We start from the raw sequence: 288,358 nt of genomic DNA, 5'->3' as shown, positions 1-288,358 counted from the left end.
ACCTCCCCTCACCCCCCAACACTGGCGCAGGGCACCCTTGGCCAGATCACACCCGCACACAAAATGCCAGCTTGGCAACTTGGCAGTGCCAGGTTGGCACCCTGGCAGTGCACCTGACAGCTGGCAGTGCCATCCGGGCCAACTGGTCAAGGTGCCAAGCTGGCATTTTGTGTGCGGTGGTGATTGGGCCGGGGGTTGCCCTGCATGGTTGTTGGGGAGGGTGCAGGAGAGAGAGGGAGCTTGCGGGGACCCCTCCCATAGTGTGTTGGGACTTGGAGGGGGGGGGGGGGGTGGAGTCGGGGGTTGCTTTGGGAACTTTATTTAAAATTGCCATCCCGATCTCTCGCTACACTGAGGAGTTGCAGAGAGCGGAAATCCTCAGTGCACAAAACGCTGAGGCTCCCGATGTAACCGGGGTACCGTTTGATAGTATTATGTTTCTCAGCGCTGCGAGCACCAGGAAACACGGGGCCAAACGCGTCCCCTGTGGCACCTTGTTCCCACTTAGTTAAATCGCAATCAGAGTATCGACAAGGACATCGATGAGAACACAAAAGATCAAAATATCCATAAAAATATCACGAGTAGAGTCAGAAAAATGACCCGAAATGAATCAAAGAGACAATTGATGATTAAACAAGAAAAATAAGTTTGCAATAGGTTGATTGGCAAGAGTACAGGAAACTTCAGAAGTGTGTCAAAAGGGTGATCAGGTGAGGGGGGAGAGGCAGAAATCAAAATTAATTTGATTTTCTTCTCATTTTATTAAACAAAATTCCAGTTCAGGAAGAAGCAAGCAGATCAAGGGGGATCCAAAGGGGATGAAATGGCAACAGAACCAGAGGCAATATGAGGAAATAAAATCTGCAGTGGGTTGCTGTGATCTGCCAAAAAGGGCAGTGCAAGCAGATTCAGGAGGAACTTTTAAAAGGGAATTGGACAAGTCCCTGTAAAGAAACCATTTCCACCTCCACAGAGAGAGAGTAAGGGAGTGGATAGTTCTTCACAGAGCCCAGTACACACACAAAATAGGCCAAATTATATTCTTCTGGATCTTTCTATTATGCTATAAAATGGTGGATGAATACAAAATGTTTCATCTATGTGCAATGAATTTCTCAAATTATTTAAGACATCATGTGAACAAGAATACAGCAAACAGGGATTGGCAGCAAACACATACAAACACACACAAGCATTATACAGCTGGAATCTTTGGATGGAAATCATAGAATTCTCCGACAGCGCACAAGGAGGCCATTCGGCCTGTTGAATCTGCTCCAGCCCTTGGAAAGAGCACCCTACTTAAGCCCACACCTCCACCTTATCCTCGTAACCCAGTAACCCCACCTAACCTTTTTGGACACTAAGGGCAATTTATCATGGCCAATCCACCTAACCTGCACATCTTTGGACTGTGGGAGGAAACTGGAGCACCCGGAGGAAACCCACGCAGACACGGGGAGAACGTGCAGACTCCGCACAGACAGTGACCCAAGCCGGGAACTGAACCTGGGACCCTGGAGCTGTGAAGCGACAATGCTAACCACTGTGCTATCATGTCGCCCCAAATCTGCACGCCTTTGGATTGTGGGAGGAAACGGGAGCACCCAGAGGAAACCCACGCAGGCATGGGGAGAACAAGCAAACTCCACACAGGCAGTCACGCAAAACCGGAATTGAACCTGCTGTGAGGCAGCAGGGCTAACCACTGTGCCACCGTGCTGCCCCCATAAGTGCAGAACCATTGGTGACATTCCTCTTCCATAGCTTTAGAGCCCCGAGACACTTAGGAACCTGCTGTTGCCCAAGTTTGAAACACTTAACAGGGGGCAGGACCATCAATGCCAAAAGCCTTCTGATTTGGTCCCGATGAATATTCACGCACTGTGGCAGCAGACACGCTACAGGTTGTACTTTAGCTCGCAAAACATCAGAGAGACTTAAATCCTTTCAACTTATATTATTATCACTTGAAAAACAAAAATAACTTACAAACAAAGCATTATAGTTTGCAGGAAAAGTCAACTAATGATCCAGCACCATTCAAAGGGAAGCGGTTGCATAGCGGTATTATCACTTGATTTGTAATGGGGAAATCCTGGGTTTGAACCCCACACCAGGAGATTGGATACAAATCTGGAATTGAGAGTCCAATAGTGACCATGAAACCTTGTAAAAGCCCATCTGGTTCAATTATTAAAAAATGTTTTAATTAAGGGGCATCTTAGCGTGGCCAATCCACCTACCCTGCACGTCTTTGGGTTGTGGGGGTGAAACTCACGCAGACACGGGGGAGAAAGTGAAAATTTCACACGGACAGTGACCCGGGGTCGGGATCGAACCCAGGTCCTCGAGCCGTGAGGCTGCCCATTTGGTTCATTAATGTTCTTGAGGGAAGGAAATCTGCTGTCCTTACCTGGTCTGGCCAACTTGCGACTCCAGATTCACAGCAATGTGGTCGACTCTGAAATGGCCTCTGAAATGGCAGAGCAAGCCACTCAGTTCAGAGGAAATTAGGGATGGGCAATAAATGCTGGCCTTGCCAGTGAATACAGAGAAAAGCATAACGACACTTGCAACTGATAATTCATGAGCTCAATCACAGACATGAATATGGCAACAAGATTGGCATCAGCGAATCACTACGCTTTGATTTATGCTTTCTCTCAGCTTTGATTGTGGTCTTTCATTCAAGCCTCTGACTAAATAAAGTGCAGCTTCTCAGAACGCGAGTGTCACGCTTATGCAAGGCCTGCTCAGACACATTTCAGTGCTTTCCCCAGAATCTTCTATAAAACTTCACTGCTTACCTGAGCTGATCTCATTATCACAGCCACTATAATTGCTGCTTGCCGAACATCTCCTGAACAGCCATTACGCATGAACAATGGTGGATAGGAATTACCTATGCAGCCAGTGTCACAACTGCTTTGTATTATGTATTGTAAAATATATAGATATATACACATGGCAGCCCAAAATCCATGTTATCCGAGTGTATGTGTCTTATGCTATCATAAAAATCAATGTTGCTCCCTTGGTCATCGAGACACACACAGCACGTGAAGGAGGGCTATCTGGGCAAGTTACTGCTGTCTGTCCAACCTAATCCCACAGAGACCTTCACCTGAAAGAGAAAACAGGAGGGTGTCAATTTGGAAAAGCCAAAAGAAAACCAAATTTTACTGGAAGGTCAATTATCTCTGCAGCTGGGCAACACGGCGGCGCAGTGGGTTAGCATTGTTGCCTCACGGCGCCGAGGTCCCAGGTTCGATCCCGGCTCTGGGTCACCGTCCGTGTGGAGTTTGCACATTCTCCCCGTGTTTGCGTGGGTTTCGCCCCCACAACCCAAAGATGTGCAGGGTAGGTGGATTGAACACACTAAATTGCCCCTTAATTGGAAAAAAAATGAATTGGGTACTCTAAATTTAAATTTTCTTTTATCTCTGCAGCCTAACAGGCAGCAACACTGCCATTAAGGCCTTCTTAGTGCCATACCTGTCACCATTTTGCTATATATTTGCTCATTAAATTTGATAATATTCACAATTACCAGAGATTTTAACATTCAGTAAGTGTTGCGAGGAGCCTTTTCTGCTATCCAAAGTATTTATGTATAAAACCCATATGAGGTAATTAACCGTTCAGAAATTACAGTGCGTTGGAGTGGTGGTCAGTAAGAGGCAGAGTGGATGATGAGCAGGACAAATCTGAAATCTCAACCTCAGATGTGATGAATGGATGGAGCATAATAAGAATATAATAATCTCTATTAGTGTCACAAGTAGGCTCACATTAACACTGCAATGAAGTTACTGTGGAAAAAATCCCCTCGTCGCCACACTCCGGCGCCTGTTCGGCTACACAGAGGCAGAATTCAGAATGTCCAATTCACCTAACAGGCACGTCTTTCGGGACTTGTGGGAGGAAATCGGAGCAACCCGGAGGAAAACACAGGGAGAACGTGCAGACGGAGAATCGAACCCTAGTCCCTGGCGCTGTGAAGCAGCAGTGCTAACCACTGTGCTACCGTGAAGGCTAGGAGAGCTCTTTGAATCAAAAGACTAACTGTAGCTTGAAGGTGTTTGCGATGATAGGTAGACTATCATCTGTACATAATGTGAATAGTTCATCATCACTGTAAATTCTATGATCTGCATGTGCATTATAAGTTATATGTTTTATTGTTGTAGTTATAGATGTTTACAGCATGGAAACAGACCCATTCTCCCAGCTGATAGTTCTACCATCCGACCAGCAGGTGGGGCGAGTACGGAGTCTCAGGACTCGGACCGCACCATGTGCTCGGGCAGAAGGTGTTTGTCAGGAGTTGATAGCAGTCGCAGTTAGTAGTAGCTCTGTTGTATCTTAGTGTAAGTTAGTGATAGACGTTATTCCCAACTGTATTCCTCTTCGACATTTTAGTTATTTGCGAATGTAGTGTTAGTAATAAATAGTTTTATTTGTAAAACAAACTTTAATGTTCTTTGTTCATCTCAGCCCAATCAAAAAACATTTCAGTGTTCTGTACTAGAATTTAGCATCATGAGAGGACAGTAAACTAAATACTCAGGAGCTACGGATGCCACTGTCCTTTTTTTTTAACGAGTTCCTGCTTCTGAAAGAGTTGATGTGAGACCAACCTTCTTACACTTTCTTCAGTTAATGCAGTTGTGTCTAATGGAGATTTGGGTTCTGAGTTCATCATTCTGGTGTTCGCCTCCTTTTTGTTAATAGAATTGTGGTGGTCTTGTGGCGCAGTGGGTAGCGGCCCTGCCTCTGAATCAGAAGCTGCGGGTTCAAGTCCCGCCCAGGACTTGATGGCCAAGGAAGGTGCGTTCATAACGCGGTCAAATAGGTTGAGTGTGTCAACCTGCAAATCCTTCCAACAATGCCAGCAGCGTGGGTTCAATTCCCGTACCAGCCTCCCCGAACAAGCACCGGAATGTGGGGACTAGGGGCTTTTCACAGTAACTACATTGAAGCCTACTTGTGACAATAAACGATTATTATTATTATTATAACATGCCAATGACCTGTGGTAAGAGTGGGAGAGAATCCTGGTCACCCACAATGTGGAGTGGCACCTCCTCAAGCCCCTGGTGACAGACTAGTGACCTGTTCTGGGAATTACTAGCTGTGGAAATGGACAAAAGTTTGCATTAGTGCATCACTAGGTGCGGGAAGAGAATTGGAATAATTAATAGAATAGCCAGGCCCATGACCATTCGATATTTTTCCTAGTTCCGTGGAACAGTGCAGGGACGCATTCAAATCTGAGCTCCTGGATGTTTTATTATGCCTTTAAGGGATAGTGAACACTTTAGGGGAAGGTGCGTCATGTGATTTACCCTCAGTTTCACTTTGGGTTGGAGCAGAACACAGCACACACAGCCCTGCTGCTGATGTTCTCAAACTTTCTATCCAGGTTCATATACGGTTCTTTTTAATAAATGAATGCACGGCGGGTTACGTCAACCCCTCATGTACAATCAGTGACTTTATGTAACTATTGAAACACAGGACACAGAGGCGGGAGGGGGGGGGGACACACATCATTTATGAATCCAAAATTCAAATGTAGATTCTGCCACAACCACTCCCCACCTCCACTCACTCCCAATAAGCCAAGCTCAAATCTCTTTGTTGCCAGTGGATAAATTAAGGAGCAGTTTTTAAAAAATGATTAGCTTTTTTCATAGAATTTACAGTGCCATTCGGCCATTCGGCCCATCGAGTCTGCACCGGCTCTTGGAAAGAGCACCCTACCCAATGTCAACACCTCCACCCTATTCCCATAACCCAGTAACCCCACCCATCACTAAGGGCAATTTTGGACACTAAGGGCAATTTAGCACGGCCAATCCACCTAACCTGCGCATCTTTGGACTGTGGGAGGAAACCGGAGGACCCGGAGGAATCCCACGCAGACATGGGGAGGGTGTGCAGACTCCGCACAGACAGTGACCCAAGCTGGAATCGAACCTGGGACCCTGGAGCTGTGAAGCATTTGTGCTAACAACAATGCTACCGTGCTGCCCTTATTTCACAGTTACCTTCACAGTAACTTCATTGCAGTGTTAATGTAAGCCTAGTTGTGACACTAATAAAGATTATTATTATTATTGGCGCTCGCACATAGCTGCAATGATATTCAACCATAAGGCAAGTTTTGTCAGCTAATGGTTCAATTTCTCTGCATCATTCAAAGAATCCAGACGTCTCTAGTAACGCTTGAGGTAGTGTCATGTGGGGAAATATGCTAGGTTGCTTCAGGAGAGACAATCATATTAACTGTGTTTATTAAGGGCTTAGATGATAAGGTAAAAAGCCACATATACAAATTTGCTGCTGACACAAAGGTATTGTAAGCAGCATGGGTGGAAGCATAAAATTACAAAGAGCTATTAATAGTTTAAGTGACTATTATGGTAAAGGGAGGAAAATGTGAAGTCTCCGGCATTATATCTAAAAAGGAAAGAACGGGTATTTACTAAAATGGCAAGAGGTGGAAAACAGTAAAGGTCCAAAGGGATTTGAAAATAAATTATTAAAATGTCATTTGCAGATACAGAAAATTTGAGGCTAATGGAATGCAGTCCTTTATATCTCGGGGACGACAAAGGGGGATAGGTCATGTTACATTAACGATCTGGAAGAAGGAACTGAGGGCACTGTTGCTAAGTTTGCAGATGATACAAAGATCTGTAGAGGGACAGATAGTATTGAGGAAGCAGGGGGGGCTGCAGAAGGACTTGGACAAGCTAGGAGTGTGGGCAAAGAAGCTGCAGGTGGAATACAATATGGAAATGTGTGAGGTTATGCACTTTGGTCGGAAGAATGGAGGCATTGCCTATTTGTTAAATGGGAAAAGGCTTAGGAAATCAGAAGCACAAAGGGACTTAGGATTCCTAGTTCAAGATTCTCTTCAGGTTAATGTGTAGGTAGGGCAACACAGTGGCCTAGTGGTTAGCACAGCTGCCTCGCACGCTGAGGTCCCAGGTTCGATCCTGGCTCTGGGTCACTGTCTGTGTGGAGTTTGCACATTCTCCCTGTGTCTGCATGGGTTTTGCCCCCACAACCCAAAAATGTGCAGAGTAGGTGGATTGGCCACGCTGAATTGACCCTTAATTGGAAGAAATAATTGGATAATCTAAATTTTTTTTGAAAAGGTTAATGTGTAGGTGCTTCAGTCGGCAGTTAGGAAGGCAAATACGATGTTGGCATTCATGTCGAGAGGGTGAATATACAAGATCAGGGATGTACTTCTGAGGCTATGTAAGGCCCTGGTCAGACCCCATTTGGAGCATTGTGAGCAGTTTTGGGCCTCGTATCTAAGGAAAGATGTGCTGGCCTTGGAAAGAGTCCAGAGGAGGTTCACAAGAATGATCTCTGGAATGAAGAGCTTATCGTATGAGGAACAGTAGAGGACTCTGGGTCTGTACGCATTGGAGTTTAGAAGGATGAGGGGGGGATACTTATTGATACCTACAGGATACTGCGAGGCCCGGATAGAGTGGACATGGAGAGGATGTTTCCACTTGTAGGAAAAACTAGAAGCAGAGGACACCATCTCAGACTAATGGGATGATCCTTTAAATTACAGATGAGGAGGAATTTCTTCAGCCAGAGAGTGGTGAATCTATGGAACTCTTTGCCGTAGAAAGCTGTGGAGGCCAAATCACTGAGTGTCTTTAAGACAGAGATAGATAGGTTCTTGATTAATAAGGGGATCAGGGGTTACGGGGAGAAAGCAGGAGAATAGGGATGAGAAACATATCAGCCATGATTGAATGGTGGAGCAGACTCGATGGGCCGAATGCCTGATTCTGCTCTTATGTCTTATGGTCTTACAGCTATACAGGGCTGTGGTTAGACCACACCTGGAATATTGGTCAGCATACAAGAGGATGGGTACACGGCGCACGTTTACCAGAATAAAATCTGGACTCCAAGAGTTAAATTATTAGAAGGGACTACACAAAATAGAAATTCGTTTCCTGAAATTTAGAGGGTGAAGTGGTGATCTAATCATTAGATTTAAGATGAGCAGGAGATTTAGAGGGGATGAGAGGGGAAACCTTTTCACCCAGAGGGTGGTTTTAGTGACCACAGAGGAGTCCAAAATGAGAGGTGTAAATAAACTTATTTCATTACAGAGTAAACTATGTACACAGAATACTCCAGGTCCCAGGGACTGCTCATGCCCAGTCCCATCTGGGCCAGCTTTTATGCTAAAGTCCAAGGAGGTGTTTAGTGTAATCTCTAAAGTGATGCACGTGAAACTGGACCCGGGCCCTCGGGAGGCCATATTCGGTGTGTTGGACCAGCCGGGGTTGGAAACGGGTGGGGAGGCAGATGTTGTAGCCTTCGCCTCGTTGATTGCCCAAAGACGGATCCTGTTAGGGTAGAGATCAACCTCTCCACCCTGTGCCCTGGCGTGGCGGGGGGACCTGCTGGAATTCGTGACTCTTGAGAAGGTCAAATTTGAACTGAGGGGAAGGATGGAGGGGTTCTACAATTCATGGGCCTTATTCATTATGCTCTTTCGAGAATTGGATCACATCGAACATGGGGTGGGGGGGGGGGTGCTGGGAGGGTTTGGGGGAGGGGGACTGTATATGTTAATGGTGACTGTGGGTGATTCCTGATTCCTTTTTGTCATTTGTTTATGTTAACATGCGGGCTAATGTTTGGGCGTTTGGTGGGAGGATCGGGTCGTTGTTATTGATATGGGGGTTGACATTGCATTCATTATTGTTGGGTGTAAATTTGGGAGAAAATTTGAAAAAGGAGAATAAAAATATTTAAAAAAAAGAATTGACAGGTGCCTCATGGCCGACGTGGATACGATGGGCTGAAGGGCCTCGTTCTGTGCTGTAAAACTCTCTGGCTGGGATTTAACTGAATGGGAGCAAAGTCCCAAAGCATTTAGCCACATGTTTCCCGGCGGTCGCAGCATTGAGAAATACAGGGCAATAAAATGGCACCCAGGTTAGATAGGGAGCCTAGGCGGGGAACGCACATAGCCCCGTTTTGTGCACTGTGGAGCTCCCCTCGGCAGAACCCATCAGTGTAGTGAGAGATCAGGACACCATTTTGAAATGGCGCCCCAATCTCTGGAGCCCCTGAAGCGAGCCCTGCCCCTCCCCAAGCCCCAACACACTATGGGAGGTGCCAAACCCCCCACCCCCCTCCCCCCACCCTGCACCACCCGCACAGGGCACCTCTGGCCCAATCATCACCACACAACAAAATGCCAGCTTGTTACTTTGGCAGTGCCAACCTGGCAGTGCCCCTGCCTGTGCCAGGGTGCTAGGCTGGTATTGTCAGGGTGCCCAGGTGGTACCAGCAGTGTCAGGGTACCACCCTCCCCAAAGGGCATACACCTGAGGGCCTCCGATCCCCACAAGTGTCGTTCTATCTTGTCCCCATTTGTGGAGACCCGCACTGAAGGGCGCTCGCCCAAGGTCTCCAAGGCGAGGGGGATCCCAATGCCTCAGGTACCTCGGGAAACTGCACCTGACAGTGTGACTAGCTGTCTTGCTTGAATATGCAAATTTGCCTGAAAGTGATCCCGCCCACAATGGGTGGGATTTACATCGCAGCGTCTTGCGAGATGGGGTTAGATCTCGTGAGGGTTGAGAGCAGGGTAGATCCCGGGAGCAGGTTCCCTGGCTTCCAATTGGCTACGCTGCGCCGCGACGAGCTGCTTTTCGGGAGCAGGGTGGCCGTCCGATTACACCCTCTGAATTTTCAAAATGTTAAGATGGGCCAGATAGAAAGAAGCCTTTTCTGCTGGTCGTGGAGTCCAGAACAATGGGGTATAGTCAAAAAATTAGAGCCAGACCTTTCAACAGTGAAATTAGGAAGCACTTCTTCACACAAAGCAGAGTGAAAATGTTAAACTCTCTTTCACAAAGGACAGTTGATACGCGATCAATCGTTTAATTTAGAACAAAGAACAAAGAAAAGTACAGCACAGAAACAGGCCCTTCGGCCCTCCAAGCCTGCGCTGACCATGCTGCCCGTCTAAACTAGAATCTTCTGCACATCCTGGGTCCGTATCCCTCTATTCCCATCCTATTCATGTATTTGTCAAGATGCCCCTTCAATGTCACTATCGATCCTGCGTCCACCACCTCCTCCGGCAGCGAGTTCCAGGCACCCACTACCCTCTGTGTAAAACACTTGCCTCGTACATCTCCTCTAAACCTTGCCCCTCGCGCCTTAAACCTATGCCCCCTAGTAATTGACCCCTCTATCTTGGGAAAAAGTTTCTGACTATCCACTCTGTCTACGTCCCTCATAATTTTGTAGACCTTTATCAGGTCGCCCCTCAATCTCTGTCATTCCAGTGAGAACAAACCGAGTTTATTCAACCTCTCATCATAGCTAATGCCCTCCGTACCAGGCACCATCCTGGGAAATCTCTTTTGCACCCTCTCTAAAGCCTCTACATCCTTCTGGTAGTGTGGCGACCAGAATTGAACACTATATCCAAGTGTGGCCTAACTAAGGTTTATACAGCTGCAACATGGCTTGCCAATTTTTATACTCAATGCCCCGGCCAATGAAGGCAAGCATGCCTTCTATCATCAAGGAAGAAAGAGCGAGGCATCTGGATAGAAATAGTCCCAATGGGCAGACGCAGCATGGGTTCATAAAGGGCAGGTCATGCCTAACTAATTTAGTGGATTTTTTGAAGACATTACCAGTGCAGTCGATAACGGGGAGCCAATGGATGTGGTATATCTGGATTTCTAGAAAGCCTTTGACAAGGTGCCACACAAAAGGTTGCTGCATAAGATAAAGATGCATGGCATTAAGGGTAAAGTAGTAGCATGGATAGAGGATTGGTTAATTAATAGAAAGCAAAGAATGGGGATTAATGGGTGTTTCTCTGGTTGGCAATCAGTAGCTAGTGGTGTCCCTCAGGGATCCGTGTTGGGCCCACAATTGTTCACAATTTACATAGATGATTTGGAGTTGGGGACCAAGGGCAATGTGTCCAAGTTTGCAGATGACACTAAGATGAATGGTAAAGCGAAAAGTGCAGAGGATACTGGAAGTCTGCTGAGGGATTTGGATAAGTTAAGTGAATGGGCTCGGATCTGGCAGACGGAAAACAATGTTGACAAATGTGAGGTTATCCATTTTGGTAGGAATAACAGCAAACGGGATTATTATTTAAACGATAAAATATTAAAGCATGCTGCTGGCAGAGAGACCTGGGTGTGCTAGTGCATGAGTTACAGAAAGTTGGTTTACAGGTGCAACAGGTGATTAAGGCGGCAAATTGAATTTTGTCCTTCATTGCTAGAGGGATGGAGTTTAAGACTAGGGAGGTTATGTTGCAATTGTATAAGGTGTTAGTGAGGCCACACCTGGAGTATAGTGTTCAGTTTTGGTCTCCTTACTTGAGAAAGGACATACTATCACTGGAGGGTGTGCAGAGGAGATTCACTAGGTTAATCCCAGAGCTGAAGGGGTTGGATTATGAGGAGAGGTTGAGTAGACTGGGACGGTACTCGTTGGAATTTAGAAGGATGTGGGGGGATCTTATAGAAACATTTTAAATTATGAAGGGAATAGATAGGATAGATGTGGGCACGTTGTTTCCTCTGGCGGGTGAAAGCAGAACTAGGGGACATAGCCTCAAAATAAGGGGAAGTAGATTTAGGACTGAGTTTAGGAGGAACTTCTTCACCCAAAGGGTTGTGGATCTATGGAATTCCTTGCCCAGTGAAGCAGTTGAGGCTCCTTCATTACATGTTTTTAAGGTAAAGATAGATAGTTTTTTGACGAATAAAGGGATTAAGGGTTATGGTGTTCGGGCCGGAAAGTGGAGCTGAGTCCACAAAAGATCAGCCATGCTCTCATTGAATGGCGGAGCAGGCTCGAGGGGCCAGATGGCCTACTGCTCCTAGTTCTTATGTTCTTATGTTCTCCACCTGTGTTGCCCCTTTCAGTGACCTGTGGACCTGTACACCAAGATCTCTCTGGCTGTCAATACTCTTGAGGGTTCTACCATTCACTGTATATTCCCTACCTGTATTAGACCTTCCAAAATGCATTACCTCACATTTGTCTGGATTAAACTCCATCTGCCATCTCTCCGCCCAAGTCTCCAAATGATCTAAATCCTGCTGTATCCTCTGACAGTCCTCATCGCTATCCGCAATTCCACCAACCTTTGTGTCATCTGCAAACCTGAGCTTAAATCTGAGCTTGAAGGGCAGCACGGTGGCACAGTGGTTAGCCCTGCTACCTCACTGTGCCGAGGTCCCAGGTTCGATCCCGGCTCTGGGTCACTGTCCGTGTGAAGTTTGTACATTCTCCCCGTGTTTGCGTGGGTTTCACCCCCACAACCCAAAGATGTGCAGGGTAGGTGGATTGGCCAAGCTAAATTGCCCCTTAATTGGGTACTCTAAATTTATATTTAAAAAAATAAAAATCTGAGCTTGATAGATTTTTATTAATCAAAGCTATTCAGGGATATGGGGCAAAAGTGGGTCTATGGAGCTACGTCTCAGATCAGCTGTGGTCCCATTGAATGGCAAAATCGGCTCGAGGTGTTAAATGGTCTCCTCCTATTCCGATGTTACTTTAGTGAAGTCGAGGTTTCATAGAACATAGAACAGTACAGCACCGAGCAGGTCCTTTGGCCCTCGATGTTGTGCTGAGTTTCCTCACTAGAATGTCAAAGGATCGTTGATAATCTACTGGCTCAAATGAATTCTTAAATTACAGCTTGCAATCAGAGGCCTAGTAGCAGCTCCCAGCCTTATCTGTGTGAACACCTGCCAGTGCACTTTACTGGAACGGCAAGAGGGAACCTCCAATGTCCATTAAAGATCTAAACCGGGGGAATGAAACGAATCAATTATCAGTCATGAATGAGCAGTGAATTTCAAGCCAGTCCCTACTGAAAGTACAATTTGACAACGTGGCTCTGTAGACCCAAGGACAACTCACTAAAGATATTGCAGGTGACACAGCTGATGTAGCTGTAACTGGCGATATCACTGCACTGTCAATTAATTAATAGGAGCAGATACGTTTGCACATCCTATCCCTTTCTGATTTCATAAGCTGTCATGATCATGGTATAATTACCATCACTGGTGCTCTTAATTTACAAAGACACTGCTTCTTTCACAACTCAGAATAAAGAAGGGAAAAAAATGACACTTTCATTTAGCATCATATGTCCCAGCACTAGATATAATTTGCAGAGTTTAAAAGCCTTTATCGCAAGGGACTATGCCAGCATTGTTATGCAGAATCAATACTTTTCATTGCATCAAGTCCCAATGAATCTGATTGACATTCTCATAAACCTTAAACCAATGTCTCCTATAAACTCTCTCCTTTAATGTCACTTGATCACGCAGCCTAGACTTTAATATATTCTATTATTCACTAGTCCCAGTGGACCAAAATTATTGGGTTAAATGTGTCCATGTGAAAGATTCAAAGTACCACAACGACAACGTCAAGGCAAGGCGTAATAAGTTCATTGCAAAGGTTAATTTCATTTATTAGTGAAGCTAGATGTGTTCTATGGAAGAAAACCCAACATGTTTTCTGAATTCAATTTCGCATGAAATGTCTTGAGTGAGCGAGCCATTTCACCCATTGTAACCTGTAATTTGTTTTCTGTGATTGGTTAGTTAAGTGAAGTACCGCATCGTGGATGGAAAACACTTGCCCGGAGCTGTGCAATAATAGGTATTTTCAATCGTCATTATAAGGATGTAGGATCCGTCACGCCGTTCGATTCTCTCCCCTCTGCTGGCACAATTATATTCTTACGAGGGTAGGATTTGTCCTTCAATCAAAGAGCCTTGGTTCTTTGAATAATTTACTTAACATCACTTATAGGAGCGTCGGATAAGGTGAAGGGAAGAGAAAATGACAGTTGACTCTGCTTCTCCTGACGGAAAGGACTTCATTAATTTTTCATTGCCATAGTTGGGATGCATGCAGTATGGTATTCATCATGTCAGCAATGACCTTGCTTCCACATTCATTCCCCCCTTTGAGAGCTGTTTTCTACCATCTGGTTGTTATTAGTCAATCTGCAGCACCCGCAACCCTTGTCAGAGGCAAGAAGGGAAAGTTAATGTTTTGCAATGCTTCCGAATGGAACTGGAGTGCAAGGTCAAGATTATTGTCAAGCCTCTGAAACGTGGCTGGATCTGCATCAGGAATCAATTAGTTCGGAGAGCATTAAACCCAAACTCAGCTAAACAGTCCCGCACAGCTGGCACAACAAGTATCATGACAAGCACTTAATAGAGTTAATTATTAATAGTTTTGCCTTTCACAACTTACTATATTTACACATTTTAAATTGCACATGAATGTTCTCACCAGCTCTCGAGTGTGAATTTCATAGTCAGCTTATTCCAACCCTCCCCCGAAAGTGAAAATAGAAACTTTGGCCATGAATCATTTTGGACTAGTGTCTATCACGTCAGCATGGCAGCTATTTCGAACACCTGAAGTAGGTTTTTAATTGAATCTCATGTGTATTCTGTATTTATGTTATTTTTATAATCCTGAGACATCAGTTAAATGACGCTGAAACAGCCACCTGGAAACAAGCAGATTGGCCAAACTAGCTGTTTATCCTCCATGCATTGTGCCATGTGTACCCACACTTATTCTTCTTTTCCTGGAACCATCTCCATCGCAGTCTCAAATGTCAACATGGTCTCTGAATCAATCATTGATTTTTAAAAAATTTTAGAGTGTCCAATTATTTTTCTTTTAACCAATTAAGGGGCAATGTCAAGAGGGCTAAAATACAAGACCAGGGACGTACTCTTGAGGCTGTATACAGCTCTGGTCAGACCCCATTTGGAGGATTGTAAGCAGTTTTGGGCCCCGTATCTAAGGAAAGATGTGCTGGCCTTGGAAAGGGTCCAGAGGAGGTTCACAAGAATGATCCCTGGAATGAACAGCTTGTCATATGAGGGACGGTTGAGGACTCTCGGTCTGTACTCGGAGTTTAGAAGGATGACGGTTAATCTAATTGAAACTTACAGGATACTGAGAGGCCTGGATTGGGTGGACCGTGAAGAGGATGTTTCCACTTGTAGGAAAATCTAGAACCAGAGCACACAATCTCAGGCTAAAGAGACGATCCTTTAAACAGAAATGAGGAAGAATTTCTTCAGCCAGAGGGTGGTGAATCTGTGGAACTCTTTGCCGCAGAAGGTTGTGAAGGTTAAATCACTGAGTGTCTTTAAAACAGAGATAGCTAGGTTCTTGATAAATAAGGGGATCAGGGGTTATGGGGAGAAGGCAGGAGAATGAGGGTGAGAAACATATTAGCCATGATTGAATGGCAGAGCAGACTCGATGGGCCGAGTGGCCTAATTCTGCTTCTATGTCTTATGGTCTAATTTAGTGTGGACAATCCACCTATATTGCACATCTTTTGGGTTGTGGGGGTGAAACTCACGCAGACACGGGGAGAATGTGCAAACTCCACACAGACAGTGGCCCAGGGCCGGGATCGAACCTGGGTCCTCGGTGCCGTGAGGCAGCAGTGCTAACCACTGCCTCACCGTGATGCCCCTGAACCAATCATTAATGCCAGTAATAGATTCCACAGTTTCACAATTCCCGCTGTGCCAAACAATCTCTCCTGCATACAGTCCCAAATCCCTTAATAACTACCTCACCTCGCCCAGACCACTCGATCTCTGGAAACAGTCTATTTCTATCTGTCTCCATTGAAAACGCTTTCTGATCTCAAACTAATTGAATTATAAAGCTATGAATTAGTGCTGCTGATCAAAGAACATGAACCACTACAGTTTCTGGCTGACATTTCTTTGTTTTAATGGAGGTATTAACCTATTTAAATTAATATACAAGGACTGTCATAAGAGCACATTAAACATTCACTACTATTTATTATTTACTGCTGGTGTTACTGTGGAGAAGTGCTATAAAAACATTCCTACTGAACAGCAGGTTTATTCCGCTTACATTATCACCTATATCAAGGTGAACTCCAAAGCTATGTTTCTGAATTGGAACTAACTATGGGTTCAGCCAAGTGTCCACTGGATCATTAACATTTCAACTTGTTGCTTTCAGATCTCTCTGCATGGCTCATGAAACAGCCATTCCATTTCTTGACTCCTCACATTACAATGTTGCAAGCAAACCATTTGAGGGCCATGTTCCAAGAGGAGAAATGGTAAAACATATGTATCTACATTCAAAGGGATTAGAAGTAAGAATCGAGTGCAATCGTATGTAAATATAAATAAAACGTTATGTGGAACAGTCCTTCAGTTGCGATGCAGCCAGTGCCGGTTGATTCTAGCCGTTGACTTTGGGAGTCGCTGATTATTCGATATAGGTGTTCTGTGGCTTGGCAGAAAGACTTCAGTTCTTTTTCCAGCTGCAATCCTTCTGCTGGCTAAGTGACCTTCACTTCCAGACACAAAGTTTTAGATGTTCCTGCAAAAGCAGGTGATATTTGCAAGGGCCCTGCCTCGATTACAGTATCCCCTTCAGTGTGGCAAATGTCCAGCTGCTTTTCTCGCAGCACACACACACATAGCCGACAGACACTGGGCCACTCTCTTGGCTAGCTTTTACTTTCTTTTTTAAACGCATTTTATTCAAACTTGCATCAAAGTAGGCTGCAGCGAATAAACATTCTTCCCAACAATCAACGATACAGTTTGTACAGATTTTCCTCCATTTTCACCCCCTCCTCCCCATCACTCCCCCCCCCCCCCCCACCCCGCTCCCCCCGCAACGAACAGCTCCTCAAACACGGTCACAAACATCCCCCACGTTTTCTCAAACTCCCCCGCTGAGCCCCTTAACTCATACTTTATCTTCTCTAACCGCAGGAAATCGCACAGGTCACCCAACCATGCTTCAACCCCTGGTGGCAATGCCGACCGCCACTCCAGCAAAGTCCGTTGCCGTGCAATCAGAGAGGCGAAGGCCATGACATCGACCTTCCTCCTCTCCATGAGCTCCGGCTTCTCTGAAACCCCAAATATCGCCACCAAAGGGTCCGGGTCCACTCCCTCCTCCTCTATCCTGGCTGAGACCGCGAACATTCCCGCCCAGAATCTTCCCAATTTTTCACAACCCCAAAACATGCGCGCATGATTCGCTGGCCCCCGCCCACACCTCTCACACCCATCTGCTACCCCCTGAAAGATCCCACTCATTCTCGCCCGAGTCATATGCACCCTGTGCACCACCTTAAACTGTATCAGGCTCATCCTTGCACAAGAGGAGGTCCCGTCTATCCTTCGCAGTGCCTCACTCCATACTCCCCAATTGATCTCCATTCCCAACTCAGCTTCCCATTTCTCCTTGACCTTCACCACCTGCTCGCCTCCCTGCTCATCCAGCCACTTATATATATCCCCAATTCTTCCCTCCCCTTCCACATCTGGAAGCAGCAGTCGCTCCAGCAGGGTGTATCCCGACAATCTAGGGAACCCCTTTCAGACCTTTCGTGCAAAGTCCCTAACCGGTAGATACCTGAATTCACTACCCCTCGGCAGCTCTACCCTCTCCCTTAGCTCCTCCAGACTAACGAACCCCCCCTCCTCCAAATACAAATCCCTCTCCTTGACCAGCCCCACTTCCCTTCACCTCCTGTATACACTATCCATCCCTCCCAGCTCAAACCCATGTTTCTCGCACAGTGGCGTTAGCACCACCATCCCGTCCACCCTAAAATGCCTCCTCAGCTGATTCCATATCTTCACTGTAGACTGCACTACTGGGCTCCCTGAATACCTACTGCTGTCACCATAGCCCTCAAACTAGACCCCTTACAAGATTCCTCCTCCACCCTAACCCACTCTACCCCTTCTCCTTCCCGCCACCACCGCACCTTGCCCACATTCACTTCCCAATAATAATGAAGCAGGTTTGGCAATGCCAACCCCCCCCCCCCCCCCCCCCCCCCCCCCCCCCCCCCCCCCGCTGCCTGTGCCTCTGTAGCAGGGTCCTCCCCACCCTTGGCACCTTTCCCGCCCATACAAAGTCAGAGATGATTGTGTCCACTTTCCGAAAAAAGATCTTTGATATAAAGACCGGGAATGCCTGAAAGATAAACAAGAACCGTGGCAGAATATTCATTTTCATCACTTGGACCCTCCCCGCTAATGTTAAGTGCAGTGTATCCCACCTCTTAAGATCCTCCCTGGCCTCATCCACCAGCTTCGTTAAGTTCCACTTATGGAACCCCGTCCATTCCCTCGCGACCTGAATCCCCCAGTACCTAAACCTATGGCTTTTCCCTACATTCAGCTTGGATCCCGAGAACCCTCCAAACCTCCCCAACAGGCCCATAATCCTTCCCATGCTCTCCAACAGATCTGAAACATACAGCAGGTGGTCATCGGCATTGAGCAACACCCGATCCTCTTGGCTAGCTTTTAAAACTCATCTTTGTGTTTCCAAATTGGAGCCCACTAGTCGGTCAAGGCAATTATACTCAGGGGGGCTGGATTCTCCTTTGTTCCTGAAACAAAGTGTTGACGCTGGGGCAGGATTCGTGAACTTCCACGACAGCAAAACTGGTGCTGAACCTGGACCGATTCACAACTGTGGAGGGGCTAGCACCGGTCCCATGTGCAACACAATCAATTCTAATGAAAAATGGTGCGGGGTCCGCCGGGTCCGTGATTGACATTCGGGACACTGACAAGCTGCAACCACGCATACACATTACAATCCTCACACACCTATATAGCATGCCCATATAGCTGACGGGTTGGCTGGGGCCAGAGGGTACCTAGGGGGTGGCCTGGGCGTACACCCATACGACCTGTAGGCTGTCAGTGGGGTGCGCAACTGCATGGCTGCCTTTCAGGCTGTGGCAATGGTGTTCCTTGCCCGTCTACCCCAACCCCACAACCCACCTCCTGGCCACCCCCCACTACTCCCCCAGCCCTGGCAGAAGCCCCACAGCCAGCAGCACAACTGTCGGTAAACTATGGAAATGTTAGATACTTTCCGTACCACCCCTGCCTCCCTTCGCAGCTCGACTCCGGTTTCACGATTTTTGAAAGCACAAGTGAACCGCGCCGTCGGAAACTCGGCCCATTATAGAACATAGAACATACAGTGCAGAAGGAAGCCATTCGGCTCATCGAGTCTGCATCAACCTACTTAAACCGTCACTTCCACCCCATCCCCGTAGCCGACCCACTTAAGCCCTCACTTCCACCCTCGCCCCGTAACCCAATAACCCCGCCTCACCTTTTTGGACACTCAGGGCAATTTATCATGGCCAATCCACCTAACCTGCACGCCTTTGGACTCTGGAAGGAAGCCAGAGCACCCGGAGGAAACCCACGCAGATATGGGGAGAACGTGCAGACTCCTCACAGACAGTGACCCAGCAGGGAATCGAACCTGGAACCTGTCATAATATATACCAATATATCATGGTGCAGACACACACTGATGGACAGACACAGGGACCAATCAACATATACAAACACCGCAGCCAATCACCAGTTAGAATACACACACTATAAAAGCAGAGGGCACCACGGTTCCCGTTCATTCTGGGTGCTGCCTCTGAGTGTAACAGGAACTCATCCAGCCCAGCACAGACTCACACCACGTGCTGAGAGAATCAACTGGTTCGGACAAGGCTTAGGTCTCTAGTTCAAGTTAGCATTATTTAGACCCACAGTCATCATGTGTTAGTTAGTTAGAAGTAGTTAATAAAATTGAGTTGAACCTTCATCAGTGTTGGAAGTGTCTGTTCATCTCTCAAGCCTACACTAGCCAACACTTCAGAACCATCGGAGGCAGAGAATCATGTCGGACCCGGAGAGTGCCGGGTCAGGCCCGCTAATGACATGCAGCGGTGTTTACTGGACGTGCGTTCCAGACCGCATTGTCGCCACTGTTGAGGTGACGGAGAATTGCAATTTGACATCAAATCGGCAGCCGCGATTTTGGTGTCAGAACCTATTCTCCACCCAATCATGTTTCCCAATTTTGGCAACAGCCAACAGAGAATCCCGCCCGGGTTCCTGGGATGAGATAGCCAGTGTGTTCCTTTGCCTTTACCACTGATGGTTAGTCAGCCTTTGGATTCTTCTAGAATGACCTGACTGGAACAACAGAGAGGGCTTCTATTGTTCCTTAGAGAAAGCCCCGGCTGCCATTTCTGTCAGTGAATGTAACATAAAACCCAAGTCTTCTTAAAATCCAATATTTATGGATATAATTCCAGGGATTTTGCTCCATTATCATAACAGGTTGCATGTGGCAGTCCCTTTAATAGAATTTAGACTCCGAGGCCACCTGTAATTTCTGCAGGGGTCTCTACTTCAGACTTATATAGTCTTACGCTCCTGATCTTTGACCAGCTGGTGCAGAAGACCTCAAGTGTACCGGAGGACACCATGTGTTCCAGGGATCCAGACACGGATGTAGCCACAGTAGAGAGACAGATTGCAGGATCTCCTCTTGGCACTGTTCCTGGGCAAGGCCACGGTGGCCATTCACAGATCCAGGCAGCAGGCGGCTGAAGGAATTTTTCAGCCGAAGAGTCTACTTCTCTTTTGCGGCTATTGTTGTCCCGGGAGAAGAAGTGACTGGTGGGAATCTGTGGGACTGGAGTGTTTCACACCCTGACAAGTATCACCTTCAATAGTTTCTTTTAATGTTTATTTTTTGTTGAAAGAAGACAATGTATTAGTCTGTGCCCCATTAAGGGGTGGACAGTTATTGCCTTTTAAAACTGACTTTCATTGATTAATATAAAAGAGGTAGAAATCAGGACGCAGATGATTTGGATCATTCTGGGTGACTTGGTAAGCACACAAGGGTAAACTGTCATGTGAGTGTCCCTTTAAGAAACGTATTCTCTTATCACATGTCTTCAGTGATGTCATTGTGTGGGTGGAGCTGGGCTGTGGCTCTGAGTTTTACTTTCGTTTTTGAGCTGGGAGCTGCGCTGTGGCTCTGAGTTTTACTTTCGTTTTTGAGCTGGGAGCTGGGCTGTGGCTCTGAGTTTTATTTTTGGTTTACACAGTTGGAAGCTGAATTCAGACAAAGAAGGTTTCTCTTCCCTCTCTCTTGCTGTATGTTAAAAGGTGTCCAGATCACTTGGTAATTTAAAAGCGATAATTGTTTTCTGGAAATAATTCAAACCTACTGTTTTGTTCAAAAAGGATTTTCCTGGTTTGGTGGATGTTATCAAATTGAAACAGTTGAAAGGGAAGTTATTAAGGCTTATTTATATATGGAGAACTGTAGATGTGTGAGGGATTTATGTTTGTAGTTGATAAAAATGCTTACTGTGCGTGTTTATAAAATGTTAACTGAATTTGTAGAATAAACTTTGTTTTGTTTAAAGGCGCTGAAGGCCTCTGTTGAATAACACCTGAAAAGTACGTCCTTGTGCTCCCCATAACCAAAATTAATAAAGAGTTGTAGGTCAGGTGAACTCCATGATATACTTTGGAGTTTTTCTAAACCCTGGCCCAGAACAAAACATTCACTGGGGTGAAACTGAGAGTCCATGACAACAGCAGAGTCACATGTAAAATACTGAAACTCAAAAAAGTTGTGAATCCATTGGTCTGATTATTAAGTTCGCAGTTGACACCAAGGTTGGTGGAGGGGCAGATGGTATTGGGGATTGTCAGAGAATACAGCAGGACATTGATGGGTTGGAGACTTAGGCAGAGAAATGGCAAATGGAGTTTAATCCGGACAAATATAAAGTAATGCATTTTGGTAGGTCTAACATGGAGGGGAAATATACCGTAATTGCCAAAACTCTTAGTTATATAGAAAGTCAGAGAGATCTGGGCGTGCAGGTCCACAGATCTTTGAAGGTGGCAACAAAAGTGGACAAGGTGGTCAAGAAAGCAGACGGAATGCTTGCCTTCATTGGATGGAGCATTGAGTATAAAAACTGGCAAGTCATGCTAAAGTTGGATAAAACCTTGGAATATTGCGCACAATTCTGGTCGCCACACTACCAGAAGGATTTGGAGGCTTTGGAGAGGGAGCAGAGGAGGTTTACCAGGATGATGCCTGGTCTGGAGGGTGTTAGCTATGTGGAGAGGTTGAATAGACTCGGATGTTTTCATTAGAAAGATGCAGGTTGAGGGGTGACCTGATAGAGGTCTACAAAATTATGAGGGGCATAGACAGAGTGGATGGGCAGGCAATCTTTCCCAGGGTGGGGGGATCAGTCACCAGGGGGCATAGGTTTAAGTCCATGGGGCAAAGGTTAGAGGAGATGTGCGAGGTAGGTTTTTTACGCAGAAGGTGGTGAGTTGTAATGCGTTGCCAGGGGAGGTTGTGGAAGCAGATACATTAACAGCGTTCAAAAGGCATCCTGACAAATACATGGATAGGATTGGTATAGAGGGATACGGCACAAGGAGGTGCTGAGGGCTTTGGCAAAGGTTGGTATCATGACCGGTACAGGCTTGGAGGGCCGAAGGGCCTGTTCCTATGCTGTATTGTTCTTTGTTCTTTGAACTCATAGACAAGGTGCCAGTGACTTTTCAATCAGACAACTAAGGTCTTGTCAATATCTTTTGAGATGATGCGCTACCTACGAAGCAGCAATTGATGTAATATTCATGTTCTGCCCCTAGATGTCTGTAACACGCCAGCAAATAATAAATGATGCAAGATCTCATGAAGTCACCCAGGGGCAGATCATTATCAGCTCAGCTTTACTTCCTTCCACTTGTCAAATTCAGCTCCCAGATTTGCAGTTTTGGATCCAGCTCTGATACCGGCTGATCCCAATGGGTCAATTGTGACTGTCACAAGCTGCTGTCAGTGTGGATGAGACTGTTTTCCAACCACAATCAGACATCTTCTATAGATTAGGGTTTATTTCACATCTCCTACCTTTCGACAGTGTCAATGATGAAAGGAAGATCGGAAAACAATGTGAACGTTAAGCCATAACAATAGGCTCTATTCAAATCATAGAGTCCCTACAGTGCAGGAGGAGGCCATTCGGCCCATCGAATCTGCATCAACGGTTTGAAAGAGCTCCCTACCAAATGCCCCTGCCCTATCCCCGTAACCACACCTAACCTTTTGTGCAATAAGGGGCAATTTTAGCATAGCCAATCCACCTAACCTGCACACCAAGGTGCAATTTGTCACGGCCAATCCACCTAACCAGCACATCTCTGGACTGTGGGAGAAAACCCACGCAGACACAGGGCGAACGTGCAGACTCCGCACAGACATTCACAGACAAGCACTGTGCCACTTTACCGCAGATGCAACACAGTTGCATCTTTTTTTTAAGAATTCCTTCTCTAAATTTATAATACATATCCATGGCAGAAATCCAATTTCGACAATCAGACCCACATTTCCTATGAACTAGAATCAATACATGGATTGAGCATATGCCATGTGCTAACTTTCATTTTTTTTCTTTTCTTCAATTTTTTTTCCAATTAAGGGGCACTTTAGCGTGGCCAATCCACCTACCCTGCACATCTTTGGGTTGTGGGGGTGAGACCCACTCCTGCTATCGTTCACTTGAACACCCCATTCTGTTCACTCCGTAGGGTCCGAGAGACTGCCCTTTCAGATGGTTGCATTCAGGCTCAGACTGTGAGATGGATTTACTTCTAAGTAAGAGGATTAAACAGAATTGGAAAATACAAGTTAAATAGCTGCATCATTCGTGACTGACATGACCTTTTATACTGCAGATAAAACAATGGGTGGGATTGACCGTGCCACGGGAGGTGGCCCGCTATTGACTGGCAGGGGGGTTTTCTGGTTGAATACACCCTTTGCTGCTGAAAGACCTGCGACGGGGTGTGATGTCAGTGGGATGGAAAGATCGCGCCAGCGTGAATGGCTGGACGACCTCGCCCAATGTGTATAATATAAACTAATACTATATGATTCCAGAGTTAGCGAATGTTGGCCGCCACAAAGCCCTACTTCACTATCTAATGTGAACAAGGCTGAATGAAACAATCCGCCAGTGGCACATTCGGTGGGATGTTCAAATCTTCCGCTTCTGACAAAGACATCTTATCCCCCACCCCGAGGCGATTTCCCGACGCAAACTGTCGTAGACTTCGTTGGGGCTGGAAGCTCCCACAGCAACCAATGGTAATCTGCCTTCACTGCCAGAAAACACGCTGCAAGGGGACCCGGAAAATCCTGTCCACAGTCTCCAGCCTTCTTGTGCGATCATACAGCCCCGTCGCCTGACTTGACGATGCAATGAGGTTGTGATATCTCCCGAGAGGCCTCTCGCGGGATTTGCGACGCTCGAATCGCCTCGTGAGATCTCGCAAGAAGTCGCGATCTGGATCTTGCCCTCGTGCCTCATTTAAAAATGTCTCTGCCAGATTCCCCTGAGGCCTGGAAGCCAAAGTCCAAGCCAGGGAGACCACGCCATGGCCCTGATTAACACTGGCCTACAGAAACGTGGACCAGGCGCAATCGCACTTGGAGGGCGTCTCCTAGGCCATTGGGTGGTCGGGGTAGGGTGGCACCCTGGCTCTCCCTCTGACACGTGGCCACCTAGTCAGTGCCAGGCTGGCACCGTGGCACCTTGGCAATGCCTCACTGGTACTGCTACCCTGGCACTGCCAAAGTGCCTGGGTGGCACTGCCATGGTGGAAGCACCAGGGTTCCTGGGTGCCAGGGTGGCACTGCCAAGGACCGGGGCCTGAGGGGGCTGTGTGCATGAAAGGGAGGATGAGGGAGAATATGAAGCGTGGGGGTTGAAGGGCTGGTAAAGTTTGGGGGTTGATGGGTGGGGGTCCTGAAAGGGATTGGGCCCGAATGTGGGGGATGGGGAGGCCTGAAATAGCGGTCGCTCAGTGAACCCACAACAGGGTGTCCTCACACGGGGTGTGTGGGGTACTGCGCATGGGTGCGGGGGGTGGGGGGAGGTGACATTGCCTGTGGGTGAGGGGTGTGTGGGACCCTCAAGCTCACGAGATTGGGGCACCCTTTCAAAATGGCGGCCTGATCTCTGAGGAGCCGGTCTGGCCAGTGAATTCAGCTCCCCACTGCTGAAAAAATTTCCAGTTGTGGGCTAGACCAGGGAGAAACTACCCAAAGCGCCAAAAAATAAATAAGTGTGGTTAAATATCGGTGTGGATCCCACTGAAACAGCCAGAGCGAGAAACAGCCAGCCAAACTAGCCCAAAATGACACTTGGAAATGTTTCCACTAAATCACGCCCCTCGTGTCCACACTCGAGATTTATTACATCTTTTCTAAACCTGAAAAACATTTTTAAAACCGAACACTTCAACAGCACCTCCTCAACCCTTTTATATTCCAGACTAAACGCCAACAGCCTTAGTACCTTTGATATTCTAAACACCAGGGGCTGGATTCTCCAATAATTGGCTGTGGATATGGGCCCCGCACTTCCGGTCGGGAGTCCACTCATGCGCACGGTGACGGCCTGCAGCGGCCGCATCATGGGACACGGTGGACTCAGACCGGGAAGAGGCACCAAAAATGTAGGACCGCCCAGGATCGTGTGCGCCCACGGGTCCATGGCACCTGATCGCTCCTCTGGCTGGCAATGAGGCCCCCTCGGTGAACGATCCATCCGCCCCCCACCAGGGCGGCCACGGACGGAGTCCGCGGCTGCCACCCGACATTCCCGAAAGGTGATTAGTGGTTAGAACCACGCCGTCGGGAACTCGACCGTTTCGTGCAGCGAATCACGAGGGGGACCTCTGTCAGTGGCCCCCTACCCGTGCCACGTAGTTCACGCGCGAGAAACTCCCGAGTGATTCTCCGGGGACCGAAGAATTGCAGGAGTGACGCCAGTCAAAATTCCGGGTTTGATGACCATTCTCCACCCTCGCGCCGAACGCGATTTCAGTGCGGAGACTCGGAGAATCCAGCCCCCTATTTATACACAAGCCATTATTGTTGGTAGTGAAGCTTCTTTAAAAAATATTAAGTTGCATTGTGAGTGAGAGTTGGGGTTTAGTGCCGCCTCTTCATGGTTGGAATCTTTGGTCATAAAGACCCACTCTGTTTGATCAGCAGCAAGTGCTTAAGATGTTAAACCCAACAAAAAAAATGTAAAGGTGTTAATTTGTCTTTCCATTGGAAGATCTGGAGAGTAGGGTCTTTGCATTTGAGAGAATGGCACCTTGATGATACCTTTGGTTTTCCTTCTGGAAGAATGTCAGTTTGTTTGCAATCTTCTAGTTCCTTCCATTCCCATTAAGATATAAATGTTATCTAACATAAGTAGGCATTTGAGGTTAGCCCTCAATTCTTTGCCACAATAAAACGGTGAGGGGTTATGATTGCCAAAGGAAAGCATGCTGAAAATACATTTTGAACACAAAATTGGACTTGTGAACCGTGAGAGGGATTAACAATCCAATTAAATGAATTAAAGATAATTACATCTTGAAGAAAAGAGTCACATCCCGTGGATTTAGAGACCGAAGAGATTTGATGAAGTGGTGGTATTTTCTACGAATAAATATAAAAGCAAGAGAAGGTCATTAAGGGCGTTGCTCTTGCTCCACCACTTCTGATAGTTCTGTCCTTTTAATCCCAATTCCCTGCCTTTTATCAAATTTTAAATCCCAAGGAAAAACAGAAGAAAATTAGTGCAATGTACAGGTAAAAATATATATCTGTGTTAGTGTTTTGAAAATCTTTCACCTACTCCCAAGTTTGCTTTTCCCCCCATTTTATAGTCCATAAGATATAGCAGCAGAATTAGGCCGTTCGGCCCATCTGTTCTGCTCCGCCATTCTATCATGGTTGAAATGTTAAAGCCCGGGTTTCGTTGTTTTAATGATGGCGAAACTGTCAGCGCTCGGCATCATTCCAATGGTAAAACTGACAGTAACTTCTGACACCTGCACCTGAAATTCAGAAGTTGCTGTCTGCGATTCACTGCCTTTCCACAGGTTGTTCTGTTTAAATGTCCTCACATACGACGTATTATCTTAGAAATTACTGACAATAGAACTTCCCCATTTATGCTGTTAAACTTCCCCCTCTTCCCACCACTCCCCCCCCCCCCCAAACCCCTGCCACCCCTAGAAAAGATACGCCTTGTTAACGCATACAACATTATAACTACTTCTGAACAACCTCTCTGGCCCGGAATTGTCTATTTGTGTAATGTCAAATCATTCTATCATGATCAAAACCTTTCTTTTTTCGTGTTATAAAAAGATTATTTATGACATTTCAGCTTCTAATGTGTGTGCCCCAATCTTTGTTTTGCTCCCTGCAAAATGTATATTCAAGTGAAAGATTAACTATGCATTGTACTTCCTTCTTTGCCTTTTATGAGAATGCTTTGATGTGATTGGCTGCTTACCCTGCTTGGTGGTACTACTGCTGCTGGCTGCCTGCCAATCAGCTTGACCTGGTGCCAGATTCAAGTTAATGTTGGAAAAAGGGGAAATCCATGCTGCAGATATTGTCGCATCTTTGTGGGCGGTTTTCTTTGAGGTCAGTGGCTGGCTCCTTCACTTTGCAGCTAACCACAAATCTGGCCAATGACGTTCTTGTGGCATCTTCTGACCCAACGTACAGCTGCAGCGCCATCACTGACAGGAGGGCCAAATTACAAGATGACCCATTTAGAAAGGCAACTTCCATAGGAATGTAGAATAATAATAATCTTTATTATTGTCACAAGTAGGCTAACATTAACACTGCAATGAAGTTACTGTGAAAAGCCCCTAGTCGCCACATCCCGGTGCCTGTTCGGGTACACTGAGGGAGAATTCAGAATGTCCAAATTACCTAACAGCACGTCTTTCTGGACTTGTGGGAGAAAACCGGAGCACCCGGAGGAAACCCACCCAGACACAGGGAGAACGTGCAGACTCCACACAGACAGTGACCCAAGCCGGGAATTAAACCTGGGACTCTGGAGCTGTGAAACAACAGTGCTACCCACTGTGCTACCGTGCTGCCCATCCTGCACCTTTCAGGAACACAATCCTCTGACCCAGGTCACCAGGGATCATCAACTTAAATGGTTTTGTAACCATCCATAGCCAGAATGTTCTAGTCCTGCCACTGAGATGCGGTGAGCCATTCAAACGCCGATTGATGTTGGCGGGACAGTCTGACCATTATTGGACACGATTTGGCACTGAGCCAAAGAGGTTGTTGGGAGTGTCTTACGGGCAGCGGGAGAGGCAGATAGGTTTGGAGATGGAATCCCAGAGCTGAGGGTGAAGGAAGCTGAATGCACAGTCACCATGTTCGGGTACGCAGGAGAATTCAGAATGTCCAAGTACGTCTTTCGTGACTTAGAACATAGAACATAGAACAGTACAGCACAGAACAGGCCCTTCGGCCCTCGATGTTGTGCCGAGCAATGATCACCCTACTCAAATCCACGTATCCACCCTTTACCTGTAACCCAACAACTCCTCCCCTTAACCTTACTATTAGGACACTATGGGCAATTTAGCATGGCCAATCCACCTAACCCGCACATCTTTGGACTGTGGGAGGAAACCGGAGCACCCGGAGGAAACCCACGCACACACGGGGAGGACGTGCAGACTCCACACAGACAGTTACCCAGCCGGGAATCGAACCTGGGACCCTGGAGCTGTGAAGCATTGATGCTAACCACCATGCTACCATGCTGCACTTGTGGGAGGAAACTGGAGGAATCCCACGCCGACACGGGGAGAACGTACGGATGCCAGAACACAGACAGACCCAAGCCGGGAATCGAGCCCAGGCCCCAGCTGGTGTGAAGCAACAGTGCTAACCACTGTGCTACCGTGTGCCCAAGGCAGATGTGAAAACAATGACAGAATGGATTTTAAAATGGGGACTGTATGTGATCTACACATCCCTGGTTCAATAATTGCTCATTTTCTAAGTCCCACTTAAACTGATGACAACTTTTGATCTCAACTCCCTGTCGGTATCATCACCGAGGGCAGGTGTGAAGATCCACACAAATCGGCTTTTGCCCTGTGTATTTCTTCATTTCGTCATTTCAGACTTTTTGCCTTCTCTTCTGCGTCGCTCCCTGCTGAAACCAATTGTTTACACTTTTGTGTTGAATCCGAAAGGAGAACTGAGTTTTCCAAGGACACACACACACACACTCAAAAGTCAGCCTTATCATCTAAAGCTGCATTACATCCAGCTGGCACAGAGCTGCTGGGCCGAATGGCCTGTATTTGTGCTCTGTCGTTCACCTACTCACTGGTAACAACGTGCTGCAGCGATAAAACAAACATTAATTCATCAAAGTACCACTTAAGCCTCATATTTAAGAAATACAGCATCGATTCACAAAGAGCCTCCGAGGAGCTTTACATCATCGCGTGGCAGGAACAAGGGAGCAGGCACGGACATGGGTAACTCCGCATACATTTCTCTCTGAACGTAACATTATATGTGGCAGCTTTGACGAATTAATTTCTCCTTGAATGCCGCTCTGCTCAAGTGGCCAAACCGATAGCTGGTTCAAAGGTTCATCGTGATAATGGGTGCGGAGTGGAAAGAAAACACAAACAGCTATTTCATAACATAAATAACAAAAGAACCAGCTCTGCCACCATTTGTTACCGTGGAAACCAGATATCTCTTTTATTGCATTTTATATAATCTATCCGCCTGCATCCACTGTAATGGGGTGTTACAGTGGAGTTATTTATAGCTTTATTCCTGACACAAGTGCCTATCACAGTCAAGAACGTAGAATATAAGTTGTGCCTGAGCTTGCTTTTTAACATCTGCACCATCCATGGGGTCGAATAAAATCAGGGGTGTGGGGAAGCTGTTAAACTACGGTGTGGATGGGAAGACTTTGGGATGTGCTTTCCACCATCACGTTCTGTGGGCACAGTAAGAAGTCTTACAACACCAGGTTAAAGTCCAACAGATTTATTTGGAATCACTGGTTTTCGGAGCGCTGCTCCTTCATCACTAGCTCCGAAAGCTAGTGATTCCAAATAAACCCTTTTGGACCTTAACCTGGTGTTGTAAGACTTCTCACTGTGCCCACCCCAGTCCAACGCCGGCATCTCCACACCACATTGTGTCGGGATGGCATTAAGGAGACAGAAACTTTGTCCCCACGTACGACAAACGATTAAACAATCAATTAATCTGTTCTGCTGGTGTCAGTCCAGGCAGGACTATTGCTCTGGACACAGAAGACCAGTTCCCTGAGTGGTGCTCCGAGCCCTTTTGTGGAACACGCAGACGTGCAGTTTAACAACTCCTCCAGGGGACAACTCCTGCAATGTAGCACTCCCTCAGTGCTCAGAATCTGCCGCAGCTAAGACTATGAGCTCGAGCCCCGAAGTGGAGCTGGAGTCAATGATACTTTACAGGATTTTATTTTCTCCAAGCATTGATTTGTTTTGCAATTCAGAACTGCAAAAGCAGTGGCAGATTGCTAAGGATTCCAGAGGAAATAGGTTAAAACCTCCCTCACGGGTATTCATTCCATTATACAAAATGCAGACATACTGAGATGGGCCTGCATCAGGTCTGTTTTATATCAATGGCAAAGCCAAACTTGAAACTCTTCCTTGTTGTCGATTAATTGAAATAAAGTCTTAACCCTTTCAAGCATTCAAAAGATTAAAGTTTACATTTCTGTAGCGCCTTTCACAACCTCCGGATGCTCCAAGCCAATGCAGTACAACTGGTGATGTAGTCACAGTTGCAAAGGAGGAAATGTACCAGCCAGTGCACGCACAGCATGATACCGCAACCAGCAATAATTTTAGGGCTGGAAAATTTGTTTCAGTAACTTTGGTTGAAGAGGGCGCGCGGTGGCGGTGGTTAGCACTGCTGCCTCACGGCGCCGAGGACCCGGGTTCGATCCCGGCCCCGGGTCACTGTCCGTGAGGAGTTTGCACATTCTCCCCGGTCAGTGTGGGTCGCACCTCCACAACTCAAAGATGTGCCGGGTAGGTGGATTGGCCACGCTAAATTGCCCCGTAATTGTAAAAACAAAATTGGGTACTTTAAATTTATATTTAAAAAATGTAATGTTGGTTGAAGGATAGATTTTAGTCACTGAGAGAGCAAACAGGCCCCCGGGTTTCATATCTCATTCACAAAAAAAAAGCACTTTAAATAATAATCTTTATTATTATCACAAGTAGGCTTACGTTAACACTGCAATGAAGTTACTGTGAAAAACCCCTCATTGCGAAGGTGCGGCGTCTGTTTGGGTACACTGAGGGAAAATCCAGAACGTCCAATTCACCTGACTGCACGTTTTTCGGGACTTGTGGGAGGAAACCGGAGCACCCGGAGGAAACCCACGCAGACACGGGGAGAGCGTGCAGACTCCGCACAGACAGTGACCCAAGCGGAAATCAAATATGGGACCCTGGTGCTGTGAAGCAACAGTGCTAACCACTGTGCTACCGAGTCCCGCCGGCGTGGTTTACGTATGGTCCCACCTGGCAGGACCTCGGAGTTCTGTCTGCGGGGGCCGTCCTGGTGGGGCGGGGGGGGCGGAGGGATCTGACCCTGGGGGGGGGGGGGAGGGGGGGCTCCATGGTGGCCTGGCACGCGATCGGGGCCTTCTGATTGGCACGCGGTCTGATTCCGTGGGGGCTTCTGTTCCTCCGCGCCGGGCCCCTGTCGAACTCCGCCATATTGCCCAGGGGCCAACGCGGAGACGGAAACCCGCGCATGGGCGAACTCGTGCCGGTCGTGGTGCACATGCGCAAACGCGCGCCAGCCATGGCAGGCGTGCGTGAGCTCGTGCCGGTCATGGCGTACCAGCTTTTGGGCGCAGGAGCTGCGGAGACCACTCCAGCGCTGTACTAGCCCCCTGGGAAGGGGTGGATAGCTGCCAGTTGAGGCCCGTTGACGCCAGAGTGGCTTGCGCCACTTTTCAGCGGATTGGCCCTTCCTCGACTGTGTCGGCGCTGGACTGAGTCCGCAGCCACCACGAGTTCCCGACGGGTGGGACCACACGTGTCCCACGCCATTGTGAACTCAGTCGGTCGGGGGTGGAGCATCAAGGGCGGGCCTCAGGCAATGTCCTGAGGCTGTCAATACGTGGCGCGATGTACTCGGAGAATTTGCCGCTTTGGAGAGGGCGGATCATGGTGAAAGCACGCGCTGCCCCTGATTTGGTCGGAAACTTGGATTCTCCGGCCAATCGCCGAATGCAATTTTGGCATAGGGGGCCGGAGAATCTAGCCCGTTATATATTTCCTCATTGACAATCCCGGTCTGCTTCGTCAGGGATGCTCCGAGAAATTTGGTACAAATGTGTTCAGCACAATATTTTTCCAAAAGCAATTAAATGGCTGCCCTCAGTAAAGAGGATAGAGTTCCCTTTGGGAGCTGTTAGCCTGTGTAGGTGAGAACTATGCAGCTGGGGACTGGATATTGAAAAGAATGCTTTACATACGAGAGAGGAGTCGAGTTGATCATGGGGTCTCCTGCTGACAGGCTTCTGGTCTGAGCAGAGCACACACACAAGGAAGTGCTGGAGTAGCTGCATCAAGTGTCGGGTCTTTCTGGAACTATTTCAGTGTGATTGAAATGAACACAGATTGTATGAGCAGGGCAGATGATGTGGAGCGTAGAAATTCTCATTCTCCAGAGTATTATGCAAGACCAGCACTTGTCCTCGTGAAAACCATTGTATAAAACCCCAGCCGCCTCCGAATACATAGCTTTCCGCATTCTGCTTCTCTCTGACAATCAGCCACACTGATAAGATATTTGTCACAGCTCCTGCATGCAATAATGACAGTCAAAATTAATTTTTGCTGCATGCAACGCACTGACAGTTGTGCACTTATCTAGTTACAGGGAGTGTAGAAGATTGCTGCTGTATGATAATCGACGCGGGGTGCTTGTGGGTAGTGGGTGGGAGGCAAGGTTGTGCACAGTCAGGGGGAGAACTGTCCATTAGCTGAGTAACTATGAATTCACAATTATGTAAGTCAGTCCCCCCCCCATTTCCTTGTCAATGACAGCACTTTGATACACTTGACACATGCTTGCAATAAGCAAAAATGAGAGTAATACTTAGAAGGAAGATTATTTGAGCAAGGAATAATAGATCTCTGAAACGTATGCTCCTCTCTAGCACAGTCTGACTGAACGTCAAGAGCTATTTGTCCAAAGTAAACTTTCTCAACATTTTCAACAACTGAGTAGATAGCAATGTACTTGATTTTGATGCACAGTCTGGTCAGAATTATTAATACTGTTAAGAGCATAGCTGATGTTAAATGCTAAGGGAAGCAACTGTAATTTAGCAATTTGGTATAATGTGAGGAAAGTTGTGAAGACTAGTGAAGGATGTCCCAAACATTTTTGTGATGATTTTAAACAAAATAAATGTTCATAGTCATAGATAGTCATAGAATTTACAGTTTAGAAGGAGGCCATTCGGCCCATCGAGTCTGCACTGGCTCTTGGAAAGAGCACCCTACCCAAGGTCAACACCTCCACCCTATCCCCATAACCCCACCCAACACTAAGGGCAATTTTGGACACTAAGGGCAATTTATCATGGTCAATCCACCTAACCTGCACATCTTTGGACTGTGGGAGGAAACCGGAGCACCCGGAGGAAACCCACGCACACACGGGGAGGATCTGCAGACTCCGCACAGACAGTGACCATCAAACAATGAAACACACCAGAAATACATTTAACTACCTTTATAGCTATACATAGCATTTTTAAATTTACCCAGTACCAAATCACTTTGTGTTCCTAACTTCAGAGCTAAACTTCCCCAAACAACACCTCATAGGTTTTAAAGCTGTAGACAAATTCCAGCAATAGTTACCACACCAGGCACTTATATCTTCGGGCTTGCTTCAAACAGGGTTTTCTCCAAGCACAGTTTGTTGGGAGTTGACACACCTTCCTGCTGTGGGCTGAGGTCTAAAAAAACAGCTAACCTGGATAGCGTGAATGTCCCCTCTACACACTGGTTTCCCTTTTGATCTTCCCTTATCTGAACTAACCTCTCAGAAGCAATTCGTAATTACCTTAATTTAGTGAGTCCGCCTTTCAGAATGTAGTTGTGAAATTCACACCCCGGGCGCTATTTCCGGGACAATCCGACTCTCATGAAAATCCAGTCATTGATGCTAAATCTCGAGAGAGGGCCAGACGGGATTTGCACTGTAGCAATCTCAGCTTGAGATCTCTCCGGCCCCGCCACCCAGTGATGTGATCAGGTGCGTGCCATAATTTCCATTAATTTAAATAATGAGGAGAGTGCCCCCTGATACTTCTGTGGTGGGGAGGGGTCACACCATAGCTTGTGGTGGGAGGGTCATACATGCGGGGGGGGGGGGGGTGGAGTTCAGTGTTCTCGCTGATCAGGGTGCCCATTAATGACATGATCTCTGTGTAGTCGGGTTTGCCAGCTCTACGAGGCCACACCACGCCAGAGCGATGGAATGAGACATGCTCACCGATTTCTTTCTGACAAATGTCAGACGATCTGGGCAGAAAACCTGGCTCAGTATCTGGGGCGAAACGCTTCGGCTTTCAGTCAGAACATGAAAAATTCCGCTATCGTCTTCCCCTTTGAACTTTCAACATCTTTACTTGTACTCTTGACATTTTATCCTTTATTGTTACCAACATGCCCTAGGAAAACATCTGTTACAGTGTGACTAGGCTTATCAACAAATCATTGCAGTTCCACCAACCCAGCCAACCTGTCTCTGCTATAGTTTCCACTTTTAGATAGTTTGTTTTGTTCAAGAACACACAAACGCCAGAACACATTCCCAATGACTGGATTTCCTTGCTTTACATTTAATCAGGATTTCCTAACAATAGTCATTTGTTAGTCTCAGAGTCCTTTCACAGTGGTGGCATTACCATTTAATGCACTTCCCTCAGTAGAATTAAAATAGTACAAGCTTCTAAATACTGGGAAAGGTTGTCTGCACGCCATGCCTCATGGGGGAATTCCAGTCGGAGGATTAGTATAAGGGGAGTTTAAGCTTGGAGGTGGGGAAAAGAAAGTTATGTTTCATTCTTTGAAGTGGATAACAGTGGTACCAAGTGGTGGGAAGTCCAGAGATATGCAGGTCCCTTTCTTTTGATATCTCCTAGGGCTGGATTTGCCGTTTGGGAGTCTCCTGACAGGGTAGAATTGCCCCTGGTCTGCGGTACCACTAGGAACGGTGCCCAAAAGCAATTCCCTCTCTGTTGCCATGTAGATTTATGCATGGCCGAGAGTTTGCGGGCCATTTTGAGTGGGTGGCGCGATACCGAGGTCCGGCGGCAGGACCTCGCCCCCCTCCCCCCATCCACAATGTAAAACGTACCCCGCCCCCGCTGACAAGTAGGGACAGCCTCCCCCCATCACCATGGGAATTATGGGTCACTATCCCCCACAGTACGCATGCATGAGGGTGACCTGACCTCCCCCACGATCCCCACCAGACCTCCTACAGAGACTCACCATCAGATGCCCCATTAGACCCAAAATTCATAAACATTCAAATTCTCCACCACCAATAATCAATGGTTGGGGTGCGCACCATCTACAAGATGCATTCACGTAACCTGCCAAGGTTCTTTAGACTAGTGTTTTTCAAACTTTTTCTCCGGGGAGCCATTTTTACCAACTGGCCGACCTTCACGACCCACGCCGGCCGACCTCCGCGACCCACGCCGGCCAACCTTCGCGACCCACGCCGGCCGACCTCCGCGACCCACGCCGGCCAACCTTCGCGACCCACGCCGGCCGACCTCCGCGACCCACGCCGGCCGACCTTCGCGACCCACGCCGGCCAACCTTCGCGACCCACGGTGGCCGACCTTCGCGACCCACCATTTTCTCTTTCCTTGTTTGTTGCTGACAAAATGGAGGAATCGCAATCGCACTCAAGGCACGTGATGTTTAAAAATCAAGATTTAAAAAGTTGACATCCCTTGAAGTTACAGCTGGGGTGAAACAATCGTTGGATCTCTCACCATTCTTGGAGTAAGAGACTTCCACTTCATCAGCATCAAAGTTCAGAACGCAACCAATCATATCATTCTTCCCGAACTTGAATTGCCTTCAAAAAGGCTGCGGCCAGATTTTTTAAAATGCGGCCGCACCACGCATGAGTGCCCGCTCATCAGTGCGCATGCGCAAAACCCGCATACGCACCGATGAGCTGGCACGCATGTGCAGCGCGGCCACATTTAAAAAATGTGTTCGTGGCTGTTATGCGCAGATTTGCGCGATCGGTAGCGCCGCGACAACAGCTCCGCGACCCTCCCAACTCCCACCCGCAACCCGCCCGTGGGTCGCGCCATCAACTTTGACAATGCCTGCCTCAGTCAGTACGTTCCAAACCCACGACCGCTACATCTAGAAAGAGAAGAGCAGATACCTGGGAACCCCACCACCCCGATGTTTCCCTCCAAGTCACTCACCACCCTGACTTGGGAATATATCACCGTTTGTTCATTGTCGCTGGGGCTAAATCCTGGAACTCCCTCCCTAACAGCACAGTGGGTGCACCTAGACATCAGGGGCTACAGTGGTTCAAGAAGACAACTCACCACTACCTTCCAAAGGGCAACTAGAGATGGGCAATAAATGCTGGCCTAACCAGCGACCCCCACATCCCATAAATGAATTTAATAAAGACCCCCCATATCAGAGATCCCCCCCATCAGAGACCCCATAATAAACATCAAAGAGATAAGAGCTTTCACTTCCTCTTTTTCTCAGCAGAAAGCATTTAATACCTTATGATGTGGTGAGGACCTGTCAATCATAGCTAGATGTTTATTAATGTTGCGGTTAGCTTCAAAACAGGGTAATTGAGATGCATTCAGGGATGAAAGGAAATGAAAACAAACAATCCAGATGCCTAGCTGTCAGGGAACTATTACCCGTCAGTTACTACCTACTAAAAGCTGTCATAATATACATCTATGTATATAATGGAGTGCAGACAGGCAATGATTGACACACAGGATGACCAGTAAGCACACAGAACAGAGCAGCCAATCACCAGACAGGACACGGCCACTATAAAGCCAGAGGGCACTAGGTTTCCCGTTCTCTCTGGACCCAGCCACTGAGACAGTCAGAGTTTGTGAGCTAGCCCGTGCAAACACCATGTGGTAGCTAGTCAGTCTGGTCAGGTTAGTACTAGGTCTCCAGTCAAGTCAGTATAGTGTCGACCCACAGTTGAACATTTATATTAGTTAAGACGTTAAATAAAATCATGTTGCATCTTATCCAGTGTTAGAGGTCTGTTTCTCGCTACACTCGACCCAGCCTGCCTAACACATCAAAAGCTATTTCTCTTTGAAAGTGAATAAAAGGATCTGAGGACGTTTAAAGCTTTGTGATGTGTTTGGAAGTAACTCTGAAGTAACAGCTGCTGCTTCCAACCCTGTCTGAGGCAGCAGGTGTAAGGGGCTGGTAAGTGAGTTAGCAGTGATTTTTCACTGTTTCTGTCTGGACAGGTCTTAAGCTTCCAGGCAGGGGTGACTGATGGAAGGGGGGGGGGGTGCGGTACCTGATATGGGGGTCTTTGCTGGGGATGGTCTCTGATATGGGGGTCTCTTATGGGATGGTGTCTGATGGGGTAGTCTCTGCTATGGAAGTCTCTGTTGAGGGTTTGATGGTGGGGGGGGGGGGTCACTGTTGTCGGTCTGGGAGGGGATCTCTGCTGTGGATCTGATAGGGGGCTGGCGGTGGGACGGGCAGGATTTGCATTGTGAAGGTGACCCTCTGGTGGACCTTGGAGGCAACAACGTTCCATACTTCCCCTTTGACCCACCGGAGGATCCACCTTGTCAGGGCCAATCCACACCCACATGAATCCCGGCCAAGAGGGGCTGGAGCGTCACAGAGATCTGGAGAAGCAGCTTTCCAGCCTATTGATCGAATGCAAATGGGGTAAAATCACCCACTTGCATCCTCCCACTGGCGTGAGGCGTATAGCTCACTACCGCCGGCAGGGGACTGGAGCACCGGATTGGGATTGTCGCTGTGCGACTCTCCGCCGCATCGGGAACGTCGCTACCGGCAGCGGAGGATCCATCCCCAAGTCTTTCCCACTCCTCTTCTCCTGAAAGCGATGACAGCTGCTGGCCATCATTCACATGTGAACGTGGATCGGATTCTCCCACCGTTTGCTGGCACGGGTTTCTCTGATCCCAGCGGCAGTGGACCGCCACCTTCCCCTCCCACTGTAGAGAAACACGTGGCTGGGGGGACTGGAGAATCCAGCCCATTGTCAGCGGGCTGTTTGCTGACACTAAGATGCAGGGGCACAACACGAGAGGGAGGGAGTGAGTGACACTGCTGTCTGGCCCAGTTAAATGGGACAAAAGTCTCCTGTTTACAATCACTGTGAAGGTCCTAATTGAAATGGACATAAGAAAAGCAATTGGATCAAGTTGAGTTCCCAGTGGACATGAGTATAGAGTATAAGGCTGCCCTCACACTCAATGATGATTTGTTCATCTCACTCAGGGGATGGATGGTGAGATCTGGACCGTGCACACCACTGTCTAGACAGCATATACCTCGATAGAAGAGATTGTTCCTTGCATCAAAATCAAATTCATTACTATCTACTTAGTTGTTTCAAATGTTGAGAAGGTTTGCTGTGGACAAATAGCTCTTGACTTTCAGTCAGACTGCGCTTGAAAGGAGTATGGGCTTCCGAGATGTATGATTCCTTACCTAAATAATCTTCCTTCTATGTAGTGCTCTGAGTTTTGGTTATTTCAAGCATGTACCAAGCATCTAAAACTGCTGTTATTGAAAAGGAAGCGGATGTGGAAGGAGTTGGGGGGGTGGGGGGTCACTTGCATCATTATAAACTCACAGCTACTCCTCTGATCCAGTAATGAATGGGTTATGTTATTTCATGGGTTTAGTATCTGTAGAATCGATGGGCGAAATATCTGGAGAAAGGAATCTGCTCTTGGTGTTTAGAAGACAAATTTAACAAGACAAGGCTGGGAGCCAGCATGCGCAGAGAGAATTTCTTGCATGTATCTATCTTTCACAACCTCAGGACATCCCAGACGAGAGGCAATGAAGCACTCTTGAGATGTGGTCACCGTTGTAATGGGGAAACAGGGTGGCCAATTTGAGCACAGAACCCTTCCTCAAACAGCTTCTTCAAAGCAGAGCCATGGAATGTTTTTATGTAGCAGTCAGGAGTTTGGCTAAACACCTCATCTGAAAAACGGCTAAATGTACTTTTATCATCTGCTGATGCGAGTGAGTTACAAAAGCTCACTTCAAGATGTTCGGAGAGACGTCGTGTGGGCTCAAAACAGGACAGCACGGTGGCCTAGTGGTTAGCACAGCTGCCTCACGGCGCTGAGGTCCCAGGTTCGATCCTGGCTCTGGGTCACTGTCCATGTGGAGTTTGCACATTCTCCCCGTGTCTGCGTGGGTTTCGCCCCCACAACCCAAAAAAATGTGCAGAGTCGGTGGATTGGGCACGCTAAATTGCCCCTTAATTGGAAAAAATAATTGGGTAATCTAAATTAAAAAGAAAAATTATTGGACTCAAAACATAGACTATTTCTCAGTCCACAGGTGGCTGTCAAACCTCCTGAGTTTTTTCAGATTGCTGGTACCTGCAGTATTTTTCTTTAATTGCAAGGTGCAGGCCCTTGTCCTTTGACTTCAAACCTGACGATAAACAGACGCGACTCCCCCAGGCCAGTGGCTGGGAAGCTGCACTAAGGTCAGGTCCGACCATTCCCAATGACTGAGCCTGGTCTCATGCTCGGCTACACAGAACCTCAGGGAACCGGCAGCGGCACTAGTGCGGATCCTGGGGGGTAGAAAGTGCTTTAATTTCCTGTCTCCTTCAGGATTTCTTGTCTGGTACAATCTTTTTCTGTTTGAAGCAACATGAAGGGGAGAATCAAGCAGGAGTAACTGAGTTGAACAATCTAATCGAATTGAATGAACAGCAGTAGAGGCAGTCATTGAAAGCGGTTGATTGAAATCTAACGGAGTGCACACATTCCAGAATTCAGAAAACTCTTTTCATCAACTTGCGGTTTATCTTTCTGCCAGTTGTTTTTCTCCCCTCACAATCTAAAAGTTAGAACGTTTTCATATTACAGAATAGTTTCAAATAACATGGGTCCCTTTTTCATTGGTATGATTGGTGTAATGGCGGCACAATAGCACAGTGGCTAGCACTGTTGCTGCACAGCACCAGCACTCGGGTTCGATTACCGGATTTCCATAGAATTTACAGTGCAGAAGGAGGCCATTCGGCCCATTGAGTCTGCACCGGCTCTTGGAAAGAGCACCCTACCCAGGGTCAACACCGCCACCCTATCCCCATAACCCAGTAACCCCACCCAAAACTAAGGGCAATTTTGGACACTAAGGGCAATTTATCATGGCCAATCCACCTAACCTGCACATCTTTGGACTGTGGGAGGAAACTGCAGCACCCGGAGGAAACCCACGCACACACGGAGAGAATGTGCAGACTCCGCACAGTGACCCAAGCCGGAATCGAACCTGGGACCCTGGAGCTGTGAAGCAATTGTGCTATCTACAATGCTACCGTGCTGCTTGGGTCACTGTCTGTGCGGAGTCGGCATGTTCTCCCGTGTCTGCGTGGGTTTCCTCCGGGCGCTCCGATTTCCTGTGAAAGACGTGGAAGAAAACAGCAAAAGTGAAATGGAAAAATGAAAATCGCTTATTGTCACGAGTAGACTTCAATGAAGTTACTGTGAAAAGCCCCTAGTCGCCACATTCCGGCGCGGCTGATACGGGAATCGAACCGTGCTGCTGGCCTGCTTGGTCTGCTTTAAAAGCCAGCGATTTAGCCAAGTGAGCTAAACCAGCGTCATGTAAGTTGGAAACATCACTGGAGAGACAGCATGGCTGATGAGGAAGTCAGAAGATGGGTCACAGGCACCTGTGGAGTATTGTGATAGGGAGGCGACTGCCGTGGCCAGAGTGACAGCACGATAGACAACACCAGATGAGAGAAGAAGATGGGGTCGGCCAAAGAAGACCCAGTGAAGTACATTTAAGGAGGACCTTCAGGAGCAGAGCATCATCTGGGCTGGAGGGAAAGAGATGGTGATGGACCAGATCCTGAGGCAGAATCACACTATTCTTTGACCTGGATGGGACTCAGGAATGAAGCGCAAGTAAGTGTCTGGTCCAGTATATTACCGTATATTAACTCACAGTAAAGGAGTAAACTCTATTTTATCTCAAATGGGTTAATTCCTCCACTACAATAACAGCAATATTTGAACAGGAATACATTGACACCCGAAATGGAGAAGGTGTTCTTGTTAGGCTGGTGTGAAAAGTGTCACTATCTTATTAAAGCAAGAAGTGAAAACTTCGAGAATGATTAATTAGTTTGTGTAAAGGAAAAGCAAAATCAATCAGCAGATTTCTGTCGGATCAATTTGTGGTACAGTTAATTCAAACAGCAAATCAGCTCAAGTTGTGTGAAAGCTGCCACAGGGAGAGTTGATACTCTCCTGATAGATCTGAGCAGAGAGTCAGACATTATTTTCATCAATATATGGGTGAACGTGGTAAATGAAACAAAGGGAAAGAATTTAGATTTCAATCCTTGAATCGACATGAAACGTGCAACAGTAGACCGAGTGATCCTGCTGTTGTTAAGTGCTGTGTTCGAATTCGGGCTCCCAATCTCATGATGTGGACTCGGCGTGGGAAGCTGAATGGGGCCAGGAAACCTTTACTGAGGTCAGAAATGGGAGAGCTCGGCGCTACTGTACAAGTGAAAATCGCTTATTGTCACGAGTAGGCTTCAATGAAGTTACTGTGAAAAGCCCCTAGTCGCCACATTCCGGCGCCTGTCCGGGGAGGCTGGTACGGGAATCAAACCGTGCTGCTGGCCTGCTTGGTCTGCTTTAAAAGCCAGCGATTTAGCCTTGTGAGCTAAACCAGCCCCTAAGTCAGATGGTCTGGTTGAAATCCATGGCCCCTAACTCCCTCCGCTTCCTCACACTGGTTTATCAATCTCACCCATCACCTGAAGGTGCTGAATACAGGCTGGACGGGTGACGGAGAGGTGATGGCGGCGCTGGTGGTGGTGGAGGAGGGGGTTGTGAGTGATGGTTGGGGGTGAGCAGGTGGTGGGAGGGGAAAGGGAAAATCAAGGGGTCAGGGGATAAGTCAACGGGTCAGCTGGGTGCCTGTGATAAGCGAGATGCCATTGATGGACGAGTCTCGTTACAGGCCCTAATGATGTACAGCCAAAGATGTGCCTTTGAAATGCAGACACTCTTGCAATGTCGGAAACAGAGCAGCCAATCTATGCAGAGGAAGCTCCCAAAAACAGCAACGCAATTATGACCAGATATTCTGATTCCTTTTTTTTGGAATGTTGATCGAGGGATGAATGTTGCCGAGGACGTAAGGAAGAACTCCCTAACTCTTCTTCAATATAGTGCTCAAGGGATCATTTCATCCCACCTGCCAGGGCTGATAGTTTCGCAACTCAGATAACCAGGTGTGAAGGACAGAACTGGAACTTTATCTGCAAACCCTTCTGCATTGTAGGGATTCGATGATTCAAATATGGCAGCTGTGACAATGCAGCACCCACTCAGCACTGCACTGCAATGGGAACTAACTTTTCTACTCAAGTCCTGGACTGGGCCCTCTCCATATTTTATTGGTGCGGTATCCTTTGATTTTCCCGTTTGCGTAGTCAGGTCCATGAATCGAAAACCTGGATCCAACACAGAGGTGACCCTCTGAAGCCTCTGTCGCACCGATGCAACCTGTCTAGTGGCAACTCAAACTCTTAAACTGTTCCCATGCTCCCTCTAGTGGAAACAGAAAAATAAGAATACTTTTGGCTTTCCATCACAGAATTGTTAACCGTGCTGAAGTCCCTTGTGTCAGCACGGGTGTGGTGAATGTACTTCACCTAATGCATGAGCTGTCTGGTCTGTACTGTCTGTACAATAATGTGACCCATGACCTGGAAGTGATGATACGGGCTACTTCCAGGTACCGTACTGGAACCCCGGTGGGCTCCGCCTCTGGCTCCGCCCTCACCGGGGCCATATATAGTCGGGCCACCTGTGGGTGGCAATCATTTGTACAGCCGACTCTGGCAGGTGAATTCATGGATATTAAAGCCTAATGTTCACTTGTTCTCACGGTCTCACAGTGAATTGACGGTATCACAATTTAATATCCATCGACAGCATCATGGAAGTCACTCTAAAGCTAGATAAGCTCAAACTCGACGGGCGCGCATCAGAAGCCAAGGAGATCTTTGAACATTGGCTCCGCTGCTTTGAGGCCTACCTCGACTCCTTCACAACGCCTCCCACTGAAACCATCAAGCTGCGACTCCTTCAGGCTCGGGTGAGCCATCGAATCTCCGTGATGATCAAGAAAGTGGCCACGTACGAGGCGGCGGTCGCAACCCTCAAGGCGCATTTTGTGAAGCCTGTAAATGAGGTGTACGTCCTACATCTCCTCACGACACACCATCAACACGCTGGGGAATCGCTAGATGAGTACCTGGAAAAACTGACGCTACTCACGAGGAACTGCAGGTACCGGGACGTGACCACGGAGGAACACATGAATCTACAGATCCGGGACACCTACGTGGCTGGGGTCCGATCGAACTACATCAGGCAGCGTCTGCTGGAAAACGGGACCACTGACCTGCGGTACACGGTAAAGCTGGCTACCTCATTAGAAGTGGCCTACCAGAACCTCAGTGCGTTCCCCGAGGACCCAGCGAACCCCTCGTGGACGCCAACGTCATGACCCCCATCGGACCCGACTACGTCGCGGGCCTGTGCCGCGTGATTGCCAGTCCAGCCCCGGGAACCGCAGTGTTACTTCTGCGGTCAGGGTCAACACTCCCGGCAGCGCTGCCCAGCCCGCACAGCGACGTGCAGCGACTGTGGGAAAAAGGGACACTTCGCCAGAGTCTGCCTGGGCCGACCTAAAGCCCAGAAATCGAACACTCACCAGGCCCGACCCGTGGACTCACAGGCCCGCAGACCCTGCAACGTGGCTGCGTGCCTGACCGGAACGGCCTCTTCAGACACGTCATCAGCCTCGTGTGACTCGTGGGGGCTGTCATCTTGCCCGCCGACTCCAACACCGACTGACACGTGCGACCGATGGGGGCGGCCATCTTGGTCGTCATCTTCGGCCCGGCCTGACACGTGCGACTCGTGGGGGCAGCCATCTGGAAGCGTGGAGGATTCTAGAAAAGAATGCTACCGTTCATAGTGGAAGAACGCCACAACACTGCTTTTGAAGTAGCTGGCCGACTCTTCCACTTCCTCAGGGTCCCCTTCTGCGTCACTAACGAAGTCTCGGTTTTTCAGAGAACGATGGACCAAATGGTGGACTGCATACCCGTACTTGGACAATGTCACCATCTGCGGCCATCATCAGCAGGACCATGACACCAACCTTCAGAGGTTCCTCCAGGCCGTCCAATCCCTCAACCTCACGTACAACAAAGAGAAGTGCGTTTTCCGCTCGACACGACTGGCCAGACTCGGCTACGTCATGGAGAACGGAGCCCTAGGGCCCGACCCCAACCATATGCATCCCCTCACAGAACTCCCCCCTCCCCACAGCCTCAAGGCCCTCAAACGATGCCTGGGGCTGTTCTCCTACTACGCCCAGTGGGTCCCTAACTCTGCGGACAAAGCCCGCCCACTTATTCAAACCACCACTTTTCCCCTGATGGATGAGGCCCGCTCGGCTTTCAGCCGCATCAAGGCCGACATCACCAAGGCTGCTATGCACACGGTGGACGAGTCCGTCCCCTTTCAGGTAGAGAGCGACGCGTCAGACGTCGCACTGGCTGCCACACTCAATCAGGCGGGCAGGCCAGTAGCATTCTTGTCTGGAACACTCCACGCTTCCGAGATCCGACACTCCTCGATCGAAAAGAAAGCGCAAGCCATAGTGGAAGCCGTGCGGCACTGGAGGCACTACCGAGCCGGTAGGAGGTTCACGCTCGTCACCGACCAGCGGTCGATCGCCTTTATGTTCGACAACGCACAACGGGGCAAAATAAAAAATGACAAAATCCTGAGGTGGAGGATCGAACTCTCCACCTACAATTACAATATCAAGTATTGTCCTGGGAAGCTCAATGAGCCCCCAGATGCCCGGTCCAGCGGCACATGCGCCAGCGTGCAAGGTGACCGACTTCGGGCTATCCACAATGACCTCTGTCACCGGGGGTCACCCGGCTGACCCACTTTATTAAGGCCCACAATCTGCCCTTCTCCACGAGGAGGTCAAGGCCATGACCAGGGACTGCCAGGTCTGCGCGGAGTGCAAACTGCACTTCTACCAGCCAGACAAGGCCCACCTGGTAAAGGCCTTCCGGCCCCTTTGAGTGCCTGAGCATGGACTTCAAAGGGCCCCTCCCCTCCACCAACCGTAATATATACTTTCTAACCGTCGTCAACGCGTACTCCCGCTTCCCCTTCGCAGTCCTGCCCCGACATGACCTCGGCCACTGTGATAAAGGCCCTGCACAGCATCTTCTCACTGTTCAGTTTCCCTGCCTACGTCCACAGCGACCGGGGCACATCGTTCATGAGCGATGAGCTACGTCAGTACCTGCTCAGCAAAGGCATCGCCTCGAGCAGGACGATGAGCTATAACCCGCAGGAAAACGGACAGGTGGAGAGGGAGAACGCGACGGTATGTCAGGCCATCCTTCTGGCCGTCCGGTCAAGAAGTCTCCCGACCCCCCGCTAGCAGGAGGTCCTCCCCGATGCCGTCCCCTCCATCTGCATAGCCACGACAAGACCCCTGACGACCACTTGTTTCTCTTCCCTAGGAAGTCCATCTCCGGGGTCTTGCTTCCATCTTGGCTGGGACCTATCCTTCTCCGGAGGCACATAAGGAGCCATAAGACCGACCCCCTGGTCGAGAGGCTCCAGCTGCTGCACGCCAACCCCCAGTACGCCTACATCGCGCACCAGGACAGACGGCACAATATGGTCCCCCTACGTGATCTAGCGCCAGCTGGTTCCCCTGCCAACGCACCCCCCCCCCTCGCTGCCTACAGCCACCCCCTGCACCCTTTGCGCCCCCCCGGGTCTCCTGTCTTGGCACATGCCGGCACTGCCGCCACACGCCACCCCCCTTGCCTACCTCCACCCCCCACCCGCCTCCGATACGCCGGACCGAAGCTCAAGCTTCAGACACGACGCCCCGGGAGTCACCATCTGCAACGACCGTACCTGCCGCATCGCCAGAGCTGAGGGGGTCTAAAAGATCGATCTGGCCTCCAGACAGAGTGAATCTCTAATGACCCCACATCACTCCCACTGGACTTGATTTTTTTAACAGTGAGTGAATATGGCGAATGTACTTCACCTAATGCAAGAGCTGTCTGTACTGTCTGTATAATAATGTGACCCATGACCTGGAAGTGATGATACAGGCTACTTCCAGGTACTGTACTGGAACCCCGGTGGGTTCCACCTCTGGCTCCGCCCTCACCGGGGCCATATATAGACCAGCAACCTGTAGGTGGCAATCATTTGTGCTGCCGACTCTGGCAGGCGAGTACATGGATATTAAAGCCGAATGTTCACTTGTTCCCACGGTCTCACAGTGAATTGACGGTATCACAACGGGCAATTTAAATGAACATTTCACCTCACGCCATTCTCCCCTGCCTTCACCCCTAACACTGCAGGTTTACATCTTTTCAAATAATCATCTACCTCCTTTCGAATGCCTCAGTTAGAACCTGCCTGTCAGGCATATTCCAGACCCTAATCACTCGCTGCGTGAAATGACTTTTTCTCATACTGCTTTTGCTTTATTTGCCAATTATTTTAAATCTGGGCCCTCTCGTTCTCGATCCTTTTTTTTTTAAATTTAGAGTGCCCAATTATTTTTTTCCAATTAAGGGGCAATTGGGCATGGCCAATCCATCTACCTTGTGTTGCGGGGTTGAGACCCACGCAGACATGGGGAGAATGTGCAAACTCCACACGGACAGTGACCCGGGGCCGGGATCGAACCCGGGAACTCGGCGCTGTCGTCAGCAGTGCTAACCATTGCGCCACTGTGCCGCCCCCTCGTTCTCGATCCTTTCGCAAGTGGGAACATTCCCCCCCCCCCCCCCCACCCCCTCCCGGCCTCAGTCAGCGGGCTGTGAATCTTGGGAATTCCCGACTACAGAGGGTTGGAGATGCTACATCGGTGAATAGATTTCAGGCTGGGAGAGACAGATTTTTAGACCCTCGGGGAATCGAAAGATAAAGGGAGCGGGCGGGAAAATGGAGTTGATCAGCCATGATCGTATTGAATGGTGCGGCAGAATCAATGGGCCGAATGGTCTATGATTGCTCCCGTTTCTCATGTTCAAAAGGTACTGTGCTGGGAGTGGTGGCTGAGGAACTGTGCTCAAGTATTGGACCTGCAACCTTCCTGCGCAGAGGTAAGAGTGTTACCCAATGAACCACACTGACATTTAAAAATGTCTCAACCTTCAACACAAGAAGTGTGAGGAGTGCACTGCCCCAGTGAGAAAGATTCCAGTTTGCAAGTGCTGCACTGCTGGAAGCCATCATTACACGGACTTGGAGCCTAATTTTAGTTAAAACTAGAATCGCCTGCTCATCAAATAATAACACCCAGCTGAATCCTTAACTTTACAATATCTTCACTTTACTGGTCTAACCCCTTAGTCCCGTTTTGTTGCCATAATCACTACGACAGTCAATCATTCTCTTGCCCTAATTAAACCAGCTCCAACCAGTCTCTGGAGTCACTTTGATGCTCCGTTCTGCTAATGAAAAATAGATTGAGCTCCTGGGACTGGAGTCCCGAAATAAGGCAATTTTTACGATCACTTTCTTTTTAACTAGGCTGGCTGGAGGCAGGGCTGCGCGACGCAGGTTTTCATTGCATCCATCGCGCTTAATTCCCCGAAGTTGGTGACGATTCTGCCCAGCCTCTGTCGCCTGGCCCTGAAGATGCTGGGGGTTTCGCCTCCACCGAAACCAACCCGCCTCCTGCACCTCGACCAATGTGAGAGGGGCGGAACATGATTGAATGGCGGAGCAGACCCAATGGGCTGAGTGGCCTAATTCTGCTTCGATGTCTTACGGTGGGACTGGCGCCAGGGCCAGGATCGAACTGAGACCTCAGCGCCATGAGGCAGCAGTGCTGACCCACTGGGCCACCGTGCTGCCCCGAGTGAACACTATTCCTGCAGCCAGTGCTTATGGTACCTGATGCTCTCCGCCTACCGTCGAGAAGATGTGACCTCCTCCCCAGCGGTCGATAGAAGGATTGTGGAGTGTAAGCACTCACTGCACAAGCTGGATACACATTCCCAATGTCTCCTCTCCTCTGGGTTAAAGATCTAGTCTATCCCCTGTTCTTGCATAATTTATAAGTGCAATCCCATCCCCATCCTTCCCTAATCTCTCAAAATATTTCCCCTGGTATCCTGACTAATATTTTTCTCTCAATCGACATCACAAAAATGGATGAGCTGGTCATTGTCACATTGCTTTTTGTGGGGTCTTGCTGTGTGCAGATTGGTTGCCACAATTCGTGATTGCAACAAGGGCCAAACTTCAGAAGTACTTTGTGGGCTGTGACGAACTTTGAAAAGTTCCAGGTTGTGAAAAGTCCTATACAGTATATATATATATATATATATATATATATATATATATATGCAAATCTTTTCTTTTTCTTTCAATTGCCCATCATACCTTTGCCAGCTCTCTGAAAGAGTTATCCAATTAGTTCCGCTCCCTCAGTCTTTCCCCACAGCATTGAAAATGTTTCCTTTCCAAGTGTATGTCCAATCCCTTTATATTCATAACGATTGTATTGCTGGATTGTGGTGTTCAGCCTTATTCTCTGGTGTAAAATTGCAAAGAGTGTAGGGAGACGGAATACAAATTAAGGCAAAAAAACATAAGATGTATTCATACCTTGGGATTTGCCCGTGTGTGCTTCAAGCTTGCTGTGATGTTGAAAGGCAGGCCACATTAAAAGATTACTTCCAACTTCATCCGTCCCTATTCCCCTCACTGTGGCTCCAACTGCCTGTCGAAGAGCGCAATAGGATCAGAGTCCCATCAGCTGCTTGCACGCGCGGGATTGCACTTTGTAAGTTAGTTGTATACTCTGGTGATTGACAGTCAGTAATTTTATAATTTCATAATTTAAGGGCAAGTTGCGAGGGATCAAGAATGACGTAATAAGGACACCAACTTTCATTATCCAGCCCATTTCCTCTCTGACCTCTCTGTCCTTTGCCTGCTATGCTGTTCCATTGAAGCTCGATGCAAGATTTGAGAAACAGCAACTTATCTTTTTATTAAGAACTCTATAGCCTTCAAGCCTTAACACCAAGTTTAATAAGCTTAAATCTTGCTCCCATTTACTCGGTCAGTACTTGGTGCTGGAGGAGGGCTGAACAAGCGTCACAAGGAGCTGGGGAGGTGCAGGCTGCTGCTCGAAGTGGGCATATCCTAATATGCACAGCTGGTGTGGTGGATCATACTTCTGGGGGCTACCCACCTTTCCATGGCCCCTTCAGCGTGTTTTAACTTTCTAATGTTTTACAATGTTAGTGTCATCCTGCATCACAGGTTCTCCATTGTGTCATATTCTCCCTGCCTCGCTCCTTTCTCTATTGTTTTGCTGTTGCCATTTACACCTGGGTCTTCTTAGTGACTAAACGTAGCCTCAACCCTGCAAGTTTGCTTTGCTACCCCCAGACCCTTACATCAGGAGCCGGTGCCTTGGCACAATTCTCCTGTAATATTAAAGTAGCTAATACACAGTTTAAAAGTAAACCGGGGATATTATCATCTGAGTTTTCAATACCTTGACACCGTCCCGTAACTTCAAGGGGCAGAAACTCATAAAAGCATAGAAAATAGAAGCCGGAGGCCATTCAGCCCTTCAAGCCTAGCTGATCATCAAGTTCAAGTTCAACTCGCCTCGCTTGTTGGCGCAAAGCAGACACTCTTGAATATTTAGTTTCATTGCAGTCAATATCAGGTGCTCTGTGTGACCGATGTCCAATCTGACACCGCCCGTCTTTCACCAATGGCCAAGGTGAATTTCTACCCCAAGATCATCCACCTTAATGAGGAGATACTTCATCCAAAAAAAGTCACAAAAAACAGAAGTTACTATAACCAGAGTTACTATGCCAACCCGAGGGTATAGCTGAAAGGGTATTGATTAAACAATACCAATGGCCAGACCTGGCAAATGTCTTTTCAACGTATTTGGTTGCTGTGATTTAGAACGTGCTGGTTACTGCTGGGGGCAGGAGGCAGATTTAATGGTAACCTTCTGAAGGGAAGTGGATAAATACTTAAAAGAAAGAGACATTTTCAGGCGGCACGGCGGCACAGTAGTTAGCACCGCTGCCTCATAGCGCTATGGACTTGGGTTTGATTCCGACTCTGTGTGGGGTTTTGCACGTTCTCCCCGTGTCTGCATGGGTCTCCTCCGGGTGCTCTGGTTTCCTTCCACATTCCAAAGATGTGCAGGATAGGTGGATTGGCCGTGCTAAATTGCCCCGGGATAGGTGCGGTTACGGGGATAGGACGGGGAAGTGGGCCTAGGTAGGGTGCCCTTTCGGAGGGTCGCTGCAGACTCGATGGGCTGAATGGCCTCCTTCTGCACTGTCGGGATTCTACGGGAAACGGGTCCAAGAGCAGGGAAGTGTGACTAACTGCTTCGTCTTTCAAAGAGCTGCTATATTCACAATGGGCCAAATGGTCTCCTGCTGTATGATTCTGTGAATAACCTGAAGGTCAACCAGACATCTATACCACATTCTGATCCATTATCATTCGCCTAAATCAATACATATCTTAGTTGCTGGACCATTACCGTCTGAGTGTACTGTTGCCACTTACAAGTTGACACTGTGACATTTTAGGTGCCATTTTTCACAATGATAAAGCGGATGCCGTTTTGATAACTATGTGTTTGAGATTTTATTTTCCCCCATCCCTTTCCATCATTCTTTACAACATGCTTTCAGACACCGTTTTATTTCTGTGCCTCACTTTATAGAGCATTCATTTGGATTAATGCATTGTGCAGGCAGAACATATAAATATCTGCGGCCGTGCTCTGTACAGATTGATGCAGGTAAAACCAAGACAAGCAGTTTGTAACATGGTAAGAGGATTGGGGTGGGGGTGGGGGTGGGGTGGGTTTTGCGGGGGGTGCGGTGTTGTTGTTGGTGGGGGGGGGGGGGGGGGTGCAGTTGCATAGAGAATTCCTTCCACGCAGTGAGTTGCTGTCATTTTCCACAGCTGCCAAGACTGGCGGAAGCAGATTCATCCACAACTCAGAACATAGAACATAGAACATTACAGCGCAGTACGGGCCCTTCGGCCCTCGATGTTGCTGGAACGAGGTTGGACGAATACTCAAAAAGGAAGAAAAATCGCAAGGTTCCAGTCAAATTAAGAACAGGGAGTGGAAATAAATGGAAATTTCTTTCCGAGAACCCACACAGGCACAGTGGACCAGGTGGTCTCCTTCTGGTGTGGAATGATTCCATCGATCTCTGAGTTACGTTGGAAGCTGCTGCACTGTTTTTAAACACTGTTCCTGTCACCAACCATGTCCTGCTCTGAAGGGCCTGACCTGCACTGTGTCCAGGTCCAGCTAGCCCAGTGGTATCTTTCTCAAGTGGCCGAGCTTTGTGTATCAGCTCAATAATTAAACCAGTATGCCGCTCCATCTCTGGCCGGTCCTGTCACCTCTCAGATCACAGAATCACAGAATTTACACTGCTGAAGGAGGCCATTCGGCCCATCGGGTCGCCACCGGCCCTTGGAAAGAACACCCTGCCCAAGCCCACACCTCCACCCTCCCCGTAACCCAGCAACCCCACCCAACATTTTTGGACACTAAGGGCAATTTAGCATGGCCAATCCACCTAACCTGTACGTCTTTGGACTGTGGGAGGAAACCCGCGCAGACACGGGGAGAGCGTGCGTACTCCGCACAGTCACCCAAGCCGGGAATCGGACCTGGGACCCTGGAGCTGTGAAGCAACTGTGAAGCTCTATGGTACCGTGCTGCCCTGCAAATTAAAGCACATTACTGCGGATGCTGGAATCTGAAAACAAAAGAAAAAATGCTGGAAAGTCTCAGTAGCTGTGGCAGAAGCTGCAAGGAGAGAAAAGAGCTAACGTGTCCAGTCCAGATGACCCTTTGTCAAAGTTAAAAGGCAGAGAAAATGGAGGATATTTATACTGTAGGGTGAGGGAATGAAAGATGAGTCATAACCACAGAAACCAAGGGAAAAGAGTGCTAATGGCAATCCCCAGAGAGAATAATAGATGTGAAACGTCAAACAGCAGAGAAACTAAAATCAGACGGTAAACTGTGACAGATGTAGACGTGGGGGGAGGGAGGGGACATGGGTGGGAGAGAGGTAAAATGAGAAAAAGAGGGAAAGGAGGAAGCAAAGGGGAGAAAAGGTAAGGAAAGGGGGGATAAGATAGGGGGAACGTGACGGGGGGGGGAATATATATAAAGAAAGTAAGACAAGAAAGAAATAAAAGGTAAAAGACAGTGAAAATGAAACGGAATGAAAACAAAGGGGTCGAGGTGGGGAGGGCTGTCACCTCTCAGTCCTGATAGCTGTCCATATGGCACCTTGCTGCAGATGCCGGTCAGGAATGGGACTACAAGGGCGGCACGGTGGCACAGTGGTTAGCATTGCTGCCTACGGAGCTGAGGACCCGGGTTCGAATCCCGGCCCTGGGTCACTGTCTGTGAGGAGTTTGCACATTCTCCCCGTGTCTGTGTGGGTTTCACCCCCACAACCCAAAGATAGAAATATGATAGAATTTACAGTGCTGAAGGAGGCCATTCGGCCCATCGAGTCTGCTCTTGGAAAGAGCACCCTACCCAAGGTCAACACCTCCACCTTATCCCCATAACCCAGTAACCCCACTTCCCCCCCCCCCCCCCCCCCCCACCCCCCCGCAGTTCTGGGTGCTGAACTCCATTACAGGACTGTTATTACCACCCTGACTGAGCATAATTTAGAAGCCAGAGATTGAATTATATCATCATTTTCTTCAGTTCCGACTGGGCAAGGCAGGAATCAACCAAACCATTGAGAGAAATATTGTTTGCCACCTTGTTGAGGAGTTTGGCTTTCTGCTCAACTATTAGTAACCTCAACCAGACCCAGTGACCCCCTTAGTAATTAGTAATGAAGTAATAATCTTTATTATTGTCACAAGTAGGCTGACATTAACACTGCAATGAGGTTACTGTGAAAAGCCTCTAGTCGCCACATTCCGGCGCCTGTTCGGGTACACAGAGGGAGAATTCAGAATGTCCAATTCACCTACCAAGCACGTCTTTTAGGACTCGTGGGAGGAAACCGGAGCACCCGGAGGAAACCCACACAGACACGGGGAGAACGTGCGGACTCCGCACAGACAGTGACCCAAGCCGGGAATTAAACCTGGGAACCTGGAGCTGTGAAGCAACAGTGCTACCCACTGTGCTACCGTGCTGCCCATCCTGCACCTTTCAGGAACACAATCCTCTGACCCAGGTCACCAGGGATCATCAACTTAAATGGTTTTGTAACCATCCATAGCCAGAATGTTCCAGTCCTGCCACTGAGATGCGGTGAGCCATTCAAACGCCGATTGATTTTGGCAGGACAGTCCGACCATTATTGGACACAATTTGACACCAAGCCAAAGAGGTTGTTGGGAGCGTCTTACGGGCAGCGGGAGAGGCAGAGAGGTTTGGGGATGCAATTCCAGAGCTGAGGGTGAAGGAAGCTGAATGCACAGTCACCATTGGTGGAGCGAAGGAGAGAGAGGATCTGTAAGAGATTAGTGATAGAGAAACACACTGTTTACCTTTCCAGTCATTTTTATTCATTGGACATTTCTGCAACAGCAGAAGATTTGAGGAATCAAGCCTTGCGGAGTTTATACGATGCACTGTTGTGCAACATTTATGTATTGTGCTTCGTGGAAACAAAGGCCGGTCGAGGAATTGCACAGTAACTTTTATAGGAATCTTTAAGACTTCTGCATGAGGGATAACTCGGTGAGATCTAATGTGAAGTACACTGATCCATGCCCACTGACATGACACATAACTACACTGCACTGAATACTAAAGAAGCTGCCTCTCGCCCTGGAACTCAATATAATCCATCACCTCTTCATCAACTTTCAGGTTTATTTTTCTTTACACGATATTAGACGAAGGAACACAAGCCGAGATACCGTATTGATGTCAAGCTCATACCTTAATAATTGTTAATAATCCTTATTGTCACAAGTGGGTTTACATTAACACTGCAATGAAGTCACTGTGAAACTACCTAAACTTGTTCAAGTTCAGTGTTGAATTATCATCATCTGCGATTTGCTTGTGTAAGGTTTCAAACTATTTGATACACAGCAGCGCAGCCTCTGATTTGCAATTCCATTTTGCAATCGCTTTCGCAAACTTGGAATTGATTTTGTTCTGAGAAGATTGTGGGTTCAAGTCCTCCGTATTCCAGACAGCTGAAGGCATGCTCCAGCCGACACTTTCCACTGCAGTACTGAGGGAGTGCTGCATTGTTAGGGGAACAATCTTCCAGGTGAAGCGTTAAGCCGATACTCACTCTGTCATCTCAGGTGAGCTGTGGCGATCCACACCAGTATTTCAAAGAACAGCAAGGAAGTTCTCTCCAGTGTCCGGTCCAATAGACTTCCTTCAGTCAGTATCACTAAATAATAATAATTATCTTTATTATTGTCACAAGTAGGCTTCCATTGACACTGCAATGAAGTTACTCTGAAAAGCCCCTAGTCGCCACACTCCGGCGCCTGTTTGGGTACACAGAGGGAGAATTCAGAATGTCCAAATTACCTAATGGCACGTCATTCAGGAATTGTGGGAGGAAACCGGAGCACCCGGAGGAAACCCACGCAGACATGGGGAAAACGTGCAGACTCTGCACAGACAGTGACCCAAGCCGGGAATCGAACCTGGGACCCTGCCGCTGTGAAGCAACAGTGCTAACCACTGTGCTACCGTGCCGCCCCAAAAAACAGATCTGGTGTTATTCGTCTCAACGCTGTTTATGAAATCTTATGATGACTGCATTTTCCACATTACTACACTGGCTACATTTCAGAAGTACTTAATTGGCTGTAAAGCACATTGGAACGTCCTGCTGTCATGAAAGGGACTGTATTAATAACAATTCTTTATTCTTTCTGAACCTTCTTGTGATATAATAACTTGTGTAGAAGCAAGAGCTCCTCATCCGCAATGCCGCGGAATTAAGTTCAATGCCTCACTCTCCAATTCACTGCAACTATCCAGCTTTTAGCATATTGACAGATTCCGATATGCCTCTTCTGCCTTTTTCAAGTATCATTATCAACCAAAGCAAGCTTCTGTCTCATGGTCTTTAACACACAGTCAATTCAGGCAGCGTCCTGTTAATGATTAACAAATGAAAGTGGCAGGAGGCTTTGTCAGAAAGCTCAGGCGATGCCAGCTCGCCTCTTTAAGGAGCAAAGACTCTCTGAGCCTGTCTGGCACGTCACAGAGAATGAACAAAGTGGACTGCCAGCCATCGCATTACAGATGGTGCCCCACCACACAATGTGGGCCGACCTCGAGGAGCAGGAATTGGCTCGGTGCTTCTGGTCCCAGTTCCAGAACTTGCAGCGTTGGCTTAGCCAACGGGTGAAACAAGGTTTGGAGCCGCACTAATGTCCCCGGAAGTAGCTCTTGAAAAGCCTGTTTACATAACGTGTTTAATGCCTTTAGAAGCGGGCCTTAGAAACTGGGTGTTCACTCGGAAAGACTTTCATTTCGTAGTCTCCGCACAGCTGAATTCTAACAACTGCCGAGGCCCGTCAAATGTTTTTGCGTAGCGAGCTCAGTCAGTTGGGGGGGGGGGGGGGGGGGGGGGGCTGGAACAAATTGCCACTGGCTGCAAACACCTTTCTTTTGGTGTACCCACATGGTTCACAATGAACAGTTTAGCTTTCTTGGTGGTCTTGTGTCAATATGCATCGTGCCATACGTCTCGTGACAGGTTAGCCTTGCCAGTAGATTACTACTAATAATAATAATCTTTATTAGTGTCACAAGTAGCCTTGCATTAACAGTGCAATGAAGTTACTGTGAAAATCCCTTGGCCGGCACATTCTGGCGCCTGTTCGGGTGCACAGAGGGAGAATTCAGAATGTCCAATTCACCTAACAGCACGTCTTTCGGTACTTGTAGGAAGAAACCGGAGCTCCCGGAGGAAACCCACACAGACATGGGGAGAACGTACAGACTCCGTGTGGTAGTCACCACTGTTGTATTATACACTGCCTACAAGTGTATTACGGTAAGGCCCCTGTACTACAGGTACTGGGGTAGATCCCTGCCTGCTGGCTCCATCCAGTCGGCGGAGTATAAATCCGTATCTCTGCTTAATAAAGCCTCGATTACTCTCTACTCTCGTCTCGTCGTAATTGATAGTGCATCACTCCGCACAGACAGGAAGACAAGCCGGGAAATAGATCCTGGGACCCTGGCACTGTGAAGGAACAGTGCTAACCACTGTGCTACTGTGTGGCAGACATTTTGAGTCAATAAAAGATTCCAAATTCCACTTTGCATCTACCACTTGATGCAGTAGTTATTCAGCTGTTTGTCTTATCTGTGAAAGTTCATTACAGGAGTATGTCAAGCACCTCTATTTATTCCTTTACTTCCGCCAATATTTGTGCACATCAGGTTGAGGGATGTTGGTGTCAGAACTGTTACGATCTCATTTCACCTTCGGATCGCACCAAGCACTCCCAGCACCAGTCCAACTGAGCCGACTGTCAGTGTAAAAGCCTCTGATGCACTGCAGGAGGTTTAAAAATTCATTTTAACAGGATGTGGGTGTCACTTAGATCTGATGTGTTGGCTGTGGAATCGCTTAGCTCAGTCTATCACTTGCTACTTACGCTGTTTAATACACATGTAATCCTGGCCGGGATTCTCCCCTACCCGGCGGGGTGGGGGGTCACGAGGGGCCCCGGGGGGTCTCCGCACCTTTGGGGGTCAAGCCCTAACCTTGAGGGGCTAGGCCCGCGCCAGAGTGGTTGGCGCATGGCCGGCTGGCGGGAATGGCCTTTGGCGCCATGCCAGCCGGGGCCGAAGGGACTTCGCCGGCTGGCGGAAGTCCGCGCATGCGCCGGAGCGTCAGCGGCTGCTAACGTCATCCCCGTGCATGCGCAGGGGAGGGGGTCACTTCTGCGTCCGCCATCATGAAGGCTATGGCGAACGCAGAAGGAAAAGAGTGCCCCCACGGCACAGGCCCGCCTGCCGATCGGTGGGCCCCGATCGGGGGCCAGGCCACCGTGGGGGCACCCCCCCGGGGTCTGATCACCTCGCACCCCCCCCTCCCCCCCAGGACCCCGAAGCCCGCCCGCGCCACCTGGTCCCGCCGGTAAGGAGGGTAGTTTGACCGGCATGACAGCGGCAGGACTTCGGCCCATCGCGGGCCGGAGAATGGCCGGGGGGGGGGGGGGGGGGGGGGGGGGCGCCGACAGGTGCGGCGCGATTCCCGCCCCCGCCGAATCTCTGGTGCCGGGGACTTTGGGAGACGGCGGGGGCGGGATTCACGCCGGCCACGGCGATTCTCCGACCCGGCGGGGGGTCAGAGAGTCCCGCCCCCTGTGTTGTCGCTTCACCAGGTTAACACCTCATTTTCTGGTACACCTGGTGTTGCTCCTGGCATTCTCTCCTGTGCTCTTCATTGAACCAGGCTTGATCCCCCATAGTCATGGTAGAGTGGGGGATATGCCAGGCCATGAGTTTACAGATTGTGGTTGAATACGATTCTGCTGCTGCTGATGGCCCACAGCGCCTCAGGGATGCCCAATCTTGAGTTGCATATGTTCGAAGTCTATCCCGTTTATCACAGTGGTCGTGCCACATGAGAGGATGGACGGTATCCTCAATGTGAAGACGGGACTGTGCGGTGGTCACTTCTACTGATACTGCCATGGTCAGATGTATCTGAAGCAGGCAGGTTGGTGAGGATGAGGTCAAGTATATTTTTCCCTCTTGTAGGTTCCCTCATCACCTGCTGCAGTCCCAGTCTAGCTGCTATGTCCTTGAGGACCCGGCCAGCTCGGTCTGTGGTGCTACTATCGTTGATGGACATTGAAGTCCCCCACCCACCCGGAGTACATTCTGGGCCCTTGCCACCTCAGTGCTTCCTCCAAGTGGTGATCAACATGGCGGAGTAAAGATTCACCAGCTGATGGTGGTCGGTACATGGTAATCCGCAGGAGATTTCCTTGCCCATGTTTAACCTGAAGCCGTGAGACTTCATGGGGCCCAGAGTCGATGTTGAGGACTCCCAGGGCAACTCCCTCCTGACTGTACACCACTGTGCCATCACCCTATGCTGGGTCTGTCCTGCCCGTGAGACATGCCATACTCAGGAATAGTGATGGCGTATGGGACAGTATTAACTACGTTAATGAATTAAACATCAGAACAGTCAGCACCCTGTCCGTCTGTCTCCGTCCGCAGATACTCCCTGACCTGCTGAGTGCTTCTCACCGTTTTCTGTTCTTATTTTAGAATTTCAACATCTGCAATGTTGTGCTTCTATTTTCGGGTGGATGAACCTTTCTTCGCGAATACGTCCTGCCTCACATTTGCAAGTTTCTTCCGTGCCACCATCTACCTCCTAATATTGCACCCATGAAGAACCCATTTGTCTGTCTGCCAGAACCCTCGGGCAAAGTTCACATTGGCGATGGTGTCTTTGGCCCTCGCCATGTGCCCGGCTTCACTGGCTGGGGGGTGTTTCCTATTACTCGGGAGCTGCTGCTGTGACTAAGGCGGACTGCAAGCTACCTGCATCGAATTGTCCCCTGCTGCAGCGGAATGTCCCACAATCACGCTGATTTGTTGTGTAGCATCGTGTGATAATGCGATGGCTTCCGTACACGGTAAACAGTTACTCAAACGCAGACCGACCTCTCCATCCAAACAAATCACCCTGAATTGATTGAAAAACTTTGACCTCTACAGCAAAGGCTTGATGTTACCTTGTAAATGTTAGAGTTACCTCCCAGTAGGAATCTTCAATAATTCATGAGGTGTTAATACTGGACAGTCTGCCTTCAAACAAACTATGAGCAAATACATTTCCTCCCAAAGCAGCAAAATTCACTTCATTTAGTTTGTGTTCAATTAGGGTGATTGCTGTGATGTTGCTAAGCTTTGTGCTGTTTGCAACTTGTTGAATCCAAAGCCAATCACTCACAGCCTCGAGGTTTAACCACTGGGAGGGAATTTTAAATCTTGCAGATCAGTGAGAATGGGGAGCACTCCAAGCAGGTCCATTGCCAACCCCATTCTTGCCAACCACCTATATTTAATGTCACTTCTTTATTTAGGGATGAAGTATATTAATGGGCCGGGATCTAGCTCAAAATAGGCAGGTAAGGCATCAGGAAGAGGTCAACGGAACATTCCTCAGTGTGGCCAGAGGGGGCACCAGTGCTCCTGTGGGCACCGCAAGGGAGGGTTGCGCCTCAGCTGTCCCATCTTCCTCCTCCCCATCCCGTTGCCCAACCACGCTACCCTTACAAAAACCCCTTCACAACGCCCATCCACTTGTCACATCGAGACCTATCTTTGTCCCGGTGCAGAGATGACACTAGTTTCTAATTGCACGGCAAGTTTATTTCTGAGAGTTCAAACCACAAATGTCTGCTTATCCCAGCTCAGCTTCAGCTGCCTTCCATGTTACTCCAGTACTGAGACACTCAGGCTTAACCAATCGAGCACAGTGAGCAAACATCAGTTATCACACTCTCAAAATCAAACACAGAATAATTGAACACCCTTCTCCCCCACTCCCATCAACTACAATACCCCTGACTGCCCACTACTAGTCCTCGGAGGAGTAAACTTGTTAAGTCTACTTGTAACACTTGAACTGCTATTTTGTCTGATATTATCCAACCAGTGAGTGGAACAGCCTCATCTACATTGGGCCAATTGTTTTCCTCATGTCCATTTTATGAATGGGTTGAGAGCACCCTGAACCCAACGTTTATTCTGGGTTTAGCATCATTATCACAACCCACAACTACCCCTAAACTCCTCTAACCCCTTCCAAGCATCCTCTACCTCCACTCCCAACCTCCTCGAACCCCACCCTCAACCTCCTCTAACCCCTCACCCAACCATCTCTAACCTCGGCCCCAGCCACCTCTACCCCCACCCCAAACCTCATCTAACCCCGCCCTCAACCTTCTCTAACCCCGCCCCAACCTCCTCTAACCCCGCCCCCAACCATCTCTCACCTCGGCCCCAGCCACCTCTACCCCCACCCCATCCACCTCTACCCCCACCACCCAATCTCCTCTAACCCAACCCACAACCTTCTCTAACCCCGCCCCAACCTCCTCTGCCCCCACTCCCAACCTCCTCGAACCCTAACCTCAACCTCCTCTAACCCCTCACCCAACCACCTTTAACCCCGGCCCCAGCCACCTCTACCCCCACCCCCAACCTCCTCTAACTCAGCCCACAACCTTCTCTAAACCCGCCCCCAACCAACTCTACCCCCACCCCGAACCTCCTCTAACCCCTCACCCAACCATCTCAAACCCCGCCCCATCCACCTCTACACTGACCCCCCAACCTCCTCTAACCACGCCAACAACCTTCGCTAACACCCCCCCAACCACCTCTAACCCCGCCCCAACCACCTCTACCCCCACCACCCAATCTCCTCTAACCCAGCCCACAACGTTCCCTAACCCCGTCCCAACCTCCTCTAACCCCTCACCCAACCACCTTTAACCCCGGCCCCAGCCACCTTTACCCCCACCCCCCAATCTCCTCTAACCCAGCCCACAACCTTCTCTATCCCACCCCAACCTCCTCTACCCTGTAGCCACCTGAGTTGGCCACTTCCCCACACAAAATGGAGAAACACAAAGACAGCTGGGAAAAATGGACAGTCTAACCAAACAAGCAGTTTTGCAGAATTCCTGTGTATTCTGCCTGCAAAGAAAGCAGACAGCACTGAAACCAACAGTTATACATATTGATGAGCGATCCCCGGGAACAATAGCTACAACAATTAGCTACATTTAAGACACTCAATAGCAAGTCAGACACCTCGGCGCCAACGGGAGTCCGAAAGAAAGGAGACAAACAAGCCAGGGAGAACCGCCCAGCGATCGAGAAACATCCCCAGTATTGGGGAATTCAAACCAATCGATTGGTATGGGATCCAATCGATTGGAAGTAAGCTCGGGGTCCGCCCAAAAGGGCGCGAAGCCCCTGGGACCTATAAAAGACAGGTCCCAAGTTCAGTTCACTCTCTTAGCCGGCCCTCCCAGCAGAACATCTTAGCAGCTCTCGAAGAACTTGACCGTAAGAAGGAGAGGCCTGGCCAATTGGTAATTAGTAATTGGTGTATTGAGTCATTGATCTGAACTTGAACTTGAAGCTCGTGGTGGTATCATAAGGATACCTGGCGACTCTAGAGCTAAGTAATAAAACAGAGCCAAATGAGTGTAGAGCGCACTCACCAGAACGAGCAACAACCCCCATTCCCAACCTCCTCGAACCCCACCATCAACCTCCTCTAACCCCTCACCCAACAATCACTAAACCCGGCCTTAACCACCTCTATCCCCACCCCCAACCTCCTCTACCCCCACCCCCAACCTCCTCTAACCCTGCCCCCAACCTCCTCTACCCCCACCCCAACCTCCTCTACCCCCACCCCCAACCCCTCCTCTAACCCTGCCCCAACCTCCTCTAAACCCGCCACCAACCAACTCTAGCCCCACCCTCAACCTCCTCTAACCCTGCCCCCAACCTCCTCTACCCCCACCCCAACCTCCTCTACCCCCACCCCCAACCTCCTCTAACCCTGCCCCAACCTCCTCTAACCCTGCCCCAACCTCCTCTAAACCCGCCACCAACCAACTCTAGCCCCACCCTCAACCTCCTCTAACCCTGCCCCCAACCTCCTCTACCCCCACCCCAACCTCCTCTACCCCCACCCCCAACCTCCTCTACCCCCACCCCCAACCCCTCCTCTAACCCTGCCCCAACCTCCTCTAAACCCACCACCAACCAACTCTAGCCCCACCCCCAACCTCTGCTAACCCCACCCCCAACCACCTCTAACACTGCCCCCAACACCCTCTAACGCCTCCCCCAACCACCTGTAACCCCACCCCCAACCACCTCTATCCTCACCCCCAACCTCTGCTAACCCCGCCCCCAACCTCCTGTAACCCCGCCCACAACCTCCTCTAACCCCGCTCACAACCTCCTCTACCCCCACCCCCAACCTCCTCTAACCCCGCCCACAACCTCCTCTACCCCCACCCCCAACCAACTCTACCCCACCCCAAACTCCTCTAACCCCGCCCACAACCTCCTCTAACCCCGCTCACAACCTCCTCTACCCCACCCCCAACCTCCTCTAACCCCGCCCACAACCTCCTCTACCCCCACCCCCAACCAACTCTACCCCACCCCAAACTCCTCTAACCCAACCCCCAACCTCCTCTAACCCTGCCCCCAACCTCCTCTAACCCCGCCCCCAACCAACTCTAGCCCCACCCACAATCTCTTCTAATGCAGCCCACAACCTTCTCTAACCCCGCCCCAACCTCCTCTAACTCCGCTCCCAATCACCTCTACCCCCACTCCCAACCTCCTTGAACCCCACCCTCAACCTCCTCTAACCCCTCACCCAACCACCTCTAACCCTGCCCCCAACCAACTCTACCCCCACCCCCAACCACCTCTAACTCTGCCCCCAACCCCCTCTAACCCCTCCCCCCAACCATCTGTAACCCCGCCCCAACCACCTCTATCCTCACCCCCAACCTCTGCTAACCCCGCCCCCAACCTCCTGTAACCCTGCCCCCAACCTCCTGTAACCCCAACCCCAACCTCCTCTACCCCCGCCCCCAACCTCCTCTAACCCCACCCCCAACCACCTCTACCCTCACCCCAACCTCCTATAACCCCGCCCCCAGCCTCCTCTACCCCCCGCCCCCAATCTCCTCTAACCCTTCCCACAACCACCTCTACTCCCACCCCAACATCCTATAACCCCGCCCCCAGCATCGTCTAACCCCGCCCCCAACCACCTCTAACCCTTCCCTCAACCTTCCCTACCCCCACCCCCAACCACCTCTACCCCCATCCCCAACCTCCTCTAACTCTGCCCACAACCACCTCTACCCCACCCCAACCTCCTCTAACCCCGCCCCAACCTCCTGTAACCCCACCCCCAACCTCCTCTAACCCTGCCCCAACCTCCTCTAACCCCGCCCCCAGCCATCTCTCACCCCACACCAATCTCCTCTAACCCCCACCCCAACCACCCCTACCCCCACCCCCAACCAACTCTAGCCCCACCCCCAATATCCTCTAACCCTGCCCACAACCTCCTCCTGCCCCGCCCCCAGCTCCTATAACACCGCCCCAACTTTCTCTACCCCCAACCACCTTCCTCAGTAACCTTCAGCAGAAAAGACTGAGCCAAATCGGTTGTTACAAATCTTTGTCCTAGTTCAGGACATCACTGGGCAATCATACTGTGATTAACACATTAACCTGTCTGGCATCAATCACCTGAATTTGTGCCTTGCTACGCACTGAGCCACCGCTGGCACTCCAGTGAGAACCCTTGTTGATTTCTCCCCCCTCCCCAGTCCATGGATGCTGAGCCCAATTGTAGCTTTCCCATGGTTGACCCAGGATGAAGATCAAGACATGATCGTGCAGGCTTCCATTGTCAAATAGTATGCCAGCAGACTAAATTGAATGAGGAGCTTTTAGGGATGCTGGGACCCGTGATAAAGTAGCCCGAGAAATTGTCAATATTTTGCAGAGTTTGGTTTTAGAGAATGGACCATGAAAATATAGACAGTGATTTATCAAGAGGCAGAGATTTCAAACACTGACATTGAAACCTGAGTATGATCCTCTTGCAGCAGGATTAGGGCGTCAGGGTGACGTAGTGGTTAGCACCGCTGCTTCACATCACCAGGTACCCGGGTTCAATTCCGGCCTCGGGTCACTGTCTGTGCGGTGTCTGAACGTTCTCCCCGTGTCTGCGTGGGTTTCCGCGGGGTGCTCCGGTTTCCTCCCACAGTCCAAAGATGTGCAGGTTGGAGGGATTGGCCATGCTAAATTGCCCCTTAGAGTCCAAAAGGTTAGGTGGGGTTGCTGGGTTACAGGGATGGGATGGGGCATGCGCCAAGGTAGGGTGCTCTTTCGGAGGGTAGGAATTAGACATAGACATAGAATTTACAGTGCAGAAGGAGGCCATTCGGCCCATCAAGTCTGCACCAGCACTTGGAAAGACCACCCTATCCCCGTAACCCAGTAACCCCAACTAACCTTTTTGGACAGTCACGGGGGCGAACGTGCAGACTCCGCGCAGACAGTGACACAAGGCGGGAATCGAACCTGAGACCCTAGAGCTGTGAAGCACCAGTGCTGACCGCTGTGCTGCTGTGCTGCCTGTTAAATTCTATGACAGCCCTCAGTGATGTCGAACTCGATTCAAGGTTTTGGTAACAAACACATTTGCTTCTGTGATTTTAAAGTCAAATTCTGATTTTGGCCAATATCCTACTCGTGTTCTGAATATTTTCTCGGATGTTTAGGCTGTAAAATTTTATAAAGATATGCAGACAGATTACAGCACCTTTTTGAATGGTGTTTAATTTTAATCTTTCAAGAAGTTGCATTTTTAAAAATTCCAGTATTTTGTCTCGGTGCACCAAATCTTGTACGATAATGAGTTATCACTTGTACTTTGCAGCAAAGAAAGTTTTGTAGAGTTTCCAGGTCAGATTAACAACTTGCTGGTTTGAAAATCAAGCCGGCTGTGTGTCCGACAGTCGGCGAGTGGGAGTTTGCAATATTTTTGTCTGCCGACACCTCTGGTTTCCCGGGGCAGCAGAAATTGAGCCCAAGGTTTGTTTACAGGAGCAGCTGTGAACTGCTCAGAGAATAACTAGTAAAATTAAAATCCAGAGATTGGAACAGAATCAGAACGGCGAATGTCAGGGGATTTATTTAATACTGGTGTGCGCTGATATGCAAAATGAAGGATCAATTATTGTGACACTCTTACTGTGATGGATGATAAATAAAAGCCGAGATTAAACAGCGACCTGAAACTCATTTTATTCCCCCTCTCATATTTTACCTTGTAGTGGCAGTGCTAACAACTGTTCTAAGGAGAGCTGTAACTACATTGATTGAAGTCTCGGAGTGGATATTATGATGCCACCACTATTGTCACTGATAGAATTGTGATGGGAATCAAGGTGATTGATGCCAGACAGGTTAATATGTCAACCACTGCTAATCACAGTATGGCTGGCCAGTGATGTTCACAACGAGGACCAGAAACATAGCCATTAAGTCCAGTTTGGCTCAGGCTCTTCTGCTGAAGGTTTGGCTCCTTAGGTTGAATTTTTACGGCCTGATAGAAGCAGGCATGGAGGTGGGCCGGGGGAAAAATTTGACATTTCCTGCCCCCTGGCCACCTTCCTGGATCTGGAATGGGGAATGGCAGGGTGGAGGGTGCTGCACTGCTCACCTGAGATCATAGAATTTACAGTGCAGAAGGAGGCCATTCGGTCCATCGAGTCTGCACCGGCCCTTGGAATGAGCACCCTACTTAAGGCCACACCTCCCCCCCCCTATCCCTGTAACCTGACCTAAGGGGCAATTTATCATGGCCAATCCAGCTCACCTACACATCTTTAGACTGTGGGAGAAAACCGAAGCACCCGAAGGAAACCCACGCAGACACGTGGCATGCGCGGCCACGGACCCAGACATTCTCCAGCCGTTTTTGCCGTGGGAGCCGGAGGTTTTATCCGGCACAGCTCCTAGCCCCTCACCAGTCACAGTATCGTTGAGGGTTCGGCGCTGACTTTTGCGTCGTAAAACAACACAGTTTCCATGCCTCCACTTAGCCTCCAAATCGGTGAATCCAGCCCAATATCTTTCAAACGAGGGAAGTGCCAAGAGAAGAGCCGAGGACACAGTCTATTGGCCGGGCATCAGTCGCGATATTGAAGCAATGGTAAAAGTGCGCACACCATGTAAAGAGTCAGTTAGTTGAAGCCCAGAGAGGAAACCGATCTTTCCAAAAAAGTTGGAAAACAGCCGCAAATTCAGCCGCCACTTAGAAGATCAACAAGGCTACGACGTAAACCTGAGAGACTGAATTGGTGATGAACTGTATATACTTAAATGTTTTAAATTTATTATGCATAGCATATTGGTTAGTAACAACAAAGTAATGAATGTCACTAATTACATTTCCAAAGGAAAGGGGATGTGATGATCTGCATAAAGCAATTCTGTCTATAATATTGTACTCAACCTCTGACCAGCAGGTGGCAGTGTAAGTCTACCATGTGACTCTGTCGTGTTGGTGGATAAACATATTTTGCAGTAGCTCTATCATAGTTAGTTAGTGTTAGCAGTGTATTATTCATTTATTCCAGTTAACTTTACCGCGCAGTTGTTATATAATAAATTACTTAACTAGATATTCTGTAGTACATCATTCAGTCTATAGAACATGCAGGTGGAGGGTGTTGCACTGTAGAAAGGGTGTGAACACATTGAAGCGAGTACAGAAGAAGTTTACAAGAATGATTTCAGGATTGAGAAAGTTCAATTATGGGGATAGATTGCAGAGGTTTGGTCTGTTCTCTATAGAAAGCCATAGAAACCCTACAGTGCAGAATGAGACCATTTGGCCCATCACCTATCCAATTTACCTAACAAAAGACGACTTGTTGGAACTCACGGAATAGGAGCAGGGGTAGCCCACATGGCCTGTCGACTGTTCAACAACATCATGGTCGATCTTGTGTTTCAACTTCTCTTTCCTGCCCGCTCTCCACACCCCTTGATTCCAAAGAGACCAAAACGTTGACTCTCTCTCCCAGCCCTAAACATAGTCAATGATGGAGCATCCACAATTCACTGCGGGAGCGAGGTCAACTCTCAGAGGCTGGCTGGAATTTTCCAAGTCCCCTGAGACATCAGGCGTAGCTGCTTGGAGATGGCCCCCAACGGCAGACTGAGGGTTGAAGGGGATGGGGGCAGTGCTCCAGGCAGGCTTAGTGGCCCTTCTTATCCTGCTAGCTTCAGCACCTTCAATCCCCTTCAGGGAGTGGCTCCCAACACAAGAGCAGCCAAGCTGCTAAGACAATAAATTGGAGAGAGAATGTGCCTCCATCCTGAGGTTCTGTCTCTCTTTCACTTACCTGAAAGGACATCGTTAAAGAACATAATGAGAACTAGCTTTGGCAGAACCTGCAACAAACTATACCCTGACTTGAGCTTGCTAATTATTTTTGCTGAAAAGATCGTGGGTTTCTCGATACTATTTAAGACCATGATGTCATTCACACAAAATACTTGTCTCAGAACAGTGCAATAAACAACGAGCAACCCTGAGTTATTGGAGATCTTGTGGCTCAGTGGGCCGCAACCCTGCTCAGAAGCTACGGAAAGGGGTACGTTAGGGAGGATAGAGCAAGGAAATTGAGATGGAGCTTTCTGAATTTTGAGCTGGTCAGACTGTAGCTTCATTACCAGTGGCAAGATAGCACAGTGGGTAGCACTGTTGCTTCATAGCTCCAGTGTCCCAGGTTGAATTCCCGGTTTGGGTCACTGTCTGTGCGGAGTCTCCACGTTCTCCGCGTGTCTGTGTGGGTTTCCTCCGGGTGCTCCGGTTCCCTCCCACAAGCCCCAAAAGACGTGCTGTTGGGTAATTCGGACATTGTGAATTCTCCCTCAGTGTACCCGAACAGGCACCGGGATGTGGCGACTGGGGGCTTTTCACAGTAACTTCATTGCAGTGTTAATGTTAGCCTACTTGTGACAATAAAGATTATTATTATTAATTATTACTATCACAAATAACATTTAGGGAAATACATGAGGAGGTCTTGTGACGCAGTGGGTAGCATCCCTGTCTCTGAGCCAGATGCTCCGGGTTCGAGTCCCAGCCCAGGACTTGATGGCCAAGGAAGGCGTGTTCATAACGTGGCCAAACCGGTTGAATGTGTCAATTTGCAAATCCTTCCAAAAACGCCGATGGCTGCCAGTAAGAGCGTGAGAGACTCCTTGTCCGCTACATACAATGTAGATTGGCGGCCCTCAAGCAATAAGCCCCTGGCGACAAACTGGTGAGCTGTTACAGGAATTACCAGCTATGGAACAGATGAAAATTTGCCTGAGTGCACAATGAGGTGCGGGGAGGAGAATTGGAAACCCGCGTTATATTGCTAGTTGCACCGCAATGTCTTGTTGTCCACAGGTGGAAAGCTCTGATTGATGGATCACAGATGTTTAATGTTTTCCAGCTGTGGGCCTGCATTCTATTAGTGATGAGAGATAGGTTTATTTAGTCCCCATGGGGCCCAATGGATAATCTGCCCACATTTGAATTTGGCGTCACACAAAGTGTTGTGATGTGGGGTTTACACCAAACTTAAAATAAATTAATTGAGCTTTGAGGTTGAAATACCCTCAATTACGACTCAGGAGAGAAGATTGGTAATTCAAAGGCTTTAATTACCAGAGAACCGGACAGCTTCCGAGAAGTGTGCTCACAGCACGCTGCCCAGTGAGCATCACCTTATATACAGTTTCCTGGGGGCGGAGCCAGAGGTGGAGTCCCCCAGGGTTCCAAGCCCGGTCTTAAAGGGCCAATGTATTAAAGGCAAGGTACAGTTACAGCAGTTATACCGATACCATTCATCACAGAGGTCAACCAATGTGAGGATACCTGCCACACCTCTCACCTCTCACCTTCAGTGTTTTTGGCTGTTAGATTGCCAAACTGACTGCCCAATTATACTGCTACCATTGCGTCTTGATGCAACCCTAAATCTGTTCTATCAAAGTAATATTAAAGTGACATCCTGTGAGACAGTTCCTTCCAGACGGGATGTAGCTCGGATTAGCATAACACGCACATTGATGAGCTTCAGGTATTCTACTGTTGCATTCTTCTATTTAATACAAACACACCAAACATACAACAAGGATTGGTAAAACAGTAATGTGGGGGCGGCACGGTGGTGCAGTGGTTATCACTACTGTCTCACAGTGCTGAGGACCCTGCCCCGGGTCACTGTTTGTGTGGAATTCGTACGTTCTCCCCGTGTCTGCGTGGGTCTCGCCCCCACAACCCAAAGATGCGCGGGGTAGGTGAATTGGCCAAGCTAAATTGCCTCTTAATTGGAAAAAAAAGAATTGGGTACTCTGAATTTATTTTTAAAAAACAGTCATGTGGGTAAGACTGTAGACAGGTAATGGTAACTGGGAAACCCTGTAGACACGCCTGACCCATGGGGTTGCTGCTTCACTCTGTCCACAGAGTCTACATCATATCCTGTCTTGTTGTGGGTACTGATGGACAGCAGTTTAAGATAAGCTCACTTAAAGGAACATGTGCGTCACATCACAACACTTTGTGAGGATTGGTCAACATTGAGTTAGCCGAGAGTCACAAGTTGCAAGTTTCTGAGTCAGCCTCCTGTCAAATATCAAGGCTGATACTCCAGTGCAGTACTGAGAGGGTGCCGCATGGCTTGAAGTGTCATATTTCAGATAAGACGTTAAACTGCCACCTCGGGTGGATGCTTTGCTTCCAAGAGGAGTGGGTGAGTTTTTCCTGGTGTCCCTGGGCAACATTTACCCCTCAATCAACACCACAAAGATGGATTATTAAAGTCGCGATCACGTTGCTGCTCCTGGAAATTTGCTGAGTGCAAATTGGCTGCTGCGTTTCTTACACGACAACAGGAACCACACTTCAAAAAGTACTTCATTGATTGTTAAGCACTTTGAGACAGGCATTGGTCATGAAAATCATTTTTTTTTTTTTTAAATTTAGATTAGCCAATTATTTTTTCCAATTAAGGGGCAATTTAGCGTGGCCAATCCACCTACTCTGCACATTTTTGGGTTGTGGGGGCGAAACCCACGCAGACACGGGGAGAACGTGCAAACTCCACACGGACAGTGACCCAGAGCCGGGATCGAACCTGGGACCTCAGCGCCGTGAGGCGGTTGTGCTAACCACTAGGCCACCGTGCTGCCCTGGTCATGAAAATCATGATATCAATGCGAGTCTTTCTTAATAAATTTCTTCCCACATTTGTAAATGAATGGTGTAATATTTCACACAAAGACACTGCACAAAATGGCTGTATGGCTTATTGCAACTTGCTCCAGATTTTAATAGTTGATTTAAATGCATATTTATTCCTCGGCTGATAGTTTATAATTCCTGTCATTAATTAACTCATGAATATTCAATAAGGTTCAGTCAACATCAGAGTCAAAAGTCTCTTCCAGGCAGTCAATGGGCATGAAAACCGAGTTAAATTGTACCCTCCCAATATTACTTGAGACAGAGAGGGGAAATAAGATAGAAAGCACCAGTTAGTTGAATTTCTTTGAATGAGATCCTCGTTATTGCGGGATCTCGCCTGTAGGAAGTATACAAGTGACCACAGCAAACATGTGACAGATCACTGGAGAGTGATTCCCTCTTCTGGCCCAAACTCTCCCCTTCACCTTAAGCAAGTCTTTATTGTTTGCAAGTACATCTAGCTTTCCCATAAATGACTCTACACCAGTCACCTCGGCCACTCCGTGTGGCAGCGAGTTCCGCATTCTAACCACTCTCTGAATCAACCCTGACTGACCCTAATCTCACTCAATGCGGGGCTTGCTCAGCTGCAGCCCAGGGAACAGCTAACACAGCACAGGCTGCGGGAATCGAAGTGGTGTCCTTTTATCTATGTTGGACAATATTTTATTATGGTTTAGCACAGTGGGCTAAAGAGCTGGCTTGGAATGCAGAACAAGGCCAGCAGCGCGGGTTCAATTCCCGTACCGGCCTCCCCGAACAGGCGCCGGAATGTGGCGACTAGGGGCTTTTCACAGTAACTTCATTGAAGCCTACTTGTGACAATAAGCGATTATCATGTCGCCATTGAAAAATGTATCAGAAGCCAGACTTTGGGGTAAAGCACCCCTATGTCTGTTGGACAAAACATTAAAAAAGGCAAAACTCTGTACGGAAGCTCCGGGCAGAATGTGGAACAAGTAGATTCATAAATGGACACACAGATTTATGAATGGCTTCAGACCAGAGAGTAATTATAGACTTGAGGACCAGATTTATGAGAGTGAACAATGCGTTTGGCGTCAGCATTGCTAATTTTATTTTATATTTTTGTTTGTTCCTGGGATGTGGGCGTTGCTGGCTAGGCCAGCACTGGTTGCCCTTAAGAAATAACTAAGGAACTAAATTTGTACTTTGCTTCTCATAGACTGCCTTCACAAAGGGGCTAGGGGCTGTTTAGCACAGGGCTAAATCGCTGGCTTTGAAAGCAGACCAAGCAGGCCAGCAGCACGGTTTGATTCCCGTAACAGCCTCCCCGAACAGGCGCCGGAATGTGGCGACTAGGGGCTTTTCACAGTAACTTCATTTGAAGCCTACTTGTGACAATAAGCGATTTTCATTTTTCATTTCAGAAGGTGGTGGTGAGTCGCTTTCTTGAACCGCTGGTGGCCTGACGTGCAGGTACCCCCACAGTGCGGTTAGGGATTTTGACCCCCCCCCCCCCCCAGAGACCAAGATCTAATTCCAAATCAGGATGGTGTGTTTCTTGGAGGTGGTGTTCCCATGTCTCTTCTACTCTTGTCCTTCCTCCTAGATGGTACGGGGTGGTGGTTCTGGAGGGTGCTGTTGAAAGAGGCTTGGTGAGTTGCTGAAGTGCATCTTGTAGACATCATACACTATTTGCAACGTGCGCCAGATGTCGAGGGAGTGAATATTTAAGGTGGAGGATGGGGTGCCTATCAAGTTCACATCAGGAAATAAAAAACGATACAGAAGCAGAAACATATAGGAAAGATCACCCATGTTTAATGACATCAGCAAACATCTATTTCTCATGAAATGCAACACATGTAAACAGACAAACTCCAGAGGCAGTGTCATTCATGGGAAAGCAAGCCAAGAATAATATGGAACAATACTACTTCAGCATTTACAAGTAGACTACTCCTTGCACAAATGCCCTTGCATGCCTGTAATGTTGGCCTGAACAGGTAACATTCACTCAATGTCAAAAATTAACATCCTTCTCTGGCGATTATATATTTTTCTAAGACATGAGCAAATTCTTGTAGCTTGTCCACCTGCCCCATGATATGTGGGGTCAGTTGGAATTCAAGCCTGGTGCTACTTTGTTTATTATATATTAACCGTAACATCTCTGATTCACCCGACAGGATTTGCAAAAGCCACAAGAGAATCAATCTACGCTTTTCAAAATCCTGACCAAATAGAAATTACATTGAATCACGAGGCTGAAGGACATTAAAAGAAAGCAAGATACAGACCCTGTTTAATTATTCCTGAAGCACGATGTTAATAGTTCATTGCAGACATTACTTTCAATAGCCCATATCCAATGTTGTTTTCATAATACAATAAATGGTGCCTCTGTTAAAACAGCACACAAATGGAATATGGTACCAAGACCGTTAGGTAGAAATTGCATTTGTTCTATTAACTGCACCTATTCAAACACTTGATGTGTTCGTGCCAAACTGCTCTCTGCTCCATTTTAGCATTCTGAGCCGATATGTATTGTAAAAAGGTGCAAAGTAGAACCTGGTAAACGTGCGCAAAGTATTGGTACGCAAGCATCGCCAATCACAGTTGCTATCTAATTGTCTAAATAATATTGTATAGCATAATGTCCGAGTCAGATTGGACCTCTTCTCAAGGGGCCAGCCACTATGAATGGAGGGCACCAGTGTGCATTGGCTTGCCAAATTCTTTCCTTGGTTCATCCAAATCTATTTAATTGTTTTCCAGAGAACACCAAACTCTAGAGGCACCACAGCAAAGCCACCTGCAAGTGGCAAAAGCACAGTTTAACATTTTAGGTAAAGTCCCTTTGTCTGAGTCAAGGTCCCGAGGCAGAGTCAGGTTGAAATGCTAACCCATCCTCGGACTCTCCCTTCCGTCAAAAAGTTAACGGTTCAAGTACCACTCTAGACACTTTAGCACAAACATCTAGGCTGACACCTCAGTGCAGTGCTGAAGGAGTGCTATAGTATCAGAGCTGTTGATGTGGTGTACATGGACTTTCAGAAGGTATTTGATACAATGCCACACAACAGGCTTATGAGAAAAACTGTAGTTCATGGAATAAAAGGGACAGTAGCAACGTGGATACAAAATTGATTGAAAAATAGGAAGCAGAGAGTAATGGTCAATTGATATCTGACAGGCTGGAGGAAGGTTTATAGAGGTGTTCCCCAGGGGTCAGCATTGGGACCCTTGCTTTTCCTGATACATATTACTGATCTAGATCTTGATGTGCAGAGGACCATTTCAAAGTTTGTGGATGACACAATACTTGGAAGCATTGTAAATTGTGACGAGGACAGTGTAAAACTTCAAACAAACATAGACAAGTTGGTGGAGTGGGCAGATAGGTGGCAGATGAAGTTCAATGAGGATAGGTGGGGGCTACTCGGTTATGGGGATAGGGTGGCAGCATGGGTTAAGTTGGGTGCTCTTTCCAAGGGCTGGTGCAGACTCGATGGGCCGAATGGACTCCTTCTGCACTGTAAATTCTATGATGTGTGAGGTGAAGCATTTTGGTGGGAGGAACATGGAGAGACAATATGAAATAAGGGTAAAAGTTTCAAAGGGCTGTAGGGGCAGAGGGACCTATATATGTGCAAAGATCATTGAAGGTGGCAGGACAGATGGAGAGAGCAGTTAATGAATTCTGAGCTTTATACATCGAGTAAAGAGCAAGGCTATGCTGAACTTATACAAGACACTAGTTTGACCTCATCTGGAGTACTGAGTACACCATACTTCTGGGCACCATACAAAAAGGACATGAACACATTGGGGAGACTGCATAAGAGATTCACAAGAATGTTTCCAGGGATCAGAAACTTCAGTTATTAGGATAGATTGGATAGGTTAGATCTGTTATTTATCGAAAGCCATAGAAACCCTATAGTGCAGAAGGAGATCATTCAGCCCATCAACCTGCACCGGCCCTACGAAGAGCACCCTACCTCGGCCCACTCCCCCATCATATCCCCACCTAACCTGCATGTATGTGGTCACTAAGAGACAATTTGTCAATTCACCTAACCTGCACATCTTTGGACTGTGGGAGGAAACCCACAGAGACAGGGGGAGAGTGTGCAAACTCCATACAGATAGTCACCCAAGGCCAGAATCAAACCTGGGTCCCTGGCGCTGTCAGGCAACAGTGCCAACCACTGTGCCACTCTTCACTCCTGGACAGACATGATGTGGAGATGCCCACATCACCAGCTTTCGGAGCACAGCTCCTTCCTCAGGTGAATGAAGAGGTAGGTTCCAGAAACATATATATATAGACAAAGTCAAAGATGTAAGACGATACTTTGAATGCATGCATTTTCAGATAATTACAGGGATTACCCCTCTCTCTGGATCTGTAAACACTTAATTACCTGCAAATGCTCGCATTCAAAGTATCATGGGCACCACAGTTGAACACAACATGCAACAAATGTCTCTCTGGGTCCAGCAGCCCTAAGGCTGCAATAGTCAACCAGTGCCGTGGCTAAGGTCAACCAACTCAGCACATTTTAGGGAATTTACCTGGGGGGGATCTTTGACTCCATGTGATAAATTATGCCAGGTGGAAATGGAACCTCCACTATCCACACTCCAACTATCTGCCTTCCTGATTATTGGGGAAATATCATGTAAGGTGAAAAATTTGAGAAGCCTTCCTCGCCAATCCACTCTGGCCAATCATTAATAAACCTCATAAATAGCAAAAGATTAAATAAAGGATGGTCACTTTTATTCATTACTGAGCTTAGCGTATTTCTGCAGCAGATTGGTACGGCCAAACTCAGGTTAACCAACCATCACCAAATTCCCATTGCCCACCGGGTGAATCCTTTCCATTGTGATGGATAGTGAAGGTTCCGGTGGGGTGTGTGAAACCTGTACACTGCACCGGAGGAAGACCCACATTGTTGACCATCGTTACCACATCACTGGAAGTTTTCTTTGTAGAACTTGAAGCCAAAATGCTCACATTGGGCCTTGATTGTTTTGGCCAGGACTGGGGAACCACAGAAGAAAACATGGACCTTCCCCTTCTTTTCTTCAGCAATTTTTTGGAAAACCTGTAAGATAAAAACACAACTCGTCAAAATTATTTGCTCAAATTCCACTTGCGACTGTGGAAGTTACTGGATACTTGACTTGCAAGGATATCCCTCTGACCGTGAATGGATACTTTTTCTTTTGCTCAGGAACCTTGGCGCTATTCTGCTTCCAAAACGGTTCCTTCCCCCAAATTCTCTGCTCCGCCCTGAACAATGTTTCTCGGTGGTGCGCTGTTTAACGGTGGGGGAATTCTCCACTCGCGCCACTGTCAATGAGAATTTCCATTGAAGCCACCACACTCCATAGGGAAAACTGCGGGGTGGGGGGGGGGGGGGGGAGGTGCACTACTGGCGGGATCGGAGAATCCCACTGCCAGCAATAATGGTTACCCAGACAGTCTGCTTAAATTATCCCCCCCCCCGCTAAATCTGCTTTCCTAAACACCAATAATACACCTCCTCCAAAAGAACATCCCATAGGTTTTAATGCTATGAGCCCAATCCACCAAATAATTACCATACCAGACCTGTAGTTTTTTGGGTGGATCGTGTAGTTTAGAGTCAAACTTATGGGGGTAGAATTTTAAGGATGGCGAGCGATTGTCACGCACTATCCTGAGAGTTGGCTCCGAACACGCAGTCGCCGTCTCCCAAACTCACACTGCAATTTACCACCCACTGGAACGTTGATTGGCAGTGAAAGGGTCTTCCCTTCATCCTCGGTGGAAGCCCCAAACAGATTGGCCAACAGCACTTTAACCCCGCCCAGCTACAGTGCTACAGTGGCTACAAGTGGTACTGCAGCAATCTGCCTGGGTCTAAGTTCCGAAACCTTTGAAAAGGTAAGTCCTGGGGGCGGGGGCAGAGGGGCTGAAGGATAGGGGACGTCCTGGAGGGTGAGACAGGGAGGGTGCGATCACGGTGTCACGGCGAGGGGGGGTGCTGCCGGGAGGGGGCCATGGAGCTCCAACATCCGGGGTGAGGGGAGAATGCCCCCACTCTGAGGGGGCCTAAAAGTGACACACACCCCACTCCTCCTTCCTGCTCCAGATGGGGATAAGTGTTAATGTCACTTTCCCATCCCACCCTAAAAGTTGAGGCTGGGTGGGATAAGGCACTTAAGTGGTCATTAAGTGGCCACTGACGGGCTTTAATAAATACTGGGGGGGAGGGGGGGTTTCCTGCCTGATGCCCTGCCCTCCAAAGGGCAAAATTGTGTCTGGATTTAGGGGGTGTGGGTTCCCAGGGGGGATCACCTCCGTTCAATTTTACACTGCCTCTGCCTCAGAACCCGACTTGGGATCAGCGACTGATTCCGCCCATGGAGCGTGACACAGATAGACCTCTTGTGCTCTCTTTCTTTACACAACAACCTGATTCTGTGGAGGAGCCCTGCTTTGCAACTGGATGTGGCTATGATCGAAGTCACTGGACTGCCGATCTCCACCTTGCTTAAAGTATCTGATCACCCTGCGGCGAGGAGAATGTGCATCTCATATGTCCTCAGTGCATAAATCCCGACCTTTTCCTTTTTCTCATCCAATTTTTTACTTTTAATTTCACTCCAACTTCCTAACATTACAATGCTCACAGATTTTGGGTGCGAATTAACCTTAAAAAAAAACCTGTGAACGATTTTGGGCGCGTTTAGTGGACTGTTCCTTGCCGGCTGCCGCACTAAGCAACATCTCGCTATTGAACGTACTTTGGACGCCCCGGGGAGTTTCTCTCCACACTGAGCCTGCTGGTGGGTCCAGAACCCGAGAACCTGCAGGAACCCCACGCAGACACACGGGGAAGAATGTGCAACCTCCACACGGACAGTCATCCGCTGATGGAATCGAACACGATTCTCTGGCGCTGTGAGGCAACAGTGATAACCACGGTGCCGCCTACAAATGCCCCCTCTCTTTTCTACGCACTGGGCTCAAACCAAATCTCTACCTCAAACCCAAGAATGCGGAGGAGAGCTCAGGGGATGAGTACATAAATGAGATGCTATTTTAATAATAATAATCTTTATTATTGTCACAAGCAGGCTTACATTAATACTGTAATGAAATTACTGTGAAAAGCCCCTAGTTGCCACATTCCGGCGCCTGTTCGGGTACACAGAGGGAGAATTCAGAATGTCCAATTCACCTAACAGCACATCTTTCGGGACTTGTGGTTAGAAACCGGAGCACCCGGAGGAAACCCACGCAGACACGGGGAGAACGTGCAGACTCCGCACAGACTGTGACCCAAGCCGGGAATCAAACCTGGGACCCTGGAGCTGTGAAGCAACAGTGATAATCACTGTTCTACCCGCCTACCACCAACTGGAAAATCTCAAGCATCTTGCCGATAATCATGCCAGGAAGCTACATTTCCAGTACAGGGGCTCCTTAGGCTGCAGCCTCATAAGATGATGGCAAAATGTGCTTCAAAAATTAACATCTGCTTGCAACATCTGTTCCCCCTTCATTTACTGTTATGCCTCCTCTTTAAGTATGAATGGTAACCATGACAGGACAGATGACAGCACAACAATGGAGCGCAGGCCACGGACAGGGGTTTAAAAATATCTGGAATGATGTTTCCCAAAACATTGACAAACATTCCGGAATGCCAAGCAATAAAAATTTCATTTGGCTTTATTCCATGCCCATGAATCACTGAGTATCATTGTAAATGGGAGGATATCATGGAATCCAATCCCTAAAAGTTCCAAACAGAAATGGAACTTGACTTTTCAGTAACCGTCAATCAGTGGCTCTGCTCATGTAGAGCTCAGAAGCTGCAGAAAGAGGAACGGTAGGAAGGATAGAGTAAGGAAGCGGCCATGGACCTTTCTGAATTCTGAGCCAGTTAGATTGTAGCGACACACCAACATATCACAAATGGCATTTCAATGGAAGCCAGGGAAGTACATGAGGTGGCCTTGTGGCACGGAGCATTCCTGCCTCTGAGTCAGATGCTCCGGGTTCGAGTTCCACCCTAGGACTTGATGGCTAGGGAAGCTGCGTTCATAACAGGTTGAGTGTCAGTTTGCAAACCTTTCTAATAATCTAATGACAGTCAGAATGGGGGAGTATTGTTTGCAGTTCTGGTCACCTCATTATATGGAGGATGTGGAAGCATTGGAAAGGGTGCAAAGGAGATTTACCAGGATGCTGCCTGGATTGGAGGGTAGGTCTCATGAGGAAAGGTTGAGGGAGCTTTTCTCATTGGAGTGAAGGAGGAGAGAGGTGACTTAATTGAGGTGTATAAGATAATGAGAGGGATAGATAGAGTGGACGTTCAGCGACTTTTTCCTTGGGTGGATGGAGCTGTCACAAGGGGGCATAACTATAAGGTTCATGGTGGAAGATATAGGAGGGATGTCAGAGGTAGGTTCTTTACTCAGAGAGTGGTTGGGGCGTGGAACGCACTCCCAGATATGGTAGTGGAGTCGGACACTTTAGAAACTTTCAAGCGATTATTGGATAGGCACATGGAGCGCACTAGAATGATTAGGGAGTAGGTTGATTTGATCTTAGTTTCAGACTAGTTCGGCACAACATCGTGGACCGAAGGGCCTGTACTGTGCTGTACAGTTCTATGTTCTATGGCTCGACGCTGGCATAAAAAACGGTGTGAACCACTCCGGCGTGAGGCCGACTGGAAGTTGTCGAATTCTCCGCACTTCCGAGTGCAAGGCTGGCGCAGGAGTGGTTGGCGCCGCGCCAGCCGGCGCCAGAGGGACTGCGCGAGTTAGCGCATGCGCAGAACTGCCAGCATGGTTCAGCGCATGCGCAGAACGGCCAGCATGGTTCAGCGCATGCGCAGAACGGCCAGCATGGTTCAGCGCATGCGCAGAACGGCCAGTGTATTCTAGCGCATGCGCAGAATGGCCAGCGTATTCTAGCGCGTGCGCAGAGGGGTGTCTTCTCCGCGCCGGCCATGGCGGAGTCCGCCAGGGGCCGACGCGGAAGGAAGGAGTGCCCCCACGGCACAGGCCCACCCGCAGATCAGTGGGCCCCGATCGCGGGCCAGGCCACCGTGGGCCCCCCCCCCCTCGATCCCCCCGCGCCCCCCTGAGGACCGCACTAGCCAACTTACCTGCCAGGTCCCGCCGTGTGTGACCGTGTCCAATCCATGCCGGCAGGACTGGCCAGAAACCGATGGCCACTCGGCCCATCAGTGCCTGGAGAATTGCCGGGCAGGCCGCTGTCAACGGCCCCCGACCGGCGTGGCGTGATCCCCGCCCCCACCCAAAAACCGGTGCCAGAGAATACGGCAGCTGGCGGTGGGGCGTGATTCCCGCCGCTGCCCCAGGGATTCTCCGGCCCGCCCGGCGGGGGGGGGGAGTCGGAGAATTCCGCCCCGCCCAAGCAGAGAGGCACCCCTCAAGCTATAAGCCCCTGGCAACAGACCAGCGACCTGTTCCAGAATGACTAACTATGGAAACAAATGAAAGTCTGCCTTCGTGCAGATGGGAAGTGAATTGGAGTGCAGGGAAGTACATGGTGGAGAAAGGATTAGAAGGATGTGCTGGTATGTTGTAATGATGCATTTTCGGAGACTTTATTAGTGAAAAACAGGGATTTATTCATAAGGAATTACAAGAGCAGCAGCTAGTTTGCAGCTTGCTCTAAAATGCCTCCGCCTAGTGGAACTCCTCCCACTTGTGGTGATTCCCGACTCAATGGCCACACAAGCCAAGTGACCCTTACTCTGCTGTGTGGCCCTTAAAGGGGCAATCACCACATTGGGGCTAAGATGAAATAGATCATACATCATGGAATTTAAAGTGCAGAAGGAGGCCATTCAGCCCATCGAGTCTGCATCGGCTCTTGGAAAGAGCACTTTGCCCAAGCCCACACCTCCACCCTATCCCCATAACCCAGTACCCCCAACCGACACTAAGGGCAATTTTGGAGTCTAAGGGCAATTTATCATGGCCAATCCACCTAACCTGCACATCTTTGGACTGTGGGAGAAAACCGGAGCACCCGGAGGAAACCCACGCGGACACAGGGAGAACGTGCAGACTCCGCACAGACAGTGACCCAAGCCAGGAATCAAACCTGAGACCCTGGAGCTGTGAAGCAATTGTGGTAACCACTATGCTACCATGCTAAGTTGGGAGCAGGAGCACAAGGAGCTTAAACACTAGCACAGAACAGCTGGGTCAAATGGCCTGTTTCTGAGCTGTAAATTCTGTGCAATGCTGTATATAAATCCAGGAGGGAATGGAGCAGCAAAGATTCAATTTCAACCAACCATTAGGTCTACTCTGCACCCTCTCCTGGATTTAAATACCGCTCTAGCTTGACTGCGCAGCACATTGGGAAAGGCTCAGTTCATTAAGGACTCTTGTTTGAAGTTCACATTTTTGCTGTCTTTGACCCAAATGGAGTGAAAATCTAATCAGCTCATCCTGAGTCCCGAAGGAAGGGAGTCTAGCCATCAATTGTTTCACTAGCGATGCAGGAAACCTCCAAATGTGAATTAGTACAAATAAAGAATTCAGACAAATGCCACAAACTCCCCTGCGGGAGGTTAATAGAGGCAAGGTTACTGCTGCTTGTGTTGAGCGACTCTCGGTTTTACAACATATTATTAAAATACTTCTTAATGCAACTTCGTCTTCGCAATGCATTAGTGATTGTTACTGTAAAACATGTATCATTAGATTAAATTGCTGTCTCGGCTTTGATACGCATTTCACACCCACATAATTACTGACTGAAATCGATAGTCTAGAGGAAAGATAGGGAGAATAAAAATCAATGATTTACAGCTTCAACAAGAGAGTAATCAATGTGTCACTCTGTCATAATCTAAAAGCTCTTTTTACAGTTGTTATGTAATTTAAGATGCTGTGTAAAGTGTCTGTGCTATAAATTATTTTTAATGTGTCCGTTCACCATTTTGCTTTTGGAATATGAAAAGGCTAGCACACTCACCCACACTCACCCACACACACACACACACTATTTTCCTCAAGTAACAGTTACTAGTTGATATAATTCAATTAGAATTCCCTTCTTGTCCTTTTCTTTCTTCCTGGTCCTGGATATTGTTCTTCTGTAACTAAGAGTTAAGGGTTGACAAGCTGTGCCAGCATCCGTGACCCGAGGCGCGTCATTGCACCTCAATTATCCCCGGGGGAAAAAAATCGCAAAATACCGAGCAAAGCTGGAAAACACACAGAAAAACAGAAAGTGCTGGATAAAAACTCAGCAGGTCTGGCAGCATCTGTGGGGATCGAGAGAAACTGAGATCACGTTCCCATTCCCTATGTCTCCACAGTCCCACGGACTTGAAACGTTAACGCTGGCCGCGATTTACCAGCCTCGTCGCCCCCCCCCCCCCCCACCCCACCCCAACGATTCAGGACGCAGGATTTAAGGGCCTCGATACGCCTCCCGCGATCTAACGAGAACTCGCAAGGGGGTCACGACCTGGATCCCGTCCATTAAGGTTGTGATCCAGATTTTCATATTCAAATGTGCAGTCAGGCTCACTTGAATCACAGATTTACAATGCAGAAGGAGGCCATTCGGCCCATCGAATGTGCACCGGCCACGGGAAAGAGCACCCTTTTTAAGCCCACACCTCCCCTATCCGCGTAACCCAATAACCCCACCCAACCTTTTTGGGCACTAAGGGGCAATTCAGCATGGCCAATCCACCTAACCTGCACATCTTTGGACTGTGGGAGGAAACTGGAGCGCCCGGAGGAAACCCACGCACACACGGGGAGAACGTGCAGACCCCGCACAGACAGTGACCCAAGCCGGGAATTGGACCCTGGAGCTGTGAAGTGACAGTGCTAACCACTGTGCTACCATGCCGCTTGAGTTACCCAAGGCACGGGATCTAACCCCCTCACCTCGGAGTCCCCTAGCAGGCAGTGTTTAAGCACTAGACTCCACCAGCATGGACCACATGTACCGGCACTTGGGGGGGGGGGGGGTCTCCCAGGTGGTCGAGGAGGTTGGGTCCGGACAGGGTGACACCCTGGCAATGCCATCTGGGCACCCTAACAGTGCCACCCAGCTTCCACTGACAGGGTGCCCAGCTGGCATTGGTGGGGGCACTACCCAGCTAGCAGTGCCAAGATGCCCATGTGGCATCTTGCCTGTGCTGGGGAGCAGGCCTGGGGGTCCCCTACCCTTATCAGGAGAGCTTGAGTATCCCTTCATTGGTACGTTGAGTCATTTGGGAAGGGAGTTCCGGAGTCTGCGGTGGGGGATCCAGAGAATTAAAAATGGTGCCCCAATCTATTCCTGTACTGTTGGTGCAGGAAATGGGATTAAGTGTGACCTCGGTGGGGCGTTCTTCACCTAGGCCCCGAAATGAAGCACCCATTTAATAAGAGGGTCATTCTCGGTGACGCCAGCGCCAGGAAACACCCGGCTAAACATGCCCGACAGGGGGCTCAGACGTTTCATTTCTCTCTCCAAAGATTCTGCCAGGCCTGCTGAATATTTCCCAGCATATTTCCCAAATTATCCCACATCCCCAAACTCCCCAACACCAACGTTCAGCTTTGAAAGGCAGCTGGGACGTGACAGCCCACAACAGTGCTTTGATGTGAGTTAGATGGCCAGCCAAATCCAGTCCTGTCTCCTGGGGCAACCCGACCTTTGGAGGAAGGACTATGATGCAAATGAGATGTTGCACCAGTCTGCAGGAACTGGGAAATAAACGTCTGACAAGGTGAATCTGGCACCTGCTCCAGCAAGGTAAGACAAGCAGTGTGAAAAGAGAATGCACAGTGAACAATCATTATCGCCATGATGTGGAGATGCCGGCGTTGGACTGGGGTGATCACAGTAAGAAGTCTTACAACACCAGGTTAAAGTACAACAGGTTTGTTTCAAACACGAATCATTATCGCATACTAGACTCAGAAAATACAGAATGCCAGTTCACATGGAAGAAATGTATAGAGTCCAAGATAATCTCTCTGGGGTGTTGTATCTGCTGTGTCTGCAGTGCAAGGACTGGTCTCTGTGAGCCCATTCTATCCATGTCAAGCCCACTTCTGTCAGCCCACCTCCAGATGCTGGCTTTTAAAGCAGACCAAAGCAGGCCAGCAGCACGGTTTGATTCGCGTACCAGCCTTCCCAAACAGGCGCCGGAATGTGGTGACTAGGGGCTTTTCACAGTAACTTCATTGAAGCCTACTCATGACAATAAGCGATTTTCATTCAGATGCTCTTTCCTTGACACTTCCCCCAGTGTTGGGGCAGTAAAGCTAATGGTAGCACCTCATGTCTTGCCACGGGTAAGATCAGTGAACTCATCACAAACCAGGGACCTGTATATTTTACTGCCCCACAGCCTCTCGAGCCTGCTCAGCCATTGAATTAGATCATCTACTTCAACAACACTATCCCACATTATCCACATAAACCTTGATGCCAGCAGCATCTCGAGCTTCATCGATCTCAGTCTTGAACATATTCAATGATTGAACTTCCACAGTCCTCTGGGCTAGGGAATTCCAAAGATTCACCACCCTCTGAAAGAAATAATTCCTCCTCATCTTAGTCCTTAAGTGGCTTGACACTTATTCTGAGACTGTGTCTCCTGGTTCTAAGCACCCCCAGTCAGAGCAAACATCCTTTCTTCATCTAACCTGTTGAGCCCCTTAAGAATTTTGTAAGTTGCAATGAGTGCACCTCTCATTCTTCTAATCTTTGGAGAATATGGGCCCAGTATCCTCAAGTCTCCTCCTCCTCGGACAATCCCGCAATCCCAGGGATTAGTCTGGTGAGCCTCCGCTGCTCTCCCTTGATGGCGAGTATATTCTTCCTTGGGACGGCAGGGTGGCACAGTGGTTAGCACTACTGCCTCACAGTGCCAGTGACCCAGGTTCAATTCTGGCCTCTGCAAGTGTGGAGTTTGTACATTCTCCCCGTGTGTGCGTGGGTTTCCTCCGGGTGCTCCGGTTTCCTCCCACAGTCTAAAGATGTGCAGGTTAGGAGGATTGGCCATGCTAAATTGCTCCTTAATGTCCAGGGATGTGCAGATTAGGTTCTGGGTTACGGGAATAGGGTGGGATGGCCGGGTGGGGGCTAGTGTAAATGGGTAGGATGATCATTCGAATGGTGGGTGCAGAAGTGATGGGCTGAATGGCCTCCTTCTGCACTGAAGGGATGCTATGAATAGGTAAGGAGACCAAACTGTACACAATAGTCCAGTTGCGGTCTAAACAAGGTTCTATACAATTGAAGCCCGACATTTTTGCTGCTGCACGCAATTCCTTTAACAATAAAGACTGAGGGCAGCACGGTGGCCTAGTGGTTAGCACAACCGCCTCACGGCGCTGAGGTCCCAGGTTCGATCCCGGCTCTGGGTCACTGTCCGTGTGGAGTTTGCACGTTCTCCCCGTGTCTGCGTGGGTTTCGCCCCCACAACCCAAAAATGTGCAGGGTAGGTGGATTGGCCACGCTAAATTGCCCCTTAATTGGAAAAAATAATTGGGTAATCTAAATTTATAATTAAAAAAAAAATAAAGACTGATTTCTCTTCTCTTTGTGAATGAAAACAGTTACCTTGCTCCAATCCGGCCGACCTGGTTGTGTCCTGGTTCGCAGGCCTGTAATTGAATCACGATTCTCCTTCTTCGCCAACAGGTCCAGAGCCATCTGCAGGCCTAAAGCTTTCATGTCATTTTTACTGAGAGCGGAGGTCATGTACATGTGCATCTCCAAGAATCTACCTTTACATTGGCAGGAGGAAATTGTAAATAGTATGTTAATTGTATTGTTAAAATATACAGGTGAAGGGCATTGTTTCAAAAAGTACACAGAGCACTTATAAGGAGAGATTGCTGGGATACTGGATTGGTAGGCAGGAGGCAAACATTTGCAATGTTGCATTCTGTAAGTAAACCAACTATCGGTAAAAGGATTTTGCACCTACTTTCATACATCACGGTCCGAAATGATCAACTAGCAATTCTGGAGTTTGGGCCTGAATGTTAACAGTAGAATCAAATAACCGACTTGCAATATTTTTGTGTGATGGGTTTTGCACTAATTAATGTAATTAAGTATTTTCTATTTTTACGCACATTGTCAGTTTTGATCATAGTCACATCAATTTTGACAGATTCATCAACCTCATCTCATTGAGTGATCTCCCCGGAGCATTAAAGGGATAGGCTGTAAACTCAGCCTTTCCGATGTTGTCTATATCTGGAACAAAAATTAATTAATTAAATTAATTAATTAATTTCCACTTTTTCTGAACGCCTTCCTCATAACACCTTTAATTATTTCTGTTCTCGTTAATAAACGGCATGTTAATATAGAAATAGCTTGCACATTTATACTACCTTTCATGCCCCCAGGATGTTAAAAAACATTTCAGAGTAATTTAAGTATTTTTTAAGTGCAGTCACTGCTGTAATGTAGCAAAGTAGAGCAGCCCACATATGCACAGCAAGCTGCCACTAATAGCAAACACATCTGGCTGGATTCTCCGATTTTGAGGCTATGTCCCCACGCCGGCGTGGGAACGGTGGCATATTACAACAGAAAAACGGCTTAAAACGGCCACCATCCTCTGTTTGGCTGGGGGCTAGCATGCCGGCAGCGTAAAGCACCCGGCTCTAGCTGCCAATATGGCCTTATGGCCTGTTTTAAACTGCCCTAGACTTTTTTAAGACTGGGAAACTAAGCACAGAGATAATGCTGGTCTTATGGGTTCTGGACATGTTTTAAATCTTAGTAACAAAACCACCAAGGAACAAGTTATTGAGGGTCAGACTTCTTGCTGCTAAGTTAAAAAGGCATCCAGAACATGCGCATGTAATGTAGGCTGACACTTTATTGTGATACTCAGACTGTACTGCCTTTCAAATGGTGTGTTAATTTAAGACCTGTCAATCTGTTCTGTGACAGATTCCATGGCATTTTCTTCAAGAAAGAGGAACAGAGTTTATCCAGTCTCCTTGCCAAAATTCATTCCTCAACCATCCAAAGCATCTGTCTGAATGAGTTTCATGGCAATTTACTTGCATTTGGCTATAACACTGACTACTCATCAAAGTTATTCATCAACTATGAAGAGCTGTGGGTTATATTGTGTTATTATAATGATACAATACCTAATTGCATAATGCATTAGGCAAACATGTTGTGGGTTCATTTATTAAGACCAAGCACATGATAATAGTTTTGCATAAGCTTAAAATGAAAAGAACTATGTGTGTGTGCTTTGCTCAAAGCAAAACTGGAAATAAGACTGATTACTTGACACACTTCCCTTCTAGTGACGTCATGCTGATATCCTTTAAAGGCACAGTACAAAAGGTTGCTGTGAGAATGTGAGAGGTGCCTAATGTGAAAGTTACTTTTCTTTTCTTAAACTATACAGTGCCCCAATTCCTTTTTCAAGAACTTAGGGTAGAAAATGTAGTTTGCACGTGCACATTTAATGTGCCTGTATTATATTGCGACAACTATTTATTACAATTGTATAGGACATTGGTGAGGCCACACCTGGAATATTGTGTGCAGTTTTGGTGTCCTTTAGGAGAAAGGATATTCTTGCTATGGAGGGAGTGGAGTGAAGGCTTACCAGGCTGATTCCTGGGATGGTGAGACTGTCAAATAAGGAGAGACTAAATCGGTTAGGATTATATTCATTGGAGTTTAGAAGATTGAGGGGGAAACTCAGAGAAACTTGCAAAATTCTAACAGGATTAGGCAGAGTAGATTCAGAAAGAATGTCACCGATGGTGGGGGAGTTCAGAACATGTTGTGGGTTCATTTAGTAGGTTCAGATCATAGTATGAGGATATGGGGTAAACATTTTAGAACTGAGGTGAGGAGAAATGTCTTCACCCAGAGAGTGGTGAATCTGTGGAATTCACTACCACAGAAAGTAGTTGAGGCCAAAACGTTGTGTAATTTCAAGAAGTAATAAGATTTAGCTCTTGGGGCGAAAGGGATTAAGAGATATGGGGGGGAAGGTGGGATCAGGATATTGAACTCGATGATCAGCCATGTTCATATTGAATGGCGGAGCAGGCTCGAAGGGCCGAATGGCCTCCTCCTGCTTCTATTTTCTGTGTGTGGTTTCTATGTATTACCATGTGTTATTTCCACACAAGCATTAACCATTTTAATTGAAACTGGTTAATGTTGTTGTAGCACACGGAACAACACATTAACATTCATCTGTGAACTTTGCTAATTGCAAATTCCATCTTCTTTTTGTTTTGCATGCTAAGGTGGATGATGCATTTGTTTACAATCAAGGAGTTGGTCAGATCACTTGAAGTGATATCTACCAACAGCCAACTGGCTGTTCTAATGACCGTTACATCAGCATGCAGACAAGGCGTGTATGCATGTATGTGTGTATCCATCCTAGACTTGTTCAGAACCTGGACAATAATATAATGTACAGAAAAGGAACACATATACTTTATTGTTAATACTTGATATTCAGACGACCATAAATGTTTATGGCACAGAAGAAGGTCAATCAGCCTATCTGTGCCAGCCAAAAATTAATTATCCATTTTCCATCGCTTAACCTGTAGCCTTATATTTAATTAATTAGTGATTTATAAATTAGCTGTTCACAACCACCAGTATGTCATCACAGAGCTATACAGTTCAAAATACCCTCTCAAACATAACCGAGCTCTGGAAACATAAAGTTGATAATTTTTAACTGCCAGGTGTATTTCACTGCCTAATTGAGAATAACATAATAATAATATTTATTGTCACAATTAGGCTTACATTAACACTGCAATGAAGTTACTGTGAAAATACCCTAGTCGCCACATTCCAGCGTCTGTTCGGGTACACGGAGGGAGAATTCAGAATGTCCAAATTACCTGACAACACGTCTTTCGGGACTTGTGGGAGGAAACCCACGCAGACACGGGGAGAACGTGCAGACTCCGCACAGACTGTGACCCGAGCCGGGAGTCGAAACTGGCGCTGTGAAGCAACAGTGCTAACCGCTGTGCTACCGTGCCACAGGAACATTTCTCATATCCATGTTCATATTCCAATTAAATCCAAGCGGGCATCACTGACCTGTGAATTAGGGTTAAACTGAGGCTCCATCGGCCCTCTCAGGAGGATGTTAATGATCCCATGGGCCAATATTGAAGAGGAGCAGGGACGTACCCCTCAGTGTCCTGGCCAGAATATATCCCCCAACATGACTGAAACAGATCGCCCGGTCACTATCACGCTGCTGGCTGCGGGATTTCTCTGTTCACGAATGGATGTCACGTTTTCTGCATCACAGCAGTGACTACAACTGTAATTTACTCTGGAACATTCTGGCACCATGACAGGTGCTGTACAAATGCAAGTCTTTGTTCATTTCCATATTGGCGGCTTACCTTCTCAGTGATGTAATTCTTACCCGTGTTCAAGGGTCGCATCACTAAATATAACATAATAACTAAAAATAGAGGATATACCAATTTATTGCTGCCAGCTGTGACTTGGCCATGGACTAGAACAAGGGGACAGGTCTACTGTTGACACTTCTTCAATTGGTCACAACCTACCTTGAGGCTCCTCGTCCGCCTGGTCCATTTCTAGTTTAGTTAGAAGGCTAACAAACCACTCAAACGATTTCTGATCCCTGTTGATCCAGATAAAGTCAACCTGTAACCACAAACTATCATCGTTAATGTCTTACAGACAGCCAACTGCAACGCGTAAACTCTGTCCAGCTGGAAGTTGCATTTATCACCCCAAAATTCACCAAAGCCCAACTCATCTCCAAATCTAACAGACCGTGCAAAGGACCTCATGGACATAAGAAATAGAAGCTGGAATAGATCATTTGGTCCCTCCATTCATTATGACCGTGGCTAATCAGCCTCAATTTTACTTTCCTGACTTTTCCCCATGGTCATTGATTTCCAGAGAGATCAAAAATCTGTTTCACCCTCATCTTAAATGGGTGAAATTGGATTGGATTTTTTCTCCCATTGAGGGAAGAATAATCGAAAATTCAGTCATTAAATGCTGCTCTCAACTGCCAGTTAGCTGGACAAAGAAGGAATTCAATCAGAAAGGAGAAAAATAACTACACACAAGAGAAATGAACAACTCTGCTAGATAGTTTGTTAATGAAAGTGTCTGACTGTTTTACCATTAATTCCTGACTATCAAACATTGAACATGTTTCATGTCCTGACAGTTGTAGCTTTGGGAAAGGCACATCGAGTTTAACTTGACAAAAATATTGCTTGGTAGTAAAGAACTTTACAGCTGAAAAGTAAGACTGAAGTTTTTCATCTGACACTCATCAGGACATATGCAAAAAATGCCACATTTCAAACATTCACATCAATGTATACTACAGGTGAAAAGATTGGTTGGAAAGTTGGCTGAACTATAGACCCCCCCCGCCCCGCCGCCAGCTGCGCGTAATTAAAAAATTAACAAAGCTTGAGCATATTTCTTTTGTTTGCAGAAAACGGTGCCCTGCATATGAATGTATGCTGCTTCTAGCGAGGATAATGAAATGAAAATCGCTTATTGTCGCAAGTAGGCTTCAAATGAAGTTACTGTGAAAAGCCTATGTTATGAGTTCAGTTGATTATCTTAAATTGGTTGTTACTGGATTGGATTGGATTTGTTTATTGTCACGTGTACCGAGGTACAGTGAAAAGTATTTTTCTGCAAGCAGCTCAGCAGATCATTCAGTACATGGGAAGAAAAGGGAATTAAACAGAATTCAAGAAAATACATGAGAATACATAATAGGGCAACACAATATATACAAAGTACTACATAAGCATTGGCATCGGATGAAGCAGACATGGGTGTAGTGTTAATGAGGTCAGTCCATAAGAGGGTCATTTAGGAGTCTGGTGACAGTGGGGAAGAAGCTGTTTTTGAGTCTGTTCGTCCGTGTTCTCAGACTTCTGAATCTCCTGCCCGATGGAAGAAGTTGGAAAAGTGAGTAAGCCGGGTGGGAGGGATCCTTCATTATGCTGCCTGCTTTCCCCCAGCAGCGGGAGGTGTAGATGGAATTAATGGATGGGAGGCAGGTTCGTGTGATGGACTGGGCGGTATTCACGACTCTCTGAAGTTCCTTGCGGTCCTGGGCCGAGCAGTTGCCATACCAGGCTGTGATGCAGCCCGATAGGATGCTCTCTATAGTGCATCTGTAAAAGTTGGTAAGGGTTAATGTGGACATGCCGAATTTCCTTAGTTTCCTGAGGAAGTAAAGGCACTGTTGTGCTTTCTTGGTGATAGCGTCGACATGATTGGACCAGGATAGATTTTTGGTGATGTGCACCCCTAGGAATTTGAAACTGCTCACCATCTCTACCTCGGCCCCGTTGATGCTGACAGGGGTGTGCACAGTACTTTGCTTCCTGAAGTCGATGACCAGCTCTTTAGTCTTGCTGGCATTAAGGGAGAGATTGTTGTCGCTGCACCACTCCACTAGGTTCTCTATCTCCCTCCTGTATTCGGACTCGTCGTTATTCGAGATCCGGCCCACTATGGTCGTATCGTCAGCAAACTTGTAGATGGAGTTGGAACCAAGTTTTTCCATGCAGTCGTGTGTGTACAGGGAGTAGAGTAGGGGGCTAAGTACACAACCTTGTGGGGCACCGGTATTGAGGACTATTGTGGAGGAGGTGTTGGTGTTCATTCTTACTGACTGTGGTCTGTTGGTCAGAAAGTCAAGGATCCAGTTGCAGAGTGGAGAGCCAAGTCCTAGGTTTTGGAGCTTTGATATGAGCTTGGCTGGGATTATGGTGTTGAAGGCGGAGCTGTAGTCAATAAATAGGAGTCTGATGTAGGAGTCCTTGTAACTTTTCTTTTAACTACAAGGAGTCCTTGTAACTGTAACTTTTCGCGCGCTCAAGATTATTCAACAAGTGCTGGCCAATCGTGGAATTGTATCGAAACGTAGACGTATTGGTTGCGGTTCAATGAGACAGGTTCTAAGTGTCACAGCGAGCAAGGTTTCCCGTTGGCCTTGAGCGGGAATTTCTGGGAGCAGGCCAGGAGCAACCTCAAAATCCCGCCCACAATTTCTTTACATTTACACTTTAATCACTCGATACGTCTGACAGATACGACCAAACACATTGGCTAATTTTAAAGTAAAAAAAGCTTTAGAGGCAGAGATGCAAACACTTTGCTGAGAGGTAAGTTAACTATTCTCGGGCTTTGCTATAATTTCGCCACATTAAAATGCACGGGGCTTTCGTTCTTTAGTGGCTGAGCTTGCTTCGCATTGATTCTTTAAATCTTGGATGAATAACTACATCCTGTAATGGGTACTCATCCATCTGCTAATGAGAGGATCATGCTGGAACAGTGCAGATGCTGCAAAAAGAGTGCGGCAGCTGACAACAAAATCAGGCTTTGCAATAGTTGGAAACCTACCATGTACTCACACGTGAGGCTACTTTAGCGGGCGACTAGAATGTGACTAACATCTGGAATGTCAAGGAAGGCGGAAAGAAAACTGACGATTTATTTTAAAAAGGAACGATAAACATTTATCTCATATGTCAATGTCTCATCAATTACATTGTGAAGGTTTTTTACGGTTAAGGTTACGGTTGTTAAGGTTTGTTAAGGGGCTGGTTTAGCTCACTGGGCTAAATCGCTGGCTTTGAAAGCAGACCAAGCAGGCCAGCGGCACGGTTCGATTCCCGTACCAGCCTCCCTGGACAGGCGCCGGAATGTGGCGACTAGGGGCTTTTCACAGTGACTCCATTGAAGCCTACTAGTGACAATAAGTGATTTTAATTTTTAATTTTTCATTTTTAAATGTCCATTACACTGTTAAGGTTAAGAGAAACAGGTGATGGGTATTAATTGCCTTTGAACACACATAAAAAGGGGATAGCTGGGACACTGGGGCTGGGTGGGAGGAAAGCTGTCAGGCTTATCAAGTCAATAAACCCGCAAATAAAGAGAAACTCGGGGCTCGATTCTCCGTCGGCGGGATTCTCCGCTTCGCTGGCAGCGCACTCACTCCCGCGGATTTCCCCACGGCGTGGGGCTGCCCACAATCGGAAACACCATTGGTGCCGCACCCATTTTCCGGTGTGGCGGGACGGAGAATCCCACCCTCTGTGCCTTGGTTTCATCAGCCGACTGGATGCTGTTAACAACACGTTTTCTTTTACCACCTTTAACAAAAATGTTTCATGGGATGTGACATTTATTGCCCATCCTTAATTGCCCTTGAGTCAACCAAATTGCTGTGGATCTGGAGTCACATGTGGGCAAGAGCAGGTAAGTTATATATAGAACAGTACAGCACAGAACAGGCCCTTCGGCCCTCGATGTTGTGCCGAGCAATGATCACCCTACTTAAACCCACGTAACCCGTATACCCGTAACCCAACAAACCCCCCATTAACCTTACACTACGGGCAATTTAGCATGGCCAATCCACCTAACCCGCACATCTTTGGACTGTGGGAGGAAACCGGAGCACCCGGAGGAAACCCACGCACACACGGGGAGGACGTGCAGACTCCACACAGACAGTGACCCAGCCGGGAATCGAACCTGGGACCCTGTAGCTGTGAAGCATTGATGCTAACCACCATGCTACCATTTTCCTCCCCTAAAGGACTTAGTGAGCCGGATGGGTTTTTAAGGACAATCGACCATGGTCATGGTCATCATTAGATTTTTAAGTCAAGATATGGTGGGATTCGAACCCGGATCCCTAGAACATTCCACTGGATCTCTGGATTACTAATCTGGTGGGTACCGGAGCAGTAGGTCAGAAATTGAGAGAGAACTAGGGAATAGGGCCAGTATGGCTCTGAGGAAGAGCAGACAGGGAGATGTTGCTGAAAACAGCGGGTCAGGTGGCCTGAAGTGCATATGTTTTAATGCAAGAAGTATTACAGGTAAGGCAGATGAACTTAGAGCTTGGATTAGTACTTGGAACTATGATGTTGTTGCCATTACAGAGACCTGGTTGAGGGAAGGACAGAATTGGCAGCTAAACGTTCCAGGATTTAGATGAATCAGGCGGGATAGAGGAGGATGTAAAAGGGGTGGAGGAGAAAATCACAGCTGTACTGCGGGAGGACACCTCAGAGGGCAGCGAGGCTATATGGGTAGAGATCAGGAATAAGAAGGGTACAGTCACAATGTTGGGGGTTTACTACAGGCCACCCAACAGCCAGCAGGAGATAGAGGAGCAGATAGGTAGACAGATTTTGGAAAGGAGTAAAAGCAACAGAGTTGTTGTGATGGGAGACTTTAACTTCCCCAATATTGACTTGGACTCACTTAGTGCTAGGGGCTTGGACAGGGCAGAGTTTGTAAGGAGCATCCAGGAACAATATGTAGATAGTCTAACTAGGGAAGGGGCTATACTGGACCTGGTATTGGGGAATGAGCTCGGCCAGATGGTAGAAGTTTCAGTAGGGGAGCATTTCGGGAACAGTGACCACAATTGAGTAAGTTTTAAAGTACTGGTGGACAAGGATAAGAGTGGTCCTAGGTGAATGTGCTAAATTGGGGGAAGGCTAATTATAATAATATTAGGCAGGAACTGAAGAACCTAGATTGGGGGCGGATGTTTGAGGCAAAATCAACATCTGTCAATAGAACATAGAACAGTACAGCACAGAACAGGCCCTTCGGCCCTCGATGTTGTGCCGAGCAATGATCACCCTACTCAAACCCACGTATCCACCCTATACCCGTAACCCAACAACCCCCCCCCCCCCCTTAACCTTACTTTTTTTAGGATACTACGGGCAATTTAGCATGGCCAATCCACCTACCCCGCACATCTTTGGACCGTGGGAGGAAACCGGAGCACCCGGAGGAAACCCACGCACACACGGGGAGGACGTGCAGACTCCGCACAGACAGTGACCCAGCCGGGAATCGAACCTGGGACCCTGGAGCTGTGAAGCATTTATGCTAACCACCATGCTACCGTGCTGCCCCCTCAGTTGAAATGAATTCAGGACCGGCATGTTCCTGTGCGGAAGAAGGATAAATACAGCAAATTTTGGGAACCTTGGATAACGAGAGATATTGTAGGCCTCGTCAAAAAGAAAAAGGAGGCATTTGTCAGGGCTAGATGGCTGAGAACAGACGAAGCCTGTGTGGAATATAAGGAAAGTAGGAAGGAACAATTTGTAGGCTACACGGTAGCATTGTGGATAGCACAATTCCTTCACAGCTCTAGGGTCCCAGGTTCGATTCCGGCTTGGGTCACTGTCTGTACAGAGTCTGCACATCCTCCCCGTGTATGTGTGGGTTTCCTCCGGATGCTCCGGTTTCTTCCACAGTCCAAAGATGTGCAGGTTAGGTGGATTGGCCATGATAAATTGCCCTTAGTGTCCAAAATTGCCCTTAGTGTTGGGTGGGGTTACTGGGTTATGGGGATAGGGTGGAGGTATTGACCTTGGGTAGGGTGCTCTTTCCAAGAGCCAGTGCAGACTCGATGGGCCGAATGGCCTCCTTCCGCACTGTAAATTCTATGAAAATTCTATGAACTTAAGCAAGGAGTCAGGAGGGCTAAAAGGGGTCACAAAAAGTCATTGGCAAATAGGGTTTAGGAAAACCCAAGGCTTTTTTCACGCACATAAAAAGAAAGAGGGTAGCCAGGGAAAGGGTGGGCCCACTGAAGGACAGGCAAGGAAATCTATATGTGGGGCCAGAGGAAATGGGCGAGGTACTAAATGAATACTTTGTATCAGTATTCACCAAAGAGAAGGAATTGGTGTATGTTGAGTCTGGAGAAGGGTGTGTAGATCGCCTGGGTGACATTGAGATCCAAAAAGACGAGGTGTTTGGCGTCTTAAAATATTAAGGTAGATAGGTCCCCAGGGCCTGATGGGATCTACCCCAGAATACGGAAGGAGGCTAGAGAGAAAATTGCTGAGGCCTTGACAGAAATCTTTGGATCCTCACTGTCTTCAGGTGATGTCTCGGAGGACTGGAGACTAGCCAATGTTGTTCCTTTGTTTAAGAAGGGTAGCAAGGATAATCCAGGGAACTACAGGCCGGTGAGCCTTACGTCAATTGTAGGGAAATTACTGGAGAGAATTCTTCGAGACAGGATCTACTCCCATTTGGAAGCAAATGGACGTATTAGCGAGAGGCAGCACGGTTTTGTGAAGGGGAGGTCGTGTCTCACTAACTTTATAGAGTTTTTCGAGGAGTTTACAAAGATGATTTATGCAGGGAGGGCAGTGGATATTGTCTATATGGACTTCAGTAAGGCCTTTGACAAGGTCCCTCATGGCAGACTGGTACAAAAGGTGAAGTCACAGGGGATCGGGTTGAGCTGGCAAGATGGGGGGGGGGGGGGGGAGAAAGGGGGGGGGGGGGTTGAGGTGGTTAAACTAATTTGTCAGGGGGATGGGAAAATGAGCTGTAGTCCGGAAGCCAGTGTTGAGAGTAGTGCGGTACTGAGGAGGGTATCAAGGTCGCAGGGGTGTACTGGCAGACAGGAAGGTGGGTTGAAGTGTGTCTACTTCAATGCAAGGAGCATCTGGAATAAGGTAGGTGAACGTGGAGCATGGATTGGTACTTGGGACTACGATGTTGTGGCCATTACGGAGACATGGTTAGAACAGGGAGAGGAATGGTTGTTGGTAGTTCCCGTGTATAGATGTTTCAGTAAGAGTAGGGAGGGTGGTAAAAGAGGTGGAGGAGTAACATTGTTAATCAAGGAGTTTAAGGTCACGTTGTTAGGAGTTTTCTATAGACTCCCAAATAGTAATAGAGATGTGGAGGAAGAAATTGCAAAGCAGATTATGGATAGGTGTGGAGGTCTCAGGGTAGTTGTCATGGGTGACTTTAACTTTCCAAATATTGATTGGAACCTCTATGGGTCAAATAGTTCAGATGGGGCAGTTTTTGTACAGTGTGTGCAGGAGGGTTTCCTGACACAATATGTGGATAGGCCGACAAGAGGTGGGGCCACATTGGATTTGGTACTGGGTAATGAACCGGGCCAAGTGTTAGATTTGTTTGTGGGAGAGCACTTTGGAGATAGTGACCACAATTCGGTGTCTTTCATTATTGCAATGGAGAGGGATAGGGCCATACAGCAGGGCAAGGTTTATAATTGGGGGAGGGGTAATTATGATGTGATTAGGCAAGAATTAGGGAGCATAAAATGGGAACAGAAACTGTCAGGGAAAGGCACAAATGAAAAGTGGAGCTTGTTCAAGGAACAAATAGTGCGTGTCCTTGACAGGCATGTCCCTGTCAGGCAGGGAGGAAATGGCCGTGTGAGGGAACCATGGTTCACAAAAGAGGTTGAATGTCTTGTCAAGAGGAAAAAGGAAGCGTATGTAAGGATGAGAAAACAAGGTTCAGTTGGGTGGCTTGAGGGTTACAAGGTAGCAAGGAATGAGCTAAAAAAAAAGGGTTTAGGAGAGCTAGGAGGGGGCATGAGAAGTCATTGGCGGGTCGGATCAAGGAAAATCACAAGGCTTTTTACTCTTATGTGAGAAATAAAAGAATGACCAGGGTGAGGTTAGGGCCGGTCAAGGACAGTAGTGGGAACTTGTGCATGGAGTCAGAAGAGATAGGAAAAGAGTTGAATGAATACTTTTCTTCAGTGTTCACCAAGGAGAGGGGCCATGTTTTTGAGGATGAGAGTGTGATACAGGCAGGTAGGCTGGAGGAGGTAGATGTTTTGAGGGAGGATGTATTAGCAATTTTGAAAAACTTTAAGGTCGACAAGTCCCCTGGGCCGGATGGGATATATCCTAGGATTCTTTGGGAGGCAAAGAATGAGATTGCAGAGCCTTTGGCTTTGATCTTTGGGTCCTCACTGTCCACGGGGATAGTGCCAGGGGACTGGAGAGTGGCGAATGTTGTTCCCCTGTTCAAGAAAGGGAATAGGAATGACCCTGGTAATTATAGGCCAGTTAGTCTTACTTTGGTGGTCGGTAAGTTAATGGAAAAGGTCCTGAAGGATAGGATTTATGACCATTTGGAAAGATGCAGCTTAATCCGGGATAGTCAACACGGATTTGTGAAGGGTAAGTCTTGCCTCACAAATTTGATTGAATTATTTGAGGAGGTAACTAAGTGCGTAGATGAAGGTAGAGCAGTTGATGTCGTATACATGGATCTTAGTAAGGCGTTCGATAAGGTTCCCCATGGGCGGCTCATAAAGAAAGTAAGGAGGTGTGGGATAGAGGGAAATTTGGCCAATTGGATAAGTAACTGGCTATCACATAGAAGACAGAGGGTGGTGGTGGATTGAAAATTTTCAGACTGGAGACCAGTTACCAGCAGTGTACCACAGGGATCAGTGCTGGGTCCTCTGCTATTTGTGATTTTTATCAATGACTTGGAGGAGGGGGCTGAAGGGTGGGTCAGTAAATTTGCTGATGACACCAAGATTAGTGGATTAGTGGATGAGGTGGAGGGCTGTTGTAGGCTGCAAAGAGACATTGATAGGATGCAGAGCTGGGCTGAAAAATGGCAGATGGAGTTTAACCCTGATAAGTGCGAGGTGATTCATTTTGGTAGGAACAATTTGAATGCAGATTACAGGGTCAACAGCAGGGATCTGAGGAATGTGGAGGAACAGAGAGATCTTGGGGTTCATGTCCACAGATCTCTGAAGGTTGCCACTCAAGTGGATAGAGCCGTGAAGAAGGCTTATAGTGTGTTAGCGTTTATTAACAGGGGGCTTGAGTTTAAGAGCCGTGGGGTTATGCTGCAACTGTACATGACCCTGGTGAGACCACATTTGGAGTATTGTGTGCAGTTCTGGTCACCATATTACAGGAAGGATGTGGGAGCATTGGAAAGGGTGCAAAGGAGATTTACCAGGATGCTGCCTGGTTTGGAGGTAGGTCTAATGAGGAAGGACTGAGGGAGCTAGGGCTTTTCTCTTTGGAGCGGAGGAGGATGAGAGGTGACTTAATAGAGGTTTATAAGATGATGAGGGGGATAGATAGAGTGGACGTTCAGAGACTATTTCCTCGGGTGGATGTAGCTGTTACAAGGGGGCATAACTAAAAGGTTCAGGGCGGGAGATATAGGAAGGGTGTCCGAGGTAGGTTCTTTACTCAGAGAGTGGTTAGGGTGTGGAATGGACTGCCTGCTGTGATAGGAGTCGGACACTTTAGGAACTTTCAAGCGGTTATTGGATAGGTACATGGAGCACACCAGAATGACAGGGAGTGGGATAGCTTGATCTTGGTTTCAGACAAAGCTCGGCACAACATCGAGGGCCGAATGGCTTGTTCTTTGCTGTATATTCTATGTTCTATGGATACAGAACTGGCTAGGTCATAGAAGGCAGAGAGTAGCAATGGAAGGGTGCTTTTCTGATTGGAGGGCTGTGACTAGTGGTGCTCCGCAGGGATCAGTGTTGGGACCTTTGCTGTCCGTAGTATATATAAATGATTTGGAGGAAAATGTAACTGGTCTGATTAGTAAGTTTGCAGATGCCACAAATGTTGGTGGAATTGCAGATAGTGATGAGGACTGTCAAAGGATACAGCAGGATTTAGATCGTTTGGAGACTTGGGCGGCAAGATGGCAGATGGAGTTTAATCTGGACAAATGTGAGGTAATGCATTTTGGAAGGTCTAATGCAGGTAGGGAATATACAGTGAATGGTAGAACCCTCAAGAGTATTGACAGTCAGAGAGATCTAGGTGTACAGGTCCACAGGTCACTGAAAGGGGCAACACAGGTGGAGAAAGTAGTCAAGAAGGCATACGGCATGCTTGCCTTCATTGGCCGGGGCATTGAGTATAAAATTTGGCAAGTCATGTTGTAGCTGTATAGAACCTTAGTTAGGCCACACTTGGAGTATAGTGTTCAATTCTGGTCGCCACACTACCAGAAGGATGTGAAGGCTTTTGAGAGGGTGCCAGGTTGTGAGATCTTTTGAGATCTTTTGAGATTTACCAGGTTGTTGCCTGGTACGGAGGGCATTAGCTATGAGGAGAGGTTAAATAAACTCGGTTTGTTCTCACTGGAAAGACGGAGGTTGAGGGACGACCTGATAAAGGTCTACAAAATTATGAGGGGCATTGACAGAGTGGATAGTCAGAGGTTTTTTACCAGGGTAGAGGGGTCAATTACTAGGGGGCATAGGTTTAAGGTGCGAGGGGCAAGGTTTAGAGGAGATGTACGAGGCAAGTATTTTACACAGAGGGTAGTGGGTGCCTGGAACTCGCTGCCGGAGGTGGTGGTGGAAGCAGGGACGATAGTGACATTTAAGGGACATCTTGACAAATACATGACTAGGATGGGAATAGAGGGATATGGACCGCGGAAGTGCAGAAGAATTTAGTTTAGACGGACAGCATGGTCGGCACAGGCGTGGAGGGCCGAAGGGCCTGTTCCTGTGCTGTACTTTCCTTTGTTCTTTGTTCTTTGACAAACCACTACACCACTGTCTCTCCCCGTAATTCTTCATTGAAGCTATCATTTCCTAATGCGTGAAACTCCAACAACAGTAAGGAAGCTCGACGCCATCCAAGACAAAGCAACCCGCTTGATTGTCCCTCCTCCGCAAACATTCACTCCCTCCACCACCGACGCACAGGGGCAGCCGTGTGCACCATCTACAAGATGCACTGCAGCCACTCACTTTATACAGCACCTTCCAAACCCACGACCGTTACTATCAAGACGAGCAAGGGCAGCTCACCATCACCTTCTCAAGGGCAATTAGCGATGAGCAATAAATGTCGGCCGAGCTGCTGATGCGCACAAACCCCAAATTAATTTTTAAAAATCATTTTCTTCCATTCACTAATTTCTTCACAAGCCAGTTGATTATCTGGGAATATCAATGTCAATTAATATTTCACAACATTAACTAGCTTCTGGACTTGAAGTAAAATGCCCTTGAATGGCTCTGGCTAACCATGCAGCACAAACAATTCTCACAGTGACGGGCGAGGGTGACAACAGGTATTCAGGTTTAGGTCTCAGCGATCGCCCATGAGCTGATACCAACCCAATTACTGATTTCTCACAGCCCACTCGTACATCACACAACAGGGGCAATTGCAGCACGAATAGGTATTAGTCTTATCCTGGAAATCCTGCCTTGCAATAGACCGGTTCTGTCATTATTGCATTCTGTGTTCCAAAAAGTTCCAAACAGTTTAAACTATGGGCGCAATCTGCCCGAATGGGGATAGAGTCCCGGGACTCGGAGCGTCAAAAAGCACCCCACTATCTCAGGCCCATCCGGGTAGATTGGGGGCCTCCGCGGAGAACTCCCCGACGAGGCCGTATTTAGCCCCGTTCTCCGCACTGAGGACCTCCACTCGCCAAAACTCCCCCGTGCAGCGAGAGATCGGGATGCCACTTCTAAATGGAGCCCCGATCTCTTCAGCTTCCGACGCAACCTCCAACTCACTATAAGGAGGTCCCCAGGATCTCCTGCGCTACACCCCCCCAACCCATGCAGGCACACCCCGACCCGATCACCGGCGCACAGAAAATGCCAGTTCGGCACCTTGGCAGTGCACCTGCTGGCTGGCAGTACCACTGGGGCACATTGGCAGTGCCAAGTTGGCACCAAGGTGGTACTGCCAGGCTGCAAGGCTGGTAATACCAAGGTGACCAGGTGGCACTGCCAGGGTGCCAAGGTGGCACCAGCAGTGCCAGGTTACCACACTGCCCAGAGAACAATCACCTGGGGGCCTCTAATCCCCGAGATGACCCCCCAGGAATGCCGTTCCGCCGTCCCCATTTGTGGAGACCAGCACTGAACGGCACTCGCCTGATATCTGCAAAGCGAGGGAATTAGGGGCGGGATTCTCCAATCTCGCGGCAGTGTCTACGCTGTCGTAAACGCCGTTGCGTTTTATGACGTCATGAACGGGCCGCTCCCAGGACTAACACCTGGAGAGTTGGAGAGGTTCACGCCTCTCCAGCTGCCGACCCCGGCGCGAACTGTGCACCGGCACCAACAAGGACATGCACAGTGGCGCCGGTGCCAACGCGCGCATGCGCCGGCCCCGAAACAACATGGCGCAGGACTACAGGGGCCGGCGCGTAAGAAAGGAGGCCCCCAACCACAGAAGCCGGCCCGCCGATCGGTGGGCCCCGATCGCGGGCCAGGCCACATCGGAGGCCCCCTCGGGGTCAGACCCCCCCCACCCCCCCATCCGCCCTCCCACAGGCCGCCGAGGTACCGCCGGCTCAGAGCAGGTTAGAACGGCGCCGGGCAGGACTCGGCTCTTTTCCTACAGCCGCCCGGCCCATCCGAGCCCGAGAATCGGCGGGCCAGCCGTGTAGAGCGCCCCACAACCGGCGCCGCGCCAACCACAGCGGCGCCAATGGCGGCGATTTTCTGCTGGGCGGAGAATCGCGTGCCGGCGTCGGGGTGGCGTGACGCGATTTGCACGGCCCGCCGGCGATTCTCCGACCCGTCATGGGGTCGGAGAATCCCGCCCTAGATCCCATGCCTTGTTTGGTTCTCAGGATCTCAGCAGCTAGCTGTCTCACTCTAATATCCTGGGTTGCCAGAAAGTGATCCAGGCCACAATGGAGGGGATTCACATGAGATCGCGTTAGATCTTCAGAGTGATGGAGAGCCGGGTAGATCCCGAAAATGGGATGTCCCGGCATCTATCGGTCATGTTGCACCGCTCTGGTTTTTGGGCGCAATACAACAGGTAGATCCCGCCCTAAGTGTATTTAGCAATGGAAAATGGCGATCCAACCTTCCATTGAGAAAGTTTGTAGCTGCAAATTAGAGCTTTCTATAGCTTGAGGGGCACCACTGCGCATCAAATGTAGCAGATCAGGAGTCTCGCTCATTCTTACCGCTAGTCATTGGCATGTTTGGAAGGATTTGCAGGTTGATACACTCAATCTACGTGGGGCAGCACGGTAGCATAGTGGTTAGCACAGTTGCTTCACAGCGCCAGGGTCCCAGGCTCGATTCCCGGCTTGGGTCACTGTCTGTGCGGAGTCTGCACGTTCTCCCCGTGTCTGCGTGGGTTTCCTCCGGGTGCTCCGGTTTTCTCCCACAGTCCAAAGATGTGCAGGTTAGGTGGATTGGCCATGATAAATTGCCCCTTAGTGTCCAAAATTGCCCTTGGTGTTGGCTGGGGTTACTGGGTTATGGGGATAGGGTGGAGGTGTCGACCTTGGGTAGGGTGCTCTTTCCAGGAGCCGGTGCAGACTCGATGGGCTGATTGGCCTCCTTCTGCACTGTAAATTCTATGATTCTATCTGGTCGACTGCATTATTAATGTATCTTCCTTGGTCATCAAGTCCTGGGGTGCGACTTGAACATCTGAGCTTCTGGCCCATAGGTGGGGCGCTACCCACTGCGCCACAAGAAGAGGTGATAGTGCCCTCATTAAAAAAACTCAAACATCAGGGTCTGCAACAACCTACCATCCATAGGGAAATCTGGCACCTCTCCTGTTCCCAGTCTTCTTCCCTTCCTCCTTCCTGCCAACATCCCACCTCATCACTCCCTCAGACTGACCTTGGGTCCTGGGTCCCCTGATTGCATAAGGTTGCCAACCCTGGTTGGACGTATTCCTGGAGGTTTTGTCACTTGACCTCCCAGCTCTAAGTGTTCACTACTAATAAAGAAAAGTTTTCAAACAAAATTAAAAACATATTTTTCGTGCTCCCATGATTTCTCTTCCCGAGTTCCTCATTACTGTGTCCTGGTGATTAATGTTTAATGTCTGGGGACTACAGACAACTCTGGCGATTTGGCCTCCCGCAAGTCCATTTACCTTTCTCAAACTCATCTCATTATCCTTGACGTTTTCACACCAGGAGTAACTACAGCTGGGACAATTCTGCTTCCTCATGCGATACCTGTGACAATTAAGAGGCACAAAATTACCACAGTCAAAACTATTTGATATATTATTAAAGCATTTCATTTTATTATTTTTATAACTAAATACAAACAGGGTCTCAACACTTGCTTAAAGGTGACAATTAAGAGAAGAAACACTCCAAGGAAACTCTCCGTGGGTCGAATCTTATGATCCAATGGATCATAGAATGGTTACAGGGCAGAAGGAGGCTATTTGGCCCATTAAGCCCATGCTAGCTCACTGTAAGAGTGAATCAGCTAACCTCAGATCCCCACCCTTTACCCATAGCCTGGCTATTTTTTTCTAATCACATGCTGATCCAATACACCTTTGGCAGCCACAACTGAATCTGCCTCCAGCGCATTCTCAGATGATGCATTTCAGATGCTAACCACTGCGCACACAATGATCTTCGCTGTTTGAAGGTGGAGGACATTGTTGGAACAGAATTCAGGTAGCCTTGCTCTGCTTGTAACTGTGCTTTATCTTTCACTGCTGTCTTTTGGATGAGCTGTTAAACTAACGTCCTGACTGCTCTTTCAGGGTGATATAATAGGACCTATGGCACTGTTCCATACAAGGCCTGGGGAATTCACCCCTGTGTCGGGGACAATATTTATTCCTCACTAAACATCAGTAAAGGTTTATTGCCTGTCATTATCGTACAGTGCCTCGGTGGGAGCTTGCAGTCTGCAAATAGGCTGTTGCATTTCTTACATTGCAACAGTGACAGCACTTCAAAAGCACCTCGGTGGATTTGAAGCACTTTGAGACACCCAGTGGTCACAGAAGGCACAACATCAATGTGAGTTATTTCTTTTGTTCTTTAGGCGACTTGGGAGTGCTTGATGTTGACCCTGGTTTGCTGGATGGGAATATTTCCATTCCGCTGCATAGTCCCACCTTGCGACGTGCACAGAAAGCAGATGAATTGGCCCCTTTGCCCCTCACGTTGCTACTAGATGTCTAAGCTCACCTGTACATGATGCTTTGCAAAATGGAGGCAAACGGGGTGATCCCAATGCCAGCCCCAATCAGCACTGCGTGCTCGGAGGTGAAGATTGTCCTGGTTGGTGTCCCATACGGACCATCAATGTAGCACTGGCAAAGAGCACAATTCATTAAAATGGACATACTTTTAAATGGAAAAGGATACAAAAAAAAACGTGTTCATCCAGCACTCCCGTGCTCGCTGACCTGCACTGACTCCCGGTCAAGCAATGCCCCAATTTTAAAATTCTTGTCCTTGTTTTATAATCCTCCCATGGCCTTGCCCCTCCCTATCTCTGTAACCCTCTGACGTGTCTCTTTAGGGCCCCTTGAACATCCTGGATTTTAATCGTTCCACCGCTGGTAACTTTGCCTAAGGTGAAAGTGCCAAACTGTGGAGTACTCTCTCTAAACCTCACTACCTCTGATAAAACCGTCAGTCACCTGACCTAATACCTCGCTATGTAGCTCAGGGTCATATTTTGTTTTTCGGTTCAATGTTGCAATTCGGGATGTCTCCTACATAAAAGGAGCTAAATAAAAATAAATTGTTGATGTGAAAAAAGCCCCATCCAGCTCTGTTCACCCACATCCACACGTCTGATTTCTATAAAATGATGTGTGACTGATTATATAAAAATATAATGCCAATAATTAATCATATGTCAGTTCGTATTTTGTACAAAGTACAAATCAGCCTCGAACAAACCATGATTAATGTCTTGAAGGTCAATCTTATTCACGAGGCCTTGAAGTGGAAATGTTCTTGTAATATCCTGACAGACTGGCGACCACCATGTAGATTAACAAATAAACGGTCTATTAAATTATGAAACTATACACAGAGACCTCTAAGGCATAGGGGACGGGTTGAGCTCTGAAAAACTTGGGTGTGGCCTCTGGATTCACATAAATCCTTTTTTTGAGGCCCTGTATCTTGTCAAAATCATCTTGGAAAACCACCTTTTTTTAAAAAAAGACGTCAAAAAGACCCTCTCTCGTTAATTTAGAAGATCTCTGTCAATTTAGTTTAATGTGGGGAAGCCAATCCCAGCACAACAGACTTGGCCTTTGGTCCTTCACTACCATTAGGTTCCAGTAGCTTACGGGCATTATTGTCATTCCTAGGATTCTTAAAGCTTCCCCAGTATAGGTGCCCAGCCTGGCTGACATACTTCTTGACATCAGGGACTGGACCCTACCTTGCAAGTAACAATATGTATGTTCACCTACATCTGTAGGGGAGGCCACCGTGTCTAGCTTCATTCTAAGCTGACTGACAGTGTACCTTCATCGTCCAGTACTTCCCTGGAGCAGAGAAACTACGACATCTTCTTCGCAGCCTTCAACACGTCATCGATGAAGACGAACATCTTGCCCAGGTCATCCCCACTACTTGCCTTCAAAGAACCGCTCAACCTCAAACAAACGATTGTTTGCAGCAAACTACCCAGCATTCAAGAACAAAGGCACCACACATCCCTGCCATGGTAATCTCTGCAAGACGTGCCAGATCATCAATATTGGTATCACCATTACACGTGAGAACACCACCCACCAGGTACGCGGTACATACGCGTGCGACTTGGCCATCGTTGTCTACCTCTTACGCAGCAGGTAAGGATGTCCCGAAGCGTGGTAAATTGGCGAGACCATGCAGACGCTGCGACAACGAATGAACGGACATCGTGCGACAATCACCCGGCAGGAATGTTCCCTTCCAGTCGGGGAACACTTTAGCAGTCAAGGGCATTCAGCCTCTGATCTCTGGGTAAGCGTTCTCCAAGGCGGCCTTCAGGACGCGCGACAAAGCCGAACAGAAACTTATAGCCAAGTTCTGCACGCATGAGTACGGCCTCAACCGGGACCTGGGATTCATGTCGCATTTCATTCATCCCCCACCATCTGGCCTGGACTTGCAAAATCCTACCAACTGTCCGGGCCTGAGACAATTCACACCTCTTTAACCTGGGGTTACCCCTCTCTCTGGCACGGTAAAGACGTAATTACCTGCAAATGCTCGCATTCAAAATATTGTCTTGCATCTTTGACTTTGTCTATATATATGTTTCTGGAACTTAATTCACCTGAGGAAGGAGCAGTGCTCCAAAAGCTAGTGTTTACAAAGAACAAAGAACAAAGAAAAGTACAGCACAGGAAAAGGCCCTTCGGCCCTCCAAGCCCGTGCCGACCATGCTGCCCTACTAAACTACAATCTTCTACACTTCCTGGGTCCATATCCCTCTATTGCCATCCTATTCATGTATTTGTCAAGATGCCCCTTAAATGTCACTATCGTCCCTGCTTCCACCACCTCCTCCGGCATTGAGTTCCAGGCACCCACTACCCTCTGTTTAAAAAACTTGCCTCGTACATCTCCTCTAAACCTTGCCCCTCGCACCTTAAACCTATGCTGCCTTGTAATTGACCCCTCTACCCTGGGGAAAAGCCTCTGACGATCCACTGTCTATCCCCCTCATCATTTTGTAAACTTCTATCGGGTCACCCCTCAACCTCCGTCGTTCCAGTGAGAACAAACCGAGTTTATTCAACCGCTCCTCATAGCTAATGCCCCCCATACCAGGCAACATCCTGTTGAAACAAACCTGTTGGACTTTAACCTGGTGTTGTGAGACTTCTTACTGTGCTCACCCCAGTCTAACGCCGGCATCTCCACAGCATATAAATGACAGCAGCGACAATGCCCAAAAGTATTTAAGTACAATTTACTGTATAATTTGTCATTTGAATGCACTTTAGACAACTACTTTGAACATTGGACCTTTTTTTTTACCTTGATGTTGCAGTATCGATGGTTCTCACTGAGCTTTGTGGAGACCTTAAAAAAAGAATATTAATTACTAAGCTGGTTGGTTATGTCAGTGTTGTATATTCATCGACATTCCCTCCCACAATCCGCCCCCCACAAAGGCGCTGATTCTTGGCAAGGTCTCGGGTCTCAGTAATTACGGCAGCACGGTAGCACAGTGGTTAGCATAGTTACTTCACAGCTCCAGGGTCCCAGGTTCGATTCCCGGCTTGGGTCACTGTCTGTGCGGAGTTTGCACTTTCTCCCCGTGTCTGCGTGGGTTTCCTCCGGGTGCTCAGGTTTCCTCCCACAGTCCAAAGATGTGCAGGTTAGGTGGATTGGCCACGCTAAATTGCACCTTAGTGTCCAAAAAGGTTAGATGGGGTTACTGGGTTACGGGGATAGGGTGGGCTTAGGTAGGGCGTTCTTTCCAAGGGCTGGTGTAGACTCGATGGGCTGAATGGCCTCCGTCTGCACTGTAAATTCTATGATTCTATGATTGGGTGTCAGCAGGCATCCAGCACCAGAATAGATGTTCTCTAATCTGTGAGTCAAGGGGATAAGAAAGCCAGTGCAGAATCTGGCTTCCTCACTATCTCCACCTGCACACTTCCAGCGGCAGACAGCGCAAAGCAACCAGGCCGGGGGTAATCAGCAGGGTGTTCCCTTGCCCGTGTTTGACCTGATACCGTTGAATCAAACATTGAGGATTCACAGGGGGGCTGCCTCCCGACAGGATGCCACTGTGCTGCTACTGAGCTGCAGTGGAACACGACAAACCCAGGGATTGTGACCAAGGAGACTAGGAGAATGGCAATTAGGGGCGAAATTCTCCCCTACCCGGCGAGGCGGGGGGTCCCGGCGTAGCGGAGTGGCGCCAACCACTCCGGCGTCGGGCACCCCAAAGGTTCGGAATTCTCCGCACATTTAGGGGCTAGGCCCGGGCTGGAGCAGCACCCGCTCCGCCAACTGGCGTCAACGGCCTTTGGCGCAACGCCAGCTGGCGTCGGGGCTGGCCGAAAGGCCTTCGCCGGCTGGCGCGGTGGAGGGGTCTCTTCCGCCTCCGCCATGGTGGAGGCCGTGGCAGCGGAGGAAGAAAAAGAGTTCCCCCACGGCACAGGCCCGCCCGCCGATCGGTGGGCCCCGATCATGGGTCCGATCGCCCCGCGCCCCCCCAGGACCCCGGGGGCCCGCTCTCACCGCCAATCCCGCCGGCACAGAGGTGGTTTAAACCACATCGCCGGGATTGGCTTGTCAGCGGCGGGACTTCGGCCCTTCGAGGGCCGGAGAATCGTCGCGGGGGGCCCGTCGATCAGCGCGGGGGGAACGCCGACCGGCGGGGCTTAATTCCCGCTCCTGCCAATTCCCGGGTGGCAGAGAATTCCGGCCGCGGCGGGGGCGGGATTTACGCCGGCCCCGGGTGATTCCCCAACCCTGCGGGGGGTCGGAGAATTCCGCCCTAGATATCATTCGGGGAGTATGACTGTGTTAAGCTGTTGCTTGATTAATCTGTCGAACATCTCTCCCAATTTGGTCACAAATTCCCCAGGTGTTAGTGAGGAGAACTTTGTGGGGTCAAAAAGTCAATGCCCTTTTGTGAGGTGCTTAAGTCTGTCCAGTTTTATTCATATTGGACATTTTTGTAGTTGTTTTTCTGGGCCATTTAAAAGTCAGTAAAGACACAAGCTCATTTCTGTGTATCTGGAATCACAGAGGGCAGGTCAGGTAAAGGCAGCTGATTTTCTACCTTAGAGGACATTGGGGAACCAGATGAGTTTTTATTTTCTGACATAAATTTAGAGTACCTAATTATTATTTTTCTCCCAATTAAGGGACAATTTAACGTGGCCAATCCACCTACCCTGTATATCTTTCAGTTGTGGGTGTGAGACCCACGCATTATTGCCCGTCCCTAATTGCCCATGAGAAGGTGGCGGGGAGCGTCCTTCTTGAACTCGTTGCAGCCCATGTAGTGTAGGTACATCCACAGTGCTGTTAGGGAGGGAGTTCCAGGATTTCAATCCAGCGACAGTGAAGGAGCGGCCGATATATTTCCGAGCCAGGACGGTGAGTGTGGCTCAGAGGGGTACCCGCAGGCGGTGGTGTTCCCAGGTGCCGGCTGCCCTCGGGGAAGAATGTGCAAACTCCACACGGACAGTGACCCAGGGCCGGGATTGAACCCGGGACCTCGGCGCTGTGAGGCAGCACTGATAACCACTGCACCACCTTGCTGCCCTAACCAGATGGAGTTTTATGACAATCTGCTAATTTCATGGTCATTTTTACTGATATTAGGTACAGTATATATTCCAGTTTAATTTAATTTAAATTCTCTAGCTACTGTGGTGGTATTTGCACTAATCTCTCCAGACCTCTAACATCCAGACCTCTGGATCACTAGCCCAGTGACATAACTACTGTGCCATTGTTCTCATGGAATATATTTTTGGCAACTAATAAATAAAAGCTTTGCAAAGGAGGCCCCATCTGCTTTGTCAGGTAAATGGAACAAATCTCACAAACCCATCTACAAGACACAAGTCAGGAGTGCGATGGAATACTCTCCACTTACCTGGACGAGTGCAACTCAAGAAGCTCGACACCATCCAGAACAAAGCAGTCCCGCTTGATTGGCGGCCCATCTACACCCTCCAGCATTCACTCCCTCCACCACCACGCACATTGGCAGCCGTGCGTACCATCTACAAGATGCACTGCAGGAACTCACCGAAGCTCCTCCAGCAGCACCTCCCAAACCCATGACCTCCAGCACCCAGAAGGATGAGGGCAGCCGGCACCTGGGAACACCACCGCCTTCGGGTACCCCTCTGAGCCACACTCACCGTCCTGGCTCGGAAATATATCGGCCGCTCCTTCACTGTCGCTGGATCGAAACCCTGGAACTCCCTCCCTAACAGCACTGTGGATGTACCTACACTACATGGGCTGCAACGAGTTCAAGAAGGACGCTCCCCGTCACCTTCTCAAGGGCAATTAGGGATGGGTAAACATTTCTGGTGCAGCCAGAGACACATCCCATGAATGAATTATTTTTAATTTGAAGAAGAGCAGGGAGGCTCGAATCGACACCCTGACCAATATTTACCCCACTGGAGACAACACTTTGATCATTGTCGCTTTGCTGTTTGTTGGAGTTTGCTGTGCACAGATTTTGTGCCAAGCTCTCTGTACCGCTGCAAAAAGCAATTTGATGGCTGTGAAACACTGCTGGACGTCCTGAGGCTACAACAATGGATACTACATCAACGTAACTTCTCTCTTAGCCCATCGGGTCATCTCAAGGCTGGTCTTGAGCACCACCTTGTGGACAACCCCTGGATGACAGGTGCAATTCAGATAATGCAATTAAAAATGCCACGGAGATAAAGAACAACAATTAATATGCAGGCATGAAGGCAGTTCCTCATGTCATTCCAGGCAGGAACAGCGTATACTTGGAGATAAAGTTACTTTGCTTCAGGGATGATAAATTTAACAGATCTTCAAATAAACATCTCTGCAGCTTCTGGCCTCTCCGGGTTCCAGATTAATTAATGTTTTCTTTTCTAATTACTTATATAATTTGCAACCTGCAACAATAACTAATAAAAAAGAGAAATGTGTCTATTTACAGGGTGGATGAATCCAAATGTGCCATCGTACCGTTGTTGTGACATCGTCAACATTAGGGTTGCTACGTTACATTTTGTTTCTATTGCCCCCAGCACCCACCGTCCCATTCCCTAAAGTACACTTCTAAATCTCTTACCCTGCTGACTTGAAATGAAAATCGCTTATTGTCACGAGTAGGCTTCAATTAAGTTACTGTGAAAAGCCCCTAGTCGCCACATTCCGGCGCCTGTTCGGGGAGGCTGGTATGGGAATCGAACCGTGCTGCTGGCCTGCCTTGGTCTGCTTTCAAAGCCAGCAATTTAGCCCAGTGAGCTAAACCAGCCCCTGAACCTTTTGAAGGAATAATGCACTTGGCTGGCCCTCGCTAACTGAATGTAACAGTTCGTACGTCACCATGAGTGCCGTGTGACTGGCGTGTGCGCCCTACAACTTCACTGCGGCCAAACTCACTACAACGCCGCCCAGCCCTGCAACCTCTAACAATGAGCCGCCAGGCCAAGGGATGACCATTACCTCCAAGTTCCCCCCAAAGTTTCACACCACGCTGCTGTGGCTATATAGTCCCATTCCTTCACCATCACTGGATCATAGCCCGAGAACCCCAGGCTAACGGCACTGGTTGAAGCACCATCACCAAAGGCACCGGGCAGGTTCCAGGTTCGAGGGTCATCTCCCCAATATCTCTGCAGACCAAAATAACAAAGAAATTCTGGCCACGAGGGTTGTTCTCGTCAACCTGACCCTTTCCTGAGCCAGCCGCGAAGCCAGTGCAGGGGTCACGGCAGGGTTGTCAAGAGTGGTTTCGAAAGGGTTGAGCCACCTTCCTTACTGTTCCATTCCTCCCCGCACCCCTTCATTTTTCTCAGGCCCCCCCCCCCCCAGCCCCCCCCCCCCCCAGCCCCCAGCCCCCCCACCCCTCTTCCGAGGTGTTACTCCAGCCTGACAAGTGTGGATTTTGATGGAGGGTCCCATTCTGAACCTTGACCTGTCCTTCTCTTTGACACGTTAACTTGAACCTAGCTGCATTTCCAGAATTTTCTGCCTGATATTAGGGGGCCAGATTTCCCTGCAGACTTCTGAAACCCAGTGTCAGGCTCGAATGATGGGCAGAGGCCTATATACTGTGCGGGAAACAGTCACTCAGCGCGATTTTCCCTGGCCTGGCCAATTAATGGCCAGAAAAGCAGGCTTGACGTCCATCTAGTTGGATGTGCTCGGAAAGTCAATCGTGGGCCATCTAGTTTGAATGCAGCAGCAGTAGCTGGGTACCATGTGAGGTGAGAGAGAGGGCACTTCAGGGGCTCAAGATCCAGCCCCAGGTGTGTCTATCACCTGTGTTTTTAAAAAAAATCCTTTTCATCCTAAAACACTTAAATAATTGCGGTGGATCTGGTGTCTAAAGATTGTGCTGCTGGTTGATGAATAAGAAAAGCTGCCATCAGCTACAATGCCAAAACACATTACTTATTCAAACAAAGAGCTGGAAATAGGGCATTCGCTAAAGCTGCAAACAGCATTCAAGTAAGTTTTAAAATATTTCGTTAAAGGTGCAAGTGTTCTCCTGGCCACCAACACATTCAACATGACAAACATTCTTACAATCATATTTTGGCCTAGAAATTAGATGATTCTAATGCCTGTTTTTTGGGTACAAGACAGGTCTTTAAGCAGCTAATGTGATGGTCAGGAAATGTTTATTTAATATGAGCCAGAGGTATATTAAGCTCACTCTTGGTGAAGAAATACTTGCATTTATATCGTGCTTCTCATGACCATCAGTTGTGACAAAGTGCTTTACATCCAATAAAATACCTTTGACGTGTTGTCACTGTTGTAATGTAGGGAATAAAAGAACATGCCAAGGTCCTGCACAAGGAAATTTCAGTCTTTTATTTGCATTTTTTTTGTTCATCTTTAAGACTACCTCGAAGCATTGACGAGTTATTAGAGAAGAGCAGCAACTTCGCTCTAAATGTCGACAAGACCAAGGAACTGATCATCGACTTCAGGAAGCGCAGCACGACACACACTCCCGTCTGCATCAATGGCTCCGAAGTAGAGATGGTCAATAGTTTTAGGTTCCTGGGGGTCACCATCACCAACAGTCTGTCCTGGTCCACTCGCGTTGATGCAACAGTGAAGAAAGCCCAACAACTTCTCTACTTCCTACGGAAGCTAAAGAAATTCGGCATGTCTGCATCGACTCTCCCAAACTTCTACAGATATGCCATAGAGAGCATCCTATCCGGCTGCATCACAGCCTGGTATGGCAACTGCTGAGATTGCAAGAAACTGCGGAGTGTGGTGAACTCAGCCCAACGCATCACGCAAGCTTGCCATCCTCACATTGATTCTCTCTACACCTCCCGCTGCCTCAGGAAGGCAGACACCATTTTCAGAGACCCCTCCCACCCAGGCATTGCCTTCTTCCAGACCCTTCCATCAGGCTGAAGATACAGAAGCCTGAAGACCGGTGCACCCAGACATTGGAACAGCTTCTTCCCCACAGCTACCAGGCTCCTCAACGACTCCCCCTCGGACTGATCTGTTCCCTGTAAGAACACTATTCACAACGCCTTATGCTGCTCTTGCTCATGTATTTGCTTTGTTTGGCCCCTTGTTCCGCACTGTAACCAATCACTGTCGATGTACCATTTGTCAATGTACTCTGTCGATTATTCTCTTTTTGTGTACTATGTACGTACTGTGTACGTTCCCTCGGCCGCAGAAAAATACTTTTCACCGTACTTCGGTACATGTGATAATAAATCAAATCAAATCAATCAATCAAATCAAATCAACACTGATTCTGTGACTCGCATGTTATTTATACAGAGAACGTACAGAACAGAAATATTCGCTTGTTACCACAGGTACAAACCCGTATTTGTTCCATTCACGGGCCCCCCACCCCTCTACACCGCGCTTTCCCCGAACCCCATCGATATATCCCCTCGATACCCAGGTCCCCTTCTTACCTCCCTGAGCTGAGCACCATCTGGACCCTCCAGTTTGATGTTATCATCCAAGGACTCATTCTGGCAGCACCTGTGGGGCTTATACGATGTCAGCTCCACCATGTCTTCCCTGCTGGTCGCCACCGAATCGTTAGAGGCTTCCAAGTTACAAAGGTGCTCCTGGGGATAGGAAAAAGCAGGAAAAGAAAAGTATCCAAGTAGCCCAGGAAGGAATGAGAGTGAACTGTAAAGTGGGCAGATGACAGATGTGTTAAGTGTACAACAGCTGGCGGTGTTCATTACATGTTACAGATACCGGCTGGGTGTTTGAATGATGGTGTAGACCAGGGGTGGGTAAACTTTTCCGTGCAAGGGCCACATTCAGAAATTCACAATTTTAAAGGGCCGCATAGTATATTAAGTAAAATAATTAATATTTTAAATAGCCAAAATAAAAGGTCTTTAAAGAAAAAAAAGCACATTTATTTGAAAAACAAAGTAACTCAGTAAGTAACAGAACAATATCAATGAGAATGATGCATCTGACTGCAGTCATTTAGCAGTTTGTTGAAATCAGGTGTCAAGTTGCTTGTGCTGATCCTTAACACTGACAGAAGCACAGCCCAGCCGAGTCAACGATCAAAACGCACGTAGTGGGGTGGATGAGTGGGGCTGCCTTATTGGTCGGTTTAGTTGGGTGTGCGACCAATAGGATTCCAGGTTACAAACAATAATAAGGCTTATTGTTTGTAACCTGGACTCCTATTGGTCGCACACCCAACTAAACCGACCAATGAGACAGCCCCACTCATCCACCCCACTACGCGCGTTTTTATGCGGCCCGCCAATGAGGTGCCCGGAATCATAACCGGCATTTTTGAAAAGCTGCCGGGGAAAAGCTGCTGAAGTAAATGCGCTTATTGAATAAGCGCATTTACTTCAGCGGCTTTTCCCCGGCGGCTTTTCAAAAATGCCGGTTATGATTCCGGGCACCTCATTGGCGGGCCGCATAAAAACCTTTGTCGGGCCGTAGCTTGCCCACCCCTGGGGTAGACTATGAGCTTCATAGATTATCATAGAATTTACAGTGCAGAAGGAGGCCATTCGGCCCATCGAGTCTGCACCGGCTCTTGGAATGAGCACCCTACCCAAGGTCAACACCTCCACCCTATCCCCATAACCCAGTAACCCCACCCAACACCAAGGGCAATTTTGGACACTAAGGGCAATTTGTCATGGTCAATCTACCTAACCTGCACATCTTTGAACTGTGGGAGGAAACCGGAGCACCCGGAGGAAACCCACGCACACACGGGGAGGATGTGCAGACTCCGCACAGACAGTGACCCAAGCCGGAATCGAACCTGGGACCCTGGAGCTGTGAAGCAATTGTGCTATCCACAATGCTACCGTGCTGCCCATGTAAAGCGGGTCTCTCTCAATTTTCTATTTCCATTGATGTCAGTGTTTCAAAAGGCTGGTTGCTCGCTAACCTCCATTTTATACAAAGCCAAGAGCTACTCCAAAAAGTCTGAAGCTCAAGCAATTTGTCAATCTCGTCATAATTGCTCAATATGTTGTTGCCTAGGAACGCACGGGAGACTGTAATATGTGCAAAGCTGACATCGCTTCACGGTCTTTATGGCCCTCTTGGGCTATCCCCCAGGCATTGCAGGCGAAAGACTTCAGTAATCGATTCAGGAAACCTGAGCAGAAGCATTTTGAACAGAAGATGTGCAAACAGGTGACTTGAACACTTACTGTGCACCTCAATAGAAATGATAGAATCATAGAATCTTAGTATTCCTACAGTGCAGAAGGAGGCCATTTGGCCCACTGATTCTGCATCGACCGTCCGAAAGAGGATCCTAACCTGGCCCATGCCCCGCCCTATCCCCGTAACCCCACCTAACCTGCACATCTTTGAACACTAAGGGTAATTTAGCATGGCCAATCCACCTAACCTGCACATCTTTGAACACTAAGGGTAATTTAGCATGGCCAATCCACCTAACCGGCACATCTTTGGACTGTGGGAGGAAACTGGAGCACCCGGAGGAAACCCACGCAGACACAGGGAGAATGTACAGACTCCACACAGTCACCCAAGGCCGGAATTGAATCCACTCCCTGAAGCTGTGAAGCAGCAGTGCTAACCACTGTGCCACCCCATGGAATAGCAATAAACTTGGGTCTGCGTTATTTGTAAGATCAGGAGTTTTGCCCAAATTTCAAATATCCTCGGGTCAGAAGGACATTGGAAAGGCAGAGACCTGGAAATGTTGATGTTCAAATTAGTCAATATAATTCCCTGCAGGACCATTTTCTCCAGATGTATAGTATTAACACATCTGGGTGCCTGCACCTAGTGGCACACAAGACAGACTTTCATCTGTTCCCCTAATGAGGTTTTTCCTGGACTATCACTAGTCTGTTGCCAGAGGCTTAAGGCTTGAGGGGCACCACTTTGTATCAAGCGTGCTGACCAGGAGTCTCTCCTGCTGTTACCACCTGTCGTTGACGTGTTGAAAGAATTTTGCAGGTTGATAGTCAACCTGTTTGGCCACGTTATGAATGCTCTTCTTAGGCCATCAAGTCCTGGGATGGGATTCGATCCCAGAGGCCATTACCCACTACACCACAAAGCCCCCACACATCCAGGTAAGGATCAATAAATTAAATAATTGGTAGGTGCAGGTTTTGTGATCCACTAGATTTAGAGGGATTATCCTGGAAAACTTCAGCGAAATCCAATGAAAGGTTAATGGTTACATTGGCAGCAGTCGTGATCGGTTTGCAAAGCTTAAATCTCAGCACAAAGTCGATCAAAATGCTGAGAGATTGCTTCCCCTTGTGGGAGAGTCTTGGAAGAGAGGGCGTAATCTCAGAGTAAGGAGTCGCCCATTTAAGAGAGAGATGAGGAGGAATTTCCTGCTCCGCCATTCAATCAGATCATGGCTGATCTCGGCCTGGTCTCAAATCCACCTCCCTACCTCTTCCCCATATCAGAAACATATCTATCTCCTTCTTTAAGCCATTTAATGAAACCTGCTAATAAGACTTCAGTTGTAAAACCCGGATCGTAGCGATCGTAGCGAGGTCGAAGTTCACTGAAAACAGCAACAGAGATGGAGGACAGACCTGCGTGCTCTGGTGTTTCTTGTTCGTCATGTTTTTCGTCAACCGCTTTGGCTCATTGTCCAGTAGCTCAGGTTGTCGGAAGTATTCAAAGAGCTGGTTGGTCCACTGACCGAGGGACCTGATATGAAGCCAGATGGTGTCTGCAAGTTGAAATAAGTGTAAACATCACAGACGTCTTTCTGTCAACTGGGACGATTCAATAAACGGTCACAAAGATGTGCCACTAGATGTCACTCTTCGCAAATGGTTTAGGGTCCAGTGGGTGAGCTTTCAACTACTCACCATTCTGCTCAATGTAGAAGGTAGCTTGAATCTGGGATCTTCTTGGTCTGTTGGGTTCAGGTATTCCCTGTTCCTCTGTGATAATGGGAGTGCTGAGTTGTGGATCACTGCCTCCTAAAGGTGCAGTTTTGTGGGTTTCAATTGTCCTCACAGCGTCTCCTCGCCTTTTCCCACACTGCGGAAGGCTGTCCTCCCAGCGAAATATAACCAATTGTCTCTATCCAATGTGAGAGAGGCCTACGGCGCTTTTAGGGTTGTCGACTGTGATTAAGGGCGGGATTCTCCAGTCCCTCAGCTGCGTGTTCTCGGAGGCGCACCATTCACTGGCGGTGGTATTCTCTGCTCCCGTGACTCGTCAATGGGATTTCTCATTGAACCCACCCCACGCTGCCAGGAAACCCACGGGCTGGGATCGCTACCGCCGGGATCTGAGAATCCCAACACCTGGAGAATTCCGTACCAGCCTCCCCGAACAGGAGCCGGAATGTGGCGACTAGGGGCTTTTCACAGTAACTTCATTGAAGCCTACTCGTGACAATAAGCGATTTTCATTTAATTTCATTTCATTTTCAGAGGCTTCATCGCATGACTTGCTCCCACCCTCCAGCCATTAGTCAACTAACACATCCGTCCTTGTGACGCATTGTTTCCCTACACCAATTGGAAAGTAAAAAGGCTCATTATCCAATCGGATGATGCTTGACTGTCTTTCTTTCACCCATTTTTTATATTTTTATACCGTGGGGAAAAAAAAATGTTGATAAATGTCAATAAAACTTTAAGGAGCGGCTACCTCAGCCATTCAGCTGATGAATGTGCAGGAATAACGTTTAAGGTCGTTATTGTCCATTGATCTCATCGAAGTGACAAATAAGGGCAGTACAACTGGGCTCCATATTCTGGGCTGGAGAAGGGAGGGTTGCAGCTGTCTACTGACCCCTACTGGAAAGTGTCTGAATATCAAGTGGGACCAGGTCTGTTCCTGGCTAATGCTTCTCCCGATGGCTGTGTGGTAATTAGCCACAGCCCACAAAGGACTTTGGGTTTCCAACTCTCCTGGATTGGCCTGGAGTCTCCAGAATTGAAAACCAATCTCCAGGACGCTGCCGTGTGCAACCCGGGAGAAAAATCATCAGGACATTAACAAAAAGATAGTTAAAAAAAATCTTTGAACATTTCTTTTTCCAAAGTATAAAAATTATAAAAAACGGGTGAAAGGAAGACAGTCAAGCATCATCCGATTGGATAATGAGCCTTTTTACTTTCGAATTGGCGTAGGGAAACAATGCGTCACAAGGATGGATGTGTTGGTCGACTAATGGCTGGAGGGTGGGAGCAAGTTATGTGATGAAACCTCCGAAAATACATTTAGGCCGGAATTCTGCAGCTGTTGAGATTCTCAGATCCCGCCGGCAGCGCATCCCAGCTCGTGGGTTTCCCGGCAGCGTGGGGTGGGTTCAATGAGAAATCCCAGTGACGAGTGACGGGAGCAGAGAATACCGCCGCCAGCAAATGGCGCGCCTCCGAGCACACGCGGCTGAGGGACTGGAGAATCCCGCCCTTAATCACAGTCGACAACCCTAAAAGGGCCGTAGGCCTCTCTCACATTGGATCGAGACAATTGGTTATATTTCATTTGGAGGACAGCGTTCCGCAGTGTGGGGAAAGGCGAGGAGACGCTGTGAGGGCAAATGAAACCCACAAAACTGCACCTTTAGGAGGCAGTGATCCACAACTCAGCACTCCCATTATCACAGAGGAACAGGGAATACCTGAACCCAACAGACCAAGAAGATCCCAGATTCAAGCTATCTCTTGCCCTAATTGACCTCGACTGCAATGGTAGCAGAAGCTCAGCCACAGGCACTAAAACCCATGGGTGAGGCAGAGGAAAAAGGATTAAGAGTCAATCCGCCCTGAATGCTGCCCAATGTCACCTGTTAGAAACGGGCAATAATAACATAGCACAACTGACTAAAATCCCAACAGAATCTTGAGATTTTTCCTTCACTCTTTCATGGGCTTTGGGCATCGTTAGCAAGCTCAGCATCTGTTGCCCATGCTTGGTGGCAGTTAACAGTCAACCCCATGTAGGCCAGACCAGGTAAGCACGGCAGATTCCGTGAGTGAACCAGATGGGGTTTTTACAGCAATTGACAATAGCTTCATGGTCATCATTCCATCTATCATGGTGGGATTCGAACCTGGGTCTCTGGATTGCTCGCCCAGCGACAATACCATTACACCACCACCTTTCCGTGTGTGCATCTGTGCGTGTACGTATGTGCGTGTAAAATGATCCATTGGACATGGTGTTGGACGTTTGAAGGAATTAAAGACTTTGTGAGGTAAAGCTTTCCTACCTATCTTTCTCTCATCAGCGAATTTGACTGCTTCGTCCAAGTTATTAATACAGGTTGTTAATAGTTGATTCCCTAGCACTGATCCCGGTGGAACTCCTCCAGTTACCGTTCACCAAGCTGAAATCATCTCTTTATCCCAATACCTGTTTCCCGTTAGTTAGCCAACTCTCTATCATGCAACAATGTGAGATCTTATCTTGCATCATAACCTTTAACATGGCACTTTATCAAATTCCTTTTGATCATGTAAAGTATACACAATGATTTTAAACTGAATGCTAGTTTTAACTTGGGGATCGAGGCTTTTTATCCATATGGAGAAGGTACAAATGAACGTAAGTCCTTAAACAAACTGTCTAATAAACAGCCCCTGGTAGGTATGTGTCAGTATTATTTTTTAATGGGTTGAATATAAGATGGGATATGGGTGCTTTTTAGAAACAGGAAATGCATATGGCTCGATGAACATGTTCCTCTTTTCAATTAACCTCTTTAGACTCTTCAATCTTTTCTCTCCAACAACACAACCCATTGCTTCTTGAGCCCACATGGGCAGGATTTTCCTTCCCTTCCTGCTGGCGGGATTTTCCAGTCCCACCATCAGCGATCTCCGCTGCCCGGGTATGAACAATGGCAAATCCCATTGACAGCCAATGGCTGGCCTCCTTCAGTACATGGCGCAGGGGGTAAAAAGTCGCGTCCTCGGTCTACTTTCTTGTCCTTTCTTGGTAAATTATTTTCGTCTGTCATGCTTCAAAGAACTTCCACATGAACTACATTTCTTCTCTTAGGGCATGATCCAATGACCACGCTGCGCCAGAAAAGCAGCTCGCAGTGTGGCCGTTGAAAGCTGGAAGGCCCCGCTCCTGGATCGACCCGGCTCGCCACACCTCGTGTTGTTCAACGCGATCTCGTGAGACATTGCGATGTAAACTTTTTGGCAAATCTGCATATTAGAGAGAGGCAGTAAGCCTCACTCTAAAGCGCAGATTCCAATGTACCTTAGGCTTTGGGATTCAACCCTTTTGGGGACCTCAGTCAAGTGCCATATTAAGAAGTCTTACAACACCAGGTTAAAGTCCAACAGGTTTGTTTCAAACACGAGCTTTCGGAGCACGGCTCCTTCTTCAGGTGAATCCCATTCACCTGAAGAAGGAGCCGTGCTCCGAAAGCTCGTGTTTGAAACAAACCTGTTGGACTTTAACCTGGTGTTGTAAGACTTCTTACTGTGCTCACCCCAGTCCAACGCCGGCATCTCCACATCATAAGTGCCATATAGCACTAGTTTCCACAAATGGGGGACCAGATGGAATGGAACTTGTGGGATTCTCCCAGGGGAGGTGATGGCTGGTGCCACCTGGGCACCTTGGCAGTGCCATCTGGGTGCCAGGTTGGCACTGCCAAGGTGGCATTTGTTACATGTCTGTGATCAGGCCAAAGGCTTGGCATGGGTGTTGGTGGGGTGTGGAGGAGGAGATCCTTCGAGGGGGTGTGGGGGAGGGGACCCTCCATAGTGTGTTTGGGGGTGTGTGGGGGAGGTTGGGGATTGTTTCAGGAGCATCCCGATCTCTCGCTACTAGGATGTTCCGGCGAGTGGAGCTCCCCACTGTAAGAAAACGTGCGGCCTCAGTCGCGCATCTCCCATTCAGGCCCCTTATTCAACATGAGCCGCGTTGAATAGCCATGTGTTTCTGCCACTACAAGCGCCGGGAAACACGAGGTTAAATGCACTCGTTAGGGGACATTGTTCCCTTATGGAAGAATTGTGCCCTGATATCATGTTATTAGAGTGATTATGGTACTGGACTCCAGTGTTAGATATAATATGGTACAGCCAGTACTTCATGGGGTCACTTGACCTAGGGGGGGGGTCAGAGGTCAGATAGCACATGTAAATGTGAGTTGAAACCAGGCTGCACAGGCCTGCATTATGTGTACATATTCTGTTCTTAATAAAGTTAGTTTGCAATAATGATATTGATCCTGCAACATCAGGGCAAGACACCTTGGGCTGGATTCTATGCTGTCGGGATTCTCTGTTGTGCCGGCATCGCACCCCCACCCGGGAATTTCCCAACGGCTTGGGGCTGCCCACAATGGGAAATCCCATTGGCCGGCTGGCGAGACGGAGAATCCCACCGCCGGCGGCGGCGCGCCGCACCAGAAAACTGGTGCCGTGGGACAGAGAATCCTGCCCCTGGTATTTGAACCCTTAGTCACAGCGATCAGGTTGCTGATCAACTTTTGCCAGCTCTCTTCACAACTTTGAAAACTTAGGTCACCTGGATGCCTTCTCTTTTCGATTGAAGTCCATCTTTGACCCACTATTACAACAGAAGGAATAACATTTTCCGATCAACATTTCTCCTATCGTACCTTTCTGCTCTGGAGCACTGCTGATTGTAAATGGATGCCACTCGTATTTGGCTATTGCTGGAATGTTGACATACACATAGTCTCCTGGCTTATAGTGAAAGAATGGTGATCTCTTGATAACTAGATGGGTAACCTGAATATTAAGAAAGATATTTCCATTACAATTCCATGTATAGAAGTCAATTGCTCATAGTGTCTACTCGGCACATACACCACGGGTAGGATTTTCCCTGTGGGCTTCTGAACCCCATTGTCAGGTTCAAATGGGGGTCAGAAATCCAGACTGTGTGGGGGACAGTGATTTTTCAAAAAGAGACCTATTAATGGGCATAGGACAAGCTAGTTGTCCAATTACGGATAACAGGCGGGCTCTAGATGCTGGAGGGCCAAAGGCCTTCCAGCTTGGAAACAGCAGCAGAATGCTATCGCAGGTAAGTGGGGGAGGGGTCTTCAGAATGGAGTCACTGTGCAGCCTGGTTTCAACTCACATTTACATGTGCTATCTGACCTGTGACCCCCCCCCCCCCCCCCCCAGGTCAAGTGACCCCAACGTTTTCAAACTTTCAATTAAAAATGGCCTTTGCTGCTGGGTCACCACTGTGGAGAGAGAACCTGTCTCTGCTATACTCTGGCAGGCAAGGTGGGCCCCTAGGCCTCCCCGCTGTTGTGGCCTGTTGGCCCTGCTGCTCCCCGTATCCTGTCTTGAGGGAAAATGCCCCCAAGGACAAGATACAGCCGGGGAACTGGAATGGTGGCTGGTAGCATAGAATTCCACACCTGCTTGCCTTTGAACTCGGCCCTGGCAGAGCTAAAGATCTGGTCCTGGCATCACACTGGGCTGACATAGTGAGGCTGGTTGTTCACGGTCAACCTTTCTTCACCGACGTCATTTAATTTCCTGTGGTCAACCTAATTTGGATTCTTTTTCCTCAGGCTCTTGGTAGTGCCTCAGCAGGGAGTACAACAGGAAAGTCATTGCTGGGGCAGGTCTGGGGCAGTTTGAAGGGCCAGCAGCAACCTAGCGCATGGAAAAGTGGGAAGAAGCGTTTTAACTGGAGAGAGAACGTGAACAAGCAGCAGGACAAATGCGATATCCCTCTTCAGAAAAATTGCCCATGGGGATAACAACTTGCACTTAGGTGGTCGAAAGCTCAACTTGGGGGTCAAACATGAGACAAAAGTTTGAAGAGTCTGGTAGAGCCCCAGACAGTTGCCAGGCAGGGGGATGGAGTCAGTAACTAGCCGGAGTCAGTAACTGCCGGGTCACAATTGCTTCAGCGAATCCCTTGGCTGAGCCAATGTTAGATTAACATAAACCATATGAGTAAATTTTTTAAAATATGTATTCTTATAAGATGGCTTATCAACATCAAAATGTTTCAAAGTGTTCCACACCAGTGTTCTTCAAAGTCAGGGGCGTGACCCGCAGGTGGGTCGTGGGCGGGTGTCGGGAGGGTTGCGGAGCCGTTTTCCACGGCGTTCGCGATCCTCGCGCAGCAGCTGGCTTTTCATAACGCCGGCTGCAAGCGGCCGCAAACATGTAAAAAAAATATTTGCCCGCATTGCGCATGCGCGCCGATCATCGTGCGTGCATGCGCAATGCAGCTGCTTTTTTTTTTAAACGGTTGCAGCTTTTTGTTTTACAAGTTCTGTAGTGGTTTTTATTCATTTATTCATTTATTTTATTCATTTAAGTTTTATTTTTTTCATTTATTTTATTCATTTTATTTTTTTCTTACAATTTCGTGGGTGTTTTATTCATTTTTTTTCATTTATTTTACTCATTTTACTTTTTTTTTACAAGTTCGGGGGGGGGGGGTTTATTTGATAAAATTTTACAGGAAAAAAATGCAGAACTTTAGACAGATGGAGACTCCATACTTTCCGACACAGGAAAGCTTCACCTTCATCTAACAGGTTCCATTGGAGGAGCATGTATGAGGGCCAAAAGGACACAAAACCATTTCCTCCATTTTTGTCAGCGGCAAACAAGGTAAGAGAAAATGGTGGGTTGCACAGATCGGCCGGCGTGGGTCGCGATGGTCGGCCAGCGTGGGTCGCGAAGGTCGGCCGAATTGGGTCCCAAAGGTTGGCCGGTTGGTAAAAATGGGTCCCCGGAAAAAAAGTTTGAAGAACACTGCTCCACACAGTGAATTACTTTAACATTTCTCTCCCTTGACAATGTTTGAAATTCAAATCCCTTTGAGAGTAAACCAGGAGCAGCTTCAGAGTGAATTGAGAGCAGCTGGTGCTAATTGAAGCTTGTACTTAAGGGCGAGGATCATCGGATCTAGGAGCAGAAGTAGCCAATTCATCCCTTCGAGCCTGCTCTGCCATTCAATCAGATCATGGCTGATCTCTTCCTGGTCTCAAATCCACATCCCCACCTTTTGCTCAAATCCCTTTAACCCATCTTTTAAAATCAGAAATGTATCTATCTCCTTCTTGAAACTATTTAATGAGTCAGATTCCACTGCACTATGGGGCAGCGAGTTCCACAAATTCACCACCCTCTGCGGGAAGTAGTTCCTCCTCATCTCAGTTCTAGATCTATCGCCTCTCAATCTATATCCGTGACCTCTCATGGCAATTAGTGTTTGCACTGAACTACAGCAACACAATAAAACAGTCATACCTTAATACCTTCACAAGTCAGCATTATATAATTTGCAAAACACAATGAGCACCTGTACCAGACAATAACTGCATAATTCGGCGAATATCCATTCACTGTTTATCAATCCTCATTATTGAACTGGACTGACAACCAAGACACAAATACCTGGCCCAGAGACAATACGCTACCTGCTCAACAGACCATAGAACCATAGAAAAGGTACAGCACTGAAGGAGGCCATTTGGCCCATCTTGTCCATGCCAGTCCCACTTTTTCTTTAACTAACCTTTTACCATTAATATATTGGAAAGACATCTTTGGGTTTCTTTACCTTTACTTGCTAATCTTTCTTCATGTCCTTGCTTTGATTTCCCTGTTTCCTTTGTGACTTTGCCCCTGTACTTCCTATACTTGTCTAGGCTATCTGCAGTGCTTAGTTCTTTATGCCTATTGTACGCTTTCTTTTTCAGTTTGATCTTCCCCTGTATTCCTCTAGACACGCAGGGGGGTCTAGATTTGGCGGTACCACTCTTGTTAATGGAGGGGACATGTCTACTTTGTACATTTATCATACCAACTGCTGAATAAGGCAATCATTTTAAATCTTGGCACACGGTTGGCCGGACGATGATATGAATTTTGCTTGCTCTAGACCCCTTACCACCATTTCCCAGCACCTATCTTCAGCTAGGAGACTGAATTGAGATTCTACTACAGGCTGTCTGATTAGAAGATCATAAGATATAGGAGCAGAAGTAGGTCAGTCAGCTCATCGAATCTACTTCATATTTATAGATGATATTTTACTCCCTCCCTCAAATGGAAAAATCCTCAATCATGGAGAGATCCACTTCAAAGCTTCACCAAAAAGAATTGGCCAGTAAAGGCAGAGATTTAAATCCCAGTCAAGTTAAGCAACTTTCCCATGTTGAAACAGGAGGCTACATCACTTTGTCTGTCTATCTTCTTTAGTGAGAGCTCAAATGCAGCTCCAGGTCCCATATTACCTAGGTTGAAAAGAGTAGAAGGGATGAGATAATCAAGAAGCATCTGTAGAGAGAAACAGGGTTAGCGTTTCAGGCTGAGATGATCTATCCTGGGATGGCGGGACTGACGTACGAGGAGAGATTGAATCGCTCAGGATTGTATTCACTGGAGTTCAGAAGAATGAGGGGATTCTCATAGAAACCTATAAAATTCTAACAGGACTAGACGGGGTAGATGCAGGAAGGATGATCCCTCTGGTGGATGTATCCAGAAGCAGGGGTCACAGTCTGAGGATACAAGGTCGACCATTTAAGCCAGAGATGAGGAGCAATTTCTTCACCCAGGGAGTGGTGAGCCTGTGGAATTCATTACCACAGGAAGTAGTTGAGGCTAAAGCATTGCATGTTTTCAAGAAGCAGTTAGATATAGCAGTTAGGGCGAAGGGGATCAAAGGATATGGGGGGAAAGCGGGACAAGGCTATTGAGTTGGATGATCATAACAAATGGGGGAGCAGGCTCAAAGGGCCGAATGGGCTCCCCCTGCTCCTATTTTCTATGTTGCTCTCATCAGTTGCAGAGTATTTCCAACATTTCTTTGTTTCTTTTACAGATTTGAATCCACAGCATTTTGTCTCGTGGAGCAATGGCCACATGATCCATTTAAAGAAAGGACCTTCCATCTGTCAATCCGTCCATTCCGTGGCCAGTATGAACGCTCTCTGGAATATTGCCCACCTTAGATGGCAGCAGGTTGACCTCCACGACCTGAGTGGCACCAATTCGCGAAACTGCGATTCCGACTATTTTCTCTGTCAGGAACAAGAATCCCGAGAGCACAAACCACTTCCAGAAGTTGGAACCGTGAAGGATTAACAGAGCCCAGACCCATATATAGCTCAAGTGGGTCCAATAAAACACCTGGAAGAGAGGAATTTGGGATGGGGTTAGTAACTTTTATAGTTCAAAGAATAGAACCTAATTCAGCACCAAGAGACCTCCAGTCAACAGGTCATGCAGACAATGAGTACTGATTGGTGAATACTGGGCAAAACCTGTCAATCACAGTAAGTATACACACCATTACTACAGGCAGTAGTCCAGTGGTACCAGACTTTACAAAGATTGTTCAGAGCTCACATTATTCTGCAACGTCTTGCAAAATGCTTCACCCGATGTCCATGTCTATGTATTTACATTGTGTATTTATCATATGTCCCATGTTTTTCATGTATGGAAGGATCTGTCCGGACTGTACACAGAACAATACTTTTCCATGTACCTCGGTACACGTGACAATACATCTAAATCTAAAAACCTAATACCTGCATAATGCAAGGATTGTACAATCTGCACAACACAATTAGCATCTGTAACAGACAATAACAATCATTTTGCACAGCTCCTCTGTATTATACTGTAAGAGTCCTTCCTATTTATCTCCTGTGTTCCCATTTCTTTTATTTTATTTTATCATATTTGTCCATGGACCCATAATCGGGATGTGCCTATAAGCAGAAGACTCATGGTTGAAACAGCCTGCTTGTCAGGACACTGTGCTCCCAGGTTTTGTGGTTGGGAGAGGCAAGGCCAGATTCTTCAGCACCAGGTGGATCTCAGGAAGCAGTTTTGGAGGGAGTTGGTTCGATTGGTTAACTGGCAACCAGTGGGTTTGCCAGGAGCAGTGTTCTGCCTGACAATGGCCAATGATTGGTTCCTGCGTGACGCTTTCTGAGAGAACTTGACAGAAGCACCAAGGATCAGAGGGAGCTTGGTGTACCGGTCCCTTAAGGTAGCAGAGCAGGTGGATAAAGTGGTTAAGAAGGCATACGGCATACTTGCCTTTATTAGCTGAGGCATAGATTTCAGAGCAGGGAGGTTACGCTGGAACATAAAATGTTGGTTAATAATAATAATGTATAAAATTATGAGGGGCAAAGGTAGAGTAGACAGGAACTAATGTTTCCCCCTTGGTGGAGGGATCAAGGATTTAAAGTAAGTTTTAGAGGGGATGTGGGGTAAACATTTTCACCCATAGGGTGGGAGGAGTCACTGCCTGAAAAGGTGGTGGGGGCAGACACCCACATAACGTTTAAGAAATATATGAGTGCCTGGCACATCCTTTGCTGTGAACCTGAAATGATGCTGAGTGAGCAGAGAAGGTAGACAACCTTGCCAGAGAAAACCATCTCAAGCCTAGAAGGAAGAAGTATCAAATTGAAAACTTAAACTTCAGAAAGACATTGACTGGAAGTCATCCCAGTGCATCAGAGATCCTTATCCTAATAGTTTTAACAATATTTTCATACCCTTTCCACCCACCCTTTCCCCTCTCTGTTGTCAGTCTGTGTGTGTGTGTGAACATATATAGATATAGACATAGAATTTACTGTGCAGAAGGAGGCCATTCGGCCCATCGAGTCTGCACCGGCTCTTGGAAAGAGCACCCTACCCAAGTTCACAACCCCACCCTATCCCCATAATCCAGTAACCCCACCCAACACTAAGGGCAATTTTGGACACTAAGGGCAATTTATCATGGCCAATCCACCTAACCCGCACAACTTTGGACCGTGGGAGGAAACCGGAGCACCCGGAGGAAACCCACACAGACACAGGGAGGATGTGCAGACTCCGCACAGACAGTGACCCAAGTCGGAAATCGAACCTGGGACCCTGGAGCTGTGAAGCAATTGTGCTGACCACAATGCTAGTGGGGTTAGTTAGAAAGAGAGGAATGGGAAAGGGGTAGTAGATAGTCAGTTAAATTTTCTGAGGAAGAGCCATCCTAGGATTTTTGTTACTTATCGCATGTTGCTCAAGTTGTTTTCCCGCTCATACAATGCTCATTCCCTGTAGTCACCTAGCTATGCTCACAATCAGATATGCAGGCAAAGTGTCCAACGTCAGCACATAATTTTAAAGAGTAGTTAAAACAAGCAGTATCTGGGGTGCAAAGTCTAGATTTAGGGACAAAAGGGGGAGACACTCGGAGATACACAAAGACTGCAAACTTCTCTTCAGTGTTGGTCTTTATTTGCCACAACAAATAACTTGCCCTCAAACATTCCCTTGCAATTCACTAACAAGAAATAAGTGCAGTCTGGATTAGATCAGTGCTCGTCAAGGAGTTATCTGTTATTGTTTTAGTCCAGGGAAAGAGTGTGTTTGTTAATGCCCCAGGATGCTGGAAAAACAAGACTGCTTGAACAGAAGGGTTAGTGGCTCTGGGACCTTTGCTAGCTCACACAACGTGCCACAATGGAAGGGTGAGTTCAAAGCACCTGGGCCGATGTAATAATGGCCCGAATGTAATGGGAACCATGGATAGGAAGTGAAACAGTAAGGTCCTTCTGACCTTGAATTGACTTGATTTAGTGGTCTGACATCAATAACCAAATCATTATACGCGATTATCAAACTAAATTCGAGAGAATACCGACTATCGTTTCTGATACCTCAAAGTGTCCACTCCGGCGAACAAACGTACTTGAACAGATTAACATCAAAACGATCAGGAGCTGCAAGATTACTCCAGTAACGGATGCCAATCCATAAATCCAACCAATCCCTGGTCTTGTTGTAAGGAGATACTCCCACAGCTGGTAGGTCCCAACATTCTGAGTCAATTTCGCTGCAAAATGATATAAATCTCAATAAACTTGCTATCTCTTGCAGTAGTCATGGCAATTAGCGTGGATACATTTCAGGGGAAGCGAGACAAGGTGAAAGAGAATGGAAGGATTTGTCGATTGGGTTGTTGGGGGGAGGCAGGGAAGGGGGAAGTAGGCGCGTGTTGAGCATTGACACCAGGGTAATTAATGGAGTAGAGGTAGTGTTGGGTTGGTCATGACTGTATCCTGTCACCTCTTCCACTCTCTGGGATCATTGTGACCCTCCAGTTCCAGTCACTGAAGCATCCGTTTCATTGCTTCACTTCCAAGAGCTGTGTCTTCAGATTTTAAGCTTTGGAATCCCCACCCAAGTCTCCTTTTTTAAGAGACTCCTTAAAATCTAAATTTTCCACTAAGGTTTTGCTCATCTTCCCTAATGCCCCTTAGTGTCAAGTTTCATTTGACAATGTCCCTGTTAAACAACTTGGGACGTGTTATGATGTTAAAGGCATTAAATGTCTCCTCAGGCCCAGAGATCTACAGACTGCTCACCCCTTTGAGAGCTGATTGCTGGTGATTTAACCTGAGAGTCACCACACGTCAGGTGAGAGACAAGGTTGAGAAGGCTTCAGTCGCTACGGGAATTGAACTTGTGCTGTTGGCGTCGCTCTGAATTTACAAACCAGCCATCCAGGCAACTGAGCGAACCGAGCTCTGGTTGCTGTTACGGACAAATTTGGGAATTTGTATTCTCATCGGGAAAGCTACCAGAGAGATGGAGCGGAATTCTCCCACTTTGAGAGTAAGTGTGGTGATGGGTGGCTCTGGTGGTGCTTATCCCACCAATCAGAATGGCGAGATCCCGCACCAGATTCTGTACTGGGAACCTCAATAATTATGCACAGAAAAGTTTCTCTCCAACTCTTCTGGCGGGCTGGCAACTGATTTGTCCGCCCACCCTCAACAAATTGGTTCGAAGGTCCCAGCGACATATTTAAATACCAGTCCAGCGCACTCATATCACTCTCTCCTGCCCATCTGTCTTCGCCAGACGGGGCAGGATATCAGCAACCCAGAGGGATTGTCTATCCCTGAGGGATGTGGATGTTCAGTCTTTGAGTAGATTGAAGGCTGAGATCAATAGCTTTTAGACTCTCAGGAAATCAAGCAATCTGTGGATCAGGCAGTAGAGTGGATTAGAGATCGACGGTCAGCTATGGTCTTATTCAATGGCGGGGCAGGCTCAAGGGGCTGTTTGGCTTATCCCTGCTCCCATTGTTTATGCTCCTAAAATCAAATCATGCTGATAGTTTAACAGTTCTCTTCCAACAAAATCCTGATCTTCAAGCCCGCTGTCAAAAAACTGATTGAAAACACTTTCTTATCTTACAAAGAAGATGCTTTAATGTGCAAATCCGTCACTTTGTTTGAACTTACCAAAGTTCACAACATGTGCAAATGCATGGACAACGCTCAGTCCAAAAATGGCAAATCCCACCAGCTGGTGCAAGAGTACATGTTGGTCCAAAGGCAGGACTCGCACCACCCAGGTTGCTCTTAACCAGGTCAGACATCGGCGCAGCATGAGGACCTTTAAGATGGAAAAGCAATGAAGGTTTGGCTAAAATAATCTGAAATTCCTGTAACCCAGATAATAACAGGAACAATCATCATGACACAAATGTGTTCCGAGGTGCTACTCAAAATCTTTTGTTTCTGTTCAATGTTTCCGCTTGCAGAGTAGACCAGAACCATTGGCCATAAATGTAAGATGGTCACTAAATGAACCTAATAGGGGAATTCAGGAGAAACATCATCAACCAGAGAGTAGAATCCGATGTCGCAAGGAATAGTTTAGGCTACTAACATCGATGCATTTAAGGGGAAGCTAGACGATCGTGAGAGAGAAAGGAACAGGATATAGTGGTGGCATCAGATGAAGGCGATAGCAAGAGGCAGGACGAAAACAATAGCAAGCATTTGTTGATGTGTTGTCAATACAAACTACAAAATGTGCCATTTGTCAATGTACTCTGTTGATTATTCCTTTGTCTACTATGTACATACTGTGTACATTCCATTGGCCACAGAAAAATACTTTTCACTGTACTTTGGTACATAATAATAATAATCACTTATTGTCACAAGTAGGCTTCAATGAAGTTACTGTGAAAAGCCCCTAGTCGCCACATTCCGGCTCCTGTTCAGGGAGGCCAGTACGGGAATTGAACCCACGCTGCTGGTCTTGTACTGCATTACAAGCCAGCTGTTTAGCCTACTGTACTAAACCAGCCCCTAAATATCAATCAATCAATCAATAATACCATGAATTCCCATCAGATTCAACGTCAACTGCCCTATTTAGTTAGGAATGATATTTTCTTTCTGTTTAATTCTGGATCATGAGCTATGTCCAAAGTGGGCAGGCACATGATCCACTCCTGCCAACAATTCTCTCCAGTTGATCAAGAGGTATGTCAGACGGGGCGGCATGGTGGCACAGTGGTTAGCATTGCTGCCTACGGCGCTGAGGACCCGGGTTCGAATCCCGGCCCTGGGTCACTGTCTGTGAGGAGTTTGCACATTCTCCCCGTGTCTGCGTGGGTTTCACCCCCACAACCCAAAGATGTGCAGGTTAGGTGGATTGGCCACGTTAAATTGCCCCTTAATTGGAAAAAATGAATTGGATATTCTAAATTTATAAAAAAAAAAAGAGGTATGTCAGACTGGTACGATTTGACATTCCTCCAAAGTGGAAGAGCCTAATTTTGCTTGGCTTCGCTACCAATGGTGCAATGTTTCAACTGGGTTTATAAAGAAGTAGAACTCATGAAACCTTGAATATTATACCCCTTCAGCCACAGCTTTTCATTTGAATTTTTTTCCTCCTTTGGCCAATGTCCTCAATGTTCGTGCCTTAGAATGACACGTTGCAGAATGTGGCCACTTGGCAATCATGTCAGGTCTTTGAAAGAGCTATCCAAATAATCCCACCCTCCTGAACTTTCACCCTGACCTTACAAATGATCCCCCTTCAAATACATGTCCAATTCCCTTTTGAAATGTAATATTGAATCTGCTTCCACTACCTTCAGCCTACGGATTCCAGAGCATAAGAAATTATTGTGTAAAATAAACTCGCCTCATCTCACTTGTCAATTGACCAACATGCTTATGTCGTGCAGAAACAGCTTTGCCATATTTATTCTATCAAATTTCCTTCACCAGCTCAAAATCGATAGGAGCCTGGGAAGAGTAGATAGAGAAAAACGGTTCCCATCGGCGGATGGGTCGAGAACTAAAGTACCCTGATTTGAGGCGACTGGTAAAAGAACACAGCTGCGACATAAGGCAAAACCGTTTTGATGCAGCATTTGTTTAGGATCTGGGTTGCACTGCCTGAGACTGTGATGGGGCAGATCCAATTGTAGCTTTCAAAAGGAAACTGGGCAATTATCTGGAGAGAAAAGATTTGCAGGACTAGGGGGAAAGGGTGGGTGAGTGGAGCAAGCTGAGTTGCTCCTGCATCCGGCTAGCAGGAACACAATGGACTGAATGGCCACCTTTGGTGCTTAACCACGTATGAAAACTTTCCATGATTTTGAACGCCTCGATTAAAGCATTTACCAATGCTGGGGAGGTGGGATTTCGGCCTTCAAATTGGCATTCTTCATATGTGAAGAAAGACGGTGGGGGGTTGATTTTGACTTTGGGTGGTACCACATCAGTCGCCTCTAACATGTTTTCTCCTGTTTACATTTCCATTTTCAGTTTCTCATTTTGCACAATTGTTCAAAATCATAATGACCACCTCCTGGGAGCCAGCAGATGATTCAACTGTGGGTGTTAGGGGGGAGAATCCAGGCATGCGTAAACCCATCCTCACCTGTCAACCCCAGGAGCAGTGTATAGAGAGCACTCAGGGACAGGAACCCTGACTGACTTTCTACTCTATTGTCAGTACTGCAGATCTACAGGCAGTCTGGCTGTAATGAACTTAACACGGATTAAACATCAGAACCTTCCTGCTCTGTGTGACTCACTAGGTTGCATATGAACTTGCTGAACTAGCAAGCAAATCCTTCCCAATGTAAATTCGCTGTCGAAAGATTTAGTTACAATGGGACTGTGTATCAGCACTCACCCCAATGAAGGTGCAGTTGAAGTTAAGACACTGCCCACAACCTTTTGCCAACATAACCCACCCACCAAAGCTGGTGTGTTCCATGGCAGCGAACGTGAAAAGGAAGATGTTGACGAGGATGTAACAACACATGAAGAGCAGCTTGCGGCTATTGTTATGCCAGTAAGCTGGCGTCAGGTACCGTGGGGTCTGCCTCGTATATTTCTCTGTAGTCGGTGGCTTTAGCCAGTTGGCTGCACTGTAGAGAGAGAAAAAATGTTATCGAATTAGCTCCCGCCTGTGGTATTATCGGTAGTAGGACAATTGGCCGAAAGACAATTGGCCGAAAGACAATTAGCCGACAGACAATTGACAGACAGGACAATTCACAGACAGGACAATTGGCCGATAGGACAATTAGTCGACAGGGAACCCGCTTAAAATAGTTATACTAAATTACGTACTTCAACAATTGTTATATTTAATTACTTATTTCTAAAATTGTTATACTAAACTATTTATTGTTAGGGTCGTTTTACTAAACTACTTAGGCTATTTGTAAATGAATTTCAAGACCAAATTCTCAAACTGCTTTTTTTTATTCAAAGCCCTTCAGTATCTATCATGGAGTTTGTCAAAACGGAGCGAGGAGGCAAAAAGCTTCTGTTCGAGGGATACGCCTATATTATTGACAAAACCAGGGAATCAAAGACTTATTGGAGATGCGCAAATCGTAAAGTCTGCAACGCAAGAATGTCAAGGATCGATGACGTAATTAGCAGAACATCTTCTGAACACTCGCATCCGCCAACACCTATTGAAAATCAAGCTTCAAAAGTTAAAGAAGGAATAAAACATCTTGCTGCACAATCTGAACAATTGCCAAGCTCTATCATTGATAATGTAACGTCCGATATCCCCTTGACCATTGTCGGAGTATTACCAAAAAAGGACTCTCTCAAGTGTATGGTGCGACGAAAAAGACCAGTAATAAGTGAGGAAGAACTATATAAGACTCCAAGAGGTGATGATTTTTTACTCTATGAAAATGAAGATGTTTCTATATTTGGTACGTTGAAAAATTTGGAAATTTTATCCAAGAAAACCGAGTGGTTTTGTGACGGGACTTTTGACTCTGCACCTTTGGGTAAGCAGCTATACACGATCCATGCACTAATTTGTGAACGTAAAACAGTGCCACTACTTTATTGTGTAACAAACAGTAAAAGTGAAGAGAATTATGATTTAATATTTAAATTCATTACAGAAGGAAGGAATTTAAATGTGACGTCTATTACAGTGGACTTTGAGAAAGCAGCTATAAACAGCATCAAAAAACATTTTCCTCACGTTTCTGTGTATGGTTGTTTTTTTCACTTTGGCCAGTGTTTATGGCGCAAGATACAGACTACAGGTTTACAAACGTGGTGGTACAGTGACTGAGAAAATGCTTTCATTATAAAACAGCTGCAAGCGATAGCTTTCGTACCACCTGATGATGTTGCTGTTTTGTTTGAACAATTTCTTCATTCTTTAGATGCACAAACAGATGAAATTTTGGAGCAGTTCCTGTCTTATTTCGAGTGTACATGGGTAGGAATCATGCAACGCGGTAGACGTCGACGCCCAATATTTGACATTTATTTATGGTCGTGTCACTCCAGAGTTCTCAGTGATCTCCCAAAAACTAACAACTGGCTAGAAGGGTGGCACCACGCCTTCAGTAGAAGAGTCAATGTCCATCACCCTAATTTATCCAAATTAATTCAGAAGCTTAGGATTGAACAGTCAAGCACTGAAATTATAATAGAACAGGCATTATCAGGGGCTGATGCGGCAAGGGAAAACAAAAAATACATTCGCCTCAAGGAAAGACTCCAAAAACTTGTACTCAACTACAATGCTGAAGATGGGTTGCAATTTTTACATGCATGTGCACATAATTGTATGTAAGAGTTTTTAATAGACTGTTCCTGTCTTTTTTTATATAAATGAATAGTTTTTTTAATAATCCTTAATAAATAATATTTTTTATTCTTTTATTTTTAATAAGTGTCGGCCAATTGTCCTGTCTGTCAATTGTCCTGTCTGTCAATTGTCTGTCGGCCAACTGTCTGTTGGCTAATTGTCTTTCGGCGAATTGTCCGCACACGGTATTATCATAACTATCAGCATTGCAAGGGTTACTGTAGTGTCGAGAGTAGCCACGAGAGGGAGCTTCAGTTACAACTATATAAGGCAGTGATGCTGCACCTTAGGGGAGGAGTGTGTGCAGGAGATAACTAGTGAAGGTCAGAAGAGGTTAGATTCTAGTTTATACCAGTAGTGAGATTGGCAGTAGATGAGTGTAGTCAAATGTTATTGATCAATTTTGTGTATTCTTTAGGACTACGTGTCGAATCCCAGTTTAGTAGTGTAAATAAAATCATAAATTCATTGTTTAAATTAAAGCTATTTTCATAGAATTTACAGTGCAGAAGGAGGCCATTCGGCCCATTGAGTCTGCACCGGCTCCTGGAAAGAGCACCCCACCCAAGGTTAACACCTCCATCCTATCCCCATAACCCAGTAACCCCACCCAACACTAAGGGCAATTTTGGACACTAAGGGCAATTTATCATGGCCAATCCACCTAACCTGCACATCTTTTGACTGTGGGAGGAAACCGGAGCACCCGGAGGAAACCCACGCACACACAGGGAGGATGTGCAGACTCTGTACAGACAGTGACCCAAGCCGGAATCGAACCTGGGACTCTAGAGCTGTGAAGGAATTGTGCTATCCACAATGCTACCGTGCTGCCCGCATTTTGTGGTCTTTGTGAACACTAAGCCATCCATCTTGAAATAAGCAACACAAAGAACATCACACTGCCCATCACTGGCTGGGATGTGTTAACTCTAGGTTTCCAAGGCTGATGTCAATCTCACTGCATGTGAACTGATAGTGTGGTCTGCAGTAGGTTTTCCTGTTTAACTTTCCTATCGTGAGATTAGGACTCAGGACGCTGAAGCATTCTATCTCAAAGGCATCCAGTGTGTTGCACTTACTGTATATTGCACTGAATATCAATTGCATTCAAGACTCACATTCAAAACAAACTCCAGCACAAATATTCGCCACATCACTCCCAGACATTTCAGTTTCACAGATTCTTTCAATGCACGCTTTTTAAATATCCCCAGTCTTTTTCATTTAGAGGTTAACAGCACAGCAGGAGGTTATTTGGCCCATTGTATCATTTTATGGTTGGCAGGGTGTGTGACAAGTGGTGTGCCACAGGGATAATTTATATAAATGATTTGGATGAAGAGACCAAAGGTACGGTTGCTAAATTTGCTGAAGACGCAAAGATAGGGAGGAAAGTAAATTGTGCAGGGGACAGAAGGAGACTGCAAAAGGCTGGGGATAGGTTATGGAGTATAATGTGGGAAAATATGAAATTGTCTATTTTGGCAAGAAGAATAAAAAAGCTTACTATCTAAATGAAATGAAATGAAAATTGCTTATTGTCACGAGCAGGTTATGTTGATACAGTTGGATGAACGGGAATGGGAGCATAAACACCAGCATGGGCCAGATGGACCGAATGGCCTGATTTTGTGTTATACCTCAATGTATTTCTACTCATAAAAGGATTCACACATGCAGCCCTCCCTCCCTCATTTGTTTTTATAATTTAGAGTACTTAATTATTTTTTTTCCTATTAAGGGACAATTTAGCATATCCAATCCACCTAACCTGCACATCTTTGGGTTGTAGGGATGAGACCCACACAGACACGGGGAGAATGTGCAAACTCCACACGGACAGTGACCCAGGGCTGGGATTCGAACCCGGGTCCTTGGTGCCGTGAGGCAGCAGTGCTAGCCACTGCGCCGCCGTGTCGTCCTTCTCTCCCTTCCTCATAACAAGCCTCCCTTGTATCTGTATCTATAATAAGCAAAGAGGAAAATGTAGACGAATGCAAACTAGCAAAGTTTATTTACCTGGGCTGTTTGCATTGTGATTGCCTTTGTAACAATCAAAAAAGTATGCTTTTTTAAAAAACTTAATTGGCAATGACCTGGAGACGTACCACACACAGCATTCGAACTGCAGGAATTACTTATGCTGTGGGAAATGTTTCATGGTTGTTCACACTTGCCACATCAAATTTTCTGTTGTTGCCTCCTATCTTAGTGAACACGTAACATATTTGTATGGATTTCTTTCCCCTGGTATTTTAACAGAGGTGCTCGCACACTTATAGCCTCCATTAAAATAATGGACCAAGAAATGTAATATGAATGATTTGATTCTTTCCTGCTAATGCTTTAAAAGCTTTACTTCAAAGTCATTAGGGATGACAGGGTGTATTTTCCGATTGCCACCGCTCCTGCGTGAGCACTGAACGTGTTTGTATTAAATCTCCTTGTGAACGTTTTAACACAGAATCGGTCAGGTAATGCACCCCTGCAAATTCTGATGAATGGTAGTCGCTTGGTGCATGGCAATGCTCAGAGGCACGATACAGATAGGTTTGTGGGCAATTGTTTTTATTGGACAACAAGGCTGCTGACAGGTTGCCAGACCTCCCTGTCTTCCACTCGGATCACAAACTCTCCTGGCGATGCCTGTTCTGTAAAATAAAACAGAAGGCTTTAACTTATGCCACTGGGCATAGAGCTGATGGTAGCGGATTGAACATCTGTTCTACACCCTGCCCAAAGCAAATGGAAAAGAACTTTGAGTAGGGTACAGAACGGTTGGTAGAATTACCGTTGTTTGGCTCTGAAAGGTCCATCCAAGAAAGTCAACATGGGGGATCTGTTGACATCAAAGAAACCTGATCGCTGGCGTTGGTAGCAGAATCATAGAGACATTTTTTTCAGGGAGACATCTGTTCCTGGAACCTTGGTTTCCTTATGCCAATGAAGCACAGACTGAGGAAAATCCATGCATCCAGCTGGCTCCACTCCCGTGATGTAAAAGTCGACATGTCTACTCTTTAAAGTATTAATGTAACATAAGGTGTTACACATAAGACTATTTGATTTGAATATTAGTCTTTAAGTGGCTGCTGTTAGAGCTTTGCAATTTCACCTCAACATCTTAAAGCTTTTGGATAATTATTTGACAGTCCAACGAAACACAACTCCATAATAACCCCCAGGAGGGCTTCATACGCACTTCGATCTCAGGCTCTTTCTGTCATGGATATATAAATATAATTAACTGTTTCAATTGTCAAAGACATTGCACGTTTGCTTACAATATAGCTCCTCACGAACGCTTGATTAAACAATACTGGATGAAAGCAATTGAAGAATGTCAAGCAGGTATAGGGAGCTTCTGCACAAACTTCACCTTTGTTCCCACTTGGTTCAGTCTTAACGGAGCCAGTGGATATTTCTGGTCAAATTGAATGACCCCACTCTGGCTCTGAGTTCATGCAGGGAGGTCTCAGATTCAATCATTTGTTTGTGCAAAGTTAGGGAGCTCCCCACTGGGATGGCACTGTTACTGGTTTCAGGGGCCTGTGCATGTTTTTGGAGCTTTTAAAGCAACAATGTTTATACTAGGGACAGACCAGTTTTCAAGGTTGACTAGATCACCGGGCTGCTAACCCTCCAGAATTGAAAGATTACTCTCAGGATACTCAGATGAGCAACCCCTAGGAGAAAAAGGCTGTTTGATTGGTTGGGATGCTTTGAGATGGGAAGCATGTGATGAATCCTCCAGGAATACATCAACCAGAGTTGGCAACCCTAATGGACCAGGCAGTTACTGAACGTGCAATATTTCAGGTTCAAGCTGTGTCTTCTTCCCCCCAACATCAACCTCAGGAACACATCTCCTACGACGCCAAATTCCATTTGCTGCATCTTTGTCAGTCTTTTTTGTTGCCCATCCCTAATTGCCCTGGAACCGAATGGCTTGATGAGCCATTTCGGAGAATAATTAAGAGTCAACTGCATTACTCTGGGTCTGGAGTCACATGTCAGCCAGACCAGGCAACAACAGCAGATTTCCTTCCCTAAAGGACATTGGTGAACCAAATGGGTTCTTACAACAACTGATGATGGTTGCCATGGTCACTATTACGGAGGCGAGCTTCATATTCCAGATTTATTAATTGAGTTAAATTCCACCAGCCGCCATGGTGGGATTTGAACCCATGAACCCAGAGCATTAACCTGGGCCTACAAATCCAGTGACATTACCCCTATGCCATCATCACCGCTTATTGCCCAAACTATAAGCAATTTGTGGTGTGGTTCGGGACTGGCAAGGACATTGGGACTGAAATCAAATTCATTCTTCTGACATTACCTTATTGTCAGGTTGTCCATTACTTCTGGAAAGTTCTCCAGCTCTTCCTTGAGCTCCTCAAAGGTAATTGCACCACTGTTGTCTTTGTCAGCAGATTCAAAAAGTGCCATCGTGAGGTCATCAAGCTTCTCCTCGGGTAATGAGATGGCACTTTCTCGTAAACAGGATTTGAGGACAATGCGTAACTCATCAGGGTCTATGGATCCACTGCCTATGATTTGATATTTACAGCAATAGTAAGTATTCACACCAATTGCATTGGAATGGAGGAGATGACAGGGTAATTGAGACAGCTGTTTAAAGTTAGAGAAAAACAGATTGTTTCCAGCTGTTGAAGGTTCTAGAACAAAAGGTCATGGATACGAGATTAAATGTCACCCATATGTTCAAATCGCTTAATGGCGTTGCCTCTTCTGAGCCATGTGACCCTCCTCCAGCCCTATACATTTCCAGGATCTCTATGTTCCTTCAATTCTGGCCTCTGGTGCATCCGTGCTTTATTTTGCTCCACCATTAGCAAGCGTGCCTTCGGCTGCCAAGGTCCTAAGCTCTGGAATTACTTTCCTTAACCTTTCTGAATCTCTACCTCTCCCGTTTTAGCTGCTTCTCAAAATCTACCTGTTTACTCAAGCTTACATTATCTCTTATGTGGCTCGTGTCAAATTTTGTTTGATAATACTCTTTTGTGAAGTGCACTGAGGACATTTTAGTATGTTCAGAGTGCAGTAGAAATGTACACATAACATGAAAATGAAATGAAAATCGCTTATTGTCACGAGTAGGCTTCAATAAAGTTACTGTGAAAAGCCCCTAGTCGCCACATTCCGGCGCCTGTCCGGGGAGGCTGGTACGGGAATTGTCATTTCAGATGATTTAGGTGAAGAAATATTTTTACACCTAGGGCTGTGAGGCTGTGGTAGGCACCTTGAGAGTTTCTGACTGAAGCAGAAATCATGTCAACATTCAAGAAGAGGTGAGCCAGGTGGTTGAAACATAAGAGGTATGGGAACAGGAGATGAGGACTATAGTCCATGGTTTAAGATCACCAGCGTGCACTAATTGGGTTGAACAGCCTGTTTCCATTTTGTAATTATTGGACTACCAAAGCAAGCTGATAAGTAAAATATTATGACTCAGGTTTATGACAAAACTGATTGGCCATGAGAGCAGGATTTCGGTGTCATATGGGGAGCATTAGATAATTGGAAGTCATCACAAATTACCTGAGAAGTTTATCATAGAATTTACAGTGCAGAAGGAGGCCACTCGGCCCATCGAGTCTTCACAGGCTCTTGGAAAGAGCACCCCACCCGAGGTCAACACCTCCACCCTATCCCCATAACCCAGTAACCCCACCCAACACTAAGGGCAATTTTGGACACTAAGGACAATTTAGCATGGCCAATCCACCTAACCTGCACATCTTTGTACTGTGAGAGGAAACCGGAGCACCCGGAGGAAACTCACGCACACACGGGGAGAACGTGCAGACTCTACACAGACAGTGACCCAAGCCGGGATCAAACCTGCGACCCTGGAGCTGTGAAGCAATTATGCTATCCACAATGCTACCGTGCTGCCCTGAACAGGCGCCGGAATGTGGCGACTCGGGGCTTTTCACAGTAACTTCATTGAAGTTTAAATGACTTCAGTCAAAATAATGCGTATGCAGTCATTAATCGGGATCATTGGGTGGATACATATATATCAGTGGTTGCCTGGGAAGGATTAAGGGGTGCAATCTCACTGAGGGTTTAAAATAGGCCTTACAATAGAATGAAGATGTACAATTTGAGGTACAAGACAGTAATCCCACAATTCTTCCACTACAAGCTGTAAGAAAGAAACTGTCTTGTGTTGAAAATCTAAGCAAATGTTCAAGGTATAGGATATCACCAAGGTCACAAAGAGCAGAAAATACAAGGAAATAAATCAGAGTGATGTTCGGTGATAATGCAAAGTAAAGACTTGAAATGTTCATCCAACTACGGGATAAAAATCTGGCTGAGAGACAAGAAACATTCTGAGGAGCACTGATCAATTGCCCATCAACCCTTATCATTGACTTCCATACCACCCATTTTGCCAGAGTTGAATTTAACCCCCCCCCCCCCCAGATATTGTGCAATATTTGAGATCCTGAGTTATAACAGGAAATGGTACACAATTTGTTTTGTTTTCAATCAGTAATGAATTAGGGGAAGAGGGAGAGTCCTTTGACCAATGTAGCCATTTCACCTTGAAATCCTTATTCATTGTTCTTTTCGAAAACATAGATTCCCAACATCTCCACCATGTCCAACTAATATTTACCACACCACCTGTTGATAGCTTCACCCTTACTTACAACACTTCCCCTTTTACAACATTGCAATTCTTCGCCTCGCTGTTAGCTCATATCTCAAATGGTATATTCAAGTTCCCTTCCTTACTGAAACATGACTCCCAAAGCACTTTGTTCTCCATCAACACATTTTTTCTTCCCATTAATTACACTTGAGTTGCCGTATAATTTATGTCCACCGAATATTTAAGTGTTGCTCCCATAGCTGGTGTGGTCTCCGATACCACCTCTCTAGTGCTCCTCGGCAAGATGCAAGAGAAACTTTGTCATCTGATAGCCAATCCTCCTTTCTGCTTAATGAGTGTCCAACGTCTGTCGATATGTCACAGCCGTTATGTCTGTGTTATGTGTATGTGTTTCTCTCTCACTCGCATTGATATTTCTTTCTCCTCTTGTTCTTCCTGACGCTCGATCAATTACTGATTCTCAATCTACTCTTCCTCAATCCTGATTCTCAAATGTGGAAATAGGGACAAGTTGTACAAAAGTAGTAGTTTCCTGTGGCATGTTTAAGAAGGACACGGGGAGCTCACACCAAGTGAAATAAAGATCCTACATTTATTTACAATACACTTCCTGGTACATCCCCTTACTGGCCGGCCTTTTATACAGAGCTGATTGGACAGCCGGGGACCTGATACTCTGCGAGAACCACGGGAAAGCTAATCATTCCCACCCCGTAAGTCCCGTGTGGGTGATTACACTATGGTTCCTTGCTTAAGTCTGTCAATAAAGGAAAGAAACAAGAACATAATTTACTGATAGCAGTTGGTATTGGAATTCCCGTTACATTGTGTGTGCAACAAAACTCTCATTTGCTTTCACTGTCAAAGGCACGCCACTGTAGGAATGTAACCTTACCATCAACGTCATAGACTTGGAAAAGGAATCGCAGTTTGTCCGTTTCACTTCCATGAGTGAGGAGGTTCAGGGCCTCCAGTAATTCATCCAAGCTTATACTGCCACTCGCGTCAGAGTCAAACAGAGAGAAAAACCTTTCAGCAAAGAAGGACTGAGGAAGGGAGATAGAGGAAGTGTATTAGTCCACCTCCACAGGTGATGCACACCACATTCCGAGAATTATACAAGACATAAAGAGGCCATTCCATCCATCGTGTCTGTGCCAGTTCATTGGAAGAGCTGCCCAATTGATTCCACTCCCTCTTTGCTGTATTTCCTACATTACAGCAGTGACATAGATACTTGGAGATAGGAGCAGGAGGAGGCCTTTCGGCCCTTCAAGCCTGGTCCGCCATTTATCACCATCATGGCTGATCATCCAACTCAATAGCCTAATCCTGCTTTCTCCCCATAGCCTTTGATCCCATTCACCCCAAGCCGCCTCTTAATTGTGTGTTCAATGTTTTAATTCAATGTTTTAGCACCAACTACTTCCTGTGGTAATGAATTCCACAGGCTTCACTCTTTGGGTGAAGAAATGTCTCCTTATCTCTGTCCGAAATGGTTGACCCTGAATCCTCAGACTGTGATCCCTGGTTCTGGCCACACCCACCATCGGGAACATCTTCCCTGCATCTACCCGGCCTAGTCCTGTTACAATTTTATAAGTCTCTATGAGATCCCCCCCCCCCCCTCATTCTTCTGAACTCCGGCGAGAACAATCCCAACCTAGTCAATCTTTCCTCATAGAACAGTCCCACCATCCCTGGAATCAGTAGGACTACACTTCAAAAGTAAAAGCAGAAAATGCTGGACAAACTCAACAGGTCTGGCAGCATCTGTGGAGAGGGAAACAGAGTCAACTTCTACAGGGTCATATGGACTCGATACGTTGGCTGTGTTTCCCTCTCCACAGATGCTACCAGGCCTGCTGCGTTTAGCCAGCATTTTCTGTTTTAATTTCCCATTTCCAGTGTCCACAGTATTTTGCTTTTATTACACTTCAAAAATACGTCTGTGTCTGTAACGTGCTTAATGATGTCTAGTGGTCACGAAAGCCACTATTTAGGCGCAAGTCTTGGCTCTTTCCCTGTAGCCTGAAGACAGGCTCGGTCTCAGTTTAACATCTCATTAAACAGCAGCACCTCTGACAGCACAGCGCACCCTCAATACTGCGCCGGGAGGGTCAGCCAGGCGTATGGGCTCAGGCCTCAGAGGCGGAGGTGACAAAGCTACCAAATGAGCCAAGGTTCACACCTAACATTGAAGAAACACTTTTGAAATACCCACGATAACTTAGCTGGGGACCATAAATGGCATTCTTGCCTTCACATCAGACAGTTGTGGGTTCAAACCCCATTGTGGCCCTTCAAATTCTGGCTGTCAATTAAATGCAATGCAGTATGGTCAGTGGTGTGATGCAGTTACCCTATATACCATCTTCCCTGTTGGATGGAAAATATCCCACAATGCTAGTTGATGCTGAGGAACGACTTCACCCAGTTTCCTGGCCAACTTTCTTCTTTCAACTTGCCCATGCATGTGAAAAGGAAATTAACTGGTAATTCATCTTCTTTTTTAAAATTTGGGTGTTTTGCAAATTTCCCCATAGGTCATCCTACTGTCGGTAATCCATTAACTGTTCAGTGCCTTTGGATGTCCCAATTACATGGCAAGGAACTATAGATATTCAAGTTAATTTCTTTATTCAGTTAGATGGAGGGACGAGAGAGGTGGACATGTTCTCCTTGGGGCTGAGAAGGTCCAGGCGAGATTGAATGGTGTTTAAAACTATGAAGGCCTTTGTTGGAGTAGATTGGAAGAAAAAGTTTACACTCCCAGGAATGTCAAACGTTTGTGAACTTTGGCTACTGAGGAGGGTGGGGGTTGGGGGGGGGGGGGGTGGGGGGGAACTACAGAGGGACTTGTGATGACTCGGAATGCACTGCCTGAAATTACGGTGGAGGCATATTCGATAGAAACTTTCAAAAGGTAATTGGTTAAACGACTGATGAAGAAATAAATCTGTGAGGAAGAGAGCGGGGGTTTGGGACTCAAAGAAGTGGCATGGAAACGCTGGCCAGAATGGACTCCCTCTGTATGATTCCATGATTCCTTCTTTATCCTGTCTGCTGGCAGCGCATATTAAAATAAAAATTTGTAAAGCATTTTCCCACTGTTGGCTGATGTTTGCAGCAGGACAGTATAGCATTGAGCAAACCTCTACGCACATTCAAATTTGTTTTATTCATTCAGCATCTGTTGCCCATCCCGGAGGGTATTTGAGTGTCAACCACATCGCTGGAGTCACATGTAGGCCAGACCTGGTAAGGACGCCAGATTTGCTTCCCGAGATGGGTTTTTATGACAATCGTCAATGATCAACATTAGACTTAATTCCACATTTTTATTGAATTCAGATTTTGACATCTGTCGTGGCGGGATTCGAACCTGGGTCCACAGAGAATGTCTCTGGGTCCACAGAGAATGTCTCTGGGTCACTAGCCCAGCGACAATACCACTTGACCACTGCCTCCCCTGATAAGTGCTGCAAGCAAAATAGGCAATTCTTTTTGAATAGTTTCCAAAATACTCCAGACACACAATTCAATTAGCATAATATACAGTTAAGATTATACCGGCTGCAACTATTGGTGTGCATATTATCTAATAATGAATATACATGGAGCCAGGAAGATTTCCTCTGCTTGTAATTTGTATTTTCAAAAGCACAAACATGTTTTTTTACCAATCACTACTGCATCACTTTTTAATACACAAAGGAAAATTTTCCCTGCTAACCTATTTTAAATTTAACTATAAAGGCCAATTATAAAATATTCTCTATAAATGTTAAAAAGGTAAGCTTGCCTCTTTTACTTTGAGTGCTGTCTTGAATTCTTCCAAATTAATCTCTTTATCTTCACCAGCAATATTTTCAAACTGCTTGGTTACCCATTCCAACCAGTTGGCATCATCGTCCACACTCATTGTGCTGCAGTGGAAAGAGATGATGTTAAAAAAATGAATCTATATTTACGAAAAGGAAAACTGATAAGGGTTAACCACCTTGTCCCTTTCCCCAGGGTCAGTCTTATTGCGCTATCCTCAGTCATTTCTTTAAAAGACACATAAAGAGTATCTGTTGAACCCTGATATACCATCCACTGCTCACTGACTTTCCAAGCAGGGGGTGAAAATGTTCTCCTTCATTTTGTTCCATTCCAGTTCTCTTCCCGCACCCAGTGGTGTATTCAGGCAAACTTTCATCTGTTTCCATAGCTAGTCATTTCCATAGCTGTCACCAGGGGCTTGCATGCATCTCAACTAGCCTGCTTTGAACCCAACCACAATGTTTATAAACATCTAGGAGATAAGTGCTTTCACGTCCTCTTTTTCTCAGCAGAAAGCACTTAGCTGCTTTTGGTGTGGTGACGGCTTGCCAATCATAGCTAGATGTTTATCAACATTGCGATTAGATTCAAAGCAAGATACTTGAAATGCATTCAAGGCTGAAGGGAGATGAAAATATACAATCCAGACATCTGGCTCTCTGGAAGCCATCAATTACACCCTACTGAAAGCTATTTCTCTTTGAAATGAATAGAGGTCAGGCAGAGCAAAGAGTCTGAGAGGGTTTAAAGCCTTGGGATGTGGTTTTGATTTATATAATGTTACAGCTGCTGTTTTCTGGACATCTGTCTGAGATAGCAGGTGTAAGGCACAGATGAATGAAAAGGCAGTGATTTTTTTCATTGTTTCTGCTTGGGCACATGGGGGGGGGTGCGGGTGGTGGTCTCTGTTATGGGGCGGTTCTCTGATATAGGGGGTTTTCTGGTGGGGATTCTCTATCATGGGGGTTCTCTGCAATGGGGCTTCCCTGAGAGGAGGGTTTCTGTCATTGGGGGAGGGTCTCTGTTATGGGGGTTCTCTGTTATGGGCGTTCTCTGGGTGGCAGGTTCTTTGTCATAGGGGTTGTGGTTCTCAGTTATGCGGGTTCTCTGTTATGGGGGTTCTCTGTTATCGGGTTTCTCTGTTATGGGGGTTCTCTAGGTGGAGGGTTTTCTGCCTGGGGGTTGTGGTTCTCTGTTATGGGTTCTGTGTTATGGGATTTGTCTGGTGAGAGGTTCTCTGTTAGGGGGAGGTTCTCTGCAATGGTGTGGGTCTCTGGTGGTGGTCTCTGATGGGGGTCTCTGGTGGGGCGTTGGTGGGGGTGGGCAAGATTTGCATGATGGGGAGGAGGGGGCCAGTCACTGGACCTCGCTAACGGGGTACCCGCTCAAAATGAGGGCCCAATAGCATGATTCACGACGGACTTTTCTGCGATCCCCACCATGCATACCTTTGAATGGCTTGGGGAGAGTAAACCATTTCTGGGCAAACCAGAAGCGCTTCAGCTCCGGCAGAGGAACATAGTCTCCCATACAGAGAATCCCGGCAATTATATTTGTATTGGATCAACTGAAGACAAAAGATCATGATCGTTAGAAAAACACACAAAGGTGGTGTTTTTTAGAAAAATGCTTATTTACCGTAACTATTAGATTGTAGGTGTTTTCCACAGTTGGTGATCTCTGCTAAACTGATCACAGCATTCAAAAAGATACAGGTAAGTGCTTATAGAAGGTGGCATAGGGATAGATGAATTAGGGAGGAAACAGGATTATTGGACAATGTAAAACCAACACCGTATATAGATCAGTGCAGAACAGAAGGGCCCAATATGTCCTGTGTTCAAATGTCCTTGATTGCATATAACAGCTTGTTTGAGGACAAATATGGAAAATGAACAAATTTGAAGCAATTATGGGTGACTATCTCTTTCAAAAAGCTGGAAGAGATACAACTGTTGATCAGTCTCCTCTGGTGTTTTATCATTCCATGTGCAACAGACTTGCAGTCAAAGTAATGTTGGTCAATTCTTTTAAAAAAGGTCTGGATAAATATTTCATTGGACAGAAATGGAAGATAAAGTAAAAACAGAGACAAGACAAAAGCAAACCTGCCTGATAATTGTTGGCTCCTTCAGCACGGAAACTATGGGAATATCGTGCCCTGCAAGATGATCAAAGGTAAATATGGAAGGTTTTGAATATTGGATGGTCACTCTGAAGATTATCTTGGAGGATGGGGAAAAATGGTGCAGCTTTCTGGTCACCAGCTCTGATTGGCTGGGTTTGTGCTGTTTTCATCCCATGAGTTTCTGTAGCCAATTGGCCCACCTCCACCTTCCCATCACTGATTGTTCGGTTCTTCAATTGCTCTACGTGTGTCCGATAACTGATCTATGCTCACTGTGTTTGATTGGTTACGCCTGGCTGTTGACTCTGACTGAGAAATAAGTAAACGGAGCTGCTGGAAATTACCAAAAGCCGAGCTGTAAGCATGAGTGTAGACATTTTGTGATTGCAGTGATATTTTCAAATTCTTATCAATGTATCTGTTTTGCGGTTTAACACGAGCGTAATCTCTGACTGCCCTGGGATGTATAAAATATACAATGCCCAACTCATCCCTCTTCCCAAGGCACCGTCTTCCCACACTGAACGCGAAACAAGTAGTCGGCCAAGTTTCCACCTCCCAACACCAATATTTTTTCCACAAATAAACTTCTATAATTCCAAAAAGCGTGGTTGACCAGATATTAAAAATATGCCTCACTAATGAGTTCTGGAGGATGATTTTCTCAACTGTAATTTGCAGTATTATAAACTCACATTACCTGGTGTAGTTTAGGGTGGCCCTGGAAGAAAGAAAGATAAAGAGCCTTCCTGTTGTGTTTATAATGTCACTGATGCATTACAGCAAGAGGAAATCTTCTCTCTCTATGGACTTTGTTCAATTATCCTACCCACATTTACTTAATGAGAATTATTTTTAATGTGCATAATTTGTAACACTGCTGTCACCTACCATTGTAGACCGGTTGCTAGTTTAAGAGTAATTTACAAAAGATTTGTGAGGTTGCATGGCAATTATGGAAATTTTTGCAAATTAGAACAACATTTTTTTTGTCTTAGGGGCACAGCAGTGTATCCTGGTGAGATTTCCACTTGCCTGGAACTCACAGGCATTGCCAATAGATGAAATGTCACGGTGCTGCTTTCTCATCGTTTTCAGACTCCTTATGGCTGTGCTACCCTCAGTTTCGCTGAATCCTTCACGATAAAGGATTGATTCTGAGTACCTTGCCATAAGCTGCCTTCGAGATGGAGGTGCTACTATTTGATTGCATACAGTGACGTCGCTATTTCAGGCAGAATGCGGATGATTGAGTAGTCGCCCCATCAATCACCCATGGAGTAAGTGACTAGGATTGACTTGTAAATGGTGACTATCCCCCACTTACTGCATTTGCTGGGGAAATTACCCCACTTTTATTCGGAGACGTTGCTGTAGTTTCAGTCATGAGTTCCGTTTGCTACAACCTCATTTGTAAATAGACTGTTTGCTTTAAAATACTCAAAAAAAAGGTGCAGTGAGGATCATTTTATCCTCCTTATCTTTACAGAACTTTTAATAAAAATCCTCAAATTACAGCCTATACATTGCCACGCTCCTTTATCTCTTCATTTTATAAGCTTGTAATTTATGTTGCAAATTCTTAGGTCAGTGTTAACTTCTTTATTCTGTCTTTTGGGAAGCTTTTGTCTAAAAGCCCAAGTTTAATTTTCACTCAGTGTTACCACACATATATTAACATGTTCATGCTACATTCCTCAGAACGCACTTTGTAACTTGCCCGGGATTCTCCCTTCTGGGGACTAAGTCCGCACGCCGGTGGGAGAACTGGCGCCAACCACACCGCCGTCAACAGCCCCCGATAGTGCAGAATTCTCCGCACTTTCAGGGGGTGAAGTGGATGCTGGAGGGGCACTAGCCGGCGCCGAAGGGACGGCGAGTTCGCGCATGTGCCGAAGGGCCGGCGTGATATCGCACATGCATGGAACCGCCGCCGTGATTCGGCACATGCGCAAACCAGCCGGCGTATTTTGACGCATGGGCGGAGGGTTCTCTTCTTCGCGCCGGCCGTGGCGGAGCCTTACAGGGGCCGGCGCAGAAAACAGGAGTGTCCCCATGGAACAAGCCCACTCGCAGATCGGTGGTCCCCGATCTCGGGCCAGGCCTCCGTGAGGGCCCCCTCCAGGGTCAGATTCCCCCCCCCCCTCCGAGGACCGCCCCGCCGACTTACCTGCCAGGTCCCGTCGGTACCTGAGTTGAGTGATTCACGCTGGCAGGACTGCCCAAAAATGGACGTCCGCTTAGCCCATCGGGGACCGGAGAATCGCCGGGGGGGGCGCTGCCAACGGCCCCCGACCGGCGTGGCGGGTACCCCACCGGCGACCGAAAAACGGCACCGTAGAATACGGCAGCCTGCGTTGGGTTGGCAGGGCGGGATTCACGCCGCCCCCCCCCCCCCCCCCCCCCCCGGGGATTCACTGACCCAGCAAGGGGTCGGAGAACCCTGCCCAAAGTTTTTCAAAGTGGCGGGCAACTGTGTCTGAGCAATGTTAGACGTGAGTGGGTGTGATGTTGCCCAGTATTCAATATCTAACTGAGTGTATTATAAAAACTCAAATACTTTAAACGGATTACCAAAGGATTGAGTTGCAAACAGAAGATAGAATTAACAATCAAACTGTTAGAGGTGACAATACTCACACTTAAGCCTTTTTGGATGAGTAAAGAAGCAGTTTATTATATCAGATCTGGGAGAAAGATTTGGATGCTCCGCAGCCTTGCAATCCTCTTTCTCACATGAGCTCAGGTTCGCATTGGGTTAATGTACAGATTCAAGGGGCGGAATTAGTTGCTTTCTCATTTGCATACAATCAATCAACTATATTCGTGTCACAATTCATTACATGCAGTCAATCAATTTTCTTAGCATCCCAGTTATCACATATATGGTTAAAGTGGGTGTCGTCTTACCCGACCCTAACTACATGCAAAAGTCACTGAAGACTAACATGAGGATATGTCCTGCCTGCAGCTGGGGACCTTGAGCTATTAAGGATACATTGTGTTCCTTGTCCTGTGAAGCTGTTATCAGTGGCTATTGAAATACTCCCTATAAATACCGAGGCCTGGTGCTCATGAGGTAGTTTACACAGTTTGTAATTTATTGTTCAGGAATGTGGCTAGCTCAGCCATTTTATGTCTTTAGTATTGCTATCTATTGTGTCCTTTCTGAAATTAACAAGCATTGTGTATACACTATCTATTCTTACAAATTGCCTCTCCTAAACAGGCGATGTTTCCTAAATGTCTCCTAAACAGGCTCTCCTAACAACCTGAGGGCAGCACGGTAGCATTGTGGATAGCACAATTGCTTCACAGCTCCAGGGTCCCAAGTTCGATTCCCGGCTTGGGTCACTGTCTGTGCGGAGTCTGCACATCCTCACCGTGTGTGCGTGGGTTTCCTCCGGGTGCTCCGGTTTCCTCCCACAGTCCAAAGATGTGCAGGTTAGGTGGATTGGCCATGCTAAATTGTCCCTTAGTGTCCAAAATTGCCCTTAGTATTGGGTGGGGTTACTGGGTTATGGGGATAGGGTGGAGGTGTTGACCTTGGGTAGGGTGCTCTTTCCAAGAGCCGGTGCAGACTTGATGGGCTGAATGGACGAGTTTTCCATTGTAGTGGATTAACGGGAACTTAATCACCCGTCTTTGAAACCAGCGGATGTGATCTCGAGGCCCTATTCTGAGGAACCTCTGAGAGGTCCCATTACACTCAAGGATGAGCTGAGGTGACACACTGCAGAGCTACCACTCCATACAATCTGAGGAAGTTTTCCAGCTCCCTTTAGCCGCTCTTGGATAGACAGGATTAAACTGAACTGGAGCGCTGTAAACAATTTAGTTGATTCAAATTTGGATTTAATGGAAAAATACAGCTGTGCTTTTGAGGACACACTGGGGTCAATGAAAGGAGTACAGGTTTCCCTGAAGATTAAGAAAAATAGCCAGCCGAAATGTGTCAAGGTTAAAGCAGTACTCTATATTATACGTCCAAAGGTACAATCTGAACTATTGAGACTTGTGGAAATAGGAGTCTTAGAACCCATCAGTACCAGTGACTGGGCGACCCCTATTGTACCTGTCATGAAGCAGGGTGGTACAATTCATATCTGAGGATATTTTAAGACAACAATCAATCTGGTTCTATGAATGGATCGATACCCGCTAGCATTAACTAAAGATTTGTTTGCAGGCCTAGCAGGAGGACGGAAGTTCAGCAAAGTTGGCCGATCGCAAGCCTACTTGCAACTGAATGTGGCAGCTGAATATCAATACCTGCTCACCATTGTCACTCACAAAGGCCTATTCCCCTACAAGAGATTGCCCTTTGGAATAACATCAGCACCAGCTTTATGTCAACGCTCAATGGACCAGATCCTTAGTGGCTTACAGGAGCGACAAGGAGTTACCGATGATATATTGACAAGCGGCACAAATGAACAAGAACACTTATGACATTCAGAAGCCAAAATGAAATGCCTTCAGATGCATGAGGTCAGTGTCAGGAAAGATAAAGGTGATTTCTTTCAGACATTCATACAACATCTGGGATATGTGATTGAGAGTAAGGGTCTACGCAAAGCACTAAAAAAAAAGGCACTATTATGGAGCTCCACAGCCAACAACTGTTACTCAATTTAGGTAATTCCTAGGGTTAATCCACTACAATGGAAAACTCATCCAGAATCTGGCAACCCTTGTTGTGCGCAAAGTAGGCAAGGCAATGGATACTAGAATGCAAAGCAGCATATCAATCTGCAAAAGAATCACTGAAAAAGTCTGAAGTGTTGATATATTTCAAGCCAAAGTTACCATTACAAATTGCCCGTGGTGCTTAACCGTAAGTTATTGGAGCATTTGTTCCACCTTCTGGGGAAGAAGGACCAATAGCTTTTGCATCTCATACGTTAACAAGCGCAGGATCCAACCACGTTCAGTTGGAGGAGGTGACACTGAGTATTCTATTTGGTGTGCGGAAATTTCACCGATACCTGTACGGTCGTCGCATCACATTGCTGATGGACCACAGGCCCTTAACAGCTATTTCTGGGTCACACAATGGTATCCCTTGGTTGGCTGCAAATAGACTCCAACGGTTGCCTTTCATACTATCTGAACATTGTAACAAGATCAAACACCACCAATCAAAAACCCAATGTGGATGTGTTATCACGTTTGCCTTTACCAGATGTTCAGATGCCACCTGGTTGTGGTAATTTATTTTATTGTGCACAGATCGAGAATATTCCAGTGACCACAAGTCTAAAGACCTCCAGAAACGATCCTGTGATAGGCAAGGTGTTGGAAATGATATTAACGGGGAGGATAGCAGGAAAGCCTCCTGAATTAAAGCATGCATTTCAAGAAGACTCGAATTAACAGCGCAGGGCGGATGGCTGTTTAGGGGATAAGAGTGATTATTCCTCCAAATTAACGACAAAACGTATTGGAGCAACTACATGAAGGACACCCAGGTATAGGTCGAATGAAGGAACGCCCATGTAACATACGTAGAAACATACATAGAAAATAGAGCAGGAGGAGGCCATTCAGCCCTTCGAGCCTGCTCCGCCATTCATTATGATCATGGTTGACCATTGAGTTCAATACCCTGATTCCCCCCCCCCCCTTAACCCTTGATCCCATTAGCCTTTGAGCTGTATCTAATACCTCCTTGAAATAATGTTTTGGCCTCAACTACTTTCTGTGGCAGTGGATTCCACAGATTCACCACTCTCTGGGTGAAGAAAGTTCTTCTCACCTAAGTCCTAAAAGGTTGACCTCTTATCCTCAAACTATGACCTCTAGTTCTGGACTCCCCACCATTGGGAACATTTTCCTGCCTAATCCTGTTAGAATTTTGTAAGTTTCTATGAGGCACCCCCTCACTCTTCTAAACTCCAATGACTATAATACTAAGCAATTTAGTCTCTCCTTATTTGACAGTCCCGCCATCCCAGGAATCAGCCTGGTAAGCCTTCACTCCACTCCCTCCATAGCAAGAATATCCTTTCTTGGGTAAGGACACCAAAACTGCACACAATACTCCAGGTGTGGCCTCACCAATGTCCTATACAATTGTAATAAATAGTTGTAGCAAGATAATACAGGCACATTAAATGTGCACGTGCAAACTACATTTTCTACCCTAAGTTCTTGAAAAAGGAATTGAGGTACTGTATAGTTTAAGAAAAGAAAAGTAACTTTCACATTAGGCACCTCTCACATTCTCACAGCAACCTTTTGTACTGTGCCTTTAAAGGATATCAGCATGACATCACTAGAAGGGAAGTGTGTCATGTAATCAGTCTTAGTTCCAGTATTGCTTTGAGCAGAGCACACAGTTCTGTTCTTTTCAAGCTTAAAGCCTATGCGCAACTATTATCATGTTCCTGGTCTTAATAAATGAACCCAAAACATGTTTGCCTAATGCCCTACATGCAATTAGGTATTGTACCATTATAATAACACAACATAACCCACAGCTCTTCATAGTCGATGAATTACTTTTGATGAGTAGTCAGTGTTATAGCCAAATGCAAGCAAATTGCCATGAAACTCATTCAGACAGATGCTTTGGATGGTTGAGGAATGAATTTTGGCAAGGAGACTGGATAAACTCTGTTCCTCTTTCTTGAATAAAATGCCATGGAATCTTTCACAGAACAGATTGACAGGTCTTAAATTAACACACCATTTGAAAAGCAGTACAGTCTGAGTATCACAACAAAGTGTCAACCTACATTAGGTGCGCATGTCCTGGATACCTTCTAAGTTAGGAACAAGAGGTCTGACCCTCAATAACTTGTTCTGTGGCCGTTTTGTTACAAAGATTTTAAACATGTTGAGAACCCATAAGACCAGCATTATATCTGTACTGAGTTACCCCTCTAAACAAGTCTAGGGCAGTTTAAAACAGGCCATGAGCCCATATCCCAAACCTGTCCATAAATCCCACAAACAGTTGATGTGGGACAATGGAAATTCCACGCTGCAGGTACTCTTTGGGATTACAATGTATTTTTAGGTTAGAGTAGAGTCACTTATGGAATTTCATAGAATCCCTATAGTGCATAAGGAGGCCATTCGGCATTTGAGTCTGCATCGACCCTCACCTCAGTCCTTAAAGGTTTATCTTCAAACTGACCCGTCATTCTGGACTCCCCCATCCATCGGGGAAATTCTTTCCGAATCTACCCTGTCTAATCATTGGCAGCACTGTAGCACAGTGGGTAGCACTGTTGCTTCACAACTCCAGGGTCCCGGGTTCGATTCCCGTTTGGGTCACTGTCTGTGTGGAGTTTGCACTTTCTCCCTGTGTTTGCATGGGTTTCCTCCGGGTGCTCCGGTTTCCTCCCACAAGTCCCGAACGACGTGCTTGTTAGGTAATTTGGACATTCTGAATTCTCCCTCTGTGTACCAGAACAGGCGCCCTAGTGTGGCGACTAGGGGCTTCTCACAGTAACTTCATTGCAGTGTTAATGTAAGCCTACTTGCGACAATAAAGATGATATATTATATTATAATCCTGTTAGAATTGTAGAGGTTTCCGTGAGAACACCCTCACTCTTCTAAACTCCAATGAATATCTTCCTAACTGATTCAATCTCTCTTCATATGACAGTCCCGCCATCCCAGGAATCAGCCTGGTAAACCTTCGCTGCATTCCCTCCATCGCAAGAATATCCTTCCAAAACTAAAAAATGAAAGAGCTGGTCATCGACTTCAGGAAGCAAAGTACTGTACACACCCCTGTCAGCATCAACGGGGCTGAGGTGGAGATGGTTAGCAGTTTCAAATTCCTCGGGGTGCATATCACCAAAAATCTGTCCTGGTCCACTCATGTCGACGCTATCACCAAGAAAGCACAACAGCGCCTATACTTCCTCAGGAAACTAAGGAAATTCGGCATGTCCACATTAACCCTTACCAACTTTTACAGATGCACTATAGAAAGCATCCTATCGGGCTGCATCACAGCCTGGGTATGGAAACTGCTCGGTCCAGGACCACAAGGAAATTCAGAGAGTCGTGAATACCGCCCAGTCCATCACACAAACCTGCCTCCCATCCATGGACTCCATCTACACCTCCCGCTGCTGGGAGAAAGCGGGCAGCATAATCAAGGATCCCTCCCACCCGGCTTACTCAATTTTCCAACTTCTTCCATCGGGCAGGAGATACAGAAGTCTGAGAACACGCACGAACAGACTCAAAAACAGCTTCTTCCCCACTGTCACCAGACTCCTAAATGACCCTCTTATTGACTGACCTCATTAACACTACACCCTGTATGCTTCAACCGATGCCAATGCTTATGTAGTTACATTGTATATCTTGTGTTGCCCTATTATGTATTCTCATGTATTTTCTTGTATTTTCTTGAATTTTGTTTAATTCCCTTTTCTTCCATGTACTGAATGATCTGTTGAGCTGCTTGCAGAAAAATACTTTTCATTGTACCTCGGTACACGTGACAATAAACAAATCCAATCCAATCCAATAAGGACACCAAAACTGCACATAATACTCCAGGTGTGGCCTCATCAGTGCCCTATAAAATTGTAGTATGGAATGTGGGCATTGCAGACTGGGCCAGCATTTAGAGCCCATCCCTAATTGCCCTTGAGGGGGCAGTAAGAGTCAACCATATTGCTGTGGGTCTGGAGTCAGGTAAGGACGGCAGATTTCCTTCCCTAAAGGACATTAGTGAACCAGATGGGTTTTTACGACAATCAACAATGGTTTCATGGTCACCACTAGACTTTTAATTCCAGGTTTTTATTGATTTCAAATTACACCATCTAAGTGATGGGATTTGAACCTGGGTCCCCAGAGTATTACTCTGGGTCCCCAGGTTACTAGTCCTGTGACAGTACCACTATGCCACCGCCTCCCCGCAATATACTCAAATCTTCTCGCTTTAATGGCCAACATACCATTTGCCTCCTTTACTGCCTGCTGTACCTGTGCACTTACTTTCAGCACCAAATGCACGAGAACACCAAGATCTCGCTGAGTATCCACCTCTCTCAATTTACACCCATTCAAATAATAATCTGCCTTGCTATTTTTGCTACCAAAATGGATAACCTCACATTTATCCACATTATACTGCATCATCCATGCATGTGTCCACTCACTCAGCCTGTCCAAATCCCGCTGAAGCATCTCTGCATCCTCCTCACAGTTCACCCTCCCACCCAACTTTGTATTATCTGCAAGTTTGGAAATACGACATTTAGTTCCCTCGTCCAAATCATATAATATATAATGTGAACAGTTGGGGTCCTAGCACAGATCCCTGCAGAACCCCACTAGTCACTGCCTGCCAATCGCAAAAAGGCACATCTATTCCAACTTTTTCTTCCTGTCTGTAAACCAGCTTTCTATTCATCTCAAGACACTACCCGCAATCCCTTGCGCTTTAACTTCTACATAGTAACCTGCTACGTGAGACCTTGTCAAAAGTCTTCTGAAATTCTAAATAAACCATACCCACCAGGTCGCCCTGGTCAACTCTAAGTTACATCGTCAAAGAATTCCACTAGATTTGTCAAGCATGATTTCCCCATCATAGATCCATGCTGACTTTGTCTGATTACATCACTGCTTTCCAAATGCTGTGCTAGGAAATCCTTGATAATGGACTCCAGTAATTTCCTTACTACCGACGTTAGGCTCACTGGTCTATAGTTCCCTCTTTTCTCTTTACCTCCCTTTTCGAATAGCAGGGTTATATTAGCTACCCTCCAATCTATAGGAACCATTACAGTGTCCAAAGAATTTTGGAAAATGACCGCCAGTGAATCTATTATTTCTAGGGCCACTTCCTTAATTTTGATTTGATTTGATTTATTGTCATATGTACCGAAGTACAGTGAAAAGTATTTTTTCTGGGGCCGTGGGAATGTACACAGTACGTACATAGTAGAGAAAAGAATAATCAACAGAGAACATTGACAATGGTACATCGACAAACAGTGATTGGTTACAGTGCGGAACAAGGGGCCAAACAAAGCAAATACATGAGCAAGAGCAGCATAGGGCGTCGTGAATAGTGTTCTTACAGGGTATAGATCAGTCCGAGGGGAAGTCGTTGAGGAGTCTTGTAGCTGTGGGGAAGAAGCTGTTCCTATGTCTGGATGTGCAGGTCTTCAGACGTCTGTACCTTCTGCCTGATGGAACGGTCTGGAAGAAGGCAATGCCTGGGTGCGAGGGGTCTCTGGTAATGCTGTGTGCCTTCCTGAGGCAGCGGGAGGTGTATAGAGAATCAATGTGTGGATGGCAAGCTTGTTGACGCATTAGGTTGAGTTCACCACACTCTGCAGTTTCTTGCGATCTTGGACCGAGCAGTTTCCATACCAGGCTGTGATGCAGCCTGGTATGTTAAGTACTCTGGGATGAAGATTATCAAGCCCTGGAGATTTATCTGCCTTCCATCCTATTAATTTCCCTAAAACCATTTCTCTACTAATACTAATTAGATCCTTCAGCTCCTCATTAAAACTTGTGTTTCTGAGAACCTTCGATACATTATTCATAATTTGCTTTGTGAAATGAAAAATGAAAATCGCTTATTGTCACGAGTAGGCTTCAAATGAAGTTACTGTGAAAAGGCGCATTCCGGCGCCTGTTACGGGAATCGAACTGTGCTGCTGGCTTGCTTGGTCTGCTTTCAAAGCCAGCGATTTAGCCGTGTGCTAAACAGCCCCTAGCCCCTTTGTGAAGACAGTCTGTGAGAAGCAAAGTACGAATTTAGTTCCTTAGCCATTTCTTTGTCCCCTGTTATGAATTCCCAGTTTCTGACTGTAAGAGGCCTCCATTTGCTTTTCTAAATCTTTTTCTCTTTCCATACCTTTTTTAAATCTAGAATACCCAATTATTTTTTTTCAATTAAGGGGCAATTTTAGTGTGGCCAATCCATCTACCCTGCACATCTTTGTGTTGTGGGGGGTGAAACCCAGGCAGACATGGGGAGAATGTGCAAATTCCACACGATTCTCTGTACATACCTACAGAAACTTTTACAATCAGTTTTTATGTTCTCCGCTAGCTTATTTTCATATTGTATTTTCCCTTTCTTAATCTTATCCTGGGTCTGCCTTTGCTGAATTTTAAACTGTTCCCAATCCTCAGATCTATTGCTTTTTCTCACTAATTTGTATGTCTCTTGTTTGAATCTAACACAATCTCTAATTTCCCTTGTAAGCCATGGTTTGGCCACAGTTCCCTTTCTGCTCTTGCGCCAGATAGGAATAAACAACATTTGGAGTTCATCCATTCGTTCCTCGAATGCCTGCCATTGCCTGTCCGCTATCCGTCCTTTCAGTAATGTTTCCCAGTACACCATAGCCATCACATGCCTCATACCATCATAGTTGCCTTTATTGAGGTTCAGGACCCTAGCCTCAGAATCAACTACCTCACTATCCACCATGGTAAAAAATTCAACCATATTATGGTCACTCATCCCCAAGGGTTCTCTGACAACTAGATTGCCAACTAATCCTTTCTCATTGCACAACACCCAGTCCAAGTTGGCCTGTTCCCTTGTTGGTTCCTCAATGCATTGGTCCAGAAAACCATCCCGTACACACTGCAGAAATTCCTCCTCTATTGTATTGTGACTAATTTGACTCACCCAATCAATATGCAGATAAAGTCACCCATAATCACATATGTTCCTTTATCACATGCATCTCTGAGTTCCTGTCGAATGCTATTCCCAACATTACTGCTGTAGTTTAGTGGTCTGTATACCACCCCGAAGAATAATTTTTGCCCTATGGTGTTTCTTACTCAACCCATAAAGATACCATATTATCTGTGCTAATATCTTTCCTCAATATTGTATCAGTATTTTCTTTAATCAACAATGCAACTCCACCACCTTGTCCTTTCCGTCTGTCCTTAAAAACAGATGAGCCCTCAATGTTTAGTTCCCATCCTTGGTCACCTTGGAGCCATGTCTCCATAATCCCAACTATAGCATAGCCCTTTACATCTATCTGTGCAACAATTCATCCATTTTATTTCTACTTTTGGTGGCCAGGAATCGATGCCCAGATCGAAGAAAAAGCAGGACTGTGCCAGTCATGTGCACAGGTAAGGAATGCATTGCTGTTGTCCCCATTGCATCCTTGGGAGTGGCTTAAGATGTCGTAGCAACGTTTACAAGTTGACTTTGCTGGTCCATTCGAGTGGCACATGCTCATGGTCATTGTAGATGCACACGCAAAATAGCTTGAAGTGGTCCTGGTGAAGTCAACCACTGTGGAACAAACCATTGAGAAACTCAACAAGATCTTTGTGAGATTTGAAAAACCAGAGCACATCGTGAGTGATGATGGTCACAGTTTACAGCCCAAGGGTTCAAAGACTATTTAAAGATGTCTGGAGATCAACATCTTGGGCGGGATTCTCCGAACCCCCACACTGTAGGAGAATCCCCAGGAGGGCGGTGCAAATCCCTCCCTGACGCCGGCTGCCGTATTCTCCGGTGCCATTTTTTGGGTGGGGGCGAGGTACACTCCATGCCTGTCGGGGGTCGTTGGCAGCGGTAATTCTCCGGGCCCCGATGGGCCGAGCGGCCGTCCATTTTTGGCCAGTCCCGCCAGCGTGGGTTACGCATGGCCCCACACGGCGGGACCTGGCAGGTAAGTCAGCTGGGGCGGTCCTTGGGGAGGCGCAGGGGGGGGGGGGGGGGGGGCAATGTGGCCTGGCCTGGGATCAGGGCCTACCGATCTGTGGGCAGGGCTGTGCCGTGGGGACACTCCTTCCTTCTGCGCCTGCCGCTGTAGGGCTCTGCCATGGCCGGCGCAGAGAAGTTAACCCCCCCGCACATGCGCTAAAACACGCCGGCAGTTCTGCGCATGTGCGAGATCACGCCGGCCCTTTGCCGCATGTGCAAATTCGCGCAGTCCCTTCGCCGCTGGCTGGAGCAGCGTCAACCCTTCTGGCGTCCACCTAGCCCCCATGACAGGTGAGAATTCCTCACCTTGGGGTCCCGTTGACACTGGAGTCGTTGCCGCCGGTTTTCCCGTCGTCGTGGGGACTTAGTCCCTGGAAAGGTGAATCGCGGCCATAATGTCTGCATCTTACCACCCATCCATGAATGGTTTAGCCGAAAGGTTTGTCCAGTCCTTGAAGCATGCACTGAAAGTTTCCAAGGAAACTTCCAAGGTTCACTTTATTGCCACATTTTCAGCAACATATTGAACAAAATACAATTTTGAAAACACATTTTCAGGAACATATCAAAATACAACACATATAACTACACAAAGTTCACTAGCTTGGCTATTGTTGAAAAGGATGCTAAGGACTACTTTTCATTTACTCTTGCCAGAGGAGGCATCTGACATAACATGAAACCAACAGTCACAGATTTTGAGATGAGAAAGTAACTCAAGGAAACATTTCTTTTAACAAGAACAAAAGTTAGCGCACAGCTCCACCAGGAGTGAGAAGTGGGTCCTTGCAAAGGTATTGGCTCAGACTGGTCCAATATCCTATAGGGTCCAAACGATAGACAAACTTGTGCGGAGATGCCAAGCGGATCAATTAATGTCAATGCACTATAGTGTGCCAGTGCCAGAACTACCTCAAGGGGTAAAGGTCTCTGTCCCATCTGATTGTGTAACTTCTTTCATCTACAGAAGAAGAGATTGAACCAGGAATACCTGCTACCATTAATCTTCCCTCGGAAATAAAGATTGTAACACCTTCCAGGGTAGAGACATCTACTGGAGAACCTGAACCATCTAAGGTTGAGAAGGACAAAGTTAGGGCAGCACGGTAGCACAAGTGATTAGCACTGAGGCTTCACAGCGCCAGGGTCCCAGGATTGATTCCCCGATGGGTCACTGTCTGTGCGGAGTCTGCATGTTCTCCCCGTGTCTGCGTGGGTTTCCTCTGGCGGTGCTCCGGTTTCCTTCCACAGTCCAAAGGCGTACAGGTTAGGCGGATTGGCCATGATAAATTGCCCTTTGTGACCAAAAAGGGTTAGGAGGGGTTATTAGGTCACGGGGATAAGGTGGAAGTGAGGGCTTAAGTGGGTCGGTGCAGACTCGATGGGCCGAATGGCCTCCTTCTGCACTGTATGCTCTATGTTCTGTTCTATGTTCCAGAAGTACAATGTTGAAATATATGTTGTGTATATATGTAAGTAACTATGTTGAAACAATAGTTATGTTGGTCCTTAGAAGTAAAGGGGAGGGGGGGAAACGATATACATCTGGATTACTGTAGTCGTGAGCAATGTCTCTTTGAGAAGGCAGTGGGACGTCATTGGCTACTTTGCGGGCTTTTTCCCTAGCCTAGAACCAGCCCTTACACAGTGAAAACCTGTCCAATAAACCTGCTGATCTTGTATTCAACCCAGGTGCATCGACTATCTACTTCTGGGCAGCACGGTGGCGCAGTGGTTAGCACTGCTGCCTCACGGCGCCGAGGTCCCAGGTTCGATCCCGGCTCTGGGTCACTGTCCGTGTGGAGTTTGCACATTCTCCCCGTGTTTGCGTGGGTTTTGCCCCCACAACCCAAAGATGTGCAGGCTAGGTGGATTGACCACGCTAAATTGCCCCTTAATTGGAAAAAATGAATTGGGTACTCTAAATTTTAAAAAAAAATAAATAAAAAGACTATCTACTTCTTTTGTATTGTTAATCCAAAAATACAACAGGTTCTGCACGTGGAAACAACCCCGACCTCTGTTTCTCACCCTCCAGAGGGAAAATTCAGCTTGATCTCTGCTTGGTGCAATGGTTTGGAATAACAATGATTTGGAATTACCTCAAATGCCCTATGTCCCAATTGAGTTGCCAACTTTGGCTGGACGTATTGTGGGAGTTTTCGTCGTTTGACCCCAGCCATACGGACCCAGCATTGGTCACCTGACATGACCACCTTGTACCCAGGTTCCCCTCCTCACCTTGCCAACTGCAAAGCAAACAAATGCTTGACTACCCGATCAGATGATATTATGTTAATAGGATTAGCTAGGATAGATACAGGAAGGAAACAAGTGAGTAAAATGGACCAGTTTATTCCCCATCTCCAATATTTTTAAATAATTAATAAACAAAATTGCTCAAAGAAAATGAAAAAAAAAATCACCCCCATGATTTTCCCTCGAGGACAACCCCAAGAGTATTGGGTTGGAGGTCAATGTTCAATTCCTGGAGAGTCCAGGTCAATCCTGGAGAGTTGCCAGCCTGACTTCCAAGCCAGCTTCAAAGCGTGATGCAAAGTACATCATAGATTATCATAGAATTTACAGTGCAGAAGTAGGCCATTCGGCCCATCGAGTCTGCACCGGCTCTTGGAAAGATCACCCTATCCAAGGTCAACACCTCCACCTTTTCCCTATAACCCATTAACCCCACCCAACACTAAGGACAATTTTGGACACTAAGGGCAATTTATCAAGGCAAATCCACCTAACCTGCACATCTTTGGACTGTAAGAAGTCTTACAACACCAGGTTAAATTCCAACAGGTTTGTTTCAATTCAGGATTCACCTGAGAAAGCTCGTGACTGAAACAAACCTGTTGGACTTTAACCTGGTGTTGTAAGACTTCTTACTGTGCTCACCCCAGTCCAACGCCGGCTTCTCCACATCTTTGGACTGTGGGAGGAAACCGGGGCACCGGGAGGAAACCTATGCACACACGGGGAGGATGTGCAGACTCCGCACAGACAGTGACCCAAGCCGGAATCGAACCTGGGACCCCGGAGCTGTGAAGCAACAGTGCTAATCACAATGCTACCGTGCTGCCCATGAATAAACATCAGCCAGGAATGCAGTCCTGCTGAGTTTTCCGGATGGTGGCAGCAATGAAACAGAACCCCTGGCAATGAGTCGGCTTGTTTTCCCTGCTATTTCCTATTCTGGTCCCTGTCCATCATATCTTTCATCCGATCATTCCTGGCGGCAGCTCTCTTGTCAAAACAATTCAAAACTCTGCAATATCCCAGCCGTCCACCACACCCTGGTGTTATGTATGTGACAGCTACAATGAAAATTCAGACAAAGGGAATCAATTAACGTCACCTTAAATTTGTTTCACACTTAGGTCAGGTTTGTTTGGCTGCATTTATTTCATAATTGTAGCCTCTCCAGTCACTCACACTTTGTTTATTTGACACTAATCCCCCCCCCCCCCCCCCCGAATCCAAAGACTTTACGCCCTAAGCTAAGTAGCGAAGGAGGCTGCAGCCCTCTTACAATATCTTTAGTAACCACGCCAAAATGAGCTGCAGTGCCCTGAAGCGTATCCTCTGCAGACAAGGGCTGACAGCGAGGAGCATCCACTAACTCATCCATTTCAAACGTGTTTCAGTTTGGATTGAAGTTAACCAACACCTGGCTCACAGGAGCGTGTGCACGATACACAGGGCAGTGTGAAATGCTGCTTTCATTCACAATAAAAGTCATTCAACCCAGTAAGAACTGAGAGATGATACCTATCAGCAGAGATGGAAAAGGCTGGGAGCCATCTCTCTCTCTCTCTCGAAGACTGAGAGTGACCTGATGGAGGGGGCCTCAAAGATTATCATGTTTGATTAGACACCCATGGAGAAGAAGATTCCACTGACCATAAGACATCGGAGCAGAATTAGGCCACTCGGTCCAACGAGTCTGCTCCGCCATTCAGTCATGGCTGATATTTTTCTCATCCCCATTCTCCTACCTTTACCTCATAACCCCTGAGCCCCTTATTAATCAAGAACCTATCTATCTCTGTCTTAAAGACACTCAGTGATTTGGCCTCCACAGCCTTCTGCGGCAAAGAGTTCCACAGATTCACCAGCCTCTGGCTGAAGAAATTCCTCCTCATCTCTGTGAGACCAAATCTAGGGATCACTGCTACAACACAGTCACTAATAAATCTAGCAGAGATTTCACCAGGGAGTAGTGAGTGTGGAATTCACTCCTAAAAAGAGTAATAGATAGTTGAAGCCAAAGGCACAGATGCATTTAAAGGCAAACTAGATAATCAGAGGAGAGAGGGGGAATAGAACAAAGAACAAAGAACAAAGAAAAGTACTGCACAGGAACAGGCCCTTCGGCCCTCCAAGCCCGTGCCGATCATCCTGCCCATTTAACTAAAATCTTCTACACTCTCTGAGTCCGTATCCTTCTATTCCCATCCTATTCTTGTATTTGTCAAGATGCCCCTTAAACGTCACTATCGTCCCTGCTTCCACCTCCTCCTCCGGCAGCGAGTTCCAGGCACCCACTACCCTCTGTGTAAAAAACTTGCCTAGTACATCGCCTCTAAACCTTGCCCCTCACACCTTAAACCTATGCCCCCGAGTAATTGACCCCGCTACCCTGGGAAAAAGCCTCTGACGATCCATTCTGTCTATGCCCCTCATAATTTTGTAGACCTCTATCAGGTCGCCCCTCAACCTCCGTCATTCCAGTGAGAACAAACCGAGTTTATTCAACCATTCCTCATAGCTAATGCCCTACATACCAGGCAACATCCTGGTAAATCTCTTCTGCACCCTCTCTAAAGCCTCCACATCCTTCTGGTAGTGTGGTGACCAGAATTAAACATTATACTCCAAGTGTGGCCTAACTAAGATTCTATACAGCTGCAACATGACTTGCCAATTCTTATACTCAATGCCCCGGCCAATGAAGGCAAGCATGCCGTATGCCTTCTTGACTACCTTCTCCACCTGTGTTGCCCCTTTCAGTGACCTGTGGACCTGTACACCTAGATCTCTCTGACTTTTAATACTCTTGAGGGTTCTACCATTCACTGTATATTTACTACTTGCATTGGACCTTCCAAAATGCATTACCTCACATTTGTCCGGATTAAACTCCATCCGCCATCTCTCTGCCCAAGTCTCCAAATGATCAAAATCCTGCTATATCCTCTGACAGTCCTCATCGCTATCCGCAATTCCACCAACCTTTGTGTCGTCTGCAAAGTTACTAATCAGAACAGTTACATTTTTCTCCAAATTATTTATATGTACTACGAACAGCAAAGGTCCCAGCACTGATCCCTGCGGAACACCACTAGTCGCAGCCCTCCAATCAGAAAAGCACCCTTCCATTGCTACTCTCTGCCTTCTATGACCTAGCCAGTTCTGTATCCAATTTGCCAGCTCACCCCTGATCCCGTGTGACTTCACCTTTTGTACCAGTCTGCCATGAGGGACCTTGTCCAAGGCCTTACTGAAGTCCATATGGACAACATCCACTGCCCTACCTGCATCAATCATCTTTGTGACCTCTTCGAAAAACTCTATCAAGTTAGTGAGACATGGCCTCCCCTTCACAAAACCATGCTACCTCTCGCTAATGCGTCCATTTGCTTCCAAATAGGAGTAGATCTTGTCTTGAAGAATTCTCTCCAGTAATTTCCCTACCACTGACCTAAGGTTCACCGGCCTGTAGTTCCCTGGATTATCCTTGCTACCCTTCTTAAACAAAGGAACAACATTGGCTATTCTCCAGTCCTCCAGGACATCACCTGAAGACAGTGAGGATCCAAATATTTCTGTCAAGGCCTCAGCAATATCCTCTCTAGCCTCCTTCAGTATTCTGGGGTAGATTCCATCAGGCCCTGGGGACTTATCGACCTTAATATTTTTCAAGACGCCCAACACCTCGTCTTTTTGGATCTCAATGTGACCCAGGCTATCTACACACCCTTCTCCAGACTCAACATACACCAATTCCTTCTCTTTGGTGAATACTGATGCAAAGTATTCATTTAGTACCTCACCCATTTCCTCTGGCTCCACACCATCCTTCAGTGGGCCAACCCTTTCCCTGGCTACCCTCTTGCTTTTTATGTTCGTGTAGAAAGCCTTGGGATTTTCCTTAACGCTATTTGCCAATGACTTTTCGTGACCCCCTCACAGCCAAGACCCCACCGCCCTTCACAGGCATGTTCCCCTCCCACCATCCACAGGGAAGTCACCCTCCTCCTTTTCACAGAAGGATGAGGATAGGTGAAGAAGGGTGGGAGGAGGCTTGAGGGGGGCATAAACATTGCCTTAGATCTGCTGGGTTGATTGGTCTGTTTTGGTGTTGTAAATGTTTTAGAACAGTACAGCACAGAACAGGCCCTTCGGCCCTCGATGTTGTGCCGAGCATTTGCCGAAACTAAGATCAAGCTATCCCACTCCCTGTCATTCTGAATTTTCCTGTAAGTTGTCATTGTGTCAGGGACTGACTGAAAACCAGCATCTCTCCAGATACACAGCTGATTTATCAGACCAGATCTCTAGCCGCTTTAACAAAAGAAAATCTGGGAGTATAGTTCACGCTGTCAGTCAGGCAGATGGGACCTGATAGAGTCAGCAAGGCCGGCTCCACAGAGATCAGGGAGCCATCTTTAAAGGGCGCTGAACAAATGTTTGTTTTCATAAGGGTTTAATTGCTCGAAGGAATTTAAATGCATTGAATATTTTTTATGAACTAGAGTTTTTTTTAAATAACAAAGTCATGAATAGGCACAGAACTTTATTTTATTGCATCTCACCATGGCTTCTGAGGTCTGCCCATAGTGGAGACTGGGTGAGTCGGCATGAAGATGTAACAGCAAAGTCTGGTGGGGCATAGGTTGATCTGAGTTGAAACTTAGTTGGCATGGAGGCTGTAAAGGACCATGGCAGGTGGGTTGTGGAGCATAGGTTGGCATGCAGGCTATGAAAGGCCATGGGGATGGATAGAGGAACAATGGTTGGAATGAAGAGTAGGTGCGGCCACAGGGATGTACGGGGGCAAGACGCGACATGGGTTGTAATGGATACAGCATGGGTAGAGCGTGAGGGTTGAGGGAATTGATGAGGGTTTGAGGGAGGTTTTGGTCTTGTTGCTTTTTTTATAGATAGGATTATGATCCTGGACTGAACATGGAGCGAAAATTCAGCCTGTAGAACAGGAATTCTGTTGTAATTAAGTAGCCTCTAATTCAGTATGTAGCTCCCTTCAGAAATCAATTGGTGCCGAAAAGGTCTCTTGCTTAATCCTTCAATCACATGCTGGCATTCATGGGTCGGAGCATTGAATATTAAAATTGGCAAGTCATGTTGCAGCTGTACAGGACCTTAGTTAGGCCTCATTTGGAATATTGTGTACAATTCTGGTCGCCACACTACCAGAAGGTGTGGATGCTTTGGCGGGGGTACAGAAGCGGTGTAATAGGATGTTGCCTGGTATGGAGGGCATTAGCTATGAGAAGAGGTTAGATAAACTCGGTCTGCTCCCACTGGAACGACGGAGGTGGAGAAGCGACCTGATAGATGTCTACACGATTATGAGTCGCAAGGATAGAGTGGATAGTCATATGCTCTTTCCAAGGGTAGGAGAGTCAAGTACTAGGGGACATCGGTTTAAAGTGCGTGGGGAAAAGTTTAGAAATGATGTGCAAGGCAAGTTTTTTTACACAGAGGTAAATATATGAAGGTGGTGGGAGCAGGTACGATAGCGGCATTTAAGGGACATCTAGACAAATATATGAATAGGGTGGGAATGGAAGGATACGGACTCCGCAAGTGCAGACGGTTTTAGTTTAGGCAGGTACCATGGTCGGCGCAGGCTTGGAGGGCTGAAGGGCCTGTTCCTGTGCTGTATTGTTCTTTGTTCTTTGTTTACATTATGACCCTGTATTTTGCAATGGTTATGATGACCAAAATTTTAGTGTCTCAATCATTGGTCAGCTGAAACTGACAGTGAATTTGGGAGTTCGCACATGTATGGAACAATAGAGAAATCCAGAAATTGCTGTCAGTTCGTGTGCTCTTGCGCTTCTTCAGAATGTAATCTCTGGGCAGCACGGTGGCACAGTGGTTAGCCCTGCTGCCTCACAGTGCCGAGGTCCCAGGTTCGATCCCGGCTCTGGGTCACTGTCCGTGTGGAGTTTGCACATTTTCCCCGTGTTTGCATGGGTTTCACCCCCATAACCCAAAGATGTGCAGGTTAGGTGGATTAGCCATGCTAAATTGCCCCTTAATTGGAAAACATTAATAGGGTACTCCAAATTTATTTTTAAAAGGGAAAAAAAAGAATGTAATCCCCAAGCAAAACCACCCAATTGTTACGGCGTAAATGAGGTCATTCAGTAATCGGTCTGCACAGGCTCTCCAAATGTCATTCTACTACCCATTCCCCACACACTTGCACATTCTTTCCATTCAAATAATCAATGCAGTCCGTGAATTGATGAAAACCTCCGCTTTTATGCTATTATATCATGAAAAGGTTACTGTTGAATGAGAAGTAACTGGCTTTTTAGTAGCACACTGATTAAAAAAGTATTGCTAAAAAAAACCATCACTGGTCCCTAAAAGTTTATTTCCTATTGTTAAAAAAGCAAATTTATCTATAATGATCCATAATAAAAAATGTCCAACTAATTTCACTTTTTAAATCTTTGTTTTGAATATTTTAGCTTCTACCTTAATCTTAACATAATCATTTATTTTTCTATTTTCGAACTTAAATTCGAACTTAAAAGAATTCAATACTTCCTTTATCGCTGTCTGTGAGAATAATTAATTGTGATTGGGTGCTCAGCCTGGCTGCTGATATCATGGCTGTTGGATGCCTGGAGCTCTCTTTGGCTTTGTAACAGTTTTAAACTGCTGTCAAAGAAAGAGGAAATCGACGCTGCAGGGATGGAAGCAGCTTTCTTGGAAGTCAGTGACGAGCACCATTGCTTTTCCACTGACCATGAAATCAAGCCTCCGCTATATTGTTGGTTCTCAGGTACAGCATTGGTTGAGGACAATATATTCACAAAGTTTCTGAGCCAAGGAAGGAAACAATCAGGTCGCATTCTTGCTTTTGATTGCTCCCCAGCGATTAACCCACAAAAAATGTGACCAAGTTGATATCTGAGTTGGTCTCATGACTCACAGAGAAGTGAAACTGCACAAAAATAGTCCTTTGGCTTGTGCACATTCAGGACCCTAACCTTCCTGTTGCTTACCATTTTAACACAAGACCCTGCTCCCATGCCCACATGTCTGTCCTTGGCCAGCTGTAATGTTCCAGTGACACTCAATGTAAACTGGAGGAACAGAATCTCATCTTCTGATTAGGCACACTTTCCAGTCTCAACATCAAATTCAACAACTTCAGCTGATTAGCTCCACCCCACCTCGACCCCTTTGTTTTCATTCCATTTCATTTTAACTGTCTTTTTGTGGTGATCCACCGCTGTGCAATACGTGTGTGCCTGTATTAGGGGATGTACAGCAGTACCTGTATTACAGGTTTGTCGGTAGCCCCTGCCGGCTAGCTCCGCCCACAGGGAGCAGTATAAATATGTATGAGTTCTCCTGAGCTGCCATTCTACCAGCTGCAGTCGAAGGATAAACATCTCACGGTAATAAAGCCTCTCTTGTACCGATTTGAGTCTTTAAGTGCAATTGATAGCGCATCAATTTATTACTGTGAGATTTTCCGCATCATGGACATCAGAATAAAACCCGATCGCTTGCAGCTGGATCCGCAATCGCCTTAACGCAGAAAAGACTTTAACCACTGGCTGGCTTGCTTCGAGGCCTACATCACCTCAGCGGACCCCGCACCGTCGGAAGCTTAGAAAATTCAACTCCTCTACTCAAGGTTGAGCTCCAGCGTGTTCCCGCTGATACAGGATGCGCGGAATTACGCAGGCGCCATGGAACTTCTCAAAGAAAATTACGTCCAGAAGACGAACACTCTGTTTGCGAGGCATGTACTCGCCACTCGCGTCCAGCAACCGGGTGAGTCGATTGAAGACTTCTGGTGGGCCCTTATCCCTCTAGTACGGGACTGCAAGTGCAAGCCGTCACGGCCACGGAACATTCCAATATCCTCATGCGGGATGCATTTGTGACGGGGATTGCATCGGACCCCATCCGGCAATGACTGCTGGAAGGGGCCGCGCTCGACCTAGCGGCGACAAAGACTTTAGCGCTCTCCATGATGGTCGCTTTGCGTAATGTACAGACCTACCCCGCTCGCCACGCGGCCCACCCATCCTACCCCTCATGGACCCCGCAACCGACCTCCCCGACTGGGGCCACTTCCGCGCAATATGCCTGCGCTGCTCGCCACACCGCGCACTCTGGGGGTCCCCGCTGCTACTTCTGCGGCCAAAAGAAGCAACCCCGCTAGCGCTGCCCGACCCGCGCCGCGACCTGTAAATCCTGTGGCAAGAAAGGCCATTTTGCAGCGGTGTGTCAGGCCCGTGCAGTTCCCGCTATCGCGCTCGACCTCCCACCTTTCCTCAACCGATCGCGCAATGGGCGCCGCCATCCTCTGCCCCCGGGGCCACATGCGACCCGTGGGCGTCGCCATCTTGCGCCGACCCCGCAACGTGTGCACCATGGGCACCGCCATCTTCCCCCCGCAGGTTCACGTGCGGCCAGTGGGTGCCGCCATCTTGCCCCACCACCACAACGTGCGCTCCATGGTCGCTGCCATCTTGCCCCGCCCCCACAACGTGCGCTGCATGGGTGCCGCCATCTTCTCCCCTACAGGTACTTCGGACGCCGCCATTTTGTCCTCCCCGCGGGACTGGACCACGGGACCCGGGTCGCTGCCGCTCCTCGTCGGACTCCTCGGATGATCACCCGCTGCTCGCCTCCATGACGCTTGACCAATCCTGTCCTCACAACCTGGCTACCGCTTCAACGACAGTGCTCATCAATGGCCACGCGACCTACTGCCTACTAGACTCCGGGAGCACCGATAGCTTCATCCATCCGGACACGGTAAGGCGCTGCTCCCTCGCGGTCCATCCCGCCAACCAGCGGATCTCCCTGGCCTCCGGATCCCACTCTGTCCCATTCCGGGGTTTCTGTCTGGTCAAACTCACCGTACAAGGTGTGGAATTCAGCCGTTTCCGCCTGTACGTTCTCCCCAACCTCTGTGCTACACTTTTACTGGTCCTGGATTTTCTATGTAACCTCCAGAGCCTCACCCTCAAATTCGGCGGGCCCCTACCCCCACTCACCGTTTGCGGCCTCACGACCCTCAAGGTTGACCCTCCCTCTCTCTTTGCCAATCTGACTGCAGATTGCAAGCCTGTCGCCACCAGGAGCAGACGGTACAGCACCCAGGACAAGACCTTCATCAGGTCCGAAGTCCAGCGGCTGCTTCGGGAGGGTATTATCGAGGCCAGGAACAGCCCCTGGAGAGCCCAAGTGGTGATGGTTAAAACTGGGGAGAAACACAGGATGGTTGTGGACTACAGCCAGACCATTAATCGGTAGACTCAGCTCGACACGTACCCCCTCCCTCGCAGATCTGATATGGTCAATCAGATTGCACCGGGTCTTCTCAACGATTGACCTGAAATCCGCCTACCACCAGCTCCCCATCCATAAATCAGACCGTCCCTACACTGCCTTATAGGCGGACGGTTGCCTCTATCAATTTCTTAGGGTTCCCTTCGGCGTCACTAACGGGGTCTCGGTCTTTCAACGAGAAATGGACCGAATGGTTGATCGGTACGGACTGCGGGCCACGTTTCCGTGCTTAGACAATGTCACCATCTGTGGCCATGACCAGCAGGACCATGACGCCAACCTTGCCAAATTTCTCCACACCGCATCTCTCCTTAACCTCACTTATAACAAGGAGAAGTGCGTATTCAGCACAGACCGCTTAGCCATCCTCGGCTACGTAGTCCAAAACGGACTCCTGGGGCCCGATCCCGACCGCATGCGCCCCCTCATGGAGCTCCCCCTTCCCCACTGCCCCAAGGCTCTCAAACAATGCCTGGGGTTCTTTTCTTACTACCCCAGTGGGTCCCACAATACGCGGACAAGGCCCGCCCACTGATCCAGTCCATGCAATTTCCCCTCACGGCTGAGGCACAACATGCCTTCGCCCGTATTCGCTCAGACATAGCCAAGGCCGGGATGCACGCAGTAGACAAGACACTGCCTTTTCAAGTAGAAAGCGACGCTTCAGATGTCGCCCTTGCCGCCACTCTAAACCAGGCAGGCAGACCCGTGGCATTCTTTTCCCGTACCCTCCACGCCTCCGAAATTCGACATTCGTCTGTTGAAAAGGAGGCCCAGGCAATCGTTGAGGCGGTGCGGCACTGGAGGCATTACCTGGCCGGCAGGAGATTCACTCTCCTCACTGACCAACGGTCGGTAGCCTTCATGTTTAACAACAGGCAGCGGGGCAAGATCAAAAACGATAAAATCTTGCGGTGGAGAATCGAGCTCTCCACCTATAATTACGAGATCTTGTATCGCCCCGGCAAGCTCAACGAGCCCCCAGATGCCATCTCCCGAGGTATATGTGCCAGAGCACAAGTAGACCAGCTTCGTGCCCTGCACGACAGCCTTTGCCATCCGGGGGTCACTCGGTTGTACTACCTAGTCAAAGCCTGCAATCTGCCCTACTCCGTCGAGGAAGTACGGACAGTCACCAGAGACTGCCAGGTCTGTGCGGAGTGCAAGCCGCACTTCTACCGGCCAGACCGCGCGTGCCTGGTGAAAGCGTCCCGCCCCTTTGAACGCCTCAGCGTGGATTTCAAAGGGCCCCTCCCCTACACCGACCACAACATGTACATCCTTAGTGTGGTCAATGAATTCTCTAGGTTCCCCTTCACCATCCCATGCCCGGATATGACGTCTGCCACCGTCATCAAGGCCCTCGATTCCATATTCGCTCTGTTCGGTTTCCCCGACTATATCCACAGTGACAGGGGATCCTCATTCATGAGCGATGAGCTGCGTCAGTTCCTGCTCAGCAGGGGTATCGCCTCCAGCAGGACGACCAGCTACAACCCCCGGGGAAACGAGCAGGTAGAGAGGGAGAACGGGACGGTATGGAGGGCCGTCCAGCTGGCCCTACGGTCCAGAAACCTCCCAGCCTCTCGCTGGCAGCAGGTCCTCCCGGATGCACTCCACTCCATTCGGCCACTGCTGTGCACCGCTACTAACAACACACCCTATGAACGTGTTTTTACCTTCTCTAGGAAGTCTACATCCGGGGTGTCGCTCCCGACTTCGCTCGCAGCTCCAGGGCCGGTCCTACTGCGTAGGCATGTCCGACTCCACAAGGCGGACCCTCTGGTGGACAGGGTATGCCTGCTCCACGCAAACCCCCAGTATGCCTACGTGGAGTTCCCCGACGGATAAAGTCTCGCTCAGGGACCTGGCCCACTCAGGTGCCGATCCCACTCCCACACACCTCCCCACCCACCCTTCCCTCCCCCGGCGCTCCCAGCATCAGCCCCAACAGGTCCATCCCTCGTCCCCCTGCCCACACTAGAGGACAAGGAAGATTTCGGAACGCTCCCGGAGTCGTCCAGCCACTGGCCAGCACCAACACCGCCAGCAGCAACACCGCCAGCGCCGATGCCGTCGACGCCAACACCGCCTGTACAGACGTCGCCAGCACTGCTGCGTCGCTCTCAACGAACCGGCAGACCACCGGTCAGACTCAACCTCTGACGGGCACCGGGTTGCAAGATGGACACTTAATTTTCTTTCCCCTCCCCTCTGTAAATAATTCACGGATTATGTATATAATTCCACGTCACCCCCGCCGGACTCATTTTTAACAGGGGGTGAATGTGGTGATCCACCACTGTGCAATTATGTGTGTGCATGTATTAGGGGATGTACAGCAGTACCTGTATTACAGGTTTGTCGGTAGCCCCTTCCGGCTAGCTCCGCCCACAGGCAGCAGTATAAATATGTATGAGTTCTCCTGAGCTGCCATTCTACCAGCTGCAGTCGAAGGATAAACATCTCACGGTAATAAAGCCTCTCTTGTACCGATTCGAGTCTTTAAGTGCAATTGATAGCACATCACTTTTACCTTTCATTTCTTTCTTGTCTTTCTTTCTATATTTCCTTCCCCCACTCTTCCCCCTATCTTATTCCCCCTTTCCTTACCTTTTCTCTCTTTTGCTTCCCCCTTCTTCTCAGTTTACCTCTCTCCCACCCATGTCCCCTCCCTCCCCCCACATCTACATCTGCCACAGTTTACCCTCTGATCTTAGTTTCTCTGCTTTTTGGCCTTTCACATCTTTTATTCTCTCTGGGGACTGCCAATTTTTACTTATTCCCCTTGGTTTCTGTGGCTATGACTCACCTTTCATTCCCTCACACTACAGTATGAATATCTCCCACTTTCTGTGCCTTTTAGTTTTGACAAAGGGTCATCTGGACTCGAAACGTAAGCACTTCTTTCTCCTCACAGATGTTTCCAGCATTTTCTCTTCTAGTTTCAGATTCCAGCACCCGCAGTAATTTGCTTTTATAATTTGCCTACTCCAATGAAATCTGCGTTTCCCAAGTGTGTTGGGGTGAAATGAAAGTCATTATTAGACCGCAAGGGGAGAGCTGACTGGTGGTGATTTAACCTGAGGATCACCACACCTCAGGTGCGGGGCAAGGCTGAGAGAGCTGATAAAGCAGAGCCTTCATGCATAACCTCAGCCGGTACAGGGCTTGAACCCGCGCGGCTGGCCTCGCGCTGCATCACAAACCATCCAGCTAACTGAGCTAACCAGCCCCCTAATGGGGGGTGGGGGCGGTGGGGTGGGGGGGGGGGGGGGGGGGGGGGGGGGGGGGAATCACGTGTGTGTGCTGTTTACCTAAATCTCCGGTTCCGCTTGTACTCAATTCTCTCACTGGTGATCAGTCTCATCCCAGTTGGAACTTGCTGCTCTTACTCAGTTGCTGCCTTCCTGGGTTAATGTCAGAAACAAGGAACAGATTAAATGTGCTTTCTCTCCCCGTTGACTTGTTAGTCGGGATTGAGTCGGGATTGAGTAGCTAATTAGAAACAGAAATGAATCACACCGTAGCCATTAAACCCCAACTATTTGCTCTTCCTTACACAATGGTTAAATTATTAACTATGTTTTCTCGGTGACGGCATGAAAGGAATAATGTTTCGGTTTCAGAGTCTCTTGTCACAACATTCTGGCACACTTCACACGGCGAGACCTGCGATTTCCCGCCTGGGGAGCTCTCAGGGTTCAACGAGGCAGCAAGCACGGCAGCGCAGTGGTTAGCACCGCTGCCTCACAGCTCCAGGATCCCAGGTCCAATTCTCGGCTTGGGTCACTGCCTGTGCGGAGTCTGCACGTTCTCCTCGTGTCTGCGTGGGTTTCCTCCGGGTGCTCCGGTTTCCTCCCATGAGTCACAAAAGACGTGCTGATAGGTAATTTGGGCATTCTGAATTCTCCCTCTGTGTACCCGAACAGGCGCCGGAATGTGGCGACTGGGGGCTTTTCACAGTGACTTCATTGCAGTGTTACTGTAAGCCTACTTGTGACAATAAAGATTATAATATAGAAGCTGTAAGGGTTTTAAGAAGAGCGTGCGGGGCCAAGATGGGCAAAATCATGAAAGGGATGCGTCGGTGGAGAAACAAACTTGGAGTATTGTGCACATCAGACAGCAGCAGACCCATTTGTATCGCGCATTTAACATCAGACACTTCACTGTCATGGGGAAGGGCAGAACCAGTGAAAAGCTGGCAAAGTGGCCATAGAGAAGGTTGAAGTGGCATATTTGAAGGGGATTCGGGGAGAAGCAGGAACAGATTCAGGACGGGATTCTGAATACTGAGTCAGGAGGTTGAAAGCTCTGACAATTAAATGGGGGGGGGGGAGAGCAGCTGCAAACGACAGTCCTAAGAGCAGAGAGCTTGAAGAGCTGGAGGAGAATGCGGTGTGTGTGTGGGGGGGCACGGAGCACATGGGCATTCGTCAATCAGAATCAGTATTTTTTAATGCAACGTTTGGAAAGGACAGGGGACCAATGAAGTTCTTTATAGGTGTTCTACAAATATGGACATTAGACTTATTTAATCTAGGCCCATTAGGATTTCTGATAAACCTTCAGAGCTAAGTGTTTTCTGCAGGCATTATTTTAAAATTAACAGGTGTATAAAGTGAACTTCAAAAAGGAGAATTGAAGCAAGAATACCCTGAAAGTAATAAGCGCTTATTGCATGACCAAGCCAGGTGTGAATATATTTGGCCTCTACATGGATGTGAGTCACATATAATCGACGTGCACCGGTTATCACCAACCAGTTTAGGTAGAAAAGGATCATGGAAGCAAGAGCTGTGCAACGAATGAATGGCTTCTCCACTGAGCAGTGTGCATTAGTTATTTCAGTTTGCACTACCAATGTTGTCAGTTTTTTTTTGAGCATATCAGAACTGTTTGGAACTGAAGGTTTAGCCTCTGTGTGACTACCATGAGAAGGAAGAGACAGCAGCACGGGGCAGAGATTCTGCATCACGCCTGTTTTTCAGTTCACAGAGCAAGTGGAAAGCAGGCGAGTTCAGACCATGTGCCGAAATTCCTTCAGTTCTTCCGGGTGAATCATTGCACAAGCCTGGAAAACTGTTTTAGACAGCCCAATTCATCTCCTTCTTCTCCCAGCGGCAGGTCCAACCCACAGTGCTATGATCTCCACCAAAGGGTAGGGCAAGGAGGCAGGTCCCGAGTCCATGCCAGCCAGAACTGGGGTCGAAACCTGTGCTATGGGCACCAGTCTCATACACATCGGCTGTCCCTTCAACTGGCCCCCCCAAGAAGTCAGAGTTGGTGTGGCAACATACATCTTTCCGTGCATATTGTAGTCTGGAGATATGAACAGTGATATGCCACAGTGGTTAGCATTGCTCCTTCACAGCGCCGGAGTACCAGAGTTCAAATGTGAGCAGGGTCACTGTCTGTGCAGAGTCTACACGTTCTCCCCGTGTCTGCGTGGGTTTCCTCCGGGTGCTCTGGTTTCCTGCCACAGTCCAAAGATGTGCAGGTTAGGTGGATTGGCCATGCTAAATTGCCCCTTACTGTCCAAAAGGTTAGGTGGGGTCACTGGGTTATGGGGATAGGGTGGAGGTGTGGGCTTAAGTACGATGCTCTTTCCAAGGGCCGGTGCAGACTCGATAAGCTGAATGGCCTACTTCTGCCCTGTAAATTCTATGATTCTATGAATTATCTCCTTCTGCACTGTAGGAATTATATTCTAGGTGCACCAAGTTCATTTAATCACATGGCTGACCAGGGATCTCTCCCACTCTTACCGCCTGCCAGTGGCGTGCGTTGGAAAGATTTACAGGTTGATACTTGACCTGTTTGGCCCCACTTTGAACGCTGTTATGACCCCTTGGGCGAGTAGGCAGTCAAATCCGTTCCAGCCCCACTTGACCCGGGGACGCAACACAATTGAAATTCTTAGATAAACACCTTTTAAGGGTCTTTGGCCCTTAGGTGCCCAATAACTACAGTCACTAGGTTTGTAACTTTAAACCCAATTAAGTTTATTAATAACAGTAAATTAAGTATGTAGCGAATACAACAGGGTTAACTCTTATCTAGTTCCTAACCCCTCCCCCCCACTTAAACTCACCCCACCCTCTACACACACATGACAGACAAACACAGAGGGGAGAAGAGGGGTGTGAAATAATAAGTAATGTAAAAAGATAAGAGTTTTTGTTTCTGATGGTTGTTTCCAGCACACCTTCATTCAAGGTTTTCAGTTTGAGATTTTGGTTTCCGGTCTGTAATGGTTTTTACTGTAGATTAATTCTGGACCTGCAAGAAATATAGCAGCTATTCTGGAGAAAACATGAGGAAGAGCGAAAGAGAGAGAGAGAGAAAGAGAGCAGTTTTTTCCTCTGATTGCCTTTGCTCTGGATCTCTGAAAATCGTCCCACTCAGGCAGGACCCAATTACTGCCTGTTGCCGGGCAGAAAATGGCCTTTTGGCCAATTCTTTGACCACAAGCCAACCCATCGAACAGAGTCCCACCAATCTCTCGGGTGCCGAAAGTCTGAGTTCTGCTGTCGAAAGCTAGCGCTGTGTACTAAATGGTAACTTTGAGTTCCTCTTTTCCCCTGCTCGACTTAAAGTTATATGTCCATTGAGCGTCCATGGATCAGAATGATGACAGCAAAAATAAAGAAGCGAGATAAAAGGGAATCAACAGGAAGGGTCCTTACAATGCAGCTTCCTTGATTGTCAAGTCCTGGGATGGGACCAAAGCCCAGGGCTTCTGTCTCAGAGGCACCCACTGCACCACAAGACCCCCTAGGCAGCTCAATTCTGGTGGGACAGGGAACACCTATCCTGCCTGATTTGATTGAAACTCCAAACTGTCAACCAAATACTTATTCAGTTTCTTCCTCTTGATTTTCTGTCAGAGAAATTCAGACATTGCCAGTTGAAGCTATTATTTACAACATTGGTAAATGGCTCTGTTAAATAATAGGGTCTTAGCACATCTTAAAGCTCTACTGTGCAAATACTAAGTACTATACACAAGCAGTGAGCTAGGAGCAGTCCTTGCCAGTCATGACGTGACAACAAGCACAATCCTTAAGTAATAATCTCCATTCCCACATTGCTTCAAATACCAGTTAAACATAGAAACAAAAGATACATTTCAGACGCAGTCACGGGGAGAATGTGCAGACTCCGCACAGACAGTGACCCAAGCCGGGAATTGAACCTGGGACCCTGGCGCTGTGAAGCATGGATTTCCTCCGGGTGCTCCAGTTTCCTTCCACAAGTCCCGAAAGACGTGCTGTTAGGTAATGTGGACATCATGGGCGAGATTCGCTCAGCCTGCTGCCGGGCCAGAGAATCCCCGCGACCGGGCCTCGCAGTCCCAGCCCCGGCACACGATTCTCTGCAGAGCGGAGAATCGGCGCCATTGGCGCCAACGTGTTTGGCGCGGCGTCGGTCGCGGGCCACTCTACGCGGCCGGCCCGCCGATTCCCAGGCAGGGATGGGCCGAGCGGCCGTTGTGGAAACGCTGATTCCCGCAGGCGCCAACCTCGCCTGCTCTCAGCTGGTGGGAACTCAGTGTGGAAGGGTCGGATGGCAGCCTGTGGGGTTGGGGTGGGGGGGGGGGGGGGGGAGGGAGGGTGGCACCAACCCTGGAGAGGGCCTCCGATGCGGCCTGGCCCGCCATCGGGGCCCACCGATCAGAAGGCCAGCCGCTCTGGCTGGCGGCCTCCTTTCCTACGCACCGGCCCCCTCTAGCCCTGCACCATTTTGCGTTGGGGCTGCGTGAACCGCTCCAACGCCATGCTGGACCCCTGTATTAGTCCTGGCAGGGCAGCACGGTGGCGCAGTGGGTTAGCACTGCTGCCTCACGGCGCCGAGGTCCCAGGTTCGATCCCGGACCCGGGTCACTGTCCGTGTGGAGTTTGCACATTCTCCCCGTGTCTGCGTGGGCTTCGCCCCCCACAACCCAAAGATGAGAGCATCCCACCCTCTGAATTCACCCTCAGAAAAGGCACCGGAGTATGGCGACTGGGGGATTTTAATAGGAATGCCATTAAAGTGTTAATGTAAGCCTACTTGAAATGAAAATGAAAATGAAATGAAAATCGCTTATTGTCACGAGTAGACTTCGCTGAAGTTACTCTGAAAAGCCCCTAGTCGCCACATTCCGGAGGCTGTTACAGGAATCGAACCGTGCTGCTGGCCTGCTTGGTCTGCTTTACAAAGCCAGCGATTTAGCCCAGTATGCTAAACAGCCCCCTACTTGTGACAATAATAAAGATTATTATAATAAAATGCACAGCATGTTACAATTTATATAGCCAGGTAGTGAAGGATAGATCTGGGACCAAGTCTTTATGCACTTTCTGCAAGCATTATTATTTACAGAGACAGATATCCTGCAATCCAAGTTTCAAACTGCTGCTATATATAGCACAGGTGAGTCTCCAATTAATGCCACGACCTGAGTACAATTAAACACCCTGCACAAGTAATGCCTAACCACTCTTAATAACCTTTGATGAAATTGAGTAGAAAAGGATCTATTCGTTCATTAGTCCAACTGATATTCGTTGGGAGTGAATGGAAAGAGAAAAGTCTGCAATGGGAGTAAATAAGAAGCGACTTGTTTGACTGGAATTCAGTGCAAACAAATGAATATTGTCATTGGATTAAATAGTTTGATACTGAAACCAGGAAGATCTGGTGCTCAAACCATGAATGAATTAATTTATCTCAAGCAGCGTGCTTTTGGGATGCTATGGTGAGCAACGGAGGGGGAAACGTGGTTTAGCTTCCCTCTCTCGACCGATATCCAGTTACTGCTACTGGATCATAGATGTCTCATCAGACCATGATCAGGTGTATCTTCACAGCCTTCCTGCACCTTAATAACCAGCTTGGCCAACACCCTGTCGCATTTCCGAAATGAAGAATAAGTTGGCTGAGGAACCAGAGGGTTTTCAGCATTTGTGGGACTGTACCTCAACATGGGAGTTTTCCAAGAGGGTAGAGGACATAATTGGTTTCGCCTCAAACTTCCTACCATACCAACCAAACACTTGCAATAAAACATCCAGGGCGGGGTTCTCCCGTACCCGGCGGGGCGGGGGGTCCCGGCGGGACGGAGTGGCGTGAACCACTCCGGCATCGGCCCAACCCAAAGCTGCGGAATCTTCCACACCTTCAGGGGCTAGGCCGACGGCGGAGTGGTTTGCGCCCCGCCGGCTGGCGTGGAAGGCCTTTGGCGCCACGCCAGCCGGGGCCGAAGGGACTCCGCCGGCCGGCGCGAGTCCGCGCATGCGCGGGAGTGTCAGCGGCTGCGCATGCGCGGGGGGGTTCACCTATGTGTCGGCCATGGCAGAGGCTGACACGGCCGACGCAGAGGAAAAGAATGCCCCCACGGCACAGGCCCGCCCGCGGATCGGTGGACCCCGATCGCGGGCCATGCTACCGTGGGGACACCCCCCGGGGCCAGATCGCCCCACGCCCCCCCCCCCCCCCCCCCCCCCAGGACCTCAGAGCCCGCCCGCGCCGCCAGGTCCCGCCGGTAAGAGACCTAGTCTAATCTACGCCGGCAGGACTGGCAAAGAACCAGCGGGGCTTCGGCCCATCGCGGGCTGGAGAATTGCCGGGGTGGGGGGGGCTGCTCCGACCCGCGATGGGCCGAAGTCCCGCTGGGTGGTTCTTTGCCAGTCCTGCCGGCGTAGATTAGACTAGGTCTCTTACCGGCGGGACCTGGCGGCGCGGGCGGGCTCCGGGGTCCTGGGAGGGGGGGGGGGGGGGGGGGGGGGGGGGCGCTGCTCCGGCCAGTGCCGGAGAATTCGGCGGCCAGCAGGGGAGGGATTCACGCCGCCCCCCAGCGATTCTCTGACCCTGCGGGGGGTCAGAGAATTCCGCCCCTAAACCGCAAACACCATGAAGATAACACAACAATCTTTTATTGTCACAAGTAGGCTTACGTTAATACTGCAATGACTTTACTGTGAAAAACCCCCAGTCGCGACATTATGGCGCCTGTTTGGGTACACTAAGGGAGAATTCAGAATGTCCAAATTACCGAACAGCACGTTTTTCGGGACTTGTGGGAGGAAACCGGAGCACCCGGAGGAAACCCATGCAGACACGGGGAGCACGGTAGCATGGTGGGGGGAGCACGGTAGCATGGTGGTTAGCATCAATTCTTCACAGCTCCAGGGTCCCAGGTTCGATTCCCGGCTGGGTCACTGTCTGTGCGGAGTCTGCACGTCCTCCCCGTGTGTGCGTGGGTTTCCTCCGGGTGCTCCGGTTTCCTCCCACAGTCCAAAGATGTGTGGGTTAGGTGGATTGGCCATGCTAAATTGCCCGTGGTGTCCTAAAAAGTAAGGTTAAGGTGGGGGTTGTTGGGTTACTGGTATAGGGTGGATACGTGGGCTTGAGTAGGGTGATCATTGCTCGGCACAACATTGAGGGCCGAAGGGCCTGTTCTGTGCTGTACTGTTCTAAAAAATTCTAACGTGCAGACTCCGCACAGACAGTGACCCAAGCTGTGAATCGAACCTGGGACCCTGGCGCTGTGAAGCAACAGTGCTAACCACTGTGCTACCATGCTGCCCTAACAACATATAACAACAATGCATCCGATTGGATCTTTACATTTTGAATGCATAGTTGGATCACTTTAAAAATAACCGTAAAAAAATGCAGTGAGCAGATCCTTACCTGTCTTTGTTCATAACCATGTCTTAGAAGCTACTGCTACTGTCCAAAACATCTTGCCACAATTCAGTTTTAAGCTATTTCTTTCCCTCGATTTTCTTTTCCCTTTTTGTGTACAATGGATTTATTGGAGTATGGAATATCTTTGCTCACTTGTCTTTCTTGCGGTACGGAAGGTTTTCAATTTATGCTCTCACTCTGATTTGTGATGGTTATGTGCGCTGATCCGTAGATTAAAGGATTTTGAATGATTCATCGGGGAGCATGTGCGGTTGACAACCTATTCCCAGTTACACCTTTCAAGTGGCCCCAGTTTCAGATGACACTGAGATGCAGTTTTCAGGAGCACAATTGTTTCCACACATGAATCTGAATATTAATGAAGTTTCAATTCCAATACTTCTGCTCATGAAAACAATTAGGGCATTCGTTGTTTCCACAAAGACTAATTTACAAGATATACAATCTAATTGCAAAGAAAACTAAGTCACCAAAGAACCGATGAATTGTTTCCAGGATACAAATTCAAGTAACTCTGTTATTTCCACAACTTTAAGAAAGATCTTTAATTTTCTCGTTTGCTCTCCTAAAGATTTCTGATTCATTGGGAGCAGATGGTGCTGACAATGTATTCTCAATTGCACCTTTCAAGTGGTATTGAGGAACTTGCATTTATATAACACCTTCCACACTCCTAAGATGTTCCGCGGCGCGTTGCAGCCAGTGAAGTCTTTTCTTGGCATTAATGCAGCTATAATGCAGAACAATGGCAGCCAATTCACACAGAGGAAGCTCCCACAAATAGGAATACAAAAGCAAAGTATTGCAGATGTTGGAAGTCAGAAATTTTTTTAAAAAGAAAATACTTGGAATTTTCAGCAGGTCAAGCAGCATCTGTGGAGAGAGTTAACATTTACAGTCTGCGACCTTTCATCAGAACTGGACAAAACCGTGAAGAGGGAGGCGCTAAATGCGAGATGGAGTAATGATCATGATTATGGGCAGCGCGATAGCACAGTGGTAAGCACTGTTGCTTCACAGCGCCAGGGTCCCAAGTTCGATTCCCTGCTTGGGTCACTGTCTGTGCGGAGTCTGCACGTTCTCCCCGTGTGTGCGTGGGTTTCCTCCGGGTGCTCCGGTTTCCTCCCTCAAGCCCCAAAAGTTGTGCTATTAGGTAATTTGGACATTCTGAATTCTCCCTCAGTGTACCCCGAACAGGCGCCAGAGTGTGGCGACTAGGGGCTTTTCACTTCATTGCAGTGTTAATGAAAGCATACTTGTGACACGAATAAAGATTGTTATTATTAGTGGAGGTAAATCATCGTAAAATCTAGACATTACTGCAGGAGTAACGGGGAGGCGGTGGAATCATGGTATTTTCAAGAAAATATGGAAGCAAAAGCCTTATGGTGACCCTGAATTGATTGTCCGTAAAACACATCACTAATGTCCTTTCAGAAAGGAAATCTGCCATCTTTATCTGGTCAGATCTCCATGTGACTCCAGATCCACAGCACTGTGTTTGACCCTCTGAAGTGGCCGAACAAGCCATTCAGTTCAAGGAGCAATTAGGGATGGGTAAGAAATGCAGCCCCAGCCAGCGACACCCTCATTTCATGGAATAATTTTTAAGAATCCTCCTCAAGGCCAGAGGTCTCAACCCAACTATTTTTCCTTGATTTGTTAATGTCTGTTAATAAGGGATTGTTTTGAACCTCTGTCATAAGGCACTGCTTACTGATAATTCTACAGGTTTTCGCACAGATAATGAAACCAATATCATGTCAATTTACAGCAGGACTTGGTGCTGTGTATTTAAGCAATACATCCCTGTTGGTGGAACATCACGTGATCTATAGTGACGTCAGCAGAGTGCCTCTGTGCGCTTTGGCTTCTCCTCTTTGACTTGCATGAGCAACATCTCCTGAATTAACCTCTCACTGTGTTTGGAGGAGATCCAAGTGAGTGACATTTCCATACTTTTTCTCTTTAAGAATGATGTACCATCAATTGAATGCGAGACGAGTTGCTGGACAAAAGTATGGCTTTAATCAGCTAGATGTTAGCCCTGTGGTCGATTACAGTATAAGGACGACCACCGGGAGTACTGGGTATTTATACCCCGCCCTGGAGGCGGGGTTAACTCAGCCTCTCGACAAATCGGGGAGCCGTCACATGATTGGTCTCAACCAACCGGTCGAGAGGCACATGACCGACCAGGGCCAATGGTAAGCCGGTGTTCTGCACCAATGGCAGGCAGCTATGCTAATCATACCACCACAAAAAATAAAGCACTTGGTAACATTGAGGCTTGGGCGGACACGTAGCATTGGTCAGTGGCTATCTTCAACCAAAAAAAGACAACACCATTTCTCCCTGCCCTTCAATGTTAATGTACTATTAATCACTGCGTACATCAATTACCTTGATAAAGGGAATGCTAGTTAAACATGTGACATTGATTATCCTATACATAAAGACACCTGGAGTGCCTTGTGGTGAGAGTTCCTTGTGGCTTAGTAGAAGGTCTCACAATAAACCTAGCTTGGGCTGGCAAACCTAAAACCTAAAACTAATGACCCTAAACCACGGGCTGGTTAGCTCACTGGGCTAAATCGCTGGCTTTTAAAGCAGACCAAGCAGGCCAGCTGCACGGTTCAATTCCCGTACCAGCCTCCCCAAACAGGCGGCGGAATGTGGCGACTAGGGGCTTTTCACAGTAACTTCATTTGAAGCCTACTTGTGACAATAAGCGATTTTCATTTCATTTTTTTCATTTCAGAGGATGAACTTTAAACTTGGCGATTGATTGTTGTATCGGAAGCCTTTTGTCGCAATCCTGTGAGGAAAACCAGCCGTTGAAAATTTAAGTTATGGAAATGGCGGAAGGGCGGTGTCAAATTGCAAGTGTTGACCATCCACCCGTTGTTTCTGACTCTGAGCCGTATCAGAAATGGACAGCTGAAGTTAAAACGTGGACCCGGGTTCATCCACACCCCAAAAGAAGCAAGGTGAGGGATTAGCATTATCATTACCAGACAGAAATAAGATAAGGAGAGGGGCGGCAGGGTAGCACAGTGGTTAGCACTGTTGCTTCACAGCGCCAGGGAGCCGGGTTAGATTCCCGGCTTGGGTCACTGTCTGTGCGGGGTCTGCACGCTCTCCCTGTGCCTGCATGGGTTCCCTCCGGGTGCTCCAGTTTCCTCCCACAGTCCTGAAAGACGCGTTTGTTAGATGAATTGGACATTCTGAATTGTCCCTCGGTGTACCTGAACAGGCGCCGGAGTGTGGCGACTAGGGGATTGTCACAGTAACATCATTGCAGTGTTAATGTCAACTTACTTGTGACAATAATAAAGATTATTATTATTGTATTTCAGAGTGGAAAGTGGATAATCTGGATCAAGAAGAGGAATTGGACTTTGTCTTAAAATTTATGGATGAGATTTCCACAAAGGGCATGTTATTGGAAGCAAAATTTAATAAATTTTAGGAAATCACAGGATCAATTCATGGGAGAATAGATTTTGATAAATGTTCTCAAAGACCACAGAGATTTGAAATTCAGGAATCCATATTGGTGTTTAAATACTGGACTGTGCAGGCATTTCCTATGTTGACGGTCTTTTGGTATTAACAGGGATTCAATTGCAGGGGAAAGAATCTCTCTTCGATCAAATGGCTCAGCCCTAAATGAAATTCCTGGGAAAACAGTCCTTTCCAGCCACTCTCTTAGCACATGAAAATTAAAATGCAGTGTACCAAAGGACAGCGGATTCAATGGGGCTCAATTCCAAGGTTGACTAAACATTAGATGGAAATTCCAAAACAGAGATGGGGTTAATGTGAGAGGAGGCTGGAAAGGGGTCATAACCAGAGCCAATTTGTAAGTTGAGACAAAAAAAGTACCTGGGATGGTAACCCTAGGTGTTTAAACACAAGAAATGTACAGGCTTGGTTAATCAGTAATTCCAGTGTGATCCCGATATCAGAATGCAACGAACTATCCACAGCGAAGGAATTACGGTTTTAATAATAATAATCGCTTATTGTCACAAGTAGGCTTCAGTGAAGTTACTGTGAAAAGCCTCTAGTCGCCACATTCCGGCGCCTGATCGGGGAGGCTGGTACGGGAATTGAACCCACGCTTCTGCCTTGTTCTGCATTACAAGCCAGCTGTTTAGCCCACTGTGCTAAACCAGCCCCTTGAAGTAACAATAAATTAACATCCTGAGAACGGGTAATCCTCCTTCGTAAGATCTCAGGGATCAATTTGTTGATCAGTACTGATGTGGTTACTAGCTAGATACGCTATTGTTAAGTTGATCTATGATGAAGAAGGCTCAGATGACGCTCGATATGAAGAACGATCGAGCTATAGTGTTTGAAAAATATGTGGACCTGCATTTCAGTGGATCGGGCCATTACTGCTTACCACTAAGGAAGCCAGAGATTTCTCATCACAAAATTCATGGGGCTGGATTTTCTGTTTAGGAGACTAAGTCCCCACGCTGGCATGAAAACGGTGGTGTTTTACGTCAGGAAAACAGGCGCATCGGGGATTCTGCGCCCACTTGCCAAACGTGATTTTGGCGTCGGGGAGCGGAGAATCCAGCCCATGAAGTTTGTTAAACACTGAGAATAAGCATTTGGTAGAAAAAAAAAGATAATTTGGAAATTATCATAGAATCATAGAATTTACAGTGCGGAAGGACACCATTCGACCTATCGAGTCTGCACTGGCCCTTGGAAAGAGCACCCTACCTAAACCCACAATTCCACCCTATCTCTGTAACCTGGTAATCCTACCTAACCTTTTTTTGGACAATAAGGCCAATTTAGCTGGCCCAATCCACCTAACCTGCACATCTTTGGACTGAGGGAGGAAACCGGAGCACCCGGAGAAAACCCATGTAGACACAGGTAGAACGTGCAGACTCCGCAAAGTAAGTGACCCAAGCCGGGAATCGAACCTGAGACCCTGGAGCTGCGAAGCAACTGTGCTAACCCCTGTGCTACCGTCCCGCCCGTCTTAAGGGTTTCAGGGATAGTAGATATATTTTGGAACAAGGGGTATGTTCACATAAACTGTCTGTGTTTAGTGGTTCACATACTTAATTGTCTTTGAGTGTATTTGTCCTTTCTTTAATTTAATAAATAGTCTTTTAACAATTGTTACACGATTGGGCTGTTTATCCTCATTAGGGTTTCACTTGACTCCTCACACCTTTCCAAAATCAAAACTATACACCCCCATGAACCAGTGTTCCAAGTTGGGATACCCTCGAAGATAACATACGTGTGCTTCATGGCAATAAAAGCAGAGAACCAACCGGCAAATTTCTGAATTAGCACATTAAGGAAAAGAGCTAATTTGAGTGCTCCATTTCAAAGGTGAATTTGAACACGGGACAGAACCCATTAACGTGTGTAAGGAAATTCTTACATGCAGCTATGGATTCAATCGTAGAAAATGTATCATCTGTGTATTAGGGAAGATACACCCTCATGTAGCCTCATACGTTAGGATGAGGTTGGAGGGTTGGAGTCGGAGGTTAAGCGCCATTCCATCAACGACAGGTCTCTCATGGAAACCGACAACGAAGTTTGCGAGACCTGTGCCTAGAAGGGATTCCATGGCCACACCATTTATTTGGGCATTCACAGTCATGGCTAAGACAGAACTCAACTGCATGAATTTCTGAATATGTAAATCCGATGAATACAGATTCCGACACTGGCGGCATGTCTAGATTGCTGTGAGGCAGTGCAAATGTCTGTGGCTTCTTTGAGCAGTGTATTGGTGAACAGGCTAGTGATGTCGAGTGAGCACACGGACACAGGATTGCCTTCAATATGCAAGTCCTGTGTGGCACTGGATTCTCCGTTGGCGGGATCCTCCGTTTCGCCGGCAGCGCACTCATGCCCGCGGATTTCCCGACGGTGTGGGGGATGCCCCCAATGGGGAAACTCCTCATTGGCCGGCTGTCGGGATGGAGAATCCCGCTGCCAGTGGTGGCGTGCCGCACCAAACAACGGGTGCCAGGGAATGGAAAATCCTGCCCATGGCCTTTGCAAAGGTGAAGGAATCCTTCACCATGCGCATGGAAAAAAACTTGCTCAAAACCGGTTGAAGCAAGCTGCCCTACCATTTGTCCAATTCATGTTTTGAAAATCAGTCAGAGATAAGCTCGGGCGTAAAGGGACACCACATTACATTACATTGACATCAGGGCTGAAGTTGCGTGTAAAGTGTAATTTGAAAAACAATCGCTGTAAAAAATATTCCATGATATCTTTGCAAGTAGCAAGTTGCTTGATTAATAGAGCAGAAATTGAGTTTGGCACACAAAATAAGCATTTTTAATCAGTGTCACTCCATCATCTGTGATTAACATGGTTTAAGATTAAAATGGCAGAAAATGGTTTTCAGGACTATTACTGACCATAAATACTGACTATTTTCCAGTCACTACTTTCCAGTCACATTTGCACATAGTCAGTTTCCCAGTAAATTAAAAATTGTTACATTCAAAAGCTTTCATAGAATCATAGAATTTACAGTGCAGAAGGAGGCCATTCGGCCATCGAATCTGCACCGACCCTTGGAAAGAGCACCCTACTCAAGCCCATGCCTCCACCTTATCCCAGTAACCCCACCTACCCTTTTTTGGACACTATGGGCAATTTAGCATGGCCAATCCACCTAACCTGCACATCTTTGGACTGTGGGGAGTAACCGGAGCACCCGGAGGAAACCCACGCAGACACTGCACAGAAAGTGACCCAAACGGGAATCGAACCTTGGACCCTAGAGCTGTGAAGCAACAGTGCTAACCACTGTGCTACGGTGCCGCATGCAACATGCCAATTGGTGCCCTTGCGCCTAATTTTTAGAGTCTCCTTGACAACCCACAATTCTGGTTAGCACTGCCGCTTCACGGCGCTGAGGTCCCAGGTTCGATCCCGGCTCTTGGGTCACTGTCGGTGTGGAGTTTGCACATTCTCCCCATGTCTGCGTGGGTTTTGCCCCCACAACCCAAAGATGTGCAGGGTAGGTGAATTGACCACATTAAATTGGCCCTTAATTGGAAAAAATGAATTGGGTACTCTCCATTTTAAAAAAAAGAAAACCCACAATTCATCCCGGAGCACAGGCAGTTTTGTTTTTGAGCAAGGCTGGCTTCTAATGCAAAGTTTTTGGGGAAAAAACAGATCAAAATATAGCGCAAATGTTATTGGTGCTGCACATAATTTGCCCCAGAAATCTTGTGGATCTTGTGTTTGTGATCTCCAACCATGTGGAAACTCTACCCATCACGTCTCGGAGAAGGGCAGCCCCATTGGCAATTGCGAATCCTCCATGCAGGAGGGCAAGTTTGTATAATCATGCAATCCTCTCTCTCTTTTCCTTTACAATTTATTTTTAAGAAGCACAAGACAAGACTGGTGTCCATGTTAGATTTTTAATGTTTCAGCTGAAATGGCTATTATAATTTAGTTATTCAGATAAGATAGAAAACATCTTTAAACGTGCTATTCTTTGGTCCTCTGAGAAGAATGAGCACATAATTAATTGTGTGCAAATACTGTACCAATTTTTAAAAATACTTTTAAATTATTGTCACTTTCAAGTGCTGCTTATCTAAGTAAATATTGCAGCAGCTGATTATAATTTCGCTCCGATTGTACTCTATGTTTGTTTATATCTTATTGTTGATCATGTTGATGGCCTCTGCTGTATAAATTCGGTATCTGACAGGGGACCTGCAAAATCCCTTAAAGCCTCCAGTTTAAAATCTATGAAGGAGTTTTTCCCTATCAGCCATGGGATCTGTTCCAGCTGAGTAACCACTTTAATTGACTGATTCACAAGGTATTCAACCAATTCGTGTCCCTGCTCCTTCTTGTGAGTCTTCAGGAATATCTTCAGATCGGAAAGATTTTCCTCCAGCTTGTAAAACATTTGCACAAAGTGATTAATTTGGACAAATTCTTCCCACTTGGGATTTTTCTTCTTTAATTTATGTCTAATGGAAGAAGATTTATCTGGTTCAGATAAGTTGGCCCTATGGGCCACTTTCCCCAACAGCCGACCATTCAGATTCCGAAGAGCGTTGTTGCTAACATTGAGGATCCTCAACAAGATACTCTCACTAATCTGAAGGTCCTCCTTTTTGTCCATCATGAGTACTTTTGGTACTGCAACTATCACTTTGCTCAGCTTTGCAAGAAGTTTTGAAAACTTTTGTTCATATCCATACAAATAGCTTGTATTTATCATTTCAACTCTCTCGTTAACCAAGGAAACGTTTTGCAAATAATGATTAATCATCTTTGTTATCTGGGCAGTCAATAATTTGGTTCCCGATTCTTCCACACTGGCATGACCTTTAGAAACACCCTCCATCAAAACATGTTTTGCAAGGATCATGTCTGTATCCCCAACTTTGATGGATGACTTTGTGGTGATATCTTCATTCTTCGTCATTATCAACGAGTTTGCTTCAAGGTATATCTTCTCCAACATGCTGTTGATTTCAGAAAGCCCACCCTGATCAACAAGATTTCTTTCTCTATCCTCTTCTTTCTCGGTGACAACAGTTCCCACACCAATGTTTGACTGCTCCATGGGAGGATTCTTTAATAACGTGATCAAAGTCTTCAAAATCCTTGGAGGAAGTTCTATTGATTTGCTTTTATTCTGTGAGTTATGTAACATTCGGTCTAGCAGAGACATAAATGTTTAAAATTTTAATAAGCACACATGTAAACAAAGAAAAATAGTTGCATGAATATTTTCAACAAAGTCACAGGCTGTTTCATTGAACAAAGAAAAGTACGGCACGGAACAGGCCTTTCGGCCCTCCAAGCCTGCACCAACCATGCTGCCCGTCTAACCTAAAGCCTTCGACACTTCCGGGGTCCATATCCCTCTATTCCCATCCTATTTATGTACTTGTCAAGACGCTCCTTAAATGTCACTTTCGTATCTGTTTACACCACCTCCAGCAGCGAGTTCCAGGCACCCACTACCCTCTGTGTAAAAAAAAAAGCATTCCTCGCGCATCTCCTCAAAACTTTGCCCCTTGCACCTTGTGCCCCCTAGTAATTGACTCTTCCACCCTGGGAAAAAGCTTCTGACTATCCACTCTGTCCATGCCTCTCATAATCTTGTAAACTTCTATTGTCATCCCTCCAACCTCCATCGTTCCAGTGAGAACAAACCGTGTTTATCCAACCTCTCCTCATAGCTAATGCCCTCCATATCAGGCAACATCCTGGTAAACCTCTTCTGTACCCCCTCCAAAGCCTCCACATCTTTCTGGTAGTGTGGTGACCAGAATTGAACACTATAGACGGGATTCTCCCGAATACGCCCGTTGACCCGAAGCCGGTGTAAAAACCGGCGCGAACCATTCCAGCGTCGGGTCAACCGAAGTTGTCCGCACTTCTGGGGGCTAGGCCGGCGCCAGAGGGGTTGGTGCGCAGAAGGGCTGACGCGGGTTAGCGCATGCGCAGACGGCCGGTGTGTTCTGCCGCCTGCGAGGGGGCTCTGTTCTCCGCGGCGGCTGTGGCGGAGCCCGGCAGAGGTCGGCGCGGAAGGAAGGAGTGCCCCCACGGCACAGGCCCGCCCTCAGATCGGTGGTCCCAGATCGCGGGCCAGGCGACCGTGGTCCCCCCCCCGGGCTGGATCATCCCCCCCCCCCCCCCCCGGGGCTGGATCACCCCCCCCCCCCCGGGCTGGATCACCCCCCCCCCCCCCCCCCCCCGGGGCTGGATCACCCCCCCCCCGGGCTGGATCACACCCCCCCCGGGGCTGGATCACCCCCCACCCTCCCCCCCCCCCCCCCCCCCCCCGCCAAGCACCAGCCGGCTTACCAGCCAGGTCCCGCCATGTGGGACCATGTCCAATTCACACCGGTGGGACTGGCCAGAAACGGACGGCCGTTTGGCCCATCGGAGCCCGGAGAATTGCCGGGGGGGGGGGGGAAGGGGGGGCACTGCCAATGGCCCCCGAATGGCACGGCGTGAACCCCACCCAAAAACCGGCGCCGGAGAATACAGCAGCCAGCGGCGGGGCGGGATTCACGCTGCCCCCCAGGGATTCTCCGACCCGGTGGGGGATCGGAGGATCCCGTCCTATATTCCAAGTGTGGCCTAACTAAGGTTTTATACAGCTGCAGCATGACTTGCCAATTTTTATACTCAAGTATATTGCTGACACTGTCCAGGTTGAAAACGTGCCCTCATACCAATAACTTGTATTTACTTTTTAAAAATATATATTTTATTACAAACATGTATCAAAATAGATTACAGCGAACTAACACCCCGGGAAACATACTTCCCTACAATCAACTATACAGTCTGTACAGATTTTTCCTCTTTTTCACCTCCCTCCCCCGCGATGAACAGCCCCTCAAACACGGTCACAAATATCCCCCACCTTTCCTCAAACCCCCCTGAAGAGCCCCTTAACTCATACTTTAACTTCTCTAATCACAGGAAATCAGATAGGTCACCCAACCAAGCTGCTACCCCGGTGGCGATGCCGACCGCCACTCCAGCAAAATTCGCCGCCGTGCAATCAGAGAGGCGAAGGCCATGACATCGGCCTTCCTCCTCTCCATGTGCTCCGGCTTCTCTGGGACCCCAAATATCACCAAAGGGTCCACCTCCTCCCCCACTATCCTGGCTAAGACCGTGAACACTCCTGCCCAGAATCTTCCCAATTTTATGCAACACCAAAACATGTGTGCGTGATTCGCTGGCCCCCGCCCACACGTCTCACACTCTTCTGCTACCCCCTGAAAGAACCCACTCATTCTCGCCTGAGTCATATGCGCTCTATGCACCACCTTAAACTGTATCATCCTATCACAGGAGGAGGTCCTGTTTACCCTACGCAGTGCCTCACTCCATGCTACCCAATTGATCTTCCCTCCCAACTCCACTTCCAATTTCCCATTTCTCCTTGATCTTCACCACCCGCTCACCTCCCTGCTCCACCAGCCACTTGTATTTTTCCCCAATTCTTCCCTCCCTTTCCACATCCGGGAGCAGCAGTCGTTCCAGCAGGGTGTATCCCGGCAACCTAGGGAACCCCCTCCAGACCTTTCGCGCAAAGTCCCTAACCTGCAGATACTGAACTCACTCCCCCTCGGCAGTTCTACCCTCTCCCTTAGCTCCTCCAGACTGGCGATCCCTTCCTCCAATACAGATCCCTCACCTTGAACTTGTTGAAAGAAAATTACCCCATTCTTCACCCATTCCGCCCCTCAACTTGGCCAGTGCCGGACAGAGTATATTGTCAGGATTTAGATAATCCTCCAGAAATGTGAACTATTGGTCTGTCACACTCAATATTTAAATGGTCTGGTGATAATGTGCTTTTTAACATAGAAAATTGACGCACGAGAAGGCCATTCGGCCCTTCGAGCCTGCTCTGCCATTCATTATGATCATGGCTGATCATCAAGTTCAATACCTTGATCCCGCCTTCCCCCCATACCCCTTGATCGCGTTAGCCCCAAGAACTAAATCTAATTCCTTCTTGAAATTACACAATATTTCCGCCCCAACTACTTGCTGTGGTAGTGAATTCCAGTTTCACCACTCTCTGGGTAAAGAAATTTCTCCTCACCTCAGTCCTAAAAGGTTTACCCCTTTTCCTCAAACTATGACCCCTGGTTCTGGACTCCCCCACCATTGGGAACATTCTTTCTGAATATGCCCAGTCTAATCCTGTTAGAATTTTATAAGTTTCTATGAGATTGGGCAGGAGATACAAAAGTTTGAGAACACGCACGAACAGACTCAAAAAACAGCTACTTCTCCACTGTTACCAGACTCCTAGACGACCCTCTTATGGACTGACCTCATTAACCCTACACCCCTTTATGCTTCACCCAATGCTGGTGTTATGTAGTTACATTGTGTACCTTGTGTTGCCCTATTATTTTCTTTTATTTCCTTTTCTTTTCGTGTACTTAATGATCTGTTGAGCTGTTCGCAGAAAAATACTCTTCACTGTACCTCAGTATACGTGACAATAAATAAAATCCAAATCCAAATCCCCTTTCCTCTTCTAAACTCCAATGAATATAATCCTATCCACTTATTGTCTCCTCATATGACAGTTCCCCATCCCAGGAATCAGCCTGGTAAACCTTTGCTGCACTCCCTCCATAAGAAAAACATCCTTCCTCAGATAAGGTCATCAAAACTTCACATAATACACCAAAACTGCACACACTACTCCAGATGTGGCCTCACAATTGTAGTAAAACATCTCTATTCCTATACTCAAATCAAAGGGGCGGGTTTAGCACACGGCTAAATCGCTGGCTTTGAAAGCAGACCAAGGCAGGTCAGCAGCATGGTTCAATTCCCGTACCAGCCTCCCTGAACAGGTGCTGGAATGTGGCGACTAGGGGCTTTTCACAGTAACTTCATTTGAAGCCTACTTGTGATAATAAGTGATTTTCATTTCAAATCCTCTCGCTATATTATTTGCCTTCTTTCCTGCCTGCTGTACCTGCGTGCTTACTTTCAGCGACTAATGCGTGAGGACAGCAAGGTATTGCTGTGTATCCACCTCTCTCAATTTATACCCATTCAAATAATAGTCTGCCGTCCAATTCTTGCTACCAAAGTCGATAACCTCACATTAACCCATGTTACACTCCATCGGCCATGCATTTGCCCACTCACTCAGCCTGCCAAAATCCCGCTGAAGCATCTCTGCATCCTCCTCACAGCTCACCCTCCCACCCAACTTTGTATTATCTGCACATTTGGAAATACTACATTTAGTTCCCTCGTCCAAATCATCAATATATAATGGGAACAGTTGGGGTCTGAGCACAGATCCCTGCGGTACCCCATTAGTCACAGCCCACCAATTAGAAAAAGACCCATTTATTCCACCGTTTTGCTTCCTGTCTGCAAACCAGATTTCTATCCATCCCAAGACACTACCCGCAATCCCATGCGCTATAACTTTGCATAGCAATCTGCTAATTGAGACTTTGTCAAAAACTACTTCTTTGCACTACTTCTTTTGAATGAGTATAGAAATTAAACAGCCTTGCCTCTTTCTTTGTTGAACTCAGTTATAGCATCTAGTAACGCCATCTCAAACGATGTATTAATATCCTGGAGAAGGTGAAAAAAAGTTGAAAGAATTAAACACACTTTCTAAGATTGAGCCATTCTTTTGGACGAGCTACAAAATGCAGAATAATAAATAATCATAATAAATAGATGAGCAGAATGACGTTCCGAAGCAACGTCACAGTGCTTTTGAAATTATATTGTGCATACATGTATCTCAAATGCTCATCTAACATTCCTGTGACTGTTACGTAACAGATGCATTAACCTGTGGTTAGTACACATTTGATAAGATTTTACTGCACAGAAATAGTCCATTAGGCCCAACATGTTTTTGCTGATGATTATAAACTGCACGAGCTTCCTCCCCCTACACTTATCTCACTGCATCAGTGTAATCCTCTATTTCTTTCTTCTACGTGCACGTATCGAGCTTCTCCTGAAAGCATCTGTATTATTGAACCACAGAATCCCAACAGGCCCATCGAGTCTCCACCGACTCTCCGGCAGCGCTCCCGATCTAGGCCCACTCGCCCGCCTTATCCCCGTCACCGCACCGCATCTTTGGACTGTGGGAGGAAACTGGAGCACCCGGAGGAAACCTACGCAGACACGGGGAGAACATGCAAACTCCGCACCGACAGTCACCCGAGGCTGGAATTGAACCCGTGTCCCTGGCGCTGGGGGGGAAACAGTGCTAACCACTGGGCCACCTTCAAATACGCCATGTGGTTAAAAAGTACCAAATTCCACAGTGAACACAGTACGGAGCAAATTCAAAGGCAAGAAGATGAAGTTGTACAACAATGCTGGATTGGAATATTCAATGATCGGATGTTATTGTTCCTATCTAAAAGCTTCTATATTAAACTTGATTTATATGTCACAGGTGAGGGGAGTTCTGTGATTGTGGTCTGGGGGGGGGGGGGCGATTGATGGCGGGGGATGCAATTCTAGGGCCTCATTATGCTCTCCTGATGAATAACGGGAGTGGCCAAAAACGAGATCCGTGCCAGGTGGCAAACAGTTTGCGATGAAACCGGCCACTCCCCAAGGAGAAATCGGGATCAGACTGTACCGTTCTGTTGTGAGAAACCAATTATCATCACTTAAGCCGTATTTCCATACAAATAATGGGAGTCACCCCATACCCAACGGCCTCCCGTTATTCAGCGGCCTCCCCAGCAAGTGGTCACGTTGGTGCCAAATAGCACTCCTTTTGAAAAGCGTGAACCTGGCGGAAGGGCTTCTGTGGGGAGCCGAGGAGGCGAGCACCCGGTTGGTGCTCGTTGGGCCCTGGGGTTCACCTTGGGGTGGAGGGGCAGATGGTTCGAGCCCTGGCTGCCCCTGCATCACCTGGGTTCCCCGATGTCTGCATCATTGTGTCAACGCCCTCAGCGATTCTCCTTAATGATTGGGCCATGTTCTGCAGCACCTCGGCAATGCCCACCTGCGACTGGGACAAGCTCCGCAGCGCCTCGACCATTCCCGTTTGAGAGTGGAACATGTCCCGTAGAACCTCATCAAGGTCAGCCTGGTACTGGGTGACATCCCCCAGCGAATTGGACATTCTGCCGAGACCCTCAGCCACAGCCGTCACTGACTGCGCGACGCCTTGGACGCCTTCACTCATGCTGCTGGCATCGTGCACCAGGCTCTCCACTGTGATTGCTACCCTAGCAGTGTTGGTCTCGGTGCCACTCATTGCTGGCAACAACTGCTGCACCCGTAGCTTCTGTAACTCCTCCAAGTGACTATGGACTTGCTGGAGTGTCGCAGACATCTCCCTCTGAATGTCCTGGCTGCTCCCTAACGTCTCCATCAACCCCGAGATGACCTCTTCCACAGGCTCAGCATCAGGCTGGGACCCAGCTGGGTCCTGGGATCCAGCAGACCTCCAACTGCTGTCTCACCTGGGGGGTTCCTGCCTCGTCCAGATGTACATCAGCAGCTGTGTGGTGCTCACCGGATTGTGCCCCAGAAGGCTGACCGCTAACATTTCCCACCAAGGTTGCGTGTATCTGCGCTGGTGGAGGGTGGGGGTGACAGCTGTGAAGACTCAATCGTGACATCCTCGAAACTCTCCTCCAAGGTGTTCTCCTGGGAAGCTGGAGAGGGGGCCACCCCGGATGGGCCGTCGCCGTCGGCTGGAGGACCTGCAGGAGAATGGACATGTGGTCAGTGGGAGGGATGGGTCAGTCAGTAAGGCAATAACAACTCACATTTGACAGATCCCCTGTGTGGTGCCCGGTGGTTCCTCACCTCTACAGCATCCGCCAGCCTCCGCTGTGGTGACCGCCCTGTCCTTGGCCACCTCAGTCACCTCCAGGGCCCGCTCCTCGAAGGAGGTAAGGATTCTCAAGTCCGGCCCACCACCGCCAGTCTGGGCCCTCTCCCGGCGACTGTGGGAGAGCTTTTCCTGAAGAGACACAGAGGGCAACGTTAGCCACACATGTGGTTCATGTGGGGGTTGGAGGGGGGGGGGGGGGGGGGGGGGGGGGGGGGGGGGGGGGGGGGGGGCAGAAGGAGTGGGAAGGAAGATTGAGGGGTTGAAGGGAGAGAGTGGTGTGGAGGCAGGAATTGAGAGTTGGGAGGTGGATGCTCGAGTGTGTGTGTGGAAAGGTCTCGGTGGCTGGGGAGGGGCAGGGGGTTGGGGTCTACTCACTCACGCTGCCATGCGCAGGTCGTTGACCCTTTTTCCGGCACTGGATGCTTATCCTCCTGGTCACACTCCCGGCGCTCATAGCCGCCACTACCTCATCCTAGGCAGCACAGGCTGCCTTGTGGCTCATCCTCCGGGACCCTTGGGGGAACAGGACAACCCTGCTGGCCTCCTTTGCGTCCAGGTGCCTCCGCAGACCTGCATCCCAGAATCCTGGGGCCGGTCTCCTCGGCGCCATTGTTGCGAGCTGGCTGGGGTCGGCTGAGGGGGAACCATTTGGGGAGTGGAGTAGTTTAATGTACGTGATAATAAACCTTCATTTCTGCACCCTACCCTTCGCTCCTTGTGATCATTCTGTGCGGATTCTACTGTCCTGTGGCTGCAGGAGGCAGTCCTTGCCTGTGTTTGTTCCTCAATCATCATCCCTATAACCAGCATGTCTGGTATTATCACACTGCTGTCTGTCGGAGCTTGATGTGCATAAATTAGCTGCCGCGTTAGAACATAGAACATAGAACGATACAGCACAGTACAGGCCCTTCGGCCCTCGATGTTGCACCGACATAGATAAAAAAACTAAAGGCCATCTAACCTACACTATGCCCTTATCATCCATATGCTTATCCAATAAACTTTTAAATGCCCTCAATGTTGGCGAGTTCACTACTGTTGCAGGTAGGCCATTCCACGGCCTCACCACTCTTTGCGTAAAAAACCCACCTCTGACCTCTGTCCTATATCTATTACCCCTCAATTTAAGGCTATGTCCCCTCGTGCTAGCCACCTCCATCCGCGGGAGAAGGCTCTCGCTGTCCACCCTATATAACCATCTGATCATTTTGTATGCCTCTATTAAGTCACCTCTTAACCTTCTTCTCTCTAACGAAAACAACCTCAAGTCCATCAGCCTTTCCTCATAAGATTTTCCCTCCATACCAGGCAACATCCTGGTAAATCTCCTCTGCACACGTTCCAAAGCTTCCACGTCCTTCCTATAATGAGGCGACCAGAACTGTACGCAATACTCCAAATGCGGCCGTACTAGAGTTTTGTACAACTGCAACATGACCTCATGGCTCCGGAACTCAATCCCTCTACCAATAAAGGCCAACACACCATAGGCCTTCTTCACAACCCTATCAACCTGGGTGGCAACTTTCAGGGATCTATGTACATGGACACCGAGATCCCTCTGCTCATCCACACTACCAAGAATTTTACCATTAGCCAAATATTCCGCATTCCTGTTATTCTTTCCAAAGTGAATCACCTCACACTTCTCCACATTAAACTCCATTTGCCACCTCTCAGCCCAGCTCTGCAGCTTATCTATGTCCCTCTGTAACCTGCAACATCCTTCCGCACTGTCTACAACTCCACCGACTTTAGTGTCGTCTGCAAATTTACTCACCCATCCTTCTGCGCCCTCCTCGAGGTCATTTATAAAAATGACAAACAGCAACGGCCCCAGAACAGATCCTTGTGGTATGCCATTCGTAACTGAACTCCATTCTGAACATTTCCCATCAACTACCACTCTCTGTCTTCTTTCAACTAGCCAATTTCTGATCCACATCTCTAAATCACCCTCAATCCCCAGCCTCCGTATTTTCTGCAATAGCCGACCGTGGGGAACCTTATCAAACGCTTTACTGAAATCCATATACACCACATCAACTGCTCTACCCTCGTCTACCTGTTCAGTCAGCTTCTCAAAGAACTCGATAAGGTTTGTGAGGCATGACCTACCCTTCACAAAACCATGCTGACTATCCCTAATCACATTATTCCTATCTAGATCATTATAAATCATATCTTTTATAATCCTCTCCAAGACTTTACCCACCACAGACGTTGGCTCACCGGCCTATAGTTACCGGGGTTATCTCTACTCCCCTTCTTGAACAAAGGGACCACATTTGCTATCCTCCAGTCCTCTGGCACTATTCCTGTAGCCAATGATGACCTCAAAGCCAAAGGCTCAGCAATCTCTTCCCTGGCTTCCCAGAGAATCCTAGGATAAATCCCATCAGGCCCCGTGGACTTATCTATTTTCACCTTGTCCAGAATTGCCAACACTTCTTCCCTACGCATCTCAATACCATCTATTCTAATAGCCTGGGTCTCAGCATTCTCCTCCACAATATTATCTTTTTCTTGAGTGAATACTGATGAAAAGTATTCATTTAGTATCTCGCTTATCTCCTCAGCCTCCACACACAACTTCCCACCACTGTCCTTGACTGGCCCTACTCTTACCCTAGTCATTCTTTTATTCCTGACATACCTATAGAAAGCTTTTGGGTTTTCCTTGATCCTACCTGCCAAAGACTTCTCATGTCCCCTCCTTGCTCATCTCAGCTCTCTCTTTAGATCCTTCCTCGCTTCCTTGTAACTATCAAGCGCCCAACAATACAACGGCGACTACACTTCAAAAGTATTTCATTGGTTAAATAGTGTTTTGGGAATCCTGTGGTCTGTGGAGTAGGACAGAGGTTTCAGCTCAACCCTTGAGCATACATTCTAGGCGGACCCACAGAATCCCTACAGTGCAGAAGGAAGCCATTTGGCCCATCGAGGCTCCACCGACCCTCCAAATGAAAACGCCAACTAGGCCCAATCTCCACTCCATCCCCATAGCCCCCATGCATTGGTCACCTTGTATTATTCCTTGTGTCTGAATAAAGCTTGTAGTTTTACAGTTGAAGTTGATGCTTTATTAGTATGAGTTTGTTCTCTCTCCAGATCTTATACTATGTTACATCTGAGCTGCCTGTCAGTGTCCTGCTCACCAGCTGCCGTTCTTGTGAAGACTGGCCTGACTTCCTGTTTGTCTATATATATATATATACACACACATCTCTGGTGCTCTCTCTAGTGGTTATTTAGTTGTAGTGTATTTACATTAACCGCTTGTGTATACATCCCCCCTTTTTTCTTTTTACGTATTTTCTGCAACTTTGTTGACGAAAATTGTACAAAACAGGTAGATAAAGGATGATATGTACAAGTTGTGATGATATTGATGATTATACAAAGCCAATTAATATTTATGAGTCCAATCTTTAAAAAAATTATGAGTCCAAACTTTATGAATTTCTTCAGTTGTGTTTTCTTTTCTGTTGTTGACGTGGTGATATTGATATTGTAATTTCTTTGTAAATGTCGTCAATGTTCTTGTTTTTAAGTTAGCAACAAATCATCACAAGGTGTTCAAATGGTCGAACCACTGATGTTGACTGACGTGGACTTTTTTCTGTGGTTGTGGTATCGATTTAGTGTGTCATCTGCCTTGAAAGCTGGTGTGCTTGTTTGTTCCGGAGCAAATGTGAATTTGTGAGATTTGTTATCATGCCATGGTGTGTTTGTAGTCTTGTCATTATTTTGGCGTGTGCTGTTGCATTGTCATTCATGTGCAGTGTTGTACCATGTTGTGCAGGTCGTTGTTTCATTGTTGTTGTTTCTGTCTTTGGTGTTTTCGTTGTTGTACTTGTTGTCGTTTTTGTTGTGCTTGTTGTTTCCATTTTTACTGTTTCCATTGTTGTTCATGTTGTTTTTGTCATGCTTGTTGTTGCTGTTGTTGTCTTTGTTATTCTTCTTGTTGTTGCTTTTGTTGTTGTTCTTGTAGTCTTTGTTGTTGCGCTTGTAGTTTTTGTTGTTCTTGTATTTCTTGTTGTTTTTGTTGTTGCTGTTGTTCTTGTTTCTGTTGTGCTTCTTGTGATTTTTGTTGTTCTTGTTGCGCTCAATGACTGTTCCGTGTGGATAATTTGAGTCATTCTCAAATTTATTGGTGTCAGTGTCCTTTGTGGTATCTGATGCTATATTGAGCGTTTCTTCTTGAGGATTGTGAGAATGATCAGATGTTGCATTGATCTTGCTGACATCAGTCATTCGTGGTGGATTTGATGTATCTTCTTTGCTTCCTTGGTGCTCCTCTTCTGGAGTCATTTCAGGTTCATTTGAATCATTTTTGGTTTCTTGGTGCTCTAATTCTGGAGTCAAAATCTTCAAGATTTCATTATTTTGTGGGTGGTTTGGAGTAGATGAGGTTTCAATTGATGTGGTCTCACTAGACTCATTAGTGGTTGTGCTTTGATTGTCAAGTTCTTTTGTACAGACGAGCTGAGATCTGTCAGACTCGCCGTGATCTTGCGCATCTTGTATGGGAACTGTGATTTCTTCGTCACTTGTCTCACATGCAGTGGGTAGACTTACATTGCCTTCTTGTTGATTATGTGAGCTTGGTAGACTTTCATAGTCTGCTTCTGGTTGCTCAGATAAGGTTGATAGACCTTAATGGTCTTGTTCATGCATGGATTTTGCTTTGGAGTTTTTAGTTACCTTCCATTTTGGAGTCTATCAACGAGCTCTCTGTGGCGGCTTGCATCGCTCTCTGTGTGGAGTCGTGAGTGTTCTCTCTGTGGAGTTGATCTGTGCTCTCTCAACGGAGTCGTAGAACAGTACAGCACAGAACAGGCCCTTCAGCCCTCGATGTTGTGCCGAGCCATGATCACCCTACTCAAACCCACGTATCCACGCTATACCCGTAACCCAACAACCCCCCCCCACCCCTTAACCCTACTTTTGAGGACACTACGGGCAATTTAGCATGGCCAGTCCACCTAACCCGCACACCTTTGGACTGTGGGAGGAAACTGGAGCACCCGGAGGAAACCCACGCACACACGGGGAGGATGTGCAGACTCCGCACAGACAGTGACCCAGCCGGGAATTGAACCTGGGACCCTGGAGCTGTGAAGCATTGACGCTAACCACCATGCTACCGTGCTGCCCCCAAAGTCGTTCAGTACTCGCTGTGTGGCGTAATTTTCTTCTTGGGTATGTGACAGGTTGCTGTCATCCAATGTAACAATGATCTGCCGTTGCATCATGGTATTGGATTCATCTACCATGAGTAGAGTCATGTTGAGCTTTTCAACCATGTCGCTGATGCTATGATCAGCATAGCCGAATAACTCAGCCATGTCTACATTGCATTTTTCGATAAACAAATCATCTTCATTGGTTTTGGATTTGTTATTGTGCTCTTCATGTTCAATGAACAAATCACCTTCTTTTGTTTCGGATTTGTCATTGTGCTCTTCACTTTGGGTGGTGCAAAGTGCTTGTTCCAGGGTGCTTCAAAAGTTATTTTCAACTGCTGGTAGAAGTTCAGGCAATGTTGTGCCTTTTGAGATTGAATCTTTTGGTTTTGTGCCTTTAAGAGTCTTGTTTGTGATTTTTGGCCATTTCCCCTTTAAGTGGGCATGGTCTGAGTCTTCTGACGTCATGACACTCATGATGTAAAGCGTAGGAATTGATTGCACATGCACATATCTATTTTTCTTTACTGTGCGCTTTTTCGTAAACTGCGCATGCGCTTCTTCGAGCTGTGTGCTCTTTTTGTCCAATTGCGCATGTGCAAACTGTGCTCTTTCTGTTCAACTGCGCATGTGCAAACTGTGTTCTTTCTGTTCAACTGCGCATGCGCGGCTTGCGCGTGCGCAGATCCATAGGCGAACAGTGTTCGATCTTCTTTTGGCTGCGCATGCGCGACTTGCGCATGCGCAGAACGATCTGCACCCAAAGCATCTTTTTTTCAATTGCACATGCGCGGCTGCGGTTTCTTGCGCATGTGCAGGCCCAGATTTGAGTCTTTTGTTCCCCGGGTAGTTTAAAATGTGCTCAGATGCCATTTTAACTTCTTCAGACCCATGGAAAAGAACTTTTTCACATTTTCTTCTTGTTAAAAACTGCACTTGTCAATTGCGATTTCCAGCGTTAAACCATTCTGTTCTGATAATGATTATTTGAGTTTTGCATCACTCATCCCCTGAGCAATTTGGTCTCCAAGCATTGAATGTCTTAAAGCAGCATTGTTACCGGTGTTACAGTGATCTTCAATTTTTTTGTTTTAATAAACAATTTTATTGAGGTAGTTTTTGGCTTTATAAACAGTTACAGACATCATCAGAAAGGAAGCAAAAAAGGCAAAAATGTGCAAACATCTACATACTTTCAATACTTCCACCGTAACATATTGCACAAGCCCGCTCCCCTCCCACCGGTACTACCCGCCATATTTTCCCTCCTACTCTACTCTACCCCCCCCCCCCCTCCCCCCACCCCCCTGCTGACGCTCACTCTCCCGCAAAGAAGTCAATAAATGGTTGCCACCTCCGGGTGAACCCCTGCACAGATCCCCTCAAGGCGAACTTAATTTTTTCCATCCCCAGGAAACTCGACATGTCCGCAAACCACCACTCAGTCTTCGGGGGCTTCGAGTCCCTCCACGCCAATAATATTCGTCGCCGGGCTATCAGGGAAGCAAAGGCCAACACATCGGCCTCTTTCTCCCCCTGGACGCCCGGGTCTTCCGAAACCCCAAAAATTGCCACCCCTGGACTCATCACCACCCTTGTTTTTAGCACCTGGGACATGACCCCCGCAAATCCCTCCCAGTACCCCCTCAGCTCAGGGCATGCCCAGAACATGTGAACATGGTTCGCTGGTCCTCCCGCGCACCTAGCGTATTTTTCCTCTATCCCGATAAATTTGCTCATCTGAGCCACCGTCATATGGGCCCGGTGAATGACCTTAAATTGGATCAGCCCGAGCCTAGCACATGTCGCGGTCGAGTTTACCCTACTCAGGGCCTCTGCCCACAGCCCCTCCTCCATTTCCCCGCCTATCTCCTTCTCCCATTTAAGTTTCAGTTCCTCTGTCTGGGACCCTTCCTCCCTCATGAGCACCTTATAAATACCCGAGACTCTACCCTCCCCTTCGTCCCTCCCAGAGACTATTCTGTCTAGGATCCCCATTGGCGGGAGGCGCGCGAAAGATGGGACCTGTCTACGAACAAAGTCCCGCAACTGTAGGTATCTAAAATCATTTCCCCTTACCAACCCAAATTTCTCCTCCAAGCTCCTCAAACTCGCGAAGCTCCCTTCCAGGAACATATCACCCACCCTTCCCGCCCCTGCTCATCTTCAATTTTTTTTTTTTTTTTTAAGTATTACTTCTAATTTCGTGTTGGCTTCACCTTTCAAGTAATTAAATCAGTTATAGATTTCTCGAGCTTCATGTCCTGCTAGTAGAACTGCTATTTTCATTTCTTCTGAAGCCATGCTCAACTCATTAGCTACAATATATAGTTTGAATGTTTGTTTATAAATTTTCCATCTATGACTTAAATTACCAGTTGTTTTCAGCTGCGATGGAGTTCCGAGTTTCATCGACTCAGCAAAGTCGTCCGTCCCCCCCCCCCCCCCCCCCCCCCGTACGAGTTTTCTTCTGTTTTCGATCTTTCTTTGTCTGCATCTTGTGTAACCTTGTGTAAGAGTTCTGAAGTTGCCTGGTACAATGTATTATTCCCTGTGTCTAAATAAAGCTTGTAGTCTTACAGTTGAAGTAGATGCTTTATTTGTATGAGTTTGTTCTCTCTCCAGCGCTTCTACTATGTTACACCTGAGCTGCCTGTCTGTGTCCTGCTCACCAGCTGCCGTTCCTGTGAAGAGTGGCCTGACTTCCTGTTTGTTTATGCATATATATATATACATATCTCTGGTGCTCCCTCTAGTGGTTACTTAGTTGTAGTGTATTTACATTAACCCCTTGCGTATATACAGTGATGCATATCACTATACACTTAACCCTTTGGACTGTGGAAGGAAACCGGAGCACCCGGAGCAGACCCACGACAGTGCAACGTGAAATAAGACATTCTCCCCCCCCCCCCCCCCCCCCCCCACTTTGGATTATATAATTGAACCAAATTTTTATCTATATGTTCATGTGAATGTTAAAGATTAAACTGCATTGTTTAATTACAAGTACGGAGCCCTCTCAGTGGCCTGTCCTCTGCCTCATCGCCAAAAGCAGATGAACTGGTCAGTCATCGCAGTGTTGTAAATGAAATTAAATGAAATGAAAATCGCTTATTGTCACAAGTAGGCTTCAAATGGGAAATTAACCGTGCTGCTGGCCTGCCTTGGTCTGCTTTAAAACCCAGTGATTTAGCCCTGTGCTAAACCAGCCCCTACTTATGCAGAATAGCTGCAAACAGTTACTGTACTTCAGAAAGTGCTATATAAATACAATCATTATTTATTCTATCTACAAGAGGATAACTCTGATTTGGGATTAACGATCAGCTAAAGCCACAGGAGCATTCAATCAGTTCATTGTAACTAGCATCATCCACTGGATGGCAGTCAATTCACAGAATTATCTCTTATGCTGCGTTACACACAAATCAGTCCATTGAGAACGCGCCCTCTACAGTGAACACACTGGTGTACAGATTATATGGCACAAAATATTTTCACCATATGAAGGAACCACAAAAAATAAGAACCAGCCAAGTCTTTTGTATATTTGAACCTCTCTTAATCCTTATTTAATTTCTGTCAACAGGTGGGTTATTTATCATTTCGGGCAATGTTTCCCATTCTTCCAATAAAGAACTCAGTTGATAAAGGTCAGGAATGATTGAACGAGTCAGATCTCTTTTCTCTGGAAAAGATGGTGTAGCCACCTAAGATGGACACTGGGCTAACAAGATGGAGAACTGCTAAGACTGCAGGGAAAAAGCAGTTTAGCCAAGACAAGCAGTCTGCAAAGACTGATTAGCATTTTGCACGCAGCAAAACTAGTTTCTGGCCAGGTGGAAGATCTCAAACCAAAGGTGTTAATAGCAAAACGCTTTGCATATTAATGAGGCAATCCAGATCTGGGCACACACAATGGCAACATTTGGGTTTGAATAGATACTTTAAGTGGATGTCCAAACAGAGCGGCACCAAAGGTATCCACCACAAGAGACCGCCCCCTCCATCGAGGAGAGACCCTCACATTGGGGGATTCGAAAGATATCGATTGGGAGCTGATCCAATCGATACCTGAAGGTAAAAGCCCGCCCCAAAAAGGCACGGACATTAGGGCCCACTATAAAGATAGACCCCCACACATGGTCCTGTCTGTTTTTGTGCTCCGGCTTTGACTTCGACCCAGAACTTCGACTTGTATCCTGACTCCAGCCGTTGAGCACCAGCCGCCGAACCGTAAGTGACAATACGACGCTCACTACGCGAACCAGCCCCACTAGACCCCCAGCGACCAGCACACTCTCTGAAGGTTACAGACCAAGATCGGAACGAAGACCTCGCTCCCTGACCTTGCCTGTTCCTGTTTAGTTAAGTATTCTGATCGCTTAGTTTAGTTGTAGCTTAGTCCCTTAGCGTGTGCATGCGTATTTATTATATTTGTAATAATAAATACTAATCGTTTGGAACTTACTAATCAGTGTATAGTTTTATTACTTTGAACCTGACCTTGGAATATTTGTGAGGTGTTTATACGACACCTGGCGACTCCCGAGCTGAAAATACACATATAGAGCCTAGCAGTGTTAAGCACACGGCCTTTAAACGGAGGCGTGTTAATACACTCCAATAAACGCGAATTACACTCAAGTAAAACGTGCAACAATGGGACAGCAGGGTGACCTGGCAGAGGTCTTTGGGATTGGGAAAGGGATTGACCAGGTAGTCATAGAGAAAATATTCCCAATCAATAGGGGCGACCAGGTGACATAAATATATGATAATGACTAATAAACCCATTTAGGAAAGTCAGGAGAGACTCCGTATCGAGAGAGTGGTTAGAATGCGGAACTCGCTACAATAGGGAATAGTTGAGGAAAAAAACATAGAAGCACTTATTCAGAAGTTAGGTAAGCATATGGTGAGAGTGGGGGTAGAAGTAAAGGATATTTGGATGGGAAAGCGGATGGGAATAATAATATTAATAATAATAATCTTTACTATTGTCACAAGTAGGCTTACAATAACACTGCAATGAAATTACTGTGAAAATCCCCTAGTCGCCTGTTCGGATACACAGAGGGAGAATTCAGAATTTTCAAATTACCTAACAAGCACATCTTCAGGGACTTGTGGGAGGAAACCGGAGCACGCTGAGTTAAACCCACGCAGACACGGGGAGAACGTGTAGGCTCCTCACAGTCACCCAAGCGGGAATCGAACCTGGGATCTTGACTGTGAGGAGCCTACACGTTCTCCCCATGTCTGCGTGGGTTAGCCACTGTGCTAGCCACTATGCTACCGTGCCGTCCACTGTGTGTAGATTGTGTGTAGCATAAACAGAGGCATGGCCAACAAAGACTGCTGGCTCAAATAACCTGTATCTGTGCTGTAATGTACTATGTAAACCAACCCATAATATATCCATTGCAAGCTGCATCTACAGTGAGCAGATTGATAAATATCATATTATACAACAGATGACACTCTTACAAGTGCAATTTGACTGTCAGAGAAAACCACAAATGAATTAATATACATTACGGTACCTCTTTTCCTTTTGATGTGAATAAACATGGATGGGCTGAATGACTCCATTTTGTACTGTATCATTCCCTGATTCTATAGCTTATCAGGTACATAGAACCATTGTAGTGTTTATATATTTTAATCCCCTTCGTCTGACATAAATTTGTACGAAATGCAAATTATTCATCATTACATGTAATGTCCTTCATTCTTCAAATGAAGTTATTTTTGTTTGTTCGCGGGATGTGTGAGTGGCTGGCTTGGCCACCATTTATTCCCCATCCCTTGAGAAGGTGTGGTGAGCCGCCTTCTTGAACTGCTGCACTCCATAGTGCTGGAAGTGAGGGAGTTCCAGGATTTCCAATAATCGTTTATTGTCACAAGTAGGCTTCAATGAAGTTACTGTGGAAAGCCCCTAGTCGCCACATTCCAGTGCCTGTTCGGGGAGGCCGGCATGGGAATTGAACCTGCGCTGCTGGTTCTGCATTACAAGCCAGCTGTTTAGCCCACTGGGCTAAACCAGCCCCTTTGACCCAGTGTAGGAAGGACAATGTAGTTCCAAGTCAAGAAGGGGTGTGACTTGGAGGGGAACTTGCAAGTCATATTCTACACAGTGATAGGCTCTCTCCTATACTGCCGTCAGCTTATGTTCGAGGGGATTTTGCCTTATATCATATGCATACGGGGTAATTTTACAAATCTATTCTCCTGGGCGTGGGCAGGGGAATCATAGAATCATAGAATTTACAGTGCAGAAGGAGGCCATTCAGCCCATCGAGTCTGCGCCGGTCCTTGGAAAGAGCACCCCACTTAAGCCCCACACATCCACCCTATCCCTTTTATCTCCACCTAACCTTTTTGGACACTAAGGGCAATTTTAGAATGGCTAATCCACCTAACCTGCACATCTTTTGACTGTGGGAGGAAACCGGAGCACCTGGAGGAAACCCACGCAGACACAGGGAGAACGTGCAGACTCCGTACAGACAGTGACCCAGCCGGGAATCGAACCTGGGACCCTGGAGCTGTGAAGCCACAGTGCTATCCACTATGCTACCGTGCTGCCCCCTGATGAGGGGAGAGTGGGGGGGGGGGGGGGGGGGGTTGCGGCTTTGTGATCAAGAGCACAGTTCAAAACACAAGCATGGAAAACATTCCCAACTGCACTTTTGGCAGACAAAGTTCCATTTTGGATGGTTAACTTCTAAAATGTTGGCGCATTTGTTCACAAAAACTTGCATTTAATATAAATAATATCCTAAGGTTCTTCAGGGGAGCCATTATCAAACAGATTTGAAACCCAGTCAGATAAGGCGATATTGAGCAGCTGCATAAAAGTTTGGTTGAAGAAGTAGGTTTTAAAGAGCCTCTTAAAGGGGTAGAGAGCGATAATGAAACAGAGGTTTAGTGAGGGCATTCCGAAGCTTAATATGTAGGCAGATGATGGAATGGTTGCCACTGGTGGAACGCTGTAAATCAGAGATGAGCAAGAGGCCAGAATTGAAGATACGGATTGGAATTTGTTGTCAAAACAATGGCAGGGATAATGGCACGTGCCATTAAAAATGGGAAAATAGAACAGGAACTATGAGCCACGTAAATGTGAATATTAAAAAGTTGCCAGTCAAGTAGCTACTAAATTAATGGCAATGCTACCTTACCCTTAAGAGAGCCCCAACCAGTCTTTCAGCACACACGTTTTAGACCATTAATCAATCACACCACTGAAAGTTGAGCCTGGTCATTATATGCAAAAGTACACTTTATAATGCTAATCAACCTCTCTCCATGGAAAACTAACTACTTCAAGCCATTGAGTCACTATTCACAGAAGGAAGAGATTTGGCCTATTAAGTCCACGCTGGGTCTCTGTAGAGCAATCCAATCAGTCCCGTTTCCTGGCTTTATTGCTTTCAACATTTAAAAAAAAAATTTTGAGTACCCAATTCATTTTTTTCCAATTAAGGGGCAATTTAGTGTGGCCAATCCAGTTACCCTACACATCTTTGGGTTGTGGGGGTGAAACCCACGCAAACACGGGGAGTACGTGCAAACTCCACACGGACAGTGACCCAGAGCCAGGATCGAACCTGGGATCTCAGCGGCGTGAGGCAGCAGTGCTAACCGTTGTGCCACAGTGCTGCCCCCCGCTTTCACCATTTTAAGCCTATATTCCCCCAACTTCCCATCTAATTTCCTTTTGAAACCAGCCATCGTCTCTGCTTTCACCACATCCCATAGGCTTTTCAGTGAGATTTTGGAAAAGCCAAATTTTAAATTTAATTTTATTTCTCTCTCTGCATTTAACATTAAATTCACACCTTTTAATTCACCTGCCGTCCTTCCTATAGATAGGATTTTAAAGATGGCGAGTGATCGGTGCTCGCCATCCTGAGAGTGGGCGCGTGACGTGCAACTGCTACCTCTCAGACTCCCACTTCCATTTAACGCTTACTTAAGCGTTGATTGGGGGTGGATGAGACTTCTGTCGGCTCTTGGAAGAATGTCCCGCCCGTGAGAGCTGTCAGCCAATCAAATTAACCGTCAGCTCTCCACCACGGCCAGGCACAACAATGCAGTGGCCAGAAGCAGTACTGCAACGCTCTGCCTGGAAACAAGTCCCAGAACTGTTGGAAAGCTAAGTCCTGGGGGCAGTAGGGTAGCATAGTGGCTACTATGGCTTCACAGGGCCAGGGTCCCAGGTTCGATTCCCGGCCTGGGTCACTGTCTGCGCGGAGTCTGCACGCTCTCCCCGTGTCTGTGTGGGTTTCCTCCCACAAGTCCTGAAAGACGTGCTCGTTAGGCAATTTGGACATTCTGAATTCTCCCTCTGTGACCCGAACAGGCACCGGAATGTGGCGACTAGGGGCTTTTCACAGTAACTTCATTGCAGTGTTAATGTAAGCATCCTTATGACAATAAAAATGTATATTAGGAGGGTGGGGACGCACTGGGGAGGCGATCGTGGTAATGGGAGGTACACCGGGTTGGGGGGTGGGGGTTCCTGGAGCAGCAACATCCTGGTGATGAGGGCACTCCAATTCTGAGGGGGTCTTCAGAGTTAGATACTATTCCCCCCCACCCCCACCCCCATCCCACATCCCACCTGAGATGGGAAAAGGTCTTTTTTTTGTCACTTTCCCACCCGATTTTGTTTTCGCCAGCCTACATATTGAGACGTGGCGGGATAAGGCACTTAAGTGGCCACCTAAGGGGCTTAATATGTGAAAGAGCCTGTTTCCTACCTGAAGCCCTGCCCGCCCAATCGTGAAATTGGGTTTGGAAAGATGGGCTGCTAGGGAGAGACCCAGCCTTTCAATTTTACCCTCCACCCCCACCTCAGAACCCACCTCGGGGAGCGTCAATTTTATTCTGCCCTCGATATTTATTTACCATCTCTTAAATCTCATTAGTGACTGACATACTCTACTGGTTGTCCTGTTTCAATCAGGTCCCAAGTGCCCTGCTCCCTTGCTGTGACATTATCAGCTGACATTTTCACTAACTTTGTGGGAAAATTCATTCAAAGATCGGATGATGCATCGTGTGGCAAAGTTCGAGGTTCGAGGGAGTAGATCTGAGAGCCACAATTTGCATTGCTGATGGAGCAAATTAGGGACAAAGGAACAGGAGCGGGTAACTGAGCTTCTCACGCCTGTTCCCCGCATTATGATCACTGTGGCTTCCACTTATTTTTCTTGTGACCTTGACAACGCGACCACAGATTCCATAGTAAATGAATTTGGACAAGAGCTGCTCATGAGAAATTATCAAAAGCTTTTGAGAAATCGAGGACAGTGAATTCCCGTCATTCGCGATCCCCTCTATCACAAATTAGTTTACCCCGTGAATCTGTTTGTGTATCCAATCGCGGTTCGCGCTCCCACAAGTTCACTCATCCATGATTTAGCATATGCAGTGCAGGAGACATGAGGCTAAATTGCTTAATTTTAACTACACACAGAAGTGTAAGTGCACCAATGACTCTGGCTTTATGAGACATAATAATGATCTTTATTGTCACAAGTAGGCTTACATGAACACTGTAATGAAGTTACTGTGAAAAGCCCTAAGTCGCCACATTCCGGCACCTGTTCGGGTACACTGAGGGAGAATTCAGAATGTCCTGTGATGATAGACTCATTGAATTTACAGTGCAGAAGGAGGCCATTCGGCCCATCAAGTCTGCACCAGCTCTTGGAAAGAGCACACTACCTAAGCCCGCACCTCCACCCTATCCAGTAACCCCACCCAACCTTTTTGGACACGAAGGGTAATTTAGTATGGCCAATCCACCTAACCTGCACATCTTTGGACTGTGGAAGGAAACTGGAGCACCCGGAGGAAACCCACGCAGACTCGGGGAGAAGATGCAGACTCCGCACTGACAGTGACCCAAGCCGGGAATCGAACCTGGGACCGTGTCGCCGTGAAACAACTGTGCTAGGCACTATGCTACCGTGCCACCAACACCATCTACTATTTACTGCCAATGCAGTAGTGCCAAGCAATTGCCAACACTTTCTGTCGGTTTGTCAGAATTCTAGTTCTTGATGTTTTTCACTCGCCAACTGATATGACCATCAATTCACTCGAGACACGATAGGAAGTAAACTGTGGCTTTAATAGACTTACAACTGAGCCTGCCTGCGACCAGAAGAACTGAGGGCAGACTCACAAGGCTGCAGCACTTTATACTTCCGGTAGTAGGAGGGGCCATGGGTGGAGCCGTGTACAAGCTCCTCATCTCCCCCTGTGGGCAGAGCTGCGCAACGGCTCACAGACAGAGCCCACAAGGACACAATGCTATACAGTGTGAACGCAATACTATACAGTGTGAATTACATGATGTACATTCACCACACCAACTAATGACCATTGAACTATTTTAGCTACAAAGATACCTTTTTAAACAAAGGCAGAACATGCCACAGAGAAATCCATATCATGCAACCAGTGTCTCTACACGAGAGAAGACTGACGGGAGGATGAAGCTGTTCTATGCCAGCAATGTGAAACAGGCTCCCAGAGAATTAGTCATCGATTTTTCACCATGCCAATTCTTATTTTGCACCAACTTGGGTGATTTGCCAAGATTTTTAATTTCACACCAAATGAAAGCAGCAGAAGGCAGGATTTGCCCCCAAGGGCTTCGGGGTCACATGAGGGTCAGAAGCCCTCACTAAGTGGAGAACAGTCACCTGGCTGTGATTTTTCCCAAAGTGGCACATTAATGGCCAAAAGACGGTTGAGCGAGCTCTTGAGTCTGACTCTAAAAATGCCCAATCTCATTCAGGGGTCAATAAACACTGGCTACTGGCACGGCCCAATGGAGACAAGCTAACATCTGCGGCATATCCAATAAAGGTCAGCCAGAAAACTCCAGGCCATTCTGTTTCCTGTATATTTCCACTGGGGATACGTTAGCGTTATGTTTATATTATGAGACTAATAATCCAGAATCATGGGTGCAATTTAAAGAGGCAGAGAGTAGATCTGATGACTGCTATCAAAACTGGCAACCCCTGCCCCGACGATCCGATTTCCTGGAGCCCCAAGGAAATCAAGTCCCTGACTTAATGTTGCTGGGACTGCTGGCTCCATGGGGGTCAGTTAGTTTCAGGGCTTGCCCCAGTCGGGTGGATATCCTGCTCTTGGAACTCTCCATTACTGGCAGTGCCATTGGGAGTCATGGCTGCTGTCGGTATTGCACTTGGGTCTTCACCAGGGACCATCCCGGGATCCCTGGACAAAGGTAGGTGACAGTGGGATGGGAGTGACAGAGAGGGGGCTGCCTGTGAAGGGGGCGAGGGCTGGAGGTCAATGCAAGGGGATAGCCTTCAGCAGACCCGTCTCCTGCCCAATGGGCACGCGTCCCTTGATCAGGCACTGAGGAACCCAGCCCCCCACTGCCCACTGCCCCTCCAAAGGCCACAACGTGCTCTCCCACGTGGAGAGCCCTCGCATGTCACTGGTTAGTGGGAAGACCGGCTGCAAGCCTTCCCATCAGGAGGAGGGGTGGCAGCGGGGTCCCCGCCCCAGACCCTCCTGTCAGATCAGACATCACCCACCCAGCCTCAGAATTCGGATCCCCTCGGGGGGGGGGGGGGGGGGGGGGGGGGGGGGGGGGGTTAAACATTTACCCACGAATACAAATCCCACCGCTGCAACTGAATAAATTCCTTTCAGTCAATGAAATAAATGTGAAATATAGCAATGGGGTCCATAAAGCCTCCAGACTGGAGATCATGCTCTGTGAGTGTGGGAGCGGCTGCAATGGGGTCCATAAAGCCCCCAGACTGGAGATCATGCTCTGTGAGTGTGGGAGCGGCTGCATTTTCACAAGCTCCGGCTCTGCTCCTCCCGTAATCCCGTATCTGATACCAAGTGCCCATTTCACATTTGTCTTTTCTTACGCAATGTCCCTGCTGAGATAAGTTGCAGAAAATCCTTGTTTTTACCGTGCCAATTAGAGTGGGCTGGGGTGGGGCCCCGCTTGCAATGGCCTCGGTGCTGGTGAGCGGGCTTTTGCCTGGGTGGGGCCGTGTGCATCTGGATGATGGCCGTCATTGAGAATGTTGCTCTGCATGAAGACCCCAGCTCTGCGGTGCAGGTCTTTCGAGCTCACTCTGACGATTTGCGAGGTATCCCTGGGAGAATGGCGGAGGTATATAAACGAGTGGCTCCTTGCATTCGGAAGAGCACTTTCCCTGGTAAGGGCCCGCCTTTGAGGTGTTAAGATCCTGCTGCATGGCGTGTCATTTATCCTGACGGGTTCAAGAGGTAGGGGCCGGACAAGGTGTGTCCATGGGCCCTCTCCCTGGAGAGAAGTGGAAGGCGAGTTCCCGACTGACCTTGAAAGATTGGCTGCCAAGCTTTAGTGATCCTGATCTGGAGGTTGGGTGCATCAGGTTCGACGGAGCACAAAGTATCTGATCTACGAGGCCTGTGAGACTGGGTGGAATAACCCTCACGAGGCCCACAGAGATACCCTAATCTATCTTCCCGTGGGACTAGTGGAAGACAGGTTTCAAACTAGTGGGCGGAGGCCCTCCCAGCTGGGGCAGGGGCCCTCCCAGCTGGGGCTCGATGCCGGGATATGTAAAGGCCGGCCTGGACAAAGAGCACCATTCTGGTAGTCCTGGCTTATTGTGTCTGCGCTTTCTATGACGAAAATAAACTCACATTTACTTAACTACAAGGGGCTCCTGGGTCTTCATATTGCTTCTTAGGTGCACCAGGGCCTGGGGTTGAGCTGATGCCTATAGTTTGGTTGACCTCCTGTTGCCCCCCCCTCGCCCACCGGAACTCCCCATTGTAGCGAGCGATCGGAACGCCATTAAAAAATGGCGTCCCGATCGCCGAGGCCCCGAAAAGAATCCATGACCTCCCCCCCAATCCTCAACATGGGTCCTCCACCCCCCCAAGCCCCGGCACCCCCCAACATCCACACCAGGCAACCCTGGCCCAAATGCGCATGTGCATAAAATGGCAGCTTGGCACTGCCAACCCCAGTCCTTTGACACGCTACTTACTTAAGTAGAGGTACATATCATTAACCATTAACACTGATCTCTTAATGTGGCATTATCAGCACCCTTCTTAGTCATTTTCACCACCATTTACATTCCCTTTGGCTTATTGTCCACAACATCTTTGTCAGTCTTTACCTATCGTTGGCCCTCTATCCAGCCCCACTGCTCCACACCCGCCCTCCCAACGCGCCCCCCTACCCCCACAACAGTATAAATCTGATCCTATTTCCAGTTCTCTTCAGCTTTGACAAAGAGTCATGCAGACTTGAAACGTTATCCCCCTTCTCTCTCCACAGATGCTGCCAGCCCTGTTGAGATTGTCCAGTATTTTATGTTTTTGTTTCAGATTCCAGTATCTCGCGTAATTTGCTTTTATCTTTATGGCCAGCCCATGTTTTTGCTAAGGGGCGACCACATTGGTGTGTCACCAACTTTCCTTGGCTGGCTAGGGGAACAATGTGCCCTAGCGCCTCCCCGCCTTCCACAACACCCTCCACCCCCTCCATGAAATTCAATCCATTATATCCTCTGCACAGTCAATATATCATTCAGATTTGGTGGCCACATCTGAACTTTGAACTCCAAGTGGGGTCCGAGAAAGATTGTGTTCAACTGAGGCATCGATATTTCAGTTTTGTAATCAAATCTACGTGGGATAAAGCCCAAAATTGCATTAGGCCTTTTGCCCTTTTCCTACCTGTGCACTGGCTCTTAATGATGACGTACCTACACGTCCAATTTTCTTTGCTTCCCCACAGTTCCAAATCTCTCACCATTAAAACAATATTCTGATTTTCCCCTCTTGGATCCGAAGTGCATGTCCTCATACATGCCCACACTGAATGCTATCTGTCATACGTTTTCCTCCTGGTAACTTCCTGCTCCAATCTACAAAACGTTTTGGGGCTTTCTAATTTGGCATCTGCAAATAGGAGTATACAGCCCTCTATTCCTTCACCCAACTCAGATACATTGTGAAAGGATGAGTCTCCAGTACAGGTGCCTGGGGAATAGAAACATAGAAAATAGGAGCAGGAACCTGCTCCATTGTTCATTATGGTCATGGCTGATCATCCAACTCAGTAATCTGTCCCTCTTTCCCCCCCCCCCCCCCCCATATCCTTTGATCCCTTTAGCCCCAAGAGATAGACCTACCTCCTTCTTGAAAACATGCAATGTTTTAACCTCAACTGCTTTCTGTGGTAGAGAATTCCACAGGCTCACCGCTTCCTAGCTGAAGAAATTTCCCCTCATCTCAGTCCTAAATGGTCCACCTCGTATCATAGAACATAGAACATAGAACAGTACAGCACAGAACAGGCCCTTCGGCCCTCAATGTTGTGCCGAGCCATGATCAAACTACTCAAACCTACGTATCGACCCTATACCCGTAACCCAACACCCCCCCCCCCTTAACCTTACTTTTTTATTAGGACACTACGGGCAATTTAGCATGGCCAATCCACCTAACCCGCACATCTTTGGACTGTGGGAGGAAACCGGAGCACCCGGAGGAAACCCACGCACACAGGGGGAGGACGTGCAGACTCCACACAGACAGTGACCCAGCCGGGAATCGAACCTGGGACCCTGGAGCTGTGAAGCATTTATGCTAACCACCATGCTACCCTGCTGCCTCAGACTATGACCCCTGGTAATGGTCTCCCCCGCCATGAGGGAACATCCTTCCTGCGTCTACTTTGTCTGGTCCTGCTAGAATTTTATAGGTTTCTATGAGGTCTCCCTCTCATTCTTCTAAACTCCAGCGAATATAATTTACTCTTACTATGAGTGATCTCCTCAAAATATTCAGCTGGATTAGTCAGATATGACCCACCTTCACACCTCCATACTGCCTCTCTCTGATAAACTCACACTTGTGCCTCAGTCACCTTCTGATGACTAAACCTCCCTGCAACAGATATGCCACTGATCAATCTGTAGTTACCTATGTTCTCCCTCCCTCCCTTCGTAAGCGGACGGGCAAAATTTGCAATTCTCCAACGCACAGGCACATTTTGAAAATTATGATTACGTCATCGGCATGAAAACTTAGCACAGGCTGAAAATATTTTCCCCACGGACAGACCTGACTTTGCCATCCGCACGTGAAGAAAAACAAAGGAGGAATATATTATTCTTATTGTAAAGCTTTATTGTAATAGCAGAAAAGGAATGCTGCTCTTACCTCTGTTTTTTTCAGCACTGATCTTCTTGAACGTAATTTAGGGAGTTGGTCTACAAGAAAAATTCCAGAATTGTTACTAAAATCGAAATACGCTGCCGACGCCCAACTCTTCTTCACCACCCCCCCCCCCCCCCCCCCCTCACTGTCTCTAACTTCACACACCGCTATAATGATGAGCAGAAATTTCCTCCAACTCAATATTGCGAATACCTCGGCCATCGTCTTCAATCCCTATGAGAAATGCCATTCCGTTAGTCACCCGCCCTATCTCTTCAACACAATCTCGCGAGACGTTGCAAGGGGAATCCCGGCCACAATGGACGAGATCATTTCTTAGCAAATCTGCATATTAGAGCGAGGCAGTAAGCCTCTCCCTAATGTGCAGATTCCCGAGGTAGCTGATGATTTGGGATTCAATCCTTTGCCTCGGGGACCTCGAGCGAGCGGTGTATGGTACAAATGGGGACCAGATGCAACGGCACTCGTGAGGATCTCCAAGGGGATTGGAGGTCTTCAGCTGAACGCCCTCTGGGCAGGGTGGTGCCCTGGCACTGCGGTTGCCACCAGGATTCCCGGAAAGTGCCAGCTGGGTGCTGCCAATGTGCCCAGGTGGCATTGCCAGCTGGCAGGGGCACTGCCAGGGTACCAGGTTGGCACTGCCAAGAGGCATTTTTGCATGTGCTTGATCAGGCCCAGGTTGTCTGCCATGGGTATTGGGGGGCCAGGGGACCCTCCTGTGATGCATTCAATATGGGGGAGGAGGTTGGGGGTTCTTTTCAGGGCTTCGGGATCAGGACGCCATTCAAAAATGCACCAAATACCTATACCGTATACATCTGAAATTCCTATATTCATCACACTACATATATCAACATCATAAACCCGTATATTTTTAATGACATTAGTACATTCATTAAGCAGGGAAAGTCATTCCTTTCTGACATGTAGAGATTTTATTGCTTTTGCCATTAGGTTTAGGGGGAGCTGTGCAGCTATGTTTATACCATCACAGTACAAAATATGCGATAGATGGGTGCATGTTGTTTAAAAATTAAAGAAAAAGTCAAGAATGAGGAAAGATCATTAGCCCGCTCAATGTAATTCCTCTAGTTTTCCAAAAACTCAACCGAACATTCAACTGCATCTTGAACTCCGCTAATGTCTCTAACTTCACTACTTTATCAAAGGATTATATTCCTTGAGTATATGGAATATCAGTATTAAGATCTTTAAATTATATACCCTTGGTTTCATCTTGAGATAACATTGAGCTTATTCCATCCTTTTATTAATCATAATCACTTATTGTCACAAGTCAGCTTCAATGAAGTTACTGTGAAAAGCCCCTAGTCGCCACATTCCGGCGCCTGTTCGGGGAGGCCGGAACGGGAATTGAACCCACACTGCTGAACTTGTTCTGCATTACAAGCCAGCTGTTTAGCCCACTGTGCTAAACCAGCCATTCACAACTAAATAACAATTGTGTCACACATTTGTCAGGTGATGAGCATTTCCAAAAGAGACAATCTAACCACCTCCCCTTGACATTCAATGGCATTGCCATACTAAATGTCTCTATTATTTCATAGGAGGGGCTGGTTTAGCACAGTGGGCTAAATTGCTGGCTTGTAATGCAGAACAAGGCCAGTAGCGCGGGTTTAATTCCCGTACCGGCCTCCCCGAACAGGTGCCGGAATGTGGCGACTAGGGGCTTTTCACAGTAACTTCATTGAAGCCTACTTGTGGCAAAAAGTGATTATTATTAGGATGTGGGCATCCCTGCAAAGCCAGCATTTGCTGCCCATTCCTAATTGCCCTTGAATTGAGTGGCGTGCATAGCTATTTCAGAGAGCCTAGAACATAGAACAGTACAGCACAGAACAGGCCATTGGGCCCTCGATGTTGTGCCGAGCAATGATCACCCTAATCAAACCCACGTATCCACCCTATACCCGTAACCCAACAACCCCCCCCCCCCCAACCTTACTTTTTAGGACACTACGGGCAATTTAGCATGGCCAATCCACCTAACCCGCATATCTTTGGACTGTGGGAGGAAACCGGAGCACCCGGAGGAAACCCACGCACACACGGGGAGGATGTGCAGACTCCACACAGACAGTGACCCAGCCGGGAACTGAACCTGGGACCCTGGAGCTGTGAAGCATTTATGCTAACCACCATGCTACCGTGCTACCCTTGCGAGCCGTTGAGAGTCAACCACATTGCTGTGGATCTGGAGTCACATGTAGGCCAGACCGGGTAAGGTTGGCCGATTTCCTTCCCTAAAGGACACTAATAAACCAGATAATTTTTTACAATAATTTATAATTGTTGTTATGGTCACTGATGTGTTGGCTAGTGTAGGCTTGAGAGATGAACAGACACTTCCAACACAGATGAAGGTTCAACTCAATTTTATTAACTACTTCTAACTAACTAACACACGATGACTGTGGGTCTAAATAATGCTAACTTGAACTAGAGACCTAAGCCTTGTCTGAACCAGTTGATTCTCTCAGCACGTGTTGTGAGTCTGTGCTGGACTGAATAAGTTCCTGTTACACTCAGAGGCAGCACCCAGAATGAGCGGGAACCGTGATGCCCTTTGCCTTTATAGTGTGTGTATTCTAACTGGTGATTGGCTGCGGTGTTTGTACATGTTGATTGGTCCCTGTGTGTGTCCATCAGTGTGTGTCTGCACCATGATATATTGGTATATATTATGACAGTCACCATTACTGAGACTAGCTTTATATTCCTGATTGATTAATTGAACTTAATTGTTACCGGCTGTCGTGATGGGCTTTGAATGCATAATCCCTCTGTCGAGCATTTGTCTGGACCTCACAATTACTAGTTGACTGACTGTTCCACCATCATTAAATTTCTCGCCATCAACATCCTGGCGGTGCCCATTCACCAAAACTCAACTAAACCCGGCACAAAATGCATTGGCTACGAGAACAGGTCAGAGGCTGAGTGGCGAGTGGCTCATTCCTCCAAGTTACAAAGATAAATTCAGTTGTTTTCATTATAGTACTAATCGCACAGAGTTAAAAATTTAGAAATGGGAAGATGGAAGATGGAAACTCACCAGCACCTACAAGGCTCAACCCAGAAATGTGATCGAATATTGTCCGCTTTTATGGAATAGGTGCAGCTGAAGCAACACTCGTGAAGCGCAACGCCAACCAGGACAGTGCAGTTCGCTTGATGAGCACCCGTTTCCACCTGTTTAATAAAACCATCCACTCCCCCCACCACCAGCGTACCAAGGCTGTAATGTACACCATCTACCGGGTGCACTGCAGCTATTCGCCATGGTTTCTTCAACAACACCTCTCGAACCCACAATCTCTAAACCTAGAAGGCCAAAGACAGCAGGTGTATTGGATCACTGCCCACTCTAATTCACGCACTATCCCAACTTTAATATAAATATGATGTGGAGATGCCGGCGTTGGACTGGGGTGGGCACAGTAAGAAGTCTCACAACACCAGGTTAAAGTCCAACTGGTTTGTTTCGAATCACTAGCTTTCGGAGCGCAGCTCCTTTCTCAGGTGAATCCTCACTCCAAAAGCTAGTGATTTGAAATAAATCTGTTGGACTTTAACCTGGTGTTGTTAGACTTCTTAACATAAATAGCCATTCCTTCAGTATTGCTGGGTCAAAAACCTAAACATCCGAAGATGAGATTTGGGAATAGCTTCACAGTGTGGCTTCAACGGTGCAAGAAGATGGTTCACCACCACCTTCTCAAAGGCAATTAGGAATGGGCAATAAATGTTGACCTTGTAAGCAAAGCCCATATCGAGAGGATAAAAATGACTTGAGGCCATTCCTAAACATAATACTTTGACGTTTTGGGCTCAGGTTTCTGAAATATTTTGCTGTTGCTCTTCCTCTTTATATTTGGGATGATCCTTCTGACTATTCGTGTGTAGCACTTAACAGGTATAAGGCCTTATGAAATGAAAAATGAAATGAAAATGAAATGAAATGAAAATCGCTTATTGTCACGAGTAGGCTTCAAATGAAGTTACTGTGAAAAGCCCCTAGTCGCCACATTCCGGCGCCTGTTCGGGGAGGCTGTTACGCCTTAGAGGCTGGCCGTCCCTTATTTTATCCCTTATTTTACATTGTCTCTCCATTTTCTTCCTACCAAAATGCAACATCTCACATTTCTCGGAATTGAACTTCATTTGCCACCTATCTGCCCACTCCACCAACTTGTTTATGTTCTTTTGAAGTTCTACACTGTCCTCATTATAGTTTACAATACTTTCAAGTTTGTGTCATCTGCAAACATTGTAACTCTCCCCTGCACACCAAGATCTAGATCACTAATGTATATATCAGTTAAAGCAAAGGTCCCAATACCAACCCCTGAGGAACACCTCTACAAACCTTCCTCCAGTCTGAAAAATATCCATTAACCACTACACGCTGCCTCCTATTATTCAGTCAATGCTGCTACTCTTCTTTTTATGCTCTCCTTTTAGTGCATGTCCTTCCTGAAGTGGACGGCAGTGGTGGCTTGACCAGCACTTACCATTTCAACACTTAGAGAAAAAAATATTCCACCACTCTGGCTCTGTAGCCCAATACATTTTTGCCTTGCTCACCGTTTCTGTGCATTGATTTAATACCTACTTCAATACTTACTACCAATTGCGATGATTGGAAGATGTTTGGAAAATTTGATTACAAATCTAGTGGGCAATTTAAGGGTTGGAATGTGTTTGTTTAAATTTAATTGTTTGTAGCGTTGGGTGATTTTAGCAGCCAGCAAGTGAAATTGACCCAGAAATGCGTTTATCATTCTGGGTTAATGCCGAGTGGTTTGCCTGGGGAAGTCCCTGGGGGCGTTAAAGTGTTTTGCAGCCTGCAGAGAGAATTCGTTTTTTTAGCTTGGGGAAATGAGAAATGCAGGAATACATTTTTTCAGAAGCTGTGGGGCAAGTTTGTTTTTGGAGAAAAGGGTTTCAGAAGTGAAGTCTGATCTGGAAATGCTTGTGTTTAAGATCACCAATAAAGACAGTTTGCTTTGCCAGTAGGATAGCGAAAAAAAGTGATAATATTTTAAAGCATCTCAACTGAAGAGGAGGGGCTGAAACAGCCTAGTTGAAGCAGCCATTTGAAGATATTCAGTCAGAGTCTGTAGGGGTTCGAACAAGAACCAGAATTTGTACTGTAACACAAGTATTGCTGCATGTCTGCTGAATTTTAAGCCGGACTGAGAGCTGTATGTTTCTTTTCTAGTTGTTTATTGGGAAATTGAGTAGTAATGTTAAGCGGTAATTGTAAGCTGTTCTTTTTCCCCCCCGGGGTGTGAAGTTAAAAAGTTTAACATTGTATTTATAAAAAAGTTTTGTTTTAGAAATACCAAAGCCCTACTTTTTCATGCAATCACTCCTAGAGCAAATCATTCTTTCTGCACAGTTTTAAAATAAACTAAAATATTGGGGTTTTGGTCCAACATCCTAGCCACTGTAGGGGTCTATTCTGGGACCGTGATACTGTAGCAACATCATACAACTGTTCTTTTTGTATGTGACATAACTACATTCATTGAGCAGGGAAATTAATTTCTCTCATCTGTAAACATTAACAAAGCTGTGGAGCGATGTTTATAACTTCAACAGTGTAATACTACTATGATATGAGTGCACATTTGCTTAAAAATGAAAGAAAAGGTCAAGAACAAGTAATGGCCATTATCCCACTGAATTTATCTAATTTTCCAACAAGTCCAACATAATATTAAACAGCATATTGAACTCTGCTAATGTAACATTTGCGCCACAGAGGTATCAGGCAATGGTCATTTCCAAGCTCTACGTACTTTTCAGATATTAATAATGACGTAACAAACAATGACGAATGATAAATGTCTTCCCAATTGGCTACTTCATAAGTATATTGATGCACGATCAATCACTACTGAAGCGAGCTTGTAGTCCAATTGAAGGCTTTAATGAACAAGCAGTTACCCCAGAAGCTCCGGTACAGAATGACTGCTGTGGGTGAAACACAGACTCTTATGCTCCGCCTGCTGGCCGGAACCAGCAGGCAGGTTCCACCACTCAAACTACAGTATAAGGTACATCCCACCTAGGTACCGCGAAACCCCTAATATAGCCTACCACATATATTATATCTGATAATCAGCAGGGCAGTGGAGCACAAGGGATCCTGGCTCAGTTAATGCTGCCTACAATGTAAGCTTTGGCATGTAGGAAGCAGTGGCATAGTGGTATTATCTGTAATGAATGTAAGAAATTGTCATACTATATATTTTATGTAGTAATGTTTCTAAAACCTGGGTTATGGTGCACACAGACAGTATGACTGCTAGAGCTGTGATTAAGGTGTTGTAAAAGTAAGGTAATTATTGATTTGCAGATGAAGTGTTCTGCTAATAGATTGTGATAACCATTTACCTGTTACAGATAGCTAACATAATGGAATAATTGTTATGCTTGAAGGATCCCTGAGGTGTAGATAATTTACAAGGGGCATTGTGTTTGGTCCTGGCTAAACAAGTCAAAGGGCAACTTATAAGAAGAGACAAAATAATGCGGTATTCTTTTGGTACAGATGATGTCATTATTGAGAGGAGCCAGGTCTGTCAGGATGGTTAGTTGAGCCTAGAACTCTCATCTGAACAGAGATGTTTCAGTTTGGTCCTGAAAGGTTCTCTCTCCAAAGGGTTTACTCAGAGAACAGCAAATAGAAATCTAGTTGTTAACTTTATTCATGAGTGATATTTGAAGTATATTGGTTTGATTAATTGGAATATAGTGGCAGGTTTAAGTAGTAAGTTAAGGTTTTCTTTTTTATTAAGAACTGTTATACCTGTTAATTGTAAATCTGTATTTTAGTTGCTAATGTGGTTAATTCTGTGTTTATATTTGTGGTGAATCATAATAGCATAATTCACACTGTTATCACACATGTTGTACCATGCCTCTGTAAGCTCGGCACATGAGCAGTTGCGCGGCTCTGCCCCTAGGGGGATGTGTACTGGGAATGTACGGAAGTTTGTACTGGGCTCCACCCTTGGCTCCGCCCATGACTCCTCCTCCCCACTGGTTGTATAAAGCTTGGCAGTCGGAGCCTGCCTGCCAGTTCATCTAGCGTTCATCTCGTCACAGGCAGGCTCTGTTGTAAGACGATTAAAACCACTGTTCACTTCTAACCACGTGTCGCATGAATTGATGGTCTCATCAATATTAAAATGTGTTTTAACATAAATAATACCTATTGGTCAGTGTTAACTCTCCTGGGGCGCAGGAACATTTCCTTACAGTTTTACAAATTGAAAACAGATGGGTTCTCATCCAGGATCCGAACACATCACTGGACTAGTAATCCAGAGACCCAGGGACCCAAAATCAAATCCCATCACAGCAAACAATAGAATTTGAATTCTATAAAAATCTAAAAGTCTAATGATGAAAATGATTGTCATAAAAAAAACATTGGTTCACTAATGCCCATTACAGAAGGAAAACATGCCACTGTACTACGTGGGCAGCACGATAGCACAGTTGTTAGCACACTTGCTTCCCAGCTCCAGGAACCCAGGTACGGTTCTCGGCTGGGTCACTGCCTGTGCGGGGTCTGCACGATCTACCCGTGTCTGCGTGGGTTTCCCTCCAGGTGCTCCAGTTTCCTCCCACAGTCCAAAGATGTGCAGTTTAGGGGGATTAGTTATGCTGAATTGCCCCTAGTGTCCAAAAAAGGTTAGGTGGGGATACGGGGATAAGGTGGAGGTGTGGGTATAGGATGGAGGTGTGGGCTTGGGTAGGGTTGCTCTTTCCAAGGGCTGGTGCAGACTTGATGGGCTGAATGGCCTCCTTCTACACTGTGAATTCTATGATTACCTGGTTGGGCTACGTGTGACTCCAGATGTGGTTGACTCTTAGATGCCAGTCAGTTGAAGGGCAACTAGGGTTGGGCAATAAATGTTGGTCTGGCCAGCGATGCCCACATCCTGCAAATTATTAATTTTTTTTAAATGTTCTCCAATTGAATTTTTGTTACTGTTTGTAACCACAAGGTGGCGTTCAATCTTTTTTAAATTATTCATTCATGGGATGTGTGATTCGAGGTCCTGCATCCGAAGACCTATTACAAAATCTATCAGCCATTGTTTGCTCCAAACTAAATGTGGCACAATTCCAAATGAGAGAGAAAAGTTAGCCCAAGATATATTATGTATTTTTTTTTTTGTTCATGGAGGAGTCACTGGCTGGGTCAACATTTATTGCCCAACCCTAATTGCCCTTCAGGTGAGGCTCTCTTAAATGAGTTGCTGTGGCTTTGGAGTCATTTGAAGGCCATACCAGGCCGAAGCACTTGATTTCCTTCCCTAAAGGACACTAGTGAACCAGATGGGTCAACAATGGTTTCACGGTTAGATGTATAATTCAAATTTCACCATCAGCAGTGGTGGGATTCGAACCAGGGTCCCCAGAAGATACTGTGGGTCTCTAGATTACCAGTCCAGTGATATTACCACTGTGCCACCATCTCCCCATCACTTGGGTAGACTACTTTGAATATCATCCCCTTTCTGTAAGGCAGTTCAATCTAAGTGAATGGTTCATTTCTGACTTTATAAAATCTGAGATCCTTAATCATCGTGATGTCACACTCCACTTATAGAAAGCATTGTCCCACAGGACCAAATTTGTCTTTTCAATTGTATTATATTTTGCCGAGTGAGACTCCAGCATTGGAGTCATATTCTCTCTGGCTGTTGTGCATGAATAGCATTTTAACTATTGTGGAATGTTTTACCTACTGTGTCTGGCAAAAATGTCAATAAAACCAATACAATAAAGTCTCTCTTTATGTCGGTACTCCAAGGCAAATTGTAATGGAATGCGTGTAAGTTATCTCTGAAGCCTTACATATTTATGCATTTTGAGGATATATCACTTTAGACTCATATTTATATTTCAGACCTGTTTGCTTACTGGTGTTTTGCAAACTTAAAAACATTAACAGAAGTTCTTTGATGTTCTCTGAACACCCAAGAATACTTTTAATAGGCCAACTTTATCCAACCTATGTCTATAGAAAGGGCAGCCCGGTGGCACAGTGGTTAGCACTGCTGTCTCACGGCGCCGAGGTCCCAGGTTCGATCTCGGCTCTGGGTCACCGTCCGTGTGGAGTTTGCACATTCTCCCTGTGTCTGCGTGGGTTTCGCCCCCACAACCCAAAAATGTGAACTGTAGGTGGATTGGCCAGGCTAAAATTGCCCCCCAATTGGAAAAAATTAATTGGGTACTCTAAATTTATTTTTTAAAAAATAAATAATTGTTCACTTGTTCGTATCGCTAACATCTGTCCATCAGTACTGGGTTTTGTTTTAGCAGATAAATACCTCCTGGATTTACTCACATCAGCCAGCAGAAACTGGCCAATCAGGATATCGACAACTTGCATTTAGACACGCCATTAGTTTAGTTTCCCGAGGTACTTCACAGGACTGATATCAGGAAAATATTGACACCAATCACATCTTAAGGCATTAGAAGAGGTGAGCGAAAGCTTTGTCAAAGAGGTAGGAGGGCTTTAAAGGAGAAGAGCGAGAGAGTGAGGCAGCAGGAATTATGGAGGAAAGTACAGAGCTTGATTACCAGGCATCTCGAGGCACTGTCACCCATGATGGGTGAAGGAGGTCAGCGATTCACAGGAGGCTAGAATGGGAGGAATCAGTGAGCTGTGTGGGTGAAGGGGATTACAGAGATAGGGAGGGACGAGAACATGGAGAGGTTTGAACACAAAATGAGAATTTATGAATCTGAGGCGTTGCTGAGCCAGGAAGTACAGTAGGTCAGTGACAACCGAGGTCATGGGGAGAACTTGACTTGGCCCATGTGTGGCTGCAGGCAGCAGAGATTTGAATGATCTTAAGCTTATGGAGGCTAGAAGATAGGAAGGGAGTCAGATGAGCATGAGAATTGTTGAGCCTGGTAGTAACAAAGTCGTGGGTAAGGGTCTCACCAGGAGATGGGCTGAGGCAGGGATAGAACTGAGCAATGTTGTGAGTGAAAGTAGGTAGTCTTAGTGATGGGGAGGACATGACGCCAAAAGTTCAGTTTGTGAAATAGGACCCAAACTTTGGAAATGCTCTGACTCAGTCTCAGGAAGGTGGTCAGAGAGTAGGATAGAATCAGTGGTGAGGAATTGGAGTTTGTGGTAGGGGCCAAATCACATTTGGGGGCTGGGGCTGGTTTAGCACACTGGGCTAAATCGCTGGCTTTTAACGCAGACCAAGGCAGGCCAGCAGCACGGTTCAATTCCCGTACCAGCCTCCCCGAACAGGCGCTGGAATGTGGCGACTAGGGGCTTTTCACAGAAACTTAATTGAAGCCTACTTGTGACAACAAGCGATTTTCATTTCATTTTCATTTCAAAGGTAATAATTTCAATCTTTCCAATATACAATGGGAGTGAAGTATCATGGATGGTCAGTTCTCAAGCAGCTTATGATCTCCTTGGCCGGGTGGAAGGTTGAATCTTCGAGCCCAGTTTACACAGAGGATGGCATCTTTTGAATTTTTTTGCCTATCACAGGACAAGTAAATGTGTGAAGCATTTGCCTCGGTTAATTCATTCCACACGACCAATATACAACTCACTCTGTCACGACGATCCTGACTAAAACTCTCAGCAATAACCTGCACACCTCCAATGTCAGGAATGAACTGGCTAGGAAATCAGGGTTGAATGAACAGCAATAACTAAAGCATACATGTTGAGCTTCACAGAAATATGAACGACAGGAATTGATCAATCTTTCGCACACAAACAAAAGAATTACCACCAACTTATCAGCTGTCTTATTCCACGCATGGTCTGTTGTCTGGCCGGTTAGGCTGACATTGCAGATGCATTGTCTGTCATCAGCGATGTCGAGATGGACATTGAGAGTGTGAAGTCCAATGCTCACTGTGCGAGTTGGCATTGGGCTTGTATGGGCTGAGATGGGGTGCGGTTTGTTGCCTGACATGCCAATGGGTCCACTAATGATTGGCTCGGAGATGTAAGCAATGTAGTGGTAGCAAGGGATAGGCTGAGTTTTTCCAGCTATTTTTGTTCTCACTTCAGGGGCGAAATTCGCAGAATTGCCCGCGGCCGCCGAAAATCCCGCCCCTGCCGCGGCAGAAATTCTCCGCCACCCGGAAATCGGTGGGAGCGGGAATCGCGTCCCGCTGATCGGCGTGCCCCCCGCGCCGATTGGCGTGGCTTCCGCGGCGATTCTCCGGCCCGCGATGGGCCGAAGTCCCGCCGTTGGGAGGCCTCTCCCACCGCCGTGGTTTGAACCATCTCTGGTGGCGGTGGGATCGGCGGCGCGAGTGGGCCCCCGGGGTCCTGGGGGGGCGCAGGGCGATCGGACCCCAGGGAGTGCCCCCACGGTGCCAGGCCCGCGATCGGGGCCCACCGATCGGCGGGCGGGCCAGTGCTGTGGGGGCACTCTTTTTCTTCTGCCACTGCCACGGCCTCCACCATGGCGGAGGCGGAAGAGAATCCCACCGGCGCATGCGTGACGTCAGCGGCAGCTGACGCACGGCGCATGCGCGAACCGGCGAAGGCCTTTCGGCCAGCCCCGGGGCTGGGCGGCGGGCGTCAAAGGCTGTTGTGCCGGTTTTAGCGCCAATCGGCGTGGTGCCAACCACTCCGGCACGGGCCTAGCCCCTCAATGTGAGGGCTTGGCCCCTAAAGGTGCGGAGAATTCCACACACCTGGGGAGGCCCGACGGCGGAGTGGTTGGCGCCACTCCACTACGCCGGGACCCCCCGCCCCGCCGGGTAGGGGAGAATCCCGCCCCAGATTTCCAGAATTGCATTTTTTTTACTTTTGTGTTAGAATATAGCGGGGATTACTTCAAGTCCATCAGTGGTGACTGTTACTTGGCAGTATCATCCTGAAGCTGACAAAAGTTATTTTCCCATTCATTTATGGGATGTCGGTGTCACAGGTTAGGCCAGCATTTATTGCTCATTGCTGGTTGCCCTTCAGAAGGTGGCGGCGAGTTGCCTTCTTGAATCACAGCCGTTCCCAAAGGGTTGGTTTAGCTACAGAGCTGTTAGGGACCGAGTTCCAGGATTCTGACCCAGCGACAGTGAAGGAACGGCGATGTACTTCCAAGTCTGGATGGTAAGTGACTTGGAGGGGAACATCCGGGTGGTGGTCTTCCAAGGTATCTGCTGCTCTTGTCCTTCTAGATGGTAGTGGTCATGGGTTTGGAAGATGCTGTCCAAGGAACCTTCATGAGTTCCCGCACTGCATCTTGTAGATGGTACACAGGGCTACCACTGTGCTTTGGTAGTGGAGGGAATGAATGTTTGTGAAAGGGGGTGCAATCAAGCGGGCTGCTTTGTTTTGGATGGTGACGAGCTTCTTGAGTGTTTTTGGCGCTGCACTCATCCAGGCAAGTGGAGAGTATTCCAACACAATTCTGACTCGTACCTTTGTTGTGTCGCCCTGGACTAGGGTGCAGTCGAAGAAAGAAAATGGCTTATTGTCACGAGTAGGCTTCAATGAAGTTACTGTGAAAAGCCCCTAGTCGCCACATTCCAGCGCCTGTCCGGGGAGGCTGGTACAGGAATCGAACCGTGCTGCTGGCCTGCTTAGTCTGCTTTAAAAGCCAGCGATTTAGCCCAGTGAGCTAAACCAGCCGCTGCATTAGGTTACCTATCATGTGGTTACCTACCATTTAATTCCTAATCGCCCCTCTTTACTTGCTCCCACCCTCTAGACCCACACACCCAATCTTTGTTTCGGATGGTTCCAGCACCTTCTTTCTCATCAAACTTTGATTTCTGTTCAAGGTTTTCACTGTACATTTATTCAGGTCTCTTCAGTTTCAGAAATACACCAGCTTTTCTGGAGAGAGCACGTGGTAGAGAGAGGAGGTCCTTTCCCTTTTAGCCTCCAGGATTCAAAACTCTGCTTTCCTTAGGTTCCTTAGGAACTCATCCCACTCGGCCTGGATCCAATCACCACTTGTTACTGGGCAGGATACGGCCTTTTGGCCAATTCATTGGCAGCAGCCAGCCAATTGAACCGAGTCCCATCAGTCGGGTGCCACAAAGTCTGAGCTTTGCTGTCCAAAGCTAGCAGATGATTCTCTTTCATAACTTTTGAGTTCCTTATTTCCTCTGTTCGACTTAAAGGTATATGTCCACTAAGCATCCATGGGCCAAAAAATGAAGAATGGGGAAAAAAAGGAATCAACGGGAAGGACGGTTAAACCTTGTGGATGGTGGACAGGCTTTGGGGAATGGCTGAGACTTGGAGCCTCATCTCTGCCACAAATTAATGGCAGATTTGTTCTGTCAAGAATATGATTACATCTCTTTGATACACTCTACACCAGAGAAAGAAACAAATATTGCGATGCAGAATTCATCAAATCATATTTGTGACATCAACAATCAGTCAACAAGTACTGAATAAGCCTTTCTTTCTAGTTCCTTTCATTAGTTGTATCTCCACATTTTTCATGTGGGAGAAAATTACATTTGAAAAACAAAAATGCTTTGCAGCGATTTAGTGACGAGAGCTTATCACATTCCCATTTCAGGTTCAGCACTCAGCTTTTTCATGGAGGTCGAAACCAAAGAAAATACGCGGTAAGAACAAAGCAGATTGAAACTATTTGGAAAGAAAGCACAGCCAACAGCAACCCCCACGAAAGGGGGCACCTTAGAAGCAGACCCTCGAGGGAATAAAATGGCACTTCTCCAGCTTCCTTGCGGCAAGTTTTCCCATGGCGGAGGTGGCTTGCCATTGGCTGCTGCTGGGATCTTCCGGTCACCCCAAAGCCATTGCCGATTTAAATTGCTCGCCGCACCATCGTCGGGAAGCTAGTGGCGGGAGTCGACTTCCATGTGACCGGAAGATCCCACTGGTGGGAGGGGCTGGAGAATTCTGCCCGTTGGCTTGAGTAGTTCTAACATTGCAAGGCTAAAGCAACAAGCAAGGTAGACAAAGGACACTGACCGCAACTGAATAATGTGATGTGAGCCACGCTTACCAACAGTTAGAACCGGACCATGCATCAAGAGGATATCATGGAATCATAATCATAGAATTTACAGTGCAGAAGGAGGCCATTCGGCCCATCAAGTCTGCACTGGCTCTTGGAAAGAACACCCTACTTAAGTCCCCACCTCCACCCTATCCCTGTAATCCAGCAACCCCATCTAACCTAAGGGCAATTTATCATGGCTAGCTGATGGAAGACAAAGAGTGGTGGTTGATGGGAAATGCTCTGACTGGTGTCCAGTTACTAGTGGTGTGCGACAAGGATTTGTTTTGGGGCCGTTGCTGTTTGTCATTTTTATAAATGACCTGGAGGAGGGCGTAGAAGGATGGGTGAGTAAATTTGCAGATGACACTAAAGTCGGTGGAGTTGTGGACAGTGCAGAAGGATGTTACAAGTTACAGAGGGACATAGATAAGCTGCAGAGCTGGGCTGACAGGTGGCAAATGGAGTTTAATGCAGAAAAGTGTGAGGTGATTCATTTTGGAAGGAATAACAAAAAGGCAGAGTACTGGGCTAATGGTAAGATTCTTGGTAGTGTGGACGAGCAGAGAGATCTCGGTGTCCATGTCCATAGATCCCTGGAAGTTGCCACCCAGGTTGAGAGGGTTGTTAAGAAGGCGTACGGTGTGTTAGCTTTTATTGGTAGAGGAATTGAGTTTCGGAGCCATGAAGTCATGTTGCAGTTGTACAAAACTCTGGTGCGGCCGCATTTGGAGTATTGTGTGCAGTTCTGGTCGCCACATTATAGGAAGGATGTGGAAGCATTGGAAAGGGTACAGAGGAGATTTACAAGAATGTTGCCTGGTATGGAGGGAAGATCATATGAGGAAAGGCTGAAGGACTTGAGGCTGTTTTCGTTAGAGAGAAGAAGGTTAAGAGGGGACTTAATTGAGGCATACAAGATGATCAGAGGATTAGATAGGGTGGACATCGAGAGCCTTTTTCCTCAGATGGTGATGTCCAGCACGAGGGGACAGAGCTTTAAATTGAGGGGAGATAGATATAGGACAGATGTCAGAGGTAGGTTCTTAATTCAGAGAGTAGTAAGGGCGTGGAATGCCCTGCCTGCAACAGTAGTGGACTCGCCAACACTAAACGCATTCAAATGGTCATTGGAAAGGCATATGGACGATAAGGGAATAGTGTAGAGGGACTTTAGAAGGGTTTCACAGGACGGTGCAACATCGTGGGCCGAAGGGCCTGTACTGCGCTGTAATGTTTTACGTTCTAATCCACCTAACCTGCACATCCTACATGGTAGCATTGTGGGGGTGGCACGGTAGCATAATTGCTTCACAGCTCCAGGGTCCCAGGTTCGATTCCGGCTTGGGTCACTGTCTGTGCAGAGTCTGCACATCCTCCCCGTGTGTGCGTGGGTTTCCTCCGGGTGCTCCGGTTTCCTCCCACAGTCCAAAGATGTGCAGGTTAGGTGGATTGGCCATGCTTAATTGCCCTTAGAGTCCAAAATTGCCCTTAGTGTTGGGTGGGGTTACTGGGTTATGGGGATAGGGTGGAGGTGTTGACCTCGGGTAGGGTGCTCTTTCCAAGATCCGATGCAGACTCGATGGGCCGAATGGCCTCCTTCTCACTGTAAATTCTATGATCTTTGGACTGTGGGAGGAAACCGGAGCACCAGGAGGAAACTCACACAGACACAGGGAGAATGTGCAGACTCCGCACAGACAGTGACCCAAGCTGGGAATCGAACCTGGGACCCTGGCGCTGTGAAGCCATAGTGCTAACCATTATGCTACCGTGCTGCCCACAATATGTCAGCATAAATACTCACAAGGGATTAAACCAACATACACGTCTACGGTTTGGAGTTTCACCCCCTTGCGCCACCTTCCAGCGAACTATGGCTAGTTTACTGTGGGGTTTGCCCAGAGTTGTCGTTTATTTGGATGATGTTTCAATAACGGGATCCACTGAAGAGGAACATCTGGCCAATTTGGATGAAGTTTTGAAGTGGTTTCAGGAGGCAGGAGTAGAATTAAGATGATTGACGTGCACATTCCAAGTAAACAAGGTGGTTTATCTTGGTTATCAAGTGGGCACTCAGGAGTTACACCCCATCTCATACACCAGTGTTTTTTAAACTTCTTTGCCAGTGCCCATTTTTATCAACCGCCCATCCTTTGCGACCCACGCCGGCCGACTTTCGCCTGCTAACCTTTGCGACCCACCATTTTCGCTTACCTTTAATGTGACGAGTGAGCCTGCTTGGTCCTCACAATCTCACTTGTTTTGTCATTCAATTTTACATTTCTGCTAAGGTCTTCAGCTGATGACTTAAGTTCTCGGCGCATCCGTTGAAAAAAATCAAGAGGTTTGTCCTCAAACTTGTCATTCTTCGTCTTCTAATGCCTTTGAAGTTTTGAGGGTTTTAAACTTTCATTTGCCAGTACTTCCCCATATATAACATACATGAGCTTTGCATTCTGATTTTGCATTGGCACAATTAATAAACCAATACCTCAAGTAATCATCTTTATACTGCTTTGTTCCTGATTTCGGCCTCTTAATGGGTTGTTCACCAGAAACCCTGGAACTATCACCGCACTGCTGACATCTACAAAGTGGAGGAATCTCTCTCGTGCCCAGACCTTCTGACGTCAGCGGACCTACTCTCTGCCACCACTTCTGGAGAGAAGACTCCAACGATTTTTTAAAACAGTCTGCTCCTATGTCAGGCGGCATCTGTCCCTGGGCTCCAGGCCTGCGCACTGCTGAGGGGGCACGCATGCACGGGACGGCCGGCATTCGGAAAGCCGGTCGCAGCCGGCATTTTGAAAAGCTGGTCACGGCCATTGGGCACTTATTCCCGCGATCAGGAACGTCACGACCGAGAGCACCGCGACCCTCCCCAAACCTGCCCATGGGTCGCAACTGCCGTACAGCATAAAGTGGGAGCAATTATAGAGGCACCGGCCTCTGATAACTCAGATTTTTACGGGGGGCTGGTCAACGACAATGGACGATTCCCCCCAATCTATCGACATTGCCAGCACCATGGCATGTGCTGTTGAAGAAGCGGCAAAGGTGGTGTCGGAGTACACCACAGGAAGAGGCTTTTAGTCACGTTAAGCAGGCACTTCAGTCTTCATGCTTACTGGTGCATAGTTAATGACTTAAAGATAGTACTTACATACAATGCATCACCATATGGGGTAGGGACTGTGTTATTGGGTCCATATCATGAACCCTAACAAACAGGGAAAGAAGATATTCCCAAATCAAAAAAGGTTTATTAAACTAAGGTTTATTTTTTTTTAAATATAATTTTTATTGGAATTTTTTACAGAAAATATAAAACATAACGACAAACAATGAAATGCAACAAAATAACCCATAATAACCGTACCACCCCCAGACCGTATCGACGCATGTATCACATCCCCCCACCCCCCCAACCCCAATGAACAACAAAAGAACTTCAAAATAAATTTAAATTAAATAAACAAACATAGTCATCGTCCGCCCCCCCCCCACCTTTTCCCTCCCCCTGCCCCTCCCCTCCCCCCCCCGGGTTGCTGCTGCTACTGTCCCCGTACCCTATCGTTGAGCCAGAAAGTCGAGAAAAGGTTGCCACCGCCTAAAGAACCCTTGTACCGACCCTCTCAGGGTGAATTTGACCTTCTCTAGCTTAATGAAACCCGCCATGTCATTGATCCAGGTGGTTTATTAACTACAGTATCAAGAAGTTTCATTAGCATATATATGGGGCAGCAGGGTAGCATGGTGGTTAGCATAAATGCTTCACAGCTCCAGGGTCCCAGGTTCGATTCTCGGCTGGGTCACTGTCTGTGTGGAGTCTGCACGTCCTCCCCCTGTGTGCGTGGGTTTCCTCCGGGTGCTCCGGTTTCCTCCCACAGTCCAAAGATGTGCGGGTTAGGTGGATTGGCCATGCTAAATTGCCCGTAGAGTCCTAATAAAAGTAGGGTTAAGGGGGAGGTTGTTGGGTTACGGGTATAGGGTGGATCCGTGTGTTTGAGTAGGGTGACCATGGCTCGGCACAACATTGAGGGCCGAAGGGCCTGTTCTGTGCTGTACTGTTCTATGTTCTATGGGAGGCATTTCATGATCATCACAGGTCACACGCCACTTTTAAGGCTTTTCAAAGAAGACAAATCCATCCTACCTTTTGCCTATGCGATTCAGCGTTGGCGCAGTTCTTATTGGCCTACGAATATACTTTCCAATGTCAGCGGGGTTCACATAGCGAGTGCTTAAGCAGACATCCTTTACCAAAATGCAAGCCATCCCCACTAGTACCGTAAGAGATTTTAATGACCTTAATCTTTCTGGATTCCTTACCTGTAACAGCGCATCAAATTAAGTACAGGACAAACAGATACCCATTGTTGCCGAAGGTTAACCATGGGACGGCGGAAAGAGAAAGCTTTGGAGGAAATTAAGCCTCATTAGCTCAGGAGAGATGAGCTTAGTTGTGAGGATGGTGTCATCCTTTGGGGAATGAAAGTGACCGTCCCCCTATCAGGGAAAGAATCACTGCTTGAAGAATTGCATAGCGCCCAGTCGGGCGTGTCCAAAATGAAAATGCCGGTGAGAAGCTATGTTTGGTGGTCTGGCATCGACATGGATGTAGAAAGGGTTGTGAAACAATGTTACCAACGCCTGTTATACCAGAAGTTGCCAGCCGCAGCTCCCTTGCACCCCTGGGAATGGTCGGGTCGACCGTGGGTGAAAGTTCATGTAGGTTACGTTGGCCCATTCATGGATGTTATGTTCCTTCTGCCAGTGGACACCCATTCAAAATGGATGGAGATATTTGAAATTAAGTCAACGACTTCATGCGCCACGGTTGAGAAACTGCACCAATGTTTCGGCACCCACAGCGTTCCTGAAGTGCAACAGCGTTCACACGAGTGCGGAATTCCAGCAGTTCATGATATTTAACGGGATAAATCATATTCAGGCCACACCATATCGCCTTTTGTCAAATGGGTTGGCTGGAAAGATAGTTCAGACATTCAAGGCTGAAGAAGCAATCACGAGTGTCACTAAGAACCAAGGTAGCATGGTTCCTGTTAGCCTACAGAACCACCCCGCGTCCCACAACTGGCATATCCCCAGCTGAGTTGCTGGTGGGTCATCACCTGAGAACCAGTTTGAGCCTGGTATTTGCAATTGTGGCCGGGAGGGTGGAGACAAGGCAGAGTTGTCAGGGAAGGAACTACCATTCGGCAAATGTGGAAAGTTCATTTGTGACAGACGATCCAGTTTTTGTCAAGAATTTTGGAAGTGGACCAAGTTGGGTCCCGGGAGACGTGGTGGCCACGTGCTGGAAGTGAAAGTGCAGGACACGTTTTTGAAGAAACACATAGGCTATTGGTGGAGACGGGTGCCGCTCCAGGGGCCAGTGGTACTGCCTGATCCAATGTTGTTTGTCTACCGAGTGAAGCGGTTCATCAGCCAGTGGCAGGCCAAAGAGCTTCTCCCAGTGGAGCCGATCTCACAGTGGAAAATGACGTGCAGCTACCAAGAGAGAGTTCCAGTGAAGCAGGTCCAACCAACGCTATCCCTAGAGCAGAAGCACAATCAGCTGAGCTACCTGTTCCCAAAGAGGAAGTCCCACGACAGACTGAATTTCTGATGAACTGTATGAAAAAATTGTTCATTATTGCTAATGTTTTGGAAGTTGCAGAAGTTATCAATCAACAGTGTAATTATGTACTTAAAGACGGAGAGATGTAGCTGCTGACCCCTGTTATATTACGATGTTGTAATATATATACATTACTCTTTTTGTCTAGCCGAGTTGTTGAAATATAGCCGTAGTCTTCCAGTGATGATAAAGTAATTTTTCTTTCAATAAACAATTTTATTGAGGTATTTTTGGCATTATAAACAGTTACAGTGTACAGTAATGAGCAAATATCAACAAAAAACATAGTGCAAATGACCAATCCTCTCTCATAAACAATATCCGCCTATCTATCCCCCCTATTCTACTCTAATCTACTCCCCCCCCCCCAACCCCAACCCCCTCCCCCCCCCCCACGCTGACGTTTAATTCCCCACGAAGAAGTTGATGAATGGTTGCCACCTTCGGACAAACCCTAATAAAGATCCTCTCAAGGCAAATAAAATTTTTTACAGACCAAGAAAGCTCGACATGTCCGAGAGCCATACTTCGGTCTTCGGGGGCTTTGAGTCCCTCCATGCCAGCAGTATACGTCGCCGGGCTACCAAGGAAGCAAAGGCCTCAAGACGTCGGCCTCATTCTCCTCCTGGACCCCCGGGTCTTCCGAGACCCCAAACATTGTCACTACTAAACTCATCACCACCCTAGTTTTCAGTACCTGGGACATGACGTCCGCAAATCCCTCCCAGTATCTCCTAAGTTTTGGACATGGCCAAAACATGTGGGTGTGAATCTCTGGTCCTCCCGCGCATCTAGCACACTTGTCTTCTACCCCAAAAAATTTGCTCATCCGGGCCACCATCATATGTGCCCGATGGACGACCTTGAACTGAAACAGGCTGAGTTTAGCACATGTTGCAGTTGAATTTACCCTACTCCGGGCTTCCGCCCATACCCCGTCCTCCATCTCGCCGAGTTCCTTCTCCCACTTGAGCTTCAGTTCCTCTGTCTGGGACTCCTCCCCTTTCATGAGTTCTTGGTAAATATCTGAGATTTGCCCCTCTCCTACTTCTCCCCCGAAAACAACTCTATCCTGGATCCCATTTGGTGGGAGGCGTGGGAAGGATGAGACCTGTCTGCGTATGAAGTCACACACTTGCAAGTACCTGAAGTTATTCCCCCTCACTAGTCCGAATTTTTCCTCCAAGGCCCTCATGCTCGAGAAGCTCCCCCCCCCCAAGAACATATCGCCCATCCTCCCCATCCTCATAATGGAGACCAGACCGATGCTCCCACCTCCCCGACATGTTTCCTCTACTGGCCCCAGATCCGCAGGGCTGCCACCACTACCGGGCTGGTGGAGTACCTGGCCAGCGGGAGCGGTAGGGGAGCCGTGACCAGGGCTGCCAGACTGGTTCCCCTGCACGAAGCCGCCTCCACTCGCCCCCAAATAGACCCCGTACCCACCATCCAACTCCTTACCATGGCTATGTTAGCTGCCCAGTAGTAGTTGCTAAGGTTCGACAGCGCCAGTCCCCCTCGCTACGGTTCCTCTCAAGCATCGCTTTCTTCACCCACGATGCCCAGACAAAGCCCATAATAATCTTGTTGACCCTTTTGAAGAAGGACCGCGGGATGAAAATCGGGAGGCACTTAAAAATAAACAGGAATCTTGGGAGGATTGTCATCTTTACCGTCTTCACTCTCCCCGCAAGTGATAGCGGGAGTGCATCCCATCTCCTGAACTCGCTCTTCATTTGTTCCACCACTCTAGTCAAATTTAGCTTGTGCAGCCTGCCCCAGTCTTGCGCCACCTGTATCCCCAAGTATCGGAAACTTTCCCCAACCAGCCTAAATGGCAGCTCCTCCAGCCTATTCTCCTGTCCCCTCGCCTGCACTACAGACATCTCACTCTTAGTCATGTTCAGTTTGTACCCTGAAAACCGGCCAAATTCTCTCAATATTCCGAGTATACTGTCCATCCCAGCCAGCGGGTCGGCTACGTACAGGAGCAGGTCATCCGTGTAAAGCGATACCCTGTGTTCCACCCCTTCCCTAATCATTCCCTTCCAACCCCTCGCAGCTCTCAGGGCAATCGCCAGAGGTTCTATAGCCAGTGCGAACTGCAACGGGGAGAGTGGACATCCTTGTCTGGTCCCCCGGTGTGGTCTAAAATAGTCTGATGTTGTCCTATTCGTCCTTACGCTAGCTTTTGGGGCCTGGTACAATAGTCTGACCCAGTCGACAAAGCCCTCTCCGAACCCGAACCGTCCGAGTACCTCCCAGAAATAGTCCCACTTCACCCGGTCAAAGGCCTTCTCGGCATCCATTGCAACCACTGCCTCTACCTCTTTGCACTCCGTGGGCATCATGATCACGTTGAGTAGTCTTCTTAAGTTGGCTACCAGCTGTCTGCCTTTAACAAACCCTGTTTGGTCTTCCCCGATCACCTCCAGGACACAGTCCTCAATTCTAAGCGCCAAGGCCTTACCCAGGAGCTTGGCGTCAACCTTGATCAGGGAGATTGGTCTGTATGACCAACACGCTTCCAGGTCTTTATCCCATTTTAATATCAGCGAGATGGTAGCCTGTGACATCGTCGGAGGTAGAGTCCCTCTGTCCCTTGCCTTGTAAAATACCCTAGTCAGCACTGGCCCCACTATCTCGGAGAACCTTTCGTACAACTCCACTGGGTATCCATCGGCCCCGGGGATTTACCCGACTGCATGGCCTTCAAACCCCCCAGTACTTCCTCAGCTCTAATCGGGGCCCCCAGTCCGTCTACTAACCCCCTGCTCACTTTTGGGAAGGTCAGTCCGTCTAAGAAGTGTTTCATCTCCTCCGGCTCCTCAGGGGGTTCCGAGGTATGGAGCTTGCTATAAAACCCCCGAAACACCTTGTTCAGCCCTGACGGGTCATCCACTCTGTTCCCCATACCGTCCACTACCCTACCTATTTCTCTGGCAGCATCCTTCCTCCTGAGTTGCTGCGCAAGTATTCTACCAGCTTTCTCCCCATGCTCATAGACCACTCCCTTTGCCTTCCTTAGTTGTTCCAAGGCTTTGCTCGTGGACAACACTCCCAGCTTGGCCTGCAGTCTCCGTCTATCTCTAAGTAGGTCCTCCCTCGGAGCCTCTGTGTATTCCCTGTCTGTCCGGTGAATCTCCTTGACCAGTCTGTCCTTTTCCGCTCTGTCTGTTCTATCTCTGTGGGCCCAGGTTGAAATCAGCTCCCCCCCTTACCACCGCCTTCAGCGCCTCCCATAGGGTCGCTGCTGAGGCTTCCTCTGTGTCATTAACCTGCAGGTAGTTCTGCATGCACTGCCACAATCTCTCGCACATCCCCTCATCTGCTAGCAACCCTACGTCTAACCTCCATTGCGGGCGCTGGTAGCTCCCTTTGCAGACCTGCAAGTCAACCCAGTGTGGGGCATGATCCGAGATGGTGAGCGCCGAGTACTCCATATTTTTTACCCCGCCTACACAGTCCCTGCTCATGATGAAGAAATCGATTCTAGAATATACTTTGTGAACATGCGAGTAGAACGAATATTCCCTTCCCGACGGCCGTCTGGCTCTCCATGGGTCTACCCCCCACCATCTGCTCCATGAACCCCCTCAGTTCCCTTGCCATCGCTGGGAGCCTACCCATTCTGGAGCATGACTGGTCTAGTCCGAGGACCGTGTTGAAGTCCCCATCCATGATCAGCTTGCTTGAGTCTAAGTCTGGGATTTTCCCCAGCACCCTTTTAATGAAGTCAGCATCATCCAAATGTGGAGTATATACATTCACCAGGACTACCCTCACCCCCTCAAGCCTACCACGGACCATAAGAAATCTACCACCTCCATCTGCAATTGTGCCCTCCGCCTCAAATTGAACCTGTTTATTAGTCATGATTGCCAACTCCCTGGACTAAGCCCGAGTGGAAGACTTGGCTAATCCAGCCCTTCGTTCATCTTGTCTGGTCAGTCACTTTCAGATGTGTCACCTGCAGCATGATTACGTCCGCCTTTAGAGTCCGCAAGTGCGCGAACACACGTGCCCTCTTGACTGGCCAGTTTAGTCCTTTGACATTCCAGGTGATCAGCCTGGTTGGAGGGCACCTGCTCCCCCCCCCCCCCCCATGCCGGTGAACCATAACCCTTCTTGGGCCCGCCCCCAGCCCATGTGCCGCGTCCCTCCCGGTTCACCTCCTGGCAGTTCCCACCCCTGACCTCCTCTCTGTTACCTAATTTAGATCCCTCCCATGTCAGCAGAATAGCTTCCGCCCCTCCTCCCCCCCCCCCCCCACCCCCCCAGCAACAACCCTCTGTAACCCGACCCCTGCCATGTACTGGCTGTATGCATAACCCCCCACCTGACTTCCTTGACTAGCTTCCAGCTAGCCCGGTGACTCATCTCTCCGGCGCCCACTTGTCTCGCTCCCATTGTTCCCCCAAGCTCATCCCCCCCACCCATCCACACCCATTCCTGCTCGAGCAGTCTCTCTGAAGTAAGGAAGATCAAACAAAAAAGGGCAATCAAACAAAGAACCGAGACCGCTCCAGCTGTAATGCTATTCCAGTTGTGTAAACAGCTGAGTGATATCAATCGCCCCTTTCTGCGCATTAATAAAAGAAAAACCCAGCAACACAGTACTCATGTAACCCTCCCCTGCATCAAATAACTTTAACCCCCATTGCTTCCTGGCCAGATTTCTGTTACGATGGAAGCTCCAAAAAGAAAAAACACACAGAAAAAGCAAAAGGAAAAAAGAAAAGAGAGAGGGGGCACCCGTTCCCCCCTCGCCCATTGTAACCAAAGGCAGCGAAAAGAAATACAAAGGGCGCGATTCTCAAAACGGGAGACTGAGTGCCGACGCCGGAGTGAAACCCGGAGTGTTTCACTCCGGTGTCGGAGGCCGCTCCTCGCCCCCTATTCTCCCCCCCCTCCCCCCCCCCCCCGGGGGGCCAGGTGCGGCGGCGCATGAATCCCGAGCGCCTGGCCTTGATGCGTGCGGCAAGCGACGCGCCGGGAATGACGCGGCCGGCGGCGCCGAAGTGACGTCAGCTGTGCATACGCAGGTTGGCCGGCTCCAACCCACACATGCGCGGTTGCCGTCTTCCCCTCCGCTGCCCCGCAAGACGTGGCGGCTTGATCTTGCAGGGCGTCGGAGGAAAAGAGTGCGTCGTTTACAGACGCCGGCCCGACGATCAGTGGGCACCGATCGCGGGCCAGACATCTGTTGAGCGCGCCCGTGGTGCTCGATCCTCCCTCCGCCCCCCACAGGCCCCACACTCACCTGTCGCGCGCTGTTCACGCCGGCAGCGACCAGGGGCGAAATTCTCCGCAGACCGTCGTAACGCCGATTTCCGGCGAGCATAATTGGTGTGGATGACTCCGGCGTGGGGGCCTTCTTTTAGGCGTCTATTCTCCGTTCCCGGAGGGGCCAGCAGCGGACTGACGCGATACGTGTCAGTTTCACCCGCTGCGGAAGTGGCGAGACCCGGCGTGGGGGGGGGGAGAGAGAGAGAGATAGACCCGGCGTTTGGGGGGGGAGGAGGAGAGAGACAGACCCGGCGTTGGGGGGGGGGGGGGGGGGAGGAGAGAGACAGACCCGGCGTTTGGGGGGGGGGGGAGGAGGAGAGAGTCAGACCGGCATTTGGGGGGGGGGAGAGAGAGACAGACCGGCATTTGGGGGGGGAGAGTGACAGACCCGGCATTTGGGGGGGGGGGGGAGGAGAGAGACAGACCGGCATTTGGGGGGGGGCGGGAGGAGAGAGACAGACCGGCATTTGGGGGGGGGGGAGAGAGACAGACCCGGCATTTGGGGGGGGGGGGAGGGAGACAGACCCGGCGTTGGGGGGGGGGGGGAGGAGAGAGACAGACCCGGCGTTGGGGGGAGGGGGAGGAGAGAGACAGACCAGCATTTGGGGGAGGGGGAGGAGAGAGACAGACCGGCATTTGGGGGGGGGGGGAGGAGAGAGACAGACCGGCATTTGGGGGGGGGGGAGAGAGACAGACCCGGCATTTGGGGGGGGGGAGAGAGACAGACCCGGCGTGGGGGGGGGGGGGGGGGGGGGAGAGACAGACCGGCATTTGGGGGGGGGGGGGGGAGGAGGAGAGAGACAGACCCGGCGTTGGGGGGTTTGCGGCGTTGAGTTGAGAGGAGAGGGGGGGGGTTTGCGGCGTTGAGTTGAGAGGAGGGGGGGGGGTTTTGCGGCGTTGAGTTGAGAGGAGGGGGGGGTTTGCGGCGTTGAGTTGAGAGGAGGGGGGTTTGCCGCGTTGAGTTGAGAGGAGGGGGGGTTTGCGGCGTTGAGTTGAGAGAGGGGGGCGGCGTTGGAGGGGGGTAGGGGTGGTGAAGGAGGTAGGGGTGGTGAGGGGGGGTTGGGGTAGGGGCAGCGGCGTGCAGAGGAGGGGGGCGACGGATGCCCGGGGCCAACGCACCGTCGCCCCCCCTCTGCACGCAGCTGCCCCTACCCCTACCCCCCTCCCCACCACCCCTATCCCCCTCCAACACCGCCCCCCCCTCTCTCAACGCCGCACCCCCCCCACTAACACCGCACCCCCCCCCCACTAATGCCGCACCCCCCCCCCCCCTCCACTAACGGAGGAAGGAAGGGGGGGAGGAGGAAGGAAGGGGGGAGGAGGAAGGAAGGGGGAGGAGGAAGGAAGGGGGGGGAGGAGGAAGGAAGGGGGGGAGGAGGAAGGAAGGGGGGGAGGAGGAAGGAAGGGGGGGAGGAGGAAGGAAGGGGGGGAGGAGGAAGGAAGGGGGGGAGGAAGGAAGGGGGGAAGAGGAAGGAAGGGGGGAGGAGGAGAGAGGGGGGGTGTGTGGCTACCGGCCTTCAGAGGGAGGGGGGGTGTGGGTACCGGCCTTCAGAGGGAGGGGGGGTGTGGGTACCGGCCTTCAGAGGGAGGGGGGGGGGGTGTGGCTACCGGCCTTCAGAGGGAGGGGGGGTGTGGGTACCGGCCTTCAGAGGGAGAGGGGGGGGGGTGTGGATACCGGCCTTCAGAGGGAAGGGGGGGTGTGGGTACCGGCCTTCAGAGGGAGGGGGGGTGTGGGTACCGGTGTTGAGGGGGGGGGGGGACCCGGCGTTGAGAGGGGGGGGGGGTTGCGGCGTTGAGGGGGGGGTTTGCGGCGTTGAGAGGGTGGGTGGTGCGGCGTTGAGGGTGGGGGGTTGCGGCGTTGCGAGAGATGGGGGGGCGGTGTTGGAGGGGGGTAGGGGTGGTGGGGAGGGGGGTAGGGGTGGTGGGGAGGGGGGTAGGGGTGGTGAGGGGGGTAGGGGCGTGGTTGGGGTAGGGGGCAGCGGCGTACAGAGGGGGGGCGACGGTGCGTTGGCCCCGGGCATCCGTCGCCCCCCCCCTCTCTGCACGCCGCTGCCCCCAAACCCCCCCCCACCACCCCTACCCCCTCCAACGCCCCTACCCCCCTCCCCACCACCCCTACCCCCCTCCCCACCACCCCTACCCCCCCAACGCCGCAACCCCCCCCCAATGCCGCAACCCCCCCCCCAATGCCGCAACCCCCCCCAATGCCGCTACCCCCTCCCAATGCCGCAACCCCCCCCCAATGCCGCAACACTCCCCCCCCCAATGCCGCAACCCCCCCCTCCCAATGCCGCAACCCCCCCCCCCCCCCCCCCCCCCCCCCCCCCCCCCCCCAATTGCCCTCGGACACTGAACGGCGTCAACCATCATCAATGGTTGACGCCGTTTTAAAGCTACTCTGTTTTTCGCCGACGTGACCCGTGGCCACGTCGGCGGGACTTCGGCCCATCCGGGCCGGAGATTTGTTGAAACAAAAATATAATGAAATCCCGCCGGCGCCAGCTGTTTTCAGAGGCTGCCGGCGGGATTTGCACAACGCCGGTTTTTGGCCGGTCAGAGAATAGAAAACCCTGCGGGAGCGGGATTAACGCCGCTGCCAGCCGATTCTCCGACCCTGCGTGGGGTCGGAGAATTTCGCCGCAGGTGTGGTTGACGCCGGCGTGAACCGGTCGGGTTCGGCAGGCCGCTCGGCCCATCCGGGTCGGAGAATCGCCGGTCGCCGTGAGAAACGGCGAGTGGCGATTCTCCGAGCGGCCTGTCGTAAAACGCGACACGCCATTTTTGGGGGGTTGGGAGAATCGCGGCGGTGCAAGGGCGGCGTGGCGTGATTTGCCCGGCATTCCCGCGATTCTTCCACCCGGCGTGGGGTGCGGAGAATCGTGCCCAAAGTACCTGTGAAGCAACAAAAAATAGAAAGTCAGTCCAAGAAAAATAGAAGTCACGTAAACAATAATACTCCGACTCTGGCTTGAGTCCGTGGGTCCTCAGTTCGGCACCAGTCCCTGATCCTTTGCGAACTCCATCGTCTCATCGGGGTCCACAAAGTAGTAATGCTGGCTCTGGCGTGTGACCCAAAGACGTGCCGGGAAGAGTAGACCGAACTTCACGTGCTTTTTGAACAAAATCTCTTTAATTAATTTGTTTAAAGGCTGCTCGTCGCCTGGCCACCTCCTGATTCAGGTCCTGGTTGATGCGTAGGACATTGTTCCACGTACAGCTCCTTGTGCTCTTTGCCCACTGAAGGACCAGCTCCTTATCTGTGAACACGTGGAACCTGACCACCATTGGTCGGGGGGGGGGGGGGGGGGGGGGGGGGGGGGGGGGGGGGGGGGGCACCCCGCCCCGGTCGCGGCTGCCTCACCTGCACTCTGTGTGCCCCATCCAGCTCCAGCGGTTGCGGGAAGGAGTTAGCCCCCATCAGCTGCTGCAGCCGGTCTGCCACAAACGTCGTGGCGTCCGCACCTTCGGCCCCCTCTGGGAGGCCAACAATTCTCAGATTTTGTCTGCGGGCTCTGTTTTCCAGGTCTTCAAGTCTGTCAAGCAGCCTTCTCTGTCGCTCCTTTAACCCATCTATTTCTATTGCAGCGGTCGTTTGTGTGTCAGCCTGTTCCTCCACCGCTTGCTCCAGCTCCTTGACCTTTTTGTCCTGGGCCTCCAGTCTTTGGTTCACTTGCTCCACCGCTTTCTGAAGTGTTCTAAGTTATCCCGCTTCATTGCTTCCAAACTTCCTTTTATGACCTGCAGCATATTGTCCAGCGCTGCTTGGATTGTCTGGTCCGCGGTCCGTACGTCAGCCACCTTTGATCCCAGGTCAGCTCCCACACCACATTGTCTCTGCCCTTTCTTTTCCTGCTTTCACTGCTTTCTGCTCTTCTTTGTTTCCATGCAGCTCCGCACGTTTAAATCAGCAACTTTGTGGCCGTCTTTTCTAGCGCTCAAAAGTTCCGAAAAGTCGGGAAATCAGGTCCAAAGTGGACCGGAGTGGGAGCCACTGAATGTGCGACTCACTCCCTCATAGCCGCCACCGGAAGGCGATGATAAAGTAATTTAATGAGCAATATAAAATAATCTCATGAGTTCTTTTTACTTAATACTAAACTAGTAAACAAACAAATAACTGTAGATCAAACTATTAAATAAGATAAAGATAATTACTGATATGTATTAACTTCTTCTCTCTAGCTCTGTACTCTCTGCATTACAGAAACACACTCCTCTAGGAAAGAGCAGGGAAATATTTATATAGGTCCTGATAGTGTGGCCATCTGTTATAGCTTAACATAGTCTGATCATGTGTTACTACATACAGAAATCACTACAGCCCCTTCAAGGGGTGATGCACCATCAATTGGACACGAGATGAAGATGAGATAGGCTTTAATGCACAAGATGTGTGCCCGGCAGCAGACATACAGAAGAATGGCCGACTGCCGGGAAGCACGGGTTCTTATATCCCGCCTTGTAGGCGGAGCTACCTACCTCTCAGCCAATCGGCTGAGAGGCACATGACTTACCCGGGCCAATGGGCAGCTAGTCCTCTGCACCAATAGCAGCTTATTTCCAAGGTACCATAATACCCATAGTCATACTACCACAAGGGGCGACATTGGAATGGTCATATGACCCAATCAGCCAACAGGAAGCGAGCACGGGGATCTTGGTGTAGGGTGTGGATTTTTTCTGCCAGCTGTGATTCTAGTGCTGAGATAGAAACACAACAAATTATTTATTGTGTTCTGCATATAGTTTGTTTGCTCATAAACCCTCCGCTGTTCGTTAGCCAATTGGTGGTTGCTAATCGTTGCATTTACTACACCTTCCCTGCATCACAAAGTCAGAAGTGAGGTTTTTCGCTGATGATTGCAATGTTTGGTACCATTCGTAACTCCTTGGATACTGAAACAGTTTGAAACAAGGTCTGGACAACATTCAAGCTTGGGCTGATAAGTAGCAAGTGACCTTCAGGCCACACATGTTCCAGGCAATGACCATCTCCAAAAAAAAAGAAGAATCTCCTTTTTGATTCAATTGTATTATTATCACTGAAGCCCAATCATCAACATCCAGGACGAAGCCCTTGAGGAGTACAGTGAACGTCGGAAGTAACTTAAACGTGGAATTGGGAGGACTAAAAGAGTCAATGAAATGTCTTTAGCAAACATGGCCAAGGAGAACCCCAAGGCTTTTATGCATATATTAGGAGCAAGAGGGTAGCAAGAGAAAGAGGAGGCCCACTTAAGGACAATGAGGGAGGTTTTATAGATAGGCTTCAAAATTGGGCGGAGAAATGGCAGATGGAATTTAACCCGGACAAATTCGAGGTGATGCATTTTGGTAGATCCAATTCACCTGGGAGCTAAAAAAATAAATGGCAGAACCATCAGGAACATAGAGACACAGGGAGATCTGGGCGTGCAAGTCCACAGATCCTTAAAAGTGGCAGCACAGGTGGAAATGGTGGTAAAGAAAGCACATGGCATGCTTGCCTTAATCGAACGGGATGTCAAGTATAAAAGCTCGCAAATTATGTAACAATTTTTTAGAACTTTTGGAATACTGTGTCCAATTCTGGTCACCACACTACCAGAACGTGGAGGTGTTGGGGAGTGTACAGAAAAGGTTTACCAGGATGTTGCCTGGTATGGAGGGTATTAGCTATGAGAAGGGATTGAATAAACTGGGATTATTCTCCCTAGAGAGACGGAGGCTGAGGGGCGACCTGATAGAAGTTTATAAAATTATGAGGGGTATAGATAGGGTGAACAGTGAAGGCTTTTTCCCAGAATGGAAAAGGCAATAACAAGGGGACACAAGTTCAAGGCGAGGAGGGATACGTTCAGTGGAGATGTGTGGGGGAATTTTTTTGCACAGAGGGTGGTGCTGGCCTGGAATGCACTGCCAAGTGAGGTGGTTGAGGCAGATACATTAGCGGCCCTTAAGACTTATCTGGATAGACACATGAACAGACGGGGTATAGAAGGATCCAGGCTGTTGGTCTAGATAGGACACATGATCGGCGCAGGCTTGGAGGGCTGAAGGGCCTGTTCATGTGCTGTACTGTTCTTTGTACTTTGTTTTGCATTGAACGACAGGAAGTGGGTGAAATCCTTAATGAGTTCTTTGTATCAGTATTCACCAGGGAGAAGGACATGACGGATGTTGATGTTAGGGATAGGTGTGTGAACTCTCTTGAGAACATCAATATATCAAAGGAGGAAGTGTTGAGTATCCTAAATTGCACTAAGGTAGACAAGTCCCCAGAGCCAGTGGGATCTATCCCAGGTTACTGCAGGAGGCAAGGGGAAAAATAGCTGAGGCCTTAACGGATATCTTGACATCCTCTTTGACCACAGGCGAGGTTCCAGAGGACTGGAGAATAGCCAACGTTATTCCCTTGTTTAAGAAAGGAAGCAGGGACAATCCAGCAAATTATAGGCCGGTGAGCTTGACATCAGTGGTCCGGAAGCTTTTGGAAAAGATACTGAGAGAAAAATTGCACATTTGGACATTTGGAGAAAAATTGACTAGTTAATGACAGGCAGCATGGATTTGTAAGGGGAGGGTCATGTCTCACCAACGTGATTGAGTTTTTTGAAGCGGTAACAAAAATAATTGATGAGGGAAGGGCTGTGGATGTAGTTTATATGGATCTTAGTAAGGCGTTTGACAAGGTCCCACGTGGCAGACTGGCCCAAAAACTAAAATCACATGGGATTCGGGGTGGGCTGGCTAGATGGATACTGGATTGGTTATAGAAGTTCCCTAAAAATGGCAACACAGGTGGCCAAGGTGATTAAGAAGACATAGGGCATGCTTGCCTTCATCAGCCGGGGCATTGAGTGCTTGAGTTGGGAAATCATGTTGCAGCTATATAAAACATTGGTTAGGCTGCATTTGGAGTATTGCGTGCAGTCCTGGTCACCACATTATCAGAAGGATGTGGAACATAAAACATAGAACGATACAGCGCAGTACAGGCCCTTCGGCCCTCGATGTTGCACCGACATGGAAAAAAACTAAAGGCCATCTAACCTACACTATGCCCTTATCATCCATATGCTTATCCAATAAACTTTTAAATGCCCTCAATGTTGGCGAGTTCATTACTGTTGCAGGTAGGGCATTCCACGGCCTCACCACTCTTTGCGTAAAAAACCCACCTCTGACCTCTGTCCTATATCTATTACCCCTCAATTTAAGGCTATGTCCCCTCGTGCTAGCCACCTCCATCCGCGGGAGAAGGCTCTCGCTGTCCACCCTATCTAACCCTCTGATCATTTTGAATGCCTCTATTAAGTCACCTCTTAACCTTCTTCTCTCTAATGAAAACAACCTCAAGTCCATCAGCTTTTCCTCATAAGATTTTCCCTCCATACCAGGCAACATCCTGGTAAATCTCCTCTGCACCCGTTCCAAAGCTTCCACGTCCTTCCTATAATGAGGCGACCAGAACTGTACGCAATACTCCAAATGCGGCCGTACTAGAGTTTTGTACAACTGCAACATGACCTCATGGCTCCGGAACTCAATCCCTCTACCAATAAAGGCCAACACACCATAGGCCTTCTTCACAACCCTATCAACCTGGGTGGCAACTTTCAGGGATCTATGTACATGGACACCGAGATCCCTCTGCTCATCCACACTACCAAGAATTTTACCATTAGCCAAATATTCCTCATTCCTGTTATTCTTTCCAAAGTGAATCACCTCACACTTCTCCACATTAAACTCCATTTGCCACCTCTCAGCCCAGCTCTGCAGCTTATCTATGTCCCTCTGTAACCTGCAACATCCTTCCGCACTGTCTACAACTCCACCGACTTTAGTGTCGTCTGAAAATTTACTCACCCATCCTTCTGCGCCCTCCTCTAGGTCATTTATAAAAATGACAAACAGCAACGGCCCCAGAACAGATCCTTGTGGTACTCCACTCGTAACTGAACTCCATTCTGAACATTTCCCATCAACTACCACTCTCTGTCTTCTTTCAACTAGCCAATTTCTGATCCACATCTCTAAATCACCCTCAATCCCCAGCCTCCGTATTTTCTGCAATAGCCGACCGTGGGGAACCTTATCAAATGCTTTACTGAAATCCATATACACCACATCAACTGCTCTACCCTCATCTACCTGTTCAGTCACTTTCTCAAAGAACTCGATAAGGTTTGTGAGGCATGACCTACCCTTCACAAAACCATGCTGACTATCCCTAATCATATTATTCCTATCTAGATGATTATAAATCGTATCTTTTATAATCCTCTCCAAGACTTTACCCACCACAGACGTTAGGCTCACCGGCCTATAGTTACCGGGGTTATCTCTACTCCCCTTCTTGAACAAAGGGACCACATTTGCTATCCTCCAGTACTCTGGCACTATTCCTGTAGCCAATGATGACCTAAAAATCAAAGCCAAAGGCTCAGCAATCTCTTCCCTGGCTTCCCAGAGAATCCTAGGATAAATCCCATCAGGCCCCGGGGACGTACCTATTTTCACCTTGTCCAGAATTGCCAACACTTCTTCCCTACGCACCTCAATGCCATCTATTCTAATAGCCTGGGTCTCAGCATTCTCCTCCACAATATTATCTTTTTCTTGAGTGAATACTGACGAAAAGTATTCATTTAGTATCTCGCTTATCTCCTCAGCCTCCGCACACAACTTCCCACCACTGTCCTTGACTGGCCCTACTCTTACCCTAGTCATTCTTTTATTCCTGACATACCTATAGAAAGCTTTTGGGTTTTCCTTGATCCTACCTGCCAAAGACTTCTCATGTCCCCTCCTTGCTCGTCTTAGCTCTCTCTTTAGATCCTTCCTCGCTTCTTTGTAATTATCAAGCGCCCCAACTGAAACTTCACGCCTCATCACGCTTCATTGGGCCTCACGGTAGCATGGTGGTTAGCATCAATGCTTCACAGCTCCAGGATCCCAGGTTCGATTCCCGGCTGGGTCACTGTCTGTGTGGAGTCTGCACGTCCTCCCTGTGTGTGCGTGGGTTTCCTCCGGGTGCTCCGGTTTCCTCCCACAGTCCAAAGATGTGCGGGTTAGGTGGATTGGCCATGCTAAATTGCCCGTAGTGTAAGGTTAATGGGGGGATTGTTGGGTTATGGGTATACGGGTTACGTGGGTTTAAAGTAGGGTGATCATTGTTCGGCACAACATCGAGGGCCGAAGGGCCTGTTCTGTGCTGTACTGTTCTATGTTCTATCTTCACATAGGCCTCCTTCTTCCTCTTAACAAGAGATTCCACTTCTTTGGTAAACCACGGTTCCCTCGCTCGACCCCTTCCTCCCTGCCTGACTGGTACGTACTTATCAAGAACATGCAATAGCTGTTCCTTGAACAAGCTCCACATATCCAGTGTGCCCAACCCTTGCAGCCTACTTCTCCAACCTACACATCCTAAGTCATGTCTAATGGCATCATAATTGCCCTTCCCCCAGCTATAACTCTTGCCCTGCGGGGTATACTTATCCCTTTCCATCACTAACGTAAAGGTCACCGAATTGTGGTCACTGTTTCCAAAGTGCTCACCTACCTCCAGATCTAACACCTGGCCTGGTTCATTACCCAAAACCAAATCCAATGTGGCCTCGCCTCTTGTTGGCCTGTCAACATATTGTGTCAGGAAACCCTCCTGCACACATTGTACAAAGAACGACCCATCTAATGTACTCAAACTATATCTTTTCCAGTCAATATTTGGAAAGTTAAAGTCTCCCATAACAACCACCCTGTTACTTTCGCTCTTTTCCAGAATCATCTTCGCCATCCTTTCCTCTACATCCCTCGAACTATTAGGTGGCCTATAGAAAACTCCCAACAGGGTGACCTCTCCTTTCCTGTTTCTAACCTCAGCCCATACTACCTCGGAAGAAGAGTCCCCATCTAGCATCCTTTCCGCCACCGTAATACTGTCCTTGACTAGCAGCGCCACACCTCCCCCTCTTTTGCCCCCTTTTCTGAGCTTACTAAAACACTTAAACCCCGGAACCTGCAACAACCATTCCTGTCCCTGCTCTATCCATGTCTCTGAAATGGCCACAACATCGAAGTCCCAGGTACTAACCCATGCTGCCAGTTCCCCTACCTTATTTCGTATACTCCTGGCATTGAAGTAGACACACTTCAAACCACCTACCTGAACACCGGCTCCCTCCTGCGAAGTCAAATCTGTGCTCCTGACCTCTGTACTCTCAATCTCCCGTACCCCAAAACTACAATCCAGGTTCCCATGCCCCTGCTGAATTAGTTTAAACTCCTCCAACCTTTGGAGAGAGTGAAAATAAGGTTCATCAAGATGTTGCCTGGTCTCGAGGGTGTTGGCTATGAGGAGAGGTTGAATAAACTAGGACTGTTTTCACTGGAAAGACGGAGGCTGAGGGGAGACCTTATCAGGTCTACAAAATTATGAGAGGCATAGACTGGGTGGATAGTCAGAGGCTTTTTCCCAGGGTGGAAGTGTCAATAACAAGGGTGCACAGGTTCAAGGTGAGAGGGGAAAGTTTAAAGGGAGATGTGCAAGGTAGGTTTTTCACGCAGAGAGTGGTGGGTGCCTGGGACACGCTGCCAGAGGATGTGGTGGAAGCTGGCAGGTTAGCAACATTTAAGAGGCATCTGGATGGATACATGAATAGGGAGGAAATAGAGGGATATGGACCGAGTAAGCGCAGAAGGTTTTTTTGTTGTTTGGACATCATGATCGGCACAGGATTGGAGGCTAAAGGGGCTGTTCCTGTTCTGCACTTTTCTTTGTTCTTTGTTATCATTGACCAGAAACTGAACTGGAACTTCCATATAAATACTGTGGCCACAACAGCAGCTAAGAGGCTGGGAATTCTGTCGAATGTAACTCATTTCCTGACTCCCCAAAGCCTGTCCACCACCTACAGGGCATAAGTCAGGAGTGTGACAGAGTACTCTCCACTTGCTCAGATGAGTACAGCTCCAACAACACCGAAGAGGCATTGACACCATCCAGAACACATCTAGCAGATTGAATGACAGCCCATTAAGCAGTCACTCCCTCCGCCACCAGTGCACAGTGAGAGCGGTGTGTACCATCTGTACGGTGCACTGCATGAACTTGTCAAGCCCCCTTGGCCAGCACCTTCCAAACCAGCAACATCTGCCACCTCAAAGAACAGAAACAGCGGACGCAGGGGAACACCGCCACTTGAACGTTCCCCTCTAAATCACACACTGTCCTAACACTGAACTACATCGTCTTTCCTTCACTGTTTAGGTCAGAAAATGCTGGAACTCATTCCTAACAACAATGGTGTACGTAGAGAGTCAGCGGGGTTCGTTAAGCAATCTGCCTCGAAACATGTGGCATGCCAAAAGATCCCGCTGTCGTCAATGGGAAATGAACCCCCCTCTCCCCGGAGCCGGGTAAACCGCGGCAGAGGTGGTCCATTGACGAGACTGGAAGATCTCGCCAGCATCAACAGCTGGAATATTCCGGCACACGCGTGTTGCAGAAAGCGTATCGCCACCACCATCTCAAAGCCGAGTAGTAATGGGCATTAAATGCAGCCACAGTAATTGTATAAAAATGTTGCTATGCAATGGAAATTAAAGTTGTGATGAACGTAAAAGCAAAACGTTTTGTGCAGAACAATTTCAAATACATGCAGGGCAAGTTTATTTCCTTACAATCGCTATTGAGTAAATAAATCCCAATAAAGCTTATCCTTGAATCATTCGTGATAAAAGCATTTTTAAAAATAAATTTAGAGTACCCAATTCATTTTTTTTGCAATTCACGGGCAATTTAATGCAGCCAATCCACCTCGCCTGCACATCTTTTGGGTTGTGGGGGTGAAACCCACGCAAACACGGGGAGAATGTGCAAACTCCACACGAACAGTAACCCAGGGCCGGGATCGAACCTGGCACCTCGGTGCCGTGAGGCAACAGGTCGAACCCACTGTGCCACCGTGCTGCCCTGCTATGAAAGCATTCCTGTTCAGAATCCATGTTTAAATGTGAACATCTTTCCCGGTCAACCATGCTACCTGCTGCAAAACAATTCGCTCAGCGAAGATAAAAGCAAACTCTGCCGGTGAGGGGTCAGAGAGGTGCGAGCATCTCAACCTATTATTTGGCATTGTAACAGCCTCCAGCTTAGGTGGCATCCTGTGAAAATGAATACTCTATAATTTCCACTTCAGGGCAGAATTATTTTACTTTCAACATCTATTTGCAGAGTCTCTAGTTTGCCAGAGCAGGGGAGAGATCCGTAACAACCAGATCATGTGCACCGAGGGTGTTGTGTAAATTTCTGAGTTGGGGAGAAATGGGGGTAGGGAATGCCTTTTTAAAACAGGCGGGAGTTTCATTAAAATATTGAAATGAGGCTGTTAATGTCCTGCACATAATTTCCTCGCATTCATGCGCAGAGCATGTGCAACAATAATTATACCCCTAAATAATAGGCTTCCAGGGTTGATAGGAAATCAGTTAAGTGCACAAGTTCATTTAAAGGGCACAGTTTAAGAAAAGAAAACATTTAACAATGTTAAAGTAATTTCCGCACTGTTTGTCTTATTTTCCTTGGGTGTCACTTCGATTTTGCGGAATCCTGATGGCAATTTTTCCTCTGCGTTTATCCTACAGCTGCACCTTCTCGCCATTGAAAAAGGATGTCAGAACTCTGAATTTCTGTTGCGCCTCTCTTGACATCCCAAAGCACTTGACAGCCAATGAGGTGCTTTTTGAAATTGCTCTGGGGTGGACCCCAGCACGAGTCTGCAGATCGTGGGGGGTTCTACCAAAACGCAGAGCTTCGTTTTGGAGGTGTCAACGCTACAGGCTGCAACGTGGTTAGCCCAGTTGCTTCACAGCACCAGGGATCCAGGTTCGATTCCCGGCTTGGGTCACTGTCCGTGCGGAGTCTACACGTTCTCCCCGTGCCTGCGTGGGATTCCTCCGGGTGCTCCAGTTTCTTCAAGTCCCGAAAGACGTGCTTGTTAGGCGAATTGGACATTCTGAATTCTCCCTCAATGTACCCGAACAGGCGCCAGAATGTGGCGACTAGGGGCTTTTCACAGTAACATCATTGCAGTGTTAATGTAAGCCTACTTGTGACAAAAAAAAGATTATTATTATGTTATCCACCATCGTTCTCAAAGTGCCCCTGTTCGAGGACTTCCAGTGGCGGCTATGAAGGAGTAAGTCGCAGATTTGGTGGCTCCCGCTCGGGTCGGACTTTTGGACCTTTTCCCCCGATTTTTTTACCGGACTTGATTTGAACAATCGATGACAGAGGCAATTGGGTACTGGATTCCCATATCGGTGCATGGAGAGGAGGACTAGAAGTGCTCGCAAAGGCAGAAACAGACGGATAGAGAAGGCTTGGGCTGAAGCTGCAGGAGGAGACAGCATGGCGGAGGACTGGACCTCTGGCTTGTTGACCCAGCGGTCAACGGAGCAGCTGATGCAAGTTACCCAGGAGGGCTTCGCCAAGCAGAAGCAGGACTGCATGGACCCGATTAAAGAGTCAATTGCACGGCTGGAGCTTAGATTGAATGCCCAAGATCGGGTGATCCAGAAAGTAGAGAAGGCGCTGGCTGACCAGGAGGAACATCAAACAGTGGTGGAGCTGGAGGTGGGGCTGCTGAGAGACCAGCAGAAAAGGCTCCTGGAGAAGGTGGAGGAGCTAGAGAATAGGTCCCACTGACAGAACTTGAGACTCGTTGGGCTCCCGGAGGGGTCCGAAGGAGCGGACGCTGGGGCACACATAGCGGACATGTTCGAGAAGCTGCTGGGGGAGGTGGACAGGGCACAGAGAGCTCGCGAGGAAGCCGCGAATTGAGAGAACTCCCGAGGGCAATGGTGGTGAGATTCCACAGGTATTTGGATAAGGAGCGTATTTTACAGTGGGCCAAGCAGACACGGAGCTGCAAACGGGAGAACAGTATCCTGCGGATCTATCAGGACCTGAGTGCGGAGGTGGTCAAGAGAAGAGCGGGGTTTAACCAGATCAGGTCGTCCCTTTTTAAGAAAAAGGTGAAGTTCGTACTGCTGTATCCGTCCCGTCTCCGGATCACGTATGAGGAGCAACATTTTTGTTTCGAGTCACCTGAGGAAGTGCTGGACTTCGCGAAAAGGAAAGGACTGGTGGTGGACTGAGAACTTTTGAACTTTGCTGCAACGTTCATGTTTGAAAAAGTTTCTCATTTTTTGTTTTGTAGAAGCTATTTGTAATGCCTTCTGTATTGATTTGGGGCCAGTTGCAGAGCTGAGTGAGTTAAAGTTTACATTTGCACTGTTGGGGAATGGAGGTGTGTTTGTTAGATGCTGGATCTTCTGGGCAATTGTGTCGGGATTGTTTGTCATTTGAATATGTGTGTATGAGCGGGGGTAAGGGTGGGAAGGGAACAATATGTGGGTAAATGTCTGGCGCCAGGGGTGGAGGCCACCAAGCTAGCTGGGCGGGCGAGCTCACGGAAGCATAGTGGGGGGTGAGCAGATGTTAGGCTTATCAAAGGGGTCGATTTACATTGTGTTGTTACTAGGGGGAGGAGGGGGGAAAATGTTCTGCTGATGAGGAAGGGACTGTTGCTGAGGGACAGAGAGGAGGTCGGGGGTGGAGGGTGCCTGGCGGCAGGCACGGGGCGTTGGCTGGAGACTGGCCCAAGAAAGGGGACGGCTGATCGGTGAAGGGGGGGGGTGGCGATGAGCCCCCCAGGCTGATCACCTGGAATGGATGAGGGCGAAATGGGCTGGTCAAGACGGCATGCGTGTTTGTGCATTTGACAGGACTGAAGGCGGACGTGGTAATGCTGCAGGAGATGCACCTTTGAGTAGTTGACCAGATTAGATGAATGAAAATTTGGGTCGGGCAGGTTTTTCACTCGGGACTGGACTTGAAGACCAGGGGGTCACGATCCTGATCAACAAGCGGGTGGTGTTTGAGTCGGGAAGGATAGTTTTGGATGTGGGAGGCCGGTACATTATGGTCAGTGGGAAATTGGAGGGGGTACAGGTGGTACTAGTAAATGTGTATGCACCAAATTGGGACGAAGAGGATGCTGGGGAAGATACCGGACCTGGATTTGCATAAGTTGGTCATGGGAGGGGATTTCAACACGTTATTGACCCTGGTTTAGACCAGTCAAGCTCAAAAACGGGCAGGGTGCAAATGGCAAAGGAACTAAAAAGTTTCATGGATCCATGGAGATTTGGGCAGCCGAGGGTGAAGGAGTTCTCCTTCTACTCACACGTGCATAAAGTGTACTCCTGGATTTATTTCTTTATTTTGAGCAGGGCTTTACTGATGGCGATGGTGGACATGGGGTACTCGGCGATCACAATCTCAGACCATGCTCCGCACTGGGTTGACCTACAGGTTAGTAAAGACATAACCAGCGCCCGCACTGGAGGTTAGATGTGGGTCTTTTAGCTGTCAGAGGTGTGCAGGCGGCTGAGGAAATGTATTCAGAACTACCTGGAAGTCAATGATACGGGGGGAATTTCGGCAGCGGTGATCTGGGAAGCATTGAAGGCGGTGGTTAGGGGGGAGCTGATCTCGGTACAGGCCCACAGGGAGAAGGTAGACGGGACAGAGACGGACCGACTGGTAAAGGAGATATTGCAGGTCGACAGGGGTTATGCGGAGACCCCAGAGACAGGACGTTTAAGGGAACGGCGGAGACTACAGGAGTTCGGCTTGTTAACCATAGGGAGGATGATGGAGCAGCTGAGAAAGGCAATGAGGGGCGATTTATGAGCATGGAGAGAAGGCCAGCAGAATGCTTGCACAGCAGCTTAGAAAGAGCGAGGCAGCCAGGGAGATCGGGAAAGTAAAGGTTGGAGATGGGAACCTGGTTGGAGACTCAGAAGGGGTGAATAAGGCTTTTAAGGAGTTTTACAGTAGTGTGTATGGGTCGGAACCCCCAACAGCGCCGGAGGGGATGAGGCACTTCCTAGGGGGGCTGAATTTCCCGAAGGTGGACGGGGAGCTGGTAGAAGGGCTGGGGACCCTGATCGGGATGGAAGAGATAGCGGAGGGTCTGAAGGCCATGCAGTCGGGTAAAGCCCCAGGGCTGGATGGGTACCCAGTGGAGTTCTATAAAAAGTTCTCTGGGATATTGGGGTCGTTGTTGATGAGGACATTCAATGAGGCAAGGGGGAGAGGGGTGCTGTCCCCGACAATGTCAAGGCCACGATTTTGCAGATCCTGAAGCAGGACAAGAACCCAGCAGTGGGTCCTACAGGTCGATATCCCTATTGAATGTGGACGCCAAACTGCTGGCCAAAATGTTGTCCTCTAGGATTGAACATTGTGTTCCGGGCATTATTGGGGAGGACCAGACGGGGTTTGTTAAGGGAAGGCAGTTGGTGGCCAATGTAAGAAGGTTATTATACATGATCATGAAGGTAGGGAGGTGGAGGCAGTGGTCGCAATGGACGCAGAGAAGCCATTTGATCGAGTAGAATGGGAATACCTGTGGGAGGTACTGGGCCGGTTCGGATTTGGGTGGGGCTTTATTGATTGGGTCAGGTTGCTGTATCAGGCTCCTGTGGCGAGTATACGGACGAATAGGACAACATTGGAATATCTTAGGCTGCATCTGGGGACGAGACAGGGATGCCCACTCTCCCCACTGTTAGCCATAGAGGCGCTGGCAATTGCACTAAGGGCTTCAAGGGGCTGGTCCAGGAGGGAGTGGAACACAGAGTCTCGCTTTATGCAGACGACCTGCTCCTGTATGTATCGGACCGAGCAGAGGGGATGGAAGAAATCATGAGAATTCTGCGGGAATTTGGCCAATTTTCAGGGTATAAACTAAATATGGGGAAAAGTGAGATGTTTGCGGTCCAGGCGAGGGGACTGGGGGGGGGCGACTGGGGGAACTGCCATTTAGAGTGGTAGGGGGAAGCTTTTGGTATCGAGGCATCCAAGTGGAGCGGGAATGGGAATGGTTGCACAAACTTAATCTGGCCCGACTAGTAGACCAAATGAAGGACGATTTTCGGAGATGGAAACACTCCCGTTTCGTTAGCTGGGAGGGTTCAGAGGGTTAAGATGACGGTCCTCCTGAGATTCCTGTTTGTGTTTCAGTGTCTCCCCATCTTTATTCCCCGGTCCTTTTTTAAACGGGTCAACAAAGTGATCACTGGCTTCGTTTGGGTGGGCGAGACCCCGCGGGTAAGGAGGGGGATGCTTGAGCGGAGCCGGGGAGAGGGCGGGCTGGCGCTGCCAAACTTCAGTAACTACTATTGGGCGGCGAATATAGCCATGATCAGGAAGTGGGTGGTGGGTGTAGGGTCGGCATGGGAGCGTATGGAGGCGGCTTCATGTAAGGGCACCAGCTTAGGGGCGTTGATAACGGCGCCTCTGCCGTTCCCACCTGCACGGTACTCCACCAGTCCCGTGGTGGCGGCCCTGAGAGTCTGGGGACAATGGAGGAGGCATGTGGGAGCAGAGGGAGCATCGGTCTGGTCCCCAATCTGTAATAATCACTGGTTTGCCCCAGAAAGGATGGGTGGGATGGTTTCGGGGATGGCAGAGGGCAGGAATTGAGAGGATGGGAGATGTGTTTATAGAGGGGAGCTTTCCTAGCTTGAGGGAGCTGGAGGACAAATTTGGATTGGCGAGGGGAAACAAATTCAGGTACCTGCAGGTGCAGGACTTCCTACGCAGGCAGGTTTCAACCCACCCGCTCCTATCACCAAGGGGGATACAGGACAGGGTAGTTTCCAGAGGGTGGGTGGGAGAAGGGAGGGACTCTGACATTTACAAGGAACTCATGGGGTCAGAGGAGACGCAGACTGGAGAGCTGAAGCGCAAGTGGGAAGAGGAGTTGGGAGGAGAGAGGATGGTCTATGGGTAGAAGCATTGAGTAGCGTCAACGCGTCCGCAACATGTGCCAGGCTCAGCCTGATACAATTCAATGTTGTTCACCGGGCTCACATGACAGTGGCCCGGATGAGCAGGTTCTTTGGGGTAGAAGATAGGTGTGCAAGGTGTGTGGGGGCCAGCGAACCATGTCCACATGTTCTGGACGTGTCCAAAGCTTAGGGGACTCCTTCAGGGGTTTTCAGATGTCATGTCCACGGTGTTATAAACAGGGGTGGCACCGAGTCCAGAGGTGGCGATTTTCGGGGTGTTGGAAGATCCGGGAATCCAGGAGGAGAAAGGGGCAGACGTTCTGGCCTTTGCTTCCCTGGTAGCCCGGAGACGGATACTATTAGCTTGGAGGGACTCAAAGCCCCCGAAGTGGGAGACCTGGCTATTGGACATGGCTAGCTTTCTCCATTTGGAGAAAATCAAGGGCGAAATTCTCCGCCCCCCACGACGGGTGGGAGAATAGCGGGAGGGCCTTCCCGACATTTTTGCCGCCCTCCCGCTATTCTCCCACCCCCCCGCCGAAGTCCCGACCCGAATCGCTGCCGCCGTTTTTTTACGGCCGGCAGCGATTCTCAGCTGTTAGATGGGCCGAAGTCCCAGCCCTTTCCGCCGTTTTTACGAACGGCAAACACACCTGGTCTTGCCGTTCGTAAAAACGGCGTCACAAACTCGCTTTTTATAACCATGGCACCGATTGGCACGGCAGTACCACGGCCGTGCCAAGGGTGCCATGGGCCCGCGATCGGTGCCCACCGATCGCCGTAGTGCCCGATGCCCGCGCACTACTTGTCCTTCCGCCGCCCCGCAGTATCCATTCGCGGGGCGGCTGAGGGGCAACCCGGCCCGCGCATGCGCGGGTTTCGCGCAAAAACGCGATGACGTCACCCGCGCATGCGCGGGTTGGAGTCTTCCAAACTGCGCATGCGCGGCTGACGTCATATGACGCGTCAGCCGGCGCTAACTCCGGCAAGCGGGCTTAACGATTTTCGTTAAGCCCGTCTTGCCGGAGCCTACGGCGTCGGGCTGCTAGCCCCGACCGGGGACCAGAATCGGTCCCCGGTCGGGAAGGGGCGCGCTGCCGTAAAACCCGCCCGGGTTTTACGGCAGCTTTACGATTTCTCCCGTTTTGGGAGAATCTCGCCCCAAGTTCGCCTTGAGAGGGTCAATGTTAGGGCTCGCCCGGAGATGGCAACCATTTGTCGACTTCTTTGCGGAAAATTAATCATCAGCAGAAGGGAGGGGGGGGGGGGTAGTTTAGCTTAGAGTAGAGGGTTAATAAAGGTGGGACCTGTAAGGGAGGAAGACGGCTTTTGCACTATTTTTATAGATTTATGTATATTGTTTATTTTGTTGTTGCTGTAAAACCAGAAAATACCTCAATAAAATTTTTATTTTTTAAAAAGTGCCCCTGTTCAGCTACAAGGCTGCTTGTGAGGAAACTACTAAAACCACCATGGATACACAACATGCCCAAATTGCAGAAGGAGTGAAGCACTATTGGTCGGATTCCTGACAGGCCAAGAAATACAATAGATATAAAAACAGAATGTGCTGGTAAAACTGAGTTGGTCTGGCAGAATCTGTGGAGGGAGAAACAAGGGCCGGAATTCTCCCTCACGGCGGCGGGAAACCGGGGCCAACCACTCCGGCGTCAACAACCCCCAAAAGTGCGAAATTCTCCGCACATTCGGGGGGTAGGTGGACGCCGGAGGGGTTGGTGCCGCTCCAGCCGGCACCGAAGGGATGGCGCAAGTTCGCACATGCGCCGAAGGGCCAGCGTGATCTCGGGCATTCGCGGAATGGCCGGCGTGATTCCGCGCATGCGCGGACCAGCCGCCGTATTTTGTCACATGCATGGGGGGTTCTCTTCTCTGCGCCGGCCATGGTGGAGCCCTACAGGGGCCCAGCGCGGAAGAAATAAGTGCCCCCACGGAACAAGCCCGCCCGCAGATCTGTGGGCCCCGATCTTGGGCCAGGCCACCGTGGGGGCCCCCCCTGGGGTCGGACCGCATGCACCCCTCCTTAGGACCGCACACGCATACTCACTTGCCAGGTCGGTGCGTGTATTGAGTAGTTCACACCAGTGGGACTGGCCAAATATGGATGGCCACTCGGCCCATTGGGGCCCAGAGAATCACCAGAGGAGCCGGGGCCAACGGCCCCCAACCGGCGTGGCGGGAATCCTGCCCCCGCCCAAAAAACAGCGCCGGAGAATTCGCGTTTATTGGAGTGTATTAACACGCCTCCGTTTAAAGGCCGTGTGCTTAACACTGCTAGGCTCTGTGTATGTATTTTCAGCTCGGGAGTCGCCAGGTGCCGTATAACACCTCACAAATATTCCAAGGTCAGGTTCAAAGTAATAAAACGATACACCGATTAGTAAGTTCCAAACAATCAATATTTATTATACAAATATAATAAATACGCATGCACACGCTAAGGGACTAAGCTATAACTAAACTAAGCGATCAGAATACTTAACTAAACAGGAACAGGCAAGGTCAGGGAGCGAGGCCTTCATTCCGATCTTGGTCTGCAACCTTCAGAGAGTGTGCTGGTCGCTGGGGGTCTAGTGGGCCTGGTTCGCGTAGCGAGCGTCGTATTGTCACTTACGGTTCGGCGGCTGGTGCTCAACGGCTGGAGTCAGGATACAATTCGAAGTTCTTGGTCGAAGTCAAAGCCGGAGCACGAAACAACAGACAGGACCATGTGTGGGGTCTATCTTTTATAGGGCCCCAATGTCCGTGCCTCTTTTGGGGCGGGCTTTACCTTCAGGTATCGATTGGACCAAATTCTAATCGATATCTTTTGAATTCCCCCAATGTGAGGGTCTCTTCTTGATGGAGGGGGCGGTTTCTATAGTGGATACTTCTGGTGCCGCTCTGTCTGGACATCCACTTAAAGTATCTATTCAAACCTAAATGTTGCCATTGTGTGTGCCCAGATCTGGATTGCCTCATTAATATGCAAAGCGTTTTGCCATTAACACCTTTGGTTTGAGATCTTCCACCTGGCCAGAAACTAGTTTTGCTGCTTGCAAAATGCTAATCAGTCTTTGCAGACTGCTGTCTTGGCTAAACTGCTTTTTCCCTGCAGTCTTAGCAATTCTCCATCTTGTTAGTCCAGTGTCCATTTTAGGTGGCTACAGTAGCTACAGGGAGAGTGAAGGTTACAAAGGGCACCGGAAATTTGGACACTCGTTGGCGTGAAAACAGTTTGAAAGTCTCCCAATGGCGGGTTAATGGGGGGGGGGGGCAATTCTCCCGTTATATGGTAGCGGCAATGCAATTTGCATTAATTTGCATCTCATGAATGCTCATCAAAACAGCAAAATCTCATCAGGCCTTCCAATTTTGTGTCACGCCAGCGGGAAACCATGACGCGCCCATACCCGTTTGGAAATGAGTGGCATGAACATGGCAGACCTCAGTTTGCTTCAGACTTCGAGGTGAGTGCAACATATATAACCGACCTTCCATAGCGCTGCGCCACTCCCGTTGCTCTGAACGCCATTCTGCTGGGGCAGAGAGGTTCCTCCCCTCCAGCTCCCTGCCAACTGAGGTTTGACCTGAGGAGGGTTGATGAAGACAAAGGGGGGGCAATGTGGAAGGAGTGCTGTGCAAAGGCTGGGAGGGGTGGGGGGGGGGGGGGGGGGGGGTGCGAGGGTGCACAATCGCAGGCAGAGGTGCAAGGAAGTGACTGAGGATGACTAACAATGGAAGGCAGAGGGAAGACCAAGGAGACGGAAGGTGGACACCAACAAGGCTGCATGAAATGCTGACAAACTTGGAGGCCAAAGGGATACCACATTGTTTACTGGAATGGGATGTTTGCAGACTCCAGATGGGATGGATAGTGGTCCACGTTGTGACTTTATGTGGAATGTTCGGAATAAAAAAGGTTAATGTCATTCCATAATTAACCACTAGATGGAGCTAGATGCAGAGCTATATTAAGCACTGACTCACAAGTTTCTGGGAGAAGGCTGGAGAGTGTAGAGTACAGTTATAGATAGAGTGCAGAGACTAGTGTTAGTGGAGTGTAGATTCTAGATGACTAGATTATTGTTCACTATAGTAGTAAGTAGTGTTAATAAATGTTAACTTTGTTAGTGAATTTAGCTTCTGTGATCTTTGTGAACACGACAACATCCATCCCGATAACAGAATCACAAAGAACACCACACACGTGAGATATGGGAGATTCACCGGTGATGGGCTTGTGGGGGATTGGGGGATTGGGGGGGGGGGGGGGGGGGGGGGGGGGGGGAATCTCCACCACAACAATGACTGGATGCAGAACATCTGCAGGGATGTTTGCTGGAGAATAAGGGTTACCCACTTAAACTGGCTGATGATTCCAGTTTGTCACCTTCAAATGCCTGTCAAGGAGAGGTACAACACTGCTCAAAGCGCCACAAGCTCCCTCATTGAGCAGACCTTAGGACTTCTGAAGATGTGATTCAGGTGCCTGGACTGCTCAGATGGCTCTTTGCAATTCTCACTGAAGAGTGTCTCCTGCATGATAACTGTTTGCTGTGCCCGTTGCAATTTGGCTATGCAAAGAGGTGAGATTTGATTTGATTTGATTTATTATTGTCACATGTATTAGTATACTGTGAAATGTATTGTTTCTTGCATGCTGAACAAACAATGCATACCGTCCACAGGGAAGGAAGGAGAGACTGCAGAATATAATGTTACAGTTATAGCAAGGTGGAGACAAAAGATCAACTTAACCGTGGGGGCCTCACGGTAGCATGGTGGTTAGCATCAATGCTTCACAGCTCCAGGGTCCCAGGTTCGATTCCCGGCTGGGTCACTGTCTGTGTGGAGTCTGCACGTCCTCCATGTGTGTGCGTGGGTTTCCTCCGGGTGCTCCGGTTTCCTCCCACAGTCCAAAGATGTGCGGGTTAGGTGGATTGGCCATGCTAAAATTGCCCGTAGTGTAAGGTTAATGGGGGGATTGTTGGGTTACGGGTATACGGGTTACGTGGGTTTAAGTAGGGTGATCATTGCTCGGCACAACATCGAGGGCCGAAGGGCCTGTTCTGTTCTATGTTAATACGAGGCAGGTCCATTCAAACGTCTGATGGCAGTAGGGAAGAAGCTGTTCTTGAGTCGGTTGGTGCATGACCTCAAACTTTTCTACCTTTTTCCTGAAGGAAGAAGATGGAAGAGAGTCTGTCCGGAGTGCGTGGTGTCCTTAATTATGCTGGCTGCCTTTCCGAGGCAGCGGGAATTGTAGACAGAGTCAATGGATGGGAGGCTGGTTTGCGTGATGGATTGGGCTACATTCATGACCTTTTGTAGTTTCCTGCAGTCTTGGGCCGAGCAGGATCCATACCAAGCTGTGATACAACCAGAAAGAATGCTTTATATGGTGCATCTTGTAAAGTAAAAATGGAAAAATATGTCCTTTGAAACATGGAAGTTTGGCAAGATCTGGCCTGAGGGTGCATGAGAAAACGTAGGGAAAAATCCCATGAAGGATTAACGGCAGGTGCAAAAGAAGGTTTTGAAATGCAGATTGCCTTTATCAAACAGGCATTAAGAAAACAGCTTGTGACTGCTCAAGCTGTAAAACTGATGCCTGTCTTTCAAGTCAAAGCAGATTGAACTTTTAGTTACATGAAGAGAAACAATATTTTGCGCCTTCTTTGAAGTTAATCATTTTAGTAAGCAGCTGAAAAAGAATTGCCAGGATCTTCAGTTGAATTGGGTGACAAATGTTTTGGTGTGAAATCTTGCTGACACAAGGTGAATATGGGAAACAACGTGTCCACGAGAGCACAGGTTAACACCAAATCGGGGTCAGAGTTCTGACAAGCTAAGGGCACTATTTGGTAATAAAGCAACTTTAGAAGTGACAAGAACCAGATGTAACACGCCTCTAGGATGATAGCACTTTTGAACATTACAAGGGAAAAAATGTAATCAGAGTTCGATGAACTAAAGTCATGTTCAACATGAATACATAGTTGTGTTAGAAGTAATTAAGATCAAAGGTACACTGAACAATCAAGAGCAAAACAAAGTTACTTTATGATAACGTCATATAAACTTCATAATTGCTAGAAGGGAAGTATAAACCCTAAGTCGGTAACAGCCAGCAGAGTCAGCTCTCATTGCTGCCTCGGTCATGGGAAGGATAGAACACAGAAACTGAGCAGAACAGCGAATTCATCAGGAGGAAATGAAAAGATAAGGAAGAGATATTGTCAAGGTAGACCTGAAGGTCTTCTCAACCAACCAGGAGAATCTTTTTACTTTTCTGTAAAGACATCTTTTATCTTTTAAAAAAAATATATAATAAAATAACTTTAAGTTTTAACCTGAAACGGTAGTTATTACAAAGTCTACTTAACTTAGCAATGTGGGACCCAGGCTACTAAGTGGTAAGTAGATGAAATCTTCTATAAAGATATGGGTTATAGCGGGGGATAACTTGAAAATATAGATTGACCGAAGAGCACCCACCTAAGTCTGCATAGGAGTCAGGGACTGAGAATCTGACAGGATGAGCTGGAAAACCCCCTCCAAAGAGTTAAAGTGAAGTTTTTATACCTTTTTCAAATTAAAGCTGAGTGGCCTACCACACCACTGGTCACATGAAATGGGCGCAACCTCTATCGCCACTCCCTAGTCAGTCTTAGGTCACCTGACTCTAACATTCACTTATATACTAATGAGACTCCTACTGGTGATTTTGGATGCAATTGACGGGGCCTAGCATTTAACGGTACTTAGTTCTGGAAATGAGCCCACACAAGCTTCTCAGCATTACTGGCTGTGTGGCCGTCTGATTCGCCCGACTCATGCCTCAGCATCTCGCCGCTATCAAGGGGGAATTGCTTTTAAACGCACTCACTCATAGTCAAAAAAACAAGCAAGGCGGCGCACAGACCCCCTCCTCGCTTTGAGAATGCAGACCTGGCCAAGCTTCTCGATGCCGTCGATATGAGATGGGACATCCTGTTCCCCCAAGGGACTGGGAGGACCAGCAGCAGAGTCACCCAATATTGCCTGGGAGGCAGTGGCAGCGGCCGCCAGTGCGGGAAGCATGACAAGGAGGACCACCTTCAATGTCGGAAAAAAACCAATGACCTCCTTAAGCTGCAAGGGTAAGTTACACCTCGTTCCGACTATCAGTTGCGCCTGCCTCTCCTCAAATTCCCAAACTCCCTTCCCCTAAAAATCACCGGTTGACATCTCGCACCCGCCTCACATCCGATCTTCATGCTTGCTCCTCAGAACGCACTGGCACCCACCAGCACAACCACTTCATTTCTACATGAGGTACCCACACATGTCATCTGCTATGAATAACCCTGACCCATCAGGTGTATGGCTCACAATGCCCTCTCTTTATCCCCGCAGGGAAAGATGTAGTGATATCATGATTGTGTTGTAATTCACTGACTGGCCACTAGGGGTTTCATTAGTATATAAGTGAATGTCAGAGTCAGGTGACCCCTCAGACTCACTCGGGAACTGGGAGAGAGGTTGCTAGTGCATGTTCATACTGTTATTCATCTCTTGTTCTATACACAGTTGACCCACAGTTAATGTTAATAAATCATTTATAGCTTTAACTACAAGTGTTCTTGTAATATAAATCAGGCCATCCAACAACAACATTACATGGTACCAGGGTTGGATGGTATTAAACACTGAGAAAAAACAAGCCTGCCACAAGGTCCACAGAGATTTGAAGATTTTGCAGACTGCACGAATTAACAACCTGGAATCATTGAAGCCACCAATGTGTCTCAGATTTCATGGTTATGTGGACAGCAACTGGCGTGTTTTTAAACAACAATTTTATCTGTTTCTTACTGCAATAGATTTAGGAGATCAATCAGATTCACGTAAGGTAGCAATGCTCCTAAAAGTGGCAGGGCCCGAAGCAATTGCTGTGTTTAATATGTTTAAATTGGCAAATGATGACGATAGTAAAGATTTTAACAAGGTAATTCAAAGATTTGATAAACATTACAGCCCCAGAAAGAATGAAATTTATGAACGCTATGTGTTGAGATCACGTTTACAGAAGAATCTATCGATTATTACATTACTGATTTAAAGTTAAAAGCTAAAACCTGTCATTTTTCTGTGATGGAAACGTCCATGATTCGGGACTAAGTTTTGTTTGGTGTGACTCAATTCTTCCTCCTAATCTGTATGAATGTAAATGCATGTGCTTTACCATATTTTCCTTGCCTCTCAACAGTTAATAAACTCAACTCTACCTTAACTTGGGAAAGCTTGGTTAACTTGAATCTTTTTAAAACATGAATTCTGGGCGCTATCTAATCGAATTGCAAGAGTCCCGTGTCGAACACCGAGAAAGGTAGTGTCATGATCGGTACTAAAGGTAGTGTCATGATCGGTACAGGCTAGGAGGGTCGAAGGACCTGTTTCTGTGCTGTATTATTCTTTGTTCCTTGAAAGACCACGATATCAAACGGGTCTTTGTTGCAATCGGAGGCTTAGCGGGGAACTCCCCGTCGAGGCCGCACTTAGACCCATTTCCTGCACTGAGGAACTCCGCTCGTCAGAACAGGAGGAGATCGGGCCACCATTTTTAAACGGCGTCCTGATCTCTCAGCACCACTAACGCAGGCCCCAAGCCCCCAACTCCTCCCCCACCTGTAGCCCCACCTCACACGGGCAGAGCATCGCTGGGTCCAATCCCTGACGGAGGCACGATGCCAGCCTGGCACCTTGGCATTGCCAGCCTGGCACCTGGCCATGCCCCTGCCTGCATGTGCCATCTGAGCACCTTGACAGTGCCAGGTTGGCATTTAGGTGAACTGCAAGGATGCCAGGCTAGCAGTGCAAAGGTGTCAGGTGGCACCAGCAGTGCCAGTACCATCTGGGGGCCTCCAATCCCCTGGGAGATTCCCCCCCCCCAAAGTGCTGTTCCATCTGATCCCTGTTTGTGGGGACCAGTACTGAACGGCGCTCACCTAATGCCTCTGAGGCAAAGGGGTAAGATCCCAACGCCTCCGGTACACGGTTCGATTCCCGTAACAGCCTCCCCGAACAGGTGCCGGAATGTGGCGACTAGGGGCTTTTCGCAGTAACTTCATTGAAGCCTACTCGTGACAATAGGTGATTTTCATTTTTCACTTCATCAGGCAGGCTGCATATTAGAGTGAGACTAGCTACTCACTGTAATATTCAAATTCGCCAAATACTGATCCGCCCACAATAGGCAGGATTTAGATTGTGACGTCGTGCAAGGTTCCGTTAGATCTCGCAAGGCGTGGAGAGCCGGGTAGATCCCAGAAGAGGCCACTCCTAGCATCTGCTGGCCATGTTGGGCCCCTGTCCGCCCAGACCCAATGTGCCCGTTGGATCTGGGAAAAGGTGTCCTGGAAAAGGGATCCTTTTTATATTATATCTTTTTGCTACCAACCAGAGGGGGTTGAACAAAGACGGAGCCAGTTCACCTCGCCTGGGGTGAAAGAATTTGGGGGTATCCCAGCCGCATGGTGACAAATCAAGGGGTCCCACCCAGACCAGCAACTTTGGAAAGCCTCATCTAGGGGTGGTTGTGACAATGCCTAGAAACCACCTCTTCCAGCGAGAGAATTGAGGGCAGCAGGTTTTCATCTTAAAATTAGAGCTCAGCAATTCAGCAGTGAAATTGTCCCACGCAGCAGCGTGGAGGCCGGATCAATTGAAATGGTCAGGGCTGAGATCAATAGATTTTTAACTCGGTATGAAAAGCAAGAGATGCGGAGGAAAAGTGTGTAAACAGAGTCACAACACGGATCAGCCAATGGCTGGACAGGCTCGAGGTGGTACAGTGCAGTCAACAGAATTATACCAGGGCTGAAAGAGTTAAGTTACAAGGTCGGGTTGCATAAACTGTATTCTGTTCATTGTGTTTGGAAGACTGAGGGATAATCTCTTCAAGGTCTCTAAAATGATAATGGCATGCAACAGGGCAGATAATGCAAAGTATTTCCTCTGGTGGGAAAAACCCAGAACCAGGGATGAGTGATACCCCTGTACCTACATTTCTTATCGTAATATTATGACTTGTTTAAGCATCAAGTCTAAATTATTTTCAAAAAAACTGGAATACCCTAGAGGCCCTAATCTATAATGAATGAAATGAAATGAAAATTGCTTATTGTCACGATTAGGTTTCAAATGAAGTTGCTGTGAAAAGTCCCTAGTCACCACATTCCGGCGCCTGTTCGGGCAGGCTGGTACGGGAATTGAACCTGCGCTGCTGGCCTGCCTCGGTCTGCTTTAAAAGCCAACTATTTAGCCCTGTGCTAAACCAGCCCCTAATCTAAAGGAATGAGAAACCAGTAAAACCTGAAAATGAAGGGTGCCAGTAAAGCTTGCATACCTTCAAATGGAACCCCAGTGTTACTGATTTTTACTGGAATTTGAAAATTGCAAACTTTTTTTCCTTCTGCAAAGATATTCCACATATCAGTTTTTTAAAATAAATTTAGAATACCCAATTCGTTTTTCCAATTAAGTGGCAATTTAGCACAACCAATCCACCTACCCTGCACATCTTTGGGTTGTGGGGGCGAAACCCACGCAAACACGGGGAGAACGTGCAAACTCCACACGGACAGTGACCCAGAGCTGGGATCGAACCTGGGACCTCGGCGCCGTGAGGCAGCAGGGCTAACCCACTGTGCCACCGTGCTGCCCAACATACCAGTTTTAAAGACATGTATTCATCCAAGTTGCCACATAATGCCCTTACCTTTTTTACAGTGCAGCCGAATCTAATCCTGAAATGGTTCCTCCATTGTGAGGTAGATGTTCAGCATGGATTTGTCCCCGTTTAGACTGCCCTTATACAGCGGGGGGAGTCCGCCACTGTGAATCCTGCTGTCACACCCGCTGCATGCTCACGTGCTACATCGGCAAGGGGGATGCTTTCAGACTTTGTGAAGTCACAGATACCAAGCCCTGTCCGCACAAATAAAACAAGTAGGTTGGTTGGATGTTGTAAGGAAACAATATTCTTCGACCTCCTGTCAAAAGCACTTAATTCTTGCATTGCCATTTCACCACATCATCAATTTCTGCAGAACCGTTTCTCTTTTAGCTCAATGATGGAAAGAGGGTTGACCCCTACTTGTTTCAGGTTTCGACCAGCGTTTGAAGTTTCTGAATTCCAGTTACAAAGCAGTTACATCTCTCAAGCCTATCCTCCCCCCCCCCCCCCCCCCCCCCCCCCCCCAGTTAATTCTAGGCTTTGGCGTTTCCATAGAATCCCTCCATTCAGAAGGGTGCCATTTGGCCCATCGAGTCTGCACCCACCCTCTGAAAGAGCACCCCACCTGGGCCAACTCCCCCCCCCCCCCAGCCCCCCCATCCCCCCCCCCCCCCCACCCCAGCCCCCCCATCCCCCCCCCCCCCCCTATCTTTGCAACTCCACCTAACCTGCACAAATCTTTGGACGCTGAGGGGCAATTTAGCGTGGCCAATCCACCTGACTTGCAGATTTTTGGACTGTGGGAGTAAACCGGAGCACCTGGACGAAACCCGCACGGACACGGGGAGGAGGTGCAAACGCCACACAGTCACAAGGCCCGAACGGAACCTGGATCTCTGGCGCTGTGAGGCAGCAGTGCTAACCACTGTGCCACCTGGCAGGTTTTGCATGAGTTGGCACTGCAACACACCTGAACTCATGTTAATAATCTAAACTGAAAAAAATGTACATTTAAGACTTGAGTTGAATTTGAAGGGTGTGACCCAATGGCAGCATGTTAATATTGTCAAGTCCATGCACCAGTCTATTCATATTGGGAGCATTCCAGCCAAAAACATTTGACTGTATAAACAGGATATAGTTGCTACAATACTTCTGCTTACTGAAACAATCATAGGCGCGGCTTATTCTCCTATTTTGAAAACTGCTAATCAGAGGTAGCCTAAAATCAAAGTTTTTTACATAGAAAGTTCTTCATTTTTCCACTACAGGGTTTTGCTTCAGTGATATAATGGACGAGGAATGCACTTCGTCACTCAGAGGTCAAGTGGCCCTCCCTTCAGTTCATGACGTCAAAGCAGCAACTATCTACACAAAGAACCATAATTTATTCTAAGCGGGAGTGCTGTTGTCAACACCAATGGAAATGTGTAGCAACATGATGCTCCAAAATGCCTGCCACAGAATTATGTGCAGCTGAATGAATATTTGATCTGTAATCAAAATATTCTTTCATTGAATATTTCAAGCCCCTTGTGTGCTGTTTTTAAACTCCGAGGACAAGATAAAAAGTCTAGATCTACAATGCAGGGCATCATCGAGGTTGACAAGAGTATAGGAAAGGATAGGTAAATAGTAGGTCAAACATAAATTGTTCTCAGGAAAACTGAGGCTTGGGTTATAAAGCCTGAGATTGCAAAGGAAGACTAAGAGCTGTAAGGAGCTCCAGAGTGTTAAGATTGGGTGAAATGTTGAGTTAGAGTTGCAAAATGTGAGATGGCCTTGATTGTACCACAGTGGAGTGGTGGTATAGGATGGCATGTTCCCATTTCAAAAGAAACAGTAGAGCATTGTACTATTGATGAAATAATGACAAGAAAGTTTGCAATATTGAAGAACGTATTGTATTGAAGGAATGGTCTTATTCTTAAAGGTGATCCTGGACATAAGAATGAAACTTTTAAAAAGTTTAACTGTGTTTCCTGAAGTGGTCAGACTTTGGGAGCCCAGTTTAGTCTGCGCTAATGGAGGGATTTGAGTATGCTACCATGATTCTGCGATGTTTGTTGGCATTAACAAAATTGCAATCTTGTTCAATACATCTCATTCCATGTTGTCAATGGCAAACAGTTTTAAAGAACAAAACCTCGGAACAAGGAACGACTGACAGGTGCCAATAAGTGCTCTGACATCTCCTCGAGTAAGAAGTCTTACAACATCAGGTTAAAGTCCAACAGGTTTATTTGGAATCACTAGCTTTCAGAGTGCAGCTCCTTCATCACTAGCTCCGAAAGCTAGTGATTCCAAACAAACCTGTTGGACTTTAACCTGGTGTTGTAAGACTTCTTACTGTGCCCACCCCAGTCCAACGCCAGCATCTCCACATCATCTCCCCTTTACACCATGTAGCTTTATGTGGCAATTCAGATGAATACAGTCCTTCACTAATTCATGCTTGCTTCTAGTTCTGTAATGTTAACAGTCGTTTATCACATTGGAATGAACAGGAAATATTAAAGCAATCAGGAATTCTTTATTATTTATGCTTCAAATTGCACACTGCTCTGTTCTTAATTATATTCACCAAATAAACATTCCATGCATACTCCATTATGTTTTGCATCTGAATATTTTAATATATTAAATCTATACATATTACATATATGTTGAAAAGTTTGCGCCCAGTGTTCCTATGCCACACACTAGGGTCACACTACAGATTTAAAACAATCATTTAACAAAAGACAAAGGCAGTCACTGGCACAGCCTAATGTTTACGTGCAGTTATAAATGCCTTTTAATTGATCTCAACATTTTAAAGTATCTATAAATACCTGCTGTTTTTCCTATTTAGGGCAGTGGATTTATTGAGACAGGACATGTTTACAACAAAACATCACAAATACACTCCCAGCTCTGGACTGTGAGCAACTTCAAGAGAAATTTACTAGTTTAAATGCTGAACTCTTCAACTCAATTTCACAGCAAATGACCACACAAGCTCAATAGTCTACATTTGTAATCTGCATTGGCTAAAGCACAAGAATTATTGAATGAAATAGCTGCAATTATTGATTTTGCAGATTGTATGTCTGGTCAAAGAGAGCATTTTGAGTAAAATGGACACCTAATATTGAGGCTGGAAAATGTTGATTAAAGTTTTCAAATGAAGACAGCATACTAATGAACCACTTAAATGCATGTGCAGGATTGACTGGATGTATGCTCTTGTCTGCAATTTCCCACACCAGCTTCCAATGTTGGCAAAGTTAGCAGTAAACCTGCAAACACTGGGGGAGGAAACTCCTTTATGTCTCAGAAAGTTAAATGCATGCTACTGGTAGAACTCTTACCTCTAAATCAGAAGATTGGTGTCCAAGTCCCACTCTGGAGACTTGAGCACATAATCTAGACCAGCACGTCAATGAAAAATGAAATGAAAATGAAAATTGCTTATTGTCACGAGTAGGCTTCAATGAAGTTACTGTGAAAAGCCCCTAGTCGCCACATTCCGGCGCCTGTCCAGGGAGGCTGGTACGGGAATCGAAACGTGCTGCTGGCCTGCTGGGTATGCTTTAAAAGCCAGCGATTTAGCCCAGTGAGCTAAACCAGACCCTGCAGCACTGAAGGAGTGCTGCACTCAGATGGATGTTAAACATCCCACGGAACAATTTGAAGAAGAGGAGGTGAAAGTTGTCTGGTGGCACAGAGCCTGTGTATTGCTGAAGAAAGGAAACATGCCATCGAAGTTGTTCATTTGCACTCATCAGGACTTACGCACGAGTGCCAAAGAGGAGAGTTTGCTACATTTCCCTGGCCAAAATTTATTTATCAACCAGAATCACCAAAACAAATTATCTGATCATTTCCTTGTTGCTGTTTATGGGGGTTGCTGAGCACGAATTGGCTGCTGTGTTTCATTATATTTGTAATGGTCGATAAAGTCATGTTCTAAAAGACATAGGAGCATCTTAAACATGGCACCACACAACTGAATAATTGTCCTCCACTATCATCTTCAATGTCTACTTCCAACTCTATAACATGGCACATCTCTGCCCTTGCCTCAGCCCATTTTCTGCCAAAACTCTCATTTGTTCTATTGTCACCTCCAGACTTGACTATCCCAAATCTCCTGGATGGACTCCCAGTCCCCATCTTCTATACACTTCAGCTCATGCAAAACTCTACTGCAAATCCTTTTCCACACCAAGTTCCACCCGGTGAGCATTCTTGTGCTCGTTGACCTCGCACCCTGCCCCATAATCCTCCAAGAGCTCTGCATTCCCCAAACCATGTCTTTCCCCAAGTTAGATGGATCTGGGCTTTAAGACATGGTTGTTGAGGTATAAAAATACCTGGCCCAGAAGTGGGAAATTAGGTATTGGAGCTACCTTTACCAAAGGTGAGGGTGGGGGTGGGGGGCAGGAGGAGGGAGTGAAGGCAGGAGTTTTACTTGAGGTAAGAGGACATAAAGAGAGAGCGGACATAAAGGGCGGAGGGGGACGAGTGACAAGAATGACAGCAGGTGAAGGATTGAAAGGATCGCCTCAACGTTCATTTGTAACCAAAATGTCTGAGGGTTTTGTTTTGTAGGCCAGAAATCATTCAAATGTAAAATAATATCTGTAATGAATGGATTTGGCGCCCAGTGGATTTGCCCATCAAGGTGAAGACTGCCCTACACAGTATTGGAGCTCACCTCACCCCAATGTTGGCCAGCCTGGTGAGGGTTTACCCTTCAGGCTTATGGTGTCCTTAGCCATCCAGAATGCACCAACAAAGATTGACCAGGAAAGGTGAAGTGGAACAGGTCACTTACCTCGAATTATCATGCAGGTGGCTGCATAGAGGGATAAGAGGCAGAGTGATATCATACCAGTTTTCCAGCCACACATGTCTTCTTTGCCCCCCCTGTCCCTCTGCTCTTCGCCACCTGTTGCCCAGGTGCTTCTGCACGTGCGCGGGTGTCACAATGGAAAAGCGCGCACGCGCGTCCCACGCGCCGCCCTCACCTGTGGCGGGAACCCCGCGGAAGCGGCAGGTGAGGGGCGCGCGCTCGCTGGGAACTCACCTGGGAAATGCTGGACCAGCCAGCGGGGGCGACGGGCGGGGCGGCGGGCGGGAGCAGCGTGTTCAGCGTGGGTGCATGTGTCCTCCTGTTCATCTGACACTTCTTCCACCCAAAAACAAACCGTTTGCAACCTCCCCGTCTTTATTTTGCTCTTAGTTATCTTCAAATTGGAACGTGCCCCCATCCCCTTCAATCTGTGCGCGGGGTGAGGCACAGACTGTTTGTGCTGCACAATCCCACTTCTGGACAATCTCATCAATTCCTAATGATTCCCCAAAGACAATCTCACCAATTCCTAATGCTTACCTTTAAACAATCTCACCAATTCCTAATGTTTACCCAACAACAATCTCACTAATTCCTAATGTTCACCCACAGACAATCTCGCCAATTCCTAATGTTTACCTGTAGACAATCTCACCAATTCCTAACATTTCTCTGGCGCCTTCCCCAACTCAAGTTTACCTTCTGACTTTTTTTTAAACTCCTTTCATCCTCTTGAATTGCTCCCCGGTGTTGCCCCTCCAAGGGATGTGAATGCTGTGTCAAACGTCAAGTGTCAACTTCACATCCTTTGTTGCTAATGGTTGAATATTAAGCACAAAGAACCAGCTCTAGGTTCCAACACCTAACAAGCGCAGAAAGGAGAGGTTAAGTATTGTAAAGATGGGAAGAGGTTGATAGAATAGAATCATGGATTGTACATAAATTGCTTTGTGATTAGCAACTTAATGATGAGGGCTATAATAATGGCCGCTGGGAGTGGGGGGGGGGGGGGGGGGGGGACTGAAGTTGGAGATTGATTTGAGCGGAAGGACTGTTTTCACTACAGATCTAATCTAAGTTAGATGTTCCTCATGCTGACATGAAGTGAAAGAAAAGTCAAGATCCGAGTCCTATCCTGTCCTCGGGGGACATGCTTGCACCCAGGACAATGGCTAACCCAGCTGATCTTTCACATGCCGTGCACATGACAGTGCCACTGAGGCCTCTTGTAATAACCCTGATACTACCCTGACTCTATCAATTCAATGCAGACCAGAGATTGAAGGATGCATGAGAAACACATTGGACTCGAAACATTGAGCACGATTCAACTAAATGGGAACAAAGTCCTATAGAGAGCGCATTTAGCCGCGTGTTTCCTGATACTCACAGCACTGAAAAAAACCTGGCTATTTAACACCACTCGCGTTATATAAGGGGCCTCAGCGGGGAACGCGTGGCAGAGGCTGCACATAGCCCGTTTGCTGCGTTGAGGAGCTCCGCTCGCCAGAACACACCAGTACAGCGAGTGCATCTGAATGCCGTCCTGATCTCCAACGGGAGCACTGACCCTGCAAAGTCCCAAAGAACAACAGGGCACAACATCCATGCAGGGCACCCCAGCCCAATCGGCAGGGCTCAGAAAATGTCAACCTGGTGTGTGGCAGTACACAGGCATCTTGGCAGTGCCAGGCTGACACCAGATGGCACTGCCAGGTTGGCACTGCTGGGTGCACAGGTGGCACCAGCAGTGCCAGGGTACCACCCTCCCCAAAGGGCATGCACCTGGCAGCCTCCAATCCCCTGGGAGACCCCTGCGAGTGCCTTTCCAATTGGAACCAGTGCTGAACGGCACTCGCCCGACATTTCTGAGGCAAAGGGGATATATGCCAATGCTTCAGTTACCTCAGGAAACTGCATTTTAGAGTAAAACTAGCTGTCTCACTTTAATATACAGATTTGCTAAAACGTGATCCCACCCACAATGGGCAGAATTTACATCGCAATGTCTCACGAGAACGACTTAGATTTTGTGCGGCGTTATGTTTGGGGCGGCATGGTGGCACAGTGGTTAGCACTGCTGCCTCACAGCGCTGAGGACCCAAAGATGTGCAGCGTAGGTGGATTGGCCACACTAAATTGCCCATTAATTGGAAAATAAAAGAATTGAGTACTTTAAATTTATTTTATTTAAAAATATCTCACGAGGCATTGCGAGCCAGGTAGATCCCGGGTGCGGGGCTCCCGGCTTTTATCAGCCACGCTGCATCGCGGCGAGCTGCTCTCCAGGTGCAGCATGGCCATTGGATCACGCTAATTAGCTCTGTTTTTCCCTCTCCTCTATAGATGCAGCCAGATTGGCTGAGGTTTTCCAGCGCCTTGTTTTTTTTTTCCTAATCTCCAGCGTCTGCAGTATTTTGCTTTTGCATTATTTTTGTGTTGACTCGCTTCCAGGACCTTGACACGAGTATGTGGTATTCCTTGATTCCTCTTTCAATAACGGTTGGATACCAGTAGCATTGGGGCTAAATGGAGTATGGAACTTACTGAATTGCGAAGTAAACCGAGTACGAAGAAAACACTACACATCAGATGCCTGCATTGTGCACAATTGTCTAATGCTTTCCTATTTACAAAATAATACACATTTCTCTGTATACATTGTTGCAGCCTTGTGAGGTGAAGCAAAATGACTCCCTGTTCTCCCACTCCAGGTTTGAACGTAGCAGGGCTTTTTTGTGAATGTAGAGAGGATGTGCTTTGTCGTTTAGAGTCTATTTATTTACACTTCAAGATTGTAAAGAATTAGTCAGACAGATTTTCTTAGATTCAACAAAGTAATTCTTTTGAAACTATTTTCTTAACTTAAAAAAACGAGGTAAATCACAACTAGCATTTGTCTGCCCCCCCCCCCCCCCCCCCACACACACACACACACACACACACACCAGTACCGATGGTAAAGCATTTTCTTTACAGCTAACACAAACATGTTTACGGTGAGCTGTTACATGGCTGGTTTCGAAGCGATAGTTCCACATTGTGGCTATTTTGTTCAGTTGCCTTCCTGGGTGTCGTTGCATGGAGTAGATTTGCACGTTGTTTTCAAGAACATTGCACTTCGCAGTTGGTTTCTCTTCTCAGGATGGTTACCTTGCCGACTGGTCACAACACTCTCAAGGTGAGAGAGACAGAGATGGCGCATTGCTTTAATAGCCTGTGTACGGTACAGCGTTGTCTTTGTGCTCTCTCTCTCTTGCTTGGCAATGGTTCCTTAAAGAACTTTTCTGGGTGTATATTGCAGGGAAATTCTATTAGTCTATGCCTGCTGCAGTTATTGTTTCAGAACAGGTAATTGCTACCTGATATCTCATCTCAGAAACATTTGAAAAGTCTCGGGATGGTGCAAATCAACAGGGGATGGGGTCTTTCATGCCTGTGGGGGGGAGGGTGTTGAGTGTCTGTTCATTCCATTTGGTGGAATATGAAATTGTATGTATTGTAGCAGTCAGGGCAGCTCTGCCGTTGTCTCCAGAGGGTCTCAGTTTTTTATAAATCCAGTATGTTTATGGTTTTTTAAAAATACTTGTAATGTAGAGATGCTGGCATTGGACTAGGGTAAGCACAGTAAGAAGTCTTACAACATCAGGTTAAAGTCCAACAGGTTTGTTTAGAATCACTAGCTTTCAGAGCACTGCTCCTTCCTCAGGTGTGGAGATGCCGGCGTTGGACTGGGGTGAGCACAGTAAGAAGTCTTACAACACCAGGTTAAAGTCCAACAGGTTTGTTTCAAACACGAGCTTTCGGAGCACGGCTCCTTCTTCAGGTGAATGGAAAGGCTTGTTCCAGAAATGTTTATATAGACACAGTCAGAGATGCCCCGGAATGCGAGCACCTGCAGGCAATGATGACATTTTTTTCCTTTGGACCCACGGCGAGACATCACTGAAACGACTACACGATGACATCAATAAGTTCCATCCCACCATCAAACTCACCATGGACTATTCTCCAAATTCAGTTCCATTCTTGGACACACTCGTCTCCATCAAGGACGGTCACCTCAGCACCTCGCTTTACCGCAAGCCCACAGATAATCTCACGATGCTCCACTTCTCCAGCTTTCACCCGAAACACATTAAAGAAGCCATCCCCTATGGACAAGCCCTCCGTATACACAGGATCTGCTCAGACAAGGAGGAGCGCAACAGACACCTACAGATGCTGAAAGATGCCCTCGTACGAACGGGATATGGCGCTCGACTCATTGATCGACAGTTCCACCGCGCCACAGCAAAAAACCGCACCGACCTCCTCAGAAGACAAACACGGGACACCACTGACAGAGTACCCTTCGTCGTCCAGTACTTTCCTGGGGCGGAGAAACTACGACATCTTCTTCGCAGCCTCCAACACATCATCAGCGAGGATGGACATCTTGCCAAGGTCATCCCCACACCCCCACTACTGGCCTTCAAACAACCGCGCAACCTCAAACAAACCATTGTTTGCAGCAAATTACCCAGCCTTCAGAACAGCAACCACAACACCACAAAACCCTGCCAGGGTAATCTCTGCAAGACATGCCAGATCATCGACATGGACACCACCATTACACGTGGAAACACCACCCACCAGGTACGCGGCGCATACTCGTGCGACTCGACCAATGTAGTCTACCTCATACGCTGCAGGAAAGGATGTCCCGAAGCGTGGTACATTGGCGAGACCATGCAGACACTGCGACAACGAATAACGGGCATCGTGCGACTATCAACAGGCAGGACTGTTCCCTTCCAGTTGGGGAACACTTCAGCAGTCAAGGATATTCAGCCTCTGATCTCCGGGTCAGCATTCTACAAGGAGGCCTTCAGGAGACGCGACAACGCAAAATTGCTGAGCAAAAACTTATAGCTAAGTTCCGCACGCATGAATGCGGACTCAACCGGGATCTGGGATTCATGTCGCATTACATTCGGCCCCCACCAACAAGCCTGGACTTGCAGAGGCCTACCGACTGAACTGGCTTGGGACAATTCACACCTCTTTAACCTGGAGTTACCTCTCTCTCTGCATCTTTGATGATTTGATTGCCTGCAGGTGCTCGCATTCCGGGGCATCTCTGACTGTGTCTATATAAACATTTCTGGAACAAGCCTTTCCATTCACCTGAAGAAGGAGCCGTGCTCCGAAAGCTCGTGTTTGAAACAAACCTGTTGGACTTTAACCTGGTGTTGTAAGACTTCTTACTGTGCCCTTCCTCAGGTGAATGAAGAGGTTCGAGAAATATTTATATGGACAAAGTCAAAGATGTGATCCGATACTTTGAACGCAAGTCTTGGCAGGTAATTATGTCTACAGGTCCAGTTGGAGCAACTGGGAAGAGGGATAATCAAAGCTTAAAGAGGTGTGAATTGTCTCAAACCAGGACAGTTGGCAGGATTTTTCAATCCCAGACCAGATGGTGGGGGGCTAATGTAATGTGACATGAATCCAAGGTCCCAGTTGAGGCCGTACTCATGTGCGGAACATGGCCATCAGTTTCTGCTCGGCGGTTTTAAATATTTGACAGTCACTGGAATAAATTTTTGATTTGATTTGATTTATTATTGTCACATGTATTAGTATACAGTGAAAAGTATTGTTTCTTGCATGCATACCGTACATAGGGAAGGAAGGCGAGACTGCAGAATATATATATTTTTTTAAATAAATTTAGTGTATCCAATTAATTTTTTCCAATTAAGGGGAAATTTAGCAAGGCCAATCCACCTACCCTGCACATCTTTGGGTTGTGGGGGTGAAACCCACGCAAACACGGGGAGAATGTGCAAACTCCACACGGATAGTGACCCAGAGCCGGGATCGAACCTGGGACCTCGGCGCCGTGAGGCAACAGGGCTAACCCACTGCGCCACCGTGTTGCCCCTAGACTGCAGAATATAATGTTACAGTTATAGCAAGGGGTAGAGAAAAGATCAACTTAATATGAGGTAGGTCCATTCAAAAGTCTGATGGCAGGAGGGAAGAAGCTGTTCTTGAGTCGGTTGGTACGTGACCTCAAACTTTGGTATCTTTTTCCTGAAGGATGAAGGTGGAAGAGAGTATGTCCGGGGTGCATGGGGAGATTAATTATGCTGGCTGCCTTTCCGAGGCAGCGGGAATTATAGACAGAATCAATGGATGGGAGGCTGGTTTGCGTGATGGACTGGGCTACAAATTTATTGCCAGCTCTATTATAAGACAGCGATTGTTCATACATGTCTTACAACTTTGGACAATCACAAGAGGTAAGAGGGTACATTTTACAAACTTGTGTTTCCAGCTCACAACTTTGTCCAGGGAAAAGGTTTGGAAAATCATGGGCACAGTCCCCACAACTTTCTATATATTAAACTGTTTACATTGGCTGAGATGTGAAAAAAATGTTATAAAGATTGCTACTATTCTAGAGCCATGAAAATAATTCAAGTAAAATGACTTATCTCTTCAAGAACATTCAGAATTGATTCACTGTGTTTTTTATACAGGGAACTATCAATGCTTTCCTTATCAATCCTCTTGTGCTCCCCCTAGTGACACTGCACGGTATTCGAGAGCTTTCTGTTGTATGGCCTGGTAGAGCTATGGAAAGGAGGGAAATAGTGAAAATTGGAAGATGCTTTCATCTTGCAAAAGTGAGCGTTCAAGAACTTATGCCCAAATTGACATCAAATTTGCAGCTGTGTGATAAGAACCAGAATGATAGCAATAGGATTGAATGATGTGGCGATGCCGGCATTGGACTGGGGTGGGCACAGTAAGACATCTTAGAACACAAGGTTAAAGTCCAACAGGTTTGTTTTGAATCACTAGCTTTCGGGGGTCAGCTCTTTCCTCAGGTGAATGAAGAGGTGGGTTCCCCAAACACATATATAGACAAATTCAATAATGCAAGATGATACTTTGAGTGAGAGTCTTTGCAGGTAATTAACTATTTACAGGTCCAGATGGTGTGACTGGGGAGAGGGATAATCACAGGTTAAAGAGGTGTGAATTGTCTCAAGCCAGGACAGTTGGTAGGATTTTGCAAGCCCAGGCCAGATGGTGGGGGGTGAATGTAATGCGACATGAATCCAAGGTCCTGGTTGAGGCCGCACTCATGCGTGCGGAACATGGCCATCAGTTTCTGCTCGGCGATTCTGCGTTGTTGCGCGTCCTGAAGGCCGCCTTGGATTACACCTACCTGAAGATCAGAGGTTGAATGCCCTTGACTGATATCATAGATATCATAGAATTTACAGTGCAGAAGGAGGCCATTCGGCCCATCGAGTCTGCACCGGCTCTTGGAAAGAGCACCCTACCCAAGGTCAACACTTCCACCTTATCCCCATAACCCAGTAGCCCCACCCAACACCAAGGGCAATTTTGGACACTAAGGGCAATTTATCATGGCCAATCCACCTAACCTGCACATCTTTGGACTGTGGGAGGAAACCGGAGCACCCGGAGGAAACCCACGCACACACGGGGAGGATGTGCAGACTCCACACAGTGACCCAAGCCGGAATCGAACCTGGGACCTTGGAGCTGTGAAACAATTGTGCTATCCACAAGGCTACCGTGCTGAAATGTTCCCCGACTGGAAGGGAACATTCCTGCCTAGCGATTGTCGCACGATGTCCGTTCACCCGTTGTCGCAGCGTCTGCATGGTCTCGCCAATGTACCACGCCTCGGGACATCCTTTCCTGCAGCGTATGAGGTAGACAACATTGGCCGAGGCACAGAAGTATGTACCGCATACCTGGCGGGTAGTGTTCTCACGTGTAATGGTGGTACCCATGTCGATGATCTGGCACGTCTTGCAGAGGTTGCCATGTCAGGGTTGTGATCGCTGATTGAGATTGGGCGGTTGTTTGAAGGCAAGTAGTGGGGGTGTGGGGATGGCCTTGGCAAGATGTTCATCTTCATCGATGACGTGTTGAAAGCTGTGAAGAGGTTGTCGCGGTTACTCCGCTCTGTCGGTTGTGTCCCGTGTTTGTTTTCTGAGGAGGTTGGTGCGTTGTTTTGCTATGACGTGTTGGAACTGTCGATCGATGAGTCGAGCGCCATATTCCGTTCTTACGAGAGTGTCTTTCAGCGTCTTTAGATGTCTGTTATGTCTCTCCTCATTTGAGCATATCCTGTGTATACTGATCCATCGAGGATGGCTTTTTAAATGTGTTTAAGGTGGAAGCTGAAGAAGTGGAGCATCGTGAGGTTATCCGTGGGCTTGTGGGAGAGCAAAGTGTTGAGGTGACCGTCCTTGATGGAGATGCATGTGTCCAAGAATGCAACAGATTCTGGAGAGTAGTCCATGGTGAGTCTGATGGTGGGATGGAACTTACTGATGTCATTGTGTAGTTTTTTCAGTGATTCTTCGCCGTAGATCCAAAGGAAAATAATCTCATCGATGTATCTGGTGTATAACATTGGTTGAAGGTCCCGTGCTTTGAAGAGGTATTGTTTAAACATGTGCATGAAGATGTTGGCGCATTGAGGTGCAAATTTGGTCCCCATGGCTGTTCATGTTGTCGAAGGTGAAGACGTGATCGAGGATGAAATGAAATGAAATGAAAATCGCTTATGAAGCGGATGAGTTGTAGAATTGTGTGTGGAGATTGGCAGTTGTCGGTGTTGAGTATTGAGGTTGTTGCAGCAATGCTATCGTCATGGGGGATGCTGGTGTAGAGTACCGAGACTTCCATTGTCACGAGAAATGTTCCTGGTTCACCTGGTCCATGGGTGCTGTTAAGCAAAATGCGAAAGATGTCATTTGAAACATGAAGATCTGATGATAAAACCCAAGGAACATGAGAAAAAGCAAAGTAACAGAAAAGATCCTATAAATGTAAATGTAATGAAATGCTAAAAAATGATATAGCAGAAGGCCCTCGAAGGGTTAACTGTCCACAAAAGTTCTTTAGAATGCAGACAGCCATTATCACACAGGCCTTGAGATAACATAACATCTCATGCTGTAACCTGATACCTTTAGTTCAAGTTGGAGAAATCTTTATAAAAGTTAAGTGTTATGTTACATAAAGGGAATGAGTTTTCTACCCTTTAATAGAAGTTAAATAGTTTAGCAAGCAAACGATTGGAATTGCCAGAATCTTAAGTTTGAATTACTTGTAATAAAATTATTTCTGAATGATAGAAACTCAATGACACCAGTTACAAGTGGAAATCTGGAGAGAACAGTTGATTTTAATACGGGACAATTCACTGCAGCTAACTGCTTCTTTTCAAAGAGCAGTCAACACCTTTTTGTGAAATTGTTAAAAGAGAAGAATATAACTTGAAACATTTAGGAATACAAGGAAATACAATGCTTAAAAAAGATAAGGGATTGAAAGGCTGGAATGCCACAGAATAATTAGCAGGAAGCCTCCCTGCCACTGAGCTGACAAACCAAGGTCAAGCTTAACATGAAGGCACTCTCATGTTAAGACATTACGGATATTCTATGTGGAATCATATGGCAAGAAAGGGTATTGCGTTCAGGAGCAGAAGAAAATACTTTAAAATAATGTTGTGTAACCAGCAAGGCTGTTTGAAGGGTGATATATATCCTGAATCGTTCCCAGCCAGACACTCACTCTCAATTTGCAGAGTGACTTTGGTACATGGGACTGACAGAATACGAAAGCCGAGCAAAACCGCAGAACAACCGGGAGACAACCAACAGATAAAGAAGAGAGATTGTCGAGGAGGCCCAGGAAGGTCTGATCAGCCAACTCGGAGAATCCAGAAGCAAGATCTTTTTACTTTTCTGTAAAAACAGTGATTTTATGTTTTAAAACAAAAAATAAAATAATTTAAAGTTTTAATCTGAAACAGTGGTTATTACAAAAGTCTACTTTACTTACTTAGCAATGCGGGACCCAGGATCGATGCTACTAAGTGGTAAGTAGATAGAATTCTTCTATGAAGATATGGGTTATGCCGGGGGATAACTTGAAACACTAGTTTGACCCAAATAGCACCCACCTAAGTCTGCATAGGAGTCACGGAGTGAGAATCCCTGTCCACCATTTAGAATATCTTGACCCTCTTTTGGTATAGGGGGAATTCTAAGAATCGTGGTGAGGTTTTAACTTCAGTGCTGAGTTTCTATCAGAAGTCTGTCGTGTCGCGCCAAAAGCTGGGGGTTCCTTGTACGATGTTTCAAGATGCCCTCAGTAGAGCCAGAGAGGTTCTCACATAGGGTTCCATTGCCTGATACGATAGGATGGCCTGGTGTTTTGGCCTTGTGTATTTTCGTTTGGCAGCAGAGATCTCCAACGTGGGATGAGAGCACGGAGGGTGCTCGGAAGGTCTGGATCCAAGGTCTCCATCAGTCTGTTGAGTTGGCGGGTGTCTTTTTGGTCGGATCTGCGGGTAACTGTCTGATTGAATTAAATTGATTGAATAGGATTGAAGGGGGATGTAAAAATGTGTGTGTTTGGGGGGGGGGTGGCACTTTTTGGGAATTGAGGCTGCCCCCCACTGCGAGAGTTGCTGGCAGTGGAAATGCTATGTGAAATATGACGGGTGCCTAGACCACCACTGCCCTACCCCCAACCCGTACCCATAATACAGGAGGCGGGTGTGGCTGAAATTGGCCGTCCATCTGCATTCTGAAAAAAATCATTCATGGGCAATTGAGCTTGTTAACAAGTCAACCGATCTGAATATCATGCTGCCAATGCCATAATGTGGTTGGCATGGACAGGCGGGTGGGGGATCTGCTTTGTCGCCATCTGGGGTGAAAAGGTGATAAGGAACGGGGAGGGGGTGCATCATTTTGGAGGGGCCCTGTGTGTATCAGGAACATTCCCTTCTCCCAAAACACATACCCCCTCCTTCTACCTCCTTGCCACGCCTCCAGAATCCCTCTCCCTAGAGTGCCTGATCCCTTCCCATACTAAAAGCAGGGGACTTAACTAAGACCAGGGTCTATTGCTCTTCCTGAGGCCTGCTTGCAATTCCAGCACTGTCCACTACTGAGTTCTGGTGCTGCTGGAACAAGAGGCAGTCTTACACTTTTGGGACTCCCCCACGCTCTCACTCCTTGCCTCCCTCATCATACCCCGCCCCCTGGTGAAGTGGCAGCCCACCCCCAATGACATCAAGCCCATGCCAAAGACATCGAGCCCTGCCCCAATGACGGCTCAGGTGGCCAAGTCTCGGGTCGACCCTCTACGACCATGTGTGCTCCTGGCTGGCTGCCTGACTACTGCTGCTGGCTATCTGGCCTGGTCTCTGCTCTCTCTCTCTCGCCCTCTCTGTCCAGTCCAGTTGCTGTCCAGTCCAGCCCTCTCACTCTCAGCCCTGCTGCCTGCCTGCCTGCTGCCCTTGGCAGTGCCAGCCTGGCACCTGGCAGTGCCACCTGGGAGTCAGCCTGGCACTGCCAATCTGCCCAGGTGGCACTGGCAGCTGGTGTGGGCATTGCCAAGGTGAGTAGTGGGAGTGAGGCCACAGGCAGAGTGAGTTTTAAGCTTTAAACTTAGGAATTTGAAGCAGAGCGGAGAGTGGGAAG

At 47.7% G+C, this 288,358-nt stretch overlaps 2 protein-coding genes across 6 annotated transcripts; both read right to left on the bottom strand.

Moving 5' to 3' along the window:
- Positions 1–74,709: 74,709 nt before the first annotated feature.
- nox5 (NADPH oxidase, EF-hand calcium binding domain 5) lies at positions 74,710–182,615 on the bottom strand. The gene is made up of 18 exons (XM_038813555.1): positions 182,557–182,615; positions 145,446–145,569; positions 142,536–142,686; positions 139,331–139,541; positions 133,036–133,273; positions 130,329–130,482; positions 128,736–128,911; positions 126,016–126,198; positions 121,677–121,809; positions 116,664–116,795; positions 109,821–109,831; positions 109,148–109,159; positions 106,910–106,942; positions 104,102–104,226; positions 103,036–103,120; positions 88,873–88,972; positions 84,878–85,044; positions 74,710–75,359 (listed from the first exon to the last, which is right to left on the bottom strand). Exons 1-18 carry the CDS (start codon positions 182,574–182,576, stop codon positions 75,225–75,227), a joined length of 2,190 nt encoding a protein of 729 aa, XP_038669483.1. The 5' UTR covers positions 182,577–182,615; the 3' UTR covers positions 74,710–75,224.
- A 7,388-nt stretch (positions 182,616–190,003) lies between these two features.
- Positions 190,004–276,901, bottom strand: LOC119974644. Of its 5 annotated transcripts, none has more exons than XM_038813709.1 (6): positions 276,798–276,901; positions 272,018–272,226; positions 269,376–269,453; positions 218,410–218,459; positions 195,651–195,714; positions 190,004–191,280 (listed from the first exon to the last, which is right to left on the bottom strand). In XM_038813709.1, the coding sequence occupies exons 3-6, from the start codon at positions 269,380–269,382 to the stop codon at positions 190,274–190,276; spliced, it is 1,128 nt and encodes a 375-aa protein (XP_038669637.1). In that variant the 5' UTR covers positions 269,383–269,453; positions 272,018–272,226; positions 276,798–276,901; the 3' UTR covers positions 190,004–190,273. The 5 variants fall into 5 exon arrangements, with proteins under 5 accessions (XP_038669637.1, XP_038669639.1, XP_038669640.1 ...); XM_038813711.1 differs by lacking the exon at positions 269,376–269,453 and adding an exon at positions 235,633–235,689; XM_038813712.1 differs by lacking the exon at positions 218,410–218,459.
- Between the last annotated feature and the right edge of the window lie 11,457 nt (positions 276,902–288,358).

The sequence above is a fragment of the Scyliorhinus canicula genome, chromosome 12 (genome assembly GCF_902713615.1).
Source record: "Scyliorhinus canicula chromosome 12, sScyCan1.1, whole genome shotgun sequence".
NCBI lineage: Eukaryota > Metazoa > Chordata > Chondrichthyes > Carcharhiniformes > Scyliorhinidae > Scyliorhinus > Scyliorhinus canicula.
Note: the sequence above shows the minus strand (reverse complement) of the source record. Positions and strands in the feature narration are given on the sequence as shown.

Bases quoted from the DNA above. Each gene is read 5' to 3' on its own strand.
- nox5 (XM_038813555.1), bottom strand. From the start codon at position 182,576: ATGGTTATGAACAAAGACAG. The intron at 104,227-106,909 runs GTAAAAAAAAAG...GCTCTTTGCCAG, and splicing joins ATCGATACTGCAACATCAAG to TGCTACATTGATGGTCCGTA. The intron at 88,973-103,035 runs GTAAATGGACTT...TTGTGGTTACAG, and splicing joins ATGAGATGAGTTTGAGAAAG to GTTGACTTTATCTGGATCAA.
- LOC119974644 (XM_038813709.1), bottom strand. The intron at 195,715-218,409 runs GTAAGAGCAGCA...CACCTTCTCCAG, and splicing joins CAGTGCTGAAAAAAACAGAG to GATATTAATACATCGTTTGA. The intron at 191,281-195,650 runs GCAAGGCTGTTT...TGTCTCTGCTAG, and splicing joins TGAGTTCAACAAAGAAAGAG to ACCGAATGTTACATAACTCA.